The 281,424-nt window shown below is 58.2% G+C and overlaps 4 protein-coding genes, 1 long non-coding RNA gene and 1 other non-coding gene across 42 annotated transcripts; 4 read left to right on the top strand and 2 right to left on the bottom strand.

Annotated features, from left to right (window-relative positions):
- Window positions 1-1,721: 1,721 nt before the first annotated feature.
- On the bottom strand, window positions 1,722-134,763 carry PPP6R3 (protein phosphatase 6 regulatory subunit 3). 35 transcript variants are annotated; one of them, XM_070062529.1, is made up of 26 exons: window positions 134,424-134,504; window positions 98,488-98,680; window positions 86,289-86,438; window positions 69,092-69,324; window positions 64,304-64,490; window positions 60,653-60,790; window positions 58,453-58,518; window positions 56,532-56,644; window positions 51,893-52,006; window positions 43,543-43,672; window positions 41,364-41,516; window positions 39,247-39,396; window positions 38,306-38,370; window positions 35,550-35,665; window positions 33,781-33,866; window positions 27,586-27,672; window positions 22,898-22,995; window positions 21,033-21,087; window positions 20,198-20,328; window positions 13,568-13,689; window positions 12,060-12,213; window positions 10,227-10,333; window positions 8,798-8,948; window positions 5,208-5,225; window positions 4,855-4,974; window positions 3,178-4,635 (listed from the first exon to the last, which is right to left on the bottom strand). In XM_070062529.1, exons 4-26 carry the CDS (start codon window positions 69,316-69,318, stop codon window positions 4,497-4,499), a joined length of 2,727 nt encoding a protein of 908 aa, XP_069918630.1. In that variant the 5' UTR covers window positions 69,319-69,324; window positions 86,289-86,438; window positions 98,488-98,680; window positions 134,424-134,504; the 3' UTR covers window positions 3,178-4,496. The 35 variants fall into 35 exon arrangements, with proteins under 35 accessions (XP_069919361.1, XP_069919221.1, XP_069919102.1 ...); XM_070063260.1 differs by lacking the exons at window positions 3,178-4,635; window positions 98,488-98,680 and adding an exon at window positions 1,722-3,158 and having other exon boundaries at window positions 22,898-22,944; window positions 134,424-134,566; XM_070063120.1 differs by lacking the exons at window positions 3,178-4,635; window positions 98,488-98,680 and adding an exon at window positions 1,722-3,158 and having other exon boundaries at window positions 22,898-22,977; window positions 134,424-134,566.
- Window positions 134,764-135,029: 266 nt separating this feature from the next.
- Window positions 135,030-135,102, top strand: TRNAA-AGC (transfer RNA alanine (anticodon AGC)). The gene has a single exon. It is a non-coding gene; the product is annotated as a tRNA-Ala (tRNA).
- Window positions 135,103-138,657: 3,555 nt separating this feature from the next.
- On the bottom strand, window positions 138,658-233,031 carry LRP5 (LDL receptor related protein 5). Of its 3 annotated transcripts, none has more exons than XM_051827847.2 (23): window positions 232,525-232,729; window positions 201,811-202,207; window positions 194,940-195,137; window positions 191,671-191,867; window positions 191,310-191,441; window positions 177,269-177,665; window positions 176,096-176,267; window positions 168,945-169,161; window positions 167,471-167,760; window positions 166,052-166,278; window positions 164,831-165,015; window positions 162,123-162,446; window positions 160,505-160,704; window positions 156,488-156,696; window positions 155,482-155,672; window positions 154,881-155,090; window positions 151,758-151,883; window positions 147,772-148,008; window positions 146,101-146,211; window positions 144,770-145,006; window positions 143,957-144,096; window positions 140,097-140,194; window positions 138,658-139,135 (listed from the first exon to the last, which is right to left on the bottom strand). In XM_051827847.2, the coding sequence occupies exons 1-23, from the start codon at window positions 232,598-232,600 to the stop codon at window positions 138,874-138,876; spliced, it is 4,833 nt and encodes a 1,610-aa protein (XP_051683807.1). In that variant the 5' UTR covers window positions 232,601-232,729; the 3' UTR covers window positions 138,658-138,873. The 3 variants fall into 3 exon arrangements, with proteins under 3 accessions (XP_051683807.1, XP_051683808.1, XP_069921216.1); XM_051827848.2 differs by lacking the exon at window positions 232,525-232,729 and adding an exon at window positions 205,243-205,264; XM_070065115.1 differs by lacking the exon at window positions 147,772-148,008 and having other exon boundaries at window positions 232,525-233,031.
- Window positions 223,519-224,362, top strand: LOC100339787 (small ribosomal subunit protein eS28). The gene has a single exon (XM_017339334.3). The coding sequence runs from the start codon at window positions 223,798-223,800 to the stop codon at window positions 223,987-223,989; it is 192 nt and encodes a 63-aa protein (XP_017194823.3). The 5' UTR covers window positions 223,519-223,797; the 3' UTR covers window positions 223,990-224,362.
- Window positions 231,871-233,529, top strand: LOC138847209 (uncharacterized). The gene is made up of 2 exons (XR_011384913.1): window positions 231,871-232,256; window positions 233,300-233,529. It is a non-coding gene; the product is annotated as an uncharacterized lncRNA (long non-coding RNA).
- A 17,508-nt stretch (window positions 233,530-251,037) lies between these two features.
- C1H11orf24 (chromosome 1 C11orf24 homolog) lies at window positions 251,038-260,034 on the top strand. Its single transcript, XM_051827840.2, has 4 exons — window positions 251,038-251,177; window positions 253,363-253,545; window positions 257,746-257,889; window positions 258,398-260,034. The coding sequence occupies exons 3-4, from the start codon at window positions 257,814-257,816 to the stop codon at window positions 259,531-259,533; spliced, it is 1,212 nt and encodes a 403-aa protein (XP_051683800.2). The 5' UTR covers window positions 251,038-251,177; window positions 253,363-253,545; window positions 257,746-257,813; the 3' UTR covers window positions 259,534-260,034.
- Window positions 260,035-281,424: the final 21,390 nt, after the last annotated feature.

The raw sequence follows: 281,424 nt of genomic DNA on the forward strand, positions 1-281,424 counted from the left end.
CCTGGCTCCTGGCTTCGGATCAGTGCGGTGCACTGGCTGCGGCAGCCATTGGAGGGTGAACCAACGGAAAAAAAGGAAGACCTTTCTCTCTGTCCACTTTGTCAAAAAAAAAAAATTAAAAATAAAAAAAATAAAGTGCATAAATTACACCAATAAAACCCTAGGTTTTCTAGCTTATTTAAGGAAGGGGATAGCCGGTGGGGGAGACTGTCTCTCCCACCATGGACACCCACCAGGCCAGAGGCGCAGGCAGACAGGAACTCGGTCCAGGCCTCTCACAGGGGAGGCAGAGACCACAGGGCGCTGGAGCAGCAGGAAGCAGACCAGGAGCTGGGGCCGGGACTGACCCCGGGCACCGGTACGGCACGCTGGCGTCACAAGCAGGGAGTGGGAGAGGCCCTTGCCCCCGCCGGCTGCCCCTTTCTGCCACCCCCACAAAGGAAGCCCGTGCGGCTCTCCACCAGCAGTGCCCGGGGCCGCCACGCACCGCCCCCTCGGCCCCGGTCCTTCTGCCGCGTCCACCTGTGGCCACACGCGTGCTCTTCAGAGCTGCTGGGCCGTGAGGCAGGCGCGACCCTCAAGGAAGCACGAAGCTGCTGGGGACAGCGTGGCAGGCGGCCTCTTTCCCGGGCCGGACGGGCGCTGGACCGTGAGCCGCGTCGCGCCGGACTTGAACCTGCAGCCCCTTAGGATGCACGGTGCCCGCCGGCCGCGCCTCTCCTTCCCGCTCACTCCCGACGTGGGTCCTGCCACCTGCCGGGTGCCCACTCCTCGCCTGCTATTGCGAACAGCAGGGAGACTTCCTGAGTCCTGCTTCTTCCTGGCTCCCGGGGTCTCTGCTCCGAAGCGTCCCTGTTCACACGGGGTGTCGGTGTCCGCCCCCGACACACGCTCGCGAGGTGAAGTCGGTCACAGCGAACGCGCAGCCGGCACCTGGGACGGTGTTGTCGCCGGCCGCTGGCCGCAGGGCGAGCCCGAGGTGTGGAGAGGCAGGGGAGACACGGCGTCCCACCTGCAGTCGTTACGGACACCTGGGGACCACGACGCGAGTGTCCGCAGGGCTGGGGAGAGCCAGGCGAGCCGGAGGCCCAGAGAGGCCGTGTCCACACAGGGGCGGGCGCGGAGGCCCCCGCTGCAGAGGGCCAGCACCCCTGCGCCCGTCTGGTTCCTGAGGCCCAAGCAAGGGACAAGGGGTCGCTAGGAACAAAGAACCAGGCTTTATTTCTGCTGTTATTTTTAATACAGGTATTGTATTGTAGACATCTGTCAGTCTCAATTCAGTATGGCTGACTCGGACAAACCCAAGTCTAAACCAGCCGGGGCCGGGGTCGGGGTTGGGGGCGCAGACTCCCACCCTCGGCTGGCCCGACACACGCTGCGAGCAGATCAAACACCACCCTAGGAAGAACCCACCTGGCGCCCTCTCCTTGGCACTGAGTGGCATCCAGGAGGAGATGGCGTGACCGTGGGTGGGAGGGAGACGCCGGCCGGCAGGAGACGAGCGCCACCCGCGCCGGACTTCCCTGAGGCAGGCGGAAGGGGCCGTCTCCTCTGGCGGCGCCAGTTCCTGAGAACACGAGACAGTCTCTTCCGACACAGGCCCGCCCCGCCGGCTGTCCCAGGGCTTCCCGTGACTCCGCATGCCTGGAGAGCGAGGCTGGCTCGGGACCTCGGGGCTTCCCCACCACTTAGGGTGAGAGTAAACAGGAGATAAGGCAGCAGACATTTGATTCTTTTATTTCCATATGCAATGTGTTGTTTAGGCACGCTGCTCGGGACGCTGTTTCTAAAAAAATTGTTGGCCATTTCTCAGAATCCTTTTGGTGGTAAATACTGGTCAGGAAAACAAATGATGTAAAAATACGTGAATAACTTTCTATTACAGAAAAGAAAAACTGACTTCCATCTAGAAGTGCAGGAGGGGAAGTGAGCCGACCCCCCGACGGCAAGGGGCAGGGGCAGTATTGCTTCAGCTGTCAGAAGGCTGCGACGCGTTGTTACAGACATAGAAAATTATAAATTACACGGAATTAGTATCCATAATCACTATATATATACACAAACCAGCTCTAAAAAATACACTGGTTTAGAGTTTACGAGCGGAAGCCTCACAAGGACAGAGGGACGGGGCATGCTGGGCGCCGGACTCCCGCGCTGCCGTCCGAGTCAGGCCTGCGGCGCCGGGGCCCGGCTCTGGCGGCAGCGCGGGCACGTCCGGGGCCTGGCCGACCGGACCGCGCGGGCTGATCTGCGGGCCGCTCTGCAACGTTCACTGGGGATACGGTTAACTGGGAAATTCTGGTGAATGGGTTAACAGGCAGATGAGCTACCAAAACCAAACCAAACCAAGAAACCCAAATAAACCCAAACCAGAGGCACACACACTCCAGTGTCCTAGTGTCTCACCTGTAGGGGTAATCAGTTCAAGCAAACAAGACTTAACGGGACAGATGGCTTACAGTGCCGCCAGTTACCAACTAAGCTGTAGCAATAAATACCGCATCTACCAACACACTTACATGTTTGATCCGTTTTAAACAATACAGAAAACGATTACCAATCAAAAACTGGTTATAAAAAGAACACCAAATAGTTCTTATTCCAAATCACTTCTGTAAGAACAACCAAAATAACACTTAGAGGGAGCTTCGACTCCACAACTCCTTGCCAACCTGGAAGAAAAACGAGTCCGGAGTTTTGTACAAGTGAAAAATGTATGAAAATCGCCTAATGCTTTGGTCACACTAATAACTGTCAAATAGTTATGTTTCAAATACAATAGATCTGTGTATTCACTTTTATAAAACTATTCTTACAGCCATTTGAACTATAGATTACGACTATTATTCCATGGGCGGCAGGGTCTTATTTCACAGGCTACCCGTCATTTAGAACAATACAATATAAACATACGGAAAAACTCTTGGTATTTGTCAATGTGCAACATTTTACACTTCTGGATTTCTCTGTACAGCGTCTCAAATCTAGAGCGGGAGGTCGCTGGTCCTGATCCCTTGCGGAGGGAGTGCAGCAGTGGGGCGGGCCCCCGGCCCTCCAGGCCCCGGCGCGGGCTCCGCAGTCCTCAGTCAGCAGCGGACGTCGCTCATCATACAGGGCCGTTCACCGACGCGTCCCCCGGCACGCGCGGCTGCTCGGGCCTGGGGAGTGAGACATCGACACCTGAGGGCTGGAACAGCGAGGCGGGGAAGGCGTCTGCCCTCGCTCGGCTGCCGGCAGGGACGCCGCACCACCCCGGGCCGGACCGCGGGTCGCGGACAGCCTGTGCCAGGACCCAGCCGGCCCCGTGGAGGTACAGCAGTGGATTTCAGAAGGGTGCCCCCCAGAGCCCTCGGGAGGACTGGAATCCGCAGAGAATTCTACGTGACACAGGATTCTGCCAGTAGGGAACGGGAGAGGCAGCAATGGCTGCAAACCAGGCGGCTGTGGGGACGCGGCGGGGAGCACACGGGACAGGAGAGGCGGGCAGCGCCCCAGCCCAGCACTGACCCAACGCCAAGTCCCGCCCGCCTGCCCGAATCACCAGCGGGACACGTCAGGTGGTCTTCAAGGCTTTACCAGGAGACCGGGACAACACCACGCTCAGCTACAACCGGACCCCCCCCACCAGCATTTGAATTCACAACTGGGCTGCCTGCAGTCACCTGACACCGGCTGGCTGCGCCAGAGCGCCCCCAGGCCACTTCCACAAGACGACCCTCCCTACTTGTCCCAGAGACAGAGGCCGGGAGGCCGCGGGCGGGACACAGCAGGCTCCAGCTCTCTCAGCTCTGCCTTCTCCCCAGCGCGGGGTCCCTGGAGAGGCGGTGCAGGGGCGGCGTGGGAGGGGCTGGCCACCAGCCCACTGGGCTGCAGTTCTAAGCTGCTGCCAATGCGCAGGACCACAGGATCTGGGGTGCCAGGAACGTGGGGACAACGCGGGAGCGTCACCACTGCCACTCCCAACATGCAAGTGCCACTCGGGACACAAACGGGGAGCTGAGCTGGGCTCCGTGGCAAAGCCCCCTGCCCCTTCCTCCCACGTCTCCACCACAGCCAACGCTCCAACAGTTCCCACAAGGCTGTGCACGCCTGCCAAGGCTGCCATCAGACGCAGGCCGCTTCTCTAGCTCCCGAGAGAGGGTGGAAGCAGCGCTGGCTGCGCTGTGAGCAGGCTTCAGCCAGCGAGCGGTGAGTGCCCCCGCTGGCCCCGCTGGGCAGGATGCAGGGAGTGTGTCAGAGCTGCCCGGGCCGGGCCGGACAAAGGACTCCTCTCACGCTGCTTTAAAGAGCACCGTGTGCCTCGAGGAAGGAACAACCGGAGATGCACGGAACCAGGAGCGCGAGTCTGGTCCGGGGCACCCCCTCTTCCGGCACGCGCCCTCCGCGCCACTCGGCTCTGGGAGTGGGGTCTCCACACTTACTCGGGACAAGAGAAATTCTCTGGGGGAAAAACCGGCCACCCACACAGGGGATCATTTCAGAGGGAGAATGTTCTGTTACATACACACAAGGCCTCTGGGCGAGCCCCTCCGCGTGTCTGCTGTGTCAGGCAGGGGGCACTGTGGGAGAGCAGGCCTCAAGACCTGCTGCCACCGGGCAGCTGAGTGGTCTTCCAGGCCAATGAGGACCCCAGCCCTGGAGCGGAAAGTACCACCCTTCAACTTAGGGAGGGGGACAAGCCGACCCTCCCATTCCCAGAGATGTCTACACAGCCAGGATCTAAGTGACTCTAGGGCCGGCGCACTGGCCTTGATGTCTGCTGCCCCCACCCCAGTGCTGAGGCCTCCCAACCCCCAGAGACGAGAGCTAACGCCCGAGCGAGGGTGTGGGCGGTCTGAGGACACGGGCCGTTACCTCTGCTCGGGACTACTGCTGGGGGGCCGGGGGCCCGTGCGCTTGGCTTCCGCCGTCTCGGGGCTGTCCTCCGCGTCTTTACACGCAGCGTCTTGCGAGGTAGAGAGTCTGCCTTCCTCACTGCAGGAGAGAGGGAGACGCACGTCGCACGCGAGGAGCAGGGCCTGGGGCCCGGCGGGGCGGGTCACATGCAGATGGCTCTGGTCATGACCGTCACGGTAGCACGGCCCTAGGGCTGAGCATGCTCAGGGGCGGCGAGCACAGTGGGGACACAGACGGGGGCCACACGCGGGGAGCCGGGAGGGGACGTGAGGCAGCTGGAGTCGGAGGGGCGTCCGTGTCACTGTACATACCGATAGGATTTCAACACTCTGAAGCCAAGTGTGCAAAACAGAAAGAGAAATGTACAAGAGTTTCAGAACACTCCAGGAATGAGGAATCGGGGAGAGCTACGTCCCGACTGCACGTGGGCAGGCGGCAGATCGGAGGCTGTCAAAGGAACCTGTTTGAAGGAGGGTCTCTGGTTACAGCATCTGCTGGCGGGGCCAAGCCCCCGTCGGGGGGCCAGCGGGAACGCCCGGGCTGCATCACCCGAGTGCCCCCACGCCACGCAGGCAGTAAAGCAGCAGGAAGGGGGAGGGAAGCGCAGACGCTGTCAGGACAGAGAGCGGCCCCAGGACACAGGACGGCGGGAAGTGCGGCCCCTCACCTCCGCCCGGATGCCCACTTCCGTACCAGGTAGCACATCAGCCCCCGAGGGGAAGCGGTCGGAGCCTGAGTCCCCACCCTGCAGAGTGCGTCCCGACCGGAACCCCGAGCGCCCACTGCACCGAGCAGGGTGTACCGGCAGTGTCGGCGGACCAGCTCTGTGCTCACTTTCGAGGTCTGGGGTGAGAGCAGTCCCAAACCGTTGATAGTCTGATGTATTTTGTGAATGGTACTTAGCTATTATAGTACACTTTTGTTACTCATTACTTCTTTTAAAAAAGATTTATTTATTTATCTGAAAGTCAGAGTTGGAGGAGGACAGACAGACTGACCTTCCATCCACTGGTTCACTCCCCAAACGCTGCACCAGCTGGTCTGAGCCGGCTGCAGCCAGGAGCCAGGAGCTTCCTCCAGGCCTCCCACGTGGCTGGCAAGGGGCCAAGCACTTGGGCCATCTTCTTCTGGTTTCCCAGGTGTATCAGCAGGGAGCTGATTGGAAGTGGAGCAGCCGGGACTCAAACTGGCGCCCACATGGGATGCCAGCACTGCAGGCGGTGGCCTAACCCGCTGCCCCACTGCCTGTTACTGAGTGAGGAAGACTTCTTTAGACTGCTAGCTTTGCTGCTTGCTACTGATATATCTGTATCTGTTGTTTCCCTCTTCTCTGATTTCCTGTTCTTCCCAGGAGTGCCTATACACTTTCACGGCCACGGACATTCTTCCTCAGTCCTTATTTTAAAATGAATACATCTTAGGGCCGGCTGTGGCGTAGCAGGTAAGGCCACCACCTGCAGTGCCGGCATCCCATGTGGGTGCCGGTTCGAGTCCCGGCTGCTCCACTTCCGATCCAGCTCTCTGCTGTGGCCTGGGAAAGCAGTGGACGATGGCCCACGTGCTTGGGCCCCTGCACCCACGTGGGAGACCCAGAGGCGGCTCCTAGCTCCTGACTTCAGAACAGCACAGCTCTGGCTATTGCAGCCAACTGGGGAGTGAACCAGCGGATGAAGACCTCTCTCTGCCTCTGCCTCTCTGTAACTCTTTCAAATAAATAAATAAATCCAGGAGCCAGGAGCTTCTTCTGGGTCTCCCACGTGGGTGTAGGGGCCCAAGCACGTGGGCCATCCTCCACTGCTTTTTGGAGGCCATCAGCAGGGAGCTGGCTATGAAGTGGAGCGGCCAGGACACAAGCTGGTGCCCATATGGGATGCTGGCACTGCAGGCGGCGGCTTCACCCACAATGCCACAGTGCTGACCACTAATCCCTGCTGAGATTCCTGCATGTAGCTCACTGATAAGTGACGCGAGCTGATCCTGTCCTGTGATCAGCCTTGTTTGTTTCTGGAATCCAGATGCCACTGCCTGAGGACAGGCCTTGCAGCGCCGCAGGCTAAGCTGTGGTGCCTGCACGCCTGTCAGAGCCGGCGAAGAGTGTCAGCTGCTCCCTTGGCAATCTCGCCTCCTGCCGACGCACCTGCGAAGGCAGCACAAGACGGCCCAGGTCCTGAGCCCCTGCCACTGATCCGTGGGGTGTGGGAGACCTGGGTGGAGCTCCTGGCTCCAAGCTGTTGCAGGCGTTTGTGGAATGAGCCAGCGGATGGAAGCGCTCTCTCACTTCTCATCCCCATACCTTTGTGTCATGCTGCCTTTTAAATAAGTAAACCTTAAAAATTCATTTGCCTTTTTTTAAGGGCAGATTTTGTATTTTCTACAGCGATTAGCAGCCCGACATGCATGAAGCATCCTGTAGCTAACGCGGCGATGGCCCGGGTGCTGGCGAGGCTGCTGTACCGCGTTTGCTCCGCCCCTCGCGCCCTCTGAAACTGGGTGCTGGCGCCCTGTGTCCATCACGAAAGGGCCCCGCTCTCCTTCCCAGCATCAGTCCCACTGACCGGTGGAAGTGGTCGTCTTCATTTTACAGTGTCTTTAGGGGACTTTAAAAAGTAACTAAAGTCAAATTTGCCAATATTTTCCTTTTCTATCTGGCTTTTTATTGTTAAAAAAAGGCTTACCCCCAAACTGTAAAGATATTTTTAAGTTATCTTCTAAAAGTTGTAGTTCTATCTTTCGTATTTATGGAGAAAATTAGCCTATAAATGACTATTTCATGATTCACTTCCAGTCTCGATACTTCTCATCCTGGCTCCCTGCATTTGCTCTGAGCACCGGCCACTGCTGGCAGAACTCGAACGTGTCGCTGCTGAAGACAAGCCCAGCCGTCGGTTTCCTGCAGACACTCCTGAGTCTCACGTAGTTACTCTGTTCAGAGACCAAAGTCGTGAACAGCTTCAACTCTTATCAAACACCTCCCGCGGTCTGAAGCCTGCGAACTGCCCCTAAGAGCCGCCACCAGTCACTCACTGTGCAGCACCGACGCCACCCTCACGCCTTGCAAGCACACTGCTGGATGTGGTCTGCTGCTTTTAGTCTCGAGTAAATTCCCTCTGCGGGAATCGGCCTGCAGCCAAGGCTTCTGCGTAGTGGCCTCGCGACAGCTGGGAACCAGCCCTTCCCCACCCGTCACGAGAGGGTCATGCAAGGTGCAGGCCTCCTTGCCGTGTGCGAGTGCGGACAAAAGCTTCGTCCTTACTCTCTCAGGCTCTAAGTGTTGAATTCCCACCATGAATCCCGTTTTGACCCTCAGTCTGCAAGCTGGTTTTGTTGTCACTTCGCTGTTGGCACTCTGTCCAGAGACAGCCATCAGCAGGTGACCGAACCTCTGCTTGGGCTGGGCCATGCTCTGCAGCCTCCAGTCAATTAGTTTCTTGTGACCAAAGACTTGTCAATTCTCATAATCCTACCAACCCACTGGTCTTAAAACACAGACGCTCCCTGACTTGCAGCCCAGTGGGATGAGAAGGCAACACAGGGCACTGAGCAAAGCCAGCAGTCCCCTCTGCGGTCTCGGGGCTGACCGGGCGCTATGCTCACTGCCATGGCCCGGAATCTGGGACAGGACTGAAAGACACACCAGCAGTCCAGGAAAAGGTAAGAACCCTGGATTTGAAGTCCCGTTTCTACTGAATGTACACTGCGCCTGCAGTGTCCTAAGTCAGAGGCCTTCTGCAGTCTCTGGGCCAACATGGCCCATCTGTCACATTTGCTGGCGGAGATGTTAGAAGACACCACGCTAGTTTCTGAACACTCGACTGCATTAACTGAAACATTCTCATGTGTGACATTTCTCCCCGAGACCCTCCCAACAGCCACGGCTGACCGGCGCACCCGGCCCGGCTACCTTTTGAAGACCGCGGTCTCCGTCTTGGCGTCCACAGTGAGGCTGAGTGTCTCCTTCATGCCGCCGTTCATCACTGTCTCGGTCACCTTGTCTGTACTTTCTGCATCCTCCTCTCCGTCAGAGCTGGCTTCCATGGCCACGCTGCCTGCCGCTGATGAGAGCAGACGGACGCTAACCCCCAGGAAGCGCCACCTCCTCTGTGCAGACTCCTCTCCCCGGAGAGCGAGGAGGCTGACACGGCCTGCCTGCTGTTCCCAGCCCAGACTGCCCAGGAATGCCCACCAGACTGGTCACCGGTCTCCTGCATTAGAGGCCTGGGCGCGCCCCAGCCCCAGCACAGCGGCGCCCGTGAAGCCTTTCCCAGCAGGTGCAGCCGCTCCCATCTGCCCAAGCCCAGCGAGGCAGGCTGCCGCCTCGCTCCGCCCCACCCACTCGCTTCCTCTGCGTGTCCTTCGATCATTCCCCGGTTCCACAGCAGGAGGCCACGGGGCACAACGGTTAGGGGCCAGCTTCACCACTTCCTTACTGTGGACCGCTGGGCCAGGAAGCTCCTCCGTGCCCACCCAAGGGGACGAGTGACTCTTCTGAGAAACACTGGGGATAAAGGAGGCCACCTGTTCCAACGGGCCAACACGGTGGCTCCACTCCTTCCCTAGGCCCCCACCCCATCCTCACCCTTTTCCAATGACTGGCTTCTCTGACCCCTCCATGTACTTCCAATTTCCCATCACGCCCCTTGCTAATCCTCCCCACCCCCAAAGCCTCCACTAACCGGTGCAGAGCAGTTCAGGCCCAATGAAAGGACAGAAGTGAACACCACGGCAGTCTACAGACACCAATGGCCATGTCACTGGCTCCTAAAGCTGAGAAGACAGCCCCCAGGCTGAGCAGGCCAGACCTAGCCACGCCCTCCGGCCAAGCAAAGTCCTTGAGGAGACTGGGCCCCACCTGGAGTGGCCGTGCCCACCTGACCGTCCCCCGGGTGCTGCAGGAGAAGCCGTTCTCCTTCCTGGCCCCAGCGTCCTGCGTGCACAGTGACGGTGCAGCCAACTCGGACCCTCACTCTTCCAGAATCAACGCGCTGCCTGTGGTTTCGGGGCAGCGGCTCTGCGGCTGTCAGGCTCACTGTCCTGTCTCCCGGCCTGTGGTTTCGGGGCAGCGGCTCTGCGGCTGTCAGGCTCACTGTCCTGTCTCCCGGCCTGTGGTTTCGGGGCAGCGGCTCTGCGGCTGTCAGGCTCACTGTCCTGTCTCCCGGCCTGTGGTTTCGGGGCAGCGGCTCTGCGGCTGTCAGGCTCACTGTCCTGTCTCCCGGCCTGTGGTTTCGGGGCAGCGGCTCTGCGGCTGTCAGGCTCACTGTCCTGTCTCCCGGCTGCTCTGGGCCCCAAGCCCGGGAGCCGAGCCTGTTCTACAGACCGGCTCTGCAACTCACCCTCTGGCTGTGCGGCCAGCGCGGACACACTGGGAGTCAGGGGGTCCAACGTGTCAGTGTTGGTTTCCATCTCCACTGGAGAATTGCTCCTTAAAGAATCTTTGGTGCTTTCAAGAAAAGACGGAGTCCAGATGTCAGCAGCAGGGAACAGCCCTCAGTAAACCATCATTCACAAGCAACACTGTCTGCCGGGAGGAGCACGGGGTCTGAGCACGAGTGGGCGCTGGGGCGGGGCTTCAGAGCAGATCTGGGGCAGGCCTGGCCGGGGACAGTCCTCACTCAGACCTGCAGGCTCCAGGCCCGGCCGGGGACAGTCCTCACTCAGTAACTGCTGATCTACTACTGGGGTTGAGCACTTTACAAAGACCCTTCCTGCCTGGGAGAACTGGCTTCTCAGCCGTGACTGCTTGAATCGCTGTGGTGGGTGGGGACACTCCCACTCCCCTGCTGCAGCAGTCCTCGGCCAAGCCCAAAACTGGAACACGGACGGCATTACTAGGAGCAAGTTGCCAACAAGCCAAGGGCACTCACAGAAAATACCACAAGGGACCAGCATCAGGGCACAGCAGGTTAAGCCACACCTGAGATACAGAGTCCCATGTGGGCGCCAGTTCAAGTCCCAGCTGCTCCACTTCCATCTCCATCCAGCTCCCTACAAATGGCCTAGGAAAAGCAGCAGAAGATGGCCCAGTGCTGGGCCCCTGCACCCACATGGGAGACCTGGAAGAAGCTCCTGGCTCCTGGCTTTGACCTGGCTGAGCCCTGGCCATTGTGGCCATCTGAGGAGTAAACCAGCAGATGGCCAGTTCTAGTCCCGGCTGCTCCACTTCTGATCCAGCTCTCTGCTATGCCCTGGGAAAGCAGTGGAAGATGGCCCAGTCCTTGGGTCCATGCACCCACGTGGGAGACCAGAAGAAGCTCCTGGCTCCTGGCTTCAGATTGGCACAGCTCTGGCCATTGCGGCCAACTGGGGAGTGAACCAGCGGATGGAAGACCTCTCTCTCCCTACCCCCCCCCCCCGCCTCTCTTCTCTCTGTGTAACTCTTTCAAATAAATAAATCTTTTTTTTTTTTTTTTAAAGGAAGAAATAAAGAAAATAACACGAGGTGGGAACCTGACTGTCTTGTACTGGAGCAAGGCTGATGAAATAATCCCCAATGTTTTGGGGACGTTTTCCACTTGCAAGACAAATCTCACTCACGCCTCCGAACTGTGGTTCCAAGATATGATCACCGCTATGATGCTCTCTGGTGGTCTGAGACGGTAACGAGCCACTCACAACAGGGGTCTCCTACCTCCTGCATCTCCAGCGGTTGTTTATAAACGTTACTCATGAAAACAGGGAAGTCAGCAGTGGCTCAAGCGGGGGGCTGGGGACCATTGTTCAGTAGACAAACACACAGTGTATGAAGCTAAGTCTAACGAGACTGACAGTTTCTGTGCTGACAGATCTGCCCCGCCCTTGACTCACGGCACTGGGCGAGTTACAAGTGGAATGCGAATTCCCGCTCTCTACTGCATTCCAGCTCCGCTCCGCACTGTCCCGCCATGCTGCCCGGAGGCCCTCAGGAATCTCGGCCTCCTCGCGCTCTCTGTCCCCTCGGCTCAGAACCAGAAGAGCCCAGAGGTCCTGTCCTGGGACCTCATGGCCAGGTGGCTTCACCTCGTGCCTCCTGGGGGAGGGCAGGGACTGGCTGCGTCTCTGAGGACGCAGGGCTGTCACACTGGCGCCCAGGCTGTCCGTCTCCTTGACGACACCGCGTCTAACCGAGGAGCACAGGACGGTGCCGGCCGCTCCCAGTGGATGGCTCGAAAGCACGCGCGTGCGCTCACCTGAGGGACGACGTGAACTCTGTGAACGACGCCCAGCCCGTCTCTTTCGCTGGCATGGGCTCCTCTGTGCTCCACACGTCAGACCCCACCGAGTCTAAGGGCGCCCCGTGGGTGGTCTCCATTGGGACGTCGAAGTTGGCTGACCAGCTGGCTGCTAGAAGAGGGGGGATTTCACTGGAGCCCCTTGCAGTAGCTTAAGTTCACTGACGGTATTTCCCAAAACAGTCAGGCAAGGACGAGATGAGAGAACTGGGCTGGAAACACAGGCGTGCAGAGGCACACCCACCCAGAGGAGCCGGCAGCCTGCGCGCCTGAGCGACCAGGGCTGTTTCCTGGGCCCCTGCGCTGGGCTCAGCACGGCCACCTCGCCCTGTCTGCAGCCGACCGCTCTCTGTGCCGTCCTAAGAGCTGCCCTCTCCCTCGAGCTGACTAATCCGCCTGGCCAGGGAGGTCTGTGCAGAGCAGCTCCACGGCACCGTTCTCAGCGCCCTGCTGCTCATCTCCCCACCCCCATCCCTGGCAGCAGGGTCTCGGGCAACTTGTCCACAGTCCCATCACTAGCATGTGGCCCAAGAGCTTGATGGGAACTGAATTACAGAGGAAAGTCTGCTCCCCCTCCTCCCGGGGAGGGGCCCTGGGTCAGAGGCATCCAGTGGAGGCCTGCTGGATGGTCAGGAGGGTCCACTTGGCTCCCAGGTTCTGACAAGATCTGCCCCTGGGTGGGTTAGGCCTCTGAGGCGGGGTGGGAGGGATGGTGTTGTGGCACAGCAGGTGAAGCTGCCACCTGCGACGCCAGCTTCCCATGGTTAGCGTCCCAGCTGTCCCGGTTCCAATTCAGCTCCCTGCTTATGCTCTTAGGAGAGCAGCCAAAGATGGTCTAAGTGCTTAGACCCCTGCCACCTAGGGAGAGGCCGGAGGGAGGGCCAGGCTCCGGGATGGAACCAGTGCACAAAAGGTGCCCGTTTCTCCTCTCTGTAATTGTGCCTTTCAAATAAATAAATTAAATCTTAAAAATAAATAAATAAATAAATAAGGCTTTTCAGGGTACTAGAAGCTGGTCAGGATGGGGGAACCTGGACGGCTCCTTCACACGTCCACTCTGGTGAACTCTCAAGTCTGGCTAGCGTCAACCTTCACGGCGAGCAGTGGACACGCGTCAGGGCTCCACGTCTCAGGTGACCCAGGAAGAGCGTTAAGACTGTTCAAGCTGTAAGTTGCTTGCTCTGGTTTATTCTGTTCATGATTCTAAAAACAGTTTACTTCCTGTCTTCTACGGCCCCGGTCTTTTCCTTCCTACGCCATCGGACGCTCTCTGTAGCCAGAGGAGTGACTGCCAGCATGCAGATTCATGGACCGTCTCCTCGAAGGCAGGGCCAGCTCCTTCCCTCAAGCCTGCTCCCTCACTTACCCTCCAAGAGGGACTCACATGGTGTGCTCCAACCCCACGTGCCCGCAGCCAACACGAACCCCAGCACACCACCAAGCAGGTGGAAGAACACCCAACTCACGTTCGCTCAGGTCCACCTCCATCTTGTCCTCTGTGCCGGCCCCACCGGATTCAAACAAGTCCTGCTTGGCGCCATCCTCCTCTTCAGAGTCTGTGCTCTCCTCACTGTCTGTGCTCCCCGAACTGGGAAGAAGGACCAACACAGTTAATGCTGCTTTCCCACTAGTAAGTGCAGAATGCTCTACAGGTGACCCAGCAACAGAAAATCCCACTGCACTTTACCCGCACGGCGTGGCCTGTGTGTGCTGCCTAACCGTTAAGGCAAGTCACAAAAGTAGACAGCTGAGGCTGGTGCCGCAGCTCACTAGGCTAATCCTCCGCCTGTGGCGCTGGAACACCAGGTTCTAGTCCCGGTCGGGGCGCCGGATTCTGTCCCGGTTGCCCCTCTTCCAGGCCAGCTCTCTGCTGTGGCCCAGGAGTGCAGTGGAGTATGGCCCAGGTGCTTGGGCCCTGCACCCATGGGAGACCAGGAGAAGCACCTGGCTCCTGCCTTTGGATCAGTACAGCTCCGGCCGTAGCGGCCATCTGGGGGGTAAAGCAATGGAAGGAAGACCTTTCTCTCTGTCTCTCTCTCACTGTTCACTCTGCCGGCCACAAAAAAAAAAAAAAAAAAAAAAAAAGTGGACAGCGGAACTACTGTCCTAACGGCAGCCGTCGCCCAGGGCGCTGTGGACCATACAGGGTTCATCAGTGCTTTCCTCCAGACCAGAACGAGGGCAGCGTCTCCTCACAGCTTCTCTGCCACCCGCGTGTCTGTTTTCCTGAGCGCCTTTCCCCACTGCTGGCGCATTTTAAGAACCAGGCTGCCATTTCTGAGTAGAGACTTCTGAACTCTCCCACGACTCCTGTATCAGATGTGATCAGCAAATCCTTCTCTCCAGGTGCTGTCTGTCTTCATTCTCAACAGCACTGAAGAGAAGGTTCACATTCTGGTTAAGTGCACTAAAATCTCTCCTGGATGTACATGTGTTTGGGGACGTGTCCACGGAATGCTGCCTAACCCAGGTTACGACTGCTTCCTCGCCCGACTCCTGCAGTTTCACGTTCTGCATGCTGCGTGCAGGCGGAGGTGTGGCCTGAGGCCCTCTGTCAGGCATGGGCGAGCAGCCACCCAGCTCCGCGGCCAGAAAGCCCGGCCGTTCTCCACGGCATTGCCTTTGCCTCTCAGGAACGTCGGCTGTCCACGTGGGCACCCTGCCCATCCTCCAGTTCTTCACGCACATGGACTTGGCTACTCCAGGTCCTTGGCACTTTTTGTACTTGTATGAATCAACTTGTTAAAGAGTTCCAAAAAGCCTATTAGGATTTCTTTAAAAATTTATTTATTTATTTGAAAGGCAGAGTTACAGCCTCACACACGTTGTTACATTTATCCCTACATGTTTAATGTTTTTGATGCAACTTTGAATATTATTTAGTAATTTCATTTCCAACTGCTTGTTGCAGAATACAGAAATGCAATTATACTGATTTTGTATCATTCAGCCTTGCTAACCTGACTTTAATTATTCAGGGAGTCTTTTTGGAGGTTACATCTATACATACAGTTTTACTTCTTTACATATAAATTAGATTTTCCCCCCAAAACATTGGCTATTTTTTAAATTTATTTATTTGAGAGGAAAAATTACAGAGGTTCTCCATCTGCTAGTTCACTCCCTAAACTGCCGAAGCTGGGCCAAGTTGAGGCCAGGAGCCAGGAGCTTCATTCAGATCTCCCATGCGGGTGCAGGGACCCAAACACTTGGGCCATTTTCCTCTGCTTTCCCAGGCCATCAGCAGGAAGCTGGATTGGAAGAGGGGCAGCCGGGAAACAAACTGGCGCCCACACAGGACGCTGGTGCTGCAGGAGGCGGCTTAGTGCAGCACGCCGCTGTGCCAGCCCCGTTTTCTTTTTAAATAGCCTCTAGTACTGTCCTAAAAAAGTGGCGTGAGCAGACACCCTGGCTTGTTCCTGGTTTTAGGGGAAATTATTCAGTCTTCTGTTAAGAATGATGTAGCCATTAAAGTATTTTGTAGATGCCTTAACTGGCTGAAGAAATTCCCTTCTATTCTTCATGTGCTCCGTTTCATATTTTGAAACCAGAAATGGATGTTGGACTTGGCTGCTGCCTGGTCATGAGGTACGATCGTTGTAGCTGACCTGCTCAAACGTTTAAAGATGTTTCTGTGGGTGTGCGCGTGAGAACCCTTAGCCAGCTCTCTTGTTTCACAACGTTCGCTGTGGCTATCGGGCTAACCGATGCAGACTCTGATTAGATGGGTGATGTGTCCTCCTTTTTAGTCCTCTAAGGGTCTGTACCTGCTCCTGAAACACGGCCGGGTTTCTTCAGGTCACCTGAGCTCCACTGGCAGAGTTGTTCATCATTCCATTGTCCTTTTCATCTTCTTTTTATTTATTGGAAACTCAGTTCCAAGGTAAGAGAGAGAGACTGATCTTCCATCTGCTGGTTCATCCCCCAGATGGCCACAATGGCCAGGCCAACGTCAGAAGCCAGGAGCTTCATTTGAGTCTCTGATGGGTGGCAGAGGCCCAGGGACTTGGGCCTTCTTCTGCTACTTTCCCAGGCCATTAGCACGGAGCTGGATTGGAAGTGGAGCAGCTGAGACTTGAACCAGGGCCCATATGGGATGCCAGCGTCGTGGATGGCAGCAGCTTTATCTGCTACGCCACAATGACAGCCCTCTTTTTAATATCTGTAGAATCTATTGTGATGTCATCTATCTACTGCTTTTTTTTTTTTTTACAGGCAGAGTGGACAGTCAGAGAGAGACAGAGAGAAAGGTCTTCCTTTGCCATTGGTTCACCCTCCAATGGCCGCCACGGCTGGCGCACCACACTGATCTGAAGGCAGGAGCCAGGTGCCTCTCCTGGTCTCCCATGGGGTGCAGGGCCCAAGCACTTGGGCCATCCTCCACTGCACTCCCTGGCCATAGCAGAGAGCTGACCTGGAAGAGGGGCAACCGGGACAGAATCCGGTGCCCTGACTGGGACTAGAACCCAGTGTGCCGGCGCCGCTAGGCGGAGGATTAGCCTGTTGAGCCGCGGCACCAGCTCTATCTACTGCTGATGTTAGAAATTTCTGGCTTGGGATTTACTAACTCTATGGATCTCCTCAAAGAATACTTTTGGGGCCGGCAGTGAGGCACAGTGGGATATAAGCTGCTGTCTGCAGTGCCAGCATCCCATATGGGTGCTAGTTCTAGTCTCGGTCACTCTGCTTGCAATCCAGCGCCCTGCTAATGTGCCTAAGGAAAGCAGCAGAGGCTGGCCCAGGTCCTTGGGCCCCTGCACCCACATGGGAGATCTGGCAGAAGCTCCCGGCTCCAGGTCTCAGCCTGGCCCAGCCTTGGCCGTTGTGGCCATTTGGGGAGTGAATCAGTGGATAGATCTTTCTGTCTCTCTTCTCTCTTTGTAACTCTTTTCAAATAAATAAATCTCTAAAAAAATGCTTTTGGTTTCCCCCTTTTTTTTACATTTCATTGACCTTCACTATAATATTTATTATTTAGTTCTGCTCATCTGGATTCAATTCCTTTATCTAATTTAAATCAAAGCCAAGGTCAATGACCTGAGCTACATCATCTAATACAGCCAGTCAGCATGGAAAACAACTCTAAAGTGCTGCTCCAATGGCACTCCTGATGTGGCAGGTTTCCATATTCTTTCAGTTTAGAATCTGTGGGATCATCTTGACTTCTTTGAGCCTTGTGTTATTTAGTTCCCAACCACCTGCGGATTTCTAACTCCCTTCCATTTGGTCAGCCTTGCTGTGCAGCCTGGACACGGTCAGGTCCCTGCAGGGGGTGCGCTCTGGTGCTCTGCAGGTGTGAGGGTGGGGCAGTCAGGGGACGGCATTCCTGCAGTGTTCCTGAGTTTGTGACCTCATCGACCCCTCAGACAGGAGTGCTGGGACGCCTGTCCCCGCGGATCTGTCCCCTTCCCTTGCAGCTCTTGTCCGTGTTCTGGGGCGCAGACTCGTGCAGCTACACGGCCTCTTCATCTTTACGGGGTCCTCCTTCTCCCTAGAATCCACTTTGAAGTGAACGCAGACCTCTCGGCTTTTCTTTTTATTAGTTACCACAGTATATTTTTTCCTTTTGACCTGTTTGCATCCTTAAATTGTTTCTTATAGACAGTGTATAGTCAGGTCTCATTTCTTCTTTTTCAGAAACCCTGCCAGCCTCTGCCTTTTGATTAAAAAAAAAATTATTAATTTGAAAGACAGAGTGACAGAGACAGAGATCTTCCACCCGCTGGTTCACTCCCCAAATGCCTGGGCCAGGACAAAACCGGGCGCCAGAAATGCCACCGGGGTCTCCCGTGGGTAGCAGGGCCGGAGCACGTGGGCCCTGTGTGCTGCCTTGCCGGGCCATCAGCAAGGACCTGGATGTGACGTGAAGCAGCGCAGACCTGTCCCGGCCCTGCGACATGGGAGGCCGGGGATCTGATGACCACAGCACAACTCTGCGCCTGATCCCGGCCTTCACAACGGTGCCTGGTGCACCCGCTTAACCCAGTTGGTCCTCTAGATCAGTCTGATTGATCATCTCGCTGTGGTCTCAGGCCCTTTGTTCCTTTCTGAGTTTTTATGATTTTATTTCCCTTATTGGCAAAATAACTCATTTTTCTGACGTCTGGAAGGTTTAGTTTATCAGTTTCTCTTCAAGTTATGTTATGGCCCCAAACCAGAGACAACCCAAGTGTGCACAAGAGAAAAACGACCAAGTCAGAGAGTGGACCACCACTCAGCAACACGAAGTGAGGAGCTACTGATCCAAGGGTGACGTGGACGGCCGAGGAGAGCACCAGACAGAACAACCGGCTAAGCCTCCGCTGTGGTGCCGGCAGCCCGTGGGTACTGGGGTTTGAGTCTCAGCTGCTCCTCTTCCGATCAGCTCTCTGCTGTGGACAGCAGTGGAAGATGGCCCAAGTGCTTGGGCCCCTGCACCCACGTGAGAGACCTACCTGGAAGAAGCTCCTGGCTCCTGGCTTCAGATCAGCCCAGCTCCGGCCATTGTGGCCAACTGGGGAGTGAACCAGTGATGAAAGACCTCTCTCTGTCTGTAACTCTAACTCTCAAATAAATAAATAAAATCTTTAAAAAATAACCATGCAATGCATACTTCCATTTACATAAACTCTAGAATAAACAAACTAGTTGAAAAAGCAAAACAAAGATGGTGGGACAGCAGGAAGGACAAGGCTACTGAAGGGTGTGAGGAAGTGTGGAGGTGATGGCTAAGCCCGATTCTGACAGCGAAGGTGGTTTCACCAACGCACACACGCACATTAAACTCACTGCCCATCAGAACTGCCCTGTGTCCTGCCAGGCACGCAGCGCCCCATGCCACGGCCTCCCCTACTCTCTGTGCTTTCTACCCGTGGTGCTCTCGGAGGTCCACTGCACAAGGCCAGGCTGCCTCCAGAGAAACGGCAGTTGGCAAGGCCCACTCATGGAGTCCACTCGACACAGGGACCTGTCTCAGAGCACATGGTGAGAAACAAGTCTGACTGTGCTTTATCTTTTATTTTTTTTTTTAAAGATTATTTTATTTATTTGAAAGGCAAAGTTACAGAGAGAGGTAGAGCCAGAGAGAAATGAGTTTCATTCTGCTGGTTTACTCCCCAAATGACCGCAAAGGCCAAAGCTGAGCTGATCCGAAGCCAGGAACCAGGAGCTTCTTCCAGGTAGGTCTCCCATGTGGGTGCAGGGGCTCAAGGACCTGGGCCATCTTCCACTGCTTTCCCAGGCCACAGCAGGGAGCTGGATGGGAAGTGGAGCAGCTGGGACTCGAACTGGCTCCCATATGGGATGCCCGTGCTGCAGGCTGGGCCTTTAACCTGCTGTGCCACAGCGCCAGCCCCTGGGCTTTATCTTTTAAAAAAGAAAAACCTTCACGCAGATCCTTGTCTCTTGCTGTCTGGCCCTGGAGTTGCGGCAGCTGTGCTGTGACTACAAGGCAAGGAAGCCCCCGCAGAACAGGGTACGCGTGAAAGCAGCCAGGTGTGCCGATCTTGCTGCCTCCCCTTAGCAGCGACATGGACACAGCCGTCTCCTCGCTAGGCCGCTGCTCAGTCTTCCCCAGCCCTCGGCAACAGCACAGCTGAGAGAGGCCACTCAGCTGCCCACAGCAGCACTGCAAGAGGCATGGAGGGGCCTGGGGGGGGGAAGGAGCTCAGCTCCCACCACCTGCCCTCTGGGCCCCTCTTAGTTCTATGCCGCATGAATGCTCACCAAAGATAAATGAAATAAAAACAGAAGTTCACCTGCTATGCAAATCCTCCTTTCCTCTGGTAATGAATACTTATGTGACAGGAACTTACTGCGGACAACTTACTGCAGCTCGTGTGGTTAGAGAGGTTAAAAAGAAACACCGGACTGACCCAGGTGGCTGCCTTAGCTAGTGCCCGGTGAGGGACAGGTCGAAGGCACTCTGTGGTCACACATGTCATGGACGCTGTCTGAACAGCTCTCCAGACCACTCGGGCCATCAGGCACCAACTCCCAGCCGGCAGCAGGGCGCTTCTGGATGCTGGGTCAGACGCCCGGGTCTGGTGGTGACAACGCCCACCTCCTGTCACTCGCTTCGGGGTCGGACAGAAAGGACAGCTCGGAGGGACCCCCACCTGGACCGTCTCTGGGATTCCGGTGTGAACGCAATGTGCTTTTCCTCCCAGATGTCCTCCTCGTCCGAGCCGCCATCATCAAACTGCTGTATCCTCTCCTTGCAGCATGCCTCAAACAGGGCCGCGTTGCCCTAGACGAAGGCACGGCAGAGAACAGGCAGAGGTCAGGCCACATCCTCCCCTAAGTTACCACTGTCAACTGCATTTCCCGTTGCTTTACGCAAAGAACACAACACAACAAAAAGTGCCCGTCATATTCACAAAGGCAGCCGTGGGCCGTGGCCTCTGTGCGCCTGCCCCTGCAAGACTGTGTTCAGAAGCAGCACAGGTCTCCCCTCCTGTGCACTGCCTCTCACCTGCTCACAGACACCGGACTCAAGAGCCCCACCCTGAGACCCGTCCCCAGATCGTCCTAAGGACCAGCAGCCGTGTCCCCAGGCTCTCCCAGGCCAGCAAGGCAGCAGCAGGCTTCGAGAGCCCCCATTTTTCCCTTCCTCCCTCAGCCACTCGAAGTGAGACCAAGACGGTGCCCGCTGGAAAGGCCACCTGCTCCACGTGGGCCTCTCTGCTGAGACACCAAAGGGACAGACTGCAGCCTTCTCCTTGGAGTCCAAAGTGACCCTTGGTTCTAGGAGCACGGTCGTACCTTAAACCAGGGTTGCAACCACACACCCCCCCCCCCCCCCGGCAGGTGACAGGAGTGCGCGACACGGGAGCCGCCAATCTGGGACGGGGGCTCCTGGCACAGGGGGTGTGCGTGTGGGCTCTGACAAAACCCAGCCCCACTCCTCCCTTTCCCCTCTGCCGGGGCCCAGCAGGAAAGAGTCATACTTACACTTTCATTCGTATTGAGAGTAAAGTTGATGTCTGACACCCGATCAAAAGAAACACTACGAACAAAGCCAAGTGCAGGACTTGTTAATGACTTGACCAGGCTCAGACACAGCATTCACAGAATCCCCAATGTAAAGTATCACACCACCATGACCATCCCCAAGTAAGCACAAACCACACAGACACAACATTCCTGATGTAGACTGATGCCTTCTCCATGCTATCGAGAATCTACACAGGCGGGAGGGCGGGATGGAGAAGACGCTCTCAAAGACCCCTACAGACGACACAAACAACTGTTTCTACGTGTGGGAGGCAGAGAGAACCCATGTATTGGTTCACTCCCCAGATGGCAGCCACAGCTGGGTCTGGGCTGCAGCCGAAGTCTAAGCCAGGAACTCCACCCAGGTGTCCCCGTGGCTGAACAGGAACCCACTCAACTCGCGCAGGCACTGCCTCCCGGGGGCTGGCCGGCAGGGAGCTGAGCCAGAGACAGTGCTGGACCCAGGGGCCCTGACGAGGGACGCTGGTACCTCAGCTGCTGTGAGACATGCCTGCCCACCTATGAAAGGATGTTTGCATCCAGCACAACCATGATTCCATGGGTCACACTAACATAACTAAGAAAAAGAAGAACCAAGAGAAACCACGGAAAGCCAGCTCCAGGCTGCCCGACTGGGCTCTCTGTCCTGGTGTAAACACACAGATGCCCCTGAAATCCTAAGCTGAAATAAAAATAATCCAGGAAGAAAGTGGAGAGTAAAAGGATTCAGTCTGTGAAACGTGACCGTGGGGTAGGTCGGGCTCTTGTATTTTTACAAGATTTGTCTTCCTCAATCATCATTCCCAGCACCGAGTCACACGATCAGGAGTGTCTGGCTCTTTAAGAACCACACAGGGTGGCGGGCGTGCAGAGAGACGCGCGGGTTCCGGGGGCTCCGCTGAGGCGCGCAGCGCGCCTGGGCACGCTCCTGGCAGGCAGAACTCCCTGTGGCGTGCTCTGCCCTCCCTGCAGGGCAGTGACCGGCCTTTACTCCTGCTCTGCTTACAGTGGACCTGTCCCACGGGGCACAGAGCGTACTCTAAAACACTACAGCTCCTCTCGAGCCGTGACGGCCTTTGCTGGCTACAGTTCAACACGTGGATGAGAGCTGACAGCTCCCCAGGGCCCACAGCACAGTGGGTGCTCACGGGCACAATCGGAGTCTCCTCGCTGCCTAATCAGCCAACATTCGAGTACCAGCTGCCTCAACTCTTCCTTTAACTGTCCTCAATGGGCAGTAATGCCCACATCAACTTTTGTCTATGTCTGTCTGTCCTTCCCCAAGGTCAGATGCCAGGCGGTTAGTACTTCTCTGTGCTGCCTGCACACGAGTGGTTCACGTGGCCCTTTGCCACCCCTGCCCGAGGAGCTGCCTGGGCAAGCGCTCACACGTGGGGGCAGAGCCGTGTCCCAGCCCCTCCAGCTGCTGTGGGCACTGCCCCACTGCACGTTCTGTAATGAGAACGAACGTGCCTCAACCCAGCTCAGCAGAACGGGGATCAACTCCTTTAGATGATGCCGTTTCACATTAAGCCCTGGAAGAGCAGAGTTATGATTCGAGTTCCCAAGTAACAATAATCTAAGAAAAATCAGTCTCTGGGGAGGAGCTAGGCCTCACGTTGAATGTTTCTTTTTTTGGAGTGACAGTTTAAGTCCCAGTTGTCCTAACTACCCAATCACAGCGCTAGAAGGAGCTACCACAGAGGGGAGACCCCTCCTAATTCATAAATGCTGAAGAGTAGCACGCTCAACAGAATCACAAAAATGTCTCACACAGAGCAGGAGTGTTCAAGACAGCCACAGACACAGGGAAATATACTTACTTGCCAATGTCATCTTGATCTGCAAACTTCTCATCGTTGAAGCCAAACTGGTCAATAAAATTGGACGTCATTTGTTGCATCTGATAATCAGAAAAGGCCTGGCAACCCCAGGACCAGTGACAGTGATATAATGATTCTAATGACATTCTACATACTATTTGTCTTTCATAAATCATCTTATTTATCTAGCCAAAGGTCTTTAAAAGTTGGTGTGTTTTTCTAAAAAGCAATCAATAATTTCAGACACAAATTATCAAAAAAGGAAATGTTTGAAATTTGGCCCACAAATCACTCTAATGCGCATGTCACTGTAAGAAACACGTGACCACGCTGCCCTTGGTTGTGAATTATCCTCAGAGACAGGCCTGCATTAAGTCTGGTTTGAAGAAGTAACCAAAGGACATGTGAGAGTCTGAAATTATAAGGTGTGTCAGCCACAACCAACTTTCCCCTAAGACTCAGCAAGCGGCAGCCGCCCGCCCTCCCTCCAAGCCGCTCCCCTCATGCTCCCAAATCTACCACAAACAGCGCCAGAGGAAAACGGCTGGTGTACAACCATGACCCTCCAACGAGACCTTCGGGGACACTGCCCGTCCTTAAGAACACATCCGTATGTCGGAGGAGCCGGCAAGTGCATGGACCAGAAGCAGCTGAGCCCTGCCTGCCTTGGGGAGAGGGCAGACCCCTCCCACCTGAACTCACCGGGAGGCCTCGGCACGAGCGTCTCTGGCTCCTCACACCCCACCCACAGCCCCACAGGCTCATCTGGGGCTTCCTGGCTGACCAACGGGGGAACATTCTAATGGGTTCCGTGAAAATGGGGATATTCTCAACAGGCCCAAGGAAGCAAGTGACGTCAGCGAGTTCGTTCTCACACCTTGCTCGAGTCTCCTCAGAACATGAAGACAAGCGAGGGCCACTCCGCACCCTACCCACGTGAACACAGGCCCGCATGGAATGACCCTGTGTGCGCTTGCCCTTGTGGGGACAGCCTGAACGGAGGCGTCTCACCCACGCCACCTGCTGGGAAGGAGGCAGCTACACCGAGTTCCACCAGCTGCTCCCGGCACCCTGGCTGAACAGAGCAGACTCCGCAGCCGGTCCGGTGGGAACACCTCCACCTGTCATTCCTGAAATCATTCTGGTGGCAGGGAATTATGGCATGGATAATCCACATCACAAACATTACAAACAACCCTTATATTTGGCTTTGGAAGGTATCTTCTGTTATTCTGGAAAATGCTGTATGTAGTGTGGCTGGATACAGAGAACCCAAACCTCCCTTTCCTCTCCTGGAAGACGACGACACAGCCACTGTCCCTCAGCCCCCTCCCACCGCCCTGCTGCCCTGCCGTGGGATCTCTGCACACAGCTTCGCAGGACTGTGTTTGGTAAGGCATCGCGTGCAGAGCAGGACTGGGCTGTGGGGCCCTGGCTGAAGGCAGAGGAGCAGGCACGGGCTCTGAGAAGCGGGGCTGTGTCTGGGACACAGGAATGGAAACGGGACAGCAGTCACACTCAGAAAGAAACCCGCTCCTCTGGGCTGAGCTTTCAGGCCCCAGGCGCTTGAGCACATGGTGAAGAACCAGAGCCGGCCAGGACGGCAGGCAGCACGAGCCAGGCCCTGCGCTCACCACAGATCAGAAACATGCTCACAGGAGGGAGAAGGGGCTGTTTCCATTCCTTTTTCTCTCTTCAAAAATATGTTTTTAATCTTTAGTGAGCACGTTATGATTCTTTTGCACATAAAGGGGGAGAAATGTTCCCAAGAGTGTTGTTACACTTTAATGCTTCAAAACAGAATGCAAATACAAAGTATGCTACAAGTGTACACATACATGTATGGACAGACATATGGACACACGTGTCTGCATTCATTCTGTCTATGGTCACCACCTAGGGAGACCTACGTAACAAGCAGGAAACACTAACAGCTTCCCTGGGATAATGCAGAGAAAAAAGAGGAGGGAGGCGCTGGAGTCCTCAGGGCTCCGCGTCTGTTACAGCTTCCTGCAGGATACAGACCAGCAAAGCACTCCACATTTATCCTCTTTCTTTCCTAAGAGAGGCTACAAAACCTCAGAGGCCACAGAGGCAGCGTTACTGCACTCTATACTTAAAGTTATATAAGAAGTGCTGGGGCCAGCACTGTGGCATAGCGGGTAAAGCCACTGCCTGCAGTGCCAGCATCCCACATGGGCACCAGTTTGAGTCCCGGCTGCTCCACTTCCGATCCAGCTCTCTGCTGTGGCCTGGGGAAGCAGTAGAAGATGGCCAAGTCCTCGGGCCCCTGCACCCACATGGGAGACCCAGAAGAAGCTCCTGGCTCCTGGCTTCAGATCGGCCCAGCTCCGGCCGTTGCAGCCGTTTGAGGAGTGAACCAGCAGATGGAAGACCTCTCTCTGCCTCTCCTTCTGTGTGTGTGTGTGTGTGTGTGTGTAAAACTTTCCAATAAATAAATCTTTAAAAAGAAAAAAAATAAAAAGTGCTAACTCTGAGACATCTGAACCTGGAAAGCACCAGTACTGTCACCCTGGCCAAAGTGCGGGACTGTCTGAGTCTGTGAGAAGTGAGCCAACCACCAGTTTTCACAGGCAGGCAACAGAGCGCAATCAGCGCAGCAGGCTCGGCTGTGACTGCTGACCAGGAGACCGCCCGGGAAGCGGCGGTGGGAGGGTCAGGTCAGGGCTGGAGAGCCAGGCAGGGGACAGCCGGCCTGAACTGCCCAGCTGTGGCCTGGGCAAAGAGCTCCTCATTCTCCAACCTCCGCTAGGCTGAAATCGGGGAGATGGGCAGGAGAACACTGGCTCCTGGGAAGCCAGAGGCAGACGAAACAGGACATGAAGGGTGAGCAACATGTCCCGCACCAAATCAGCCCCGCTGGAGACACAGTTGGCTTATATTTGTTAAACCACCTGCCCAAAGCTGTCTAAACTTAGAGGGACTTCATCCATTTGAGGCCCAACTTCGAACACGAATGAGAACCTGAAGGAGCTGACACCTATAATCTAATATTTTGATGATCAAGGAGACTATGATGGAATTCCCAAAGCCTGGACTTGCAGTCTCAAAGACAGTCTTAAACAAGGCTTTACCGCTTTTCTCCAGAGTGATCCATGGTTGGTTCACAGTTTAAACAGGGCAAGGAGAGTTCACTGGAAATGTGTCAATCAAAAAAGAGTAGTGATCCTTCCTACCTTTGGAGGTTTATATAAAACTGCCAAGGCTAGGATCTTGGTGGGGCTGTGCCGGCGTCAGGTGTGTAATGGGGACTGCTTCTGTATGCACAACCAGCGCTCAGCCGACAGGGACAAAATCATGTAGAAGTCTCTCCAGAACAGGAACCAGGAGGACAAGGGGACCCTCTGTCTTGGTGCCTATGCTGCACCAACTCTAGATTAAACCAGCAGCCCAGAGCTCTGAGTTCACCTGCATGTGCAGAATGCAACGTGGAGGGCCTCCTCCTTCCTCACGCTGAATTTCGGATAATTTACATTTAGCACCCTTCGGCTTCATTCTAGGGGCAGAGCAATGTGTTGTCCTGGGGTCTGTGGCCCTCCGAGCGTACTCTGAATACTCTACAGGCGCCTTGGTGGAGACAGGCCATCTGTCAAAGTGCTTCCTGGGGCAATCCTAGAGAGCCCTGGGGGCGAGAGCTGATGGGCTCACGTGAACAATGGGAAGCTGCCTGAGAGAAGCCAGAGTGGAGGCGGCAGGCGGCAGGGACCCACTCGCTGACCCCGACCCCGACCTCGCAGACTGGCTTCCAACAGGCAGCCAAGTGTGAAAACGCCACCCTGAGCTGATGTGGAAAAGGTGGACATTGAAGTGCCACAGCATCAAAACCAAGCAACGCCTGGGCTCAACCAAGGCTGGAGCAGGACAGGCCAGGCACACACACAAGCAGCTTCCTCCTGGCCCAGGTGACTCCAGAGACAGAAAAAAAGAGGGCACACATTCAGGGCTGGTGGGAGGGTTCTCCGTTAATCCTACTGCCTCACCAGAACGAGCTCCATGCGGATCTTCTGGGCCTAAGCAAGGACAACTTTCACATGATGATTCCTAGCAGTGACTTGACTCTCCAGGAAGCAGCAATGGATGAGAAATCAGGGCTTTCATTACTTGTATTCTTTGCAAACTCAAAGATTGCAAGCAACTGATAAATGGAGGAGAATTTGGGGGCAGGAGGGTAGGAGTGGCAATGGATTAATTCCACTAAAACCTAGTACAGATGTCACTATAAAAGAATTTAAAGACACCACAACTGTACCATGAAGGGGAAGTTCATTGTAATAAGCCATTTGGTTCAGGGATACTGAAGAAACTATTTTTATTCTATTTTTCTCACCCATATGTCTTCATTAATGAATCTTTAAGCAAAAATCTCATCCAATACAAAAGGTCTGTGAAATGAGCCTGTTCAGGGCGGGGACTTCCTAGCGACTCGGCTCACTCCAGTCCCTGGAAACTCACTCCACTGTCGCAGCTGCCGGTATGCAAGGTTCCCAGAAAGCATCGCTAGATCCCCAGCTCTCGCGTACCCACGCTGTCTGAGTGCTTCTGCCTCAGGAAGAGGTAGTTCCAATCACATTCCAGCACAAAGTCCGACTCAGACGCTGCTTTATAAACGGCAACTAAACTAAGCATTGAAAACAAGAACAAAAAGCAAAGCTTTAGGTGTGACTCACTTGCTGCAAAGAGGAATCCTGTGAGAAACCCGTTTCTTTAAAGTCAATTTCATCATCACTGGATGAATGAATATGGCAGGTTGTAACCTATATGTATAAAAATGTAGAAAACTCTTTAACAAGGACAAGTTTTGGACATTTGCATCAGCATTTTTAAGGACAAAAAATCACATTTAGCTTTTCTCTCAATGTGTAACAGAAGAAACAGAAGTAAGTAACAGTCAGCTGTGAAGTCCTCCCAGGGTTGAGGGCAGGGCCTGGTGGTCTGCCTGCTCGCTGCCGCCACCTCCAGTCACTTCAGTGCTCACGACTACCACCGCCAGGAAACAGAAAACGAGACGAGCTGCTCCATTGACCTGACTCAGGTAAGAATCTCACACGATTGTTTACAAGGGGGCAGGCAGAAGTAATAGCACAGATAAAACACGAAAACGCTCACACGTGCCAGGCCTGGAGGGCCGAGCTGCAACCCCAGGGAAGCTAGCGAGCCACTACAAAGCCAGGTTTCAACATACACAGGCGCATGAAGGTCTGCATTTCCTGCCCACACTGAGAGAGGCATTCGCCACAAATACTAAATACAACTTGGGCAAGAGTCCCTCACCACCCACCCTGCCCCCCTCAGAACTTACAACCGATTCTCAAAGCAAACACGCAAACATGAACTGCTCATCAATTCATGGTTAAGTGATGTTTATTAATTCATAAAGGTCACACAATATTAGGGGGAATATATTAACAATTAGAAATCAAGATAAGCAAGTGATTAAGTACAACACTAACAGGAACTGTGTGGAGCAAGTGATAAATAGGAACAGGTGGCAAGCTTCCAGGAACAAGCACTGTACTGCAGGTGTGTCCTCAGTCACCCGTCCTGCACTTCTTGTACCAGTGTTCTGGCAGGCAATGGCGTCCTTAGGGGAAGGCATGACACGGGCAGCTGCCACCTGCCCTCTCTTGAGCTGTGCCAGAGCCTGGAGTGGCGGCCCGGGAGTGGGCTGCCTTGTGAAACGGCCCCGACACTGGCTCAAGCAGCTCGAAGGAGAATCCAAACAGGTCTGTGTGGGGCATGGACCTTGAAATTCCCAACAATCACGGGCCCTACGCCTCGTCTTTCTTTTGCTGTCTTTGGTGAGACCCTAAGCCCAAGTGCCATCAGGCTGTAACGCCTCCCCGTTTCCAGCGGCTTCCCTCTCCACCATCCCTAGGCAAAGCACCTGAATGTACTTGTGAATCTGGCCTGGTACACCAAGGAATTTGCAGCCACTGAAGCGCACAGGCTTGGGTGGACAGCAGCTTTCCTGAGAAATGTGGGGTAGGAACGTTCCGGGAAGGAACAGAGGAAGCACGGGGCACCACGCGCCGGCTCACTCAGGAGTGCGCAGGGCCGTGTGGCCGGCCGGCCCGGCTGTGTGCGGTGCAGCCCCAAGGTGGGCACAGAAATAGAAGACATTTCAAAGACAAGCTCAAGCAGAACACACACACCCTCACTCACAGTTCCACTTTCTCCTACAAGATTCCACCAGTTCATTAACTGAGGATGAGAAGGAAGCCAACTTCTGTGAAGCCCCACTCTCACGTGCCAGACACTGACTCCTTCACCCGTCCTCAAAGCAAGCCTGCGAGGGTTCTAAGTGTGCTTCCCCCAAGAGGAAATTAGTGGTGACCAATTACTGTTACTAACAATGCACACACACCTCCACCATCACGTTAATGGAGATGTGATTCCGATGCTATCCACCCTACCCCAGCCTGAAATCACGATTAAGATGAGCTGGAAAAGGCTGCGCCCATGTGGGGACTTGCTCATCGGAACCCCAGCAGCTCCCCTCGCACATGCGCCCACCCCGCCCGCCTCTCGCTGCCCCTGCCTCCCCGCTCCCCAGGCCTCAGCAACTCACCTGGAGGAATCCACTCCCAACTCTCGCCCTGCCAGTCTCTTCTCTCTCAGCAGCCATACTCATCTTTTAGAAACGTGTACCAAATCATGTCCTTTTTAGTTCAGATCATAACGGCTTCTCATCTCACTAAAATACCCCCCCCCCAAAAAAAAAAACCCCAAGGTGTTCCCTGTGGAACAAAGGCTGCACAAACCCAGCTTCTCAGCACCTCTCGCCTCCCGGCTTCCTGTTACCTCCCCCACCCCGGACACATGCTGCTCCTCACCCTCCCCTCTCCAAGTCTACATGAACATCTTCTCAGCCGGCTTTCCCTCGCACACGGTGTTACAACGCCCAGCTGCCCAGAACACGCCCTAACTACTCCTCAACCACACCACGCATCATTTTCAACACGTGTGTACCCATGCACACATCACACGTGTGTCCTATCTCCACGGAAGCGGGGCCCCCGCAGATCTCGTTCATACTCCATCCCTAGCGTCTGGCACACAGCAGCGGTTCAGATATTCACCACAGTGCATACTAACAAGTCACTAGATGAAAACAAATACGGCAAAAAGTTAGTCAAACTTTATAAGCAAACCCTCGCCAAGCCAGAAGTATTTGCAGTACACTTAGTACAGTGAAAAAGCCTTCTAAGACAATACTTTCATCACAAAATTCCAGTTTTATCATGTGCTGTTTTCCTCACTGGGGCTGATCGAGCCGCCAAGGAAAACGGTGATGTGACCACTAGGCAGCACAGCCCGCACTGCTGAGGAGCCAAGCCACAGACGCCCCACACCCAACGTGTGCCGCCAGCACCTACATGACCAGGGCAGCAATCACCAGCGCTCCGCCCACTCCACGCCGCTGGACCTCCAGGAGAGGCACGGCACACACGCACACTGTGTCGCCCCGCACAGCCCCCACAGCCGACCTCTCAGCGGCAGGACAGGGCCCGGCACTAGGAAACACTTCCCTCACCGGAGAGGACGTTCGAGAAGGACGGCAGCTCGTCTCCCAAAGTCAGGACAAAACCCTGCCAACATTAAACCTGCCCTTTCTAAATCCTTGCAGTCTGAGCATTCAAACAAAGGTCTTTGTAATTAAAAAGTCAAATTTTATTCATAATAAACTGCCAACACAAAAACATAGGCAACATATGAAACTCATGTATGTATTTGGCATGATGGGGTCAAAGGTTACAGTGTTTCAAATGCCTCAGAAACTGTTAGGGAAAACGCTGGAGGAGAGGACAGGAGCCGGGGGCCCGCACAGCTTACCTGGCATGACACACGGGAGCAGAGCAGGAGACCTGGCCAGGGCAACGTGACAAGGTGCTCACTCCAGGCCGACTCAGGTCCCATGAGGGAAGCAGGAATGATTTCCCAGGAGGTAGCTGGGCCATGCTAGTCCCAGCTGAGTCAAAGCAGCACACCACACCTAGTCCAACCTAAACTAGACAAACCAAAGCACCCTACCTACTCTGTCCAGTCTAGTTGGAGCCAGCAGCCTATTCCTTGCTGGCAGTCCCAGGAAGGCAGCTGTCAAGAAGTGATTGCTGGGGCTGGCGCTATGGCACAGTGGGCTAAGCCTCCGCCTGCAGTGCCAGCATCCCATATGGGCACTGGTTCAAGTCCCAACTGCCGCTTTTTCAATCCAGCTCTCTGCTATGGCCTGGGAAAGCAGTGGAGGATGGTCCAAGTGCTTGGGCCCTGCACCGGCGTGGGAGACCAAGAGGAAGCTCCTGGCTCCTGGCTCCGGACTGGCTCAGCTCTGGCCATTGAGGCCATTTGGGAAGTGAACCAGCAGATGGAAGACCCTTCTCTCTGTAACTACCTCTCAAGGAAGTGAATAAAAATATTGGAAAAAAGTAAACAGTGCTTTCACTTGGACTATGCTCGACAGGTCCCGCGTGAGCACTCTTCCCGCATCTCACTTGCGCAAGGGTGACGCCCACTGTATTCACCAAGTTGTGTTGAAAACAGTCTTCCTGATGGCACACTTTCCCTGGAACACGGCAGCCGACCCCACTGGGACACAGCTGGAAAACGTTGCAGGCAGGAAAATGAGGCGCCTGGGGGATGCAGCGGAGCCCTGGGTGGTGGCCTGGGAGCAAAGAAGCAGCCTCCAGACCGGGAATGAGCACAGTCCTGTGCTGGGACGTCCGAGGCTCTGAGATGGGCCCGAAAGGCACCGACTACAAACGGACAGAACGCAGCTGTGTGGGCGGGGCTGTGTGACCGGACCACTTCCACTCCATACACCAAATCCTCCTGATTCCACTGCAGTGTGGACGTACGCGTCCTCGTGTGCTGGCAGAGGGGAACTGAGCTCACAAAGAGCGGCAGCCGGCACTCAGAGTTCCTCCACACGGCTGTGAGCGTCTCCCACGTCTGACTCCAAGGGTGACTGCTAACTCTGCACTGTATGTCACCCCTCCCTGCTGGCATACATGGTACCGCTATTCACAACCACATGGCTGGTGTGCTGGCACCGTGCAAAGAACCGAGTGCTGTGTGGACGGCAGCAAAGACCTCTTGTTCTACAAACTGCTCAAGGGAATCTGCTGCAGTCACCAGAGGTAAAGAAGCTTTTTAAAACTCTGATACGTTTAACAGGACATTTTTCAATTTCCACCTTTGAAGTCAAAGGATAATTTTAAAAGAAGTTTCCCAAAGAAACCAGGAGTAATATTCTTAGAGACTCTTTTATAAAAAGAAACAAGACGAAAAAAGAAAAACAACACACAAACAAAAAAACCAAGCACAGACTCACCGAGGTGCCCCTGAATGGCGCGGTTTAGCAGTGTGGAGGTGCAGCTCCACTCCGCAAAAGCACCTGGCTGGCTCTCGGGGTCGGTCCCATTCCAGGCAGATAACAGCGCTTAAACTACTCCAGCCACTTTGGGGAGAAACCCCGGAACCAGCCCCAACTGGGCAACGTGTTCGCGGAAAATGACTTAGCCCTGATGACCCAGGGCTGCCGACAGAGGGCCAGCTTCTCTCCTGGCCCCAACACACGGAGACCAAGGGCCCTAAAACCTGTTCTAATAAACCTGTTCTAATTAATGGCCCACATAGTTCCCCTTTTTTTTTTTTTTTTTTGGACAGGCAGAGTGGACAGTGAGAGAGAGAGACAGAGAGAAAGGTCTTCCTTCGCTGTTGGTTCACCCTCCAGTGGCTGCCGCGCTGCAGCCGGCACACCGCGCTGATCCGATGGCAGGAGCCAGGAGCCAGGTGCTTCTCCTGGTCTCCCATGGGGTGCAGGGCCCAAGCACTTGGGCCATCCTCCACTGCACTCCCGGGCCACAGCAGAGAGCTGGTCTGGAAGAGGGGCAACTGGGACAGAATCCGGCGCCCCGACCGGGACTAGAACCCGGTGTGCCGGCGCCGCAGGCGGAGGATTAGCCTAGTGAGCCACGGCGCCGGCCCATAGTTCCCTTTCTATAATCCCTCTACCTTAATGCTTCCTAATTCTATCATTATATCATAAGAAGCCATTACCCCGAACTGTCAAGAGTATAGAAAGAGACAGCCACCTCCACTGGACACAGTAAAGTGGGAGCCACGGGCCTGCAGGGCGAGGGGCGTGGCGGCCCAGCAGCCAACAGAGCCCTCCCTCTGGTTCCCAACCTCTGTGCTCTCCTGAGCTGCAGTGAACTCCCCCAGCGGAGGTGTTCCTGCGTATCAGGAACCCGAGGCACAGACAGCGCTGCCCCACCTCGAGCACCAGCCGGCAGGTGCTCAGGGAGAAGAGCTTGCCCACCTTCCAACACAAAAGCAAGGGACCCTCGGCAGCACTTACCACTCGACGGTTAAGAAAATGCATTCCAAAGTCCAATATGATGTGTAAAGCAATTACCGATGCCATGATTCCCTGGCTGAAGCACCAATGCTGTCCCAGACTACAAAGCTGGGGTTCCAGGGTCCCCTACGAGCCCCGCCCCTGCCCGGACTCTGTAATAGGGAGCCCCGACTCAGAAATCACAGCAAAGTTGTCTGCAGGAGTACGCAGGTCTCCAGAGCACCCGGCGTCAGCTGAGGGCTGAGACAACAGACTCCACAGAACAGGGGCAGGCCGGAGGGGGCGTGCAAAAGGCAAGGGGCGCACGGCGGGTGTCGGGCGGAAACCGGCGGCCTGGCAGCGCTCCGTCACCAGACGCCGTGAGCGCTGACCTTGCTTCCTGGAAGGAGTCACCAACTTATTTTGGCCCAAATCACGGGGCCAAACCAAAGGCCTCTACACTGCTGAGTAAGCGGGCACAGGCTAAGGCACTGGAAAAGCACGAACGTAACCTTGGAAAACCTACTAGATCTACCGTGTTCCTCTTGTTAGTTTCTCCTAAGGAGCTCGTGCAGAAGGTCTCCCATCGCTCTCTGACTTCATCAGGAAGATCTTCAGAGTGAGAAAAGGAAAAAGCGTTATCACCACAGTGATCTCCATGCGACAAATCACTACAGTAAGTGGGGATACAGGAGGGGCCTACCCAGATCGCTCGTCAGTGGCGGGCACCCCGTCAGCTGTGGGGTACAGGAGGGGCCTACCCACCTGGGTCGTCAGTGGCGGGCACCCCCTGTCAGCTGTGGGGGTACGGGAGGGGCCTACCCACCTGGGTCGTCAGTGGCGGGCACCCCCTGTCAGCTGCGGAACTTGGGGCAGCCAGCCCAGGGCTTAGAGGAATGCAGTTAAGAAACCCTCCCATGGCCTGAATCCCAGACTTTCAGGAACCAGAACCAAGTGCCCCTCAACCCCACCCTCCCCCAAGTGGTGCAGGCCTCATCCGGCCAAGGGCCCCATCAAGTTCCTAAAAACGTTTTTGTAGAAGTTTAACTTGGAAACGTTTCCAACAAGCTCTTCTGAGAGGCAACAGGTCTTCAAGTTGTATGGGGTTCAGGAGTGGATCGAGCCCAATTTGGTTTCTTAATCACTTTAAAATAATGTATCCTAAATGTTTGCATCATAGACCAACACACAGATACATGTATCTGCAAGTGAAATTCTACCTTCCAAAGAAATTTTAAAGAAAAGGATATGCAACTTTTCTGATAAAGTGAAACTATGGTTGGAACTGGAGGTCTTAAGACTACAGCTGCCGTCTGACAACGTGCTTTGCACACACACGCTCGCGCTCGCACTCAGCGCACCCAGGGCCACCTGGCAGGCAGCTTCCATAAAACAAAGACCCATCTAAAAATTCAATCCATCACACGGTCATCTCCTCTCGGTAAGGACAGGAAGATACAGTGTGACGAGGAAGGCTTCAGGAACAGGCTCACACCTCTTTCAAGAAGCAAAGTGACAGGTGGGCAAGCCCTAGTTTTTCTGTCACTGGACAATAGTTAGACTTTAATGCCCATTCAACAGGTCACAGCCTCCTGAACAGACATTAATGAGGAAGTGAGAGGACACACGGGGAATGGCCAAGCAAGTTAGCGCGGAACAAATGCTGCAGCGTCTTTACGGTTACCCAAGCCTCAGGCCTTGTAACCCCACTGGGATGGAGACCCGGGCGCACAGAGACTTGGGCAGGGCACCAGGCACCCACACAGCTTCTTCCAAGTACCCCTGGGCTGACCAAAGAAGCTGTCCTTTAGGAGACAACACCCCTAGTTGTATTGGCAGCAAGACAGAAAAAAAAAAAAGGCTGATAAATGTCTCAGCATCCCAGTTAAAGGAACTCAAATTCACAGGCTGTACAGAGGGACTGCGAAGAAAATGATAAGCTCCAGCGATGTCTGCGCATGACTACTTCAAGGTCAAAACACTCGGGAGACAGAACTAGGGAGCCACGTTCTGCAGCAAGTGACAGCGTAGGTAACTCCAGCCGGCTGAACTCAGCTAAGCTGGCCAGTGCTTGCCTTTGCAATGTTGGGGAGAAACACGGACAGAGAGATAGCCAAGAATCACACTGTTCAAAACACACTCTCAAAAATCTCAGTCAAATCTCTAGACAATTTGCAAAATCTATTAAATTCCATAAGCAGCCACTACACAAATGCTGCAGGGATCTGTACGTTACCCTCACATCCTTCCTCTGATCAAACAGCACTACAGTTCAAAGCGTTGCAAACAACTTACCTTGGATGAGCTGCTGCACCAGAGCACTGTTGGGGCCCTTGTCAGTGCTGTGCACGACACAGTTAGCTATCCTCGTCAGGTGTCCCATGTACCCGTGCCGTCTTCCTCCCTCTGCCCTGACAGCGGAAAGGACAATGTTGAGATTGCTGGCAGCACACAGCCACGAGACACCTGGCAAACACTGTGGACTCTCAGGCAGTCCCACCAAACACAGGGTGCTGAACAAGACGGCAGTGGGGGGGGGGGGGGCAACGGAAGGCAGGTGCCAGAGACCACCCGGCAGCCTGGTGGGGTCTGAAGGCACCCACTCAGAGACTGCACGATGGTCTAACTCGGCAGGTCAGCTGACTTGAACGCTGTAACTGGCAGTAATATATCACATGAAACCACATTCACCTTGATGCCCATGTTAAAGCAACTCTCCTTTCTACCTTTTTTCTGTAAAACCGTTTTTCAGGCTGTGACCAGCTGGGAGGGAACACAGGTAGAATTCTGCTGGCTTTGGAGGAGGGAGGGCAGTTAGGATCTGAGCCCCGTATCAGAGTGCAATGCCAGCTCCAGCTCAACTCAAGCTGGCTGCCTGCTGATGCAAACCCTGGCAACCAGGGATCCCTTCCATCTCGGCGGGAAATCCAGAATGGGATCCTGGCTCCCAGGCTTCAGCCTGGACCAATCCCTTCTGCTGTAGGCATTTAGGGAGTAACCAGCAGATGGAAGCTTGGTCTCTCATCTTCCTAAAAGACATCACACTTCAGTCCTATCCATTAATAGAAATAATTATCTACCAACGCAATTTCTCAAGTTAAGACCCTGGGTGGACCGGCGCCGCGGCTCACTAGGCTAATCCTCCACCTGTGGCGCCAGCACCCCGGGTTCTAGTCCCGGTCGGGGCGCCGGATTCTGTCCCGATTGCTCCTCTTCCAGGCCAGCTCTCTGCTGTGGCCAGGGAGTGCAGTGGAGGATGGTCCAAGTGCTTGGGCCCTGTACCCGCTTGGGAGACCAGGAGAAGCACCTGGCTCCTGGCTTTGGATCGGCACCGGCTGTGGCGGCCATTTGCGGGGTGAACCAATGGAAGGAAGACCTTTCTCTCCATCTCTCTTACTGTCTAACTCTGCCTGTCAAAAAAAAAAAAAAAAAAAAAAAAAGACCCTGGGTGATTGCCACACACTGCTGTGAACAGGCAAACTGGCTTGGTCCTCACCCCTCTTTCCTGTGCTAAGAGCGTCATCTTCCCGATCACAACCCATGTTTACACTGAGACACTTTTTTTTTTTTTTTTTTTAATTTCATTTCCATGAAAGGCAGAGTTAGAGAGTAAGTGAGAGATAGGGAGGTCTCCCATATACTGGATCCCTCCCCAGATGGCCACAATGGCCAGGGCTGGAGCTTCACCTGGGTCTCCCACAAGGGTGCAGAGGTCCAAGCACATGGGCCGTATTCCGCTGCTTTCTCAGGCGCATCAGCAGGGAGCTGGATGGGAAGTGGAGCAGCCGGGCCTGGAACAGGCACCACACGGGATGCTGGTCTTGCAGGTGGGTGGTTGCTTAGCCCATTACGCCACAGACCCATGTATTTGCTCTGCCTATTTACCAAGTGTTAAGATCGCAAATACTATGAATTAAGAGATTTTTTTTCTAAACTGCAGATAGCAGAGAGCAAACTGAAGGTATTTTTTGCTTAAAGGGAGAGAAGCTTTTCAGGAGTCACTTAAAAAACACCATACTGTGCTTGAAAGCTGGCCTGGACAACACAGGATCTGCTAGGATCATCTCCGAGGGGCTGGCTGGCCTCGGCTGCTGGGAGCAGTAAGACCTGACGCCGCCAGAGTCCCACAGGCAGCTTCTCAGCCACTGGCCACGCGGAACCACAGGCCCGCCGCGAGCTGTGCTGCTTTTGGCCCTGTGCTTCCTGGGCGCTTGAGACTTCTGGAGGGAGGGCGCAAAAGCCCTCGGAATCCTGCGGGCGGGGACGCTGCGCTGTCTCCAGGTCTTCAGCGCATGCGGCTCAGCGGGAGAACAGAACGTAGAGGGCCCGTGGGTCACCAGGGGCTCGTGAGAGGGTAGGAAGTGGGGGAAGGCACAAAGGGGCCACGAGATGCTGACTGTACCACACGCAGCCCCTGGAGGAGCTCCGTCTGGAAGAAGGCACCTGAGGTCCACCAATACTAGCCCACGCCCTGGGCCACTGGCTTCAGAGTACACGGGGTGGCGTCAGGTCCTTACAGCTGAATCTGTTACACACACCACCACGGCCAAGTTGTGCCGCACAACGAAGCTGCTGACGGAATCCAACACAGCACCTCACATACCCTTCCCGTCAGCTAGTGGAGGTTTTCTAAAAAGTAAAAACTTTAGCCATGATCCCTGGAGTTTCACACACAAATCAGCTCTTCTGTCCAAGAACACGCACCTCGTACGCTCTGTTCTGTGAGGGTGACGAGAGGATGAGCAGGTGAATTAAACCCATCATCGAGGACCGAGACCCTCCTAAATCTTCTTCATTCACCTTCACATCAGTCCCAGGACAATCACTGACATACGGCTGGGGGTGTCAAAGGCAGCACAGAGGTGGGCCAGGAGCCCTCAGTTCCTTAACTGCCCCCACCCCCACCCCTGCAAGAAAGACACTGGAGCTAAACATAAATCACGAGAAAAGTGTCTGTCACAATGAAAATATTTTCATTTTTCTCTGAGTAGAGTAAGAAGACATTTTCTTCAAATTATAAATTGAATTCCTTTCAAAAACAATTTACTTACTGTTTCTTCTCATTCATTTCCCAGGCTTCAAGTATTCGTTCTATTAATTGACACTTCTGAAAAAGCTGAATAAGAAAGAATATTCCAGTTAAGATTTATTCAAACGTCAAAGTGTCAAGCCCTGCAATCAAACAGGTTAAAGAGAACAGTGGGATGTGTGTGTAGTGAGCAAGCTACAGGCAGTATGAATGGCCACAACAGCCAACGTGGCAACCCCCAAACCTTAGTGACCTGTTCCAGACTCCCAGAGCCCTCCCGTGCACCTGCCAGGAAGGACAGCACAGGCCCTGCCCCAACGTCAACCTACAGCGAAACCAGGCTGACCAAAACTAAAATGGAATGAAGGATATTGCGCCTTGGCAAAAGTTTAACTTTGAATTCCAAGCAATATTTGCCGTCATTCCTTCTCCCCGCCTACATGGCCAGCACGAGGAAGCCCCCCCTGCCCTCAGGTAGGCAGGAAGGCAAGCCCGACTCAGGACCCTTCACTGACCCACACAGCGGCACAATGACTGAGATCACCTCCGACTGACGACAAGGAAGTGAGCACCGGAAGAGGCTCACTCCACACGGCCCGGAATTCGCTTCTCCAGACACGTGACACACAATCGCACTCTGGAATGCCAATAACTGTTCAAACGTCTTCTGCAGGACTTCAATGGTTCTTCTCATCTCCCAGAAGACTCACCTACGTCCAAACCTATTTATTTTACGAAACAAGCAAGCCGCTTCCCTTTTTCCTTAATGGGCAGGTCACTTAATTGTTACCTGTTCAGGATTTGACTTACAGAATCATTGGTTGAAAGTGCAACTGACACCTAACAGTTAAACATTTAGACCCTGAGGTCTAACTTCATGTCCTAAGACTTCCTTTCACTCTGAAGTAGGAAATTACTACAGCCAGGAGAGGACGGACCGACAGTGAGGCCGGATCAGCTTACGTGTTTCAACAACAAGTTGTCACCAGGCGAGTCTTGATCAGTAATTGTGCCACTGTCTGTATTTTCAAAAGGACTTGCAAGAATCAATGCAATACAGATTTCCACTTGTGTGTGCAGAAAGTTATTCCATGTGTACTTGAAGAACATGTCCTACAAAAAACAATAAAGTTTTATTCAGACACTTCAATGTTTAAGCTGCTACTTTAATGTAAAAGCGGTGCGTTCTCAGGACATTGGGAACATGGATGTATTTAAGAGGGGGTCTGAAACACCATTTCACACCCTAAATAACTGGGTGGCTGCTCATCCAACATGGCAGAACTTGCATGGAGTCTAGCAGAAACCAACAGCCGACACATGGAGAAGAGAACAGTACGAAGCTCCTCAGAGAGGAGGAAGGGTTTCTTGCTTTTAAAGCAAATAACACAAACAGCACCTTCATTAGGTGTTCAGTAATTTTCAAGGATACTCGTTGCGGATTTCATTTTGATTTAATTACTGCTGATGGCTTTTGTGTAGGATTCTGTGATAGCTACAGAGTGGGGACAGACAGAGAAAACAGTTTCCCAATCTCAAGGTGCTCACAACCTAACAAAGGAAAAACACTCGGTGTGTGGAAACTCTCAGGACCATCAGCAAGAACACGTGAGGTGTGAGAAGTGGGGACGAGGGCTCCCCTGGGAGTGGGCTGATTTTCCAACTACCTGAAAACTAAAGCCTCACAGGAGAAAGACTGCTTCTAAAACCAAGAACGCACGGAGGACGCACTCAGGCCCAGACTGGCTGAGACGGCAATGACTACCGACCACTCCAAAGTAGCCCTAAAGATTAACAGCAGACTGAATGTGTAGACTTGTATACTTTCCTTAGTAAGAGACAAGACGAGGGACTAGGAACTTCAGGGAAAACCTTGGAGGCATGCGCAGAAAGTCCTGCTCTCGAGTTTTGCTGACCAGTCAGAGGGCAGGGCAGGAACTACGTCCTCAGAGGGCGACACACACCACTGAAGACACTGCAACCTTTGCGCCCTGCCCTCCTGCGCTCCGCACGGACACGCTGACAACGCTGGTAGCTAGCAGCTGAAATGACCTGACACCATCGCAACACCAGGAACTGGGCCTCTCCACTCAACAGCCACGGGATGGACGCCCTCTCTGGCCGTGACCTCACACAGGGTTCACACCAAGGATCCCAGAGTGTACAAGGTGCAGGTAATGACGCCCATCAGCTGATGAGCAAACATCTCTTATGCCCCTAATCATAGGCATTTGGCACACTGGTTAAGATGCCAACTTAGGGCCCCTTCCCCCCACGTAGAGAGCAAGGGTCTGGGTGCCAATGCAGCTCTCGGCGCCAGTGTCCTGCTCATGCGCACCCCGGGAAGCTGCAGGTGCCAGTTCAAGTACTTGGGTCCAGGCCACTCACATGGGAGACCCAGGCTGAGTAGTCGCCCAGCTTTTGGCTTTGGCTGGGTCCACCCCCAGTTGCTTAGAACATCTGGAGAATGCACTAGCATATGAAAGACTTCTCTGTGCCTTTCAAGTAAGATTAAGAAGAAAAAAAGAGAAAGATCTGAAATGCCCCAGATGCATGCTGTGACCAGCTCACACACACTGGCGCCTGCACGTGCTGGCCTCAGGCCTCCTGTGCTGGGAGGGGAAGTTTAAAGCACAGCCATGGCTCCGAGGAGCTCCTGGCCAGAGAAGACAGATCATACCTACGCTCTGCTGTTCCCTGCACGGTGAGCAGACGGACAGCGGTCTGTCTGGGAGAAGCACGCTCACATCAGAGCACACAGCTCAGAGGCCCTCCTAGACACCTATCCTGTGGCTCCCTCCGAACCGAGAACAGTGCTGTTCCTGGCAGTCACTGGCACTGCACCTCTCCAGGGAAAAGCCTGTGCGTCTTCCTCACCTGACAGCCTGGATTACATTTCTTTTCAACAATGACTGCGGGGCGACTAGACGCTTCCAGAACTTACGACAAGCTCAAGGATCACCCTGTGTAAACAAAACTTGACGCGCCAGACACACGTGCGAAGCCTGCAAGGCTGTGCCTGGAGTCACATGTCCGTGAAGTCCTCACCACGGGCTAGAGGCTGTCGAGGGGCATCTCACCAAAATGACGCCGATGCTGTTCAGCTCCATGAGGTCCCCGTTGATGCTGCTGGTGTTGGTCTGAAGCAGGCTGGATATCAACCTAATCACATTCAACCGCGTGTTCCCCACGGGAGGGTCCAGGACACCCCAGGTGGTCTTCATCACACTTTTCTGAAGGAGAAAAACTTTTCCCATGAAACCTTCCAGTTAAAACACACAGAAGACACAGGTGCTAGAGCAGCGCAGAGAGGGGAACGCGGCCCGAACTCAGCACCTGAAAGAAAACCTACAGCTGTCACAGCTCTAGAATATGACGAAATAACCAAACAGGAACACACAAAATCAGTTCCCTGGGCTACACATTTTATCAGAACTCAAGCACCCTGACATTCCAAACTGCCTCGGGGTAAAGCACAGAGCTGCAGAGCCCCCAGAAAACGACTTCGGAGCCAGCAGTTCAGGAGAACAGCCCCGTCTGTGCCGAATCTGTGATGACAAACACGCTCAGGGAGCGTCTGTGTATAAGGAGCATTAAAAGTGAATCTTAACGAGGAATGGGATGGGAGAGGGAGGAGGCGGTGGCGGGGATGGGTGGAAGAAATGCTATATTCCAAAAGCTGTACCTGTGAAATTTATATCTATTAAATAAAAGCTTTCTGAAAAAAACAAAACAAAACAAAACAAAAAAAAACCCAACAACCTCAGAGGTTGCCTCTGGATCCAAACTCAGAAACGTGACGGACCTGAAGCTGATCCTGTCTGTAACAGGAGGTTGCAAGAGTCGCGAGTCACAGAAGACGGGACAGCACATGTCAGAACCCGAGAGGCCAGACAGGACAGGGCCACAGACGCCACCGCTCGTGAGGCTGCTCCCTCTGCACGTCCTGTCCGCATCAGCCCCCAGCCCTCCTGCTGCCACATGTCCTCTGCCCCCCCCCACCCCGCCTCTCAAGTCCTAATAAACCGTAAGGCTCTAAAAGCAGACTTCTGAAAAGCTGCATGGGTCTGCCTATGTGCATCACACAGTGGAGCCGGTACACACCGAACGCGCTCGCTCACTCCTGGGAGAGAGGTCCAAACGAGACACCAGCTTCCTCGTCCACGGGTGCCCTGCTCGGCCAGCTCGGCAGAGGCAGGGCGGGGCCTTGCTCGCACACCTTCCTCTCCCAGATCTCCCTCGTTTTACTCTTGATTTTCTCATAAATCCTTTCTCGTCAGTTTCTCACCCTCCTGTTCTCCCCAAGGCTGGCATGAAGGGTACCAGTGACGTCCCTGTTCCCACCACCAGAGGGGCCTTCCAGAAGATGACTACATGCAGCCCAGGCTGAACGGAAATGAACAGGCCCAGCTGGAGACACGCGCTCTGAGCGCAGAGGTGGGACCGTGATGTCATCAGGTCCCTTCAAAGTCAATCTGGAAGCTGAACCAGACCTGGGCGAGGCCCTTCCTTTTCTCAAATGGTAACACAGTATACTAAATCTTCAATCACCGGACACACACACTAGGCAGCCCAGCAACCAACAAGAAGGCAGAGGGGACAGGGACTGTGTGAGAACTGGTGCTGGGAACAGAACTGTCCAGAACCAGGCCTTCCAGCTCGGACTCGGCGAAGTGTCTTGGACCCGAATCTAAACCTCTGCGCCAAAGCAGGAAGGCGGGGTGCGGGGGAAGCACACCCCCAGGGGCTGCCGACAGCCCCCGCTGCGGTCTGCACTAAGCAAGCAGGCGCCTACGTGAGCACGTGGCGAGCGGCCGACAGCCCACACCCACGGCACAGGCCTCGCTTCTGCACACGTGAACTTCACGCCGCAGCCGCCCAGGCTGGGGACTGCAGTTCCAAAGACCAGCTCCCAGGTCAACGTCACCTCAAGATGAAAAACGAGCCGTGTGAAGCAGGAGACCCCTCACTGCACAGCGCGTGCACAAGCACCCGAGGATTCAGACAGAGCTGAGTCTCGTGAGAAATACCCGCTGCGACTCTACCCCATTCACCAGTTCAGACTATGCAACAGAGACAAACAGGCCATCAGAAACGAGGTCAGAAACAGTAAAACCGCGGGCAGCACACCTTCTCGCGTACGCGGTGCAAGCTGCTCACAGCCAGTGCGGCCACTCCAGGCTTCTCACACGTCCAGTGAGCGGATGGGGGCTTAAACCGAGTTTCAGGCCAGTCACACGCTTCAGGAAGCACACCTACCTTGGGTGGCTCGAGCAGGAGTTCGTGAAAAGACGCGAGTCTCCCTCTGATGGCCTCCAGCACACTCTTGTTCACCAAACAAGCGGAGTGACTCATGCCCGGCGGACACATCTCCACGTGGCCTTCGAACCTGGAAACGAAGCAAAGCCACCTCAAGGCATTATGATTTCAGAACAAGGCACTCCCAGTGTTCCATATCAACAATGACTACTTCACTGAAAATGACTATCTCACCATTCCTGCTAGGAAAAAAAGGGTTACACATCCTACAAACCAGAAGCAGGTGTGATAAAGCCAAAACGGACATCTGCCCCCAGCTCTGAAACCAACTACCCACAACACTCAGAACGACAACCAGGGTCTAACCAGACAGAACCTGCAAAGCAAAAAGGAGACCTGACTCCCAACTCGCAGGGCACACGCCGGCTGGGGACCCGGGATGCTAACAATTAACAGGTTTGTACTTGTTCCAGTTTTTCTTGGATAATCAACACTGTTTCCTATTTAAAAGGCTTAAGTTATTCTTCTATATAATAATCTAGACTCCCAACAGGAAACCGAGTTGAGGTAGAACGAGACTCCTCCAGCTCAATCAGAGGTTCCCCACGCGGGGAGAGGAGAGCGCAGAAGGGGATTAAGGACATTTGGGGAGAGGTCCAAAAATGAACGAATTCAAATCCACGCCAACCTAGGTGCTGTGTTGCCTCCACAGCAGTGCAAGCCAGCGGTTGCCAGCACAGCTGCTGGAGCAAGACTGCCTGAGCCCACACCAGGCTCCACTGCCAGTGATCTGCCCCACTGTGGACGACGGGGATCCCTCCTGCACACGCGGGGAGGACCACAGCAATGCAGGCAAAGGAAAGGGTGCGCGCAGACAGCAAACACCCACCACGCAGTTACTGCTGGGACTCACGCGCAAGCGACTTCCGACCTGTGACATCACCCAGAACTCCGCTACAGGACAAGGGAGATCAATGTGTACAGGAAAAAGGGCAGGGAGTTTAACACAAAGTGGTTTTTTTTTTTTTTAAGTTTCTGCCTAGAGCCATGCTATTAAGTTCCTCGTAATTCCACAGGTCTATGAACACTGGCATACGTTTCTTCTTGAAATTCATATGGAAATTTACTTCTGTGTTTAAAAAACAAAGTAAAACGAGTACCTGCATATTTCCCCCTCTATGTGATCAAGTCAATTTCTTGGTCATGATTCTAGACCAAGTGTGTTTAAATAACTCAATTAAACCCACATTAAAATTTCTTAGGCTGGCGCCGTGGCTAACTAGGCTAATCCTCCGCCTAGCGGCGCCGGCACACCGGGTTCTAGTCCCGGTCGGGGCGCCGGATTCTGTCCCGGTTGCCCCTCTTCCAGGCCAGCTCTCTGCTGTGGCCAGGGAGTGCAGTGGAGGATGGCCCAGGTGCTTGGGCCCTGCACCCCATGGGAGACCAGGAAAAGCACCTGGCTCCTGGCTCCTGCCATCGGATCAGCGCGGTGCACCGGCCACAGCGTGCTGGCCGCGGCGGCCATTGGAGGGTGAACCAACGGCAAAGGAAGACCTTTCTCTCTGTCCCTCTCTCTCACTGTCCACTCTGCCTGTCAAAAAAAAAAAAAAAAAAAAAAATCTGTGTCTGCCACTCTGCCTTTCAAATAAATAAAAATAAATCTCCTTTAAAAAAAAAAAATTTCTTAATGACTCATTTATATTTTATTTGATCTTCTAAGAAATCCTTAGCATAACAATTTGCCAAATCGAAGCCAAGAACGGTGTCGCTATTCCAGTGAGAGTTATGGCACTCAGAATGCTGTCCGGAAGGCACGGGTGGCAGGTGTCTGAGGTATCAGCCAGGCAGCAGGCTACTGCACACAGGTGCCAGTCTCCAGCCAGCCGCTCAAGGTGTTTGGTTGTTTGCTGTTTGGGGGCAATTATGAGCTTTTGTGAGGCACAGATTCTATTTCACTTAAGTAAATGCTAAGACTGCTGGTTAGTATGTTAACTGTTCATAAGAAACTGACAACGCATGTTTTTCCTAAGAGGCTGTATGACTTCATGTTCCCAAGGGCAACGTGGGCTGTGTCCAGCAGGTAGGCATCACCAACTGGGCACGGCACACTTTGCTTAGTTCAGCAAGGGGGTGGACTGTCCACGCCCTAACCCCCACAGCCTGAGCGCCACCTTATGTGTAACTATGATTAGAGACTTTGAGATGGAAGATTCCCCTGGATCACCCAGTGGGCACTAAGTGTTGCAAGGGTCCCTGTAAGACAGTGGCACACATTTGAGGAGGCCAGGTGCAGATGAGGCAGAGACATCCATGACCAAGGAGCGCCAGCAGCCACTGGAGGCCGGAAGAGCCGAGACCGACTCACTTCTGGGGCCCTGCGGCCTGCCAACACCCCGCTCTGGACTTCTGGTATTCAGACACGTAAGAGAACAAACTATAGCTGTTTCACGTCACAGCATCTGTGGTAATCTGCTTAACAGACATAGGAAACACACGTTGTCCAAAAGTAGTATCTTGATTTTAATGTGCTTTTAAACTTGTAATTTATTAATAACAAACAATGATGACCATTTTTTCATGTATTTACTTGATATGTATGTACTATTCTTTAATTCTCTGCTCAAATATTTTGACCTTAAATTTAGGTTGTTTTCTTACTAAATTTTAAGTGCTCTTTATATATGTTAAATCCTTTATTAAACATGTGCTTTATAAATGTTTTCTATCTGTAGGCTGTTTTTTTTGTTTGTTTGTTTGTTTTTTGACAGGCAGAGTGGAGAGTGAGAGAGAGAGAAAGGTCTTCCTTTGCTGTTGGTTCACCCTCCAATGGCCACCGCGGCCGGCGCGCTGCGGCCAGCGCACCGCGTTGATCTGACGGCAGGAGCCAGGAGCCAGGTGCTTATCCTGGTCTCCCATGGGGTGCAGGACCCAAGTACTCGGGCCATCCTCCACTGCACTCCCGGGCCACAGCAGAGAGCTGGCCTGGAAGAGGGGCAACCGGGACAGAATCCGGCGCCCTGACCGGGACTAGAACCTGGTGTGCCGGCACCGCAAGGCGGAGGATTAGCCTAGTGAGCCGCGGCGCCGGCCTGCCTGTCAACTTTTTAAAAACAGATGAAATGTTTGCAATTTATCTAAGAAATATTTTTCTAACCTGGATCAAAATTTTCTGTTTTCTTCTAGAACTTTTAGTTTTTGATTTTGCATTTAGTTCCGTGATTCGAGCTAATTTCTGCATAATCTGCAACATACACATTGCTTGTCCAACTTCTGCATACAGCATCTTTCCTCCACTGAGCTGCATTTAATTTCTCTTTTTTACTTGAGAGGGAGAGTTACAGACGGTGAGAGGGAGAGACAGAGAGGTCTTCCTTCCATCGGTTCACTCCCCAGATGGCCACAATGGCTGGAGCCGCTCCGACCTGAACCCAGGAGCCAGGAGCTTCCTCCAGGTCCTCCCACGTGGGTGCAGGGGCCCAAGCATTTGGGCCATCTTGTACTGCTTTCCCAGGCCACAGCAGAGAGCTGGATTGGAAGTGGAGCAGCCAGGACTAGAATTGGCACCCATATGGGATGCTGGTGCCACAGGTGGAGGATTAACCACTGCGCCACAGCGTCGGCCCCAGCTGCATTTAATCTTTAACACTGACTTTGTATCCCGCCACCTTGCTAACTTACTACCTGCACATTCTTCAGATCTGCCGAGAGGCAGTCCTGACCGCCCTGAACAGATGCAGCGTGGTGTCCTCCCCCGGGCCCATTCCTGCTGTGCTGACACTGGCTAGATCTCCCAGCATGACAGTGAACAGAAGTGGGGGGGGGGGGGTGGCCAGCCATGTTCCCTGAGATTAGGATACCCCAGTTTTGTCTTCAGACATTATGAATGATGTTACAATGACTACTTTTTTAAAAAGGTTTTTATTTATGTCTTTGAGAGGTAAAGTCTCAGAGGGAGAAACAGAGAGAAAGGTCTTCCATTCACTTTTTCAATCCCCAAATGCCACAGCGAATGGGGCTGAGCTGTCCAAAGCCAGGAGCCAAAGAGCTTCTTCTGTGTCTCCCATGTGAGTGCAAGGCCCCAAGTACTTGGGCTTTCCCGGATGCATCAGCAGGAAGTCAGATCAGAAGAGGAGCAGCCAGGACACAAACTGGTACTCATTTGGGATGTTGCTGCTGCCACAGGCAGCGGCTTGGCCTACTATATGTCAATGACTCTTTAAAAAAGTCTTTATACGTTTTCAAGTTCCTCTCTATTACTAATTTGATGAAAGACTTTGTCATAATGGAAATCAGTAAAATGACCCCATGATTTTCCCCATGAGTGTGCTGATATAGTTTTTTTTTTTTTTTTTTTTTGGACAGGTAGAGTCATAGACAATGAGAGACAGACAGAGAGAAAGGTCTCCCTTCTGTTGGTTCATTCCCCAAATGGCTGCTACGGCTGGCGCTGCGCCGATCCGAAGCCAGGTGCATCTTCCTGGTCTCCCATGCAGGTGCAGGGCCCAAGGACTTGGGCCATCCTCCAGTGCCCTCCTGGGCCACAGCAGAGAGCTGGACTGTAAGAGGAGCAACCAGACAGAACCCGGCGCCCATATGGGACGCTGTCAGCTTTCTCCACGTGAAGTCACTCTGCATGCTTTTTCACAGTACTCTGCAGAATGAAATCCCTGAGCACAGCCCACATGGAACAAAGGGGCGCTGACCCTGCCTCCTTGAGGATTTGTCTCTTTCTAAGCACTTAGGAGAGTTCTCTCTTTTCACTCATTCATCCAACAACCATTTATATCAGTGTGGACTGATGAATCCATTTCATAACCTAGTTATGATGTAACACTGCCTCATTTGTTATGCAAATTACTCGCTTTGGCCACCAGAAGTCCCAGTGTGCCTGTGGACAGATGTCATCACTCGGGCTCTTGACCATCCTTTCTATCACCTATTTCTACCTCTATGTTCTATTTCCATCTACTTGAAAGGCAGACTACACAGAGAGAGACCTCTTCCAGCCACTGGTTCACCCCCTTACCGGCCAGGGCTGGCGAGGACAAAGCCGGGAGCCTGCACTCCATCCAGGTCTCCCACGCGGGTGACGGGTGACGGGCGAAGCTCTGGAGCCGTCATCTCTGCCCTCAGGATGCATCAGCATAAAGAAGGATCAAAGGCAGAGGCTCAGCCTGCAGCGCCGAGGCCCTGAAGGCACCGTAGAAGGTCGGGGACTCGCAGAACCAGCTGTTTCTGCAAGGAGTTCTGACTCTCTGACTGGAGCACAGCATCAGGAACCAGTATGTGAGCACTTGTACTTGATCTAGAGCTGCACCACTACTTTTAGACCCTCTCAAGCTTACAAGCAAATGTCTTTTGGGAATCATTGTTATGGTTAACTTAAAATATGTTTTTAAAATAAATAAAAGATTTATTGAGAGATCCTCCATCGGCTGGTTTACCCTCACAAACTGGCCATAACAGCTGGGCTGGGTCAGGCTGACGCCAGGAGCCTAACTCCAGCCAGGTTTCCCCTGTGGGTGGCAGGGGCCCAGGTACTCGTGCTACTGTATGGTGCCCTCCCAGGTGAATTCACAGGGAGCTTGATCAGAAGTGGAGCAGGGGCTGGCACTGTGCCTCAGTGGGCTAAGCCTCTGCCAGTTTGTGTACCAGCTGCTCTTCTTCCCATCCAGCTCTCTGCTGTGGCCTGGGAAAGCATCAGAAGATGGCCCAAGTGCTTGGGCCCCTGCACCCACGTGGGAGACCCAGAGGAAGCTCCTGGCTCCTGGCTTTGGATTGGTTTAGCTCTCGTCATTGCTGCCATCTGGGGAATGAATCAGCAGATGGAAGACCTCTCTCCCCCTCTGACTTTACCTCTCAAATATAAATAAAATCTTTTAAAAAAAAGGTGTGGAGGGGGGAGCAGTTGGAACAAACTGGCACTCAATGAGATACCAGCAGCGCAGTTTAACTGGCTGTGCCACGACACCGGCCCCACGTCAACGTCCGATGGCGCTCCTCTACTCAGCCCCGTCCCCGTTTCCCAGCACGACTGAAGGCATTTTCATTCCTGCTGCTGTGGGCTTCATTTCTAGCAGCTCCATATTATCTTCATCATTTTGCCATCTGTTCACATTTTGTCTACTTTTTTCACAAATCTTTTTTTTATAAATTTATTTATTTGAAAGGCAGAGTTGCAGACAGGCAGAGGCAGAGAGAGAGAGAGAGAGAGAGAGAGAGGTCTTCCATCTGCTGGTTCACTCCCCAGATGGCAGCAATGGCCAGAGCTGTAATGATCCGAAGCCAGGACCCAGGAGCTTCCTCCGGGTCTCCCATGTGGGTGCAGGGCCCAAGCACTCAGGCCATCTTCTACTGCTTTCCTAGGCCATAGCAGAGAGCTGGATCAGAAGTGGGGCAGCCGGGTCTCAAACCTGGGCCCATATGGGATTCTGGCACTGCCGGCGGTGACTTTACCACTATGCCACAAGTCTTTAACGTGTGAATCATACTTATATTGCATCCCCTCTGATAGTTCTAACGTGCTGGGGTCCAGTTTCATTTACTGCTTGTTCTCGCCATCTTGTGTAGGACAGCAGAACAGATGTAAGCAGTACGAATGTAAGGAAGGACGCTGCCCTCCTCCTGCAGGATTCCAGGCAGGGGCAGCAGTCGACCTCCTCACAAGCTCTGGCCCAGGTCTGAGCGGTCACTGACGACGTCGACTTCACCCACCCTCTCACTATGTGTCCACTCCCAGCTGGCGGTCTTCCCTTTCAACCTGCTGCTGGGCCCTGGGAGGCTCCACCCTTCCACACACCAGTCCTTCCTGCATCAACAAGCTGTGGCCACTCGTTCCTGGGTGCCTGGGAGCCTGGAGGGTGCGGGGGAAGCTCTGTTGCCTTGCTCAGCCTCACTCTTAGGTGGCAAAGTGCCCCTGGGTCTGAGGGGTGGGGCTTTCTCAGTAGCCCTGTCCTTACTCCAGCGATAAGGACTCCCTAACGGCCTGGGCCCAGAATGTCTTTTTGCCTCTCTCAGGATAGAAGGTTCTATTTACTTTTGTTTTTTTCTGATCTGCTCCTCCTACTGCAAACAGTCATCACCTGCGTCTTCAGGGTTAACGGCTGCCATTTTCTCGGTGGCTTCAGAGGGAAGAAGGACCCTGGAGGGAACCATGCACTTGCCCCAAGGCTGCCGCGCCTCTCCCTTCCCCTGGCCGAAACCACAAGAAGGCCTTGTCTGGTCTCTCGCCTTGTCACTAGTGTTTCTCACAAACAAGAGTGTAGGTGCATGCCTATGAACCCCTGTCTCCGGGCCTGCGTGTGTGTGTGCGTGTGTGTGTGTGTGTGTGTGTGTGTGTCTCCTTGCCCTCTGCAGTTCTCTGGAAACCATACACCCCACTGTTAGCCTCCCATACCCATTAAAAAAAAATCAGAACTCTACTTTTATCAAGATGAAAACAATGTCTAAGAGAAGATACCTGGCTGCTCCAGCATAAAAGCTGTTGACACTCTAACTCGCCTTTTTTCATTTTTTGAACACTGTTAAAGTAATCTGGAATTCATTCCATTTTTTTCAACATCTGACTTATTATTTCAAATCACTTTTAATATCACTACTCATTTTTAAAAACTATTTATTTGAGCCGGCGCCGCGGCTCACTAGGCTAATCCTCTGCCTTGTGGTGCCGGCACCCCAGGTTCTAGTCCTGGTCAGGGCGCCGGATTCTGTCCCGATTGCCCCTCTTCCAGGCCAGCTCTCTGCTGTGGCCTGGGAGTGCAGTGGAGGATGGCCCAAGTGCTTGGGCCCTGCACCCCATGGGAGACCAGGAGAAGCACCTGGCTCCTGCCATTGGATCAGCGCAGTGCACCGGCCGCGGCGGCCATTGGAGGGTGAACCAATGGCAAAAAAGGAAGACCTTTCTCTCTGTCTCTCTCTCACTGTCCACTCTGCCTGTCAAAAAAAAAAAAAAAAAGAAAAAGAAAAAAGAAAAAAAAAACTATTTATTTGAAAGTCAGACTACATAGAGAGAGGAAGGGAAGGGAAGAGAGCGAGCAAGAGCGAGCCTCCACCCACTTGCTCACTCCCCGAGATGGCCAGGGTGAAGCTAGGAACCTCTCCCAGGTCCCCCACGTGGGTGATGGGGACCACGTACTTGACCCATCATTCAGTGCCTTCTCAGGCACATTAGCAGGCAACTGGATCAGAAGCAGAGCAACCAGGACTCAGAACCTACACTCTGATGATGGGATTCTGGCACCACAAACAGGTTTAGCCTGATGCACCACAAGGCTGGCCCCAACCACTGGCTTTGAAATAAGCTAAAAGCAAAACAACATGGTTCATCCGGTAAAATTTAAGGAAAGCTTACGTTGGTCGCCGTGTCTCAAGTAACGTCAGCAAGATCTGGATTGCACTGACTATGGCTGATTCATTTTTCTCCTTGTGGAAAATATTTGATAGAAGCTGCTCTATGATTTCTTGCCTAGGGAAGAAAAACCAACGGTTTAGTGCTAACTGCAACGTCATTTAATACCAAAGACTTCAGAAAAAGATCATGGCACAAGAATTACGCATTACATAAGCATTCAACCACGCCTGGACACGCTTGCTTTACTTAATACTTCATTTTCCTACATTTATTTAACAAAGAAAGTCACCCTCTACTCAAGACCACGGTGGTGTGGTGGCGGCAGCACCACAGGCAGTCAGAAGACACAATCCTTCACTCTACCAAAGAACCCAACTGAGACTCATAAAGTTTCCCACAAAGACATGAATGTGTAATTAACAAAGCTCTAAACCACGTATCAAAAAAGGACATCAGTTGTTGCACTTTTCACTCCACAAATAAAATTTGGTAAATAACCCGTCCTAGCAGCAATGCACTGATCTGACGGAGCAGTTGCCCGGAAGGTGCCCCTGGCAGGCTCTCCCGTTCCCAGCCTCGCACACATGTGGAAAACACAGGGTCATCTGTTCATCTAGGTGGCAGTGCTCACGGGCAAGCTCAGGTTCTTGAGATCTCAGTAATCTTCTGAATCCAGGTAAATGAAGAAATGGAATCCTCACAACGTGACACGCTACTGGACTGGCCCCGGCTGCTCACCATCTCCAGGGACAAGTCAGCTCCCTGTGCTGGATGACCTCCGCTGACCACTGCTCACCAGGCCCGGGCAGCACACAGGACAAGCAAGTGAGGACTGGTATCTAATCGAACCTCACAGAATCCCCCACAGGAAGTGGTTTTCAGGTGCTCCCAGGTAGCACGGAAACGTCAATCACAACACAACAGCTGTCTATGCGACTGTGTCCTGCCTCCTACAGGAAATGCATGTGTTCCTCAGGCAGCGCCGAGCAGCCACTCACACCTCCCGTGCCTACAGGTAGCAGCTACCAGAGGCCCCAGCCATTCCACCTCTGCACACGGGAGGTCCCTGGATCTATGAAAGCCTTCTACTGACGGATAAAACGAGGCAGTAACACAACAAATACAAATTTGGCTATCAAGAATCAACAGCAGCTGTGCTATATTCTGAGTCTTACCTAAACATGCCAACATCACCACATACAGAAGAAATAACAAACCAAAAGACTGAGCTTGGGGCTGGCGCTGTGGCAGAGCTGAAAGGCCGCCGCAGGCAGCACCGGCATCCCATATGGGTGCCAGTTCCAGTCCTGGCTGCTCCTCTTCCAATCCAGCTCTCTGCTGTGGCCTGGCCTGGGAGAGCAGTGGAGGATGGCCCAGGTGCTTGGGCCCCTGCGCCCGCCTGGGAGACCTGGAGGAAGTTCCTGGCTCCTGGCTTCGGATCAGCGCAGCTCTGGCCGATGCGGCCATTTGGGGAGTGAACCAGCAGATGGAGGACCTCTCTCTGCCTCTCCTTCTCTCTCTGTGTAATTCTTTCAAATAAATAAATAAATCTTAAAAAAAAAGGCTGAGCTTATCAAACCAGATAAAGGAATGTTTTCACATTGTTGAAATTTAAGAAATGCTTATTTACAAGCAAGAGAAAATATAGTCACTTTCAAACTAGAAACAAAAAACAAACACACACCAAATGCTGTGTGGCCGTCAGTAACACCCAGGAGCCGCTGCGTCTCCTGCCCATGCGTCTGGGACAACGGCTCAGTCCTGCTGTTCAAGGGGTAGCAAAGATGGCCTTCTCGGACACTAACTGGCTCACTCGTGTAAGAAGTAAGAGACACAAAGTCCAATGCTAATACATTCTTAAAGGAATTTCCAACTTCAAAAATGTCCAGTGCTAGCGGATGTAAGGAATTCAGTTTAGACTCGGACTGCTTCTCAAGCCGAATGTTCAGCACGCAAACTTCAGTCGGCTGCCCGGCTCTACTCTCCCCACGATCGCTAAGCGCCTGTCAAACTTCTCCCTGAGTGCTGGCCAACACTTCTATTTACCTACATGACACCTGCATGGATAGTGGTACCCAAACTGTTGGCTGTTTGACATAATACAGCTAAGCAGTTGACTTGCATTTTATAAAGTACTGCCATACTGCTTAATATATTATTGCAATGTAAATATAGATCCTACATACCTGTGTCAGATATTCACAGATGCTACTACAGTTAATGAACACTTGCTAAATTCATTTTGTCAGTCGTAGCACAGGCAGGAGCACATCAGACATTGGGCGGGACTGGCTCCCTGTTACTTCTCCCCACTGCTACCGCAGCGGAGGCTGCATCTGCTGACGTCACAGGACCAGGATGCACCCGGTCACTTATTCCAGCTATTGTTTAAAGATGCAGATCCCCGGGACGGGCGTTGTGGCATAGCACCGCGCTGCCCAGGATGCCGTCTCATGCTCTACTTCTGATCCAGCCCCTTGTTAAAGGAGCTGGGAAAAGCAGAAGATGGCCCGAGTGCTTGGGATCCTGCACCCTGGGGAGACTGGGATGGAGCTCCAGCCTCCTGCTCTGGCCTGGTCATTGCAGCCACTTGAGGAGTGAACCAGCAGATGGAAGATGGATCTCTCTCCCAGCCCCCCACCTACAAATAAATAAACAAATCAATCTTATAAAAAGATGTAGCTCCAGACATGGAACTGCAGGAACTGCAGGTGCCCGAGCCCGGCCTGAGCCACAGCTGCACATCAAAGCCAGCGCTCAGTGCTCAGTCGCGCTCAGCATCGCCAGGGCTTGGGCTCTGGTGCCCCTCAGAGCCCACAGGCTCTGGATGCTCAAGTCTTTCATGTAACCTATGCACATCCTCCCGTACACAAATCGTCCCAGGATGACTCAGAAAGGCAGTGCCAGGAAAACCGCTGTTACGCAGTGTGCAAGAAAGCAGCCCACACGGGTCTGATCAGACACACGTTCCGCCAGACCTTTCTAATCAGAAGCTGGCGGAGCCGGGTGGCCACGGGAGCAGCAGGGAGGGAGGGCTGGCGGCACATACACAGGCTCTGGTGATGAGGTCACAGTGGTACTCAAATGAAGTTGCACGGATGACAGGCTGTGGTGGTGTGAGCAACTCAGACCGCACAGCAGAGGAGTCTGCTGGCCAGGCTGACCCTGCCACAGCCCAGCGAAGCCACGTGCAGCTGATGAGTACTCCAAACAGCAGCCAGCTGGCCAGACATGTGTGAAGTATAGAGCATACACTGTAGGGCTGGCACTGTGGGTGCTGCTTCGAGTCCTGGCTGCCCACTTCTGATCCAGCTCTCTGCTGTGGCCTGGGAAAGCAGCGGAGGTTGGCCCAAGTGTTTGGGCCCCTGCACCTGCGTGGGAGACCCAGAAGAAGCTCCTGGCTTTGGGTTGGCGCAGCTCTGGCCATTGCGGCCATCTGGGGAGTGAGTTGGCAGATGGAAAACCTCTCTCTCTCTCTCTGCCTCTCCTTCACTGTCTGTGTAACTCTTTCAAAATAAATAAACCTTTTTTTTAAAAAAAGCATACATCTTAAGACTTTATAAAAATATCTTTTTAAATACATGAAGCTTTCATTGTATTTCAACCAGACAGCACCATGGTGGGCCATATGAAATTGCTGATATCAACATTTTTAACTGATTCAAATGACCATTTTAAACGTTCAACCTCACATTCAGTCAGTATTTAAATGGGAAATTCTTGTAGGCGTAAAAGAAGTGCCCAAGCCACAATGCCAAGAACAACTCAAACAAGGCAGGCGGGGCTCCAGTGACTCTCCTAGTTTTGCTACTTGAGAGGACTCGTCTACTCCTAACACCTAACACACGCGCAAAGCACAGCGCGACACGGGAACAGAGCCTCAAACAGGGCATCTTTTCTCTGATTTCTTCCTTATCTCACGCTGGCCAATGAAATAATAAACACACACCTTTTATTTTAGTCAACGGGCCTTACAGGGAGGTGAGCCAAAAGATGCAAAAGAAATGCAACACAGGAGGACTGAACAGAGGACCGGCCTAGGAAAACCTCCAACAGCAGGAAACTGAAGCAGGACAGCGTCTTAACGATGCTGGCGCAGGCACCGCAGGCACTCCTTCCAGCTGTCCAGCCGCGGGGGGAATGCCCGACGACCCCACTGAAGCCACTTTTCAGCTGTCTGGAGGCAGGTCAAACGTATGCCAGTGCTGACAGGAGAGGTCCTTTCTGAAAATGCCAACCTGGACAACCTGGACGCTCCCTCCCCAAGCTGCCTTCCAGCCGATCCTGACCTAACTGCTCAGGCTGCCTGCGTGAGCCGCAGACACGGCAAGTCCCACGAAGTCTGACGGGAATCGCCAACCAGAAAGGATCCGATCAGCACGCGTCCAAGACCGTTCCCCCTAAGGACCCCTGGAGGCAGCGACCACGTCTCCTGGTGGCTTCTCAGCTTTCTGCTTCGCAGACCCCAAGATCTCCAGGCCGCACAGAAACGTCTGTGTGTACCGTGTGCCTGGGGCTGCCTTCTCCCCGACCCGAGGGCAGGACTGTTTTCACAGGCGGGCACTTACCAGTCACACATGCGTACACCGTGTCAAACAGTACCGACAGGAAAGCAACAAGAACAGAACTTCAAACATACTTTTCTAGAGTGGCCAGCAGGGGATCTGGTTCTGCACTGTTCTGAATTTGTAGCATCTGGTCTCTGCTCAGGCGAACAATTTCACAAAGCGATTGTGACGCATTTGAATGCCGCTGAAGGAAGAAAGCACAATTTTAACTATCAGTATACACCCGACGCTAGGAGAAGCGAGTTCTGACAGGGAAGGCTCCACAGAAAAGGTGGATCTCCAAAACCCACGTCTGCGGCACAGAAAGACACATGCAACTCTTTGGAGGAAAAAAAAAAAAAAAAAAAAAGGAAACAGCACTTCTGAAACACAACAGTGGGTAAGCGCCATCAGGCTCTGTGGTGCAGTGTGTCTACCTTCTGGAACAGATCCAAGCCCTCGGTGCCCACACACAGTGTCCTCCATGGCGCGGGAGCCTGAGCAGAGCTCAGACTGAGGGCTGAACCTCTGCATCCCAGCACACCAGCTGGCCACACAGAGACAGCCAGCCCCACTACCCTAGGACTCCCTCAACAAGGATATGGTGATCAGTGTGACTTTAGCAGGCTCTCTGTCCCCTAACGCAACGCAGAGTAGCAACGGGACTGCGGAAAGGCAACATCGACTGCCTTCTGCATCAAGCAGGAAGGTGCTGCGTGCCCAAGGCTTTCCTTTCCAGGAACACATGCTGCAGGAGCGGGCTTCTCCTATCAGGGCCCGGCCCTGCAGAGCGGATGGTCAACTTCATCTGCTCATGAACCTGAACCTGATGAGGAGCAAGATGCCTTGTAGAAATTACACCCAGAAGTGGGGCAGACCACACCCCTGTCCTTACCTCCCTGTCCTGCACGGCCACAGTTCTGTCTCTCGGCGACTGTGGAGCCCTCTGCCCACAGGACAGCGCTTACACCCCTTAGCTCCGAGACACACAGCTGCCCACAGGACGGCACTTATATCCCCACAGCTGCCTCTGGGCAGGCGTTCTCACGCCAAAGTACTCCTTTGCCATCAAACCCCTGTATGCACGTGGAGTGTCCAGAAGGTCCCGAGAGGAAACTCTGAGGAAGGGCTGGACTCTAACAGGTACCTCTGGTTTTCTTTCATCTTTGGGGGAAGCCTGCTTCAGATAACTCCAGGTACCAAAGGCTCTGAAAGGACCAGTTAGACCCACTGCCATAGAACGTCCCTTTGTGACAGAGATGGCCTGTCCTCTGGCCACCTGCTTCTTCCCTGGCACTGGCACACACAGCGCTCATCCTCCCAGAGGCACACAGGATGTCCCCTGGCCCCAGGACCCTGTGTGTTCCCCTTAAGCCCATTCCTTTGTAGCCAGCAGACTGAATCATGAAGAACTCCATGCATACAGGTAAAGCTGACCACAGACAACTGCAATGGCTTGGCCTTGATACTTCTTTGGGTGACCAGTTTACAGTTACCTGTTACAGTGACAGACACTCACAGGTTCTGGCATACCACCCCTCAGCACAGAGCTCAGCCTGCAAACCCCCAATCAAGCTCGATCCTGCTGGCAATCTTTAGCACCCAGGACTTTAGCGCTGAAGAGCCAGGGCCAGGAAGTCCAACAAGCAAGTCTCTGGGAGCCTCAGTGGTGCCCAGTCTCGCTGTGCTGCCTGCGAAGCTTCAGACAGACCGAATGCAGATGTGGGCAAAGATGGGGACAGAAGAAACAGGACAGGTGGAGTACGACGGGCGGGCAGGTTCAAATGGAATCCCCGCTTGGGACAGTCAACGGTACCTAGAACAGGGCCTGCTATTTCACCTTTTAGAAACTTCCATGAAATATTCTTTAGAAAATTGCTAACTTCAAGAAAGCCAGATTACCTCTACTCTACCTGTCTCCTCTGATCATCTTCACTCCCAGCACAAGGGATGTCCTGGGGCTGCACACTTTGATTTAAAACAAAATCGTTTCAGTCACACAGGAGAACTTACATCTTCTTCTTGCGATGGATGCACTATCTCCACAAGCCTCTGGACAATGTTCTCCTCATTTAACCACTGTAAAACACATGGCAGAGGTAATCATAGCAGCGAGCGGCTCTTGTTCAAGACCCCATGCAGATTAACACGCTTGGAAATGTCCATCACATTGTAAGTAGAATGTTACAGGTTTCTCTGGACTCTGAGCACTACAGAAAATTAGAAGTCCTCCAAGGAGAACAACAGTGACTACACTGTTTCAACATGTGAGCGACAGTACCAACAACTCCCCAAACTACAGTCCCCACATACAAACAAACCTTAGCCATGGAAGAAGTCCCACACATCCAGCACTAAAAGGGCCTACACTTTAGTTACCCAAGGGGAGAGCAACAGGTGCAAAGACACACTTAAAGCATTTTCTATGATTCTAGCTCCCGAAACATTGAGAACAGCCACAGTTTGTATCAAGCCTCTGGTTAAGAAAAGACACAGCAGCGTGAGAAAGGTGCCCTTAGATTTGAGAACCACACCCACTGCAAGGAGCCTGGGGCACTGTGGAAGCTCAGTTCCCAGCCCTGTCACACTGGCAAGGATCTGTCGGCAGGACATGAAGATATGGACAGGATCAGAATAGGGAAAAACACAGGGAAAGCCAGCTGGCTTCAACAAAGACAATCCCTAAAAGCATTAAGGAGCTAGCGGGGCAGGCAGCAAGAACTCAACACAACTTGCCAAAGATGCAAGAAGCAGCCCTGACATTGTTTCTGGCTCCTAATGGGGAACACACCAACTAAAGACAAATGCAAACAAAAGCTATGAGCTGAGCGCTGCTGAGGGAAAGGCCCAACTTTATCATTTAAGATCTGCTTTAAAATGTGCCCACAAATCAGCCAAGAACCTTGTTAGAACAGAGTCTGATCCTACAGGCCAGCATGAAACCTGAGTGGACGGATTTCCAAGAGGCCCACACGTGATGAGTGGGACCACATTCTGAAACCAGGAAATCCCCTGATGGTGGACGGATTAGTCCCGGATTCTTTTTTTTTTTTTTTTTTTTTTTTTTTTTTTTTTTTTTTGACAGGCAGAGTGGACAGTGAGAGAGAGAGAGAGAGAAAGGTCTTCCTTTGCCGTTGGTTCACCCTCCAATGGCCGCCGCGGCCGGCGCGCTGCGGCCGGCGCACCACGCTGATCCGATGGCAGGAGCCAGGAGCCAGGTGCTTCTCCTGGTCTCCCATGGGGTGCAGGGCCCAAGCACCTGGGCCATCCTCCACTGCACTCCCTGGCCACAGCAGAGGGCTGGCCTGGAAGAGGGGCAACCGGGACAGAATCCGGCGCCCCGACCGGGACTAGAACCCGGTGTGCCGGCGCCGCTAGGCGGAGGATTAGCCTAGTGAGCCGCGGCACCGGCCTAGTCCCGGATTCTCACTGTCCCCACAAGCCACTCACAAATACCTACACCCCAGCCCCCTGTTGGAGAAACACCCTAAGACGGCTGGCCGGGGGTTCCCACCTGCCTGCCCCTAGCCGAGGTCTTTGGTAACCTCCTCATTTTCTCTGCTTCAGAAGCGCACCTACTGCCCTGCCCTGGGCACCACCCAATACCCTTGCGAGCCCGCCTGTCTCTCCGTCTGGACCTTTCTGTCTTTGACTAAAATTAGCATATTCAACGTATCCATTCCCATAGAATGAGTGCGTTCTGAGGTTCCAGATGAGTACTAAAGACGGACTGGAGCAGGTAATGGTTCTGGAAGGCAGAGAAGGGAAAGACAGGGAGAAGAGGGGCAGATGACTGCCTTGGAGAACCTACCCTACTCTCTTCCCAAATTCCACCTAAGACAAGCACTCAAAGGGCACAGCCCCTAAAGTCGCCCGTAAAGGAAGTCCTTTTCGAAGTGAATTCGTTCTCCTCTGCTGCCCTGCTCCTGCGGCCGGACTTCTGGCCACACGCAGGAAGGAGGCCTCATGCAGGAGCTCCCGACCTCCTCAGCTGCGCTCTAAGAGCCAGACCCAGCTCTAAGACACACACTTAACCCATCCCACTCCCCAGCAAAGGAGAAGACGCTCCATCGCCCCACACACCCGGAGCCCCGTCCTCCAAACCTGACCGCCTCCCACACCTGACAACAGCCCTCTGGCCCTGCCCCTCGGCTGGGACCGCCTGGCCGTTTCTCAGGCCCGGCGGTCGGCCGCAGGCCGGAGCTGTACTCACGTTCAGCACATCCTGCCTGGGCTGTGGAGGCTCGATGCAGGTCAGCAGCCGCAGCAGCAAGTCCATGATGGCGGACGTGCCTATGTGCTTGATGATCAGGTCTACGAAGTCACGCTTCTTCTTCAGGAAGTCCACAATCTAGAGCAGAGCAGACGGAGACCTGAGAGACACAGAGCGCGCCAGAGCGCTCACACCCTGCCTGCTCCTCCAAAATCCCACCATCCCTTTAGGCTGAGACACGGGCTAACACGCTGCATCACCGGGTCGGGCTGAGATCCACGTTCAAACCCCTCAGAAGCAGCTTCCCAAGTGCAGCACAGAGTTCCTAATAAAACGCAACGTGACAGAATCTCGGCTTTCTACTCAGCTTTATTATTAATTCTCAAAGACTGTGGATCAGAAATGGAATCTCCTATAAAGAACAAAAGAATGTAGCATTTACAATTTATGTACAAAGAGCAATTCCCTTAGACGTTGCACTAAAGTACAGAATATTCACAATCTCCATTATAGTCTAGGAAAAGAAAAAGAACATTCAGAGGTAAAGATTTCTACTCCCGTCAGAGTAACGCGATTGCCCCAGGAGGGCGGCTGGCGGGGGCTACAGAAACCAGGCTCTGTCGCTGTGTCTCTTCGGCACTGGCCTGCAGGGAGAGGGACGCTACTCCGCCCCCCAGCCTGGCGTGCTTTCTCACTTGTGCTCCTGTGCCCAAATCATCGGCTCCAAGTCCCTGGCGCAGTGAGGCCAGTGCGGCAGCTGCTGTAACAGAATCTCGCTGAAGTCTCTCCAAGTCCCGGGGGTCGGGACTGAGTACAACATTACAGATGAGGAACCCACGGGTCAGACAGGTCAAGTACCTTCTAGAGCAAAAGAGTGGCTGCCGTGGGACGTGAACTTAGATCTGTACGTACTGCGAAAGCCACACCCTTCCGTTATCCCGCATAAGGACTAACAGCCAGAGAAATACAGGATTAACATTGCTTCTCTAGACAACGAGGTTAAACACTGTGATAGAAATCTTCAAGAAATGACACAACTCAGTCCCGTAGTAGTTTTTTAAAAGGACAGTAGAACAGGAAAGTTCCATGTGACCCAAACACGTCACAATTTGGTGGCAGAAACACTGGGCCTGGAGCTCAGAGGCACAGAGCACAGCCAGAGCTACGGGCAGTACAGCAAGGACCGGATGGCACTGCTGAGGTGTGAAGCCGCGCGACACGGAGGACACCCTACAGCTGGGCAAGCTGGTACACGTCTCCGCTGGGTAAGCCAGTCAAGTCTGGGCTTTTCTCATTACTCCAGCTGCACAGACCCGAACACTGTCACCTATCAAGACAGTAACATTAACAGGAAACCTTCGTTTACACCTGGGCCTGACTGGGCCTCCCTATAGCTAAGAGAGCAAGGGCCCGCCTGCCTGAGCTGTGGCCAGGGAGCTAGGGCGTGAACATGACGAGCAGCTGCTGGCTGTGTGGGACTGGCAGGGCTGACTCTGAGATCTAACACAAATACTCAGAGACCCCAACAGCTCTAAGTGTGTTCTTGCTCTTCAGCATATGCACACTGAATATCATGCCTTGCAAAACGGGGTTCCAAGTGAGGAGAAATGGCCAGATGAAGCACCGTATCTTGGTAACAGCTACAAGCACTTCTCAAGACCCACTGCAACGCCAGGGCAGTGTGACGGCTTGCACTCGCCAAAGCAGCCAGAAGGCAGAGCAGGAGACAGTCTGTGTGGGAGGAACCCCGATTTGGGATGACCACCTACGACAGAGGAATCGTAATCTCTTTATTTTATTATTATTTTTTTTTTTGACAGGCAGAGTGGACAGTGAGAGAGAGAGACAGAGAGAAAGGTCTTCCTTTGCCATTGGTTCACCCCTCAATGGCCGCTGCGGCCAGTGCACCGTGCTGATCCGATGGCAGGAGCCAGGTGCTTCTCCTGGTCTCCCATGGGGTGCAGGGCCCAAGCACCTGGGCCATCCTCCACTGCACTCCCGGGCCACAGCAGAGAGCTGGCCTGGAAGAGGGGCAACCGGGACAGAATTCGGTGCCCTGATCGGGACTAGAACCCGGTGTGCCGGCGCCGCAGGCGGAGGATTAGCCTAGTGAGCCGCGGCGCTGGCACAGGAATCGTATTCTCAATACGTTTAGGAAGGTCATCTTTACTCAAGAGCAGGAGAGGACACCATCATCTTTCTCAAATAAAATACGCATCTGTGCTGCCCGGGCACAAGACAGAGCATGGGCCCAGGAGAACTCCCTTCCTCCTTGTGTGTGGACGGCAAGGACAGCACATTAGACCCTGTCTGCCAACCGGGAGGTGCCTGGCCACCTTCACCAGACCCGTAGCCTGTGCGGCTGTGCAGTCTGCGGGGGTCTGCACTGCGCAGCTGGAGCCCCCGTAGTTCCCTGGGTGCCCACGTCCATGAACTGACTCTGACCTCTTGGTAAGCAGATCCTCTTCCGCACCCACATCCACTCGCGCAGTGGTTGTCAAATTCTAGCACATTCAAGTCAGCCGGAACTAAACAAAAACTAAGTGGGACCCAGGCTGCTGGGCCCACTGCCAGTGTCTCTGACTCAGCAGTCGGGGGGCTTCAGGGCCTGCGTTTCTAACGAAGTCTCAAGTGATCGGACGCTGCCGGCCCAAGGGTCTCACTTGCAGAACCACTGGACACACAGAACTTCCCAAGTGCATTGAATTAAGAACAAAGCAAAACAAGGTGAAGAGGAAGAGGAGGAGGAGGAGGAGGAGGAGGAAGGGGAGGAGGACAGGGCCCAACCACAAGAGAACAGCAGAGCCACATCCAGATGTCTCAAGCTACGCATTTCAGCTTTTAAGTAAAATCAAAACAAAAATCACCATTTATAAAAACCAATCAAAAACTACATTTGTGAGCAAGCTTCACTTGTGATCAAGAGGGAAGAACACGAAACAGAGCAACCATCCGGCAGCAGGAGTCCCCGAGAGCCCCGGCTTCTCCAACAGCGGTGCTGCGGCAGCTCCTCAATAACCGGAGTCTCCTTAAAACGCGTGAACCAATTAGTGAGACCGGAGGCACCGGGGGCACTGAGCACCGCACACGTCACGTGAGGGACCCACCAGCCTATCAGTCAGCGTCACGTCAGTGCGTACAGACCGGGGCACTGAGCGCCGCACACGTCACGTGAGGGACCCACCAGCCTATCAGTCAGTGTCACGTCAGTGCGTACAGACCGGGGCACTGAGCGCCGCACACGTCACGTGAGGGACCCACCAGCCTATCAGTCAGCGTCACGTCAGTGCGTACAGACCGGGGCACTGAGCACCGCACACGTCACGTGAGGGACCCACCAGCCTATCAGTCAGCGTCACGTCAGTGCGTACAGACCGGGGCACTGAGCACCACACACGTCACGTGAGGGACCCACCAGCCTATCAGTCAGCGTCACGTCAGTGCGTACAGACCGGGGCACTGAGCACCGCACACGTCACGTGAGGGACCCACCAGCCTATCAGTCAGCGTCACGTCAGTGCGTACTCCACACTATTTTATCTTACAGAATCTGAGCTTAAGGCAAACTCAGAGGACTACATCGACATCCCTGGGAGACCATGGCAGGGGACGGTCAGCCCTAATACTTACCTCTTGGAAAGCAATATTTACCTGTTCTGGTTTTCTGCTGATAAGAATACTTAGCACCTTGCTGAAGAAACTGGCAAGCAGTGGGTTGAGGGGGGGGTCGTTTAGGAGGAAGCTATACAATCTCATCAGCAAGGATTCATCCTCTCCCAGTCTCTCATTCATCTGGGAGACATCGGAAGTGAGCAACTCACAAGATATATTTGGATACCTAGAAGAACAGGATACTCACATCATCATCTATGTAACAGTTCAAAACACAGAGTAAAACACAATCAGGAAGACTTCCTACAATTCTGTGAATACAACAAAGTTAACTACTCAGAGTGAGACGATCATTTCAACCCATTCTGTCCAACCTCTATTGATTAAAATGAATTATCCACTTTTAAAGGCTTTGCTAAAATACACTTTCCCTGAGCCAAAGGAGGCCACCCTGCAGGTCCAGGGCCTTCCCGGTCATCGGTGAGAGCAGAGACTGCAGGTAGAAGCCACTGGGCTGCAGCCCCAGCTCCCTGGTGTGGTGTGGACGCGGCACGGCTCAGACAACTGTGGAACTGCTGGTTTTCCAGGACTCTGCGCGGCACACAGCCCCCTACGATGACTCAAGGCACATGGCAGGACCAGACACAGTTGCCTCTACTTTTAGATGGCTTGTAAATGATATAGAAGTTGTTTTGGGAGTTTCTTCAAGTGTTCAGTTTACAGTTCATCCTAAGAGAATGAATAACCTACTACACTGAGGAGAACAAACCGAGTTCCCCAGGGAGGAAGCTGTACACAAAAGTGTGCCCTCCGGGCAGCCTCCTAGGGATTAGGGGAGACACGGGCGCTTTCACCACAGTCCAGACCTGCAGGACACAGGCCCACGGACAGCAACACCTGCTCTGGCCGCAGAGCTCCAGACACGCTTGCAGCTGCTGACCACACGGCTCGGTCTCTGTACAATAGGCCGCACACCCTTCTCCACTCACTTCCTGGACCACAGTTTCTCACCTATTTTCCACAGTAACAATGGGGCCTCCAAGGCCAATCCAGATGACGCTCTGTCTGACCTGACCCGCTTCCCAGCTCTCTTCTACTCCTCCCTGTCTGGAAGCCAGGACCCATTAGGAGCAATGAACTAGACCACGCAGGCGACAAAACTGCCAAAAATGACCACATGACAAAAAAGACACAAGGAATGTGGGCCAGAATGTGTGCAGGTAAGCAAGTGGCCATCCGCTCAGACCCCCGGCTCAGAGAGGGTCTGCTGTGACGTCGGAACAGCACAGATGAACCTCTGCAGGAACAAGCCGGAACAGAAAGGACGTGCACCTGGCAGCCGCGTGGGCTCGAGAATCACATCGGCAAACAGTGGCGTCTGGGGGTTCACGGTGCAGTCTCCCTCACTTTACCAAACACCGTGATACAAACTCCCATCAAGACCCACAAACCCAGGGCAGGACAGTGCGCTGCTGCACACTGCTACTCCTCAGTGCCCGGTTCAGAACCCGCCTCCACTGCTTCCATCCTGCACAACCTGCACAGCTCCCATAACTCCTCTGGGCCTCCGTTTCCGAGTTCCTAGCATTGAGACAACGGCTCATCTCACGGAGGAGGGTAACACACAGAATCCTGAGAGGAGGCCTGGCAGAAAGGAGTGTCTAATGAATGGCAGCTGTTCTAATTCCTCTTTATCTTCTACCATAAAACTGCAAAAATGCAGTTTGCTGGAGGACCGGGGAGGGGTACACACTGCCTCAATTTGAAACATGCTGGCAAGGACAGGGTTAATGAAAGAGCGCAGACTCAATTCCAGCTGAAAATCAACTGCACGTGTGCAGCCTCCAAATCCGAGCGCGGAAGGTGCAGGAAGGGCAGGCTGGGGGCATGGCCTGACCCAAGAAGCTGCCGAGTGGGGCCCGGGCACTACACAAAACCCCGAGTTCTGGGCCAGAGCAGCGGACCGACTCTCCTCCTCCTCTCCGGCATTCCACAGGCGTCAGAAGCACCTCCAGATGTCCTCCTCTCCCAGCCTTGGCAAGGCCGTCGTCCCCCACGGCATGCTCGGACCTCACTTCTTTGGTCCTGGAGAAAACCCGAGAACCCAGGCCTACTGCACCAGGGCCCGTCTCCCTGCATCTCCTTCACCAGCCTATGTGTAAACAGACCATCCTCACGTCCGCTTGGAGAAGATGCTAGTTACCCGTCCCTCTCTCCACTACCGGGCCAGGAAGGGCTAAAACAGCTGTCGCTGCTGTCTCCAGTTTCTCCTCGAAGGCGTTCCAGCCGGAGTTCCACTTTGGCCACCCCAAAGCACCTGCTCCCCTGGGGCCCATAATCTCTATGTCACAAACTCAGTGGCTCCCCGGGTCGTGGCCCCGGCCCACGGTCCCTCTTTCCACTGAAGCCTGTCTTCCCGGCCACTCCCTGGTCCTCTTCAGCACCGGGCTCAGCCGCGGTCTCCATCTGCAGTCTCGACACCTTCCTTCCAGCTGCGTCAGCTCCCCGGTGCCCCCCCCCCCCCCGGGTCTACCCGCACAACTCCTCACCTGCACTCCATGTCTACCAGGCATCTCAAACTGGGCCCGACCTGCCTCCCCCTGTGCCAACCCCCTCAACACCATCAAGCCACACTGCCCTGCAACTGCCCGGGCCAAGGCCTCGCTCATTCTCGATTCCTCCCTGCCCACCCCATGCCTGTGAGGAAGCCCCTCCAGTGCGCACCTCCTCTACCCCCCTGGAGTCTCAGGCCGTCAGAATGCTCCGTTCTCTGCCCGTCACTGCAGCCTCTACCCGGCCCCTCCACCCCTACCCCTTGCTGCATCCACAAAGCACACAGTTACCCTGGAAGACAAAGCCGCCCAGCACTCACTCTCACTGTGACCGAACAAACCAAGCTCTGTGTGGTGTGTCTCCAGGCCTCCTGTGGCAGCCTCCTGTGGCAGGCCTCTCCTCCCATCATGCTCATTCTCTGGCTGCCTCGCACTCCCTGGGGGGCACCAGGACTTCTGTACCCACTGTTCCCTCAGCCTGGATGTCCCTTCATCCCTGTGTGGCCTTCTTAACGAGGCCTCCTCTGGACTCCCTCCTCCCACCCCATCACCTCTGGCAAGATTTTTCTGACAAACTCTAGTTTTCCTTTGTAGTCTACTGCACCCCAAGAAAGCAATCACACCATCATTCTGAAAACAAAATCCTCAACTTCCTCAGATGACTTACGTCAGTCTTGACACTGAGAAGTTTCCAGACCTCACCTGAAATGCCCTCTGCTGGGGCCACATGCATGGCACAGCACTGCCTGGCCCAGCCCAGTCCCGCCCTCCAGAAGGCCACGGGTCAACTGCAGCAGAACATGCTTCCAAAGCAGCGTACCTGCCGGGCCGCCTGGTTTCAGGCCCCGCCGGCGTCACAACGGCGAGAGGGAACAGTGCTTGTCTCCAGGAAAGCAGGCACTTCAGCGAGGGTGTGCCTGTTCTTCCCCGCTAAGGAGCCACCACTCCCGAGGAGGCCAGAGCTTGCTGGTGGAGGACACGCCTCCTGGTGGCCCTCATCCCAACCCGCGCTCTCTGACCTGCACCCGCCCCTCCGTGACGGGCAGCGCTAGCCCCTGTGCTAGTTCACTGCGGAGTGACGCCCCAGGCAGCAAAGGGGAAACACCACATTTCTGCTGCCAGGTTTCGTTTCGTTCCTCTCATTAAGGCCCTGGTCTGAGTGGAGGCGCCTACCGAACACCTGGTGTCACCCTTACCGGCAGAGAACATGATACCCTCGAGTGAGCAAGCCACCAGCAACCTGACACATTCGCAGGAAGTCTTTCCCCGACAGCATGGCTCTCCTCAAGGGAAACCAGAGTCTGAAAAGAGGACGGCGACTGGGGAGAAGAGGCAGAGGAGACACTACCGAAGTCCAGATTCTCACTGTCCCATCAGGTCCTGCACTTGCTGTATTTTCTAGGGAGGGGAAGAAAGGGCTGAGCGCCTCAGCGGAGCTGACTACGCACAGATAATTAACCCAGCTCAGTGCCGCACATACTCAGCACACAGGACGCCCAGGGGCCGGCGCTGGGTCTTGCAGTTAAGCTCCCACGTGCCACGTCCGAACGCCAGGGCTCAGCTCTGACTCTAGTTTCCTGCGAATGCAGACCCCTGGGAGGCAGCCTCATGATGGTTCTAGCTGGATCCCTGTCACCCCACTCCATCTGAGGAAGGGAGCGCTCTCTTTCACTACCTCTCAAATAAACATAAACAAACCCTTCAAGTGTTACAAACGACAGCAGTGAATTCTCACTGCACCACCCCTCTGCTAGTGGGCAGATCACACTCGCGATCCCCAGGTAACTCCACGGGAGCTATCCAAGGAGCTACCTGCTTAAAGTCAGTCACACTACGTGCACCAAAGCGCACACCCCACTGTGTGCTAACAAAGTCTGGCTTCACTGTTAGCAGCAACGCTCTGCACAGGAAGGCTCCAACTCTGATCTGCATGGTGATCTAGGGGAGTCACAGAATCTCTAGGCTCCTACTGCAAAGTTGGGAAAATACTTCCTTGAGTCGTCTATTTTAAGAAAGCTGTCACCACTGTTTACAAACCATGCTGCCGTTCCACGACACATTCTGCCTGAATACAGACTCGCACTCAAAACTCCTGGGGCTGCTGGATTCGTTCTAGCACGGGTTCTGAGACCCACACAGCTTGGTGCTCGTGACCACCTTGACCTTCTGTAACCGGCTACAGCTGCGCTGGGGAATTCCTGCACAGTAAGGACTACAATATTCTACCCCCACCTCACTTTCGTCCCACCCTGAAGAGATGATTGAATTTTCTTACTTGTATCTGATCTTTTCATCCATGTCTTGAGGTGGTTCTTCTATAATGAATGAGACTAAATCTTCGAGACATTCTGCTTTTAACAGAAACTCTATAAGTTTGCGGTTCTGAGCTTTGCACTCCTGTAAAACATCTTCCTCATCCATCAGCTCCTTCAGTGTCACATCTTCTCTCTCTAGAAGTGTGTCTATGTGGGATGATGAGTGAAGATCAAATTTCCAAAACATGCTGGTCTAAACAAAATGCAAAGAGTATTTCATAAAACTTTAACTTCACATATTAATTTTCCATAATGCAAAGGTTAGTTTTACAGTCTAAAATGCCAACTTGACTCACATAATAAATTTCATACTGAACCTATAAAATTCTTTTTTTTTTTTTTTAACAGGCAGAGTGGATAGTGAGAGACAGAGAGAGACAGAGAGAAAGGTCTTCCTTTTGCCGTTGGTTCACTCTACAATGGCCGCCACGGCCGGCGCACCACGCTGATCCGATGGTAGGAGCCAGGTGCTTCTCCTGGTCTCCCATGGGGTGCAGGGCCCAAGCACTTGGGCCATCCTCCACTGCACTCCCGGGCCACAGCAGAGAGCTGGCCTGGAAGAGGGGCAACCGGGAGAGAATCCGGCGCCCCGACCGGGACTAGAACCCAGTGTGCCGGCACCGCAAGGTGGAGGATTAGCCTAGTGAGCTGCGGCGCCGGCCCTATAAAATTCTTTAAGAATGAGTAACATCGGTAGGATAGCTTCCCTTCTCAGAAAAGAAAATACTTTTATTAATAAATGACTTGACTTGAAAACACTCAAAGCTAAAACATGGGACAGCCTGCAAAGTCAATCACCCACACGCTGTTGCGGCTTCGACACTGGGCACGGGAGAAAGCAGCCCCACTCTTCACAACCCACGCGTTCTGCGGCTGTGACCCGCTCGTCAGCCACTGGTAGCTCCTGAACGGCTGAAGTCAAAACCGGTGAAACCCATTATTTTCTTAGTAAAGTAAGAACTGGACCCTGCTTCTTGAGACGTTAGGGAAGCTGCTGCTCCGAAGAGAACATCTGACAATCCAGACAACTGCTCTAACACTACACACACACACACACACACAGAGCCTACTCAACTCCACCCCTACATCTCTTCAGCTGTGGAAACCTGAGGCTGGCTTCCGTGACAAGCAACATACTCACTCGACTGCCACACAGGGAAACGTGAAACCGGGCTTATTCCATGGACTAACGGTGGCCACGAGGAGATCCTCTCAAAGGGCACTTCTGAGCAAAAGTGACAAGGGAACAGTCCTGAACAAGGCCTGAATGGCGACAGGGTCCTTCAGAAGTCAGAGCTAACTGTCAGACACTCCCTGCTCGAGACCTGCAGTTTGGTGAGACACTCCCTCCACACACCCTGAAATCCAAGCTGGAGCGCCACTGTCTACTGCGTGACGTGGTCCCTCTTGCCGCATCACCAGAGGCAAGGTCACACTCACGAGTCATCCGAAAGAGCAGGTTCTAAAGGGAAGGAGGCTGCGGCTGGTCTCTGTCTCATGCTGAGCACACATCTTTATCGTATGTCAAACCCATGAGATGAGGAGGTCAGGTACAAACACTCCATGATGTGATGCTGTTGTGAACATCTGGCTCAAAACTAATTATTTTTTTTAAAGAGAGATCATGGAGGTTAAAACTTAATCACACTGATGGATTCAGGAAAAAAGACGAGGACTGTAGGCCTTGGGAGGTTTCTTAAAGACTATAAGCCGGCCCCATGGCTCAATAGGCTAATCCTCCGCCTGCGGGACCAGCACCCCGGGTTCTAGTCCCGGTCGGGGTGCCGGATTCTGCCCGGTTGCTCCTCTTCCAGTCCAGCTCTCTGCTGTGGCCCGGGAGTGCAGTGGAGGATGGCCCAAGTGCTTGGGCCCTGCACCCGCACGGGAGACCAGGAGAAGCACCTGGCTCCTGGCTTCAGATCAGTGCGGTGTGCCGGCTGCAGTGGCCATTGGAGGGTGAACCAACGGCAAAGGAAGACCTTTCTCTCTGTCTCTCTCTCTCACTGTCCACTCTGCCTGTCCAAAAAAAAAAAAAAAAAAAAAAAAGACTTATAAAGGTATACTCAATTCACATGCTAGGTTGGGGACACCAGACTACGTTACGATCATGGTATGTATGTGGAGTTTGAAGGAAGCTTTTAAAAGTTCCTCATGGAACAAGGTTTGCCAAAGGACACAATGAAATACAGAGGGTATCATAAAAGCTGTCCCTGGAGCTGGTGGTGTGGTGTGGTGCAGCAGGTAAAACCATGAGCACTGATTTGTGTCCCAGCTGTCTCCACTTCCTATCCAGCCCTGTTAATGGCCTGGGAAATCAGCAAAAGATGGCCCAGTGTGTGGGCACCTGCCACCCACAAGGCAGACCACCCACATGAAGCTCCTGGCTTTGGCCTGGGAGCCCAGGCTATTGCAGCCACCTGGGGGAGGGACCCAGCAGATAGCTTGCTCTCTCTAATCAATCTGACTTAAAAAAAAAAAAAAAAGTTGTAGGGTCTGAAGCTATGGGTAAAGCCACCACCTTCAGTGCTGGTATCCCATATGGGCACTGGTTCAAGACCCAGTTGCTCCAATTCCAATCCAGCTCCCTGCTAACAACCTAGGAAAACAGCGGAGGATGGTCCAAGTGTTTGGGCCACTGCATCTGTGTGGTAGACCTGGAAGAATCTCCTGTCTCCTGGCTTCAGTCTGGCCCAGCTCCGGCCACTACAGCCATTTGGGGAAGAGAACCAGCAGGTGGAAGACATCCCACTCTCTGTATCTTTTTTCTCTGTAACTCTGCCCTTCAAACAAATAAATAAATCTTAAAAAAATAAAAAGTTGTCCTGTCTTACAAAATTTTAAAAAATGCTTCATTGCAATGCAACATGGCAGTAAGTTCGCATCAGTTAGCAGCAACAGAACCAAGACACGTCAAACAGCATGGGTGTGTGGGACTGACAGCACCTGGGTCTGGGAGACGACACCAGGCAGGAGCGCACAGTCCGCACACAGCTGTCTCCTTCCTCTGATGGTGACGATGATAATGACGTGTAGACGACATCACAGAACACTTAGAAACAAGCACCACACTCCTAGGCTAACACGTGGCCTCTGCTGCAGAGGGTGCTGGCAGGGACAACATTTGTGCCAGTGAAGGAAACGAACAACCTATTTCTAAGACAACTACTAAGGAAGTACGTACAAAAATGACACACCAGGCACGGGGCAAAGGTCAGGGGATCTCAGACATAACCACTTTTTTGGGTTTCAGATTTGTGAGAAACGGCAAACAAAAAATAGATAATCACATTTTAACCTAATAAAATGGACACCAAAGAACAACCCCAAAGGAAGAAAGGGGAAAGTGGGGTTTTAGTCCTACCAAGAGGAATTGTCAGGGCCATGTCCAGTGCTTCGGGAAGAAGTAACATGGCTGGTTTATCCACAAATTTTTCTAAACCACAAATTCTTTACAAAAGTGTATTTTTAACCGCACTTCCCCACACTTAGTAGTAAAGCTTGTGATGACTAAAATAGCCCTAAACTCTAAGCACAAATTAACGTACACTGGTCTGTTAAGGATATAAATAAGTGTGAGTTCTGATTTGGCTGAAGTAGCAAAATCACCTTAAAGAACCCCCAAAAGCCAACCATTCCTGTCAATCCCTTGCCTTCAAATCTGCTTCCAGGATCTCCACAGATGGCCTGAGAAACTACCAGACTTACACACCTTCCCAGACTTCCAATGTTGTTACCAAGTCAGCGCATACTTAGTCTGAAGTCAGATTTCTCATGTGTCAATGTTCTCTCCACTTGAAGTCAGAAAGTAGGCAGAGTGTAAAATAGAATCTGAAGCTTTAAGAAAAATTAAGTGTTGGGGTCAGCATTGTGGCACAGTGGTAACCCAACACTTTCAACGCTGGTACCCTTTGTGAGCACAGGTTCTAGTCCCGGCTGCTCCACTTCCTACCCAGCTCCCTGCTAATGCATCTGGGAGAGCAGCAGAAGATGGCCCAAGTGCTTGGGCCCCTGCCACCCATGTGGGAGACCTGGATGGAGTTCCAGGATCCGGGCTTTGGTGGGGCCCAGCCCCAATTGGGAACTAGACCAGGGTGGAGGGGTGGAAGGGTAGAAGAGCGGTCTATTTCTCTCTACCCCTCTCCAACTCTGCCTTTCAAAGAAATAAATAAAAATAAATCTTAAAAAAATTAAGTTTCATTTCAGGTAGCAAGTCTACTTTATGCAATTCTTTTTTTTTTTTTTTTAAACAGAGTTAGACAGTGAAAGACAGAGAAAGGTCTTCCTTCCGTTGGTTCACCCCAAAATGGCCGCCATGGCTGGAGCTACCCCGATCCGAACCCAGGAGCCAGGTGCTTCCTCCTGGTCTCCCAAGCGGGTGCAGGTGCCCAAGCACTTGGGCCATCCTCCACTGCCCTCCTGGGCCACAGCAGAGAGCTGGACTGCAAGAGGAGCAACTGGGACTAGAACCCGGCGCCTATATGGGATGCCAGCGCCGCAGGCAGAGGATTAACCAAGTGAGCCACAGCACCGGCCCCTCCTTTTTGCAATTCTATACATAAAGGCCAAGTATAATTAAAAATACCAAGAATAAAGCAAATCTGACAGCAAATACTTATTATCAGCTAATTATAAACAGGATACATCCATCAATCAAGTGGAAACTATAGATGTCTACAAAGTAGGCAGAGTCACACTTCTCAACTATGAATCAAGAAATGATTTATCTACCTCAAGTGAAAACCAACTTCCAAATTCTTATCCTTTCAAAGGAAAGTCATTAAATACTAGATTTATAAGCACACACACACACATACACTGAGAGAGAGAGAGAGAGAGACTGGTAATTAGTCATGATGCAGTAAGAACAGGAGTTGGAAAACAGACCAAATCCAGCCCACAGCCTGCCAGCTAAGAATGATTTCGATATTTTAAAAGGGTTGTTTTGGGAAAAAGAAGAATGTGTGACAGAGATCATCTGTAGCTCACAAGGCCCTAGGTATTTCCTACCTGATCCCTTCTATAAAGGTACAGTGTCCCTGTCCCCAGTAAAGCTCACTGGTGCCCTGCCCTGTGCCCCTGGCTGGTGGTACAGGTGGCACACTGTCTCCACTCTCCCTTTCCTGGGGCGCTCTCTGACGCTGTTCTTGCCAACCTGTTGGGCAGGTAACCGTGACCACGTGGCAGTCTTCTCCAATGCCGTAGGAACCGTAAACCTCCAAGTTCTCTCCTCCCACACCTGCCTAGATGCTCAGGACCAGAAAAAGCACTGGAACTGGGGAAGCCAAAACACAAGTCCTCTGTCCCCGAACTGCGACAGAGAAGAAAGCTTGCTGCCGCCCTGAGCCCCTGCCCAGGCTGTCACCCAGAGGAAGAGCAGTCTCAGTGGTGAAGCACCACACAGCTGGCCCGTGTCTCCCGAGACACAGCCTACCTGCTGACGATGTCCTGGAATCAACCCCAGGTCCCGAGTTCAGGAGTCTGTCTTTCTACATTTACTTTAAACATCATACTTCTTTTTTTTTTTTTTTAATAAAGATATTCTTATCTGAATGAGAAAGGGGAGGGACAGCTAAAGAAATCTTCCGTCTGCTGGTTCCCTGCCCAGATGACCACATCTAAGGCCGGGCCCAAGCCACGAGCCTGGAACCCCATCCTGGTGTCTCAGTCCTCAGGTCATGCCCGTGGATTGGAGTGGAGCAGCCAGGCCTGGAGGAAGCGTCAGACGGGATGCTGGCGTCTCAGCACGGCTTACCCCCGTGCATCGCAGTGCCGGCCCCAGATGGAGTTCTTCAGCAACTGCCTGGTGTAAAAGGACTGGCGCCTTGTGCTCTCCACTATCTTGAGTCAGAACAGCATTTTTCGAATCAGAATACTTTGAAATACACATTTTAACAGTTTATTTTCTTCACACTAAGTACACTACATCACTACATTTTCAAAAAAAAAAAAAAAATAGCCACAGTCACCTCCTCAACCAAGTATTATGTATTTTATCTTTCAGCCAAACCGCAAGCTCACTGCAACAAGGGCACGGGTGCGCCAGTCAGCCTGGGCTGGGCCCTGGCTTCCACTGTGCCCTCTGGAGAAGGAGGAAGCCAAGTATGAAGCAGCTGTGCCCCACTCCACCCAAGACGGAGTCCTTTTACAAAATACAACTGCTGGCCGGCACCGCGGCTCAACAGGCTAATCCTCCGCCTGCGGCACTGGCACCCCGGGTTCTAGTCCCGGTCCGGGCGCTGGATTCTGTCCCGGTTGCCCCTCTTCCAGGCCAGCCCTCTGCTGTGGCCAGGGAGTGCAGTGGAGGATGGCCCAGGTGCTTGGGCCCTGCACCCCATGGGAGACCAGGAGAAGCACCTGGCTCCTGGCTTTGGATCGGTGCAGCGCCGGCCGTGGCGGCCATTAGGGGAGTGAACCAATGGAAGGAAGACCTTTCTGTCTGTCTCTCATTCACTGGCTATAACTCTCTCTCTGCCTCTCTCTCTCACGGTCTAACTCTGCCTGTCAAAAAACTAAAAAACCACTCTGAGAGACTCAGGGAAACTAAAAACGCCAACAGTAAACCAATCACTGAGACAGAGAGTTTGGTAAAAACCACTATCCTTCCCGCATCTTTCTTCAAAATCCTAGAGTTGTTAAAAGTTGGATTAAGCAGCGTTTTCTCCATAGGGGAGGAGGTGAAGGCAGCAGGTGGCTGGGAGCCGCCTGCTACTTGACAGTGTCCCTCATGTTCTCCTGAACTTACGAGGAGCGAGGCGCTGTCCCTGTGCAAAGCAGGACCACAGGACGCCCTGTGGAGTAAATCTCTTCCTCTTCGGTCACCTGCTTTATCCTATGAACTGGCTGAAACACATTCCTGCACCCATGCCTGCCTGGAGTGAAACCTGACCCCTTTCTTTCTGGGAGCAAGGAGGCTCCCCAGTCCTGACCGAGGAGCCAGCGTGGTGATGTGGGGACATCCTTTGCAAAGGGCAGGGCGGCAGCCTCCGGCCATCGGCGGCTCTGCTCCGGCACTGTCAGCTGACACCAGCGGCGGCACGGATGGCCCAACCATGGTTCAAATAAACCAACTGCAACCACTCTGCTCTTTCCACAACAATTTTAGGAGTATTACGTACTTCAACACCAGCTCCACTGCCGATTGGCTAACTTCATCTCTCTCACCATCTCAAGCAGCCCAGCACATCACAAACGGAAGTACTGTGCAACAAACACGCCCAGGGAAGAAGTCCTTGCGCTGTACGGCAGCGCTTCCCACCCTCTGCTGGGCGCAGGAGCCACCTGGGTGTCTCGGCATCAGTCTCAGTTCTGACTCAAACAAGCTGGGCTCAGGCCTGAGATCCTGGTCTTGAGCACAACCCCAGAGGCTGCTGCTGTTATTCCTAAACCGTGTAAGTCTTCGCAGACTGCTACAGCACAGTAATCACGAAAGCCAGAGAAGCCTGTTAGTGCAAACCTGCAACTGTTATTATTTCAACAACTCCCTCGAGACAGGCTGGTTAGTGCGTTTTCATTCAACAAACCAAAGGCATGACTCAACACACTATGACCCTCCCATAGGAGCCCAGGAACCGACGACACATAAACAAGCCACGGGAATTCTGAGGTGGTGGTCCTACCCGAAACGAGCAGCCAACTGCAGGCATAGCAAGAAGAACCTCAATTTCCCGCTCACATGAGCGCCTTCCGCTTCACTCTGGGAGCCTCCAGTCCAGGCAGGAGGAGCTACAAAGCCCCGAGCCGACACCTGTCGGCCGTGGAACTCTGTACCCGGGACTGGCTGGGCGCAGGGTAAAAGGTTCAAAGATCCCAAAAAGGTTCCAGTGTGCTGATGAATTTCAGCAGAGAAACAGCGGAGCAGGAATGCAAGCAGCTGACGCGGGCCTGTGAGCCTGCGTGGCCCACCCTGGGGTAAGGGCGCACGAGGCGAGGCTGGGGTCCCGGATCCGAGGCGAGCCCTCATCTCACACGCAGCCCTGGCAGTGAAGGCACAGGAGACACTTCTACTGCGGCTGCAAGCCGCCTGCAACGCACGCAGTCTGTGCGAAGAGCACAACAGAGCGGCAGCTCCTTCTGCCCAGGTTCACACACGCCAGACCAAAGACAGCAAACATTACAAACACCTACCGCTGCTTCTTTCAACGATGTTATGAAGGGAACTCCACATGATCTCAAAGGCATCCAAGCAGGCACTGCCCAACCTCGACTTCTACACCCCAAGCATCCTTTCGGCAAGCCCAGAGGCGCCTCTCTTGCTGCTGTGACACTGAGAGCCACGCCAGCTCCACTATCGTCCGGTCGAGCTGTCTCGGTACACCACGTAAGCCACACACGACACACACAAGCTTAAATAAAACATGCATCCAAACACTATTTCTTTTGCTACTAAATCTTTAAAATCCAGTGTGGGGGCTGGCACTGTGGCACAGCGGGTTACCCTGGCCTGAAGCGCCGACATCCCATATGGGCGCCAGTTCTAGTCCCGGCTACTCCTCTTCCGATCCAGCTCTTTGCTGTGGCCTGGGAAAGCAGTAGAAGATGGTCCAAGTCCTTGGGCCCCTGCACCCACATGGGAGACCCAGAAGAAGCTCCTGGCTCCTGGCTTTGGATCAGCGCAGCTCCGGCCATTCTGCCATCTGGGGAGTGAACCAGATGGAAGACCACTCTCTCTGTCTCTACCTCTCTCTGTAACTCTTTCAAATAAATAAAAATAAATCTTTAAAAAAAAAATCCAGTGTGGGTTTTGCTTACAGGACATTATTTTATTTTATTTTATTTATTTTTGACAGGCAGAGTGGACAGTGAGAGAGAGAGAGAGACAGAGAGAAAGGTCTTCCTTTTGCCGTTGGTTCACCCTCCAATGGCCGCTGCGGCCGGCACACTGCGCTGATCCGATGGCAGGAGCCAGGTGCTTCTCCTGGTCTCCCATGGGGTGCAGGGCCCAAGCACCTGGGGCCATCCTCCACTGCCTTCCCGGGCCACAGCAGAGAGCTGGCCTGGAAGAGGAGCAACCGGGACAGAATCCCACACACCGACCGGGACTAGAACCCGGTGTGCCAGCGCCACAAGGCGGAGGACTAGCCTAGTGAGCCGCGGCGCCAGCATATAAAATAATCTTCCCGTTTCCACTCATAACTTCTCTGCCATCTCAGTTTTTCTTTGAGAGCAGTGAATGAGGGAGTCAAGTCCATTTAATATGTGCTGTCTCGGTCGACATCAGTATGCACTGCACCACCAGTGACAGACAGCCTCCAACCTCTTACATAAGTCCTGAGGTCGTGATGCGTCCCATGCAGGTGCCACGCATCTGGAGCAGATGGCAGTGGCCGCCACTTCAGAAACTGAGAGATCCCATTCAATTATCACTGCTCCTCCAGGTCACACAGGATCCTGCCTCAGCACTCTTCATGGCTACTGAGCTGTGCTTCAGGGCCAAAGATGCACACTTCCATCCTGCCTTTGGAACCCCAAGCTGCCTGGGAGATACATTACCCTCAGAACACAGATCCCTGCACACACCATGGGCCGACTCCAAACACGTGGCTAAGGTGCGAAGAGCAAAGCAAGACGTAGGATTTTATTTACCGTTACATTTACTGTTCTCTGCCAACCAAGAAAAACCCAGCCTTACTTTTGCAAACCGGTTCAAATTCAACCAACAATGTGTTGTATAATAAGGGATAACAATGTGTTCCTCCACAAATTTTCAGTATGAAAACTTGAAGTGTACTTGAACTTCTGTGCCTCTTTTTCTACAATTTCACAAGCGTCAGCTCCAGTTACACAGAGCACAGGTTATTTAGACATGGGTTACCTAAAGGTTATTTATACTTGTGTTTTTATTTTTTTATTTTTATTTTTTTTATTTTTTATTTTTTTGACAGGCAGAGTGGACAGTGAGAGAGAGACAGACAGAGAGAAAGGTCTTCCTTTGCCGTTGGTTCACCCTCCAATGGCCGCCGCGGCCGGCGCGCTGCGGCCGGCGCACCGCGCTGATCCGATGGCAGGAGCCAGGAGCCAGGTGCTTTTCCTGGTCTCCCATGGGGTGCAGGGCCCAAGCACCTGGGCCATCCTCCACTGCACTCCCTGGCCACAGCAGAGGGCTGGCCTGGAAGAGGGGCAACCGGGACAGAATCCGGCGCCCCGACCGGGACTAGAACCTGGTGTGCCGGTGCCGCTAGGCGGAGGATTAGCCTAGTGAGCCGCGGCGCCGGCTTATACTTGTGTTTTTAAATGTGACTGAGGGCCGCTGGGCAGGAAGGCGAGTGACGAGGATGACATAATGGCACTAAGAGTCTGTGAGAGGTCAGAGAACAAAGGCAAAGACATCCCAGCAGATGTGGGCATCTGTTCTGTGCGTGGAGGTGATCGAGGGCCTGCTGCGGGGGAGGCGATGGGAACATGGGTAAGAGAGCAACCAGTGATCCTCAACAGCCCTGGCAAAAGGGCGTTCCCTCTGAAGCAGCCAAGATTCTCAAACCTCTGACCCAGGGAGGACCCTAAGAGCCAACAAACCTGAATCAGCATCAGGAAATGACCTGTTACTTACTGGAGCACCAGAGGAAACAGGACTTACTTAAGTATGGTCACTATCTGCAACCACGCGCGTCTCTGACACCAGGGGAAAGGGTGGTCCTGCGAGGTTAAGGGGTGCTGAGGGCATTCTGCACCAGCGCGTGGCGAGGACTGGAAACCCAGCTCCGCAAGCGCTCACTAAGTGGGAACAGTGTTGTGTGGTTTGCGACTCACCCAACGTGAAAGAAGCGACAGTGGCCACCTCGCCAATCCTACATCCCTCACAGCCACGGTGCCAAAGAGAACAGTCTCTCCTAGTCGAGCAAAATTCTAGAGCACACTGAGATGTTTTTAAAAAACTGTCCGGAAGCAGCAGGCATCAGATTAAGAACAAGCTAATTATCAACTTTACTTTGTACTAGAAGACAGAATTGGCCAATGGTGACAAATATTGCTCAAAAGCACTCTAGCTGCAGAAGCTTCCGCCTTCCCTGCCTAGCAAACTGGGGTCAGGATGTATGCAATCACTGAATATCCAGCTCCCTCAACAGCCGCTATCCCGGCGGTAAACCCTGGGGGAAGAGTGCTTCCTTCTGGGAATGCTTTAGCATGTAACGAAAGTACAAAGAGTCGGGAGTCGAAGTCCAGTGAGGGCATGAGCACAGAGCACTGAGGTCCTCAGAGCTCCTAGAAAAGCAACCTCATCTCTGCCTGCTGCTCAGTAACGCCAGGAACAGCCAGGTCTGGACCCTGGTGCAAGCACTCCCAACAGTGGCTTCCGACCACACTGCCAGGCTCCGGGCTTCCTGCTTGGCGACCCTTCACACCCCTTCAAGGTTTTGTTATCACTTCAGATGAGAAGTCAGATAAGCCACAAAAGGCCAGAGCTAGTAAATATGCTAGCCAGCACTAGAACTCAAACCCAAGAGTGTGCACTCTTCCCATTATACCACACTGCCTCACCAGACCTGTGGGAAGACCTGCTGAGCAGCCAGTCCAGGCAGCAGAGCACAACCCCGCCCACATCAGCCACGTGTACACTGGCTGCAAAAGGCAGCAGCAGCAGGTCAGCTCCCGGACAAGCTCGGGCGCAGAACCCGTGTGACTCACGTGCAGACAAGGTGGCGGGCAGCTCCCCTAGAAGAGCACTGGTGGGGGCCGCGGGGCCTGACCAGTGTCTCCACTAGTGTTGATGTACGGGCTGCCGCAGGCTTGGCCAAATGCATAGAAGGGGCCAGTGCTGTGGTGCAGCAGGTAGAGCCGGCGCCTGCAGCGCCGGCATCCCATAGGGGCTCCAGTTCGAGTCCTGGCTGCTCCACCTCTGATCCAGCTCTCTGCTGTGGCCTGGGAAAGCAGTGGGAGATGGCCAGGTCCTGGCGCCCCTGCATTCATGTGGGAGACCCGGAGGAAGCTCCAGGCTCCGGATCGGCACAGCTCCGGCCGCTGTAGCCACTGGCGAGTGAACCAGCAGAAGACACCCTCCCCCCGCCTCTGCCTATTACTCTGCCTTTCAAATAAGTATATAAATCTTTAAAAAAATGCATAGAAAACAAAATGTTAGACAACAGATTCAAATGTTAGACAACAGATTCAAAAACCACTTGACATGACTGACGAAACCACAAAAAAAATTTAACATGGACAAATTATTTTGCAAATAAAAACTGAAAAACAAGATGGGGGAAACCAGGCATAAGAAAACATATGGCGAAAAGAAACCAAAATGGCCAAACAGCTTAGTTGATCACAAGCTCAAAAATAAAGTAACACTGTGACGTGGGCAATGAGCAAAGCAGCCTCGGACCAGGCACCGGGCGGTCACTGCCACGACGACGTTGGGAGATGCCAATTCCCTCTGGAGCCCGCCTTGGGCAGACCCCGTCATGTCCCGTGATACCACAGCCTGTTCTGGGGAAAGCCGAAGGGACTGCCAACCACATGGCATCCAAAGAGGTGCCCACGTTGCTGGAAGACTCACCACTGCAGGGTACAGTAACGAGCTCTGAACACAGGAAAGGTCTTTTGTTTTTTTAAAGATTTATTTATTTATTTGAAAGTCAGAGTTATAGAGAGGCAGAGAGGCAGAGAGGCGGGGGTGGGGGGGAGGGGAGACGGGGGAGAGAGGTCCTCCATCCACTGGTTCACTTCCCATCTGGCTGCAACGGCCAGAGCTGCACCATTCTGAAGCCAGGAGCCAGGAGCTTCCTGCAGATCTCCCACGCGGGTGCAGGCGCCCCAGGACCTGGCCATCTCCCATTGCTTTCCCAGGCCACAGCAGAGAGCTGGATTGGAAGTGGAGCAGCTGGGTCTCGAACCGGCATCCGCGTGCGATGCCAGCACCACATGCGGCGGCTTTACCTACTACGCCACAGTGCCAGCCCCAGGAGAGGTCTTTTAAGTACCATGTGTAAGAGAAGAAGTACCGGGCACAGCACCCAGAGATCGAGGGAGGACTAGTGAGAGAAAGACAGACTGTGAGCAAGCAGCAGAAGCAGGGACTGGAAGCGCAGGCCAGGCGAGCCTTGCTGATGGTCCATCAGGGCAGGCCACCCAAATGACCCTGTGCTGGTTTAGGGATCGTCTTCCTAAGCCCACGTGATGCCAAAGTCACAGAACAGGGCTGCGTCCGGTTGAGTCACCTGTGGAGCCTCAGCAAGGAAACAGGATTGCGCAACCTTCCAGACCGTGAGCTGACGTCCAGCCAACTCTCCGCTCTTCTGGGAGCCACAGCAAAACAGGGAAGGACAAAGAAAAGGAAGTGACCGCCACGGAGGACATCAGCAAATTTGTGAGAGACAAAGAAAATGGAGAAACAACTTAGGAAGGCAACACTGAGCCAAGCAAGTTTTAGAAGAACGCATTACAATCCGCCACCTCTTCCTGGCCAACCAGACAAAAAGGAAATTTCCCGGAGTTTCAGACGCAGCTGTCCTCAGGGCCTGCAGAGGCCTCCCCAGGGCCCCGACAGAGGCGCTCGGGCACCCGGGGGTTCCCCGGCAGCAGAGAGGAGGAGAGTATCTCAGCTGGTCCAGCGAGGGGAAACCCCGCAATAAAGTGCAGACCGCAAGTCAGCAGACCCGGCACCTCCGGAAGACACACTTTCAGGCATGGGAGGTCTCGAAGACCTCCTCACACCCTCGCAGGAAGCTGCTGAGGGGATGTGCGGCACCGAAACTCGGCAGTGACAGGAGACCAGGGACGCAGGCACTGAGAAAGCGGACTGCAGGGCAGAGCGGAGGGACACCCAGCAGGCCGGCGTCCGGTCCGTGACAGGGGCTCTGCAGAGGGCGAGTCTAAGGCAGGGATGACGCAGATTGTAGGAGGTGCCTGAGCACGCTAAGAAAGGTGAATAATGAACCAACAATTCATGTTGGTTTTTAACACTGATTGTATCCAAAGGTTGTGGAAGAACCTATGCGTGTAAGAGCTAAAAGCTCCCCTTCCCGTCAGAAGTCAAATGCATCGACTTTAGCGATGTGGAAATCTGACCCAGGAGCTAGGGACGAAGGCAGCGTCCTGAGCGCGTGGTGACGAGGAGAAGGAGGAGGACGACGAGAGGACGGCTCTCCTGTGCTATGCACCTGCCCAGTCTCTCCACAGATGCAGTGACGGCAGGCAGAAAGCTGCTGACACACAACCTGAGCAGAATCTTCTGGGATGTGCAACTGATGGTGGCGAGTATGTTCAGAGCAATAAACGTGGTAGTATCAGGTACGGGGGAGAAAAAGCCTTAGACAAGATTACAAAATGTAAAAATGCAGAGTGCATAAAACTGGACTGTTTTTTGTAATATTCATGAGTAGACATGCAGGGAGATGTCAAACATGCATCGTGTTACTGACCAGTCCTGCCAACAGGCAACTTCATCCACACGCATCAGCTCTTGAGAGCGGTCAAGTTTATTATCAATCATGAAGTTTCACTGTGGTATTTTGGGATCAGGGCCAAGACCGAAATGTTTCTGAATCAAAAGAATAGTGCTCGAGCACAGCTACTGACCAGCGGACGTCCAGTCATGCTTTGCTTTGCAGAACTCTGGTGTTTCTGAATGAATGCAACCCCAGGTTGTCAGGCAAACCTGTGCTGAAACTTCATACCACAGTAATGTCATCTCAACAGATAATTTTACTTGAATAATAAGGAGGTTTAAGTCCCTTCACTTCTTATGTTGTCAGAAACTAACGTAAGGGGCTTGCATTTCAACGCAGTGGTATATTATACTGCAGCCTGCAACACTCCAGGTTCAAACCCTGGTGGCTCAGCTTCTGTTAATGCATCTAGGAAAGCAGTGGGAAAGGGCCCAAGTCTTTGGGACCTTGTGACCCATGGGACGCCTGGACAGAGCTCCTGGAAGACGTGAGACCCCCCTTCCCACACAAATGTCCAGGAGACGCATTTCTGAGCACACACCAGGGCTCAGCAGCGTTTCCCACGCTCGACACAAGGCAAAGCAAGCTTCCCTGTGCGACTGAGGGGCGTGCGCCTCATCTTTTTTTTAAAGACTCATTTATCTGAAAGTCAGAGTTATGCTGAGAGACTCAGAGAGAGAAGGCTCCATCGGCTGGTACACTCCCCAGTTGGCCACAACAGCTGGAGCTGCACTAATCCGAAGCCAAGAGCTTCTTCTGGGTCTCCTACGTGGGTGCAGGTGCCCAAGGACCTGGGGCATCCTCCACTGCTTTCCCAGGCCACAGCAGAGAGCTGGATGGAAAGTGGAGCAGCTGAGATTCAAACTGGCACCCATAGGGGATGCAGGCACTGCAGACGGCTACTTTACCTGCTACACCACAGTGCCAGCCCCTCAGCTAACCTTCGACTTTAAGTGATTAATTTCCAACACAACGACAAGCTAAACTCAACTGAAGTCATACGCTTGGGGACTACAAACAATGTGCCAGCACCTATCTGTATAAAAGACATTTTCAAAGATCCAAGTTATAAAATCTCATAGATCGGACGTATAACAGCTTATATTGTTATTTTTAAGATTTATTTATTTAAAAGGCAGAGTTACAGAGAGAGAGAAAGAGAAATAGAGAAAGAGATTTCCCATTTGCAGGTTCATTCCCCAAATGGCTGCAAGAGCCAAGGTTAGGCCAGGCTGAAGCCAGGAGCCAGGAACTTCTTCAGGGTCTCCCACGCAGGTGGCAGGAACCCAAGCACTCGAGCCATCTTCCACTGCTTTCCCAGACACTTTATCAGGGGAGCTGAGTAAGAACCAGAGCAGCTGGAGTTCAGACCAGCGCCTCTATGGGATGCCAGCATCTCAGGCAATGGCTTTAACCCACTGGGCCACGACGCCAGGCCTTAGGTCTGTCTGTCTCCCCTCTCTGTAGCACTACCTTTCAAATAAATAAATATTTAAAATTTTAGTTTCCTACCACCAACTAGTGATGCCTATTTGTAAAAGTATTAAAGCTATAAAGTAGAAGTCAAAACTCCCATCTCACAAAATACTTAGTTAAAATAAGGGGGATCTCCTAAAAATGACTAATGAGATACCCAAAGGAATGACCACAGAGGACCTGGAACAATTCAAAAAGGCTTGACAAAAATGGAGGAAAAAAGGCAGAGCCCTGGCAGGCATGAAATCAAATACACAGAACAGGAACAAAACTACGAGCCAAGAGCCAAGAGGTGAGCACTAGCTGAGAACGCTCCACAAGGATCACACAGAATAACGCGGCCTGGAGCTGAGGCACCGCAGGACCCAGGGGTCACCGTGAGGCGCTGGGGGCGGCCACGCAGGGGTGAGGGGAACGCCGAGGGTTGGGCAGGTCACTCTGAGAAGCCGGGCAGAGGGGGGCTTTGTGCAAAGCAGCGTTTCAGATGCTTAGGCCAGACCCACCTAGGGGCAGAAGCAGAAACCCCTCACGGCAGGACAACTCAGCACCTCCTGGGAAATGATGCCTGACCCAGCTTCACAGAAACTGAAGTGGAAAGAGAAACACAGCTGGAAGAATCGCCACAGGCCTTGGAGACAGCACACGGATCCGGAAGTGAGGCGCACAGTCAAACACGACGGAAAGTGCCAGACGTGGCAATCAGCACCAGCTGTGTCCAACCTCTTCTCAAGATACTAGAGGAAGGGAAACTGGTGACGTCTGCACGCCCCTCGAAGGACCACTGTGTGACTTCCTACTAAGTGCCAACCGAGCTGAAAGTCAAAAATGATCTGTTAATAAAATGCTTCAAAGAGTTCCAAAGCAATAGCAGTGAGGACTCAAAAGGAGACATGTGGCTGCACAGAAGCCACGTGTCCGCTGGCGGATGTAAAACAAAAACCCAACAGTCTCTCTCTCTCTGTCTCTCCCCTTCTCTCTGTCGCACACGCACACAGTGACATCACCTGTAAGCAGTGGCCTGGGGCACAGCCCTCGACCAGCAGGCTTCCTCTGCATGCCACTACTTCAGCTTGCGAGGCCTGGCTGGTCTTTGTGTCCAGCACCCTCCCTACCAGAAACCAGGTACCTGTGGGTTCCAAGCACTCTGAGACATACCAACGCAGACCAGAGGCCGCCGTCAGTGTTCTCAGAACAGGGCCTACAGGACCGGACTGCACTAGCTCAGAGGCGGACCCAGACCTCCAGGTCTTTCCTCGATGTAACTCACGGAAGGACACACTCACAGTCTCAGTGGACTTACCTTTCCAACCAAGGGTAAAAATTAAAAGAAACGTTTTCTTCTCTGTGGCTCCTTGCCCATTACAGTTGTCCTGCAAACACTGTCTTCCAGTTTAGCGCATCGGAGATCAGCAGGAATAAAGTGAGATGGGGATGTGAAACAGGAGCTCTCCTATTAAAAAAGAAAGAGGAGACAGTCATACATATTCCTCCTTGGTCTGGTGACACCTACGGTTAAAAGACTCTGCTTCAGGGCTATGATTCACAGAGAATCACACATCAGAAAACCAAAAGGCTTCAGTTAATTGAAATCTTTCTATGTAAACGGAAAAAAAAAACAGTACTGTCATCCCTCTTATTTCAACTTTTTATAAATAATACTGTCACTTTTTATCTATTTATTCATTCCTTTACTTATTTTAAAGGAAAAGTAACAGGGAGAGAAGGAGAGAAAACTCTCTCATCTGTTGGTTCACTCCTCGAAGGCTGGCAACAGCCAGGCCTAGGCCTGGGCCAGGCCAGAGTGAGAAGCCAGCAGTCTCTCTGGTCTCCCAGTGAGGGGCAAGTGCCCAAGTACTCGGGCGATCCTCTGCTGTCTCCCAGGTGCATCAGCAGGAACTGGACCAGAGGCGGAGCAGCTGGGACTTGCATCGGCACTCTGACACAGAGCGCAGATGTCCCACGCACAGGCCTAACTGCTCCGTCCCAAGCACCACCCCTCTACCTCAGGTTTCATCCTGCATCCTGCACTGGACAGCTGCCCAGAAATACACACAGGTGCCGGGAAAGCACGATCCGTAAGCAGAGGAAAGAAATGCACTTTCTGTCTTTTCTTATGAAAGCGTCAACGGTGTTCTCAGGCGGAGGGCTAACTGCAAAGGCACCACATCAAACACTGACTTCCAAAACCATCTTCCTGTCCAAGCCCCCGCAGCCACGTCCTGCCCCGACAATCACAGCCTGCTCAGGAACTATGAGCCAAACATCAGGTCCCTGAAGTCCGAGCGACAGCCAAGTCCAGTCTCTCATGTCAGTGGACCACACGCTGCACAATAAAGGAATATAAATGTCTTCCAAGGTGCATGGCACATAACTTATTACAGAAAAAGAGTCAAATTGTGGACACTGAACTAGAAATCCTGTAAAATACAGTCTACAAAAAAAAAAAAAAAAGAAAGAAAGAAATGTTGTTCATCTAATGTTTTTCTTCCATAAAACACTGCTACCATTGTGATCAAGTCGACATTTTCCCTCCAGTATGATAAATTGAAAAATTTTAAGCATATTTAAAAAAAGAATTAAAAAAAAGACAGCAAATAAATAAATCTTAAAAAAAAAAAAAGACAGTAACAAACTCAGGTAAAAATGCAATGAAGCATAAAAACGGAACATTTACCAGGCAAGTGCTTTTTGAACATACTCTTGAAGTACTGTTGATCATCTAAATTATTGCTTAAAATCATAAAAACCTATCAATGCTACTATGTGCTCCTGGAGTCCTTCCACTCTACAAAGCTGACCGTGTAAAATGTGGAACGCTAACCCTAGCTCAGTCCAGTTCCGACACAGCATCTGTGTTAGGGCTCTCAGATCCCTTGAAGATCTGACAGATGGGGCCAGTGTCGTAGTGCAGCAGCCTAAGCCACTGCTTGTGGTATTGCCAGACAGTGAGTCTGGGAAGGTAGCAGATAATGGCCCAAGTGCTTGGGCCCCTGCTACCAACATGGGAGACCCGGATGAAACTCCAGGCTCCTGGCTTTGGCCTGGCCCATTCCTGGCTGCTGCAGAAATCTGGGACGTGAACCTGCAGATGGAAGACTTCTCTCTTATGCTGTCTCCTCCTGTCACTCTTTCAAATAAATCTTTTTAAAAAATTCCAACAAATATAATCTCCAAAATGCACACATGTACAAAATTTGGCATTTAATCCAAGTCGTTCCAGGCTCCTCGACGTCCATCTGCAATCATTGCTCCCACCAGCAGCAGGCTCCTAGCGTGTCGTCCACGCTAGACTCACTTTCCCATCAGAGAAGCAGGACCGCCTGCAGCGCGTCTCTAACCTGCAGGGAGGGTGCGAGACACCGTCCACTCTCCTGGGAAGGGCCTGGTTACTTCCTGAAGTCCTTACGCTTGTCCACATGGCTGATGCTGAGAAGTATCAGAGCAGGACAAACTCAATCAAAAGATGGCAAACAATGAAACCATGTGCAATTGCAGTACTGGGACTTCTGGGTAGAAAGGAGACAATGAACACACTTTGAAATGCTTCTAAAACTATAATAAATAGACTGCTTCTGTCTTGTCTTTTTCCCCCCAAAGATTTATTTATTTGGGGACTGGCATTGTGGTACAGTGGGTAAAGCTGCTGTCTGCAGTGCCACATCTCTTACAGGCACTGGTTGTTTCCTGGCTGCCCCACGTCTAATCCAGCTCCCTGCTAACAGCCTGGGAGAGCAGCAGACGATGGTCTAAGCACTTGGGCCCCCGGTGAATATTAGAGCCCTGATTCTAACCTTTCTTGTCCCAACCCAGCCAATGCCCTTATCGGAATCCTTTACTGCCAACTATCATTCAAGACCTTCACTCTCTACAAGACTCAAGGACACACAACATTTGCGGACATTGAGGAAAAAACCTAAATTCTCCCCAACCAAAGAGCTCAACCAGCCAACCTGCTGCCACGTTCACAGCCGAGGAGCTTCTGTCACGCACCCTCACCTCAGCCTTTAAACACTTTCCCTTTTCACCTCGAGAATCGTTGCAAGGGCAGTGCAAGGAGCTGTCGGAGTCTGAGCCCAGAATCACCAGCTGACTTTACCACGGCTTTCCCACCCCTCCACAAACATCCTCACCCACAGGCACGTAACTGTGCCCCAGCCATCAGGGCCCTTCACCCTTGAAAACTTCAGTGTGCGTTTTCCAAGAGCAAGGTCTGCTCTCACACAAGCGCAGTACAGAGCTCAACACAGGAACTTCACTGTTGAGCGTCAAGCAGGGACTACGAGTTCACACTCATTCCAGCAACTGCTCTCGTGCCCCTACAGTCCCTACAGCAGTCCCCGTGCGATCCAGGGCACAGTCACACCTCCGTCACATCTCCATCCCTCTCATCAGGAAACAGTCTTCACAACATTCCCCCTCCATCTCACTGACATCTGTGAACACAAGTCACGCGCTCCTGGCAGGAACACCGTGTCAGTAAGCTTGTTTCCTGCAGCAATCACATAAACAGACACAAAGCCAATCTGCCCCATTACTGAAGATACTTTGATCACTTGGTTAAGGCAATATCTGCCGAATTTCTTCACCATGGAGTGACCAATTTCCCTCAATAATTACTAAGAAAGGAATCGTGGGAAGACATTTTAGACTATTTTCATGCAGCATTCATCCCATAGTTTTAGTGCCCATTGACAACTTATTCTCTCCAACAATCACAAAATGATAGGGCTTCTGTCATTCTACTATTTCTACATTTATTTTTATCATTTTTAAAATTTTTATTTATCTGAGAGCACAGAGAAAGAGTCACCCAGAAAATGAGCCTCCGTCTGCTGGTTCACACTCCTAAATGTGCACAAGAAGCCAGGCCTAGAGGAGGGCTGAAGCCAGGAGCTGGAACCAGGCACTCAATCCAGGCGTCCCACAGGATGGCAGGAACCCAGCTCCCTGAGCCACACCACCAGCTCGCAGGGCTGGCATGAGCAGGAAGTCGCAGCCAGGAACCAGAGCCAGGAACTGAACCCAGCTACTACAACACAGGACAGCAACATCTTACCAGGTAGACTAAGTGATGGCTCCCTCCTTCTGCATTCATTCACTCACATTCTTACTAAAAGAAACTTTGTTGCCACCTACTTGAACGCAGAGCAACAGAGAGATGGGGAGAGACAGATCTCCCATCTGCTAGTTCAGTCCCCAAATGCTTGCAAATGGCCAGGGCTATGCCAGGCTGAAGCCAGGCGCCAGCAACTCCATGTGGGTGTCTCACGTGGGTGGCGCAAGCCCATCTCCTCAGCCAGCATCCACTGCCTCCCAGGATGCAAAAGCAGGAGGCTGGATCAGAAGTGGAACAGCCGGGCGCAAACAGCGCGTGCAGCAGCAGCCTCACTGTCCACAGTGAGTCCACTGTCCACTGCACCACAATGTCCACCGGTACTTGTCGACACTCTGATCAGGAAGGTATGTCTCCTTGTCGCCACACATTGTTTTCTGTCTCGACTTGGTTATCAGTAGGAGTTCACACATTATAATAATATCGTTACTCATTCTGGTGCTCAAACTGTCCCAGATTGGGCCAACAGGCGCCCCTTCAAGCAGTCTCTTGTGTGCTTTTCATATTTTTTGAGCATTTTGAAATTCTCTAAAAAACACACTCCAGATCCGGCTTGTACACTCTTTGCCCCTGGTTTGCAGTCAGCCATCTCTCTAAGGAGTGCTGAGGCTCCTGGCCGTGTTGTCTGGAGATGAAGACCTGAAGGCTAAGCATGTCCACAGATACTGGGGTCTCCTCTCCCTGCCTGTGACACTGCACAGAGCCAAGAAAGAGGTCAACTTCAGACAACCTAAGTATTAAGTAACCATGACTCTTAAATATGGAAAAAACCAGATTGCCAGACACCTCCAGAAGCCTCTACCATGTAAAAGTAAGCAAAACCACACAAGAACACACAGAAAAAGTTGGAGAAGGAAGGGAAATACAAACGAGGGGAGGGATAGAAGAAATGTGATATACTCAGAAAGAGAGAGTGCGTCCGTTAAATAAAGAAGACAGCACCCAGGGGCCGCTGTGGTGCAGCCGTCAGACGTCACTGCAATGTCCCATGAGCACTGATTCAAGTCCCATCCAGGAAACGCACCTAGGAAAGCAACGGAAGATGCCCAAGTACTAGGGCCCCTGCCACCACGTGGGAGACCTGGATGGAGGCTTCTGGCTTTAGCCTGGCCTGGCCCTAATTGTTACAGCCATCTGGGGAACGAACCAGCGGATGGAAGATCTTGATCTCTCTCTCTCTCTAACTCTGCCTTTCAGATAAATATATAAATCCTTTCAAAAAAAAAAAGTTTACAGCAGAAATTAAAAACTGAATAGAAAGGCTGGAAGATAAAAAGGAAACAAATTAAAAACCAGGAGAAAAGAAAACTAAAGGCTAAAATGCAACAAACATGAAAGTGACAGGAACTTTTTTTTTTTTTGGACAGGCAGAGTGGATAGTGAGAGAGAGAGACAGAGAGAAAGGTCTTCCTTTTCTGTTGGTTCACCCCCAATGGCCGCTGCAGCCAGCGCACCGCACTGATCCAAAGCCAGGAGCCAGGTGCTTCTTCTGGGTCTCCCATGGGGTGCAGGGCCCAAGGACCTGGGCCATCCTCCACTGCACTCCCAGGCCACAGCAGAGAGCTGGACCGGAAGAGGAGCGACCGGGATAGAATCTGGTGCCCCGACAGGGACTAGAACCCGGTGTGCCGGCGCCACAGGCAGAGGATTAGCCTCTTGAGCCGCAGTGCTGGCCAACAGGAATTCTTAAAATGAAAACAATACAGAAGAGAGGAGATCAGAAAAATAATTCTCCCCAAAGTCCCTGAAAACAGGCTGACACCAAGTAACACCACAGAAATTTCTCGGCCCTGGCAGCGCAAGAGCCCAGATCGCCTATAAAGGATCAAAGTCTAAACAGCGTCAGATTCCTCAGGAGCAAAACAGGCAAAAAGGTAATGAAGCAGCCACCTGACACCCACTAGGGTGGCTAACCACCCCCGCAGGATATGGAGACGGCCCCCACTGTGCACTGCTGGGGGGAATGGAAGGTGGGGCCGTATGGTGGTTCCCCAAAAATTAACAAACAGAATTGCCATGTAATCTAGCAATTCCACTTCTGGGTCTATACTCAAAAGAAATGAAAGCAGAGTTTCAAGGAGATCTGTACACCCACACGATGGTGCTCCATCAACTTCATGCAAGTCTAGTGGTTACGACGCTTGTTCCCATGTACGAGCATGTGGGTTCAAAATACAGCTCTGGCCACTGACTCCAGCTTTCTACCAATTCCTTCGAGTTTCAACCACTACAGACACTTGGGAGGATGGGCCAGCACATGTGAGCTCCTTTTGAAGGAGTTAGATAGAGAGAACGATCTTCCATTTGCTGGTTTACTCCCCAAATGCTAACAATGGCCAAGGCTGAGCCAGACTGAAGCCAGGAGCCAGGAGCCAGGAGCTTCTTCTGGGTCTCTTTTGTGGGTGCAGTGCCCACATGGGATGCTGGCACTCCAGTCAGCAGATGAATCAGCTGCTCCAAGCACCGCCCCATGATACATGTATTTTTTTAGTCCAAAGTACCATGGTTGCTTTCAGGATGGGGAAAAGAGGGTGACATAGTTAACGACTGTTGTTTATCTACCCAAACTCCTAGAACTAGCTGACTCTAAGCTGTGCACAAAAAGATCTTTGACTTAAAAATTTTTTAATATAAATTCTAAAGAATTTTGATGTGGGAGTTAGTATTAAATATTGAGGGGCCGGTGCCGTGGCTCACTTGGTTAATCCTCCGCCTGCAGCACCGGCATCCCATATGGGCGCCGGGTTCTAGTCCCGGTTGCTCCTCTTCCAGTCCAGCTCTCTGCTGTGGCCGGGGAAGGCAGTGAAGGATGGCCCAAGTGCTTGGGCCCTGCACCTGCCCAGGGTGCAGGAGACCAGGAGGAAGCACCTGGCTCCTGGCTTTGGATCGGCGCAGCGCCGGCCGTAGCGGCCATTTGGGGGGTGAACCAACGAAAGGAAGACCTTTCTCTCTGTCTCTCTCTCTCACTGTCTAACTCTACCTGTCAAATAAATAAAATAAAAAAAGTATTAAATACTGAGATCACAGAGTATGGTATCAGCCACTCACTAGCTATGCAGCCTAGGACAAACCATTTAACCCGAGCACCTACTTTTTCATTTACAAGATAAGGAAGTTGTAGTAAATCAGACTTTTCTTCCTGCTTCAATAATTTGTGAATCTAACATTAAAAACAAAGTCATCAAAGTGTACACATGGTACAGCGGCTACAGACACCGGGCAACTAAACTGAAGAAAGTAATTTAATCAGGCCTTGGTGAGGAAAATAGATGGAGGAGTAAAATGCAAAAACAAAAGCCCAAAACAATAGTTTTAAGCTTGTGGGGGGCTGAGAGGGTACTACTGAAATGAAGAAATCCAGCAAGCTGCTAGGATGAACACGCAGGGTCCCCGATGCTGGCCTGCAAAGCGTCTAACGATGATGCCCACACAGACCACGGCAGGAGACCGCTGGAAAGGCTGAGCCAGACAGATGCCTCCTCAAGGGAAACACACGTGACGGTGACTCTGCAACACGACAAGGTTCTCCCCAAAGAACAGCAGACTGAACAAGGGAAACTCTCCCAAGCACTTACTTCCCAGAATACCACGGTTCTTACTCACGACGCCAGGACACAATGGAGAAGTGTTCTGGCACGGTGGGCTAAGCCGCCTCCGCCCGGGACCCCCTGCTCCCTCTCAGGGTGCCTGGCACCCAGCGCTGCGTCCACTCTGATGCACTCTCAAGGGCAGCAGCCGACAGCTAACGCAGGCCCTGGGAGGCAGCGGTGAGGGCTCAAGTGGCAGCTTCCTGACCGTCACATCAGACGCAGCTGGAGCTCCTGTCTGGCCCAGCCCCAGCTACTGCGGGCATTTGGGAAGAGGACCAGAAGGAAGTCCTCTCTCTCTCTAAAAGATAATAATAAAAATAATAATAATAATAAAAAAAATTGTAAAAAATGAGGTCAGATTTAGCCTTAAACAGCAAAACAGCAGATTCCCAACCAAATAACATCTAAATGCACTTGCTTACTCACAGAAGTTGAGACTAGCAGGAGTGATCATCAGCCTTAACAGCCTTTTGTGCTGGGGCTGACGCTGCGGTGCGGCAGGCAGGGCTGCTGCCCGTGCTAGCAGCATCCCATGTGGGCATGGTTCCCCTCCTGGCTGCCCCGCTTCTGATCCAGCTCCCTGCTAATGTGCCTGGGAAGGCAGTAAAGATGGCCCAAGTGCTTGGGCCCTGCACCCAGGTGGGAGACCCAGAAGAGGCTCCGGGCTTTGATCTGGCCCAGCTCCAGCCCTGCGGCCCTTTGGGGAGTGAACTACACAAAGGAAGATATTTCTTTCTCTGCCTCGCCCTGTTTATAACTCTGCATTTCTTTAAAAAAAATTTTTTATTTACTTGAGAGGCAGAGTTACAGAAATAGAGGGGGGAAATAGGTTTTCCATCCATTGGTTCACATCCCAAATGGCCACAAAGGCCAGGGCTGGACTGATCTGAAGCCAGGAGCTTCTTCCAGGTCTCCCACGTGGGTGCAAGGGCCCAAGCACTTGAACCATCTTCCACCTCTTTCCCAGGCCATTGGTAGGGAGCTGGATAAGGAGTGGAGTGCCAGGGACTCAGGTGGCGCCCATGTGGGATGTTAGCATCACAGGCAGAGGCGTAAACTACTATACCACAGTGCCGGCCCCAAATAAATAAATCTTAAAAAAAAAGAAAAAAAAAGAAAAAATTTGTGCCAGTACTACACAAAGGGCTTTTCAATCCTATTAGTTATTGTTTCTATTTTATAGTTGAGGATAATAAGGATTTGCCCCGGCCGGCGCTGCAGCTCACTAGGCTAATCCTCCGCCTTGCGGCGCCGGCACACTGGGTTCTAGTCCCAGTCGGGGCGCCGGATTCTGTCCCGGTTGCCCCTCTTCCAGGCCAGCTCTCTGCTGTGGCCCGGGAGTGCAGTGGAGGATGGCCCAAGTGCTTGGGCCCTGCACCCCATGGGAGACCAGGAGAGCACCTGGCTCCTGGCTTTGGATCAGTGCGGTGCGCCGGCTGCAGCGCACCAGCCGCGGCGGCCATTGTAGGGTGAACCAATGGCAAAGGAAGACCTTTCTCTCTGTCTCTCTCTCTCACTGTCCACTCTGCCTGTCAAAAAAAAAGGATTTGCCCCAAGTCACTCTGAAATAAACACTGAAATCATTCAAAAGTAAAACAAACAAAACCCCTCACTTTAGGGGGAAAATAGGCTCCCTAGGCTCTCACATAAATTTTAATACAATCACAATAGCCCTGCTGACGGAAATTCACAAAGGGAAGCCATAGCTATTGCCTAACATCCAAGAACACTTTCCCCTTACATCACACAGCTATACAACTAGAAATGCACCCTCGATCACACAGATACATCACACAGCTATACAACTAAAAATGCACACTCGATCACACAGATACATCACACAGCTATACAACTAAAAATGCACACTCGATCACACACAGAATCAAGGAACTCTAGGTCTTACCAGCAACAGAAGTCCTAGGCAGGCAGCCTCCACCCAAGGGTTTTGTAAATCTAAGTCTCCAGGGTCCCATGGCTCCAACTGTCCTCACACCTTCTCTTGAACCCCAAATGTAGAGAGATCAAATATAACGAGATGAGAAGCTAACCTATCTCTGAGAGCCTGTTCACCATTTTATCTGCAATGGTTTGCACACTCTCAACTTTTTAAAATCTACAAATTTTTTTTTTTTTTTTTGACAGGCAGAGTGGACAGTGAGAGAGAGAGACAGAGAGAAAGGTCTTCCTTTGCCGTTGGTTCACCCTCCAATGGCCGCTGCGGCTGGCGCGCTGCGGCCGGCGCACCGCGCTGATCTGATGGCAGGAGCCAGGAGCCAGGTGCTTTTCCTGGTCTCCCATGGGGTGCAGGGCCCAAGCACCTGGGCCATCGTCCACTGCACTCCCTGGCCACAGCAGAGGGCTGGCCTGGAAGAGGGGCAACCGGGACAGAATCCGGCGCCCCGACCGGGACTAGAACCCGGTGTGCCGGCGCCGCTAGGCGGAGGATTAGCCTAGTGAGCCGCGGCGCCGGCCTAAAATCTACAAAATTTTTAACACAAAACACCATCAAAAGTAACTGCACAAATACCCACAGTTGGGAGACACTACTCAGATAAGTAACAATTTCCATGTCTTCAGAGACATCTTCCAACAACAAAGATTATGTATTAGTAATACAAGGCTTCTAAAGCATTCATCAAAAGCAACAGAACAAGAATGTAGACAGACCACTGTGTGCAGTTCAAAGACATCCAGGTAACTCCATTCTACCATCTTCGAAAGCCTATCACTTAAAAACTCAGATAAAGACTCTGGCGCCTGACTGGTTCCGTCGCTGTGTCGCTGTCTGGCTATGCGCTGTCTGGCTATGCACTGTCTGGCTATGCGCTGTCTGGCTATGCCCTGTCTGGCTATGCCCTGTCTGGCTATGTGCCTCTACAGACACTCAGATCACTGCAGGCCCACAGGAAGCCTACTCATTCCAAGTTGCTGCTAAAACAAAGCCAAGACAGAAATTGATAAATTAGCATAAATTAGCATCCAAAGTAAAGCCCAAAGAACTACCTCTGCCCTTTACAACAAGGGTACAAAGAACTGCATGATTCCAACTGCCAAACTGTACTTAGTTGGTTCAGTCGAGGTACATAATCAAGCCTGGTTTGATGTAAAAGCCAAAACTTCCAGAATTCAGAGTACAACAGCAAGGAAGACATCAAAACCTTTTATATGGCATTTTGGTCATCAATGATTAGTGTCAGATTAAAGTAGAGAGATTACTGGGGAGAGGGAGCAATGGAGAAATGACAGTCAAAGGGTTAACACCTCATTAGGACAAATCCTACAGCAATACACTGAGACATTCAGTACAGCACGAGTACAGTGCAAAATCACATACTGTACATTTCAAAATTGCCAAAAACTTTCAAATATACGAACCACAGAAGTAAGTATTCAGGTGATGGATATGTTAACTGGCCTGATTTAATTAGCTCATATTGTATTCATGAATAATGTCACTTTGTACCCCCCACACATAAAGTATGTCAATTCAGTCAAAAAACAAATCGTTAAAAACATGAATGTGTTCCCTGATTGGATTTTTCTTCTTTTTTTAAAAAAGAGATGGAGACATTGCTGGTGCCGCGGCTCACTTGGATAATCCTCCACCTGTGGAACCGGCACCCCAGGTTCTAGTCCTGGTTGGGGTGCCAGATTCTGTCCTGGTTGCTCCTCTTCCAGTCCAGCTCTCTGCTGTGGCCCAGGAAGGCAGTGGAGGATGGCCCAGGTCCTTGGGCCCTGCACCCGCATGGGAGCACCTGGCTCCTGGCTTTGGATCGGTGCAGCGCGCCAGCCGTAGCGGCCATTTGGGGGGTGAACCAACGGAAAAGGAAGATCTTTCTCTCTCTGTCCAACTCTGCCTGTCAAAAATAAAATTAAAAAGAGAGAGAAAGAGAGAGAGAGAGAGAGAGAGAGAGAGAGAGAGAGAGAGAGAGAGATGGAGACAGAGTTCCCAACTGTTTGTTCAACTCCTCAGATGCCCGCGATAGCAGGATCGGAGCCAGGCTGAAGCAGGGAGCCAGGAACTCCTTCAGGTCTCCCACGGGACTGGCAGAGACCCAAGAGCTTCAGCCACCATCTGCTGCTCCCCAGGCAGGGTGCTCATTAGCAGGAAGTTGGAATTGGAGAGGAGCCAGGATTCGAACCCAGGCACTCGGATGCATGATGCAGGCATTCCCAACAGGTGATTTAATCATTGGGCCGTTCGCCTGTCTCAAGGATGGGATTTTTAACTGGCAAAATCAGATACCTAAGACATGGAGAGAAGGAGAGAGAGAGACAAACAGACAAATACAAGAATAAACCAGATACAATCTTATCACTGTCCTTAAAAAATGGATGAAACATGAAAGAAAAGGCCCAGGCCGTAACTAGCAGCAACACTGTCACAAGCTCAAGTTAAGGTTTCCTTCCTAGTTCTGAGCATGAACCTTCTAGTTCCTATTTAGCAATGCCAGTCAGGCTCAAATGTCTTGGCCTGCACCTTTCTAAAGTTCTCAAATACTTAAACAACAAAAGCACTCTAGACCGGAGTGGTTCAATCCAGTAGCTTACAAACCAGACATAGTTACTGAATACCTGACTTGTGGTTAGTAAGTCTAAAGAAGAAACTACGTTTTATATTGCTTCATTTTAAGCATTTAAATATAAACAGGCTGACAGCTTGAAGGACACCATTATACAAAGTTATATTAGTGCTGCTCTTGGTTTTTTTTAAAATATGTATTTGTTTACTTGAAAGGCACAGTGGTAAGAGAGGGAGAGACAGAGAGAAATCTTCCGTCTACTGGGTCACTCACCGAATGGTCTCAACAACCAGGGCCAAGCCGGCGTGAAGCCACGAGTGAGGAACTCCACGCTGCCAGGACTCAAACCAGCACGCCGATATGGGCTGCAGCATCGCAAGCAGCTGCTCGACACCCGGCGCCACAATGCTGGATCCTGACACGTGAAAGCTAAACCACACACAACACACGTCTGGGGCCGACAATCCTGGAGGAATGAGATCACACTACTAGTTCTCACTTGACCAAAAATGCAGGAAAAACTCAACTTATAAATGAACTCCGTAATTCTAAATAAACTGGAGTAGCATAAATTAATATTCTTCGTTAGAAAAGCAGCAATGTAGTTAAAGCCAAACTCTCTTTAAAAATTATGGCAGCTCCCTTGACCTGCGGGGTCAAGGGTTTCCCATTACCCCTGTGGACCACCCAACTTAACGGGGAAGGCAGGCGGGTCCTGTCAGTCAGTATTCCGGCAGGACACCGCAACTGTCTGTCTGCTCATCTCTAAAGTGAAAGGTTGAGACTAAATAATTATGGAGAACTGTCAAGTCCTAAATTCTTCATTCCTTTGGATCTATGAAGTATAAAGCAAAATGTAAGTAAAAGCAGGATATTCAAAGAAATGAAGAAAAAGAACCAATAAAGACCACAAACTCTTAGTAAGTTAAGTAAACTTAAACAAGATCTTCAAACAGTCCCAACGCAGAGACAAGCTGTGCTCTGCTGAGAGACTGACTTCTGATGTTTGGATGAGCCTGTTTCACATTTTTGCTTTAGTCCACACATAAACTCTGCTATCTCCAAAGAAGGCCACGTTGCAAAAAGGCCGAGCGAGAGCGCCAGGTCCATGTGCACGGCCTGAGAGCAGACAGCCCACAGAGGTGGAGCGGCCCCTTTCTGCCAGAGCTGACTAATGGAGTCCTCCTCCCACATCACACAGCTGAGAGTGCAGTATAATCCCAGCTGCTACACCAACGCTTTCAGTTCACATCAGATGCCCGCCTACTTATTGATGATTCAAACCAAATAGTAAAATGATGCTCTTTTGATAGGACCTGTGGTTATTTTCGGGTGAATTAGTAAACAGGAGTGTGAATTCACCCATGAGGTTTTCTTGTGTATACGCAGTACACAGACAGGACAGGGCAGAGGGGCAGTGCTGTGCGTAGCGAGCTTCTTTGCCATGCCGGCATCCCCTATTAGAGCGCAGGGTCCAGTCCTGGCTGCCCCACTTCCAACCCAGCTTCCTGTTCATGCACCTGGGACGGCAGAAGATGGTCCTCAACTTGCCAGGATGGAGCTCCTGGTTCCTGGCTGCAGCCTGGCCCAAACCTGGCTGTTGCAGCCATTTAAGAGTGAACTTACATATGGAAGCTGGCTTTCTTTTGGGAGCTCTACCTTACAAATAAATATAAACCTTTAAAAAAAAAAAAAAGGGGCTAGCACTGTGGCGTAGCAAGTCAAGTTGCTGCCTGAAGTGCCGGGATGCCGTATGGGCACCGGTTCGAGTTCTGGCTGCTCCACATCTGATCCAGCTTTCTGCTGTGGCCTGGGAAAGCATTAGATGGCCCAAGCCCTTGGGCCCCTGCACCCTTGTGGGAGACCCAGAAGAAGCTCCTGGCTTCAGATCAGCCCAGCTCCAGCTGTTGCGGCCATTTGGGGAATGAACCAGCGGATGGAAGATTCTCTGCTTCTGTCTCTCTGTAACTCTTTCAAATAAATAAAAAATAAATCTTTGAAAAAGAAATGACGAAGAAAAACAGAGTCCGCAGACAGTTTTAACAGCTATCTGGAGAAAAGAATACAGACTACTGACCTGATGACCTGTGTTAAAAGCTGAAAGGCTGGGGCCAGCGTTGTGGCGCAGCAGGTAAAGCCACCACCTGCGATGCTGGCATCCCACATGGGCACTGGTTCACATCCTGGCTGCTCCACTACTGATCCAGCTCAGCTCGGAGAAAAGCAGCATGCTTGGGCCCCTGCCACCCCCATGGGAGACCAGGAGGAAGCTCCTAGCTCCACCTTAGCTGTTGAAGCCAGCTGAAGAGTGAACCAATGGAGGGAGGACCTGTTTCTGTCTCTTCCTCTCTAGCTCTTTCAAAGAATTAAATATATCCCCCCGCCAAAAAAAGTTGAAAAGTCAAGGCAGAATGACAAGATTAACATAGCTGTTTTTCAAAGGCATATTTTTTAAAAGATTTATTTGAGAGGTAGAGTTACAGACAGTGAGAGAGAGTGAGACAGAGAGAGAGGTCTTCCATCTGCTGGTTCACTCCCCAAATGGCTGAAACAGCCAGAGCTGTGCTGATCCAAAGCCAGGAGTCTCTTTCGGGTCTCCCATGCAGATGCAGGGGCCCAAGGACTTGGCCATCTTCTACTGCTTTCCCAGGGCATAGCAGAGAGCTGTATCGGAAGTGGAGTGGCCAGGACATGAACTGGTGCCTGTGTGGGATGCCAGCACTGCAGGTGGCAGCTTTACCTGCTGTGCCCACCAAAGGCACATTTTTATACCAGACCCTGTGCTATGTTTCTCAGTCTTTAAAAAGAGGGAGAAATAACTCTCATAAGAAAATGACTTATAGTAGGATACAGAAATCAAAAATGACACTTTCTTGGAGAGCATGTTTTACTTGACATAGACGTTAACTGTTGATTTAATCAATCCACTGCAGCAGTCATTTAGTTATTTGTTTTTGCTATAACAACAACAACAACAACAACAACACAAAAGCCAGAGTTCTAGAAGTGCAAATGCTGGATCAAAGTGCACCTCTAATTGGGTGCAGAGTTGCCACGTGGCTCTGCAAGGTCACCCTGTGAATGCTGCCCCCTCTGAGTGAGGCTGAGCACTGCTCACGTCTAAGGGTCGATTAGACTTCACTTCTCTGCCATGTGTCTGCTTATATCCTTTGACTTCCCATATACTACTTTAAAAAAAGATTTTATTTGAAAGGCACAGTTACAGAGGAGGGAGAGACGGAGAGAGGTCTTCCATCTGCTGGTTCACTCCCCAGATGGCCGCACCAGCCAGGGCTGGGCCAGGCCGAGGCCAAGAGCTTCATCCGGGTCTCCCACACGGGAGGGGCCCAAGGACATGGGCCACCTCCACTGCTTTCCCAGGCGCATCACAGGGAGCTGGATAGAAGTGGGGCAGCTGGGAGTTGAACTGGCGCCCTTAGGGATGCTGGTGCTGCAGGCACATTAGCACACAGCACTAGCCCTGTCCATTTTCTCATGGTCTGGTTTTCTCAAACATGTGTGAAGGTTATTTAGAAATAGGAAAATGTCCCTTCTGTGATAGCATTTCCCTTTCTCTATCTATACCACACAAAGGCACAGCGCTTTCACACCACCAATGACCTCCAGAGGGCGCTAAAGCCAAGTGAAATCCTCTGTCCTCACCTAAGCCTCTCCGCGGCACTCAAGGTTGTCCAGCAAGACTCGAGGACATTCTCCCTGCTTGGCTTCTTTGATATCACACTGCCCCTGCTTTCTCACTGGCCATTCCCTAGTCCTTAGCTGGAGGGATCTTCCTCTCCTTCTTCCTCTATGCAACTGATATGGCACAGGTTCCCCTGAGTTCACGCTACGGACACTCCCTATTACACTCCCAAGTTCACCCATTTGCTAAGAGTAAATTCATGTTGGTTTTAGTCAGTTTCCCTGGCAACTGAAATAAAGCCTGAAGAGACTGAAAACAAGCTGTCTTGAATAAGGAAGCCAGTCCTGTGGGTCTAGGGGCCAACACGGAGGCACAGCAGGTGAAGCTGCCGACTGTGGCACCAGCACCCAGACGGATGCCGGTGTGTGTCCTGCTGCTCCACTTCTACCCAGCTCCCTGCTAACGGCCTGGGAAAAGCAGAGGAGGCTGCCCAAGTCCTTGGGCCCTGCCACCCATGTGGGAGACCTGGAAGAAGTTCTTGGCTCCTGGCTTTGGCCTGGCCCAGCCCCAGTGAACCAGCAGCTGGAAAATCTCTGTCTCTCTCCCTCTCTCTGTAATTCTGTAAATAAATCTTGAAAAAGCTAAAACATCTTTAAAAAAATTATTTATTAATTTATTTGAAAGGCAGAGTTAGAGAGAGTCTTGGGGGAGGGGGGGGTTCCCTCCATCCATTGGTTCACTCCCCAAATGGCCGGAACGGCTAGAGCTGGGCCGATCTGAAGCCAGGAGCTTCTTCTGGGTCTCCCACATGGGTGTAGGGGCCCAAGGGCTTGGGCCATTTCTGCTTTCCCAGGCCATAGCAGAGAGCTGGACTGGAAGAGGAACAGCCAGGACTCACATCGGTGCCCTTATGAGATGCCAGCAGCCTTACCTGCTACGCCACACCTCTTTAACACAGCTGAGAAACAAATTTTTACAGACTATGTCTGTACTCCAAAGGTATCCAACTACCAGCAGATGTTTCTCTTCCAAGGGTCACCAGCACATACATTTAGTAACTGCAACAGCAGCTCCGCCCCCATCCCACACTGCCACCGACCGAACCTCTCCCTCACCAGGCCTTCCCAGTTCTGAGCTGTGAAAGACAGAGACCAGAGAGTGGCCCTGGCTCCTCCTGGCCCTCCTAGTCAAGCACACAAGTCTGCCATCCCCATCTCCTTCTCTTCCTTTTCTACACCTCTTGCCCTGCCTGGAAGATGGATACTGCTTCCTAATTCGCTTCCGGTTTCTCCGCCCCCTCCAGGCCACTGTCTACTTCGGTTCTTGGTCAGTGTCCTTGCCACTCAATGCGCTGTGACATGTACTGTCCACGATGGTAACCTCATAAGGCTTCTGAGGCCTAGAAATGCAGCCAAGTTTGAACTGAGTGGGTTTCAAAGACTTGGCATGAAAAACGTAAGTGAAAGTAACTCACTAATTTTTCATATTGATTATATGCTGAAATATCTGAAATACACTGGATTAAATAAAATGCACTGAAATGAATTTTGCTCATTTTTTTAATATGGCTACTAGAAAATTTAAGATTATGCACATAGCTTACATTGTATTCATATCTCTATTGAGACACTATCCTAAGCACTTATATTTTTTTGAAGATTTATTTTATTTATTTGAAAGTCTGAGTTACACAGAGAGAGAAAGGTCTTCCATCTGCTGGTTCACTCCCAATTGGCCTAAATGGCCAGAGCTGTGCTGATCTGAAGCCAGGAGCTTCTTCCCGGTCTCCCACACAGGTGCAGGAGCCCAAGGACCTGGGCCATCCTCACTGCTCTCCTAGACCACAGCAGAGAGCTGGATCGGAAGCGGAGCCGCCGAGTCTCAAACAGGCACCCACAAGGGATGCAGGCACTGCAGGCCGAGGCTTTTCCTGCTACGCCACAGCACTGACTCCTATCCTGGGCACTTATTTCACCACAGGTGCCAGCACCACATTCATTCTTTTCGACAACATTTTACCAAAGCATTTAAAACACGGGCCTGGCACAGGGCAGGCACCCAAATATTTGCTGAATAAATTACTGGCCAAAACTTTGTTCCATTTCTTACATTCATTTAAAAACAAAACACTAAAAGTTTAATTCTTACTCAAAGTTCAATGATGCTTTTCAAATATAATTAAAATTAAGAAAATGACTTAAAAATATTATTTATGGTTCGAGGACTTGAGTCCCTGCCACCTACATGGGAGAATTTCTGGCTCCTGACTCTGGCCTGACCCCAGCACTGGCTTGTTGTGGGAATCTGAGGAGTGAACCAGCAGATAAAGGGACCTCTCTCTCTCATTGTCATTCAAATAATTTTTCTTAAAGATGTACGTATTTGAAAGGCAGAATTACAGAGAGAGGAGTGACAAAGATCTTCTGTCCAGTGTTTCACTCCCCAAATGACCCCAATGGCCGGGGCTGATTCAGGCCAAAGCCAGGAACCAGAAGCTTTGTTGGGGTCTCCCACATGGGATCAGGGCCCAAGTACTTGGGCCACCTGCTGCTACTACCCCAGGCTCCTTAGCAGACAGCTGGATCAGAAGTGGAGCAGCTGGGACTTGAACCAATGCCTATATGAGATGTCAGCACCCCAGGCAGTGCCTTAACCTGCTATGGCACAACACCAGATCTAAATAAATCTTAAAGTGTGTGTGTGTGTGTGTGTGTGTGTGTGTGTGTGTTCGTTCTGTGGTACAGCAGGTTAAGGTCCTGCCTCAGAAGCCAAATCCAGAATCGGAGCTCACGTTGACACCTACTTACTCCAGTTCCAACACAGCTCTCTGCTAACATACCTGGGCAACAGGTAGAGAACTTGAGTACTTGAGCCCTTGCCACCCACGTGAGAGACCTGGATGTAGTTCCTGGCTCCTGGCTTCAGGCCGGCCCGACCCCAGATGTAACAGCCATTTGGGGAGTGAACAAGCAGATTATCTCTCTCTGTATCTCTGCCTTGCAAATAAATAAATAAATCTTTTTTCAAAATAATATTGAGGGGCTGGCGCTGTAGCACAGTGGGTTAAGCCACTGTCTGCAGTGCCAGCATCCCATGTGGGTGCCAGTTCGAGTCCCGGCTGCTCCACTTCTGATCCACCTCCCTGCAAATGCACTTGGTAAAGCTACAGAAGGAGGCTAAAGTCCTTGGGCCCCCACACCCATGCGGGAGACCCAGAGGAAACTCCTGCTCCTGGTTTTGACCTGGCCCAGCCCTGGCCACTGTGGCCATTTGGAGAGTGAACCAGTGGATGGAAGACCCCTCTCTCTGTCTCTTCCTCTCTAATTCTGCCTTTCAAATAAATTAAAAAATCTTTTTTAAAAATCGTTTTCAGTACTCAATATTCAAAATGCTGCTCACCACAATGCAAAGAACAGCAACAAGAGAAGGGAAGCTGGCAGACAGTACCAGGAGAAAACAAAGGGCAACACGCACAGAGTCTCGACCCATGCCAGCTATGCCCTCCGACATGGCAAACTGCCAGGAAGGATGCGCTACACTCAGAACAAGGACCCCAGGCAGTGTGCGGTCATTCCACAGGAAATGCACCATCACATGGCCTTGCACACTCACAGAAAGTACATTCCAAAATGCACAGTACATCGTAAGAATGAACAACTCTGACCTGAATGAATTCTGATGTGACTCAGGTTGAAGGCCTTTAAGAACAAATTCCAATTTGGATTCACATCCCACCTCCACAGACAGACCACGGCAAAGCAGCAACATGGATTTAAGATCTAAGTTTTAAAATGAGAGTGCAACGAAGTTTATCCCCACAACACATAGCCTCAAGATCCAGGTACTAGCACGCAGGCTTAAGTAGGCCACAGAACACTGTGGGAAACACCACGGCACCACCAACAAATAGATGGCAGAGGGGGAAAAGAACGAAGAATGAGGAACCTACAGGTTCAAAAACCAAGCAGCCCTTATTTGGACCAGCACTTGCCAAAATTAGAAACTGTACCCAAAAAAGTATGTTGTAAACTGTAAACTTCAACATGACGAGGTACTGAATAATATCAAACTAGTGTGTGGGACTTTTTCTTTAGATACGATATTTTATTGTTATGGTTAAAACCCTAAAAAATTGCTAGAAAAGTCTCATTTTTGAAAAATATATACTGATATTTATGGAAGAAACAAAATAATTACTTGGGGATTATTTAAAATATTTATTTATTTGAGAGGTAGAGCTACAGACAGAAAGACGGAGAGGGGCTGGTGCTGTGGTACAGTGGGTTAAAGCCCTGGCCTGAAGCACCAGCATTCCATATGGGTACCAGTTCAAGTCCCGGCTGCTCCTCTTCCGATCCAGCTCTCTGCTGTGGCTTGGGAAAGCAGTGGAGGATGGCCCAGGTCCTTGGGCCCCTGCACCTGCATGGGAGACCCGGAGGAGGAAGCTCCTGGCTTTGGATGGGCACAGCTCCGGCCTTCGTGGCCATCTAGGGAGTGAACCAGTGGATGGAAGACCTCTCTCGTCTCTCTCTCTCTCTCTGTAACTCTTTCAAATAAATAAAATAAATCTAAGAAGGAAAGAAAGAAAGACAGACAGACAGACAGAAAGACAGAGAGGTTTTCCATCCACTGGTTCTCTCCCCAGATGGCCGATCCAAAGCCAGGAACTTCTTCCGGGTCTCCCATATGGGTGCAAGGCCCAAGCACTTGGACCATCTGCCACTGCTTTTCCAGGCCACAGCAGAGAGCTGCAACGGAAGAGGAGCTGCAGAGACATGAACCAGCACCCATATGAGATACTGGCGCTGCAAGTGTAGGCTTAGCCTACTACACCATAGCACCAGCCTCGGGGATCTTCTTCAAAACAACATTGTGCTGATCAAAAAAGAAAATTATAACAGAACTTTTTTTTAAGATTTATTTATTTGAAAGGCAGCGTTAAAAAGAGGCAGAGGCAGAGGCAGAGAGAGAGAGAGAGAGACAGAGGTCCTCCATCTGTAGGTTACTCCCCCATTGGCTGCAATGGCTGGAGCTGCGCCGATCCGAAGCCAGGAGCTTCTTTCAGTCTCCCACATGGGTACAGGAGCCCAAGGACTTGGGCCATCTTCCACTGCTTTCCCAGGCCACAGCAGAGAGCTGGATGGGAAGTGGAGCAGCCAGGTCTCAAAATGGTGCCCATATAGGATGCTGGCATCGCAGGCGACAGCTTTACCCACTATGCCACAGTGCCAGCCCCTAGAACTTTCTTCTTCAGAACACAACCTCTCAACAGAACAGGCAGATACTCACAACACATACACAGAGCATACAAAAGATTCCTAACCACAATAAAAGAATCCTACTAAGCATTATGTTTATTTTTTAAGATTTACTTATTTGAAAGGCAGAGCTAGAGAAGGAGAGACAGAGATAGAATCTTCCATCTGTTGGTTCACTCCCCAAATGGCTGGGCAGGTCTGGAACCAGGAGCTTCTTCTGGGTCTCCCACGTGGGCACAGGGGCCCAAGCCCTTGATGCCCACATGGGATACCCGTGACACCGGCACATGCTACACCACAACACTGACCCCTAAGTATTGTATTTTAAAATATTTTCACAAACTCTTTGATACTCTTCTCAAAACAGAAACTTAAAAAGTGCCTCCACTTCTCTTCCCTTGGTTTAATGAAAGCTGGGCCTGGAGTGCTCCTCTACCAAACAGAACACAGCAACGTTCACTGGAGTGCTCCTCTACCAAACAGAACACAGCAACGTTCACTCCGACTCCTAAGGCTCCATCACGGACGTGACAGCCCGGCACCTGGTGCTGTCTCGAGTCACTCTCCTAGGGAGGGAGCAGTCACGTATCCCGAGAATAAAACACTCAGGCGTCCCCAGCAAAGGCTTCCGTGTACAGGACCTGAGGTGTCCCAGCTGCAGAACTAACCTGCCAAGGCACGTGAATGGACCCCCCAGCTCCACCCAGCCCTCAGGAGGCCAATCCCACGGGAGCCATGCTGCACCACCTTGCCACCGGGCTCACAATGTTTGGAGATAATTTAATATGTGACAATTAACAGACAGCTAATAGAGTAAGAATAATAGATAACAATAGAAAATGGAACAAGATTCAAATATATCCTTCACCAAAAAGGATTTCCAATGATCAATAAAAGAAAGAAAAGGTATCTGGGGCCAGCACTGTGGCCGCTCCTGGCTCCAGACATTGCAGCCAACTGTAGTGAACCAGTGGATCAAAGACCTCTCTCTCAGACAGCGCAGTGGCTCACTTGGCTAATCCTCCGCCTGCAGCGCCGGCACCCGGGGTTCTAGCCCCAGTTGGGGCGCCAGGTACTAGTGCCGGTTGCTCCTCTTCCAGTCCAGCTCTCTGCTGTGGCCCGGGAGTGCAGTGGATGATGGTCCAAGTGCTTGGGTCCCTGCACCTGCATGGAAGACCGGGAGGAAGTACCCAGCTCCTGGCTTCAAATCAGCACAGCGCCGCCTATAGCGGCCATTTGGGGGGTGAACCAACGGAAGGAAGACCTTTCTCTCTGTCTCTCACTGTCTATAACTCTCTCTCTGTCTCTCTCACTGTCTAACTCTGCCTGGCAAAAACATTAAAAAATAAAAATAAAAAAGACCTCTCTCTCTCTCTCTCCTCTAACTCTGACTTTCAAATAAATAAATCTGTAAAAAAATAAAGAAAAGAAAAGACACCTGACTTCACTGGTGCAAATCAGAAGCGCCATAATCTATTCCCACCCTGCTAGCAGTAGGACTGAAGGGGAGAGAGGACAGAGTTAAGAGGAGCTTTCACAGGCTGCTGGTAGAAGTGTAATTTGACACAACCACCTTAGTAGACTCTGCAAAATCTCCAACACTGACCACACCCCTATACAACCAGCACATTCACAGCCAGGTGTATTTTCAAGAGCAGTGCACACATAGGTTCACCAAAAGACTAAAACGTTGTATGTTCAAAGCAGTACTATTTGTTAATGGTCCCACACTAGCATGTATCCAAATGTTCATCAACAGAATAAACAATGAAGCTGCATTCAGAAACAAGAACAACTGCATGCAGTAATGTGGATAATCTCACAAACAATGCCAAAAAAAAAAAAAAAAAAAAAAAGACTAAAGAGCACATAGTGTAGAGGCCAGCACTTCTGCAGAGCGGGTGAAACAACCATCTGCATTGTCAGCATCCCAAATGGCGTCAGTTCAAGCCCCGGCTGCCCCACTTCTGATCCAGCTCCCTGCTAATACACCTAGGGAAAGCAGCAGAGGATGCCCCAAGTGCTTGATCCCCTGCACCTGCGTGGGAGACCCGGAGAAGCTCCTGGCTCCTGGCTTCAGATCTGTTCATCTCTGGCCACTGCAGCCATTTAGGGAATGAAACGGCAGATAGAAAACCTTTCTCTCTCTCTCTCTCTGCTTCTCTGTAACTCTGCCTTTCAAATAAACAAATAAGTCTTTTTTGTGTGGCTGGCACCGTGGCACAGTAGGTTAATCCCCTGCCTGCAGTGCCGGCTTCCCATATGGGCGCTGGTTCTAGTCCCGGCTGCTCCTCTTCCAATCCAGCTCTCTGCTGTGGCCCGGGGAAAGCAGCAGAGGATGTGCCAAGTGCTTGGTCCCCTGCACCTGCATGGGAGACCAGGCAGAAGCTCCTGGATCCTGGCTTTGGATAGTTCTGGTCATTGCAGCCATTTGGGGAGTGAACCTCTCCCTCTGTCTGTAACTCTACCTTCCAAATAAATGAATAAAATATTTAAAAAATAAAATAAGTATTTTTAAAAAACGTATATACTGTAGATTTCCAGGACCAAAACCTGGCAAAGCCACATCAGTGCTGCTGGATGCCCCTGTGTGAGGGAGACTGCAAATGGACACAAGGGGACCTCTTAACAACTGACTCCCAGGTGTGTTTTGGCTTGTGAAGAGTCATTTATGACACACGTGCTTTTCTGTATTTCTATTATAATTCAATGATATTAGAAGTAATAAAGGAGAGCAGAGGAATCAGGAGAGAAGAGGGGCAAGAGTGGCTCAGGGATGTGGTGTTGAGCTGGGATTGGATTCCTCAACCTGTTCTATGCCTGTGCACGTCAAAGTCTCCCCAATAATAAGGTTTCAACTGTTTAAAATAGAAAACTGAGAATTGCTAGTACAGGAAAATGGGTAATTTTTCTTATCATAGATATCAAAAGACTAGAACTGGACCCAATTACTACTATGAATCTTTCCTTGAGTACAAAGTTATAAAATAGCAATTTCCAAAGATTTTAAGGTAGAAAAAAAAGGGAAATGTTTAAATGCAGGGGATACAGAACATTGTAGGGAACACCACAAAACAATCCAGGTGGTCTACACTGGACCTAAATGTCCGATAACTAACAACAGTTTGTCTGCATTAAGGTTATTTCTATGCAAAGAAATATACTCATTTAAAGTGATGCAATCAAAATTTTTCAAAGAAAACATGGAGTAAATCTTTATGGCCTTGGTTCTGCAAAGCCTTCTAAGATCTGATATTAAAAAAAAAAAAAAAACACACAGGAAAACAACAACAACAACAAACAGATAAACTGGACTTCAGCAAATAAAACATTTCTGTGTTCAGTGACACCAAGCAGTGAAAGACAACTCACAGAACGGGAGAAAATATTTACAGATCACTCGTCATGAAGACTGCGGTCGGAACACAAGAAACTGTTACAGCTCAATAGCAAAGACAAGCAATTCACTGTTGTTTAGAAGTTGTCTTTATCGCTCTGCCTTTCAGAGAGAGGGAGATCTTCCATCTGCCAATTCACTCTCCAAATGCCCACAACACAACAGCGAGGGCTGGACCATACCAAAGCAAGGAAGGTCTCCCACGGAGGCAGCAGGAACCCAAGTACCTGGACCATCATCAGCTACCTTCTAGGCCATTAGCAGGGAGCTGGATAAAAAGCAGAGACAGGACTTGACTTCGTGCTCCCATACAGGATGAAGACATTCCAAGCAGCTGCTTAACCCACTGATCCACAATGCCTGGCCCCAATTCAATTTTACAGTGGGTAAATAGGGGTTAGGGGCTGCTACTGTGGTGTAGCAGACAAAGCAGCAGTCTGGGATGCCAGCATCCCATATGGTCGCTGGTTAGAGTCCTGGCTGCTCCACTTTCAATCCAACTCCTTGCTAATGTGCCTGGGAAAGCAGCAGAGGATGGCCCAACTTACATGGAAGACCCAAAGATGATCCTGGCTCCTGGCTTCGACCCAGCCCCAGGCACTGCAGCCATCTGGGGAGTGACCCAGTGGATGGAAGTTTGATCTTGATCTCTCTCTCTCTCTCTCTCTCTCTCTCTCTCTCCCTTTTAAATAAATAAATTTTTTAAACATGTGCAGATACAGGGCACATGGCCCAGTGGCTAGCATGCCCATGTCTTACATCGGAGCACCTGAGTTCCAGTGCTGATCTGGGTCCCAGTTTCCTGCTAGTGTGCATCATGCGAGGCTGGAGGGTACGGCTCAAGTTCCTGGGTCCCTGGCCCCCTTGTGGAAGACCTGCACCGAACCTCCTCTTCCGACGGCACAGCCTCGGTCACTGCGCGCATCAGAGTAGACCAGCAGGTGGGAACACACCCCTCTCTCATCTCAGAACAACAATAATAATGACAGTCAGTAAGTAATCTGAGTAGAAATCTCTCCAAAGACAGACGACTGGCCAAAAAGCACATGGCTCAGTCACTAGCCATCACCAAACAAATGCAAACGAAACCACAGCGAGAGGCCGCTTCACACCCACTTCAGGAACACGCTATCAGCACAGATGAGTCTTCCAACAAGCCCGTCACAAAGATCACATGCTGCATGATGCCACTGTCACGAAATGAGCAGAACAGGAAAACTAAACACACAGCATATCATGGCCCAGGCCATGTGGAGAAACAGGTCTGACTACTAACGGGTACTGGGGTTTTCTCCAGAGTAGTGAAAATACTCCAGGTGCTGTGAATACTGCTAAAAACCCTGAGCTACATGCTTTCAGCAGGTTACCTGCATGGCATGTGAGTGTGTCCTTGAGCTGTTTAACAAGAAGGATACAGCCCACAGGTGTGCAAGTCCCAAGCCTGCTTAAGGGTTTAACATCTATACTGTGCTTTACCAATGTATTCACACATTTTTCTTTAAACCTCACAATAATATTTAGGGTAATTTTTATCATTTTAGAGATAGCAACTGATCCAGGTAACACAAGTAGTAGCTAGGCCAAGATTCAGAAATGTCACCCTCCTTGCACCATGCTGCCACCTCCCAAACCAACAGCGCTTGGTTTCACAGGCGGAGCTGTGACAACGGCAGCTATTATCCGGAGGACCTCTTGTGCACCAGCAGTCCTTAAACAACACTGTGTCTGGCACTTCACTGGCACTGAATAAATCTTAATAAATCTTACTTATTTCTCACAACTCCAACTACAGTTGAAGATTAACTCTAAAAAATTAACTCACCTAAGTTTATTGTAATAACCTTATCTGATACAGAATTTGTTTTGGGGTCCTTTTTAAGCACATGGTTCAGGAAGCAGTGGGGAAGGACAGAACAGACAACAGAGGGGAATGATGGGTACGGCACTTCAGAGAAAACCAAAGGGCAGGCTCAAGACACCAAAGCACAACCTGTAAGCTTCTGCAATGCTAGTGGGTGCCAACGAGACGGAAATCTCACGGTCAAATGATGTAAACAAAACACGCACTCAAGATAAAACCACAACGAAAGGCAACATCTGAAATTTTTTTTTACCATTCTATTAATTTTTCTTAATTTTCTTAATCAGAAATCCATAAGGCATTCCACTGTATCAGTGAATCCGGAAACAAATCACAAATTAAAACTTATTAACATTAGAAGGGTAGTATGAACAACAGACACACTCATGTACTGCTGATATACTCTAAGGGGGATCCACAATTCCACTTCTGGATATAAACTCAAGAGAACTGAGAACAGGAACTCACAGAAATGTGCCTACACGCAAGCTCCTAGTAGCATTATTCATGACAGCCAGAGGTCGGGGCCACGTACAGAGCGCTGACGAACAGACAAGCAAAACGTAGTCCACCCATACAACACAACACAATTCAGACCTTAGAGGGAGGTGATTCTGACACACGCCACAAAACAGACGAACTCCAAGACACTAGTTGTGGAGTCACAAAACGACAAATACCATGTGGTTCCACTTACAGGACAGTCCTCAGAGAGAAAGGAAAACAACACACCACCGTCGCTGCCTGTGGCCGAGGGGCTGGGGGCCGGGGACCGACTGCTGAATCGCTATTAGATCTCAGCGTGGGAAGACGCAGTGCTCTGGAGCCGGACGGTGGTGACAGGTGCACAACAGTGAACTGTACATTCAGGACAGTCCGAACGGGACTCAGCATGTGGCAGCTGGGAAGTCGTCACTGCCTCTCAGCAACAAGGGAAAAGTGAACTAGAAACATCAACAACTCTTCCTGGGTCTGTCGGAGAAGGGAGGCCCTAACTGCTGCCCTCCTAAACTGAGGCGACAGCCAGCAGACACCGAGGTCACAACGCAGTGCAGAAGGGGCAGGACGCCCTGGGCGCCCACAGATGGACCGCCGGGGCTCGGTGTGGACAACGCTGAGCCACAGCTAAAAACCGCGGCAGAATCCAGTTCCACCTGGGGAGCGCGACAAGGTCCTCGTAATAAATACTGAAGAAAAAATCCCTTCGCTTCTGGTAGGGAGAGAGCAGAGGAACTTTGTAGAAACACGGCTCAAGGGCACTGAAGTGTGCTAGCGCACGCTGGCCCCAACAAGCGCTGCCCTCCAAAGAACTCAGCAGACAGAGCCTAACCTGCTGCGCTCTCACCAGAGCCGGTTCTGTCCAGGCACTGCATGCGAGGTAAAGCTGCACCAAGCACCGGCCAGGTTCCCGGTCCAGAAAAGCTCGCAGAAGGCTGAGACTCATCATCAGCATGCAGAAGACTTCTCTTCCCCATCTGGGACACAAGTAAGGGTCCATCTGCCGCAGTTCCTTTTACCTGGGTAATCAGGTCTGCCCTCCAACAAACCCCACAGGGCAGACACGGAGCACCGCCGTACAGGGCTGAGCAAGCATCAGAACCAGAAGCAGACATGCCACGAATGGTGGAGACAACAGACCAGGAGTTCAGCCCAATTACCTACCTCATTTACGTACTTATTCATTTACTGAGAGACAGACTGACAGACTGGAGCAGCGGGTTAAAGCTCTGGTCTGAAGCGCTGGCATCCCATAGGGGCACCAGTTCAAGTTTCAGCTGCTCCACTTCCGATCCAGCTCTCTGCTGTGGCCCGGGAGTGCAGTGGAGGATGGCCCAAGTCCTTGGGCCCTGCACCTGCATGGGAGACCAGGAGAAGCACCTGGCTCCTGGCTTCAGATCGGTGCAGCTCCGGCTGTTGGTGGCCACCTGGGAGTGAACCAGGGGATGGGAGACCTCTCTTTCTCTCTCTGCCTCTCCTCCTCTCTGTGTGTAACTCTGACTTTCAAATAAATACATAAAATTCTTAAAAATAAAAAATCTGCTGAGCAGATATTTTAAAAAAAGAGAGAGAGAGAGAGAGAGAGCCGGGGAGAGGCGGTCTTTAGGCCCCTCCTGGGTCCCTTGCCCACACTGTCGCCACTCTGAAAATTCTGAGAAAGGGACTGGACGTGAACTGACCCGTCTGAGGCCAGGCTCGGAGGTGCCGCACACATTTCCGGATCACCTGCTTTTCCTTGCCCAGCCCACCCAGGAGCAGCAATCAGATTGTTCAAGCCTAGCTGTGGAGGAGAAAGATGTAATCATGAACATGCCCTACTCCCTCTCGGCTGCAGGGAGCGGCTGAAGGCCTGGTAAGAGCCGTCCATGAGTTCGGGACAGTTGCTTTGCTTGGCCTGGGAACGGGCGAGGAGTGAAGGAACTTTGTGGAAATTTGCACAGGGCCATTAGGAAACCCTAACCTTGAAACAGATGCAATACTAACCAATTCACAATTTTGTCATCAGTAAAATTAGCCAGATTTCCTCAAAAAGGCCCTTCCAACTTCGAAATGATTTGGTCAGTGTGACTGAACGTGAGGTACAGTCGAGACTGACACCCGCTCCCGCTGTTCTGCAGTGCCTCCAGCGCACAGTAAGGTACACTGTACAGGTACACACAGTACACAGTACACTGCACACACAGTACACTGTACAGGTGGCAGTCACATGGCCACCAGCAGAGAAAGCATGGACTGTACAGGCCAGTGCTAGGCGACTGCAGGCAGTCAATAAACACTTGTTGAACTGAAGAAAAGAAAAACATTAAAAGGAAAAAAAAAAAAAAACCAAGAAGAGATGGAAGAGGGGTACACTACTACAGATCCTATAGATATTAGAAAGACAATAAACGACTATTACGAACAACTACTCTTTGTGCCAAAATTTGACAACCCCAGTGAACAGAACCATTCTTTAAAGGAAACAACCTGTCAAAACATACACAAAAAGAAACAATCTCAATGTTTGTTTATAGTTGAATCAATTATTTTTTAGAAAACTGGGTCCAACAATGTATAAAAAATTATACGCCACAACCAGGTACTTATTCCATCAAAAAGCAGCTTACCACTATTCATCACAACAAAGGCTGAAGAAAAGCAGCACTGATTCCTAACAACAGACGCAGAAAAAGCAGTTGAGAGAGTCCAACAGTCACAGCGAAAACTCGGGACACCAGGACTAGAGGGGAGCTTCCTCAACTTCATACACAAACATCTGTAAGAGAACACCATGGCCAGGGCCGGCACCACAGTCTCTTCATAATACGCCTTTCCATGAACTTTTTAAAGACCCCCGGGACACATGTATGTAAGTTTCTTTGTGGGGCCAGCGCTGTGGCACAGCGGGTTAACATTAGATCCCCTATCTGAAACACCCGGATAAAAAACTGACAAAATATGCACGAGATTTATACAAGGAAAAGCATAAAACTGACGGTACTGGAGAAGAACAAAACAGATGGAGACGCTCCCCATGAACGGACAGGGAGACAACGCTGTCCAGTCAGTTCTACAGATTCCGTGGAATCCTGGTCACAACCTGCTGACACGGCTCATAAGAGGTAGTAACACACGGCCGGCGCCGCGGCTCACTAGGCTAATCCTCCGCCTAGCGGCGCCGGCACACCGGGTTCTAGTCCCGGTCGGGGCGCCGGATTCTGTCCCGGTTGCCCCTCTTCCAGGCCAGCTCTCTGCTGTGGCCAGGGAGTGCAGTGGAGGATGGCCCAGGTGCTTGGGCCCTGCACCCCATGGGAGACCAGGAAAAGCACCTGGCTCCTGGCTCCTGCCATCGGATCAGCGCGGTGCGCCGGCCGCAGCACGCCGGCCGCGGCGGCCATTGGAGGGTGAACCAACGGCAAAGGAAGACCTTTCTCTCTGTCTCTCTCTCTCACTGTCCACTCTGCCTGTCAAAAAAAAAAAAAAAAAAAAAAAAAAAAAAAAAAAAAAAGGTAGTAACACACAAAGAACTCTTAAAATTCAGGAAGAAAATGCACAATCCAATTTTAAAAACGGGTAAAAGAAACAAACACACACCTCGCCCAAGACATACAGATGACGAGTGGGTGTCTGAAACCGTATCCGAGTCCTGTCGGTAGGAACACCACTACACACCTATTACAAGGGCCAAGCGCCAGAACACATCACCAGATCTGACAAGGATGTGCCACATGGCAACTCTCCTCAGTGCAGAGCAGTACAGCCACTAGAGAACACAGGCTGGCAGTTTCTCGTATTTTATGATCCAGCAACCACACTCAAAAGAACTGAATGCTTGGGGCTGGTGCTGTGGCTCAGCAGGTTAACACCCTGCCCTGAAGCCCGGCATCCCATATGAGCTCCAGTTCAAGACCCAGATGCTCCACTTCCGATCCAGCTCCCTGCTGTGGCCTGGGAAAGCAGTAGAAGATGGCCCAAGTCCTTGGGCCCCTGCACCCACACCGGAGACCCAGAGGAAGCTCCTAGCTTCGGATCGGAGCAGCTCCGGCCACTGTGGCCAATTGGAGAGTGAACCAGTGGATGGAAGACCTCTCTCTTTCTCTTTGCCTCTCCTCTCTCTGTGTAACTCTAACTTTCAAACAAATAAATAAATCTTTAAAAAAATAAATCTTAAAAAAAAAAAAGAACTGAGTGTTTATGTCTTACAAAAACCTAAGCACGATGTTTGTAGCATCTTTATGCACAATCACCAACAGCAGGAAGCTACGCGTATGTCCTTCAGAACCACCATGAGCACACCTCACTACGTCCAGACAAGGGAACATCAGCACTCAAAGTCAATGAGCTGTCAAGACGGGAACTTGATGCATGTTACTAAGGAAAGAAGTCAACCTGAAGAGGATTTTGTCAAGCACACTATGGGACATCTGAGAAAAGGCACAAAAAAAAAAAAAAAAAAGAGAGACACACACAGTAAAAAGCTCGGTGGCTGCCAGAGGTTAAGGAGAAGAGAGGAAGAGAGGTGGATGAGCAGGTGGAACACAAGATTCTCATCCGCTACAGTGGTGGACACATCATCAACATTTGTCAAAACCCGCAGAACGCACAGCACGATGATGCGGTAATCCTAACAAACTCTATTTTGTGTTTAGTTTCACTTTAAAAGTGTTCTAGGAAATAAAGTTGATAAGCTTAAAAAATGGTTAAAATGTAAATTTTGTTATACGTGTTTTACCACCATTTCTACAAGATGTGCTACAGTGCAGCTTAGAAGTAACATCATTATCTCATTGCATGAAAAGACAAGACAGAAAGTGCTGGAGAAGTTTTCTTCCCACTGGCTAAACACTTGTATTCTACAAAGAAGAACAAAAGCCCTCAGCTGTAACTTAGCATTTTACTTCCTTCTGCACTGAACATCGTAGTTCCACAGCTTCTAAGAGCAAGGCACTTTATTATACCAAACTAAAAGCAAGCGGGATTGTTTGTGATGACAACAAAACCTAAAGCCAACTGAAACCACAGGAGTGAGTTCTGGTGTTCCACTGCACAAAGGGTGATCAAAATTAGCCGTACTGTATCCTGTAACTCAAAATAGCTGAGACAGGATTTCGAACTTTCTCACCACAAAGAAATGACGAATGTCTAGGAAGGACAACACCATGCGTATCCTGAGTTCTCTCTGCCTTTCAAACAAATCAATAATTAAAAAAAAAAAAAAAAAAAAAAACATGGCTACACTGACCCCTTTTCATCTTCTAAGATGAAGATTACACACTCATCTTGAAGTCACAGCGTTTAAAACAATACGAGTAAGCATGTAAAGAACCAAGCACAGGACCAGCAGAGTGGTGTGGCAGGTTAGGCTGCCGCCTGCACGCACCGAGCTCCAGTCCCGGCTGCTCCACTTCCAATCCAGCTCCCTGCTACCGCTCCCGGGAAGCAACACAAGACGGCCCAAGTGCCTGGGTCCAGGGTCCTGGATTCAGCCTGCACCAGCCCTGGCCACCACTGCCACTTGTGGAGCAAACCAGCAGATGGAAGACACCGCTCCCCTTCATAAACAAATCTTTTTTAAAAATAAATCTTTAAAAAGAAAAGGAACCAAGCACAAACTGACAACAGTACACACTTAGCAAACAAAACGGGAAGAGACACCCATGTCAGGCAGGTGAGTAAATAAAGACTGCTGACGGCTTACACAGCCCAAAGTTAACAGACGCCGAGCAGCAGGAAACCGGGCGTGATGGTACAGTAATGGCAGGAGTGAGCACTCTAGGGCTTTCGTGTGACACAAACACGCCCAGCGATGTTAACTCTTAATCCCAACCCCGTGTCCCCTGTGATCCTGTCTCATTCTGTCCTTGTTACCCCAGAAGATTCTCATTTGCTGTTGGATAAAAAGTCACATTGCCAATGCATTTTGAATTCCGTGGCGCCAATGAAAACTACTAAGCAGGATTAACGGTGGCTACTCATTCTGTGCGCCTGGATCAACAGGGCTGCTCCTGCGGGCAGCAAACACCCTCACCCTGTGACAGAGCGCTCTGGCAGCAGCAGGGGCTTGCTTCAAGGCCCACCACCGCCCCCAGCCCACACGATACTATGTTTCCAATCGTCTCTTTTTCTTGTATTAGTCAAAGTAAGAAAAGGTTTAACACAGAGGAATAAAAACAAAACCAGTCCTTCTCTTAGGCAGTGCCCTGTACTACAAATGCTGATCTCCCCTCTCCTTTTCCTGAAGATATATCTGGCTCTTCATCTACTTTGATCCACATCCTTTTTTCAGATTGTTTTTTGTGTCCTGTGGCTTGGCTACAGTTACATTTAAAGTTCACATTAATGTTTTGTAGCAATCAAATGATTCCATTTCCAAGCAGGTACTTTTCCTCGAAATCTTTCCCATTTCTAGATATAAACATGAGCTCACTAATGTGAAGGAGTACAAAGTCTCTAAGAAATTCCTTCCTGACACAAAAACATGTCCTCTAAGAGGAGGGGGGAAGAAAGAATCACACTTACTGGCCATTAACATGACCAGAATCCTCTCCTGTGACTCTCAAATGTTTTCAAATACACTCAAAACATCTATCTGATACTTGGTTACCCAGAAGGAGCAATCCAAACTGGCAGAGAGCACCAGCAACCAAAAATAAGAGACCAGACTGGACACGATACGCAAAGCAGGGCTGACAAGAGCAAGGAGCAGCCTTCTCACAGCCCTCCATGCCCACCACAGGACGCACTGGAAGCTAAGGCACGAAGGAGATCGGTGTCGCTCTCTGGGGTCTGACGCACAGTGGCAGCTCAGTGAGCGCCCGCCAATAGCTGGGGCGTCTAGCAGTCCGCCTCACACTAGGTGAACACTGTGACCACAAAGCCAAAAATAACAAGCGGAATCAAGTTTTCAGAAACAAAAAACAGAGAAGTATGCAAACACTGGTATTACCTACAGAACACACGATCAATACCATGGAAACAATACAAAAGATACACTCTGGGCTGGCACAGCGGCGTAGTGGGTAAAGCCATCACCTGCAGTGTCGGCATCCCATATGGGTGCCCAGTGTGAGTTCCAGCTACTCCACTTCCGATCCAACTACCTTGAATCAGCCTGAGAAAGCAGTGGATGATGGTCCAACTCCTTGGACCCCTGCACCTATGTGGGAGACCCAGAAGAAGCTCTGGGCTCCTAGCTTAGGCCTGGCCCAGCCCCAGCCACTGTGGCCATTTGGGGAGTGAACCAATGGATGGAAGATCTCTCTCTTTCTCTGTAACTCTGCCTTCAAATAAATAAATAAATCTTTAAAAACAAAAAGAAGATACACTTTAAGGATAAGAGATTACCAACAAAGAACAAGCAGATGTAAAATAACTGAACAGACTTTATCAAAATGAACAAATACTGAGTAAAATTAAACTCCATCAATGGATAAAATATCAAGCAGACATTGCTGAAAAAGGAATGGTCAAACCCAAAAGTGGAGCTGACAAAGCTACCCAGAAGCCGACACAGAGACGACAAAGATTAGAGAGAGCATGGCAGACGGAGTGAGGGGGGTCTGAGAAAGGTCTAAGCGGAGTACCAGAAAAGACATCCCTGAAAAAAGTAGGCGAGATGGCATCAAGGCAACACCGGCTAGGCCCAGTCACATATCTGACACTGAATCCCACATGGGCGCCAGTTCAAGTCCCTGCTGCTCTGCTTCCAATAGAGCTCCCTGTTAATGCACCTAGGAGAAGCACCAGATGATGGACCCTTACTACCCACGTGGGTAGGACCCAGATGGAGGTACCTGCTCCTGGCTTCAGCCTGGCCTAACCCAGGCCATTGGGACCATTAGGGAAGTGAACCAGCAGATGGAAGATCTGTCTCTCCCTCTCTCCGTCACTCTGCCTTTCCAATAAATAAATTGAATTTTTTTAAAAAAGCAATATTGGCTGAGAACTGTTTTTAGTGTATCAGTCATCAAACAGAGGAAGCATAAGAAATTACCACTCTTGGGCAGGGGCTTTTAACCCGCAGTCAAGACACACTGGGGCGCCTGGGATTATTCCAGCTTCCTGCCAGTGCAGGTCCTGAGACACAGCAAGGACAACCCAAGTAAACTGAGCTCCTGAGAGCCACGTGAGAGACCAGGATTGTACTCTCAGCACCTGGATCCATCATTTGGAAAATGAACCAGCAGATGGGAGTGCTCCTCTGTGTGTTAAGTTAAAGGGGGGGAGGGGCCGGCACCGCAGCTCAATAGGCTAATCCTCTGCCAGTGGCACCAGCACCCCAGGTTCTAGTCCCGGTCAGGGCGCCGGATTCTGTCCCGGTTGCCCCTCTTCCAGGCCAGCTCTCTGCTGTGGCCAGGGAGTGCAGTGGAGGATGGCCCAAGTGCTTGGGCCCTGCACCCCATGGGAGACCAGGAGAAAGCACCTGGCTCCTGGCTTCGGATCAGCGCGATGCGCAGGTCGCAGCGCGCCAGCCATTGGAGGGTGAACCAACGGCAAAGGAAGACCTTTCTCTCTGTCTCTCTCTCTCTCTCACTGTCCACTCTGTCTGTCAAAAAAAAAAGGGGGGGGGGGGGAAGAAGCGCTGTGGTGCAACAGGGTTGAAGCCCTCACATAAAGCGCTGGCAGCCCATATGGGTACCAGTTCTAGTCCCAGCTGCTCCTCTTCCGATCCAGCTCTCTGCTGTGGCCTGGGAAAGCAGTGGAGGATGCCCCAAGTGCTTGGGTCCCTGCACCCTCGTGGGAGACCAGGAAGAAGCTGCTGGCTCCTGGCTCAGATCGGCGCAGCTCCAGCCGTTGCGGCCATCTGGGGAGTGAACCAGTGGACGGAAGACCTCTCTCTCTCTCTCTCTCTCTCTCTCTCTCTGCAACTCTGTCATTCAAATAAATAAAATAATAAATAAATCTTTAGAAAAAAGAAAAGAGGCCGGCGCCGCAGCTCAATAGGCTAATCCTCCGCCTGCGGTGCCAGCCACCGGGTTCTAGTCCCAGTCGGGGTGACGGATTCTGTCCCGGTTGCTCCTCTTCCAGGCCAGCTCTCTGCTGTGGCCTGGGAGTGCAGTGGAGGATGGCCCAAGTGCTTGGGCCCTGCACCCCATGGGAGACCAGGAGAAGCACCTGGCTCCTGCCTTCGGTTCAGCGCGGTGCGCCAGCCACAGCACGCCGGCCGCGGTGGCCATTGGAGCGTGAACCAACGGCAAAGGAAGACCTTTCTCTCTGTCTCTCTATCCACTCTGCCTGTAAAAAAAAAAAAAAAAAAAAAAAAGAACTCTTTGAACTCTTTATATAAACAACTCTTAGTGGAAATGAATAAAGTAAAGTTTCAGAAAGGAAACAGTTTGGAGTTAGAGATTTCTCACAGAGGGACGACTGACAGCCAACTTGCAGCTGACCTCGACAGTAACCACGGACAAAGAAGGGAACACTGCAAAGTACTACGGGAAAACACCCATCCGTCTGTAACTGGCTAGCAGGCAACGCTGCCTTTCAAGAATGACAATATAAAAGTATGAATAGTGCCTGCTCTGTAGGATTTTATGAGCAGTAAAATGAAAATTAGGCACTAACATTCCAGGGTCTTCCTAAGAGTAAATAGATGAACTTTAAGCTCTATATTAAACATCAAGTGTGTAAGATTACTGACAAAAGTGTGTAATCTCTGTATCTGGATATGCACAGAAAGTAGGCAGGAATAAAGGGGAAAAAACACTATAATACGTAAGATTAGCATAAACAGAAAAGAAAGCCAAGTTAGAAAGCACAAAATAGGATAGTAGAAATAAACCAAATATTTGTCCTATTCATTAGTTTAGAGTCAAATTAGAAATGACAATGTCACCACTAATTCCAAAATTCTGAACTTACAGGCACAAAGCAAAACGAACTACAAGGTTTGAGAAAACAGCCACCACCATACAAGGCTTTTAATACTCCTCTCTCCCCTCTGTCACCAACAAGCAAGCAGACAGAAGCAGTTAAGGATATTAGCTTACGTGTTAATGCAATAACAAATCTATCCCTAGTCTCAAAATCCAAAATGCTCCCAAAACCTGAAACTTCACATGACACAAAAAATTTCAAATTTTGGAGTTTTGTTTTTTTGTTTGTTTGTTTGTTTGTTTTGACAGGCAGAGTGGACAGTGAGAGAGAGAGAGAGAGAGACAGAGAGAAAGGTCTTCCTTTGCCGTTGGTTCACCCTCCAATGGCCGCCGCGGCCGGCGCACTGCGCTGATCCGAAGGCAGGAGCCAGGTGCTTCTCCTGGTCTCCCATGGGGTGCAGGGCCCAAGCACTTGGGCCATCCTCCACTGCACTCCCTGGCCACAGCAGAGAGCTGGCCTGGAAGAGGGGCAACCAGGACAGAATCCAGCGCCCCGACCGGGACTAGAACCTGGTGTGCTGGCGCCGCAGGCGGAGGATTAGCCTAGTGAGCCACGGTGCCGGCCGGAGTTTGTATTTTCAGACTAGGTATGTGCAAAATCCATCCACATATTCCACAATCTGAAACCTTTCTGGTCCCAAGCATGCTGGTGAGGGGCATCAGCTGTAACGTGTCTCACCCGGACACCGGAAACGCTCTCTTTAAACACACAGCCAATGCTGATGAGCATCTGTCACTAACCGGACACCATCTGAACAAGCCTCAACAAACTTCGAAGAATCAAAATCACATCAGACCCCATTTTTTTTTAAAGATTTATTTATTTATATGAAAGGCAGTTACAGAGAGGCAGAGGCAGCGGGGGGGGGGGGGGGGTATCTTCCATCTGCTGGTTCACTCCCCAGATGGCTACAATGGCTGGAGCTGCGCCCATCCAAAGCCAGGAGCTTCTTTCAGGTCTCCGACACGGGTGCAGGGCCCAAGGACTTGGGCCATCCTCCACTGCTTTCCCAGGCCACAGCAGAGGGCTGGATCGAAAATGGAGCAGCCAGGACTTGAACTGGCACCCATATTGTATACTGGCACTGCATAAGGCGGCTTTACCCATTGTGCCACAGCACTGGCCAGAGACCATATTTTATTGACACAATGTTAAACAAACAATCAACAGCAAAAATTTCAGAAGAGATACACACTGAGATTATTCAATGTGTATTCTAGAAATCTAATAAAAACCTGTAAATATTCATAACTGAAAGACAAGAATCTGTATACCCAAACTTAGGGGTGCTGCTAAAATGGTACTTAAAACACAAATTACTGCTTTATTTAGATATACATGTATATCTAAAAAAGATAAAAGGCTGAGAATAGCTCTTTAAGATATTAAACATTAACATGATTAATTACAAATATAGTAGAGGTTCAAAGGATATGTTAGAATTTTCTGGTTATATATTTGAAAACACAAATAAACTTTCAATACTAATTATCAAATATGACTCAAGAAAAGACTGTAATGAACCTATAAATATTAAAACAATCAAATATATAATTTAAAAATCTGAAATAGATAATACCCAGGCCCTGATGGTTTTATAGGCAAATTCTAACTAAACCTTCAAAGAACAGATTAATTCCAATTTAATATAAACTTTCTAGGGGAACAAAAATGAGGAAATAAAACTCTCTATATATCTCCCCCCCAACTCTTTCAAATAAATAAATCTTTTAAAAAATAAAAATAAAAAAAGCGGGGGGGGGGGGGCGCCCAGCATTGTGGTGCAGCTAGTAAAGCCACCGCCCGACCACCTGCGTGCAACACCAGTGCCCACCGGCTGCTCCACGTCTGAGGCAGCTCCCTAAGGGCCTGGGGAAGCAGTGGAGGATGGCCCAAGTGCTTGGGCCCCTGCACCGTGTGGAAGTACTCCCGGCTCCTGGCTTCAGCCTAGCCCAGCCTGGGCCACTGAGGCCATCTGGGGAGTGAACCAGTGGACAGAAGATCTGTCTCTCCCTCTCTCTCCATAACTCTTTCAAGTAAACAAGTACATCTTTAAAAAATAATTAAATAAAAATTTAAACGGTAAAAGATACAAATTGTAAAGACATTTGTCACACATATAACAAATAAAAGATTATTAATCAGAATATACAGAATTCCTCCAAGTAAGAAAAACCCTAACAGACAATAGAAAAGAAAAAGGCGGCAGCACACACAGGCATTTCACAAATGAGGAAATCCAAATGGCCAAGAAAATTCAAAAAGATGCTCAACCTCATTAGTAATCAGAGAAAAGAACATTGAAACCAGTCAAAAGCAAGTAGCAACAATGGGGAAAGGGGCTCCTTTTTAAGAGTTACTTATTTATCTGAAAGGCTGATTGACGGGGGAGGGGGCGGGAATCCTCCATCCACGGTTCACTCCCCACATGCCCACAACAGCAGAGGCTAGGCCAAGCCAAAGCCGGAGCCCAGAGTCTCCCATGTACGTGCACAGGGCCAAGCACAAGCTCGGGTCATCCCCTGCTCCTTCCCAGGCACGTCGGCAGGGAGCTCAGTCTCAAGTGGAGCAGTCAATATGGGATGCAGACTGGCAGTTCAGCCCGCTGTGCCAGTGGGCAAAGGATCTCAACAGGCTGCTCTCCAAAGATATACAAATAATCAATAAGCTATTAAAAAAGGTAATCAATATGCAAACAGTCAACAAGCTACACAAAAAGAGGTTAACCAGCATTAGTTAACAGGGTAGAGTAAATCAAAACCATGATGAGGTCAACCTTCACAACCCCTAGATAAGTAAAAACTGAAAACAAAGGGGTTAGGATCGGAGCTGCTATATAACCGGTAAAGGTGCCACCTGCGGTGCCAGAACCCTATATGGGCGCAGGTTCAAGTCCCAGCTGCTCCAATCCATCCAGCTCCCCAATGCACCTGGGAAGCAATGGAGGATGGCCCAGGTGCTCCCATGAAGAGTCATGTGGGAGGCCCACAAGAAGTTCCTAGTCCTGGCTTCAGACTGGGACATTTGGAGAGTGAACAAATGGATAGAAACTCTCTCCAACTCTGCCTTTCAAATAAATAAATCTTACACACAAACCAAAGGGCAGGAGTTGTGGTATAGGCAGGGAAGCCACTACTCGGGACAGGTGCATCTCATATTAGAGTGCCAGCTCCAGTCCCAGTTCAAGTGCCAGCTACTGCGATCAAGCCTCCTGCTGCACCCTGGGAGACAACAGACGCTGGCTCAAGCTCTTGGGCCCCCACCACCCATGAGAGACCCAGATGAAGTTCTGGGCTCCTCGCTTCAGCCTGGCCTCGCTCTGCCAATGCAGGCATCTGGGAAGTAAACCAGCCTCCATCACTTTGCCTTTTCAAATAAATATTTAAAAAAAAAAAAAAGGTAACTTTGTTTTGGTGCAAAAATATATAATTCTTCCATAATCCACATTTTCCATGAACTATTTGAAGCCTCCCCTCGTACTTGGCCTCCAGATTACTTATAATCCCTAATACAGTGTAAACACCAAGTAAATAGTTAGGGAATAATGACCCAGAAAAAAGTCTGTCTGTGTTCAGTACGTATGTAATGTGTGTACTTGTTTTCCAAACCAACCCCACCCCACACTTGGCTGCACTGTGGCTGTGGACCCTTGGATGTGGAAGGCCGATGCCCACGTCCTCACCAGCCTCAACTGTGTCCAAAGCCCGGATTCCGGAGCAGCACGCCCTCCTGCAGGAGCCCACCCGTTCTCCAGGATGGGACGCAGAGCAAAGGAGACATTCAGACTGACTAAGCGCACACGGCAACGTGAGCGACCCTCCCACCTGCGACGCCATCTCCCACTCCCCTGACCTCCCTTGCAGTGTCATTCCTGCCTGGGAAACCACAAGCCCAGAGAAACGAAGTACTGTCCACTGTCTCCAGCAACAAGCCAACTGGGTGTCTGCACGGTGGCCCAGGCCCCCTGCCCGCAGCACCCTTGTCTGTCGTGCCTTCTCCTCTCACCCGACCAGCCAATGCCCCCCATTCTCACTGACTTCTTGCATTTCACTGAGAAAAAGTGAAGGGACCTCCACACGCTCCGTGTCCCATCTCCCCTCTCTCGCCAAGGGATCCCGACTCCCCACAGGGCACCGAAGCACCGACGCAGCCCACAGTGAGCTGCCCGCTCCTTGCAGAATCACCTCTCACCAACACTCCAGCGTGATGGTTTCCCCCACCTCAACAAAACCTCCAGAGTCACAAACCTTCCCTCATCTTTGTGGCAAGTCCCTGCTGTCCCTGTCTGCCGTTCCCTTCTCCCTGCATGCGGACGGGTCTTGCTGAGGGGCCCATGACCTCCTGCTGCACAGCCGGAGGACAAGTGCTGGCCCTCACCTCCCAGGACCTCAGGCAGCGGCCTCAGCAGGAGTCCCCGCGCCCACCACCTGCTACTGTCCCTTCCCCCCTCCCCGGGGTCTCACCTTTCAGTGCCCTCTCTCAACCATGTCAGCATGATTCCCATTTCCACCTGCAGCCCAGAGGTCCCCCAGAACTCCAAGTGTCTTAACCCCACCTACAGATCTAAAAGCTTCAGAACTGAACATGTCCAAACCACAGCCCTGGATCTGCCCCTCCCAGTCTCCCCTTTCTTCCTAACTGGCAACTCCCATTGCAAAATCCCCCCAAATCCCTGATATCATCCTTCACTCTTCCACACACCTACATTCAGTCTGCCAGCAAATCCTGCCTGCCTGCTCTCCTTCTAAGAACACAGAACCCAGGCCGGTGCTGTGGCACAGCCGGTAAGCCCACCGCCTGCAGTGCCAGCATCCTACGTGATCACCGGTTCTAGTTCCGACTGCTCCACTTCCGATCCAGCTCCCTGCTATTACTGGGAAAGCAGTGCATGATGGCCCAAATGTCTGGGCCCTGCACCCACGTGAGACCCAGGAGTAGCTCCAGCCATTGCTGCTATTTGGGGAGTGAACCAGCAGATGGAAGACTTCTCTCTCTTTGCCTCTCTGTAACTCTTTCAAATAAATAAATAACTCTAAAAAAAAAAAAAGGAACACAGAACCCAGCTACTTCTCCCCACCACCCCTGGCCCTCGCCTTTCTGCAGGGTCACTGCCGGCCCTGGCCTCTCCCAGCAGCACAGGGACAGCTACTCTCAGCACCGCTTCAGGTCCCACGTCTGCTCAAACACTAACCGGGAGTAGGCATGTGGCACACCAGTTAGGACACCACATCCCACATTCAAGTCCTGGCTCCACACCCCCACTCCCCTCCACCCCGGGAGGCAGCAGGTGATAACGCAAGTACTCTCTCTGCCACCCATGTGCAAGACTTGGACTAAGTTCCTGGCTCCTGCTTTGGGCCGGGTCCAGCCCCAGATGTTGCCAGCATTTGAAGAGGGAACCAAGAAATGGAGTATCTTTCTGTCATCCTTCCTCCCTTCTTCTCTCTGCCTTTCAAATGAAATGCGAATAAAAACTTAAAGAACAAAACACTCGGTGACTTCCCATCTCACTCAGAGAAAAGACAAAACTTCAGCAGAGGCCTCGGGGAAGCCCTGCCGCTCCACCTCTCCTGCCACTCTCCCTCAGACTCTGGCCTCCTGGCTGTCCTAACACAGCGACACACCCTCCTCTTACGCCTCGACACCAGTTCGAGTCCCGGCTGCTCCACTTCCAATCTGGCTCTCTGCTGTGGCCTGGGAGAGCAGTGGAAGATGGCCCAGGTCCTTGGGTCCCTGCACCTGCGTGGGAGACTCGGAAGAAGCTCCTGGCTCCTGGCTTCAGATCAGTGCAGTTCTGGCCGTTGCAGCCATCCAGGGAGTGAACCAGCAGATGGAAGACCTCTCTCTTTCTCTCTGCCTCTGCGTCTCTGTAACTCTTTCAAACAAATAAAATAAATCTTTAAAAGAAGAATTAATGACTTCTATATTCTGTTCCAGTCCAAATCCTATTTCCATGAAAGGAAGCCCCAAACAGCCAATCGAGTCAGTACTAGTCAGGGTCTCCTGCCGCTGCCCTCCCCCGGGGACTGAGAGCCCAGCGACTTTCACGAGCAAGGCCTGACTGCAGAGCCGTCCCAGAGCACGCCTTCGTGGGTCCCCGAGGGCCACGCGCCTGCAGCAAAGGTTCTCTCCTGAGTGTCTGACATCCAGGCACAGGGACAGGGATGCTCCAACCAGGGGTGCCCACAGCTTCCTCAGCTCTGCTTCACCTGCAGTCACACTGTTCTGCAGCCTGGCCAGCCCTGCTCTGTGATGCTCCTAAAAACAACCCCCTTTCACCCTCCCTCTGGGCCTCCGGAGTTCACGGGAGTCACCCTCTGGGGGATCCAGACCAGTTCAAGTCAACGTACGCTCCCACTTCAGGAAATGCGCGAGTACTAGCCTACTCTCCTTCGTTGTCTCTGACGAGACCAGACCCTGTCCTATCAGCAGAAACGTCTTGGGAGCAGGCGCCCAGCCTAGCAGTCCAAACACCCGAGTCTCACGCTGCAGAACCTGGGTTCAACGCCCAGCCCTGGCTCCTGACATCACAGAGCCTGGGCACAGCAGTGGTGACTCCAAGGAAGCGGGTTCCTCCACCCACGTGGGAGACCGGCACCGAGCCCCAGCTCCCGGCTTCAGCCCCGGCCCAGGACTGGACGCTTCAGGCATTTGGGGCGCAGGAGATGGGAGCATCCTCCCCACCCCATCTGTCTGGCTCTCTCTGGCTTTCAACTTGAGTAAATATGTGTTGCTTGTCAGAAACACGTGCTGTTCAGAACCCACGTACAACGCGGTCAGCCGTGCTGCGCGGCCCTCACTGACACTGCTACCACAGGCCAGGAGTCCGCTGTACACGTCAGGCAGCCACAGCCCTGGAGCCCAGGCAAATCGGCTCCTCGCCACCAGGGCTGCGGCACGAAGCTGTCTCACGCAGGGACGAGCAGAGAGCCTTCCAGCACACTGCCAGAGGCCCTTTCCCTCTCTCTTCACGGCCTAGCCCGCAGCCAGATGTCAGCTTAGTCTTTCACACCCTGAAGTAAACTGAAGATTGATCTGGCTAGGAACTGCCTCCCTCCCAGCAAAGAAAAATAAGGGGCAGAGAGGAAGAACAGGGGCTCCCACGACAGCTCAATCCAAGCCAAAGCCAAATGGCCACAAAAGCCCCCCAGGGAGCCTCCACGCAGCAGCAGGACGAAACCACCGCTGCGCCTGGCCGGCCGTCTCCAGGTGCCGGCGCTGTCTCACACCCGGTCATGAGTCTGACTGGCGCACAACCACTGTGTGGAGAGCAGTGACATCGATCATCCTAGCACAGCGCCACCGTCCCTGCACAGCCTCGGAGCTCGGGGAGAGGGACGCTGCTTTCCCAGGCACCCACACCAGCAAGGCAAGTTAAAGTCACCATCAATACAGACGAGGGACAAAGGCACAACTGTTTTATCCTTTTGGGAGACTTCTGACTATTTCACCCACCCAAACTGACACAAACCAGCCGGCAGGGTCAGCCGCCCCCTGAGATGTTAAAGCATGCAGGGTAAGCCGCCCCCTGAGAAGCAGGCACCCCGTTCCCAAGGCCTGGCTCAGGGCTCCCCGCCAGTGCGCCTGGGAGAGCAGCAGCAGAGGGCCCAGCCACTCACACGGGAGATCGGGACGGAGTTCCAGGCTCCCGCTCAGAACTAGCCCGGCCTCGGCTGTCAGCGCCCATCTGGAGGGTGAACCAGTGGACGGAAGATCCCTTACTGTTTCTCCCTCTGTCACTCTACCTTTCCAATAAATAAATGAATCTTCAAAAAAATAAATCAACCAACCAAACCTGCGAACGGAAGCGCTTTCCTGGGCCTCTGGCTAACAGCCGCCTCCATCCGCCTGGTACAATTCCGACAAGTCCTGAGGGGCCTGTTCATCAGAGAATCCCTACCACAGCTCCTGGCAGGGTAAGGACTCAATCAATGCATCTGCAGCCTCAAATAAGTGAAGGTCAGGACGAGATGGGCTGCTCACAGTCTTCAACACAGCCACAGGCGGGACTTCAGGATCCCGGTGCTGGGCTGGCACTGTGGCACGGCAGGTAAAGCCGCCACCTTAGACGCCAGCAACCCATACAGGTGACGGTTCGAGTCCCGCCTCTCCACTTCCCATCCAGTGGGAAAGCAGCGGAAGATGGTCCGAGTGCCTGGCCCTGCACCCACGTGGGAGCTCTCCACGTAACTCTGCCTTTCAAGTAGAAACAGAATTGTGCCTCCATGGTCTTCTGCCTTTGACCTGCTAGTCACATCAGTTACTGAGGAAACACGGTTTCATAACACTCGATGAACTAGAAAATCTAAATGTTAAGGGCGGGCAGGCACAGGATCTCCACCGTCTGACTCCTGCACCTCGCCTCTCCGATCCCGGTCAGCGCCTGGGCATGAGGAAGCCCCTTCGAGAGCGGCAGAAGTGTTCTCTGGGACAGGGCTTCATCAAAGAAAGGACAAAAAAGGGAAGCTGGCACCTAGAAACCAAACTGACAGCCAACAAGTCAAGGGCACAAAGGATACAAACTAAAGAATTACAGTAGACTGAGGTCATTTAACAGACGCTAACCCTAAGCGCCGACAGCCCTGCTGAGGCCCAGGAGGATATGGCAATGTATTCTCATGGGCTACGGCACAGGTGGGGAACCTCTGTTCTGCCAAGGGCCATTCGGATATTTGTAACAGCATTTGGAGCTACACAAAATTATCAGCTTAAAAATCGGCGTGCTGTACAGGGCCGCACCGTGGCACAGCAGGTAACATTGCTGCCTGCGACATGGGCACCTCATACAGACGCCGACTCTGCTTCCTATCCAGCTCCCTGCTAACGGCCTCAGAAAAGCAGCAGAAGATGGCCCGAGTGTTTGGACCCCTGCCACTCTCGTGGGAGACCCGGAGGAAGCTCCTGGTTCCTGGCTTCGGATTGGTTTAGCTCCAGCCACTGGGGACATCTGGGGGGTGAACCAGTGGATGGAAGACCTCTCTCTCTCTCTCTACCTCTCAAATAAATAAAATCTTTTTTAATGTTGATTTATTGAATTTTGAGTGCCACCTGTAGCTGCCTTGCCAGGGCCAGAACGAATGAGTTCACACAGGCCTTCCCCGGCCACAGGCACATCCCCTGCCCCTGGGCTATGAGCAGGCTTCTAAGTATCTTACACAGTCAATTCATTTACTATTTCCCTTACAGCTGAAGCACCTGAAACGCATCATCTCCCCTCACTACTAAAATCTGCCGGGCAGGATCTGGGTGCAAAGGCAGAGCTCACAAATCACCCAAAGGACCCCCAGCTACAACTGTCCCTGAAATCTAACATCCTGAACAGTGGTCCCAAACCCGAGAAGCACAGCAATTTGTCTGGGAAGTTTTTAAAAGTGGATTCTCACCCCCACCACAAACCACCAGAGCTGAGGCCCAGCACCATGGTCGTCTTTAAAAGGATAAGACTGATTCGTTTATGTCCTCTGAAAGGAAGAGAGACAGAGGGGACGAGCAGGACCGCGACATCAATCTGTCTTCTGGTTCATTCCCCAAATGCCCACAAGAATGGGGCTGGGCCAGGCCACCGCCACCAACTCCATCCGGGCCGCCCATGAGGATGGCAGAGGCCGTCCCAGGCACATCACCACAACTGCCGAGCAGCCAGGACCCGAACCAACGGATACGGCTGCCGGCATGCCAACAGCAGCTTAACCCACTGCACCACAATGCTCACGCACCCACGGCCTCCACGTCCCGCGGGATTCTAACACAGGCCAGTCCACCACCACCTAGAGCAGGGTGCATCGGCCTCAGCCCCACTGCTGTTCGCGCTGGGTGACTGTCCTGCGCGGTGTCCCGGGCCTCTGCCTTCCAAACACACAGCACCCACCCCCGAGGCTGGCAAGCGTCTCCCAACGCTGCCCAACGCTTCCCGGGGTAGAATCACCCCAAGTTGAGAATCCCTGATCTATAATTAAAAACAACCATTTGAGGTTTTCTTAAGAACAGGAAGAAGCGTGAAAGCTGCCTAAGTCAGTCCAAGAAGCCCCACTGGGCTCAGATCCTGACTTAGTGCTCCCCGTGAAGCACCCCGAGGCTGGGTTCCCGCTGAGCAGTCAAAGACCGCCATTACTGTCGCTTACTCTGACGTGCAGGAAACACTGTAAAAACTGTCAGTCAACACATGCTCGGGCTGATATCTGAAATTCAAAACCACAAGACAAGCTCATGACGGAATGCCAAGCCTGGCCAATGCTGTTTCAGGAATGCTTACTTGTAATAAAGACACTATCTCTGTACCAAACACGCAAAAATTTATCTTGAAGAAACCAAACACGCCTCACCCGTCAAGTCTTCATCTACACATCCAGCTGTGGCCTGACTCTAATTCCCAGTCAAAACCCGAAAGATGTTTCTGTTTATTTGTCTGGCTTCTTGTACTCTGCACAAAGCTCGAGTCTCCTTCCGGTCTGAGTAAGCCACAGCAGCCTGATGCCGGTCCCCACGGGGGCCTCCACAGGATCAGAATCCACTTCCCGGGCCAGCACAGGCACCGGGGGCGGGGGGGCAGCGGAGGCCTGGGCGACTGGCCGCCGCCGCCGCACTCCGCTCCCAGCTGCACCCAGACGGGAGGGCCCTGGGGTGCACCCACACCCCACCAGGGGCGCCTCAGAACCCCGCGCAACACTCCAGGAAGGACCCCAAAGGTACACGAGGCAGAGTCCCAGGAAAGCGCTGGGCGGCCCTCTGCGTGTAGCCCCCTCCTGGAACACCAGCCCTGGCTCCAGCCCCCGGATCTAATCCCACGAAGCTCCATCAGCCCCCTTCCAAAAAAAAAAAAAAAAAAAAACACAAAACTACAACTTCCACTCATTTCCGACCCCAGCTGACTCTAAACTACAAAGCAGGCCGGGCCGAAACGCTCGTCCGACTCCCACCGGGGCCTGCGCGCGTCCCAGGCCCGGCCCGGCCCGGCCGCCCCGCGCACAGGTGCCCCGGGACCACGCAAGGTCACGGCGCCGGCGAGCCGCAGCCTCGCGGGGCAACCGCGAGCCTCGGGCCGCGCGCTGCCCATCAGCAACGTGACCTTGAGGGCAGAAAAAGTAAACTCCACCCCGGCCAGGCGGGAGCGGCCCCGAGCGCGTCCCCCGGTGCCCCGCACTCGCCCGGACACCTGCGACTCCGCCCGCGCCCCCTCGGCGGGCAGCACCTGCGCGGCGGCCGCGGACGCGCGCCTCCCGGACGGGGGTCCTCGCGGCCCCGGCCCCCAGGAAGGCCACGGGAGCGCGGCGGCCGGCTTCGGGGCGCGTCCCGACGACTCCGCGCCCGGCGGGGCGAAGCCCACCAAACTTGCTTCCCGGAGGACAGAGTCCAACAATGGCCCGCGCTCGCCCGCGGCTCCCCGGGACACGCGGCGGGGGCGGCCGGGGCGACGCGGGCGGGAAGCCGGAGCCCCGCAGGGGCGCGCCAGGCCGCGGGCACCCGCGCCGCGCCGAGCTCGCCGCCCGGGCCGCGGCTGACAGGAGCGGGCGGGCAGCGGCGCGGCAGGGCTCGGCGCCGCGCCTCCCGGGCCGCCGAGCGGCGAATTCCGGGGGGGAGGGGAGAGGGGCCGGACGCTCCCGCCCCGCGCCGAGACCCCGGCGAGGCGCCCCTCGCCCGCCCGCGCGCCCCGCCGCCCCCGCGCCGCGGCCCGCCCCGAGGCCTCCCCACCCCCATTACCTGGAGGCGCCCACGACCCGCCGCTAGTTGCGCTCAGGCGGGAAACGCGCTCACCGACACCATCAGCGAAGCGCCCAAAATGGCGGACGTATCAAGCAGGCCTTGAGTGCCCCCCGCCCTCCCTCCGGCCGCCTCGCAGCCAATCGCGGCCCAGCCCCCGCCCCCAGCTCCACCCTCATTGGCCTCCCTCTCCCGCCCCCTTCAACCTATTGGATCGCCCAGCGGCTCCCTTGCCTCCCCTTCGATTGGCTCGCAGGCCTCGTCAGTCAAACGCGAGGGGTACATTCTTTTTCCCATGGACTTGACGGATCCGGAACCTCTAGGACCCTGGAGTCGCAGAAACAAATCAGGAACCGGGAGAAACTTGGCTCGGTCCAGCCCCCTACGCCGTAGCAACAGCAGGGCCTCTGCTTGACGGACGCCTCGGACCACCAATCTGAGCGGCCAATGTCTCTTGAAACTAACTTGAGCCAAACCAATCGCGGCTGTGGAGCCTGAGCCGCGAGCGAACCAATGGGGGAGCGAGACGGGCGGGTAGGCGGGGCCGAGGGGACCGGTGATGACGTGAGTCACAATACGCGCCGGCGCCGGAAGCCGTGCGGGGCCGGGGAATTAGCTCAAGTGGTAGAGCGCTCGCTTAGCATGTGAGAGGTAGCGGGATCGATGCCCGCATTCTCCACTGCCAACTTTTACGGCGGGGATTACCTGTCGCGTGCACTTCGCCGCCGTCACGTGGCCGCCCCGGGCGCGGGGGTCAAGGCCAGGGTCGCCGAGTGCCCCCGGCCCTGTGGGGCCCTCCCCAGCGCGAGCGGCGAGAGAGGCCGCGCGGGCCCCTCCCTTTTTCCACAGGGGAGGGCCTCCCCGCGAGCTGACCTCCGCGCCGCCCCCCGGGGACCCCAGGCCCGCGACTCCGAGGACGGCCCTGGGGGGCTCCTCCCGGACCAGGCTGCGGCGCGGGGCGCGGACAGCCCCCCCAGGTGCCCGCCCAGGTGTGGGCCGCCTGGACCCCGTGCGGAGAAGCGTCCTCAAGGCCTGGCGGCCCTGGCTGGGGGGCTGGGCCCTCGTAGACCCCGCGGGGCGCTGGCCTCCCCGCAGCCGCGGTCACCCGCGTGGACTCCGGCAGGGCGGAAAGCCGGGTCGCGGTGAGGGCGGGCACACACAGGCAGGTGACCTGGGCGGGGCAGGGCCGAGCGCACCCTCCCCCCCCCCCACGCCCTGGGAGGACAGGGTGGGGCCGGCACAGGTCTGGGGTGGGGGGACACACCGGAGGCCTTGGAAGTCGGCCAGAGGCACCTACCTGGGGCTTGGGCTCCGCCCGTGGGAGCCAGGGCGGTGCAGGGCAGGTTGGAGCAGGAGCCGCCCAGGGCCGGAGGGGCAGGCCTGGACCGAGGGGGCCGAAGGCTGCCAGGGGCCTGCCGGGGGCGGGGGCCAGCCCAGGGGGAGGATTGGGGGGGGCAGCCCAGGGGGAGCAGGCTGCAGGGGGGGAGGACTGGGGGGACAGCCCAGGGGGAGGACTGTGAGGGGGCAGCCCAGGGGGAGGATTGTGGAGGGGTCCAGCCCAGGGGGAGGACTGTGGGGGGGGCAGCCCAGGGGGAGGATCGTGGCGGGGAGCAGGCTGCGAGGGGCGGGGGCCAGCCCAGGGGGAGGACTGTGGGGGGGGAGGCCCAGCCCAGGGGGAGGACTGTGAGGGGGCAGCCCAGGGGGAGGATTGTGGAGGGGTCCAGCCCAGGGGGAGGACTGGGGGGGCAGCCCAGGGGGAGGATTGTGGAGGGGTCCAGCCCAGGGGGAGGACTACAGGGGGGTGGGGGGAGCAGGCTCCGAGGGGCCTGCCGGGGGTGGGGTCCAGCCCAGGGGAAGGACTGGGGGTCCAGCCCAGGGGGAGGACTGGGGGGGGAGCAGGCTGTGAGGGGCCTGCCGGGGCGGGGGCCAGCCCAGGGGAGGACTGCGGGGGGCGGGGTCCAGTCCAGGGGGAGGACTACGGGGGGGGGGGGGCAGGCTCCGAGGGGCCTGCCGGGGGTGGGGTCCAGCCCAGGGGTAAGACTGGGGGGGCGGCAGGACCAGCCCAGGGGGAGGACTACGGGGGGGGGTGGGGGGAGCAGGCTCCGAGGGGCCTGCCGGGGGTGGGGTCCAGCCCAGGGGAGGACTGCGGGGGGCGGGGTCCAGTCCAGGGGGAGGACTACGGGGGGGGGGCAGGCTCCGAGGGGCCTGCCGGGGGTGGGGTCCAGCCGGGTAGGACTGGGGGGGGGCAGGGCCAGCCCAGGGGAGGACTTTGGGTTGGCCCACCCTCACACCTGCTCATTCGCCATCAAAGGATTTGCAGGCACCTGGGGCAGGCTCCTGCAGCCGGCCCTGGTGGGTGGCCGGGCCAGCTGTGCAGTCCTAAGCTAACCTGAAGGGTGGAGACCAGGGAGGGGTTCCGGGAAGAGGAGGTATTTGCGCACCCATCTCCCGAGAGCCTCAGGGACGGGCTGTGAGCCTGGGGAACGGGGGCGGCACTGTGGCCTCCCAACTTTTGACACCAGCACCCCGGTTCAAGCCCCGGCTGCTCCTCTTCTGATCCGGCTCCCTGCCGATTCGCCGGGGAAAGCAGCGGAGGAACGGCCCAGGTGCTGGGTCACTGCACCCACGTGGAGACCTGGGGAGGGGTCCGTGTAGCCCGGAGGTTCCACGCTCAGGTTCAGTGGGGGTTGGGAAGGAGGCATCGCCCTCCCCACAAGGACAGGGGACCCCCCCAACACACGGCTGAGGACACGGCGCTGTGAGCTCCCCCACCCCACCCCACCCAGGGGAAGGGACAGAGGAGAGGCCACGGGGCAAAGGCCAGGTCCCAGCCACGGGTGTGGCCTTGCCTGTGGCCTCGGGAGCCCTGCCCCACCCGGCCACCCAGGGCTCTCCAGGCAGGTGACCTCTCCGCTCCGCCCACCGTGCCCCGGGCACGGCACACCCAACCTTGGAGGACGGGGGCAGGGCTGGCGGGGGGGGGGGCACCCCGGGGTGCGGCAGAGGCGGCTCAGGGGCCAGAGGCTCGGGCGTTCTCCGGGCCACCCTGAGGATCCAGGAACGAGGAAGCAGTGGTGCAAAGCTGCCCCTGCCTCACGGAGACTGGGTGTCCTGAGCCACACCTCGGAGACGCCCCGCCTCCAGGAAGCCGAGCCCACTCCCCACGTGAGTCAGACCTGCTGGGCCCTCTCAGCACGGAGCTCCAGGCCCGGTCACGGGATCCGCAGCCTGCGAGGGCGGGGCCCAGCTCCTGGGGGGCGGTGAGACTGGGACTTGGCACGCAGCAGGTGGCCACGGCTGGCTCCTCGCTCGCCCCCTCACCCAGGAAGGGGGCAATGCCGGGGTGGGGGGAGCCGCCCCGCCCCAGCCACGCTGGCTCCAGGTGAGAGCAGCGTGCCCCCCCCCCCCCGGGAGCCCCAGGCTGCGGCCACAGCTCCCTGGGTCAGCAGAGACCTCTGCGTGCTGACTGGGGTTGAGACTTGAGCACTCCAGGCGCCTGGCCCGGCCTGGAACACAGCGGGGCCGAGCCCCTGCAGGCAGCCCCCTCCACGCACCCGCGGGCTGTGAGACCGTGGGCGCGTCATCAGCTCCCTGGGCTGCAGTGGGTCCCAGCCGCCACTCACCAACCAGGATGCTGCCAGCCGGCGCCCGGGCGGCTCCCGACAAGGCCTCAGGGGCCCCCGGGCACGGCCGTCCGCGCTGGCCCCAGCCTGTCTGTCACTGCCCACGCGCCCCATCGCCGCGGGGACTCCCAGGCCGGCCTGTCCTGGGAAACCAGGCGCCACCCGACGTGGGGCTGTGGGGGCCCCGTGGTGGACACTGCCACTCGCTTTGCCTCCATTCCCAGCCCTGGGAGGGCTTCTTCTCTGACCCCTCCCTCTCAGGGGGCTCAGGTCTCTTCCCCTCCCCACTTCGGGGCTCCTCTCCCCTCCCCCCACCCCGCCCCGTTCCACCTGCCCGTGGCGTGGCACAGCAGGGCCCAGCTGGCACGGCCAATGGAGATGGGGTTCAGCAGGGGCACCCCGATGTCCTGGACAGCACAGCGGGCAGCAGCCCAGGCCCAGCCCACATCCCGGTGCGAGGTGGAGATGCCGGCCCGTCTCAAGGAGTCGCAGGACGGCAACCCCAGGGCACAAAGCGTGGCCGTGACGGGACAGGCGCGCACAGGACCCTGCGGCCACCAGGGGGCGGCGCCCGCAAACCCCAAGGCACACAGGGCACAAAGGAATGGCAGTTAGGCTTAGAAAAAAACTCCGTTTATAAATATTTTCTCCACTGTACAAAGCCCTCCCAGCCCCGCCCACCCAGTCACTGTTCACATTTCTCACGTCTTGTAGAAATCCCAATTATATTCCTTCTTCTTTTAAATCATAAAATATATTTTTTCTTTGTTCATATTTAAAAATATTTACAGGGGTGCGGAGAGGCCGGGGCGGCGGCCCGGCCGAGGTCAGGACGAGTCCGTGCAGGGGGACGGCGGGGGCGGGAAGAGGTGGAAGTAGCTCCGCTCGGTGGCGGGCGAGGGCGGGCAGCTGTCCTCCGCCGACAGGTACTGGCTGTGCGGCGTGGGCGGGGGCGGGTAGGGGTCCGAGTCGGAGTTCAGATCCAGGTAGTACCTGCTGGCCTTCCAGTGGCTGGCACTGTAGTCACTGTCACACACGTCGGTGCTGCAGGGCGTGGTCGGGGGCGCCATGCCTCGGATGACGTAGGACCTGCAGAGGGTGGCAACCGGGTGGGCGTGGACCGCCACCCGCCCCCTGCCCCCCAGCACAGGGGCCCTGCAGCCGCGTGTCCCTGGCAGGCACAGGCTGGGCGCGAGGCGGGCCTGGCTTCGGCCGCGCGGTCGGGGCAGGCTCGCTCACCTTGGCTGAGCGTCCCTGAGCCCCGTGAGCCCGCCCACCTCAGAGGGTGAATGAAATTCCACGGGGAAAGGCTGCGGAGTGGTGACGGCATTAAGCACCCGACGACGCTGGCCACCGTGTGGCCACTGCAGACGCTGGCGACCCGTCGTGGCTTAAAGCAGCCCAACTCAGGACGTGGCCTGGCCTCCCGGCCTCCCCAGCTCCCAGCTCGCGTGGGCCGGCTCCAGGGCGGGGATCGTGGCGGGTTTAGGAGCCCCTGTCCTGCGGAGCAGGGACCCCAGTGGGCAGGAAGGTGGGGTGCAGTCCCCCGTCGGGGAGGTCAGACAGGGAGGGAGGAGCCGTGGGAGCTGTGGCCCAGGCTGGGAGGGCCTGGGCAAAGCTGAGGTGGGACAGGTGTGCCTGGGCAGGGGCGACAGCCTGGGACGGTGACAGGCAAGGCTGCTGTCACTGTGACGGCAGAGGCTGGATGTGGAGCTGAGGTCCTGCAGGACCCTGACCCAGCAGGGAGTGGGCTGGAAACCCAGGCTGGCCTGGGGCTGCAGTTCCCGAAACGGCCACTAGGTGGCAGGTGGCGCCAGGCTCCTGAGGGTCCCTTGCAAAGCCACCCCATCATCCCGCAGCTCCCCCAGGCTTTCCCCCGGGGTGGGGAGATGGGGTTGGGCCATGTTGGCTGACCTCCAGGTTAAAGGTCAGGAAGCTCCTGCCCATCCAGGCTCTCACCCATACCCTGCACAGTGACCACAGTGACCGAGGGCACTCCCCCTACCCAGGGAGGCCGGGTCTGGGACCCCTTTGGGGGGACCCTCCCTACCTGTAGGGCGTGGCCGCAGGCGGAATGTTTGCAGGGTAGAACACGTCCATGTTGTAGAGGGAGGGGTCCGTGGCGGGGGATGGCGGCGGGTTCAGGATCTGGGGAGGGGCAGGCGTGGGTCAGCGTGGCCTCAGCCCGGTGCAGGCCTTCGTCACGGGCCGGCTCAGCCAAGCTGGCTGACACTGCTTAGGCCCAGTGTCCTGCTCAGTTCTGGGCTGGGCTGGCGAGAGGGGCACAGCCATCCACCAGGGGGAGCCCTTGGCCCGCAGTGCCCTTGCCATCCCCACCAAGCACCTGTGCCACTGACCACTGGTACTCGCTCGGCCGGGATCTCGGAGGCAGAACCTGGACGGGGTTCCACCTCACCCCCCGCCAGCAGTGGGAGACGCCCCCCAAACCGCCTGCACGCTGTGGCCCGTGTGTGCACACGCATGTGAGGGCGTGGGTGGCATCGGGACACTCGGCGTGCCCCAAAGGACTGAGCATGGCCTTCATGCCACAGACCTGGGAGGAGGATCCTGGCTGCCCACCTCCTGGCTGCAGCACGGTCCCTGCAGAGAGGCCTCGACTCCCCAGGCCTAAAACAGGGCTAAGGGGCTGGGTGTGGTGGCAGAGGGTTAAACCTCCGTACGGGGGTGCCCGGTTCAAGTCCCAGCACTGCCACTTCTGATCCGGCTCCCTGCTGATGCGCCTGGGAGGCAGCGGGTGATGGCCCAAGTGCTTGGGCCCCTGCAGACCACATCGCAGACCCAAACGGAGCTCTGGGCTCCTGGCTTCAGCCTGGCCCAGGCCTGGCCGTGGCGGCCGTCTGGGGAGCGAACCAGTGCATGGAAGATCTCTCTGTCTCTCCTTCTGTAACTCTGCCTCTCAAATAAATAAGTAAAATATTTAAGGGAGACAGAGAGAAAGGATCGGTCACTTCGTTGTGTCAATGGCAAAACATGCCCAGATCCAACCAAAAGTCAAAAAACTGGGGCGCAAACATTTTCAACACTGTCCCAGGCAACAGGCCAACTTGCTCCGTGTACCTCAACAGGCCGAGTGGGTAGCAAGGCCTTGTAGACAAGCAAGAGAACCACTAGTAACCGGGCTGCACCCGCACCCCAAGTCCCACCTCCACTTCCGATCCAGCTCCTGCTCTGCACACCCTGGGCGGGCGCAGGGAGCAGCCAAGTACTTGGGTCCCCGTGGGAGACCTGGATCGAGCCGTGGGCTCATGGCTTCAGGCTGACCCTGTCCGACTGTTGTGGGCATTTGGGCAGTGAACTACCAACAGAAGTTCTCTGTCGCTCTCCGCCTTTGTTCAAAGACAACGAAAATAGAGAAGTAATTCTCTTTTGAAAGAACATACCTTTGGAGGAAACAAAACAGCCGTTTCCTAAACACACATGACAGGTGCAGCCCCGTTTGTCAGGAAACATTAAGAATGGAGTGGATGCCACCTGTGCTGGGGCTGCGGGAGCCCTAGCTGGCGGCAGCATTGTGGGTGTGGCCCCCTGCTGGCGGGAAGAAGGACTGCCCCAGGACGGGACACTTGGTACCAGCCGTCAAAAGGGTGGCCGTTCAACCCCTGTGCGGGGAGCTCCCCGCCACCACGGTGGGCCTGGCCACGCCCCCTCGCCCGGGACACTGGTCAGCCACAGAGACACAGAGATGCGTCAGCTCTGCCATGAGGCCGAGCAAACCAGAGCGCGCTGGAGACACAGAAGGGGGTGGTGGAGAGGCAGTCGGCCCCCAGCGCCAGCCCCTGGGCAGGGACAGGTAGGGCCCGGGTACCACCCAGCCTTCTCGCCGCCAGCCGGGAACAGGAGCGGTGCCTGCTCCTCAACGAGGGCTTTTACGGGGGCAGAAGGCCGGGCTCCAAGTCTTCCAGAGACAGAAGGAATGGCGAGGGCTTGGGTCCGGCCTGGCCCGGCCCTGATTCCGACATTTCGACTTAAGCGTTTTTGGCTTTCCAGGGGCATAGGAACCACGCACTGTGGAGTTTCCAGTCCCGATATTTTCCCGGGGTTGGCACCACGCGGCCAGTGGACCCTCCCACGGCTGGCCGGCTCCAGGGGCAGGCCCAGGGTCCCCCACGCTGTCTGCGGCACGCTACGCTGCTGAGCTGGGGCACAGTCAGGCTGTTCTCGGCCTGCGCCATGGCCAAGCTCTGCGGCAGCTCCTGCAGCGGCGTGGGGGGGGTGGGGTGGGGGTTGCACGGGTGGACAGCGCTGGGGCACAGGGGGTCCCCCTGGCGTTCAGGGGTGGGGCCCCATAACCAGCCTCCTGTGCCTTCTGCCTGTCGTTCCCTGAACACGTCTGACACAAACTGCCCAGTGCTGGTGGCTGTGCAGCCCGGAAGGCACGGAGGAGAGCCAACCTGCATGTGTCCGTGGACGGGCGGGGACTGGGGCTTAAGCAGCCAAAGGTTTAAAAATGCAGCCCAGTGCCAGCTCCGGCAGCCTGGGAGATGCCCCCTCCACTCCCAGCAGAGCCCGAGGGGGAGAACGCCGCTTCCTGCAGCCCCACACGCCGGCTGGGGGTGAAGACAGCTCCCGGGGGAGGAAGCCCGGCCTGACGCTGGGGTCCTCGCACATCTGAGGCTGAGAGCCGGAGGCGGCACCGGGGTCCTAACCTCCCACTCGGGCTTCCGCCCCGCCGCTGCCCCGGGAGCCTGCAGGGGATTCGATTCCTGCGCTGTGGCCAGCAGATAACGGGCTCTCTGCCCTCCGGCCCAGTGGTCAGCCCACAAGCGGGGGCTCTCTGCTCTCCGGCCCAGCGGTCAGCCGCGATCAGGAGGAGGTGTGGCCCACGGGGCGGGAAGGGCCAGCTCTGGCCGGAGGCCTGGGGGAGCTCAGACAGCAGGGGTCTGGAAGAATCAAAGAGCACATCACCGCGTATGGCCAGCCCCGGACGTCCACACACGGTGCCCCATCATCTGTGGTTTCAATGGCCCACGTATCAGCCATGGCCTAAAAATCCGTTCTTCTTCAAGGCTTGAGAGAGAGCCCACGCTCCGTGACCACCACAGCACATCACGGTGGCCCCGGGACTGGTGACTACCAATCTCCGCCATGATGAGAGTCGGCGTGCGTGGAAGGACACTGACGTCCACACCAGGGCAGCGGGGCAGCCCAGGGAGGCCACGGTGGGCCCTGGAGCGGCTCAGCACTTCACCCGCTGCAGATCCACGTTGCACAGGCGTGGCGGGGTGCCCCGGCTCCAGGGTGCACTGTAGCTGTGAAAGTCACCCCTGTGGGTGTCTCTCAGGAAACGGCCGTGGTTTCTCTGAGAACTGGCAGGGCCTGGGCAGGTGCACAGGGGGCTTCTGATGGGGGTGCCGAGGGGAAGCCTGTGCGAGCAGACGCCCCCGCCCAGCAGCTGTGGCCAGGGTGGGCGGCACAGAGCAGAGACGGGAAGTGACGCGCGGGGGGTGGGGCGGGGGAGACTGGCACAGCTCTGTGCGTAATCATTTTTCTCTCCGTAAATTTTTATTTGAGGGGCAGAGACAGAGACGCAGCGACAGGGAGACAGTCTGCTGGGTCACTCCCCAAATGCCCACCAGGGGAGCTCCCATGGGGGCATCGCCGCAGCCCCCAGGGTCTGCACTGGTGGGAAGCTGGGGTCAGCCGGAGCCAGGGGTCCAACCCAGGCCCCGGGATGCGGGCGGCGGGCGTCCTGACCAGCGGGAGAGGCCCCCTCCTCCTGCCAGCTCTTCACATCCCTACGTGGCTTCCAGGTTACCCACAGAGAACAAGTACCCTCTCCTAAGTACAAAATAAGTAAATAAATGGGGAGTTGTAGAACGTCATTAATGGAAAGCGCGGAGGGGCGTGGCGAGGGAGGAGGTGGGACCGCGCGGCGCCCGACCCACTCACCTGCGGGTACAGCGAGGCCTTCGTGCTGGACGAGTCGCTGGACGAGGCCCCGGTGACGTGGTTCCGCTCGTAGAGGGGCACGGCGGCCCGGCCACCCATCAGGCTCACGGAGCTCATCATGGACTTGCCGCAGGAGATGCCTGCACGGAGCAGGGCGCCGCAGGTCACCACCCCGCCTCGGACCCCCTCGCTCTGCCCACGCACCCAGCACGAGCTCTCCGGGTGGCATCTGCAAACCAGGAGACCCCTACCCCCCCACCCCGCCACCACCAGGCCAAGAGAACTTCCCAAGGGCTCAGCACAGAGCCTGTGGCCCCCGCCTCCGCCGGGGCTGGCTCTCTGCGGCCAGCACTGACCGTGACCACGGCTCCACTGTGGGCTCCTGGGAGTTCCTGGGAAAGCCTTGATGACATCACCCCAGGGGAGACCCGGTGGTCACAACAGGCCTGGGACAGTCCCTGAGGTGGCCTGAGGCCATGGGGGTCCCCAGGGTCAGCACCTGCCGAATCCGCCCTCTCGGACACAGCAGGGCCTGGCTGTACAGAGGGTACACCCACGAGCCCAGACCCGTCCCCGTGACCGTGCCAGGTGGGTGCCCTCGCCACAAGCCCAGACCATCGTGGGCTCCGCGGAGCCCAGCTGACCCCACGTGAGGCTCTCTGGGGCGGGTTCCACAGGACACCAAGGTCCAGCCCAAACCCCCGCCCCAAGGCAGGCTGCCTTTGTGGCTGTGCAGGCCCCCAAGTTGCCGTGCCGGAGAGGGGCCTTGAGCCACGTCCCCACGGCCCAGCACCCATGCCTCGGCCCGCTCACCTGTGAAGCGGCCGTGCTGGGAGCTGCCTGGGGCTATGAAGTTGAGGGGCACGTGGGGGGTCCCGCGGACGTACTCATGCGGGAAGGGCCCACCTGCGCCCGCGTAGCGCTGGCACACCACGCGCTGGCACACGAAGTAGACGCCGCCCATGACGAACAGGGACAGGATAATGCCGATGACGGGCCCGATGGCACTGCTATGAGCCGGGATGTCGTCCACGGGCGGCCGGGTGATCTCTGTGGGGCACGGACAGTCAGAGAGGCCAGCGTCGGCCCCCGCCCAGGCTCCGCCCCCACCGGCGGGAAGGGGACCATCCGGGCTGGAGAGCCCACCTGCCACAGACACACCCTGTCCCCGTCCAGGCAGGCGCTCCCGGCGGTGGCCAGGAGGGGGCGCCCTCGTGTTAGCCCGTGTGTCCTGTGTGTGGAGCAGGGCAGGAGGAGCGCGCACCTGCCCAGAAGGCCCAGGTGTGGACAGAGGTCTTGGGGCGGGCTCCTGGGGTCTCACTCTCAAGGCCTCCCGAGTGTGTGGGGCTTCAACGAGGGCAGCTTCCTATCGGCACGGCCTGCTGACCCCACGCCCCAGCCAACACCCAGGGGAAGAGGAGGAAACGGTGGGCCCGGGGACAAGGCCTGGCTGGGGGCTGGGGTCACGGACACACAGGAGGCTCAGCACTGCCCCTCCCGGAGGGCCCCCCATTGCTGCCTGGTAGCACCAGGCCCAGTAGCCTGGCCCGGGCAGGCATGACAGTGGCAAGGAGCCCTGTGAGTCTGTCCCCCTACACAGAGCTCAGCCCAGGGTCCCTGCCAGGAAGGGCCGGTCCTATGCCCCGACACGTCAACACGTCTCTGCTTCCTGTCTCCAACGCCAGCTCCCTTCCTGTGTAAATCAAATCTCCAAGAGCCGCTGCCTCCAGGAAGCCCTCCCTGGCTGCCCATCCTCCAGCCCTTGTTCGGACCAGGTCACTAAAGGACCCTATGTTGTGTGTGCATGTGTGTGTGACTTCACGTGTACACTCACAGACGGCAGGCTACCAGGGAGAGGACTGGCCCCGCCCTCAGGGAGAGCTCCGGTGACAGCTGCTGTCCAGTGAGGTCCCCAGGGGCGGGATGGGACGCCACGCTCACAGGGACGGTGCCTCTGGACCTGGATCCCGTGACCAGGCCGTCCCCGGCCAGGATTGCCCACAGCGCCCCCTGTTGGTTGTCGCCTCCCCACCAGGCCCAGTGCCCACCTCCCGACCGTCTGGGTCCCCAGCTCCCGCGGGATCACTGTCTGTCCGTCTGCCCCCACCCCCGCCCAGGCCCAGTGAGGGGCGGAGCCGGCTCACCACACATGAGCTCGTCCGAGCCGTCCACGCAGTCGGGGAAGGAGTCGCACTGCTGCCGGATGAGCAGGCACTGGCCGCTGGCGCACCGGAACTGGTTGGGCAGGCAGATGGCTGCAAGGAGGGGCCCCGTGCTCAGAGCCGCCGGAGCCCAAGCTGCGCTCCCGGCCCCGCCGCGACAGTCGGCACTCCAGACCCAGAGTGGACCACGGGCCCTTCCGGGGGCTCCCGGCAGCTGGTCCCCTCTGTGCCCACTGGTCCCTTCCACGGCAGCACAGGGCCTCCCGCACCTGCTGGGCCAGGCCCGCCCTGCACCAGGACTGACAGCCCTCGGGCTCCGGGCTGCAGGGGGCAGGAGCCACCAGGGGCTCCTGGATCGGGCGGGGAGGGGGCAGGCCCCGCAGGGCACAGGGAGAGAGAGAAGAGTGGGGTGAGCGCCGCCCCCCCCCCCCCGGGGACGAGGGGTCGCGGTTTTGTGAGGAGTGGGACGGTCTGCGGTCCCCGAGCCAAGGTGGGGAAGTTTGGAAAACAAGAGCCTGGAGCGGGCGAGGGCCTCACGTGGGGGCTGCGTGCGGCACAGACGCACAGAGGGGCCGGCCGGGGCGGGCCTCCCACGCCACGGCCAAAGGCCCAGGGCAGTGAGGACAGCTGCGAGGGCCGGAGGGTAAATCCTCGGGCTTTCGGGGCCACACACGACGCGTAGCTGTGCGATCCGCTGAGCACCGAACACCAATCTAGCACGATATTTACAGGTAGAGCTTTCTTTACAAAAGTGCACGGCGGGCTCAGCGCGACCCGTCCCAGACCCACGGCGACCCCAGCCCCACCAAGGACAGGGGAGCTGCGAGGGCTTCGCCATGGCTTTGAGAACCGTCTGGAGAAAGGACTCCCAGGCTCTCAGCACCCCAGCCCAGCTGGTCTCGGCGAAAGAGGCGGCGCCAGGACCCCGCAGGCTTTGGGGCAGGCGGCAAGAGCGACCACGCTAGGAGCTCCCCGGCTCGGCTGCAGCCTCAGTCAGTGCTGGCGGAGCGCGGCAGGCGGCCAGCCGAGCAGGTGCACAGGGGCTGGGGGGAGGCGCCACGGGAGAGACAGCCCTCGCTGTCCAAGTCTAGGGGAAGACCCTGCAGGCCAGAGTGGGCCCGGGATGCCTGGGCAAATCTCTCTGCAAGGCTGCTTGACTGGCAGGTGTCATGGCGCAGCGGGTTAAATCCCCGCCTGCGATGCCAGCATCCTGCACGGATGCCGGATAGAGTCCCGGCTGCTCTACTTCCGATCCAGCTCCCTGCAAATGCGCCCGGGAAAAGCAGCAGAAGATGGCCCAAGCGCTCAGGCCCCTGCACCCGTGTGGGAGACCTAGAAGAAGCTCCGGGCTCCTGGCCCAGCCCTGGATGCTGCAGCCATTTGGGGAGTGAACCAGCAGCAGATGGCTCTCTCTGTAACTCTGCCTTTCAAATAAATACATAAATCCTTTAAAAATCACACGAAGGCTGCTGAACCTGCTGGCGTGAGCACAGTGGAGGCCGGCCCGGCCCTCGGGACGGATCGTCACAGGTGCTCCAAGGCGAGGGTCCCCTCGTCAGCCCATCGCCCCCTTCCTCCCTCCCTGCTGGCCCGAGGGCAGGGGCTGCCCCTCGGCGGCAGGGCCCCGGGGTGGGGGCGGGGGTGGGGGCTCACCGTCGCAGTCGGCCTCGTCCGAGTGGTCGTGGCAGTCGGCCTCGCCGTCGCAGCGCAGCCGCAGGTCCACGCACTGGCCGCGCGCGCAGGGGAACTGGGCGGCCGAGCACACGGGGCAGCCCTCCTCGTCGCTCTGGTCGTCGCACTCGGGGAAGCCGTCGCAGCGCCAGGCCCCCGGGATGCAGTCGATCTCCCCCGTGGCACAGGCGAACTGGTCAGGAGAGCAGGTGGGAGGCTCTGCAGCCGAGACAGAGAGGCCGTCACGCGTGGCGCTGAGGCAGAGGGGGCGGGGCGGGGGACACACACTGCTCGCCAGCCCACCGCCCACGCCGGCGTTTGCCGCAGAGGACACGGTCGCTCCCTGTGCTCTTTTCCAGCGTGGAGGGGAAGGCGGCTGACCGGGAAGCAGAGTTTCCGGCAGTGGCCGCGACACCAAAGGCCCTGCCCGCGCAGGAAACGGCTCTGACCACCGAGAAGCCGGGACAGTCCCCTCCCTCGGGGCCTCGGGCTCCCCACAGGCCTCTGGGCAACCCGAGCCCCTGCCCCCTGCCCCCCTCAGGGCCCCAGGCCAGACCGTGGATCCAGCTGCACCCCTGGCGTATGCCTCTGCCTGGCCGCGCCGAGCGTCCACTGCACCGGCTGGGAGTGGGGGGAGCAGTCGGCGCTCAGTGCTGTCAGGGGCCTGGCAGCTCGGGGCACAGGCTGGGGCTCTGTGGGAACACGGAGCCCAGGGCAGCGGGGGGCGCAGGGCCCAGGGGTGACGCTGCCGGTGGCTGCAGAGGGGGACCAAGGACAGGCAAGGGCACCCCAGACACCATGGGCAGAGGAGCGCAGGGAGCGGGACGCCTCCTGCTGGAGACCCTGGGAGTCACCGTGCGGTGAGCTCTGTTTCCTGTTCTACACATTGGAAAGGCAGAGCGACGGAGAGAGATTCTCCCGCCCACTGCGTCACTGGAGATCCAGGTCCTTGAGCCGACACCTGCTGCTGCCCAGGGCGTGTGCCAGCAGCAAGCTGCCGGAAGCCGTGGCAGAGGTGGCCCAGGCACGGCAACGCGGAGGCAGGTGCCAGCCTGTGTGGCACCACAACACCTGACCCCACGGGGGAGTCTCTGTGTCACCCTGCTCCCACTCCCAACAGAAGCGTAACTTCCTCATTTGGAAGTAGGCCTTGGGCACCTCGTCTCCAGTCCCCACGTCGTCGGGGATCAGACCCTGCCTCCCCTGACCGCCTCCCCTGACCGCCTCCCCTGACCGCCTCCCCTGACCACCTCCCCGTGGGACGGCTCCAAGTGCCGCAGCTGCGCCCCACAGGGACTCCCCAGACAGGCCCCGTGACCCCTCTGTCACCGCGCACACTCCTGGGAGGTGTGCCTGGGGGCTTGTTGCTGCTGTTAAGTAGTTATTCATTTGGAAGGCAGGTTAATTAGAGACAGAGAGAGCGAGCTTCCATCCGCTGGTTCACTCCCCAGAAAGCTGTAATGGCCAGGACTGAGCCAGACAGAAGTCAGGAGCCAGGAACTTCATCCAGGTCCCCAGCGTGGGCAGCAGGGACCCAAGCACTTGGGCTGTCTTCTGCTGCCTTTCCCAGGCCGTGGCAGAGAGCTGGATCGGAAGTGCAGCAGCCGGGACTCGAACCGGCGCCCACATGAGATGCCAGCACTGCAGACGCCAGCTCCAGCCTGTAGGCTTTAAAGTCACCACTTGAGAGCCCCCGCTGGACACCTGCTTGGACGACACCCATCAGCAGCCAAGGGGTCCCGGCTCTCTCCTCTGTGCCCTGCGTGCTCCCCAACCCCGCGGTGGTGGGCCCCAGGTCTGCCATGACGCCTTTATCTCTGTGCGTGTCTGCCCTAACCCTAGCAGCTCGCTCCTTAAAGAACCCAAGTGAAGACAGGTGCGGGCCGCGCCGCAGAGGGGCAGAACCCAGGGCCGGGACGCGGCCAGGGCACAGGAGGCTCCACCGCCCAGGACGTCCTCCTTCAGGGGGAGTCAGAAAGCGGAGGCTGGCCCCAAGGAGGGGGTCCGGGCTGTCAGCCGTGGAATGCCCGAGACCCGGCCCAGGGAAACGAGCCGCAGACCCACGCCCCGTGCTGGACCCACGCGCACTCCGAGACGCACACGGGAGCTGAGTAAGGCACAGGCTCTTGGGAACAGGAAGAAGCCGCGGTGCCCACTGGGCTCGGTCACCAACGCCAGTGACGGTCGTCCCTGGGCTGGGCCGCCACCAGGAGCGCGCGGAGCGGTGCCCGAGCCCCAGGCCCCACGCCGAAGGCTGCGGCTTCAACTGAGCCTCGCTGACGGGACGGTCCAGGGCCTCTCAAGGGGCTGCGCTCTGATGGCCCACACGGCCCCTGCGCCGGGGCAGGGGTCAGAACTGGGGCTGAAGCCACGTTTCCCTCACTCCCTGAGAAGCCCCCGAGGGTGCAGGGTGCTCAGAGGGGTTCCTGAGCCGGGGGGCAGCAGCCGGGCACCGGGCCCGGGCGGCCTTGGCTGCTGAGCGCTGGCGCGGCGTGGCCACCTCCGGTGCCAGAAGGCTCCTGCAAGGGCCAGGGGCCACTCGTCCTAAGGCCCGAGCAGCAGCCGCACGGCACACACGTCCCTCAGCTGTGGGGAGTGCCCGGGGGACAGAAAGGGGCGCGTCCACCCTGTGCTGGGGTCTGTGTGCCACCCTCCACGGCCCCGATTCTTGGCCAGGACTGTGTGGGCATCTGGAGACCCACGTGGGTCTGGGCCTTGAGCTTGGAGCAGAGCCTGCAGGCAGCTCAGCAGGGTGGGCAGCCATGAACGTCCCATCGGCCTTCGGCCGAACTCCAGGGACTGGGCCAGGGCCAGGTAAGACAATGCTGCACCTGCGGAGCCACTGGGTGGCGCTACATGTGGCGGGGACGGCCTGACCCCCGGGCTTCCCAGAGCTGAGCGCCGCCCTCAGGGAGGCCCCACCCGTGACGGCAGCAGGCACTCCCATGGGCCATGGGAGGGACCCAGAGGCGAGCTGTCCCTTGGTGTTCCCAGCAGCCCCCAGGTAGGGGAGGAAGAGGCAGCTCAGAGCGGGCAGTGGCCAGCCCAGAGTTGCTGTTTGGCAGGGAAACGGCAGAGCTGGGATCTGAACCCTGGTCAGTCTGCCCCCACAGCCGCTGTTCTTGACCACGTGGCCTTAGGGGAAGCAGAGGATCATGGGTAGAAGGGAAAGGACTAGAAACAGAAACGGACTTCGAGACTTCGACACCCCCATCAACCACTGACAGCCTGAGCAGGGAGTTAGGAGCACCGCCAATCAGCCGTCTCAACAGGTGCTTCTAGAATGTTCCATCCACATTCTTCTAAGGCACACACGGCACCACATGCTGGGCCGTGAAACACGCCTGAACACATTTAAAGAATAAGAGCCATATCAAGGTAGCTCTCAGGTATCAGTACAGGGGTGGCTGGAACACCCCCAACTATCAGAATTCAGCAACACACGCCTGAACAACACACAAGCCACACAAGTCATCTTAGCGGGCGGTAGAAAGCATCGCCGCCGCCTGAAAACAAAACACGACTTAGAACTGGCGGGATGCAAGAACGCAGGGCCCTGTGGGAGCAGACGCTGCGGCTCGGCGGGCTAAGCGGCCGCTCGGACGCCTGCAGCCCGTGTGGGAGGCCTGTCCGAGTCCCGGCTCCTCTGCTTCCCGCCCGGCTTCCTGCTAGCACACCTGGAGGCGGCAGACGATGGCCAAGCATGTGGGTCCCTGTCACCCCCGTGGGAGGCCAGGATGCAGTGCCTGGCCCAGCCCCAGCCGTTGTGAGCATCTGCAGAATCAATGAGCAGAGGGAAGACAGTTCTTTTTGTCTCTTCTTCTCTGCCACTCTTTCCAATAAATAAGTAAGAATTTAAGGCAGGCAAATGAGGAGACGATCTGGAGACTGGGCCACAGGGGCTGTGACTCTGGGGGCCCTGCAGGCACAGGGGCAGCTCCTGTGTGTGGTCCCAGGGCCACGCCTACCTGCACAGGTGAGCAGGTTCTGCAGCAGCACGAGGTGGACGGGGCAGGAGCACCGCGGCGTCCCATCGCCCTTGGCAATGCAGATGTGGGAGCAGCCGCCGTTGTCTCGGGCACAAGGATGGGCGGCTGTGGGGACAGAGCGGGGGTGGGGTGTCAGGTCCTGCCTCCCACGTCAGGGCCAGGGCCGGGGCCTGGAAGGTGGAGGTGACGACGGCCAGGTGAGCCCGCGTGAGAACAGGTGCTCCTGCAGGCCAGGGACTCCTGAGACCACCAGACCAGGAAGGGGCAAGGAGCAGACCCACACTCTCCCCAGCCCAAGCACACAAGGAGCAGGCCCACGCCCTCCCGGGCCCAAGCACGCAAGGAGCAGGCCCACGCCCTCCCCGGCCCAAGCACTCGGGAGGGCGCACACCACACCTGGGCTACTGGAGGTGGGGTGGAGGCAGTTGGGGGGGGGGGCATGGATACAGGGGGCAGCGACCATCCAAGCCCAGGGGAGAAGGGAGGAGGGAAAAGGCTCTGCCCCCACCCCCAGGCCCCAGAGCAAACTCTCAGCGCCCCCTCCTCAGCACAGGACTCAGCAGCTTCACAAATGAGGGGTGGGCAGGTGTGCAGGAGTGGGGGAGGGGAGATGTGCGGGCCTCAGCCTCTCCAGGCAGCCACAGAGGACACATGCGTGGACAGGCGTGGTGCGTTCCCTAAAGCCTTATTCACACCCCACCTCGTGGGGCAGCAGGCTGGGTGGCCCACGTCCCAGGGGAGCGTGGAGAGCCCATCAGAGTATCCCCCACCCGCCACAAGCAAGCAGGGGACACTCAGGTCAACCCCCAGCGTCCGCAACCTGAGCCCTGCTCGTCACACGTCCCCCGGCCCGCCAGCCCCTTAGCCACGGGGAGCAGCTGGGCAGGGCACCTGGCCCCCAGCGACAGCAGCGAGTGACAGGGACTGGACGCCGATGGCTCCGCCTTTGCCATCCGGCCCCTGCAGCCGTGCCCAGGGCCCGTGAACCAGGGAGCTGATTCTGCCGTCAGCAGCAGTGAGGGGCTGCCAGCCTCCAGCCACGGGGCACGGAGCCCCAGAGAAGCCCTGTGAGCCCCCGGAGAGAGCCAGGGGCCAGGAAGTGAGTGCCCGGGACACCCCGCTCGGCATCACCACAGAGCTACACCCAGAACAGGCCGACGACAGGCTGGCACACCTGCGGCCCGCAAGGTTAAGTGCTGGCTCCTGAGCCCAGTGGGCAGGGGGATTCGTGGGAGTCGCTCAGACAGTCAGGAGGGCGAGGGAGGGGGCCAGGTGTGGTGTCGGGGGTCAAGGGCTCCAGGTAAGCCGGCCGGCAGCACGAGGCGCCACCTGGATGTGGTGTGCCGGCAGGCGCCAGGGAAGCAGGCTGGACGCCGGGGCAGCTGTGGTGTAAGCAGAGCGGGGGCACCTTGGACAAGGCCGCCCTGCCGGCCTCACAGCCCCGGCACGGAGGGGACAGGCAGGCAGCGGGGCTGGGAGGGAGGCCCAGGGACGGCGGGGCTGGGCCAGGCAGAGCGAGTGCTCAGCTTCCTGCAGCACCCGGGGCGGACGCCTGAGAGAGGAGACGCGGGAAGCAGGGTGCTAGCCCATCGCCGCAAGGGGTCCTGTCTGCGTGGGGACAGACCGTGGGCACCAGGGAGCGCCGTGGCTCTGCTCACGATGGTCGCCTCTCCCCAGCCCCGGGTAGGCAGGACTCCGGCACGCCCCCATTTCCCACTCCACGCGCCCGTTTCCCACTCCACGCGCCCCAGCTGCGTGATGGGCGGGGCCGGCAGGCTGGCCACTCCGTGAGCTCCTAAGGCAAAAGTGATGGAGACTGCTAATCAGCCAACACTGAGCTCGTCAGCGGGGACACGGACAGGGCATGGGCGTCACCACAGGGCCCTCTAAGCGCGAGGAGGATGCCCAGACAGGGCGGGGGCTCGGGGCTGAGATGGGGGCTCGGGGAGGATCTGGGGCAGGTCTCTTAGGACCGGGGGTCCTGGGCAATGGACTCCTCCCCGCAGCCCCAGGAAGGAGCCAGGCCGGCGACCCCAAGCTGAGGCCAGGGTGCCCACACAGTGCGGGGACGTCTGCCCCAAGCGAGGGTCAGCTTCAGACACTGGGTGGCAGGCGGCCACTCTGCAGCGAAGGTGAGGCCTGCCAGGGCCTCTGGACGCTGGACACACACCGACCTGCGGCGGGGTGTGTGTGTGTGTGTGTGTGTGTGTGTGTGTGTATGTATGCATGTGTGTGTGTAACTGCGGCGGGGTGTGTGTGTGTGTACCTGCAGCAGGGTGTGTGTGTGTGTGTGTAACTGTGGCAGGGTGTGTGTATATGTGTCTGTACCTGCGGCAGGGTGTGTGTGCGTGTGTGTGCGTGTGTGTGTGTAACTGTGGCAGGGTATGTGTGTGTATCTGTACCTGAGGTGGTGTGTCTGTGTGTGTGCATGTGTGTGTACCTGAGGCAGGGTGTGTGTGTCTGTGTGAATATACCGGCAATGGTGTGTGTCTGTGTGTGTGCATGTGTGTACCTGTGGCAAGGTATCTATGTGTGCCTGTGTGTGTGTACCTGCAGTGGTGTGTATGTGTGCATGTGTGTACCTGTGGCGGGGTGTGTGTGTACATGTGTGTACCTGCAGCGGAGGGTCTTTGTGTGCATGTGGTGGGGTGTCTGTGTGTGTCTGTGTGTGTACCTGTGTGTGTGTGTCTGTGTGTACATGTGGTGCAGTGTCTCTGTGTGTTTATGTGTGTGTACCTGTGGTGGTGTGTGTCTGTGAGTGTGTGTACCTGTGTCTGTGTGTGTACCTGCAGCAGTGTGTGTGTCTGTACCTGCGGTGCGGTGTCTGTGTGTGTGTATACCTGTGTCTGTGAGTGTGTGTACCTGCAGCGGTGTGTGTGTCTGTACCTGCAGTGGTGTGTGTCTGTGTGTGTACCTGTGTCTGTGTGTGTGTACCTGCAGCAGTGTGTGTCTGTGTACCTGCAGCAGTGTGTGTGTCTGTGTGTACCTGCAGCAGTGTGTGTGTCTGTGTGTGTGTGCACGAGTGTTTGCTCCCGTCTGGCGCCAGCCCCTGCCTGCCCGTCTCCGAGCAACCCCGCCCGCGCCGCTGCCCACCCCACGTACAGAACTCTTCCAGACTGACTTCCTCCACCGCGTGGATGCCGGTGAGGTGGGCCACGCGGCCCTGCACGCGCGTGCGCTTGTCCCCGGTGGCCTTCTCCACGCGCTCGATCATCTGCTGCTGCCGGTCGGCCCAGTAGAGGTGCCGGCCGAGCACGGCCAGGCCCACGGGCTGCACGATGCTGGCGTCCTCCAGGGTCAGGCGGTTGGCCCCTGGGGAAGGGCACGGGCTTGGCTCAGGAGAACGCAGGTTCACAGGGAGGACCCCAGGGCCCCGCGGGGGGCCCACGCCCTGGCCGGGGTGGGAGCGGGGACAATTCCCGGGCACCAGGCAGATGGGAGACTCCACTGGGGCCCCCGGAAGCGCAGCACCCACCAAGAAGAAAAGCTGGGAGGGACCCCAGGCACCGCCTCCTGCTTCTCCCCAGCCCACAGGGTGCGACGGGAACCCCACTCCCCCCGCGCAGGGACCCCGAGCAGCCGGCTCGCCCTCCCTGGGCCTGGTCGCCAGCCTCTGGCACGCGGGGCCCCGCCGGAACCCGCAGGTGCACCTGCAGGGCCAGGCTGCGCGCGCCTGCGACGAGGAAGGCAGGAGACGGCCCACCTGAGAGGTCGCAGCTCTCGATGCGCTTCAGGTCCGCATCCACCCAGAAGAGCTTGCCCAGCGCGTTGTCCACCACGAGGGCCACGGGGCGGATGAGGCCCGTGGTGAAGAGGACCTCGCGCTCCGTGCCGTCCAGGGCCGCGCGCTCGATCTTGGCCGCGCGGTCCTGCATGTTGGTGAAGTACAGGTGCCTGCAGGTGGGGGCGGGTGAGGCACGGGCGGGGCAGGGGCTGCCCGGGCCCACAGCGCCTCGCCCAGCACCAGCCCAGGCCTGGCGGCTCAGTGTCCGGCCCAGGGCCTCGGAATGTGAGCTTAGTTAGGGACGGGTCTTCGGGGGGTGAGTCAAGGATCTCATGAGAGGGCGCTGCGTCAGGGCGGGCCCACCATCAAGGAGGTCCGAGCAGGCGCATGCGTGCCGGGGCAGCGAGGGGAGTGAGGCGGCCACCGGACAGAGTGCCTGGAGGGGGGGCCCTGAGGGGCGGGCGGCGGGGTCCGCTGCTGCATGGGACCCCGCGTCCAGGCTGGAGCCCTTGGTTCCAGCCTCGGCCGCTCCACTTCCAATCCGCCTCCCTGCTAATGCACGTGGGAAGGCTGCAGGTGACAGCTCCAGTGCTCGGGCCCTGCCAGCCACGCGGGAGACCCGGATGCAGCTCCCGGCTGCAGCCTGGACCAGCCCAGCTGTTTGCAGCTGTTTGGGGAGCAGGCCAGTGGATGGAAAATCTCTGTCTCCCCCTCTCTGCCATGCTGCTGCTCCAACTTTTTTTAAACAAGAGGAACCCCGAAGGCCACCCGAAGCCAGCAGGCAGTGCTGCTATGCCAGAGGAAGGCGGCCTGGAGCCAGCCCTGAACTAACCTCTGCGGTCGGCTTGTTAGAAGCCGCTCCCCGCCGCCCACCAGCACGGGCTGCCCCGCTGGGCCCCCTGCCCGTGACCGTGACCACGTCTGCGCGTCTGTTCTCCGCCCCGACCACAGGGCTGGGGCCCTAGAGAGGGTCGTCACTGCCTACCCTCGCTCGGCGTTGACGACGATGGCTCTGGGCCTGTCGCGGCCCCCACGCAGCACCACCCCCACGGCCTCCCCGCTCAGCCGCTGCACGTTGATGGTGTTGGTGGCCTCGCACGTCCAGAACAGCGTGCGGCTGTACACGTCGACGCTCAGGTCGTGCGGCTGCCTGTCTGGGTTCTGGCTTTGGCTCGGAGACGTCAGAATGAAGGGCTGCGGAGACAGCAGCGAAACCACATTGGCGCCAGGGAGAGCAGCCAGGGGCATCCCAGCGCGCCCGGAGGCCAAGACCCCAGCAACCCGTCCTCTCCCAACCTCCGAGTGCAGAGGCAGATCCGGACACCGGCTTCCGGAGGACTCGGCACCACCCTGGGTCCCAGGCCCCGTGAGCGAGGACGCCGGAGGGACCCAGCTGAGTGACACCGGTGGTCACGTCCCTGGCTCACCCCAAGTGTCCGCCAGGTGCGGGGCCCCAGGACCTCAGGCCCGGCCGAGACGTCTCCCTGCTGTGTCCCAGGATACGTGCTCCCAGGATGGAAGACCCTCAAGTATTTTTTAACTTAGGTCAGCAGATGCAGAGACCAGGAGACCCCTTTCACGGCCCCTCCCCCAAGGGAAAGAGGCCAGGGTGCAGGGGCGGGGGCGGGGAAAGAGGCCAGGGTGCAGGGGCGGGGGAGGAGAAAGAGGCCGGGGTGCAGGGGTGGGGGAGGAGAAAGAGGCCGGGGTGCAGGGGCAGGAGCGGGGAAAGAGGTCGGGGTGCAGGGGCGGGGGAGGGGAAAGAGGCCGGGGTGCAGGGGCGGGCAAAGAGGCTGGGGTGCAGGGGCGGGGGAGGAGAAAGAGGCCGGGGTACAGGGGCAGGAGCGGGGAAAGAGGTCGGGGTGCAGGGGCGGGGGAGGGGAAAGAGGCCGGGGTGCAGGGGCGGGGGTGGGGGAAGGGGGTGGGGGAAGAGGCCGGGGGCGGGGGCGGGGAAAGAGGCTGGGGGGGGCAGGGGCAGGGGAGGGGAAAGAGGCCAGGGGGCGGGGGCAGGGGCAGGGAAAGAGTGGGGGTGCAGGGGCGGGGAAAGAGGCGGGGGGCGGGGGAGGGGAAAGGGACCCCATCTCAGCGCCTCTCAGGGGCCTCCACCCAGCCCGTTATCCCCACAGCACTGCGTTGGCTGCATTTGGAGGATGTGTCCTGGCTTTGGGGTCTCCCGCACGATCCCTCCAACGTGATGGGTTGAGCAGGCGTAGGAAGCGGGAGGAGCCCAGAGCTGCACTCCACCCCAGAAGCCTGGCGCCTGGGACGACCTGGCCCCTGAAGCTGTCCTGACAGCCCGCACGTTCCGGCTCCTGGAGACCTGGCTGACAGAGGGGCGTGGAGCTCCGGGGCTGCGATGGCTGGGGGGAGACCCTCGGCCTCTAGGAAGGGGGGCAGCCAAGGGCGACCTCGCCCAGCAGGTCACCGGGGGCTGTCTTGGCTTGTTTCAGTGTCGACGAAACACGATGTCTCCAGGTGGGCAACGGAGGGGGCTTGCAGCCCAAAGGAGCCCCTGCCCCCGGCCCAGCCTCCTGGATCCGGCTGGAAAGGACCCACCACGGCAGCCCTGGGCTGGCCTCGCCGGCAGCCGCCAAGAGCATCCACCCTCCAGGCTCAGAGCAGCTCTGAGGACCTCGGCTCTGCACGGGCGACACCCGTGCCCCACAACACTGCCGGGCCTGGGCGCGTGCCCCAGCGCCACACAGAGCTCCCTGCCCGCGGATCTTGGCCGGCACGGCCAGGACTGGCTCACTGCACGGGGCAGGCTGCGGAAGCCGGGCAAACCCGGACTCTGCAAACCCCAGCTGTCCAGGACGAGCACCCGCGACACCGCCGGGCCCACGGCCCTCCCTGGGCGGCAGACGCTCGGGCTTCCTGGCTGACCGCAGAGCCCAGCTGCACCACGCAACGCTCACCCCAGCGCGAGGAGGAGGAGCCATCAGGGCAGACACGGCCCGTGGGGGCGGGGGCGGCACCAAGCCCTCATCCAGTGGGTAATGACCACTGTCCCGAATGAAGGAGCAGAGCCAGGTCCCCCAGGGGCCGAGCCGGCAAGAGCCACAGGAAGGGTGGGTTCCCAGCTGAGGAGCAGGGCGGAGCCTTCCTCCAGGCTGTTTCTTCAAAGCCTCCGCCCACTTCCTCCTCCGAGGCTGCCAATGGCCACTCCAGGCACCAAAGCACCGGAGCCAGCAGGAGGCACGGCCTCAGCTAACACCTGGGCCCTGCAGAGCGGTACATGCCACCCTCGTCCAGCAGAGGGCGGGCTTCTGTCCCCGCACCCAGCACAGGGCAGGTGCCCGGCTGTCCCCACACCCAGCACAGGGTGGGCTTCTGTCCTCACACCCAGCACAGGGCGGGCTTCTGTCACCCACACCCAGCACAGGGCAGGCTTCTGTCCCCGAACCCAGCACAGGGCGGGCTTCTGTCCCCGCACCCAGCACAGGGCGGGTGCCCGGCTGTCCCCACACCCAGCACAGGGCAGGCTTCTGTCCTCACACCCAGCACAGGGCGGGCTTCTGTCCCTGCACCCAGCACAGGGCAGGCTTCTGTCCCCGCACCCAGCACAGGGCAGGCTTCTGTCCCCGCACCCAGCAGAGGGCGGGCTTCTGTCCCCACACCCAGCACAGGGCAGGCTTCTGTCACCTACACCCAGCACAGGGCAGGCTTCTGTCCCCGCACCCAGCACAGGGCGGGTGCCCAGCTGTCCCCACACCCAGCACAGGGCAGGCTTCTGTCACCCACACCCAGCACAGGGCAGGCTTCTGTCCCCGCACCCAGCACAGGGCGGGCTTCTGTCCCCACACCCAGCACAGGGCGGGTGCCCGGCTGTCCCCACACCCAGCACAGGGCGGGCTTCTGTCACCTACACCCAGTACAGGGCAGGCTTCTCTCCCCACACCCAGCACAGGGCGGGTGCCCGGCTGTCTCCACACCCAGCACAGGGCGGGCTTCTGTCCCCACACCCAGCACAGGGCGGGCTTCTGTCACCCACACCCAGCACAGGACGGGCACCCAGCTGTCCCCACACCCAGCACAGGGCAGGCACCTGCTTCTATAACTTCTGCCCCGACTGCTCCCACAGAGATCCCAGCCGCCTGTGACCTCCACCACCAGCCGAGGACACACACCTGGCGCTATGACCTGTGAACTCGGCACTGGCGCTGGGCGACATACCTTGGCAAAGGGCCAGCCAGCTGGACAAACAGTGCCAGCCTCCAGCTTAGGGCAGGCCAGAAACGTGCATGAGGCAGCCCCGCACTGCCACAGCAAACCCCCAAGGAGCCAGCTTTCCTGCGAGGGCAGGTCAACGGTCAGCTCACAGTGAGGGGGTTCCAGGCCAAGACCACACAGCCCCATCAGCACGGCCTCCAGTGAGGGCAGCGGCACGCACGGAGGACGGGGCAGAGAGGGGCCAATCCCAAACTCGGGCTCCATGAGGACCCTCTGCAGAGCTCGAGGGGCCACACCCCACGACCTGAGGCCCCCCTCCAGGGCCCCTCCCAAAGGCTCGGCCGTCTGGGGTGAGCGCCATCCTGGGCCCCGGGCCTCTGGCACAGCAGGCCGTGGCGGACACTCCACCTGCTCAGCAGACACCGGAAACCACCCAGAAACCAGGAACGGGCAACGGAAGCAAGCTTCCCGCGGCACAGGCCTGCGCCGGGCGCTCCACGGACGGGGGACCCTTTGCTTCTGGGGTTTTGAGCGCTGTGCCCCAGCACTGCTTCTCCCATGAGCCCTGCGTGCTGTCGGCACAGAGCACCGACGCACAGGCTCACGGGAGAGTGGACCACGAGATAAAGGATAAATGGGCGTGACCAACAGCACCCACGCCCACGCAGGCACGGTCGCCCTGCACAGGGGGTCTCCCCCGGGCTTGGCCAGGCCCAGGGTCCCACACGGCTCAGGATGGCACCTGCCAGTGACGTTACCGTTCACCCTGACCAGGGCCAGGCTGCACAGGGGGCGGCGGCCAGGGGTCTCCCCACGGAAGCGGCGGTGCACTTGCCTGGGTGCCGTCGTCCTTGGCGCGCCTGATGGTCTGGCGCCCGTCCACCCAGTAGATGAACCTGTCCAGCGGGTCGTAGTCGATGGCGCGGACGTTCCGCAGCCCGTGCAGGGGCAGGACGAGGTCCGGGCTGCGCTGGTCGTCCGGGATCATCCGGCTGATGGCACATTTCTGGCTGAACAGCAAGAAGGCGGTGGGCGCTGGAGCAAAGCAAAGAGACCAGTGGGCGGCACGTTGGCGCCCGCAGGCTGCAGGGGACGCGGCCAGGACAGGCAGATGGACGGACAGGCGGAAGGACGGACGGGTGGATGGACAGACGGACAGCTGGCCTCCCTCCCGCTGGACTCTGAAAAGCACACCCGCACCTGCACGGCTGGATGTCCGCGGAGGAAGACCACAGGACAAAGGCTGTGCCCCCCCGTTGTGTGCAAGGGCAGGTGTCAGCTCTGAACCGGGGACGGCATTTACCATTAGAACTCAGGACCAAAGGAAAGGAATGGCAGCGAAGCCCCCACTCAGAGCCATGAACACGTGTGTCACCCACGAGTAGCCTGCGGTCCACCCACGCACGCCCATGTGGGCGGCTGACGGCACCAGGAGGGGACGGGCCTCGGGGAGTGGGGCCGGTGAGCCGCAGATAACGGGACAGCAGGGAGCCGCGTGCCGACGCCTGGAAGCCCAGTAAGGCGCAGTCTCCCTGCGGCCCTGGGTCTTGGTTTTCAAGGGAGCTGGGGCCTGGGGGCGCCCGGAGCTGTTCCTGGGCCTCCTCAGAGTGACACGGGGACACAAAGAACCTGCTTCCCAGGGCCCCTCCTTCACGGCGGAACGGGTCCAGACAGGAGCCCTTGTGGCCTGGTGCAGACATGGCACTCGGCCCGCGTGGAGGCCACCCCAGGGCACGCGTCCTGAAATCCAAAGTGTCATCCCAGGTCTGCCGGCCGCGGAGAGGGAACCCAGGTGACAACATCTGCTCCTGGCCCTGGCACGGCCTCCTGAGCCCCCAGGCTCACCCCCGGGAGGGCCATGAGCAGCGGGGTCACGGGGAACCGGGCTGCAGGGAGCCAGGCCCAGCGCCGGCCAGCTCAGGGCTTGCACGAGCCCAGGGCAGAGAGGGCCCGGGTGACGCCACGCTGTGAGAACTGTGGCCTGCGGCGCGGAGCTGAGCTACGGACACTGCAGCTGTCACAGCAGTACCCACAGCAGGGACACAGGAAGTCACCCCTGGCTCCTGAATGTCCCTGTTCTTATCACTGTAGAAGAACAAGATGCCCCCCCACACACACACACACAGAGGCCACTAGGAGACGGCATGGCCGCCCAGAGCCAGCCCGAGCCCAGCTGTGTGGCCTTGAGCAGGTGACCGCACCGCTCTGTGCCTGGGGCTCCTTGTCTGGGAATAAGCAGGGGCCGGGGGAGTCCCTCGCTGAATGCATGGAACAGTGCAGAGCGCCCCCTAGAGGTAGGTTTTCACATCCAGAGATGCCTCACAGACCCCATAGCTCGGCCGAGGCCACCAGGCAGCTCCACCGACTCTGTGTAGCGCACGACCTGCTCAGCCATCCCCGTGCACCCGGCTGAGGAGCCCCACGGCCCGGCTGCTGCAGGGGCAGGCACTCACGGCTGCAGTTGTGGGTGCTGGGGTCCAGGGTGTAGTGCGAGGCGCAGCCGCAGCGGCGGCCCCCAGGGATGGCGAGGCACAGCTGCCCGCACTGCCCATTGCCAGGCACGCAGTCGTTCAGGCCGTCCTGCCGCGATGAGTGGAACACCAGGATGTCCATCACAAAGTCCAGCTGGCCCTGGATGAGGGTGCGGTTGCGGCCGCTGGTCTTGTCGGCCCGCTCGATGCTGTGCAGGTTCCAGTCGGTCCAGTAGATGTAGTCGCTGTACTGCGTGAGGCCGAAGGGGTGCGGGAGGTCGTCGGCGATCACGACCCGCCCCTGACCTGCGGGGAGACCGCCCACCCCCGCGGTGTCAGCACGGCCCGGCCGCGGCACCCACGGGCTCACCCGCAGCCGAGCCTCCCCGCCAGGGGCCTGCACGCATGGCACCGTCCCCAGTGCCAAGTCCTACAGAGAGCCGCAGGCCAGCAACCACCCAGACGCCGGCCCCCAGGGGCCCCCCAGGGGGTCTTCACGTGACAGAAGTGGCCCAGGAACAGAAACCACAGCCCACGGGCCAGGTGGGAGCAGCAGGACACAAAACAGCACCTGCCATAGGACATGCTTCTAGAAGGTTCTGTGACAGCAAAGCTTATCCACCCAGACAGCACCAGAGGCAGTGACGGGCCGAGGTGGCTGCTGGGACACGTGGGGAGGAGCTGGGGGCTGGGAGCAGGGGCGGGGGCGCCAGAGCCGCCCCCCGTCTCTGAAGGAGCCACCTGTGCCGTGCTCCTTCAGCGCTCTGAGCTTGGCCGGCTGCACGGCACTGGAAAATCCCATTTTAACAAACCAAGCTCTGGGGTCCCCCAGCCTGGGCCACCCGGCTCCCCACTCCTGAGCACGTGGCCGTGGGAAAGCCCTGTCCATCAATGCCCGCATCTGTAACACCAGCATCCCCTGGGCGCTGGCTCAAGTCCCAGCTGCTCCACTTCCGATCCAGCTCTCTGCTGTGGTCTGGGAAAGCAGTAGAAAATGGTACAAGTGCTTGGGCCCCTGCACCCGCGTGGGAGACCCAGAGGTGGCTCCTGGCTCCTGGCTTTGGATCAGCTCAGCTCCAGCCTTTGTGGCCAACTGGGGAGTGAACCAGAGGATGGAAGACCTCTCTCTGTCTATCTCTCTCTGCATCTCCTCTCTCTCTGTAACTCTGACTTTCAAATAAATAAATAAATCTTTAAAAAAAGAAATTGGAGATCGACTCCAGGCCCCACACGGGCAGCAGAGACGGATGAACTTGAGCCGTGAGCTGTGCCTTGCAGGTGCATCAACAGGAAGCTGGATGGGAAGTGGAGCCGGGCTCCAGCCCAGGCACTTGGCTGCGGGATGCGGCTGTCCCGAGTGGCGCCTTAACCGCTGCGCCAAAGCCCACCCGTGTCCAGTCTGGAAGTTGATGATTTCATCCCCGGGAACGGTCACTTTAAAAAGGGCCTCAGGACGGCCTCCCCGTGACACACGCGGCCGGGCCCGAGCTGAGAGAGGCTTCCCCCGCACCAGGTCAGAGACCTCGCGCCCCAGGAGCTCTGCCAGCGAGCGACCATCATCACCCGGGGAACCGGGGCACATGCATGACAGCAGAGCGCCGGGGCCACGCCAGGGGCTGCTACTCCAGCCTCCCACAGTTAACCAGGCACTGCCACAGACCTGCGCCCCCCCCCACCAGTTAACCAGGTGCTGCCATGGCCCTCCAGCGTCCCCCCATGGTTAACCAGGCACTGCCACAGCCCTGTAGCCCCGCCACGATCAACCAGGCACTGCCACGGCCCTCCGGCCCCCCCACGGTTAACCAGGCACTGCCACGGCCCTGCAGCCCCCCCCCCAGTTAACCAGGTGCTGCCACGGCCCTCCGGCGTCCCTGCGTTAACCAGGCAGGCACTGCGTGGCATCTGAGGCAGGCAGAGGGGAAACTGCACGAGGCAGGGGCCGGCTAGGCCCTTGGCACAGGGTGGCCATGCTCTGGGGTTTCAGTTTTGGCTGCCTTGCCCGCAGCCCGTCCGCACACCGGGTGATGGGCGAGCTTCGTCACCTCCGGCCACCATGGCCGTGCTGTGACTGGTCTCACCTCGGGCCAGAGCCCTCACGCCCGGCCTTGCGACCCCGGCACTGGGAGCCTCAGGGTGCAGCCCGCCCTCCCGAGACGCCAGCTCCTAGCTCCGGCCCTGGGACGAGGCGTTCCGCTCGCCCACACCTCAGGTTCTTCATCTGCAAAATGGGCACAACCACACCCCTGCAAACGGGAGCCGCGGTGATCTGCCCCCTCGTCTGCCTGGGGGCCCAGACCCGAGCCCACAGAGCCCCAGCCCGTCTGGCGTTCCACTCCCCCAACCCAGGGAACAGGGGGACAAGAGCACCCACAGGGGATGCTGGGAGCCCGAGCAAGCTCCCAGCACAATGGCGGGCACAGGTAGTGGCCCTGGGCTCCGGGGGGCTCCCCAACCCCTGGGCCTGTAACTGGAGACCACGCCGCACGGCCTCCCTGAGCCGGTCTCCCCATCGACGCACACCTCCGCCGCAGGCGTGGGATCAGATGAGAGTCTCGGTAGCAGGGTTTGCCAGAAGCCGGGACCCAGCAGCAGCACGGGAAATGGCCGGCAAACATCAGGCCTCTCCCCAAACCCCGGCTACAGCACGGGTGCCGGCGTGGAGGGCCGAGCCCGGCCGCCCGGCCGCTCACCCAGCATGTCGGACGACTCGATCATGTTGGTGTCCAGGTCAGTCCAGTAGAGGCGCTGGTCGGCGTAGTCGATGGTGAGGTCATTGGCACGGCCCACTTTGTCCACCAGCGTCACGCAGTTGGTGCCGTCCATGAAGGCGCGCACGATCCTCGGCTTGCCGCCCCACTCCGTCCAGTAGATGTAGCTGGGAGGCACGGGGGGCGGGCGCAGGGCTGAGTCCACTTCCGGTGCAGGGGCCAGGTGGCCCTCACCAGCTCCCCCGTCAGCCCCCCGCTTCCTGGAGACCCGGCTGAGGCCCTGCTGGGGCTGTCCCCGGGCTCCTCCCTGAGCTCCTGCAGAGGCACCTGCAAGGCAGCTGAACGCCCACCAAGACACAAAAGCAGGCGCTAAAGCATTCACATGCAGGCACTGCCGCAGGGACGGACGCGAACCAGGCTGGGGGAGACCGCGAGCGCCAGGACCAGGCCGGGAGGCACCGCGGCACCGGGATTCGAGCTCAGCCCCACGCCGCCTCCCCCAGCGGCTCCTCCTCCTCCTCCTCTTCCTCCTCCTCCTCCTCGACAGACCCAGAAAGGATCTCGTCCTCGTCCGGAAACTCCTAATTTTTCTTGCAAAAACCTGCCCCTCCGCTGTCGCAAGTCTGCCTTCCGTGCCCATCAGAGTGGCACCACGCAGCGTCTGGGCTGTTCCAGCCCCGTCACGGTCAGGCTACAGGGTGGGTACCAGGAAGAAAACCCAGGCCCCCAGGCCCCAAGAGGGCGCCAGGCCCCTGTGCCTCTCGAGCGGGCCTAGCTGTGGCCCAGCAGCCCCGAGGAGCCCATTCTGAGCAGCCCGGAATCCAAGGACCTCAAGGCCAGCTCTCCTGGGGCAGCCGGGCCTCGTAGTGAGGAACAGAGGCCCGGAGGGAGCCCAAGAGGCACCTGCTGGCCTCACCCCGCTCCACTGCCTACTGACCCCGGGCGGGTCCCCGAGCCTCCGCTGCACATCTGGGCGATCAAGGGCACGGACACCTGCCCCGTGCAGGCTCCCAGGAGGCCCAGGCGACAGTGGCCAGCTTGGTGCCTGGCACAGCAGCTTCCGGCCCCCTGCCAACACTCTGGCCTTGGTGTCCCGCCAGTCCAGGCCACGTGCAAGCTAGTGGCAGCCGGCACAGCTGTCATACTGAGCGCAGACGCCGCCGCACGGGCTGACGGGGGAAAGGTGGGGGCCCGTACCCTTACCCTTTGGTGGGATCCAGGGCCAGCGACCTGGGGTTGTCCAAGTCCCTCCACACCAGGACCTGCCGGAACCGCCCGTCCAGCCGGGCCACTTCTATCCTGTTGGTGCCGGTGTCGGCCCAGTAGAGGTTCCTGCCCATCCAGTCGACAGCCATGCCCTCGGGGTAGTCGAGGCCAAACTCGATCACGTGCTCCACGGAGCTGCCGTTCATGAAGGCGCGGCTGATGGTCTGGGGCGGGGGAGGGGAGGGGCAGGCGTCAGAGGCCCCGGAGCAGCCGGCGACTGCGCTCGGGACCGGCTGGCCAGCACTGGGCGTCCAAGGGTGAGCATTCAACGCGCAGCCCAACAGCACCCTTGTAGGAAAAGCAACCTGGGCGTGGCCACGTGCATCATGCAAACCTCACACAGACATCGCTCTCAAGTCTTCAAGACGTGCAGCTCACACCCGCGATCTCACCGCTGAAACTACCCCAAGGGACCAATAAAATACAAGAGGGGGCCGGCGCTGTGGAGTAGCGGGTTAAGCCACTGCCTGCAGCGCCAGCGTCCCAGCTTGAGCCCCAACTGCTCCACTCTGATTCAGCTCCCTGCTAAGGCAGCTGGAAAAGCAGAAGATGGCCCAAGTGCTGGTTCACTCCCCCATGTGGCTGCAGCAGCCAGAGCTGGGCCAGGCAGAAGCCAGGAGGAGCCTGGAGCTCCATCTGGGTCTCCCGCGTGGGCACGAGGGCACAAGCTCTGGGCCGTCTTCTGCTGCTTCCCCAGGCGCGGTGGCAGGAAGCTGGATGGGAAGTGAAGCAGCCGGGACGTGAACCGGTGCCCACGTGGGAGGCCGGCGCTGCAGGCAGCAGCTTAACCTGCTACATGGCAACACCATCCAGTTTGCCTTTTCAGACTTCTTTATGTATTTGAAAGGTAGGGTTACAAAGAGACAGAGAAAGAGCGAGATTATCTTCTATCCCCTGGTTCACTCCCTAAACGGCCACAATGGCTGGGCCAGGCTGAAGCCAGGAGCCTGGAGCTCCACCCAGATCTCCCACGTGGGCCATCATCTGCTGCTTTTCCCAGGCGCATTAGCAGAGAGCTGCATCGGAAGTGGAGCAGCCGGGACTCGAACCAGTACTTGAATGGGATGCCGGCGTCACGGGCAGAAGCTAAACCCGCTACGCCACAACGCGGGCCCTGCACTTGAGCTCTGAATGAAGGGATGCGCCATGCGGACAGGCACTGGGGGCGGGGGGCGGCGGTCACTGTCAGTTAGGCCCCGGGCTACCCCTCAGAAGCCAGGGTGTGTGTGTCCACCGGGTCTGCTTGCCATACCCACCCCTGCTTGTCATCAGCCTGAATCTACTTGCAACAAACCCCACCACTCTCGTCAGTGACAGGCGCCGAGCCCTGGCCGCCCCGCCCACTGCAGACGCTACCTTCAGGCTGACGTCCGTCCAGTAGATGTGGCTGCTGCACACGTCGAAGTCCAGCGCCGAGGCCTCCTTCACGCCCGTGAGCGGGATGGCCACGTCGTTGGTGTGGGTCTCCAGGGAGATCCTGTGGATGGCGGCCCGGCTGGTGAACACCAGGAAGGCCTCGGGCACAATGCAGGTCTGCAGGTCGCTGAGCAGCTCCAAGCCGATGGGGCAGCCGCACTTGGTGGCGCGGGGCGTGAAGAAGCAGAGGTGGCTGCAGCCGCCGTTCCCGTCCGCGCACGGGTTGGTGCCTGGAAGCGAACGCACGGCCTGCAGGGGAGCGCGGCGAGGGCGCCGGCAGCCGAGGGGACCGGGAGTGGGGAGCCCACGGGAACCAGGGCTCGCCTCCTGGGACCCTTCAGTTCACTGCCACCCCCAGGGACCTCCCAGAGTCAGGGTTTATGGCGCAGCTGCAGGCGCCTCTGGGCTATGGGAGCGGTGACCGGAGCGGCCCTCTCTACAGACCAGCCTCTGACCTCAGCCTGCCGCCGCGGCACTGCTAAGGTCGGTTTCACATTGGTGTGAAGTATTTCAGCTAAAAAAATCATCTTTTCCCAGACCAAGGGAGAGCCGGAGGCAGCCGACGCCTCAGCTCCAGATCACAGCCCCGCCGTCTCAGCCCACTCGGAGCCGCGGGCTTTCACGGCTCTGTTCCGGACATCACTCGGAGCCCCGGGTCTGCAGCGGGCAGGGCTTCGACAGAGACTGCCCCCACGGCCACCCCGACTGCCTCCGGCCAGGCCCTTGCTCAGCCGCCCTCCCCCCACCCCCCGCCCCCGTCCCACACTCAGTCACCCCCACTTCCTGGATGCAGCCAGGCGGGGCACTGGACCCACCAGACTACAAGCAACCTGGCAGCAAGACTGGGCTCGCGTTCGTCCACTCCCTGATCTGCCCGCACAGTGCAGGCAGGAGCCAGGCCCCGGGCCCCATGGAGCCGCCGGCCCTGGCCCTGGCCCGGCCCTGCGGCCACGGCGTCCAGTGTAACCTGTGCACCTGCATCCGGATTCCTTTCCAGAGGGAAATCACTGTGTCCAACAAAGACCTCCTGGGCGAGATTTCTGCGGGGCCCAGGCCTGGACACCCTGGACAGCGACCACAGCCTCTGGGAGGTCAGGGCAGACCCGGGGTGACTGCCCAGCTTGGCTGCCTGCTCACTGAGCAGCTGCGCTCCCACCACCCCACCACCACCACCCCGTGACAACAGGGTTGCTTTGGGCACTGAGGGGCTCTGTCAGGGCCTAGCACACACAGGCACTCAACAACACAGCCACAAATACAGCAATGGCGACCAACAACCCCGGGCCACACCACTGACCATGTCCTGTCAACATCCCACCCCCAGCCGCCGTCCTGCCCTCCAGAGCGGCCCCCCACGGCCATGTGGGTCCTCCCAGCCAGCGCGGCACAGCCACGGCGTGGGCCCCCGACTCACCGACGACCTTGGCCACGTTCACGGCCTTGAGCCCCATCAGGTCAGGCAGCTGGTCGATGATGACGTCCCGACTGGCCTTGACCTTGTGCACCCGCTCGATGCTGCGCCGCTGCCAGTCCGTCCAGTAGATGAAGTCCCCCAGCAGCGTGAACCCGAAGATGTGCGGCAGCTTATCCTCCAGGAGCGTCCGCCGCTTTGTCCCGTCCACACTGATCACCTGGGGCGGCAGACAAGGGCCTGGAGGGCCGAGGCTGCGCCAGCCACAGCCGCGGACCCGAGCTGCCCGGGAGCAGACAGCTGCGACTCCCAGGAGCCTCCGCTGCACCTGCCCCTGCCGGGTGCTACCGGCTCCAGCCGGACAAACGACATTTCCGGCATGCGACTATCGTCTGGGCCAGGGAGTAGTGACGGGCGCCAGCTCGGGGCCCGCTCCTACAGCTACCTGGGCGGGGACGCTGTGCTAATACGGGCAGAATGGACGGACGGGTGTCCTCCTACTTATCCTTGCTGACCCACGGGTGGCATCTGCCTGCAGTACTGAGGGGTGGGTCTCAGACCAGAGAGCGCTGCACTGAAGGAGTCTGGGATCAATTAGCCATGCCTGCACAGGTGCAGCAGGGGCAGCGCCAGCTCACACCCACCACACAGCTTACAGGACAGGAACAAGTGTCCCCCACGTCCCTGAGCTACGCCTGTCGCTCTCAGACACTTCCCCTCTGTGTACCCTGAGATGCAAAACCTCGATCTTTCCCGACAGAGCGAGATCAGACGCAACCACCATGTAAGTGCAAGGGAGAAAATCCCATCATACCACAAATGGCCTCAACCCGAGGCACAGGGACAGACAGCAGGGGCAGGGCCCCGGGATGGGGAATCCTGCAGGGGCCCTGCGACGGGAAGACTGGATTAATTCATGACACGCCGGGCAAAGCCACCGCCTGCAGTGCCAGCATCCCATATGGACACTGGTTCAAGTCCTGGCTGCTCCACTTCCGATCCAGCTCTCTGCTGATGGCCTGGGAAAGCAGCAGAAGATGGCCCAAGTGCTTGGGCCCCCGCACCCACACAGGAGACTCCTGCATCCTGACTTTGGATCAACCATTGCAGCCATCTGGGGAGTGAACCAGCAGATGGAAGACCTCTCTCTCTGCCTCTGTCTCTCTGAAACTCTGCCTTTCAAATAAATAAACAAATCTTAAAAAAAAAAAAAAAAAAAAGACACGACACATGGGCTCTTGGCCATCAGGACAGGAGGGAGGAGGGAGGCGGTCAGAGGGAGGACATGGTCTACGGCAGGCTCCAGCAGGCGCCTGGAGCCAGACTACACCAGGAAAGCCACAGACCCCCTGGTCTGCAGGTGGCAAAACACAGGCCAACTGCGTGCTGAGCTGACAGGCCCCTGGGCCCTGCTGTTGGACAGCACAGGACAAAACTGCTGGTTGGCTGCAGGGGCGGCCAGCGGGGGCTGTCCTGGCCTGCACTTGGGTGAGGCCTTGCAGCCCCACAGAGCCGTTCCTCCACCTGTACCAGGATCAGACCTGCTGCCACTGCTGGGTCACGCAGGGAGTGCAACATGACAGCGAGGCCTGGTCCCCAACGGCAGGCGGTAAGTGCCAGACGCCCCGTGTCGCGGCAGCTCCCACGGTGCAGAGGCTGGGTCGGACCAGACAGCACCCGCAGCTCAGGGATCCGGGTGCACCTACTGCACCCCCCCAGCTCTCCACACCACTGCTGGCTGCTCCGGTGAGCACAGCGTAGCAGGAGACAGAATGAACACGGTTCACGCTGTCGTGTTCTTGCTGGTATCCAGCCCCCACGACGGGAGGGCACCCGACAGGGACACAGAAAGGGAACACCTGAGAAGCTGCGCCCCCTCCCATAAAACCCTCACCGGGAGGGGTCTACTCTGGGTTTCCAGCCAAAGCAGTGCAGGTGGGAGAAGCACAGGTGGTCCGAGAGGCGGGGCTCAAACCAGCCCGGAGCCCCTGGCCCCTCCCTCACGCACAGCACCCAAGGCTGGGGAGGGTCCCCAGCTGCTGTACATGAACTCTATAAAGAAAGTGACCCGGGGCTGGCAGGTAAAGCCCCTCCTGTAGCCTCAGCATCCCATGCGGGTGCCGGTTGGAGTCTCTGCTCCTCTTCCGATCCAGCTCCGTGCTGGTGGCCTGGGAAGGCAGTGGAGATGGCCCAAGTGCTTGGGCCCTGCACCCATGTGGGAGACCCAGAAGAGGCTCCTGGCTCCTGGCTTCATCCTGGCCCAGCCCAGGCCCCTGCAGCCATTCGGGAGCAAACCAGAGATGGAAAATGAACAAGCTAGTGGAAGATCTCTCTCTCTGTCTCTCTGTAACTTGAGTTTCAAATAAATAAAAGGAGGGGGAGGAGATGACTGGCTCCTCCGGGGCTGGAGGGGCTGTGCCCCAGGGCAGGGGGGAGGGGCTGTGCCCCAGGGCAGGGTGGTGGCCCCAGGCTGCAGGGCCTCCCGGAGGACCCCGTCCCGTCCTGTGGCAGGCTGGTCACCTCGCTGGCTCCCCATCACAGGGCCCACTGTGGGCAGGATTCAGCGCTCTCAGAGGACCCCAGGCAGGCCGACGCTGAGCGCAGCCACCACAGAACGGCTCTGCGGATCAGGGACAGCCAGGCGGGCGCTCTCATCAGCAGGTGTCCACCTCCCCCAGGCCAGAGCCTGAGGAGGAGAGACACGGGGAACACACTGGTGCTGACCCCAGGAGGACTGAGTCCGGACACCCACCAGGGCGGAAGCCAGGCGTGGGCTCGGGAGGCGACTGCAGGCCGGAGCCGGCAGACCTCGGGTGTATGGGATGGAAGTATTTCCAGGGTCAAGGCCACAGCGGTCTCTGGAGCACAGAAGCAGGGGTGGACAGTGCTTCGTGGGCGCCGCGGTGCGGCTGTGGCCGCTGAAACCTGAATCCACTCCCACGCTGTGAGACACCACCCTCCGACTTTTTAAAGATTCATTATTTGAAAGGCAGAGCGAGTGAGTGGCAGAGAGAGGGAGAGATCTTCCACCCGCTGGTTCACTCCCCAGACGGCTGCAGCAGAGACCGGTGCTGGTCCAGGCCGAAGCCAAAGCCCAGAGCTCCAGCCAGGTCTCCCACGTGGGTGGCGGGACCCACGTGCTTTCCCAGGCACGTTAGTGGGGAGCTGGGTCAGAAACAGGGCAGCCAGGGCTTGAACCAGCGCCCTGATGTGAGACGCCAGGGTCTCGAGAGGAGGCTTCCCCCGCCGTGCCACACCACCAGCCCCTACTCTGTGACGCCAACGCAGCCACCAGCAAGTGCACAAACCAGTCCTGCCTCGAGGGGTACCGCAAACCGGCAGGGCCGCATCTGGCCGCAGCCACGGATCTCGGCGCTTGCCGGGAGCTCCTGCGGCCTCACTCTTGAAACAGGAAACCCGACCCAAGCGTGACGTCCAGAAATAACGCAACGGCCCAGCCAGACGCCAGCGGCGCCCGCGTGCCCGCTCACAGAGGAGTGAAACGGGCGCTCCGTGACCAGGCCGGAGCACGAGCAGTGGACAGCTGCGGGAGCTTCCGGCCCCGGGAAGGAACCGGGCAGCTCAGCCCCGTCCATGAGGCCACGGCCGAGGCTGGAGGTGACCCAGGTCTGCAGAGGCCAGGGCCAGGCAAGCTCTGGGCAGCTCAGCCCCGTCCATGAGGCCACGGCCGAGGCTGGAGGTGACCCAGGCTGGCAGAGGCCAGGGCCAGGCAAGCTCTGGGTGAAGGGAACTGCTCGGGGCAGGTCATGGGCCTGGTGTACGCGAGGTCGGGGGGAGCCGAGGGGGCCTGAGCCCGGTCAGAGCCTGAGGGGGACGAGGGATCCCCCACCCTGGTCAGTTTTGCAAACAGCTGTGTCGGGTGGGGGTGGGGCACAGCACAGGAGATGGAGGCCAGTCAGGGGAAGAGAGCTCGGGGCCGGGCCTGGGAGCCCCAGTGGGCAGTGGGCAGGAGGCAGGGGGCAGGGTGGGAGGGAGGCAGGGCAGGAGGGTGGGAGGGGGGCAGGGGGGCAGGGTGGAGGGCAGAGCACAGGAGGCCCGCAGGCACCTGAGCCCCAGCAGGCAGGGGGCAGGAGGCAGGGGGGCAGAGTGGGAGGGGGGCCGAGCACAGGAGGACCACAGGCACCTTCAGAGCTGGACCTTCCAACCCCAAGGGCTCCACACTGGGAAACTGACGAATGGCTGTGCCCCGGGGACAAAGCCAACACCACGTGGGGACTCCTAGGTCAGGAGCTGGAAGGGTGGGCGGGGGGCGGCTGTGGAGGAGCAAGGAGTAGACCCCAGCCCATGCCCATGTGGGCCACACCCAGTGGGTCCGGCCTCGCCCAGGGCTCCAGCCCGCAGGTGTCAGAACTGACCTCCAGGGGGTCCCCGCCGCGGGTGGAGGGGATGCCAGGGAGCCCACGCCCCGCCCCCGCCGCTGTCACGGAGGATGGCGACAAGCTGGCCATGGGAGGGGCTGCCGCCCCGTGGGCGTCCAGGGGGCTGCCAGGGCCTGGCGTGGAGCCCGAGTTCCAGCACGGCTGTCCCAGACCTGGCCAGCAGCAGACTCCCGGGAAGGGCTGCAGGTCGGCCCCGTGGTCTCTGCTCTGCCACCCACGGGAAACCGCGGCCTCTCCAGACTGCTGCTCTCATCCCAGTCCATCGGGGCTCGGCCGCAGCCACCCCAGAGCCCTCCCGGGGACGGGCAGAACACCCGGAGCCCAGAGACCTCTTCCCAGGGACAGCCAGGTTGTCAGCCTGACGGCCCCGTCTCCCAGCGCCTGGCTGTGCTCACAGCTGGGCCTCGCACACACCCCACCGAACAAGACCCCCGCTGCTCGAAGACTGGGGGTCAAACGAGCGCGGGCTGGCACTGGGTCCTGGACCCTCGGACTGCGCCGTCTCACTGCCTTTATGGCAACCTCTGGGGAACGCCACCACCACTACAAGCGTGGCCTGTCTCTCTCCTGACCCGGCCTACCTGCCCGACCATCCCTCCCGCCCTCCTCGAGTCTGACCACACCTGCAGGAAGGCAAACGTGGCTCCGTGCACCTCGGCTGCTCCCACAACCCCATCCCACCCCCAGCAGCCACTGCACCTGGGCTGCCAGCCTGGTGCAAAGGCCCGGCAACAGGTGCCGAGCACCTCCGGGGCACCCCAGGCCCTGGAACTCAGCCCCGCAGGCAACATGCTCAGGTCCCCTGGGAGTGGCCAGCCCCAAGGCAGGCCTCAGGGCGAGAAGGTGTGGGGGGTGGAGGTGGGACCTCCCGGAAGCCTGCACTCAGCAGTCTGGACCCCAGGGCAGCCCACCTGATAGGATGGCCTGAGGGTTTGTCCCAGGACCCGAGTACCTGCTCCCGGGTAGATAAACACGGAGCTGCCCGGCTGGCCGTGCCCACAGCTGTGTCTGGTACAGGCCCACGAGGAGGCCAGTCCTGGACAGGGCCTGACAGCAGCAGGGCCCTTGTCTGGCATCCCCAAAGCGAGTGCCACCAGAGCCACAGCAGTGGGCTGTGAGAACTCCCATACGATTTCCTCCCCTCTTGGAAACGCAGCAGGTACAAAGGGACATCAAGTACTGAGGTCCAGCGCAGCAGGAGGACCCTGAGGCCTGCTGCCGTGGACAGAGGACTGGCACAGAAGCCACACAGTCCCAGCCTCACCAGCGTCCAGAACAGGAAAACCCTGGTGACAGAAAGCCGGTGGGGAGGCGAGCGCTAAAGGCGCCATGGGGTTTCCTTTCAGGGTGCTGAGAACGTTCTAGAAGAAGACAACGGTGGCACTTGCACAACGTGCTGAAGGTACTAAAAGCCACTGAACCGCTCACTTAGAAACGGTCGGTTCTAGTACGGTGATGTGAAGCAGCAGGTTAAGCTGCTGCCTACAACGCCAGCATCCACATGAGTGCCAATTTACGTGCCGGCCGCTCCACTTCCCACCCAGCTCCCCGCTGATGCACCCAGGAAAGCAGCAGAAGATGGCCAAGTGCTTGGGGCCCCACCACCCACAAGGGGGACCCGATGGAGCTCCCGGCTCCTGGCTTCGGCCTGGCCCAGCCCTGTCTGCTGTGGCCATCTGGGAAGGGAACCAGCAGGTGCAAGGCCTCTCTCTCTGTCCTTCCCTCTCTCTGTGTAACCTTGCCTTTCACGTAAATAAATCTTAAAAAGAAGATCAATGGTCAGTTTCATGTTATGTTTGCTGCAATATAAAAAAAAAAAAAAAAAAAAAAAACCTTGCTTGGGGATAAATGGGCAAGGCCTGTACATTGCTGGCCACGGTCCCTAACTCGCTCCCATGGTTCCTGTGTGGATAGCATGCCCGCAGCAGGCCTGGAAGGGTGAATGTCACCTTCCGGCACCTTCCGGCTCCCCCCAGCAGAGGGATGTCCAGGGGCTCCAGCAATGCTAATTCCCAGGGACTCCAACGGGAAACGGCTGCAGCTGCGGCTCCCTGGGTTTCCGTGGAAGGGGCGTCCACCCAGCCTGCCCCAGCCCGGAGCCCAGTCTCCTGCCACTCAGAAGCAGGGTCTGACACCGTGGCACAGACACACCTGCTCTCAACCCCACGGCCCCCCCAAGCCGCCCAGCTCGGGCCTCCCCGGGAGCCCCAGGAAGCACCCAGGTGACGCAGAGGGTGGGATGGCCACGAGACCACACAGGGATCGTCCGGAAGCCATGGGAGCAGAGGGAGCCACCAGGACAGGGACCCAACCTAACGGCCGTGCCGCTGGCACCAGAGCACCTAGCTGCAGGTGCACGAACAGCAGGTGGCCAAAGGACGGGCACGGCGCGGCCACTTACATCAAGTCATAGCACGCAGCCCAGACCCAGCGCTCCCCGGGGAGGTGCGCGCAGCTAAACACCAGGACACCAGGACGACCGTCCCTGACCCTCGGCAGCAGCCACCAGAGCGGGCGGCGGTCACTGCGGCCTCGTCCGTATCCTTCTTCCCGTCTTAAAACTGCACAGTGGACGCAAAGGCGCTGCTCACGCCGTCTGAACCTTGTGCTTTGCAACACGGGGCAAAAGCGGTGCCACGGGCACCAGGGAGCAGGGGCCCCGACACAGACGGGCAGCACCACGCACCTGCTCTGGCGGCCCCTGGACTGCCGCCCGCCCCCGGCAGCCCCCGCAGCCCCGAGAGGCCGGCTCACCTCGATCCTGTCGGTCTTGGCATCTCCCCAGTACAGCTTGCCCTCCTGCAGGTCCAGGGCCAGGCCGTTGGGCCACCCGAGGGAGGTGTTGACCAGCACGTGCCGCTCCTGCCCGTCCAGGTTGGCGCACTCGATCTTGGGGTTCTCCCCCCAGTCTGTCCAGTACATGAGGCTGCAGGGGAAGTGACACCATGGCAGTGTCCGTCCGCCCGGTCTCTGCCGCGTTCCCAGGGCTGAGCGTGGGGCCCGCCCCGCCACCGGAGTACGCGGGAGCCGTCGGAGGCATGCCCAGACGGGGGGCAGACCCGGTGCCGAGCCGGGTTGCTCAGGCCCTGGGCTCCTCTCCTGCCCACAGCTCAGGGCCTGGGGCAGCCGCACGTCTGGGGGCAGGAAGCACAGTGGAAGCTTCTGCAAACCCTGAGGGCCCCGTGGGGAAAGGACGGGCCTGCTCCCCGCCTGCACCCCGGCCCCAGCCACCAGCACAGGCCCAGCACGCAGAGACTCAAGTCCACGGGCACCCGGGCCAGGTCACCGTGCCCACAGACCCGGCACGCGTGTGGCACCTGCTGGGTGCTCTGCAGGTGGCAGCCGTGGCCACCGCCCTCCCGTCTGCCTTCAGCTTCTCTGGGCCCCTCCGGCTCCGGTCTCGGCCTCTCGAGGGCAGGCTGTCCACTCCCTGCCCCCCGACCCCAGCCCTGCCTCTCCTCCCTCAGGTTCTGCCTGGTGTGTGCTCTGGCTCCTCTGCCCCCAGGAAGGTCCCCCGAGCCACTGGGGTCTCCATTCCCACGGGACCTTAACACGCACAGCTGGAGCCGGTCTGCACAACCCCTACCTTGCCTCTTGGCTGTGCGACCCTGGGCAAGTCCCTCAGCCTCTCCGGGCTGCAACCGTACACTGGTGCCCACCCTGGCCAGCGGCAGGTGCCGCAGCCATGCCCACTGTCCACACGATGGCCCAGACACAGCCCAGGTGGACGACTCCATGCTGAGGCCCGGGGGAGAACCGCCGGCTGCTGTCCCCTCGGCTTCCTACACACGGACCCAGCAGCCCGTGCCGGCGCTGGTCAGAGATGCAAGTCCTCAGGCCCCACCCCGGCCTGGAGCAGTCTGCGCTCCCCACGCCCTGCGCCAGCCACGCGGCCGAGACGCCCCCCACCCGACCCGGCCGCCTCACCCCATCACCGGGTGCAGCACGATGGCGCGCGGCTCGTCCAGGTCCTCCGACACCAGGACCTTGCGCGAGGTGCCATTGAGGCGGGTCACCTCGATGCGGTCGGTGCCCGTGTCGGTCCAGTAGAGGTTCCGGGCCACCCAGTCCACCGCGATGCCGTCGGGGTCGTTGATCTCGGTGTTGACCAGCGTCTGCGCCCCCGACCCGTCCAGGTAGGCCCGGCGGATAGCGCGCACCTCGTCGTCCGTCCAGTACACGTAGCCCTCCAGCGGGTCGTAGTCGATGGCGATGGCGTGCCGGATGTCGTCCACCTGCAACACGATGTCGGTGAAGTCCGGCGTGTCCAGCGAGATCCTGCGCAGGTCCGTGCGCCGAGCCAGCAGAAGCACCTCCTCCGCCCCTGTGGGGAGACGCCGGAAGTGGGGTGAGGGGCACGGGCAGCCTGAGGAGGGCAGGGTGGGGGCGGGGCCTCAGGAGGGCCGGGCAGGGCTGGGGCGGGGCCTGAGGTGGACGGGGCGGGCAGAGCTGCGTGGAGGCGGGGCCTGAGGTGGGCCAGGCAGGGAGGTGCTGAGTTGGGCAGGGCCTGAGGTAGGATGGGCAGGGGAGCTTAGGTAGGCGGGGACGGGTGGGGAAGGGGCGGGGCCTGAGGCGGGCCGAGTTGGGGTGGGGCCTGAGGAGGGCCAGGCTGAGGTCTGGGGTAGACAGGGCGGGGCCTGGGCAGGGCTGAGGGTGGGGCCAGAGGTGGGCGGGGCCTGAGGTGGGCTGGGCAGGGCTGGGTGGGGCCAGGGGTGGGCGGGGCAGGGCTGGGGGGGGCAGAGGTGGGCGGGGCCTGAGGTAGGCCAGGCCAGGTGGCTCAGCCAGGAGTCCAGAGGCTTCAGGAACCCGCATCAAGGTCTCCCCGTGGCCGCCAGGTCACTCTCCCAAAGGAACCGAGGCCCGGGGAGCTTAAGGAACCGGTTGAGGGCCACCCAGCCAGGTTCTCTGGTCAGGCCCCTGCTAGGCCGTCCCTGAGCCGCAGCCTGAGTCGTGCTGGGCACTGGGGCCAGTTCCACTTGCACCCCACTTCCCCGAGCCCCCTGCAGCTCACTCTCCCCAGGCGGCTCAAAGGCCACTTCTACCCAGAGCAGCCTGGGCGCCCCCCCCCCCCCAGGACTGCAGGGGGCGAGGTACCCATCACCAGACTCCCAGACAGGTAAATTAACCTCTGTGTCCAGAGGCACAGATGTACGTGGACAGCAGCATGGAGGTGTCCCAGCTCCAAGGCCCCAAGACGGAGTGAGGGCTTGGGGACACTCTGAGCCACACTGGACACTGGAGCTGGGTGACGGCCCAGCTAAGCAAGGCAGGGACAGGAAGGGCCTCCTGGGCCACTCTGTGCCCTGGCCCCAGCCTCCGCCTGGGTCCCCGCGGCCCACCGTGACCTCCAGCCTCCGCCTGGGCCCCCTCGGCCCACCGTGACCTCCAGCCTCCGCCTGGGCCCCCTCGGCCCACCGTGACCTCCAGCCTCCGCCTGGGTCCCCGCGGCCCACCGTGACCTCCAGCCTCCGCCTGGGTCCCCACCGTGGCCTCCAAAAGCTGCCCTTGACTGAGAATGGGCCAGGAAAACCTTGTGACAGCCCCCAGGACCTCAGATCTGGTTTCTCAACAGCACCACGATGGACAAAGGGAGCCCCATGGGGGGTGCAGAACCACGCCAAGGGTCTCTGCTGCAGCCGGGGCAAAGCCTGCAGCTGCTGCTCTCCAAAGCCCCGGCCCCAGCCAAGGGCAGGACAGGCCAGCCCTCGGGGTACATCTGTGCCAGGGCCCCAAGGAAGTCCCCTCAGCTCCGTCCCTGCCCCCGCGTGACTCAGAAAGGGACCGAGAGCACATGGTCAGTACCAGGGAGCCAAGCCCAGGCGGGCAGCTGGCACCCCAGGGAGGGGGCTCGTTCTGGCCCTGAGGCCTCAAGACCCCCTGATGACGATGACCCATAGCCCAGCCAAGTCTGGCTGGGAGGGGGTCTTGATCTCTGAGCTTAGCGTGGGGGGCGGGGCCCCAGGAGTCTTTTCTGAAGCCCTGTGCCCCACCCCCCCACCCCACGCAGAGTGTTCTAGGCTCTGCCCAGTCCTTGCTGTCGGGAGTCACCGGGACTTCCGGCAGAAGTGGCACGAGAAGCCGCGCGCGGACCTGGGGACCCGGGGTGCCCCAGCCCTGACACACAGCTGGGGGGGGGCACTGTCCACTCTTTGTTCCAGCGCTGTCTGCTCAGAAGGACCACAGAGCAGAGGCCAGGGCCACACCACTTCCAGCACCGGGGCTGAGGTCAGAGCCGGCCTGGCGCCTCCCTCACACCCCAGCACCCAGCCCGGGCCCGTGGCCAGCTACTGGTCCCCTCGGTACCTAGCCAAGCTTCGGTCTTCAGACAAGAGGTGACCCCAGGAAGCCCCTGGTGGCTTCTGGCCACCAACAGCCTGGGGATCTGAAGAGTGGTCCCAGGGTCCCCGAGCCAGCAGGGACCCTCCGGACTCTGCTCCAAGCCCTTGGGCTCATAACCCGATTCCTCCACTAGAGGGCGCACACGTGCTAGCAACGACTTCCTGAGCCCAGGGCAGGGAAACTGAGGCAGGCAGGTGGGAAAGTGAGGCGGCGGGCGACTCCTGAAATCCAGATCCAAGCCTAGCTGGGGGCAGTCAGCTCTGACTGGGTGCGGTGGGGAGGCCCCATTTAAACAGAGAATCCCGCCCCTTCCCTTGGGCTCCGCCCCCAAACGTCCAGCTGGTCTCTGACCTGTCCTCCAAAGCCCAGGGCACGCCTCCCCCTGCCAGGGCACCGTCCCCTTGGCTCTCCCCAGCCCCCAGCTGGGACACAATGCCCACAGCAGGCACCAGGGAGAATTCAGGGCTGACGTCCAGGCCCTGCCCCTGCTGTGTGACCCTGGCAGGTCCCGGGCCCTCTCTGAGCCTGCTTCCCCACCTACAGTGAAGGATCAGCCATCCCAAATAGCACCCGGGTCCTCGCTCCGGCTGATCACTGAACTGCAGGGAAGTAGCCACCAGGAAGTGGGAGCGGCACTCGCGGGAGCCCGCAGGGAGGGCCCAGAAGCGCCCCGGCCTTGCGTGTGTCACTTCCCGCCCGGCCTCGAGTGGGCGCAAACACCAGTCCCCGACAGAAGCTGAGGCCCAGGCTCACAACGTGCCGTGATCAGGAGCTTCGTCCAGGTCCCCCACATGGGTGCAGGCCCAAGCCCTTGGGCCATCTTCCAGTGCTTTCCCAGGTGCATTGGCAGGGAGCTGGATGATAAGCTGGGCAGCTGGGACTCCAAGCGGTGCCCTTATGGGATGCCACCGGTGTAGGAAGCAGCTTAATCCACCAGGCCATAATGTTGGACCCAAATAAATCGATCTTAAAAATATAAAAAAAAAAAAATCCTGGAGTGTAGTGCATAGCAGGTGGGGCTGCCACCTCCAACGCCAGCCCCACAGGGGCACCATTTTGAGTCCCGGTGCTCCACTTCCAATCCGGCTCCCTGCTAATGGCCTGGAGTGCTCGGGGCCCTGCCACCCAAGTGGGAGACCTGAGTGAAGCTCCTGGCTCCTGGCCATCTGGGGAAGGAACCCGCGGATGGAAGAGCTCGGTCCCTCTCTCTGTAACCCTGACTTTCAAATACATAATAAATCTTTATAAAACAGTGACGGGGCTGGCACTGTGGGATAGCAGGCTAAGCCTCCACCTGGGGGCCGGCATCCCATATGGGCGCTGGTTTGAGACCCGGCTGCTCCTCTTCCAGTCCAGCTCTCTGCTGTGCCTGGGAGTGCAGTGGACGATGGCCCAAGTGCTTGGGCCCCTGCACCCGTATGGGAGACCAGGAGAAGCACCTGGCTCCTGGCTTCGGATCAGCCCAACTCCAGCTGGCCATTTGGGAGTGAACCAGTGGATGGAAAACCTTTCTCTGTCACTCTAACTCTACCTCTCAAATAAATAAAATTTTTAAATAATAACAACAGCAGGAGAAAGAATGAGTAGGCTGAAGAAGCCACCTGCCCTGGCTACCGTGGCCAGCACAGGGTGACCCAGGCACCGGCAGGAAGCCCTGCTGGGGGCGCCCACCTCACAGGAACGTTCGGGTGCCGTGGTTAACACCCTGCACCTCCTAGCTTCACTACAAACAAGAGAAGACCTCATCCCAGGCATGGAGCCGCCATGCCCACAGAGGAGGCTCCTCGGCCCCCACAGTGGGCCTTGCCACCCCAGCGGACACAGTGGACACCCCAACCCTCCCACCACGAGCCAAGGGCAACTCCACGGCCACAGCAGCCCTGGGCAGGCCTTGGGCCCCCTCCTCGCCGGCTCCCACTGCGGCTTTTTCAGCACAGAGCTAGGAGGCGGAGGGGCCGCCTCTCTCTGTCTCCAGCTGGAGGATCTGTTTCTTGGCTGGCCCCTCGGGAGACAGCGTGGCCGCCGGCCATCTCTCAGGCCTGAAGCTGCACAGGCAGAGCCCGGGCACACCGCAGGCTGTCATCAGCCCTGACCTCTGTGCCCCGAGCCGGCGGGCAGCCAGGTTATTTTTGTTTGCTAGCAATTGATTAAATTCCCCTGCTGCCCCTTGGGGAGAGCGGTTGGACAAATGCGGAGACCGCAGTCCGGCACCCCGGCCCGGGAAACCACACTGAATGACCACAGGGTCGCAAGGCACAGAGGAAGTGGCCGGGACGGGTGCCGGCCCTGCTTGCGACCTGAGGCCCAAGCAGCTGTCCACCCACTGGCCTGCCCGGGGCCTCCCAGTGAGCACTGGGGAAAGCGGCAGCCCACCGGGAGCACCCAGCAGCCCCCAGCCCCGTGACCTGCAGTCTGGGCTCTGAGTGTGCTCAGCTGTGAGATGGGGCAGTCACTCCTCCGCCCAGGGGCCTGGGGTGACCAGACCAGGCAACATCAGGGGCAGCGCAGGACCCACAGCAGGCCGGCCCCCAGAGCTGCTAGCCTCCACCGCTGGCCTCTGCCTCCTCCTACCCCACCACAGCCCTCAGGCTGACCGCCAGGGAGCTGCTCCCCACAGGCAGGACAGCCCAGTGGTCAGCACACCGGCTCCTGCGGCAAAGTCCCGTTTCCTTACTGAGCGACCTTGATCCAGCAGCTTGGCCTCCACTTCCCCCCCAGAGGATCCCACAAGGCCCCGCCCTGTGGCGTCACACAAGCACCTGGGGAGCCCTCTTAGGAGACAGAGAGGACGGGGGCCGGCGCGGGGGTGGAGCGGGCAAAGCTGCCCTCTGCAGGGCCGGCATCCCGTATGGGTGCCAATTCACGTCCCAGCTGCTCCGCTTCCGATCCAGCTCCCTGGTAACGTGCCCGGGAAAGCCATGGAAGATAACCCAAGTCACGCTCGGGCCCCTGCACCCACGTGGGAGACCCAGACGCAGCTCCTGGCTCCCGGCTTCCACCCGGCCTAGGCCATTTGGGGAGTAAACCAGCAGATGGGAGATATTTCTCTTTCTCTCTCCCCTCCAACCCTGACTTTCATGTAAATAAATAAATCTAAAAAAAAAAAAAAAAAAAAAAAAAAAAGACAACATACTTGGCCTTGTTGGGCAAATTACAGGAGCTGGAATTCAGAGTGGTCCTGGCGGTGGGGGGAGGGGCCTATCAGGAACGCAGCTCCACTCTTTGAAAAGTCAACACCAGGGGTCAGATGTTACATACTTCAACCCTGCAGGTGTCTCACATCTGAGTGCTGGATCCGCTTCCGACCCAGCTCTCTGCTGTGGCCTGGGAAAGCAGTGGAGGATGGCCCAAGTGCTTGGGCCCCTGCACCCATGTGGGAGACCCGAAGGAAGCTCCTGGCTCCTGGCTTTGGACGGGCCCAGAGCTGGCTGTCACAGGCATTTGGGGAGTGAACCGGAGGATGGACAATCTCTGCCTGTCTTTCCCTCTGTCCTCTGCCTTTCAAATAAGTATTTTTTGTTTTAAAAAGCCAGCACTGGGGCCAGCACTGTGGCGTAGCAGGTAAAGCCACCACCTATAGTGCCGGCGTCCCATATGGGCACCAGTTCCAGTCCCGGCTGCTCTACTTCCGATCCAGCTCTCTGCTATGGCCTGGGAAAGCAGTAGAAGATGGCTCAAGTCCTGGGGCCCCTGCACCTGTGTGGGAGACCCGGAAGAAACTCCTGGCTTCTGGCTTTAGGCTGGCACAGCTCTGGCCGTTGCAGCCAATTGGGGAGTGAATAAGGATGGAAGACCTCTCTCTCTCTCTCTCTCTCTCTGCCTCTACTTCTCTCTCTGTGTAACTCTCACTTTCAAATAAGTTAAAAAAAAAAAGAAAGAAAGAAAGAAAGCAAGCCAGCACTGGGCGCCTTTCACAGCCTTGGTACACAGTAGGTGTTCAATAAAGGCACTAATGGTTTTATATTTCTGTTCGTGCACTGTTCCTACAGCCCCTGCAGCTGAGTGGCCGTGACCGGGTGCCCGGCCACGTTCTCCTGCGCCCGCAGAACCGTGCAGGAGCCGCCCCAGGAAGGGTACAGTAGGGGCTAGGAGGGGTGGCCCCTGGGGCTGGACGCCCAGGCCCCAGCCCCTTCTGCGCCCTTCTTCCACGGTCCTGAGCTCGCCCCTGTGTACCTCGGGGTCCCCCGTGAAGCTGCCAGCCCTGGACGCCCCTCACCTAGCCGCCGTGAGTGGGACAGAGGACAGGGCTTGTGGCTCGGCGGCGGCGGCGGCGGCAGAAGCTGGGCAGGGCCACATGGAGGAAGTGGCTCTCTTTAGAGTCATCGGCCGGTCGAGGGCACAGCCTCACTCGGGTGCGGGCACTTGACCGTGGCCGACGCTCGCCGGTGGACGAGGCCGGCAACCCCTTACTTTAGAGCCACACAGCGCAGGCAGAGGTCAGAACGCAGATCAGGGCCCCAGGCGGGGGCCGGGGGGGGGGTGTCAGGGGAAGCCCCTCTTCATCAAAGAGAGCCCCTGCTGCGCCGAGGACCACGGGAGCTGGGCGCCCGTCACCAGACACTCCCGACGGCAGCCGACCCGCAAGGCAGCAAGAAGGTCGGGGCCGGCGCCGTGGTGTGGCGGGTAAAGCCGCCACCAGCAACGCCTGCATCCCACACGAGCGCTGGTTCAAGTCCCGGCTACTCCACTTCCCATCCAGCTCCCTGCTGATGGCCTGGGAAAGCAGTGGACGATGCCCCAAGTGCCTGGGCCCCTGCACCCACGTGGGAGACCAGGACGCAGCCCCTGGCTTCAGCCTGGCTTAGCCTGGCAGCTGCAGGGCAACTAGGGATGAACCAGCGGATGGGAGATCTCTTTCCCTCTGTCATTCTTTCAAATAAAATAAATCTTTAAAAAAAGACAGACAGACAAGACAAGACAAGACAAGACAAGACAAGAAAAAAGCAAAGCAAAGCAAAGCAAAGCAAAGCAAGTGAGGAAGCCACAATCCCTCCAGCTCTGCAGTGGAGTGGGAGCTGACCTGCCACCCCTCCACCCCTCCCAGAGGGGCTGGGGAGGAGCCCAGCAGAGGCTCCCTGGGTCAGCGAGGCACAGGAGGGGCTCCGGGCAGCAGCGGACCCCACGTCACCAAGGGCCGGGGCTACAGAGCAGCCAGCCACACATCCCACGGAAACAGGTGAGGGCAGTAGAAGCCACGGGGCAGCCTTCGGTCTGTCTCTGAAGACAAGCTGGCAGCCAGCATGTCCCAGGTGGACGTCTGGGGCCCAGAGACAGCGAATCCCCAGCACTGCCCCCAGGGGACAAGCGCTGGGACAGGGAGGGCAGGCTCTGGAAGCCAAGACAGGGCCCAGCGAGGGTGTGTGGGCAGCCTGGGGGCCCGGAGCCTGCGAGCCCAGAACCTGACCCCGAAGACACGAGGGAGCCGTGTGAGCCTTGCAGGCGGTAGCGGTTGGGGCGCTGGGCAGGCCTGCAGGGGGTGACCACAGCCCACTGCAGAGCCCCCAGGCCCGGAAGACAGCCCCGTCCTGAATATGGGGTCCCTCTCTTCTGCCACTGGCTTTCAACATCAGCATTCAGGCGAAGACACGGCATGGCCCAGGCTGTGTGGCTCCGGCTCCATGCTGTTCCGGAACAGGCACAGTGCTGCCCCCCGGGGGTGGGGGGTGGCGTTGCAAAGGGCTCCAGGGCATTTTCCGGGGGGGGGGGGGCAGGAGCGATTGTGTCTGGACTGTGGTCACACAGACACACACGACAGCTCATCAACAGGCACACCTAAGCTGCGTGCATTTTACCGTCTGCACCACAGCTTGAAAACGCGGCAAGGGAGCGCAGGGGCGGAGCGCTCAATGCTCCCGCCATTCCAAATCCCCAGTCCCTGGCTCAGGACAGCAGCCGCCTTCTGCCGGCAAAGTCAACGCCAACCACACGGCGTCTCCGCAGGCTCCTCCTTCCTCCCCTTTGACCTACTTCCCTGATAAGGGACAGGGACTCCAGGAACAAACACACTGTTATTAGGCCCGGGCCGCCCAGGCCGCCCAGACAGCCTCGGCTAATCCACTCGGACAGACGGACGGACGTGAGGGGCTGGGGCCCAGGGCCCAGCTGTCGCCTGCCTGTCAGCCCCCACCCCGGCCACGTCCCCAGGTTCTTTGTCCCCGGCCTCTGCTGAAAGCACGCCTCGGTGCTGTGCAGGGGGTCCCGTAAATCCCACGCCTGCACCCTCCCGGCCACGGTCTGGATGCGGCCCGGGGCCCAGAGACCCACAGAGTCACCTGCCCCGGTCACTGGCTGCCCTGAGCCCCCACCCTGAGGAGGCCGTGGGTGACAAAGGCAGAGCGACACGGACCGTGGCGGAGAGGTGGCGCAGGGTTTGGGGGCGGCAGAGGTGACTCCCAAACGAGGCCCCGCTACTGCTGTTTGTAGCCCAATCCGTATAACTGGAAAAACATGGGGGGGACCGGAGCCAGCTGCCACCCTCAGTCCGCAGAGGCCGGGGGGCTCCGCCTGCCCACTCTTCCCAGGGACCAGATCCACCTGCAGAGACCCACGCCACAGCCACCTGCTGTCCCCGGGCCCCTGGCAGAGCAGGGCAAGAGGGGCTACCTCAGGACAGGCTGGGGATCTAAGACACAGAGGCCCCTGAGCTAGCGGTCACCCCCTCTGCACACACATACACACACACACACAGGCCCTGAGCCAATGGTCACCCCCTCTGCACACACACACACACACACACACAGCCCTGAGCCAATGGTCACCCCCTCTGCACACACACACACACACACACACAGGCCCTGAGCCAGTGGTCACCCCTGCCACACACACACACACACACACACACAGGCCCTGAGCCAGCGGTCACCCCCTCTGCACACACACACACACACACACACACACAGGGCTGTGGGACCCAGCGCACCTGAGCCAGAGGGTGTTGTCATGGGAGGCATCGTCTGCACTGCCCCCCCAGGCCTCTCAAGTCACCCCGCAACCATGCACAGGGGCCACTCTGCCACCCGCACCACCTGTGGGGAGGCTGGGGGAGGCAGCTCAGGGACCCAGCAGCACCCCGCCCCTGCCCCTAGGAGCACCCACTCCTCGGTTCACAGGGGCCCTGGCAAGGCTTCCAACTCAGCCGCTTCCTTGGGGAAGACCCCCGCCTCCCTGTGCTGGGCTGGACTACATTTGCCAAAACCAGGAAAAAACAGGATTCACGACAAAAACGTCTCCGTGCCTGACTCCACAAAGCACTAAAGCTCAGACCGTCGTAGGGGGCCAGGAATGGGCTCTTGCTGCTCCTGGGGCTGCACCCCCCGCCCCTGGGGGCCTGGGCAGTGCAGGCCCACCCCCCCTCTCCCAGGACTCTGGGGCGGGCCAAGGAGCCTGCAACTGTCCTCAGAGTCCCAGGGATTCTGACACAGTCACACCCCGTCCCCCAGCCAGGCTCTTTATCCCCAAGGGGCAGGAAGTCACACACCCAAAGCCCCCAGGCCAGACCCAGTCCTCCCCCCACCCACCAGCGCCTCTGCACAGCACCTGCCCTGGCATCTACACCTGATTCCAAACGTTCAGGAGGAAAATTGTTCTCTTGGCATCAAATCAGAAGCCTGCCTGGCTCCCCGTTCAAGGTCAAAGTCAAGTTCAAAGTCAAGCACAGCCCCTATCCACCCAGCAGCCCCCCCTTCCCACAGACAACCCCACTTCACAGACGAGGCCGGGTCCCTCGCCCAGGATCATGAAGCCAGTGCGTGGATGGAAGGCTCGGAGGCAGGCCATGGCTGGAAGCCGTCACTCTGGCCCCACACGGCTGTGTTCTGCACGGAGCACGCCGCAGCCTCTGCCCTGACCATGGCCCCCGGAAGCCACAGGGCGTCCCCAGCACAGCCTCTGTCTCTGTGACCTGCGGGTGCTTCCTGGGAGTCTCTGCCGCCCTCACCCTGTGGCCTGGGGCTTCACCCCCGGAACCCTGCCACTCACCATCCCACAGCCAAGAGAGTTCCCTAGGCCTCCTCTGCCTGCCCCTGAATTCCACCCCCACCGCCCACCTGGGAAGACCGGGGCACCCGCAACCTGCCGTCAGCCCGGCTCCCTTCCGGCCAGCTCTGACACCCCTGCTACTGGGGTGCCCCACGCCGAGGCTGCTGCCCACCGGGACCTCGGTGATGGGATTTAGCCCCTCCCCTGCCTGGCGTCACCAGCTCCCAGATCCCGGCGGTTTTCACAGGCAACCCACTGCGTGTCATGGGCAGCAAAGTAGACATCCAGGGATGTTAAGTTGCCACCTATAATACAGCACCCACGTGGGAGCGCCAGTTCCAGTCCTGGCTGCTCCGCTTCTGATCCAGCTTCCTACTAACACTCCCGGGAAAGCACTGGAAGATGCCCCAGTGCTTGGGTTCCTCCACCCAGAGAGACCAGGGGGCAGCGATGGACCCACACCTGCATCCAGCCAGGCCCTCTGTCTCCCAGGGCAGACATCACCAATTGATCCAACCCAGGATGCAGGCAGGCAGGCATCACCAATCGATGGTGCCAGCAGATTCCAGATTCGGGTTCCAGTAACTCCAGGACCAGAACTCGAGCCAGCTCTCATCACCCACAACTCCAAGGCAGTGAGACACACAACCACACATGCAAACACATATCCAACATGACAATACACATTAACACACAAGAGCACGCAGCCACATGTGAGAACACACAGCCATACACGCGAGTGCACGCCACATGCAGGAACACGCATCCACATGTGGGAACACACAGCACCACAGGAACATGCGGGGCGTGAAGAGACCACCTCTGGAGGCCCCTGACTTAAATACACGAGGTGGGCCAGGCTACACTGTGGGGGCCCATGCAAATGGAAACACAGGCTCCTCGTTTAATAAATAAGAATTCAGCTCAGCACACAGGGCAGGACACGGAACCTGGAGCCCGTGTGACCGCGCCGGCCGCCCTCGGGGAGTCGGTCCTCGCCGACGGGCTGCTGCCTCAGGAGCCCTGGCAGGAAGGTCCCCCAGAGCCCCGGGCTCCGGGACAGCGCTTCACCCTGCCCAGGGGCCGCCCCGCGTTCCCACCCGGGAAGCCCCTGCCGTGCCCTGAGTGGGGTCCCGGCCTCCACAGACCGGACACCGGCCCCGACATCGCCTACGGACCTGATCGCTGCACAGGCCCTGAGCTGGCCCGGAGGCCACAGCAGCTGCGCGGGGCCTGGAGCCTCCCCGGCCAGGCTGCGTTCCAATGCCTGTGACTTCCGGGGCGGCAAGGACAGCGGGAGAAGGCGCCGGCGTGCATGGAACTCCAGCCGTGCAGCCGAAGGAAGCCCCGCTCGGGACGGGTCAGGGGCCGAGGGAAGCCCCGCTCGGGACGGGTCAGGGGCCGAAGGATGCCCCCGCTCGGGACGGGTCAGGGGCCGAAGGAAGCCCCCGCTCGGGACGGGTCAGGGGCCGAAGGATGCCCCCGCTCGGGACGGGTCAGGGACCGAGGGAAGCCCCGCTCGGGACGGGTCAGGGGCCGAAGGAAGCCCCGCTCGGGACGGGTCAGGGGCCGGGGGAAGCCCCCGCTCGGGACGGGTCAGGGGCCGAAGGAAGCCCCGCTCGGGACGGGTCAGGGGCCAAAGGAAGCCCCGCTTGGGACGGGTCAGGGGCCGAAGGAAGCCCCGCTCGGGACGGGTCAGGGGCCGGGGGAAGCCCCCGCTCGGGACGGGTCAGGGGCCGAAGGAAGCCCCGCTCGGGACGGGTCAGGGGCCGAAGGAAGCCCCGCTCGGGACGGGTCAGGGGCCGAAGGAAGCCCCGCTCGGGACGGGTCAGGGGCCGAAGGACGCCCCCGCTCGGGACGGGTCAGGGGCCGAGGGAAGCCCCGCTCGGGACGGGTCAGGGGCCGAGGGAAGCCCCGCTCGGGACGGGTCAGGGGCCGAAGGAAGCCCCGCTCGGGACGGGTCAGGGGCCGGGGGAAGCCCCCGCTCGGGACGGGTCAGGGGCCGAAGGAAGCCCCGCTCGGGACGGGTCAGGGGCCGAAGGAAGCCCCGCTTGGGACGGGTCAGGGGCCGAAGGAAGCCCCGCTCGGGACGGGTCAGGGGCCGGGGGAAGCCCCCGCTCGGGACGGGTCAGGGGCTGAAGGAAGCCCCGCTCGGGACGGGTCAGGGGCCGAAGGAAGCCCCGCTCGGGACGGGTCAGGGGCCGAAGGAAGCCCCGCTCGGGACGGGTCAGGGGCCGAAGGACGCCCCCGCTCGGGACGGGTCAGGGGCCGAGGGAAGCCCCGCTCGGGACGGGTCAGGGGCCGAGGGAAGCCCCGCTCGGGACGGGTCAGGGGCCGAAGGAAGCCCCCGCTCGGGACGGGTCAGGGGCCGAAGGATGCCCCCGCTCGGGACGGGTCAGGGACCGAGGGAAGCCCCGCTCGGGACGGGTCAGGGGCCGAAGGAAGCCCCGCTCGGGACGGGTCAGGGGCCGAAGGAAGCCCCGCTCGGGACGGGTCAGGGGCCGGGGGAAGCCCCCGCTCGGGACGGGTCAGGGGCCGAAGGAAGCCCCGCTCGGGACGGGTCAGGGGCCGAAGGAAGCCCCGCTTGGGACGGGTCAGGGGCCGAAGGAAGCCCCGCTCGGGACGGGTCAGGGGCCGGGGGAAGCCCCCGCTCGGGACGGGTCAGGGGCTGAAGGAAGCCCCGCTCGGGACGGGTCAGGGGCCGAAGGAAGCCCCGCTCGGGACGGGTCAGGGGCCGAAGGAAGCCCCGCTCGGGACGGGTCAGGGGCCGAAGGACGCCCCCGCTCGGGACGGGTCAGGGGCCGAGGGAAGCCCCGCTCGGGACGGGTCAGGGGCCGAGGGAAGCCCCGCTCGGGACGGGTCAGGGGCCGATGTCCCCCTTGGAGGAACCAGGAAGACGCTGCGGGAGCGAGACGTGGGGACAAAGCCCGGGGATGGACTCCTACCAACACGGAAGCCGCCTGTGGGAAAGCGCCATGGGGACTCGGAGGAGACCGCGCAGACAGCAGGACGAGGGTCGTGTCCGTGTGTGCCCTCCACGTTAAAACAAAGTCCCCACGGGAACCCCCGTGTCCCAGCAACGCTCCGAGAATCCGCATTCGAGAGGCGCTCAGCTAAGGACAGCGCGCGGCACGCCTAGGCGGCACCGTGGCCATCGTGGTGGTGCCCGGGACCCGTCGCCAGCCGCCCGGGCTGTGGGAGCCCCAGGGAACGCCGGGGGAGCCTCAGGGAACACCGCAGGAGCCCCGGGGAACACCGGGGGAGCCTTGGGGAACACCGCAGGAGCCCCGGGGAACGCCGCGGGAGCCCCAGGGAACACCGGGGGAGCCTTGGGGAACACCGCAGGAGCCCCGGGGAACGCCGCGGGAGCCCCAGGGAACACCGGGGGAGCCTTGGGGAACACCGGGGGAGCCTTGGGGAACGCCGCGGGAGCCCCGGGGAACGCCGCGGGAGCCCCGGGGAACACCGGGGGAGCCTTGGGGAACGCCGCGGGAGCCCCGGGGAACGCCGGGGGAGCCTTGGGGAACGCCGCGGAAGCCCCGGGGAATGCCTCAGGAGCCCCGGGGAACGCCGCGGGAGCCCCAGGGAACACCGGGGGGGGACCCCTCGGCCGGCCGCCACCGCGCCCCCCCCACCCCGCGCCAGGCCTCACCTGCCTTACACGTCCGCCCGTTGTCTTGTAGCTGCACCCCGGTTGGGCAGGCGCACGCGTAGAAGGGCTCCCTCGGGGACAGCAGGCACAGGTGGGAGCAGCCACCGTTGTCCTCCTCACACCGTGTGTGCACTGGGAAAACAGAGAACATTCCAGAACGGGGCCCACAACCCCTACCACGTTTCCAAAGGAGCCGCACCCTGCCGCCCGCTCCCTCCCTCGTGACGGCCCCCAGCGTGTCCCTGACCACCCTCCACCCCACCCTGCCTCACAGCTGCCCCACGCAATCTCGCCCAAGCCGGCCTGGCCCCCCGGCTGCCCCGGCCCCCGCGTCCCTGCCTGGCGGCGGACGGGCACTCACGGGAAGGCTGCCGCTCCTGGCTGAGCACCTGGATGTCCATGGGCGAGTAGAGGGCACTCAGGATCTCCTTCCTCTTCTCCCCCGTCCTCTTGTTGCAGGCGTGGATGGAGCGGGTCTGCCAGTCCGTCCAGTACAGGGTGTCCCCAGAGAGCGTGAGGGCAAAGGGGTGCGTCAGGCTGCCCTCCACCACCTTCTGCCTGCGGGGCCGGGGGAGAAGACCTCAGCACGCTCGGGGAGCTCCCGCCCAGCTCGGACCTGCGTGTGTGCCCGGGTCACTGGGACAGCCCGAGCTAGGACCCTGCAGGATGGCGCCCCGGGCCTGGGGGAGCCTCCCACGTCGGTTTCCCAGCCTCTGTGATGGCGACACAAGGGCTCCCCCGGCCAAGCAGCAAGGAGCACCCCCACACACAACCCCAGGAAAAAGGAGGAAGCCACACTGCTAACAAATGGGGCACCCCCGTCCCTGGCACCAGGACGCCAGTGCTGACCTGGCCATATGCACCTGCTCCTTGGCACTGTGGCCTGGCTTCCAAGTCACACGTGGCTTCAGCACACACAAAAAACCCGTTTCTCCTTTGTGTGCTTCACAGGGGCAGGGGCGTGGGCAGTGGGGTGGGAGTGAGTGCTTGGTGACCCCGCGAGAGGCGCTGGGAGAACGGGGAGGGATGAGGGTGGGCGGCCCCAGGTCCCGTCCTCCCCACGGTGCTGCTGACAGAGCCACGAGCCCCCTCTCCTGACCCACGTCTCCCGTTCACTTTGCTGACGTTGCTTTTTGTCTCATTTTCTGAGCTGAAATCCACGAAGCACAAAACCCACCTCGAAAGTCAGCAAGCCCGTAGTCTGTGGGACACTCACGATCTGACGCAGTGACCACAGCCTCTCTCTCAGCCCATAGCCCAGGGGACGATCTCACCCCCAGCCCCAGGCCCCAGATAAGCCTCTGCCACTCTGAGCCTTCCACATGAACGAGTTCTACAGAACACGGGCCACGGGGGCCACGGGGCCAGCCTCTTCCGCCCAGCACGGCGTGTTCGAGGTGACCCAGGCCGTGGGGGTGTCAGCGCTTCCCTCCTGGACACGACTGAACGACCCACCCACGACGGACACACCACGGCCCGCTTGTCCAGGCCTCCTCTGAGGGACGCTCGGCCTGGGGCCACCGCTCAGCCACCGTGCACGCCACGGACGCTCACGCACAGCCTGTATTTGGATGCCTGTTTTCAATCCCTTGGGGCCTCCACCTGGGAGGGGAACCACCAGGCCGCGGTACAGCCAGTGTCTCCGTGTGGGGGAATCCAGCGCTCCAGGACGCGGCCTCTCTTGTTCAGAGAAGCCAGAGGCACTGCTTCGCGGCAGCTCCCGCCCACCTCAGCACGGGGCGGCAGGGTACCACGGGGCGTGCAGGGGTACCACGGGGCGTGCAGGGGTACCACGGGGCATGCAGGGCCCGCCACGGTCGCACTCACCGAGCCTCACCCTGCCTCGCAGGGCAGCCCCTCCTGCCAGGCTCCGGGCCGGCATCAGCCAGCCCGCTCTGCCTCTCGTCGGACCCAGGACACAGAGCGCCCGACCTGCACACGCACCTGCAGCGTGGGACGCCCAACGGCCTCCCGGAGGTACAGCTGCTGCCCCCAGTGCCCGTGCAGCCAGGGCCTGGCCGCCATCGCCGTCACATGGGGCTCGCAGGTCTGCGGCACCAGAGCGCCCCTGGATCAAGTCACGCTGCCTTTCAAACAGCCCTGAGCCTGTCCACGCCGTGCGGCCAGCTGCTCGGCCACACCTGGAGGCGGGGCGGGCGGAGAGGGGCTGAGACGGCCCCTGGTTCTAACCCTGGTTCTGTCAAACTGCAGGCTCTGGGCAAGTTCAAGTTCAAGTGCCTCTGGGCGCACCGTGTAACGGGGAACCCAGCAGCAGATACTTAACCGGGCTGCTGGGAGAGGAGCCGGGGCCGCGGCAGGGTCAGCAGCCGCGCTGCCATCATCCTCATCGTCCGGCCCCAAACCCACCCTTCTCCACGGCCAAACCCACTCCGCCCCTGGGACCCAGGGTCGCCGAGGGGGCACATTCCCAAATGTCAGACCGGTCCCAAGATTGCAACCCCACCTGAGATGCGTGCACGGCTCAGCCGAAGAGGCCCAGGGGCACAGAGGCCACTGCCCTGCGACCGAGCTGGGACTCACACCTCCTGGCCTCGGACACACCGCAGCCACGCCCCAGCTGAGCGGCTCCCAGCCCTGGAGAAGCTGCTCCACGGTGACGGAGCCAAGAACACACAGGGCTCGGGGAACACGTGGCGGAGCCGCCCACAGGCCACGTCTGCGCACGCCCAGCCGCTGTGTCCTCCAGCGCGGGGCCACTGCAGCCATGGGCCAGGCCCCCGCCACGTCCCCACCTGGGCCAGGAGCTCCACCATGGTCTGGGGCCCCGGCGGGGAGCCCGTGGCAGGGGGCACAGTGCTCTTCCCATGGACATGGGGGGACGTCGGGGGCCCCGGAGCAATGCCAACCACAGGGAAAATCCTCCCTAGTCACTCACTCACTCATGCAACCAGCTTCCAGATTCCGGACCGCCATGCAGGAGCCCCTGGAGTGCACCGAGACCCACGGCGGTCGTGGCTGCCCGCAGCGGGGGTGGACAGTGGGTGTGGTGGCGAGAGCGGCTCACGGCCCCCTCGGGCCACAGCCCTCACCCGCAGCTCCGAGATTCTCCTGCAAATGTGGAGTTTCACTGGCTCCTTGGACGGCAGAACCTGCACACGGCCCCGGCGCTACAGAGCAGGCTCTCCTGCCCCAGCTGGAGGGACGTGCCCCCTGTCCCTGCTCACGTGGGACAGGGTAAGGCTTCGTGCCTGAGCTGGGCCCCGGCTCTGCATCCGATCCCGGCTTCCTGCTAACGCACACCCCGGGAGGCAGCCGTGACTCAGCGAGCTGGGACCCGGCCACCCCGCGGGAGGCCTGCACGGAGCGCCTGACCTCCAGCTTGGCCGTGCCCAGGCCTGGCTGCTGCAGGCATCTAGGGGAGCGAACCAGTAGACGGGAAATCTCTCTCCCTCCTTCCCTTCGTCTCTCTCTGCCTTTCAAACAAAGAAATAAAACTTTGAAGACAAGAAAGGATTCACACGCTGGCTGGCAGATGCTGCCCCGACCTTCGGCGGGGGGGGACAAGCGATGCGGAGCACGCACCCCATTACTGCTCCAAGTTCTGCAAAGCCCGGAAGTCCGGTAAGCCAGGCAGGCGGCGGCGCGGGCCTGCGGCGGCCGGGCACTCACCGGAAGGAACCATCCAGGTTGGCGCGGTGGATGAAGCTGAGCTTGGCGTCTGCCCAGTACAGCTTCTGCTCCTCCAGGTCGATGGTCAGCCCGTTGGGCCAGTAGATGTCCGAGTCCACGATGACCTTCCGCCAGCTGCCGTCCATCCCTGCCCGCTCGATCCGCGGAGTCTCCCCCCAGTCTGTCCAGTACATGTACCTGGCGGGGAGGGCAGAGGCGGGACATGGGAGGCTCGCACCGTCCTCCCGTCAGAGAGAGCCTGCTCGGGGCTTCAGGCATCACCCCCAGACCTGACGGTGGCCATCGGAAGACACGGCTGCCACCACGATGCCGGGGGCGCCTCCCCTTTCCACTAACAGACCCAGCCCTGGGCTGTCGGCGGTGGCACAGGACACGGTACTGTCAGCGGGGGGTGGAGCCACGTCACGTGTCCAGGACACGGTACTGTCAGCGGGGGGTGGAGCCACGTCACGTGTCCAGGACACGGCACTGTCAGCGGGGCAGAGCCCACGTCACGTGTCTGGGTCGCTTCAGACTTTGCTGCAGGGGCCGGCGCTGGGGTGCAGCAGCTGGTAAAGCCACCGCCTGTAGTGCCAGCACCCCATGTGGGCACTGGTTCACGTCCCAGCTGCTCCACTTCCCATCCAGCTCCCTGCTAGTTCTGGGAGAGCAGTGGAAGATGCCCCAGTGCCTGTGCACCTGCACCCACGCAGGAGACCCGGATGAAGCTCCTGGCTTCACCTGACCCAGTGCTGGCCGTTGTGGCCATCTGCGGAGTGTGCCAGCAGATGGAAGACCTCTCCCTCCCTCCCTCCCTCCCTCCCTCTCTCCCTCCCTCTCCCTCTCCCTCTGTGTGTAATTTTTTCAAAAAAAAAAAAAAAAAAAAAAACTTAGAAAGAAAATGCTGTTTTAAAAAAAAAACTCAAAAGGACAACTTGAAACCTGCAAGGAGGGGGGATGGGCCGGCTGGACCACGGCAGGGGCCACGGGCTGGAAAGACAGACAAGAGCCCACGAGAGGTGGCCACAGGCTGGAAAAGGCAAACAATAGAGACGCACGAGGGCCCGTGGGCGCCGGGGCTGGGAGGAGAGGAGGAGGAACGGGGTGGGGGCGGGGCGGCAGGCAGGGAACGTGGACTCTGCTCAATTTCCCTAAAACGATGATGGCTGCCCAGTACGGACGGGCACGTGGTGGGGGGAGGGGCACGGAGGAGCTGCCACCCCAGGGCCCCACATCCAGGAGGAGCGCCCATCCCTCGGAGGCTGCCTCACTTCTCCCCCGAGTACAGCAAAGGAGCGAGCCAGGTGACGAGCGTCTGGGAGGACAGGCCCCTGCCCGCCGCGGGCACCCAGGTCCGAGGTGACCGCTGGCCGCGTGCCCAGAGGCCGGGAGCTGCCCCAGCCCGAGGGCCCGTCTTGTCTCGTCTGCTGAGACGGGGCTGCGCCTCGACGGTCTTCAGGGCCTCCCTACTGCTGGTCCACGCGAGACGGCTGGACTTCCTCCACCCTTCCCCGCGACCCTGACCCGAAACAGGCAACTGGGCCAGGCTGAGTCCAGGGGGTCAGCCCTGGAAGCCCAACCAGGATGGCCGCACAGGCATCCCGGGGGCGTCATTTCCGGGCCGGAGGTGCTGAGACAAGCTCAGGGGGAGTGAGGGGCCAGGGGCAACCACTCCCAGCCGTCTTCCCCAAGCCCCCAATGAAGGCCACTGCTCCCATTAGACAGATGAGAAGACTGAGGCTGACCTGTCCTGGGCACCCGTGCCACAGCGTGGCTGTCTGGTTGAGCCCGGGCCTGGGAGGCTGCGACTCAGGCCTCAGCCGGCAGGACCAGCACGAGGGCACTTTCCAGGTAGCCTGAGGTTTGAAGGTGCAGGTGGCGTGGAGACAGCCCGAGCCCCCTCCCCACTGAGACGGCATGGGGAGAAGGGGCTCGGCCCGGGGCACGCAGGCCCGCCCCCAAATGCTGCCCGGTGGCCCGGGGACAAGGCCGGAGACGTGCAGGAGCATAACTCGCATTCCTGCCTGGGTTTCGTAACAGAGGCCCGCTGGTTTCCTTAAATGGGGAGCCTGTGAGCCAGGCCCTGCAGCGGCGGCCGCTGGCGGAGGCCGGCTCCTGCAGACTCCAACGCCAGTCCAGCCCTGGCCAAATTCCACAGAGGAAAATGGGCTTCGGGAGTGCAGAGTACACAGCACAGCTCAGGAAGGGCCGTTCGCGTGTCACAGACGGGGCAGGCCCCCCTGGCTGCACTTAGAGACCCAGGAGCCCAGCAGCGAGGCGTCCCAAGCCTGCTGTCCTCGCCCCACCTGCCCCAGTACTCAGGCCCCTCCTGGCTGTGGGGCGTGGAGACTGAACTCACGGGGGAACCACTCCTGAGGTCAGCAGTGGGCCAGGCACGGGGCCGGCCCAGGCTCTTTGGGCTGGCGCAGCCTCCCTCCTGGGCCTGGCGCTCGACAGGAACCCGGGGCCGGCACCCCCGGCCGTCTGAAGTGTCAGGGACCACACCCCATGGCATCTGAGGCAGGGGAGGTGCAGGCAGAGGCCGCCTCAACAGCCCCGCCCAGGGCAGCACCAACAAAGTCCACGCTGCCCCAGGCGTGGCCGCAGGTGTGACGGGAGAGGCTGCCGAGGCCAGAGAGCACAGAGGAAGCATTCACGCTGAGTGAGCAAAGCCAGAGCCGCCGGCTCCCAGAGGCAGGGGAGCCTGCTCCCGGCTGAGGGCCTCGCACCTGCAACCCAGCACCAAGCACCTCCTCACTGAGCGCCAAGTACCCCACCTAATGCCAGCCCCCTCCCAACCCACATGGCAGAAGGCCACAAAGACATCTCAAGGGGTTGGCACCATGGCACGGCGGGTTAAACTGCTGTCCGCAACACTGGCATCCCACACGGGCGCCGGTTCAAGCCCCGGCTGCTCCACGCCCCATCCGCCTCCCTGCTAAGGCACCCGGGAAAAGCCGCAGCAAACGGCCCCAGTGCTGGGGTCCCTGTCACCCACGTGGGAGACACAGAAGCTCCTGGCTCTTGGTCCCGGCTTCAGCCTGACCCAGTGCCGGCCATGACAGCCATCTGGGGAGTGAACCAGTGGATGGAAGCCCCCCCCCCCCAATAAATCTTTTTTGTACAACAAGGTATTTTACAAGGCAGCCACGCACAGACTACTTGGGTCGGGAGAGGGTGTGTCACAACAGCAACATTTCTGAGCCCGTGGCCGTTCTCTGGTCTGTCCACGACACGTGGCATGGCCACGCCCCGCACAGGCAGCACCACACCCTCCCTGCCTCCGGCTTCCCTGGCCACCCCCATGCAGAGCTCCAGCAAATCCAGTCGCTTCCGCCTCCGGAGCAGACCCCGAACCTGGCTGCCGCCCGCCCCCCACCCGCCACCACAGTACACCATGGCGATGTCAGGGATGAGTGCCGAGGGCGCCCTGTCCCCGGCCCCGACTCCGCCACCCAGGGGCGCTCCACAGCATGAGCCACACCAGGCAGCACCTGACCTGCCCCCACCCACATCTCAAGACCCCTGCTCCCCTCCCTCGGCCACAGCCTCACCAACAGGCCCAGCTCCCGCCTGCCCCAGGGTCTTTGCACTGGCCACTCCGTCTGCCTAGAACGTCCTTCCCCCAGCCCGTGGCATGGCTCTCGCCCTCACACACTCGGGATCCACCCGAGGCCTTCCCAGGCGGCTGGGAAAGGGCAGGAAGCCCCTCGATGTGGCCGCCCTGCCCTCGGGCCCACCTCAGTCCCTCCACGGCTCTCCTCCCTCTTGGGCCCCGCCGTCTTCCCCTCCATGACACCGGCAGGGCCGAGGGCACAGGTTGAGCTGCACCTGCACCGTGGGGACAGGACCCACATCCAAGTGTCCAGGGACCTGGCTCGACACCCAGATGGGAGGGCAAGCAGTGGCCGGGGTTGGGGAGGGCAGATCAACAGCCACGGTGTGGCAACAGTGTCCACTGCCCAGCACACCGTGCACCGACCCTGGGCTAGGCGCCCCATGCAGCTCCGCAGGGAGATGGTTATAAGGTATCCCAGGAGTCCTGGGCTGCGCTTCGGCGAGTGGAGAGCTCTGACGCTGCTCACCAGGCAGCACGGTCCCACTGGCCAAGCGGGCGTCTGGGCAGCCAGGCCCCCGGCACGGAGGGGCCGACAGGGCCTGGAGCCGCCCTGGACGGCACCGGGGAAGCTGGCACAGGTGGGGAGCGCCAGGCTGCTCTGGGCTGGAATGGGGAGTCTAGACTCTCGGGTCATAAAAGGTACACCATCCCACCCCAGCACACGTGCACACGCACACACATGCACACATACATACATGCATGTGTACACACACAACACACAGCACACACAGTGTGTGCACGTTCCCATGTAGACACACTCAACACATGCACACTCCACACACTTGGTTACACATGCCCCATAGATTTTCACACTCACGCACCCAGGGCCGCTCATTCACTCGGACAAACACACACACACAGTCACACTCACACACGTGCTCTCTCCCCTCTACATTCAGTCGCTCCTACACTCTTGCACACCCACATTTGGTCCTGAGACACACACACACACTCACACTCCCACAGTGACAATCGTACTCCCATTTACCCTCCCACTCACACTCACTCCCATTGTCACACACTCATTCACTCTCATGTACTCTCGTACTCCCAGTCACTCAGACTCCCACACACCTGCACTCCCACATACACACACAGACCCGCATTCCCACATTCAGTGACTCTCACACTCCCACACACTCGCACACACTCACACACACTCTCTCTCATACACACACACACTCACACACTCTCTCATACATACACACACTCATACACATTCCCACACATACACTCTCTCACACACACACTCCCACACATACACACTCCCACACACTCACATACACATTCACATACATGCACACACTCACACACACTCATACATACTCACTCCCACACACACTTATATACATACACTCACTCACACTCACTCACATACTTACACTCCCACACATACACACCCTCACACATACACATTCACACACTCACACACTCTCACACAAACACTCCCACACACACACACACACATTCGCACACTTCATTTGACTTTTACAGAAACCACCTGAGCCCCAGAAGGCCCTGGCTCCTTGCACGCGTGTCAGCAGTCCTGGGGTGTCCTAGGTCACCACAGGCAGGGAGCAGAGGCTAACCCCACGACCCAGGTGCGCCCAACCGCCGGGCCCTGCCTCCTGGCCCTGCCTCCCATCACCCCAGGCCGGGCCCTACCCTCCTGGCCCTGCCTCCCATCACCCCGGGCCGGGCCCTACCCTCCTGGCCCTGCCTCCCATCACCCCGGGCCGGCCCACAGTGAGCCCTGCACAGCCTGGCCTCTGCTCCAGCCACCGATGCCACAGTCGGTGTCAGCCTCAGGCCAGGGAAAACAGCCAGGGGGTGGCACCAGGCTGGAGCCCAGGGTCTTCGGCCAGGGGAGGGCTCCCAGACCCAACCTCGGCGAGAAGGAGGGACCCGGAGCAGCGTGGCGCGCCAGGACCAGCACACGCCCTGTCCTTGGAACCTCCAACCTGGAGGCTCCGCGGCACACTCCTGGAGCGCCCAGTCAGCCTGGCCCGTCTCGGCGACATGCAATGAACCGCCAGGAGACCCGCCTAAAGCAAAAACCCAGAAGTGGGAGGCATCACAGGACGGGGGTTAAGGGCCAGCCTGGGACACTGGTATCCCGTATCAAAGTGTAGGTTCAACTCCCGGCTGCTCCACTGCTGATCCAGCTCCCTGCCAAGGCGCGGGGAGGCAGCAGGTGACAGCCCACGTGCCTGGGTCTCTGCCGCTCACGCAGGAGACCCGGATGGAGCTCAAGGCTTTGGCCTGGTGCAGCTCAGCTGTTGTGGGCATTTGGGAAGTGAGCCAGTGGATAGAAGATCCTTCCCTCTCTCTGTTTCTCTCTGTTACTATGGCTTTCAAATAATAAGTGAATCTTTTAAGAAAGACTTCTGGGGGCTGGCGCTGTGGCATAGTGGGTAAAGCTGCCACCTGCAGCACCGGCATCCCATATGGGCACCGGTTCAAGTCTCGGCTGCTCTACTTCCAACCTAGCTCCCTGCTATGGCCTGGGAAAGCAGTAGATGACCCAGGTCCTTGGGCCCCTGCACCCAGGTGGGAGACCTGGAGGAAGCTCCTGGCTCCTGGCTTCGGATCGGCCCAGCTCCAGCTGTTGCAGCCAACTGGGAAGTGAACCAGCAGATGGAAGACCTCTTTCCCTTCTCCCTCCTTCTCTCTCTGCCTCTCCTTTGCTCTCTGTGTAACTCTGACTTTCAAACAAACAAACAAAAACCTTTAAAAAAAAAAAAACAAAACAAAAAAAGACTTCTGACAGCCGTCCCACGGCTGAACCAGCACAGGACAGACAGGGCAGGGCGAGGCGGGCTCAGCGCGGCCCAGGCAATGACGGGTGTGCTATGCCCAGGGTCACCTCTGGGCTGAAAGGCAATCAAACTGCTCAGAAAAGTCCAGAACAAGCGTGGCCCGGCTGGCCCCTGACTGTGGGCCACCTCCTCGCAGTGCCACTGCCACTCACACACCCCCAGCTGGAACAAGGACCAAGGGAGCCAGACCAAGGAGCAGAAAGGGACAAAAGGGACCCCCAGAAGAGACAGGAGAAAGCCCCACGCCGTCCCCAACAAGTTCTACTTCCGGACAGGCGGCTGCAGACAGGTGTGCAAGGTGCAAAGCCACCTCTGACAGCGTCCATACCTCCCGAAGCCGCCCGGCAGAAACGCCCAGCCCGGCAAACTCCAGAGGGGACCGGCGCCCCCTCCCCCCACCGCCCCGGGGAACGCGCAGAAGCCAAGGGGTTACCCGTGAGCGGGGTCCAGGGCGATGGCCCTCGGCTGGTCCAGGTCCTGCCAGAAAAGCACCCTGCGGGACGAGCCGTTGAGGTTGGCCACCTCGATGCGGTTGGTCTCCGAGTCGGTCCAGTAGAGCTTCTTGCCCACCCAGTCGCAGGCCAGGCCGTCGGGCGCCACCAGGCCCGAGATGACCACGTTCTGCACGGCGGCGCCCGACTGGTTCAGGTAGGTCTGCTTGATGGCCTCCTCGCTCACGTCCGTCCAGTACACGGCGCCCCTGGAGAACTGGAAGTCCACGGCCGCCGCGTCCTCCAGCCCGCTCACCACCACGGTGGACTCCAGCTTGACCCCGCCCGCGTCCACCAGGCGCACGTCCCGGCGGTTGGCGAACAGCAGGAGTGGAGAGGCTGTGGGGATGGAAGCACACCGTGAGGCTGGGGGCTGGCGTGGCACACGTGCGTGTGTGCACACACAAACAGATACACAGGCACACACATATAAGCACACCGTGAGGCCGGGGGCCCAGGATGGTGCACATACGTGTGCACAGACACCCACACACACACACACACACACACGCCAGGGGCCTGGTGTGGTACAAATGCGTGTGCACAGAGACACAGATATAGAGAGACACATACATGGGGCACCAGGCAGCTTGGCTCACCCATGTCCAAGACCCCAACCCCTTCCCTCCGTCCCCAAGGTGCTCAGCGGCTCCTCCACATACAGGGCCACAGTTGCTGTCATTACAGCCACGCGGCCTTGGGTCAGTTGACCCACACAGTCCTGAGTTAGGGTCGACCCACGCGGTCCCGAGTTAGGGCCAACCCATGTGGTCTCGAGTCAGGGTCAACCCATGTGGTCTCAGGTCAGGGTCGACCCACGTGGTCTCGGGCCAGGGTCGACCCACGCAGTCCTGAGTTGACCCACATGGTCCTGAGTTAGGGCCAACCCACGCGGTCCTGAGTTAGGGACAACCCATGTGGTCTCGGGCCAGGGTTAACCCACGCGATCCCGAGTTAGGGTCAACCCACGCAGTCCCGAGTTAGGGTCAACCCATGTGGTCTCAGGTCAGGGTCGACCCACGTGGTCCCGGGCCAGGATCGACCCACGTGGTCTCAGGCCAGGGTCGACCCACGCAGTCCTGAGTTGACCCACATGGTCCTGAGTTAGGGACAACCCATGTGGTCTCAGGCCAGGGTTAACCCACGCGATCCCGAGTTAGGGTCGACCCACGCGGTCCCGAGTTAGGGTCAACCCATGTGGTCTCAGGTCAGGGTCGACCCACGTGGTCCCGGGCCAGGATCGACCCACGTGGTCTCAGGCCAGGGTCGACCCACGCAGTCCTGAGTTGACCCACATGGTCCTGAGTTAGGGCCAACCCACGCAGTCCTGAGTTAGGGCCAACCCATGTGGTCTCGGGCCAGGGTTAACCCACGCGATCCCGAGTTAGGGTCAACCCACGCGGTCCCGAGTTAGGGTCAACCCACGTGGTCTCAGGCCAGGGTCGACCCACGCGGTCCCGAGTCAGGGCCGACCCACGTGGTGTTGGGTCAGGGTTGACCCATGTGGTCTCGGGTCAGGGTCCACGAGCAGCCTTCCTCAAGTGACTGCTGAGCTCGACTCCCATGTGTGGGAGACTCTCCCTGCCACGGCCCCAGTCCCACGCGTGGGAGACTCCCTGCCACGGCCCCAGTCCCACGCGTGGGAGACTCTCCCTGCCACGGCCCCACCTCGTACAGGCATTTCACGGATGAGGCCACACAGTGTGCCACAGGCCATGGGGGCCTCACCCACTCTGCTCACCTCTGTGACTCGACAGGAGGACCCAGGCCTGGTCACGAGGCCACTTAGGTTGAGTGGCCCAAGCCCCTGCCCAGGCCAGGCCAGAGCAGGGCCACACAGAGCCTCCTGTTTCCCACACGGGCCTCCTCTCCCTCCCACCTCTGCGGCCTGTGGCTCCCCTGCCCTGACCCCAGACGCCCCTGCGGTGGACAGTGCACAGCCACCTTCATGTGCCACCAGGCCACGCGGAACAGGGTCGAGCTCCCTGCCCAGCCTCCCTGCTCTGCACTCCTGCCTGACCCACCCCCACCCCCATGCCCACCCGCTGGGCCTGTGACAGCCTGGGAGGGCAGCGGGAGATGGCCCAAGCGCTTGGGCCCTGCACCCACCCACAAGGAGACCCTGATGAAGCTCCAGATTCCCTGCCTCAGCCTGGCCCAGCCCCGGCCACTGTGGCCATTTGTGGAGTGCGAAGCAGTGGATGGAAGACCTCTGTCTCCCTCTGCCCCTCAAATAAATCTTTTAAAAAGGGGGAGGGGCAACAAAGAGAATGTAGTAATCCCATTGAACTATGCACTTAAAATTAAGATGAAGTGTTTTAAAGATTTTTTTTTTTTGACAGGTAGAGTTAGACAGTGAGAGAGACAGAGAGAAAGGTCCTCCTTCCATTGGTTCACCCCCAAATGGCCGCCATACCCGGCGCTGCGCTGATCCGGAGCCAGGAGCCAGGCGCTTCCTCCTGGTCTCCCATGGGGTGCAGGGCCCAAGCACTTGGGCCATCCTCCACTGCACTCCCAGGCCACAGCAGAGAGCTGGCCTGGAAGAGGGGCGACCGGGACTAGAACCCGGGGTGCCAGCGCCGCAGGCAGAGGATTAGCCTAGTGAGCCGCGGCGCCAGCCATTTATTTATTTGAAAGGCAGAGTTAGAGGCAGAGGCAGGGAGAGAAAGGGAGAGAGGGGTCTTCCATCCACTGGTTCACTCCCCAGATGGCCACAACAGTTGCAGCTGTGTTGATTTGAAGCCAAGCGCTTCCTTCGGGTCTCCCACGTGAGTGCAGGGGCCCAAGCACTTGGGCCATCTTCTACTGCCCTCCCAGGCCACAGCAGAGAGCTGGATCGGAAGTGGAGCTGCCGAGACCGAAACCAGCGCCTATATGGGATGCGGGCACTACAGGCAGCAGCCTCACCTGCTACACCACGGCACCGGCCCAAAGATGAATTTTAGGCTAGCACCTGTGGCACAGCAGATTAAGTCTCTGCCTGCAGTGCTGGCATCCCATATGGGCACAGGTTCAAGTCCCAGCTGCTCCCCTTCCAATCCAGCTCTTTGCTGTGGCCTGGGAAAGCAGTGCAAGATGGCCCAAGTCCTTGGGTCCCTACACCCACATGGGAGACCCAGAAGCAGCTCCTGGCTCCTGGCCTCGGATGGGCCCAGCTCTGGCCATTGCAGCCATTTGGGGAGTGAACCAGTGGATGGAATCTCTCTAACTCAGCCTCTCAAAAAAATTTTTTAAAAGATGGTGAATTTCATGTTATAGGTATCTTACATCACAATAAAAATCTTTTTAGAAGAAAACAAAACCGGACGCTGCAACTGCAGCTGGGCTGGGCACTCTGACCTCTCACAGCAGGTGGCCCCAGCAAGGACACGCACCCAGCATCACCCCTGCCTGCCGTCAGGGCCCATCAGCCAGGAAAACTCGCGGGCGGAGGAGGCTGGCAGCTCTTTGTGGCCTGCAGCTGCTGGGGCGGCAGGTGACGAGGGCGAGGCTGAGAGAGGAACCTGCAGGGTCTGGAGACACCAGAGCCCTCGGTGTTCTAGAACATTCCATCGTGCACTGATGTGTTCCAGTCTGCGCAGTCGCGTCACTCCTCTGCATGCTGGAGCGTCCATAGAGTTCAAAGGTCAACAGCTGAGTTCCCCCCTTTCCCTGGTCAAAGCCAACAACCCCCCCCACCCCGTCCTAGGACCTGTCCTAGGAGCTGGGGGTCCCGAGGGGGAGGGGGAGAGTCGCCCAGGACAGCGAGAAGAGCCCTGAGCACTGCCAGCAGGAGGGGCCGGCCGGGAGCGTGCGGCCGCCCAGGGCCCGGAGGAGCAATGCCCTGTGCTGTGGGTGAGGCTGTGGGGGCTCCCAGAAGTCCACACTGTGGCTCTTACCCTGTGGGGCAGAGCCCCCCAAAAGCTGAACCCTTCTCGACACACACACACGCACACACATACACACCCACCGAGACAGACATACACACATATATACACACAGACACATACACACATATACACACGTACACAGGGTTGTCACCAGGCCCACGAAGCCCTCTCCCAGGGCAGGAACCCCTTGCTAAAGTGAGTGGGGAGGCCCCTGGGTTCCCGCAGGTCGGGGGCCTGCTTGGGTGAGGCCTTCGTCAGGCCCAAGCGACTGAGCCTGGGGGATGCTATGGAGGGGTCTCACCACCGTGCCGTCCAGGCAGCAAGCACTGTGCAAGTGGGTGCCCCTGGGCAGGTGGGTGCCCCCTGGTGTAGGTGGGTGCTCCCTTGTGTAGATGGATACCCCCTGGAGGTGAGTGCCCCCTGGAGTAGGTGAGAGTCCCCTGGTATAGGTGGGAGCCCCTGGTGTAGGTGGGTGCCCCCTCCCTGGTATAGGTGGGAGTTCCCTGGTGTAGGTGGGAGCCCCCTCCCTTGTGTAGGTGGGAGTTCCCTGGTGTAGGTGAGAGTCCCCTGGTGTAGGTGGTGCCCCCTGGTGTAGGTGAGTGCCCCCTGGAGTAGGTGAGAGTCCCCTGGTGTAGGTGGGAGCCCCCTGGAGTAGGTGAGAGTCCCCTGGTGTAGGTGGGAGCCCCCTCCCTGGTGTAGATGGGTGCCCCCTGGTGTAGGTGGGAGTACCCTGGTGTAGGTGGGAGTACCCTGGGATAGGTGGGAGTACCCTGGGGTAGGTGGGAGTTCCCTGGGGTAGGTAGGTGCCCCCTGGTGTAGGTGGGTGCCCCCTCCCTGGTATAGGTGGATGCTCCCTGGTGTAGGTGGGTGCCCCTTCCCTGGTGTAGGTGGGAGCCCCTGGTGTAGGTGGGTGCCCCCTGGTGTAGATGGGTGCCCCCTCCCTGGTATAGGTGGGAGTTCCCTGGTGTAGGTGAGAGTCCCCTGGTGTAGGTGGGAGTTCCCTGGTATAGGTGGGTGCCCCTTCCCTGGTGTAGGTGGGAGCCCCCTGGTGTAGGTGGGAGTTCCCTGGTATAGGTGGGTGCCCCCTGGTATAGGTGGGAGCCCCCTGGTGTAGGTGAGAGTCCCCTGGTGTAGGTGGGTGTCCCCTGGTATAGGTGGGTGCGCCCTCCCTGGTGTAGGTGGGAGCCCCCTCCCTGGTGTAGATGGGTGCAGCTCACTGCCCAGGGGGCCAGTGGACGGCCAGCGCGCCCTGGCAAGCCCTCCTGGTGGAGGTCCTGGGCTCCAGGATGCTGCCCCAGGCACCGAAGCCCCTGGCCGCTCTGCTCCCTCCGCAGACTGGAAAGACCGCATTCCCCACAGAACCAACCGCTCAGCCCAGCCCAGCACAAGCCCAGGCTTCAAAGGCAGGAGACTTTTTTTTAATTTCCTGTGCTTTCCCAACCTTCAACTGGGGGGGGGGGGGGGGGGGGCAGGCCCTGGCAGGCTCTCTGGGAGCCCCTCCTGCCTCTCCAGCCTTGAGCTACACCTGACACCCGAGATTTCAGAGAGGCACACAGCACTCTCCCACCACCCGAGGAACCGGCTTCTCAAGGGAAGACCCTGGCAGCGGCCCCAGGCCCACAGCAAGTAGGGGCGGGGGCCTCTGTGCGGGGGGCTCCCTGCCCTCACCCAGCTGGCACCGGAGGCCTGGGGAACCCTGGCTGGTGTGGGCGCTGGGGCCATGCACACACACCCCCTCCCCAAAGGCGGGAGCCAGAGGCAGGCAGAGCAAGAGCAGGGCAGAGAGGAGGAGGAGGAGGAGGAAGAGCCCGAGGGTGGGGCGGGACCCCTGGGTGCTCCTGCGGGGAAGACAAATGAGGAAACGCCAGCCCAGCGAGGAGCAAGCCGCAGGCCAGGAAGGCAGAGCAGGCCTACGGCGGGCCGTGCTGAGGGCGGGGGCACCAGGGGACTACGGGGCGGGCCGTGCTGAGGGCGGGGGGCACCAGGGGACTACGGGGCGGGCCGTGCTGAGGGCGGGGGGCACCAGGGGACTAACGGGGCGGGCCGTGCTGAGGGCGGGGGAGGGGGCACCAGGGGACTACTGGGTGGGCCGTGCTGAGTGCGGGGGGGCACCAGGGGACCACCCCCACCCAGCCCCCAAGGGTCAGCGGGTCCTGGCTGCCTACCCCGCAGTTCCCAAGAAGGGAGCCTTGCCCTGCCCCAGGGTCACCACCCAACATGCTCTGGGCTTGGGCAGTGAGGAGGCGGCCCAGGGAGACACACGCCATCGGCTGGCGCCTTGGAGGGCTGCCAGGACCAGTCAGGCGGCCGCGCGGTTGTCACCAGGGCAGACAGACAAGCGGACACGGGGACACAGCTTTGGGACAACGAGCAGGTGTCGCAGTAAGGACCGGGGAATGTGCTGCAAACGCTGTTCCTGCTTCCTCCCTGGCAGGAAGTCACCCCAGGACACCCGGAGGCAGGGACAGGCCCCAGCACCACATCCACCCACCGGGAAAGGGCAAAAAGCAACAAACAAGAGTGGAAAAGCCATCTCCTTAGAACAGTAAAACAGCAACGCTAGGGGATGCTGGAGAGGTCAGGGAGGAACCAAGACCACAGCCACAAGAGATGTGCAGGGGGACAGACTGACGGCGGGGACACAGACAGATGGCAGGGACACAGACAGACGGTGGGGACACAGACAGATGGCAGGGGTAGACAGACGGCAGGGGCAGACAGCAGGGACAGACTGACAGCGGGGACACAGACAGACGGCGGGGACACAGACAGACGGCAGGGACAGACAGACGGCAGGGACAGAATGACGGTGGGGACACAGACAGACGGCAGGGACACAGACAGACGGCAGGGGCAGACGGCAGGGACAGAATGACGGTGGGGACACAGACGGCAGGGGTAGACAGACAGCAGGGACAGACTGATGGCAGGGACACAGACAGACAGTGGGGACAGACCGATGGCAGGAACAGACAGACAGCAGGGACACAGACAGACGGCAGGGACACAGACAGCAGGGACAGACTGATGGCGGGAACACAGACTGACAGCAGGGACACAGACGGCAGGAACACAGACAGACTGCAGGGACAGACTGACGGTGGGGACAGACAGACGGCAGGGACACAGACTGATGGTGGGGACACAGTGAGGACAGACTGACAGTGGGGACACAGACTGACAGCAGGGACAGAATGACAGTGGGGACACAGACAGATGGCAGGGACACAGACAGACGGCAGGGGCAGACAGACGGCAGGGACAGAACTGACGGTGGGGACACAAATGGCAGGGACAGACTGACGGTGGGGACACAGACAGACGGCAGGGACACAGACAGACTGCGGGAACAGACTGACAGCAGGGACACAGACGGCAGGAACACAGACAGACGGCAGGGGCAGACTGACAGTGAGGACAGACTGACGGTGGAGACACAGACTGATGATGGGGACACAGATGGCATGGACACAGACAGACGGCAGGGACACAGACAGCAGGGATAGACTGATGGTGGGGACACAGGCTGACGGTGGGGATAGACTGACGGCAGAGACACAGAGAGACAGCAGGGACAGACAGCAGAGACAGACAGACAGCGGGAACAGACTGATGGCAGGGACACACTGATGGCAGGGACACAGACAGTGGGGACACAGACTGACAGCGGGGACAGACTGACGGCGGGGACAAAGACAGCAGGGACACAGACTGATGGTGGGGACACAGACATGGCGGGCACAGACTGATGGTGGGGACACAGCGCAGACACAGTCAGACAGCAGGGACACAGACTGATGGCGGACACAGACAGTGGAGACAGAACTGCGTTGGGTCCTGGCAAGTACACACATTCTTTTTTAAAAACACATTTATTTAGGCGCCGGTGCTGTGGCACAGTGGGTAAAGCCACCGCTTGCAGTGCCAGCATCCCACACAGGCGCCAGCTCAAGTCCCGGCCACTCCACTTCCGATCCAGGTCTCTGCTGTGGCCTGGGAAAGCAGAGGAACATGGCCCAAGTGCTTGGGCCCCTGCACCAGTGTGGGAGACCCGGAGGAAGCTCCTGGCTCCTGGCTTTGGCCTGGCCCAGCCCTGGCTGTTGCGGCCATTTAGGGAGTGAACCAGCAGATGGAGGCCTCGCTCTCGCGCGCTGGCTCGCTCTCTCCGCCTCACTGTAACTCTGCCTTTCGAAATAAATAAATAAATATTTAAAATAAAAGATTTATTTATTTATTTGACTGTCAGAGTTACACAGGGAGAGCGAGAGACAGAGCGAGACAGAGAGAGACAGACAGAGAGACAGAGAGAGAGCGAGAGACAGAGAGCGAGACAGAGAGAGACAGAGCGAGCGAGAGACAGAGAGCGAGACAGAGAGCGAGAGACAGAGAGCGAGAGACAGAGACAGATTGAGAGAGAGAGATTGAGAGAGAGAGCGAGAGAGAGAGAAAAGTCTTCCTTCCACTGGTTCACTCCCGAGACGGTTGCAACAGCCAGGGCTGGGCCAGGCCAAAGCCAGGAGCCAGGAGCTTCCTCCAGGACTCCCACGCAGGTGCAGGGGCCCAAGCACTTGTTCCATCCTCCACTGCTTCCCCAGGTGCATTAGCAGGGAGCTGGATTGGAAGTGGAGCAGCCGAGACACAAATGGGTCCCCACACGGGATGCCGGCACCGCAGGCGGCAGCTCTGCCCACTGTGGCACAGCGCTGGCCCCAGTACACAGGTTCTGAGCTGGACCCGTGTGGCCAGGGAGCTCTCTGGGCGAGGGTTTCCCACAGGACCGCGGATTAAGGGCCAAAGGATGGCCCAGCCCTGCACAGCAGACGCCCGGAGGCAGTCCGTGGTCGGCAGCTGAGCTCGGACCTGGCTCGGACGTGGTCCAGCCTCTCTGCCCACCACGCCTCTCCATGAAGGGGGAATGACCACTGCACACATCTGAGGCTGTGAGTGTCCACAGGGCACTGCCTACAGAGGCTGGATCCAGCAGCAGGCAGCAGCGCACGACAGGGGTCCGTCCCACAGCCAGGCCTGGCGGTCATCACCTCTACCCCACCTCCGCTGCAGGGGAAAGCCTGGGGGCCTGCGTTCAAATCCCAGCCGGCCTGGGGGCCGGCATCCCATAAGGGTACCAGTTCTGGTCCCGGCCACTCCACTTCTGATCCAGCTCCCTGCTAACGGCCTGGGAAAGCAGTGGAAGATGGCCCAAGCGCTTGGTCCCCTGCACCCATGTGGGAGACCCGGAAGAAGCTCCTGGCTTCAACCTGGCCTAGGCTGTTGCAGCCATCTGGGGAGTGAACCAACAGATGGAAGACAGATCTCTGTCTGTCTCTCTCTCTGCAACTCTGCCTCTCACATAAATAAAACAAATCTTTAAAAAAGTTAAGAAAGTAACACACACAAGGTGGCAAGACCCAGCAAGTGCACGCCCGTGTGTGTGCCGGAGAGGCCCGAGAGCGGGGGCTCCAGCACACGCAGGCACACACAGCGTCACGGCAGGTAGCAAGCACAATGGCCAGACGTCCACCAGCCGCCGGGAGGCACCAGCAGGGGCCGCGGCGAACCCCCAGCCGCTCCTCTCAGGGAAGAGGCTGGCACCACCGGACATGCGGGCCATCCTGGGCACCAGAAGCATCCAGGACACAGCAGGCCACAGACCCAGAGGGCAGAGAGCGGGGTGCGCGGGCTGGGGCAGAGGGAATGGCGCGCACCACTTCACCAGTGGTGGGGACAGGAATGTCCAGAACCGGACAGAGGACGTGCCCACCCACACTGGGCCTCTTCCTTTGAGGACGTGCCCACCCACACCGGGCCTCTTCCTTACAAAAGCGCTAATTTTCTATTACAGGGTGAGCACCCCCAATCGGAAAATCCAAAACCGAAGTCTCTGTGGACATCGCAGGGTGCTCCGAGGCTTTGGATTTCAGCACACTCTGGGTCCCGGGTTTCTGGAACGGGCTGCTCCCCCGGTAAAAGATCCCCAGCTCAAACGACTCGGAAAGCCAGAGGCACCTCTGGCGCCAGCCGTCGCCTGCACACCTCGGACAAAGCAGACGTTGGCTTACAGGGCGCAGACCCTGGGCGCACGCCACCCCCGGGCACCCTTCACCCGCCCTCCCCTGGGGTGTTGGGACCCCCGCTCCTGCCCCTCCCGCCGTGCGTCCCGCCGCGGGAGAACCCAGGGTGGAAACCCAGAGCCAACAATCCCATTTGAACCCGCGTAAGCACATCCAATATTTATATCTAGAATTCCTAACAGATGTCCCAGCTACCATTCCAACAGCCTATATTTCACACTGTTTACATGGTTACACCAAACAAGACCCAACTCCAGGTCATCCGATCCTTTGCTACTATACCAAAATAAGCAACATTCTCAGTGCACGCCTTATTTATATTCACCAAGCGTCGCGCCGGCTTCCAACGGCTCCCTGCAGCAGGCCACAGCCCGCACGCACCACGGCCTCCATGAGCCCAGCACGGCCCTGGGGGAGAGGCCACGAGACAGAGGAGACAGGAGGGGTCCACGGCGGAGGAGCCCCCAGCTCAGGGGGGCGGGCACGTGCATGCACACGCACACACGCACACACACGGGCCCACACGCACTCACTCTATCAGAGCACCTGCACACACTCACGGGTACAGGCGCACTCACGCACACTGTCGAACAATCCACAGGCATGCACAGGTCCACGCCCGCTCACAGCACGCCGCTAAACCACCCCTGGGCAAGGAGAAAGGGGTTTGAAGGCCACCGAGGGGGCAGGGCCTTGGGCCTGGGGTGGGCGGGCAGGCCGGCTTCCTGGAGGAGGAAGGGCCGGCTAGGGGGGACCCGAGCAGACTTCCTGGGAAAGGAAGAACTGCAGGCCAGCTGGCTCACTTCCTGAGGACGGGCGGGGGGAGGCAGAAGGTGACTGGGCGGGCGCTGGGCAGCCCCAGGCAGCCACCAAGTTAACCACTCACAGGGGGCGCGACTTCCCGACAGCTGACCCGCGCCGGCACCTCTGGCTCCATCTGTCCAGCTGGGCGTCCCGGCGGCCACCTGCGCCCCTCCTCACAGTCCCCAGCCCGGGGGGCAGGAGCTCCGGGCTCCCGCACCTGTTCTCGGCCTGCAGGCCCTCCCACCTCTCCTCCATCCCCCTCCACGTCCTCGCCTCTGCTGCCCAACGTCGCAACACTCAGCGGGGGCCCCCAGAGGTGCCTTGCTCAGCGTGTCTGCACCCTGAGTGTGCCCACGGGGCCGGCGCGCGGTGGTGCTGCTTCCGGCACGCCAGCGTTTCTTCCACCACGGGGCGGGGGGATGCACGGGGCCACTGAGCACTGTCCACGCCACTCCATGGCACACCCACAGACAGACCGGCTGCATCTTGCGTCACGCCCGCTCTGGGCCAGGCGCTCAGCCTAGAGGCTGACAGGCCAGTTAGGACACCCACAGCCCACGTCAGAGTACTTGGGTTCGAGTCCCAGCTCCGGGTCCTGATTCCAGCTTCCTGCTAACACAGACCCCGGGAGGCGGCAGTGATGGCTCTAGTAGGTGGGTCTCGGCGGAGACGGAGTTCCTGGCTCCTGGATCCGGCCTGGCCCCGTCGCGGCTGTTGTGGGCACTTGGGAGTGAACCAGTGGATAGAAGCTCTGTCTGTCTCTCAAATGTTTATTTTGGTGCAAAAAAAGTTTTGAAATTCACACACAGTGTTTCATAACACGTATTTTCCATGAATTCTGAAGACCCCTTGAGTTTGATAATTCAGAGTTCGCAGGGACTACAACCACCGGCTATGCCTGCACCCTTTCGCATACGGATACATGGCGGCCAGTTTCTGGGCAGGCACACTTGGTGAGAAGTCACAGCAGTACTCGGGCCGCAGGGGGGCGCCCACATCCCGCATCAGAGAGCCTGCTGCAAGTCCCGGCTGCTCCACTTCCCACTCGGCTGCCCGCTAAGGCACCTGGGAAGGCAGCAGGTGGTGGCTTGAGCACATGGGTCCCTGCCAGCCACGTGAGACCCAGACGGGGTCCCCGGCTCCTAGCTTGGGCATTCGGAGAGTGAACCAGCAGACGAGATACCCTCTCTCAGTGCTCGGGGTACCCTGCAGGCCTCCCCGCGGGGCGTCTCTAACGGGAGAGGCCCAGCTGCTGCCGTCCTCTGCTCAGTAATTTACTGACGCACCCAGCATCCCCACTTCCCAACTGTTCCAGCGGCGTCTGCAGCTGCCACGCCCACCCTGCGCTGCACCTTGCTCCAGGTGCACCGGGGCACGGCCACGCGGCACCTGGGCGGCACGCACACACCACCCCACTTCCCAAATCGTCAGACCCCAGCATCTCCACGCAGGGACGGGGGGAGGGCAGAGTGCCGTGGGCACCACAGGGCATCTGCGATCAGGCGAGAGAAGCTGACGGTCCCGTGACACCGCTTTACTATCCCCCAACTTTTACTTCAGTCCTAATAAATCTCTAAATTTTACTTTTTGCATACAAGTCTTGTACATTTCCCAGATATAGCCCTATACACTTTATATGCAATTCAAACCATATCAAAGGAAAAAAAGGTAGCATGACTGTCACAAAACAGAGAGAATCTACAAAATTCCCAGGAATGTAAAACAGGAAAGTTCAAAGGCACCTGGAGTAGGGTGGGGGCTCCGGAAGTCTCCGCACGTCCAAGCCGGAAGGTTCCATGCCCCTGCCCAGAGAAGCGGCTGAGCAGCACGGATCCGGCTGGAAGGATGCGGACCAGGGAAGAGCTGTGCCAGCTCCCGGGCGCAGGTGCACCTCGGTTCTGGGAAGGTGAAGTCCACGGGGGTCTCCAAGTTCAAGGTCAGGAACCCCCCGGTGCTCGCGGGGAACAAAGCTCAACCTGGGCCGTGAACCACACTTGGCAAAACCAGCCCTGCCTGGCCTTCCCCGGGACTCTCTCAAGCCAGAAAAAATCCTCAACACCAAGCTCCCTTGGATCCAGACGATTCTGAGAAGCCAGGGGCTGTCCCAGCCCACACCCGTGGCCCCTGCACCCAGGGCCTGCAGGTCTCTCCCGCTGGGGCCGCCCTGGCCACCGGGGTGACCGCAACTCCATCAAGAGCTTCCTGCTCGGCTCGCTGACACGGCTCTGCGTCCGCCTATTCTGAACGTCTACTCGACGCCTACGGCAACCATGCTGAGCCCTGCGGTTTCCTCTGATGGACGCTCAGAAGCCCAAAGCCGGGCGGGATCCCAAATAACGGCCCCGAATTCCCCCTACTCCCACCTCGGCTCAGCCGCGCCAGGCTCCCTCCCGCCTCCTCCCCAGGGACCCCTCGGCCAGGGGTTTTCCGGAAACCAAGGCCAAGTCTCTGGGAGGTAGCACCCTGCCCACCGCACGCCCTCAACCTCTGCCCCCGGCTGAGCAAGCCTCGGGGAACCGCCCCCGAGCCGGACCCCTGTACCCTCTCCAGGTGGGGTGCACACCCCCAGGATGGGCCCAGTGGCTGCCACCCAGCGCTGGCCCTGGAGCGCCCTTCCCTCCCATGACTGAGGGTCGAGAAGACGCGCACTGCACTCACGCTGGGAGGGCGGCTCCCCCTCCCCAGCCACGCTGCTCCACGCAGGAGAGCACGGAGCAGGCAGGGCCAAGCTGGCCGCGGAAGCCGCATGGGAGCAGGCTCCCTGCCGGCACACGGCCTGATCCCCTCCTGCCCGGGGCTCCTCGCAGCACGGGCACCCCTGCCTGCTACACCCAGGCCCCAGCCCGTTCTCTCTCGCGTGCACACACACGCCTGGCCACAGAGGAAGCCATAATTAACCCTGAGGCCCAGCCCAGCTGCCCGCGCGGGGACCACATCTCGGGGAAATGGACAGGGCACAGCTCTGGGGGCCGGGCAGGAAACTCCAGGACGCCCTGCGGAAGATCAAGAGTGAGTGAGGCCGCCTGTTTCGGGCACCGTCGCGCCCAGGGAGGCAGGCCAGGGTCTTGTTAAGCAGGGGGATGGGCTGGGAGGGCGGAGGGGCTGGGGCAGGAAACTCCAGGATGCCCTGCGGAAGATCAAGAGTGAGTGAGGCCGCCTGTTTCGGGCACCGTCGCGCCCAGGGAGGCAGCGCAGGGTCTTGTTAAGCAGGGGGATGGGCTGGGAGGGCGGAGGGGCTGGGGCAGGCAGAGGCCGTGCCAGTCAGTACAGAGCAGCTGCCCTCGGCCCGACCCTGGGCACAGCCTGGGCTCGGCCCCACCAAAGCTGACCCAGGGCTCTGTCCAGCCCGTCTGCAAAGGCCCCAGACTGGAAACAGCCCACAGCCGGCCTGCCCGCTGGGCTCCAGGGCCAGTCGGAGCTGCCACCACCACCTGGGCTTCCCACGGGGGGTCCTGATCCACCCCGGGCCCCACCCAGCAGTGACTGAGTGTCCCCAAGTCCCACAGTACAGGTAACCCCCGCCCCAGCACACCTCCAGAGCTGACCCTCAGACTGTCGGCAAGGCCCTGACCCCCAGGTCCCGGCCCTGCTCCCAAAGAAGGTTGTTCCCCAACACCGAGCCCTTGACCTCGTGCCCTCCCGGACACTCAGGGGGATGGGCAAAGGGAGGGACTGGCACCTGCCGTGGGCCTCCTGGGCACCAGTGCCCTGCACCTTAACCCGACTCAGGCTCAGCTGCCGGCGATCGACTGGCCGTCCTGCCTCCTTCCCTCCCTGCCAAGGCCGACCCTGGCTCACAAAACCCACAAGCACCGCGAAGCCGGAAGCGTGGACAATCTCAGTCCACGGCAGTAGTGGTCAGGAGCTCAGACACGCAGCGTGCCACCAGGACAGACACCGCCGGCAAAGCCACCCCACGGGTGAGCCCTGGGCCTGGCGGCTAAGGAGCCCCCCTCCCGTGCTGGACCGCCTGGGTTCAGCTGACAGCTCCAGAACCCAACTTCCCACCCCGCAGCCCCGGAAGGCCGCAATGACCACAGGAGGCCTGACCCACCTCCCACTCCTGGCGCCTGGGGAGCAAACCAGCCCCGGGGTCTCCACCACTCTGCCTCCAAGCCAGTGAGAGGCCCGGGAGGCGACAGGGAGACAGGCAGAGGCACCACGGACTCCCCAGCTCGGCACACCTGCCCCTCCTCGCCTGGACAAGACCCCCCCCGCGGCCGCCAAGGTGAACGCCGGCCCCCGTCTCTTCATAATACGCCTTTCCATGAACTTTTCGGAGGCCCCTGGATACACGTATTTACACGCTTCTTTGTGGGGCCAGTGCTGTGGCTAGTGGGTAAAGCCACTGCCTGCAGTGCCAGCGTCCAACACGGGTGTGGGTTCAAGTTCTGACTGCTCCACTTCTGATCTGGCACTCTGCTTATGCTCTGGGAAAACAGGGGAAGATGGCCCAGATGCTTGGGCCCCTGCACCTGTATGGGAGACCCGGAAGAAGCTCCTGGCTCCTGGCTTCGGTCTGGCCCAGCCCCGGCCACTATGGCCAATGCGGAGTGAACCAGCAGATGGAAGATCTCTCTCTCTCTCTCTCCCTCTAACTCTTTCAAATAAATTTTTTTTTTAAAAAAGTTTTGTATCCCAAATAAATGTTTTAAATTCCATTGTCCACAGTCGTTTGAGGAACCCTCCACAAATGACCCCAGGGTCTCTATGCCACTGTTCAGGCAGCCAGCCCCGCTAGGCCAGTGCAGGGTCAGCACGACCCCAGCCGACAGGGGGCCCAGGACACACACACCCACTGCTGCCCACCGAGTGCTATCTGCCCCCAGCCAACTGTCCAGCGAGCAGAGAACGCCCAGACACAGGGCCCAGTGGGCAGCGAGGGCCGGGGGCCAGCTGTGGGACCCCACACCGCTGGCTGCCCTGGGAGGAAGCGTGCCCCTGGAGAGCATAATCCGTTCTCCCTGGAGAACACCTGCCGCTCAGGGCAGTGCCCACTCGCGAGCTTCCAGGGCCGGGGGCCAGAGAGGGAGGGACAGCTGCCCTCTCTCTCCACCTGCAAAGGACGGCTGGCAGACGGAGACACAGCCGGACGGCCCGTGCAGCCAGGACACCTGGTCGACCTCCTACGCCCAGGATTTCCCAGCCCACAGAGCAGCTTGTCCCAGGAAGCAGAGCTGGTGACCCACCGGCCTCACGCGTGCACCTGCACACACACGCACACACAGTCCCCGATCCACGACAGGCAGGACAGGCCGTCAGGGCACGGGATGCCTGACTTCCGTCTGCGCATGTGCGTCGTCGCTAATTAGAAGGTTCCGGGCAGAGCAGGGGAAAATATGTATTTCTGAGTCCCGGTTTGACTTGCCAGAAACCAGTCCGTTACTAACATTCTTATTTTCGACAAAATATAGCATTCTGATTACATATCATCTCGGGACCACGGCTCCCGGGCTGCCTGGCTCCCGGAAGTGGCCCGAGACCACGGCAGAGTGAAAGACACGGGCCTGGGGCCGGACTGCGGGCGGGTCACCGGGTCCTCCACCCCCCAACCCCAGGTGGACGCTCGGAGCCGTACGGGAGGCAGGAGACGGCGCAGGTCGCCCATGAGCGCAATCCTGATATCACCGCCCGCCCCGGCCTCAGCTCCCCTCTGCCTGCCCAGGGCTGGGCCACCGTCAACCCAGTGCGGTACTCATCAAACACACCAGGGCCCCCTGGCCAATTTCTTTTATGGAGAAAGAAAACACTTTTATCGTCCAAACAGCAATTAAGAGGGAGGCGCGGTGCCAGTCCGCCAGCTTCCAGTCCTTGTGTGAACCCGAGCAAGCGGCTCCCCCACCCCAGCCCCAGCGGCCTCACCTGCTACATGGGGGTGGCGTGGCCCCAGCCACGGGGCAGCGGGAGGATTAAAGCTACCAGGGCCTGTGGGGAGGCAGTTTGATGATTTTGATCCAGTAAGTCTAGAACTCAGTATCTCGGCAGTTCTGAAGCAGAATGGATTTTTTTTTTTTTTTAAGATTTATATATGCAAAAGGCAGAGTTACAGAGAGAAAAACGAGTTCCCACCCGCTGGTTCACTCCCCAAATGGCCGCAATGGCTGGAGCAGGCCCAGGCCGGAGCTGGGCCAGGCCGAAGCCGGGAGCCTGAAGCTCCATCCAGGTCTCCCATGTGGGTGCAGGGACCCAAGGACTTGGACCATCACTTGCTGCTTTCCCAGGCCACAGCAGAGAGCTGGATCGGAAGTGGAGCAGCCGGGACTTGAACCGGCACTCATATGGGACGCCAGCTTCCCGGGCAGCAGCTAAACCCAGGGCACCACAGCGCCACCACATGCCGGTGCCACAGTGCATTTTATTCTTTAATAAGGATTTTCACTGAACATGAGCCCACAGAGATTGCTCTCGATTTACATCATGCCACGGACGAGCCTTATCTGGGCATTTCAGCTTCCTTGGAATCCCCCAAGGAGACCCCCTGGGGCAGCCTGGTGTGTGCACACGTATGAGCGTTGTGTGTGTATGGCTCACAGCTCTGCTGAGGAGCCCACCTCCCACGCTCACCCAAAGCAGAAGAGGCGGGCACCTGGGGAGAGCTGCTGCCAGCCTCGAGTCACGCCAGTAGCACCGGTGGGGCTCCAGCCACTTCTGCCCCGGTGCTGTGCCGCCTGGAGCCCCAGACGGGGACCGGTAACCGGTGCCAGACAGACAGCAGAGGGAAAGGGGCCATCTGACTCCAGGCAGCTCAGACCACGCTGTCCACAGGTGCAGTGCAGATGGCAGAAGCCAGCTGTGGGCCACCTGGCGAGCTCCAGGACCCAGGAACGGGGGCGCGGCTCGTGGCGACCCTGCAAACCACCAGCAGGGCCCCAGGAGTCAGCCTGGCTCTCGGAGGCGGGAGAAGGCGGGGCCGCGGCCCTGGGGTCCCCTGGCTCCCCACCCTCCGTGGCCACAAGGCCCTCATTGTTCTGAGAGAGGAAACTGGAGACGTGTGCTGGGGAAGCTTTCGGAACCAGCGGAGGGAACGCGTGGGGCAGGAAACTCAGCTCGGAGACAAAAACAGCCTTGAGCCGGTCTTCATTCAAGTTGGGCGGGGGGACAATCACACGGGCCAGACGTGCCAGCACGCTGCAGTCTCTCACCGAGGGCTCTGCTTTCAAATGACCCGTGCTGGAACACGGCAGCGCCACAGAACGCCAGCCCGGCTCCCGGGACGCGTCTGTCGCACACACGGCACACCAAACGGCACACCCGACACATGGAAGAAAAGGAAACGCCGACTGTGTCCAGGATGGCGCACGGCTTCCTCTGAGCCCCTGCCTCCTGGTCCCTGCCTCTGGACATGGGGCACTTCTCGGTTCTGGGCTCTGGGGGCTGCCCACAAGGCCCAGAGCCGAGGGCCAGCTCCGGCGGTCTGAGAACCAAGCTAAGCGGTGGGTCCCTGGGTCAGTTAGAACGCAGAGCGGCCTGGGAGTGCGGGAGGCCAGCGGCACAGGGGCCAGGCCCTGGCAGCAGGGGCAGGGAGGGCGCCTCTCCCCACCGCTGCCCTCACCTGGCTGTAACCACAGCTGCCGGAGGGCCACGGCCTGCTGGCTCCCAGTGTCTGGGCGGAGCCGTGGTCTGCCTGCGTCCACTCCGTTCCCAGCTTGCCAGGTCTGTGCCAGGCAGAGCCGCGTCGGCACGCTTCTTCACTAGGGCTGGGTCGGGCCAAAGCCAAAAGCCAGGAACTCAAGCACCAGGGCCATCGCCAGCTGCTTCCCAGGAGCACTGGCAGGAAGCTGGATCCCAGGCATTCCGACACGGGACGCAGAGCACGGGCACCACAGTGCCCGCCCCCGACCGTCCACCTTCTAACCAGACAGGCAGGCCAAGCTGGTGAGCTTGGACAGCTGCAGCCGAGCACTTCAGCGGACCCCAGGCCCCAGGGCCAGAATCCCCAGGACCCTCTCCCGGCAGTAAGTGATCTCTGCCCTTGTAGCACCGGGCCCTGGACCGGCCATTCCCAACACCGCCTCCCTGCACCCTCGGGACAAGCCTGTACGCGGCAGCGTGATTATCACCTCCACCCCCGCCCCTGCACGGGAGGGGAGGGAACGGTGGCCCAGAGCACACAGCTCACATGTCCCCGACTGCAGAGCTGATGAGAGAGGGGCTGCGTGTGGCCAGCCGGACCCCAGCCCAACGTAGCTTCCAGGGCTGCCCGAGTGGGCCCAAGTGGGCAGTAGCCACTGGATAGAGCCTTCCGGAGCATCCACAGGTGGCCACGCCGGCCTCAGGCACCCTGGGCAGGGAGCAATGGAGCGGGATCCCCTGCCCGTCACCCCTACCTGCTCAAGGGCCTCCCAGGACACAGATCAGAGGCCATTCCTCGTTCAACCTCCTGTCCACTACGTCCCACACAGCCAGGGGAGATCACACAACCCCAGCCACGTCCCCACGGGAGACAACTACCCCACGATCCAGCCACCGAGATCAGATCCCGGATTAAACGCCAGAGAGAGAGCCAGGCTTGGGCAGGATCCGAGGACGGCCCCTGAGGCACGCGGGTGCCGCCTATAGCAGGAGCGGTGGAAGCCCCTGCTGTGGCCACACCCCAGCATCGAAGGCATCACTGCCTCCGGAGGAAGGCACGGACAGCCCAGCGGGAGACGCCCAAGACGTCTCGCCCAGACAGCGAGACGAGCAGGGCAGGGAGTGGGGAGGCCACGGGAGCCCAGTGCCCCTCAGCAGCGGCCTGCCGGGACCCTGGGGCAGACCCCACGATGGCTCCGAGTCAGTTATTCCCACCCCGAGGTCCACGGCCCAGGGACCACGAGAGTAAGGTGTCCTGGGTCTCTGAGCAGCCACACCAGAGCCCCACCACGTGGAGCCGACAGAGCACTCCCCACACCCGCCCCTGGCTCTGGCTGCTGGCTCTGTGTGGCTCCCAAAGGCTAAGTCACGGCTTCATAGACACAGCTTCCCCGCGAGGACGGGGTCCCAAAGAGACGGAAGGGTTTTCAAAAACTACAACGAGGAGCCCAAAGGCTGGGCCTGCCCTTGGTCCCAGCCTCGCTTCCGGAGTGAGCGCAGCCACCTCCCGTGGCTCCCCCAGCAGGTACCTCCGGAAAGCACCCCGGTCCTCGGCCAGCTGTCCCGCCACATCTCTCCACGGCGCCTGCAGCACACGGGCCGAGAGCCCAGGGGGACCCCTGAGCAGAACCCCCCAGGGCAGCAGACAGGCCCACCCCAATGCCAGCCCCCGCACAGGGTGACGTGTCGCCACAGACCATCAGCAGAGACGACGGCCCACAGCTGGCCATGGCCGGGAGGTCATCAGCCCAGAGCTGCACGGCCAGGTCCCCAGCACGGGGCAGCTCCGTGGCCTCGTGGAAAGGAAGCCGTCCACTCGAGCAGCGCCAGCACCCCCCCCAGTGCCCCCCCACTGCGGGGCCCGGGCCCGGCCACCAGCTCTGCGAGCCACAGAGAGCACGAGGCTTGGGCCGCAGGCTCCAGGGAGTGGGACCACGGCAGCAACGGGGCAGCCCACCATGCCTGGGAGCCAACTGACCCTGCAGCCAACACGCACGGAGCCCGGGCAGTGAGGACGTGACAGAACGGACGCCAGCGTCTGCACGCTGAAAGTGCTGCAAACGTCCCGGAACCACCCACACACTCCCCGGCTCCAGAGCTTCGGAGCATACAGCGTCGGCTTGCGCGACCAGCGATCCTCCTGCCCAGTTCCTTAAACGGCGATGACAACGCCACGTGGGGGAAACAGATGCCGGCCGACCTAGCTCCCCACCCGCACCTCGGGGTCCAGGCTGCGGGTGGGGTGGGGGATCTCATGCACGGGGGACCTCATGGCCAAGTCCATTTGGGATACAAACGGGTTTCCGCAAGGCCAAACAGCTGGCCTGTGCAGTCCCACCAGAGTCCACGCCTCAGGAACGGGGCGCTGACTACGGGGGGGTGGGGGGGGGTGCCAGCCCTCTCGCTTGGTCCCAGAAGTCTCTGTTCACAGCACGTCAGGTGTCCCACAATCCGGGAAACAGCTGGCCTGGATTTCAGGAGGGCAGAGGGAGCCCCCAATGGTAGAACTCGGGGCCAGGGGGCCAGGGGGCCAGACAAGGGTGGGCGAGGCCGCTCCCTGGACAGCTCTGCTGGACACCAGGCAGAGGTGGGAGGACGAGAGCCCTGTCCTCAAGGCCCCCCGGGCTGCATGGACCCTGGGAAGTTCCAGAACACGAGGAGAGGGATCTGGCCGTAGAAGCCGTCATGGCGGGGAGCGCGGCCCGCCAAGCCGACACGTTCCAGCTCTGAGCACCGGAGAACGGCACAGCACCCGAGACAGCCCAGCTGCCGGTTTTAGGAAGGTTAACCAGGGCGCGCCATACAAAACACGGGCACAGGGAACGTTCCGGGGAGGCAGGGCAACTGGATGCCAGTGCTGTCTTCCACTCCAAATCCAGTCTTTCACGGAATGAGCACAGGCCTTGGAGCCGGGAGGGCAGGGACCCCCGCCAGGGCAGAGGCCACCCGCGAGGCCGCACCCCGATTCTCCCCCAGCCGCTCCCCTCTGGAAGCCACGTTCCCGCTGCACACCTGGAGCCACGGCCTGCGCCCCCAGAAGCCAGCCCTAGAACCCCGCTCGCTCGAAAGCCACCATGCCGTAGGGAGCACGTGGCGCTTCCCGCCCGGTGACCGCCCGCCAGGGTGGGCCACGCAAGGTGGCACCGAGTGGGGAGGGCGCCCGGGCGGGCGGACGTGCTTGGGCGGCTCTGAACGCCCCGTTGAGCAACTTCCTGAGGGCGCTGCCAGGCAGGCGCCGCCTGCCCATCCGGGCTCACAGAGGTGCAGCCCTCTGCCGAATCCGAGGTGCCTCCAGGTTGTTCTGGAAAGAAGGAGGAGGGGAGCTGTGACTCACCCAGTAATACACCCGCCCTGCGGCTGCCGCTGAAACTAGTTTGCATTATAGGGCTGGTCCCAAGCAGGCACGGGGGGCGAGCCGCGCAGAAGCGGCACCGGCCGCCCGGCCCCACGGCACCTCTCCAGCGCTCCCCGAGCTTCCAACGACCCACGAATTGCCAGGCTGGCGCCCCCACAGGCCACACATCATCTGAATTGGACAGCCAGCGGCCAGCTCGCCACAGGCCACTTAAAATGCAGCCCGCGGCTCTCCGCCCGACCGCCGCGAGCCGCCATCATGGACACGAGTGGAGTGCAGCCCATCAAACTGGCCAGGGTCACCTGGCTCTCAGGACAGCGCACGCAGGTGCGCGTGGAGTTCATGGACGACACAAGCCACTCCACCATCCGCAACGTGAAAGGCCCCGTGCGCGAGGGCGGCGTGCTCACCCTGCTGGAGTCCGAGCGGGAGGCTCGGAGGCTGCGCTGATGCCGCCGCGCAGGGGGTGAAAAAAAAAAAAAAAAAAGAAAGAAAGAAATGCAGCCCGCGGACACCTGCTGATGTCACTGTTTACTTCTTCAGTCCATAGATCAAAAGGCGGACCCTGAAGTGTGCACGGGGTCTAAGGGAACAACGAAGACGGACTTGGCACAGCCGGGGCCACGGAGATTAAAACAGCAGCAAACGGCACAGAGAGCCGCCCCGGCCCCTGAAGCCCCACAGAAGGATCCGGAGGCAGGAGCCAGGCGCCTGGAGACGCTGCACAGGGGGACAAGATAGAGCATTCCAGGAAGGTGCCGGGCAGCTCCCCACCTGCTGGCCAGATCCCAACCCCAAACTGCACACCAAAATAATAAATAAATCAGACACAGCAGTGCTTGATTGGAACACACACAACAATAAGAGCCCCGGAAGGGAACACAGGCAAACGTGCTTGCAGTCTGAGCCCGGGTGAGGGGCCTGCTACAGACCCGAGGGAAAACCTGGGACACAGACAAGAGCTGCACAACCGGACAGCAACTCAGCAGAGGTGGGCAGAGGCCAAGAGCAGGCGACTTGCAGAACCAGCAGTGAGGGAGGCGCGAACCAGAACGTGGTATAATTCTTAACCAACTCGGGACCCAAATGCAAGAACCCCAGAACCCGAGTGGGGAGGACGCGGCAGAGCGGGCGCCCCCACGGACAACGGCAGGGGTCACTCTGCCAGGGTGTGGATCTGCACAGCCTTCTGGGATGGCTGTCGCCAGCATCTTTAAAACCACAAATGGAGGCGCTGGCACCGAGGCGGCAGGTGAAGCCATCACCTACAGCGCCAGCATCCCATGTGGACGCCAGTGCGAATCCTGGCTGCTCCCACCTCCGGCCCAGCTCTGCTGTGGCCTGGGAAAGCAGTGGAGGACGGCCAAGTGCTTGGGCCCCTGCACCCACGTGGGAGACCCGGAAGAAGCTCCTGGCTCCTGGCTTCAGATCAGCGCTGGGGAGTGACCCAGCGGATGGAAGATCTCGATCTCTCTCTCTCTTTCCTCTCTGCTTCTGCCTCTCTGTAACTTTTCCTTCCAAATAAATAAATCTTAAAAAAAAAATAGATATGCACAGCCATCTGCAGTGCCGTCATCACCTATGGGCGCTGGTTCAAGTCCCGGCTGCTCCACTTCCGATCCAGCTCCCTGCTAACACACCTGGGAAAGCAGCAGAGGACGGCCCAAGCCTGGACCACTGCCACCCACGTGGGAGACTCGGATGGAGTTCCAGGTTCCCGGTGTCGGCCTGGCCCAGCCTCAGCCATTGTGGCCATGTGGGGAGTGAACCCACAGAGGGAAGATCTCTCACTCCCTCTCTCCAACTCTTTCAAATAAACAAGCCCTAAAAAGCAAATATAAACGACGTGTTCTCCCTGGGAACGTTTTCTCACAGGTGCACGGAGACAGCGAGGGTCACTGTGGCGTGCCGTCTAATAGCGAGAAAGCCTGGAGAAAGGCAAATGCCGGGAACGCCCGGTGCACCTGCGCGCTGCCAAATGCCGCTCGGCCTTTTTTTTTTTTTTTTTTTTTTTTTTTTTTGACAGGCAGAGTGGACAGTGAGAGAGAGAGACAGAGAGAAAGGTCTTCCTTTTGCCGTTGGTTCACCCTCCAATGGCCGCCGCGGCCAGCGCGCTGCGGCCGGCGCACCGCGCTGATCCGATGGCAGGAGCCAGGAGCCAGGTGCTTTTCCTGGTCTCCCATGGGGTGCAGGGCCCAAGCACTTGGGCCATCCTCCACTGCACTCCCTGGCCACAGCAGAGAGCTGGCCTGGAAGAGGGGCAACCGGGACAGAATCCGGCGCCCCGACCGGGACTAGAACCTGGTGTGCCGGCGCCACTAGGTGGAGGATTAGCCTAGTGAGCCGCGGCGCCGGCCGCCGCTCGGCTTTTGAGAAGCAAGGGTTCAGCTCCAGCCATTGTGGCCATCTGGGGAGTGAACCAGTGGACAGAAGACCTGTGTGTGTGTGTCTGTCTCTCTGTCTCTCTGTCTTTCAAATAAAATAAATAAGTCTTTGAAAAAAAAAAAATCTCCTTTGCCAAGGCACCAAGGACAAGGACTGTGCCCCACACAACCCAGGGTGGGCTGTGCCGGGCCAGCCGTGAGGCCTCGAAGCCAGACAATCCTGTGTGATGGCACCAGGCAGACCCCTCCCTGCCAAACACCGGGACGACAAGTGCCAGCCTGGCTGACAGAGAGCCGGTCTGCCCCAGGCCCCGGCACAGCCCTGCCGCCCCGTGGTGCAGGCAGTGCCCGAACAGAAGGTCAGCGTGCAAGCTCTCGGCCACAGCTCAGACCAGACGCTTAACCCTCACCCAGCCGCGCGCGGGGCGTGCCACTGGCATCGGGTTTCACAGGGGCTGGGGTGACCTGTGGTGGCCGCACGGGCAGCCAGAGGCAGGGCCCGCGGCAGGCAGGCTGGCCGACCGCAGAGCCTCTCAGCCCCCGCCGTCCCCCCGGAGGGTCTTTTCCAAGGACTTCCAGAAGCGTCTGTGTCTGCTGGGCCCCAGCAGCAACACACGGCATCGCACGGACAGGGGGACTTGGGTCGGTGGACTCTGGGTGGACTCTGGGCTCATTCCCATACTGGGGAGCCCGGATGGACACGGCCCAGGCCAGGGACTCCATCAGGACTTGGTCTGTGGACTCTGGGTGGAGTCCTGGCTTGTTCCCATGCTGGGGAGCCCGGATGGACACAGCCCAGGCCAGGGACACCATCAGGACTTGGGTCTGTGGACTCTGGGTGGAGTCCTGGCTTGTTCCCATGCTGGGGAGCCCGGATGGACACAGCCCAGGCCAGGGACTCCATCAGGACTTGGTCTGTGGACTCTGGGTGGAATCCTGGCTTGTTCCCATGCTGGGGAGCCCGGATGGACACAGCCCAGGCCAGGGACTCCATCAGGACTTGGTCTGTGGACTCTGGGTGGAGTCCTGGCTTGTTCCCATGCTGGGGAGCCCGGATGGACATAGCCCAGGCCAGGGACACCATCAGGACTTGGGTCTGTGGACTCTGGGTGGAGTCTGGGCTCATTCCCATGATGGGGAGCCCGGATGGACACGGCCCAGGCCAGGGGCACCATCTCGCCCCCCACTGCCACCCTGCACCCCGACATCCCCCGGAGGCTGCATCTCTTGGTGTTCCCGGTCCCAAAGGGACAGGACAGGTTCTGCAAAGACAGAGTCCAGGCTCACAGCGGCCTGGGCCGGGGGGGCCGGGGGGGCGGGGGCTTTGCGAGCGGAGGACCCCGAGCGGGTCAAGGCGGAGCCAGGCGCTCCCTGAGGAACCCCACGCACTGCAGGGACAGCGGGCGGCAGAAGAGGCTCTGGGGGTCTGGGGGTCTGGGGGTGGGGAGCAGCCCCCCAGCCCCTGGGCCCAGACGTCTCAGGCTCCTGAGGGAAGAGCAACACGCAGGGCAGGGCCTCAGACACCGGCGCCAGCCGGTTTTGTCTGACAAATAGGGAAACTGAGGCACACGCCGGCGCCTGCTCCTCAGGCCCAAGGGGGAGGGGCAAGGGCTCCATGCCCCACGGAGTCCTGGATTGAGGGGCCCTCGCTGGGCTCTTGAGACCCCCCCCCAGGGGCTACCATCCCGGCCTCAGTTCAACCACAAGAACACTGGCGTCCATGCACACTGGAAAACATCCACCAAATTAGCGACCGTCCAGTAAGGCAACCAAGAAAACACCCAGCGCCCCCCCCCCGCATCGCAACAGCCACCCTGGCCGGTCACAGCGAGGGGACACGGGATCGGTCCAGCACCATGGGGCTGCTGCCACCAGGGGCCCTGGAGCACCTGCAGCCGGGCCCAAGAACGGTCACTGCGCCCGGCGAGCCAGCCGGCACACCAGGCCAAGTCAGACCAAAGGCTGGATGGAGGCTCAGGGCCGGGCAGGGCCCATGGGGCCAAGCGGCGCAGGGCGGGGGGAGGGGTGGGGGTGGGGGTCAGGCCTCTGCAGGGCTTAGGGGGTGCCTGAGCCCCTTGTGCCTGCGCCAGGCGGACAAGAAACTGCGCAGCCAGCACCAGCTGCGCTCCTGCTCGGGGTTCCAAGTACCACTCAGGGATGAACCAGCACCAAGCATCGCCCCAGCAGCCCCACCAGCTCGCAGGCCCCAGTGGGCACCCGGAGCCTCGGCCAAGCCCTTGGGGTGCCTATAAAAGGCAGGGGCTCTCTGTCCAGCGCCGCGGCTCACTAGGCTAATCCTCCGCCTAGCGGCGCCGGCACACCGGGTTCTAGTCCCGGTCGGGGTGCCGGATTCTGTCCCGGTTGTCCCTCTTCCAGGCCAGCTCTCTGCTGTGGCCCAGGAGTGCAGTGGAGGATGACCCAAGTGCTTGGGCCCTGCACCCCATGGGAGACCAGGAGAAGCACCTGGCTCCTGCCTTCGGACAGGCGCGGTGCACTGGCTGCAGCGCACCGGCCATGGCGGCCATTGGAGGGTGAACCAACGGCAAAAGGAAGACCTTTCTCTCTCTCTCTCTCTCACTATCCACTCTGCCTGTCAAAAAATAAAAATTAAAAAAAATTAAAAAAAAAAAAAGGCAGGGGCTCTCCACATCTTTCCCACGACGGCACCACCCCCGACACCGGCTCACTGAACCCTGCCCAGCACTGGCAGGGTGGACACCCGCGTCCCAAGTCCCCCAGTGAGGAAACGGGCTCAGCGCCAGCCAGCTGCTTCCCAGAGCTGCAGGAAAGCCGCGCGCCGGCTCCCCAGCCAGGCCGACCCCGGGGCCGCTCCCGGACGGCCCCACAGCTGCCTCCAGCCGTCACTCGGACCTGCCCCGCCCCCTGCACAGCCCTGCAGGGCAGCTGGCACGGGGCCCACCGCTGCTTTCTGGACAAACGTGCGAACAGGGCCTGCAACCCAAGGAGTAGACACGGCCCCTGCTCCCGCCACAGCCCCAGCCACACTCCCCATTTTGAAGGCATTTTGTCCCCAAGGCCACAACATCCGGTCCCCTCGGGGTTAGTACAGCAAGGACACGGGCTCACCCCGCCCTCCTGGCGCCCACTCAGGGCCCAGGCCCTGCGCTCTCCTCCCGGAAGGCTGTCCCCACTGCCTGTGGCATTTCTGAACCTCCACCGGGCTCTGAGGCCAAACCCTGTCACCGCCCCCCACCCCACGGACGCCCCGGCCCCCAGCTCAGGCTGCTGAAGGAGGCAGCGTGATCGATTCCAGCAACAGATGAACAGAGGAAACGCCGTCTACCTGTCAGGCACATCAGTGTTGGGCCAGGGAGGCCGACCCCCGCTCCAAGGACGAACCCCACACCCACTCGGCGCCAGGTGGGGAAGTCGCTGACGAGAGCCACGGCCCGCACGACCCCAGGGCCACGGCAAGCCCAGGTCAGGGGATGCCACAGGGATAGAGAGTGGACAGGCAGCTGCCAGGGCCCGCAGGGAGTGCCGGGAGGTCCTGGATTAAGGGGTTTCTGGGGGACCACAGGCAGACTCTGTGATGTGACACAGGGTGGCTGCAAACACTGGGAGTGTCCCCGAGTCCCCATGTCACTTTAGATGGTTACCTTCACATTATCTAAGTTTCCACTCAGTTTTAAAAAGAAACCAAAATAGGGGCCAGCGCTGTGGCGTAGCAGGTAAACCCCAGCCTGCAGCACTGGCATCCCACATGGGCACCGGTTCGAGTCCCAGCTGCTCCACTTCCGGTCCAGCTCTCTGCTGTGGCCTGGGAAAGCAGAGGAGGATGGTCCAAGTGCTTGGGCCCCTGCACCCGCGTGGGAGACCCAGAGGTGGCTCCTGGCTCCTGGCCTCGGATCAGCTCGGCTCCAGCTGTTGTGGCCATTTGGGGAGTGAACCAGCAGATGGAAGACCTCTCTCTCTGTCTCTCTCTGCCTCTGCCTCTAACTCTGCCTTTGAAATAAATAAATAAATCTTAGAAATAAAAGAAAAGATTTTAAAAACCACCCAGTGCTTCTTCACCTGGGACAGCCCTGAGTTCAGCCTGTGTTTCCCATCACCCCTGCCTAAAGCCTTCCAGAAGCTTCTACGGCCCTCGGGCTCACACCCAGACTCCACACCATGCTCGGGCCTCCCTCAGCAGAAGCCTCACACAGGACACCCGAGGGTGAGGGGGCCTCTCCCACAGCCGCACGTCCTGCCGCGGCCCTGCCCTCCCCTCCACCGGCCCTTCTGCCCCCAGCCCACTCGGCTCAGAGAAACGGCCACGGTCACAGCGTGCCCACTCCCTCAGCCGTGGGAGGAGGGATTATCGCTCCCATCATAGACAGAGAAAACCGGGGCACCCGGAGGCAGCTGCCCAAGCTCCCCGGCACCGTCCATGCTGCTCACCGCTCCACCACGCCCCGCCCGGCCTGCAGCGCTGAATGAGTCAGTTGGCAGACTGGACAGCCAAAGTTATACGCAGCAGAAAAATCCGGACTGCGTCACAGCAACCCCAGACCCCCCGCCCCCACCCAGGCCAGAGCGGGCAAGGACCCCTCACGCAAGGGCAGTCACGGCAGCTCTCGCCTGGGCCAGGACGGGCTCCAACGCTCCCGGCTGCCTCGGGGGGAGGGGGCCGGACCAGGAGAGTGGACGCAAGGAGGCTGAGCGGTCACCTGCAGTCAGCTCCCCGGCCGGCGCCCCACAGGGCCTCTCCGGGGAGCCCCGGCAACCCCTCACTTGCAAGGCAGACGCGATGCCAAGGCCTCACCTGCCTGCACGCCCGCCCGCCCCCCGCGCCGGGGAATTCTGAATGCCTGAGCAGTGACACAGCACTGGCTCTCCCCCAGCACAAGCGCCGACCCTCGCAGAGGGGACAAGAAGGGGACGCTGAAGGGGCCTGGGTCCTACCAGGGGTGGGGGGATCCAGGGAGGATCTGGTTAGCCCCACACTCGCCTGGAGGTTGGTGGGGGCAGGAGAGGGCATTTGCAGGGACACCAGGGCTGGCCAGGCCCAGAGGGGAGAGGCCTGGGGCTCCCGAGCTGGGGCTGGGCCAGGCCAGGACCTGAGGACAAAGGCTCACAGCGTCAGACGGCACCAGGAGGCGATCGGGAAAGATGACAGGGGCCGAGGCACACACACACACGCAGGACACAGAGGGTCTGAGACCGCACAGGAACCGGCTGTGCAGACGGCGGCGTTGCTGTCCTCCCGTCCCAGGGCCCGGTCACCACATCCACGGGCACTCCCGGGCCCGGCCCCCGACGGCAAAACCATCAACTCTACCACTGCCTCATCCGCAACCGACCCCCACCTCTCCTCTAGGGTCCCAACCCCTCCATCGGCAGGTGCTGGACGCCACTCCCGAGACACACAGGAAGTGCAAAACGGCAAACAAGGAGAAAAACAAGGCAGGGAACTCAGAAATCCCACCTTTCCAACAAACAGCCCCCCCCCCCCCAAAAAAAAAAAAACCTTTGCCTCGGGGGTTACCCAGGACCGAAAAGTGGCAGCTCGGACCCATCCAGGTGCTGTCATGGTTCTGTCTCCCACCAGTGGGGTCAGCCCAAAAATATCAACCGTGGGGTGCACGTGCCCCAGACAGGGAGCCCTGGGCCTGGGTTCAGGGCAGGAGCCAGCAGGAGCCGCCATGCCCTCTGCTCCTTGCCACCCCCCAAGCCTCCCCCAGCGGGGGCTGCCGCAGCCCTGGGACTCCCAACTCAGAGCCAGGCCACCTCCCCGCAGTGCCCAGACTGGAAACATCCCGGGGGACAGCTGTGCCCACTAAAGAGGCCCACACAAAGGGAGCGAAGGCTGCCCCGCGTCTGCAGGGTCCCCACGCTCCGCACATCCCGAAGGGAGCGCGCTAGGTAGCCGGAAACCACATGGCGCTCTCCGCATTAGAAGAACATGTGTAGCGTTCCACTCCCGACCTCAGCTCCACCCCTCGGGACTCGCCAGCAGCGGGAGAGAAAGTGCTCCAGGCCCCCGGTGCGCTCCACCGCGCCTCGGCCTCCTCTGCCCTCGCCCCCACGGCTGGACACCGGACACTCGGGGCGCCCGGGCACCTGGCAGGTGTCAGCCCGCTGGGAAACCCACAGCCACCCAGATCAAAAGGGCAGCGCCACGGGCCTGGCCGCCCCGCGCTCCCAACTTTCTCGCCCAAACTTCGCAGGCCGACGCTCGCCCGGGAGAGCGCCCGAGGAGCCGCCGACAGGCCGGGCCGGTCTCGGGGGCCCACGCGTCTGCTCCGCACCCGGCCCGGGGGCCGTTCGGGCCAAGCGCGGCCTCCCCGCAGCCCCCGGCCGCTCGCGGGCGCCTTGCCCAGCGCGCAGGTGAGGACCCGCCCGCGCCGCACCTGGCGGGGCCGGCGCCGCCCGCGCGCCCTGGGAAGGGCCGGGACGAGGGAGACAAAGGCCCCGCGCGCGGTCCCGGGACGGGCGGCCACCGCGGGGGCCCACGGCGCGCGCGCCCCAACTCGCCCCGAACTTAGGAAGTGGCCTCCCGGGCGGCGGCGCGCGTCCGAGCACTTGGCCGCGGGGCCGCCCGGCCATTGTCCGTCCGTCCGCCCGCCCCGCCCGGCCCAGCCCGGCGCCCACCTACCCGCGGCGGGGGCCAGGCCGCAGCCCAGCGCCAGCAGCAACCACAGCCGGGCCGGCCGGAGCGGCGCCGCCTCCATGTTGTCCGGCGGCCGGACGGGCCCGCGCGCGCTCACTCGGGCTCCATGGCGCGGCGGCGGCGGCGGCTCCTCGCGCGGCTCCCGGCGCCTCCCGCCTCCCCCCTCGGGCGCCGCGGGCCAGGACGGCGGGGGAGGAGGGAGCAGGGCGCGCGGGAGCGGAAGCCGCGCCGCGTCTCCGCCCCCCGCCGCCGCCCGCGCCCCCCGCGCCGGCCGCGCCCTCCGGCGGGCGCCCCCCGGAGCCGGCGTGTCCACGCTGCGGGGGGCCGGCGGCCGCGCGAGCCCCGGGAGCAGGTGTGTCACCTGTGGAGCCCGCGGCCAGGACCCAGCCTTTGCGCGTGGGGGAAACTGAGGCCCGGGGCGAGGCGTGGTTGCCCGAGGGCGCACCGCAAGGCGGCTTCCGGGCTGGAGGCCCGGGGGCCTGGAGCCGGCGCTGTGCGCCTTCCCTGGAGCTGCGCCGCAGGGGCCCCGCGACACCTGTTCTCACTTGGGGACGGCGCAGGGGGGCAACCGCGAGTCGCGCTGGCGAGGAATGGCTGCCTGGTGTGTTCTCACCTGGCCCTAGTGCAGCCGTGACGCCGGGCCTGGCCCCCAGCTGCCAACGGAGGGCTCGGTGCGGGAGGGGGGCGCCGAGGGGTCACGGCGGAGCTCGCCAAGGGGGCAGGACCCCAAAGTAGGCTAATTGCCACGCTTGCCTTACAGGGCTGACTTCGCCTGGTTGGTCCCCAGCGCCCCCAGCTGTGTCTGTGATAGGTTGAACCACAGCCCCCCACCCCACCCCGGTCCACCTGGGTCCCTGTTACCAGTCCAGACCAACAGCTGCCCACTGGCTATGCTCTCACCACAAGTCCCCTCCCTGAGCTGCCCCTCTCCCAACCCCAGGCCCGGGTTGGGTCCACGCTGCGTTCAGTAAACGCCTTGCCCTCCGCTTCCTCCATGCTTCTGAGTCCATCCTTTGGGGGGTCAGTGGTGCCACAACTTGGGGGCTCTCCTGGGAGCTCGGTGCCCGCGTGGAGGGGGAGACGTCTCCCACCCAGGATGCTCTGCCCGGTTCTGTATCTCTCCAGGAAGCCGTAGACAAGCCCAAGGCCATGTGATTAAAGGCAGAGCAAAAGTGATGGGGGGGTGGGGGACCAAGCCATGCCCATGCGGCCCAAGGAAGGGAAAACTGTGCTTCTAAGTGCTGCCTCCGGGGTGGGTTTTCGGGGTTAAAGGGATCCCCGGGGCGGGAGGGGGGTGATGTGCCTAGCAGGAAATGAAGGCATTCCAGGGAGGAGGGAGCCCTGACAGCGCTCTGCAGGCTCCCCCCACACAAAGGCCTTTGTGGGGATGGAGAAGGCCTGGGGGACGCCCCTCGGGCCAGAGACGATGGCGGAGCACGGCCTCTCCTTGCGGGCGCAGCATCCAGGCCTGAAGGCTTCCGTTTTCGGGCCTGAAGTGCGGCCCGGGTGTTCAGGCTCCAGTCCTGTCGGAGCAGGACGGAGCCGGGTCTTCCAGGAGATGATTCTCTCCGCTGGCTCCCACGCCGAGTTTCCTCTCAGTGAGGAGGAGACAGGAGGCAGGGGACCCATCCTGGGATCCCTCATGGTGTCTGCCTCGTCCTGCGCCCCAAGGCGACATCGGGGAGCCGGAGCCGCAGTACGGGGGAGGCTGCACCACAGCCCTCCTGACTTACACCCAAAGTCACAAAACTAAAACAACGCAAAAGGACTTAGACGTCTCCTATGTCCCCACCTGGGGGAGTGCCGATGGGGCAGGGGGAGACTGGCAGGGTCAGCGCCCCCCTGACGAGTGCCGAAGTCAGGAACTTCAAGAGAGACGCGCGGCCACTTCTCGAAGCCCCTCGAGGTCTGGCCCGCCGAGCAGACCGGTTCCTGGGGCCCAGCTGCTGTCCCTGGGTTGAAGCGACGTCCACACAGGAGAGGAAAGGGGCCGGCCAGGAGGGTGGCTATGGCCATGTGGGAAGAGAGCACCCTGCTGGGTTGGGGGCTCCCTGACCAAGCACTGGTTCCCAGACGGAGATCCCCAACGCGACAGTAACTCCCCACGAGAGAATGACACTGCCAGACCTCAGGGAACTGGTGACCGAGGGCAGCCAGGGATCAACCCAAGATCCCAAATACCAAGGGCATTTGGGCCAAGACAGTCAGAGAAGAGCCTCCCTCCGCTTCCTTACAAAGACTTACAGACCAAGTGAGAAAGTACTCCAGGCTCGACCCCAAGGCCAGCAGGGACAGCGGCTGTTTAACAGCCCTGGGGTGTTAACAGTTGGGGATGGGGTGGAGGCGCCGGTTGTGGCCTATATTTGAGACCCAGCTGCTCCACTTCCAATCCATCTCCCTGCTAATGCACCTGGGAAAGCAGCGGAAGATGGCCCAAGGGCTTGGGGCCCTGCACCCACGTGGGAGACCTGGAAGAAGCGCCTGGTCCGGCCCTGGCTGTTGTGGCCATTTGGGGAGTGCACCAGTGGATGGAAGACCTCTCTCTCTCTCTCTCTCTCTCTCCTGCCACTGTCTCCATAGCTATGCCTTTCAAATAAAACACATCTTTTTTTCTTTTTTTAGAAGAAAAAAGTATCTTAAACCAAAAAGCTGAAAGCTGGTCGACAGATTCCAGAATCCTGAAACACGAGGCCGTCCACTTTGGATCGGACGGTCTAGCTCTGACGGCAGATGCTGGTATGAACCCTGCTGAGTTTGTGTGGAAGGGAGAAACTGACCAGACAGTACCTGCGCGTGCCTGGTTGGCCACTATAGCGCAACAAAGCACACTTAGACCAGACCCGAGAGAGGCCCCTCCCTGAGGGAATGAGGCCATCTGTGGATGGTTCGTCCCGAGTGACAGTGGGAAAAAGACACAGAGGGTGTGCCGTCCTTGGTGGTGCAGAAGTGGTGGCTGCCCACCGACCGGCCTGCACACACCTGTGAGCTTGGACGCCAGGGCTGCTGGTGTGGTTTCTCGGAAACCTGGACAGAAAGAGGCCTTACTGATGGCAAGGGGGAAAGATCGGATTCAGGAAGAATGAATCCCGCAGGTCCCGGAGAGCGTCTGGCTTCGTGCTGAAATAGCCGAGGTCCATGGACGCTGTCACCGAAAGGGGGACACCTCGGAAGCTGCTGGAAGCAGACAAGCCGCTCAGGCTGTGAACAGACACCGATAAATAGAGAGACTGGAACAGGACGCCGAATCCAAGCCTCGCCCCATGACGGTGAAGCCGCAGCTCCCTGCAGGAGAGAAGAGGGGTGGGTTCCGGTAGGGGCACCCCAGCCCCGTGGGAGAGAAATGGTAAGTCAGGGTACAGAGAAGTGACGGCCACACGACACCCGGGAGACCTGCGCCCCGCGTTTGTCTGCCGCCTAGGAGAACCCTGGGAACCGTCGTGTGCGGAGGTGGATCTGAGCTCAGCACCCTTCTGGCCTGCAGGGTCCTCACACCGCAAGGCCGGTGACACTCAGGCCCTCCCGTGGCGGGCCAGCAGCAGGCAAAGTGCTGAGTGTGCCCCTAATCGCTGGGCACAGCTCACGGCCGGCCTGACTCTCAGCCTCGCGTCCGGAGGTGGTAACCCCCATTCATTCCCCAGAGGCAAATTCCAGCCAAGACGACCCACAGGGGACAAGGGATGGGACAAGGGCTCAGCTGGGCTCCAAGCGGGGCTCAGCACTGGGGCCAGCACCTTGCCCAGGGACACCTGTGAGAAGCACTTCGTGGCTCCCTCCCCAGTGGACCTGGAAGGCGCTGGCCACTGGGAAGGTCCCCCTCACCCTAGTCCCTGGGTGCCGCAGAGGTGACCTTGTTTGGGGCCAGGTCTTGAGACCAGAGGATCATCCCAGATTGTCCAGGGAAGGCCCTAACTCCAGTAGCAAATATTCTAATAGAAAGGCCGAGGGGCAGGGCCAGCGTCCTGGCTCACTTGGCTAATCCTCCACCTGCAGCGCCAGCACTCCGTATGGGCGCCGGGTTCTAGTCCCAGTTGCTCCTCTTCCAGTCCAGCTCTCTGGAGACCAGGAGGAAGTGCCTGGCTCCTGGCTTTGGATCAGCACAGTGCCAGCCGTGGCAGTCATTTGGGGAGTGAACCAAAGGAGGGAGGACCTTTCTCTCTCTGTCTCTCTCTCACTATCTATAACTCTGTCAAATAAATAAAAAGAAAGGCCGAGGGGGCCTGGCTTTGTGGCATCATGGGTAAAGCTACCGCCCATGATACCGGCACAGGTTCGAGTCCCAGCTGCTCCACTTCCACTCCAGCTCTCTGCTAATGGCCTGGAAAAGCAGAGGAAGATGGCCCACATGCTTGGGCCCCTGCACCTGTGTGGGAAACCCAGAAGAAACTCCTGGCTCCTGGCTCCTGGCTTGGGCCTGACTCAACCTCTCTCTCTCTCTCTCTCTCTCTGCTTTTCAAATATAAATAAGCCAATCTTAAAAAAGAAAAGCAGAGGGAGTTCTGGGATAGAAGGAAGGAAACAGGGCAGGTGGGGGGCAGCCAGGTGAAGACGAGGCAGGAAGTGGAGTGCTATGGCCTACCCTGAGGATTGCCTGCAGCCACGGAAGTTGCAAGAGGCAGGCGGGACCCCCCCCAGCCCAGGGGCTCGGGTCGCGTCCTGACTTTTCCCCTCCCTGATGGCGAGTTGCATAGCCACGGTGGACACTGAGCATTGCAGCTACCTGGCCACGTGCGAGGGCAGCTTACCCTGGTAAGGCCACGTGTCCAGCTTCCAGGTCATAACCTTGACCTTCAGTTGACACAGGTGTCGCCTCCCAGCCTCCACCGGTTCCAGGGGACCCCTGTGCACACCCGCGAGCCACTCTCTGTGTCATCACCCACCCCTCTTTGATGCTGTCGAGGTGGCTGGGGGCAAATGAGGGGCCCATGGCTCCCAGCTTCCTGGAACAGAGAGGTTCTGGGGACTCATATGGGAGAGTCCTCAGCAAACCGGGGGGGGGGGCACCCTGGGGTTGGGCGGCAGGTGCCCCTCCCCTCTGCAGGCAGGGAACCCAGAGCAGGAGGACAAAACGGGCTCCAGACCAGGCCTTGGTCACCATCACCAAGTGCAAAAAAAAAAAAACAAGAAATAAATGGGGAGAGTCCTCAAGACAAAAAGACGAGAGGGCTAGAGGGCTGTCTGGATGGATCACATCCTGCCTAGAAAACAGTTCTGGGGCCAACGCCATGGCGCAGTGGGTAAGGCCGCCTCCAGCAGTGCCGGCATCCCATACGGGTGCCAGTTCTAGTCCCGGCTGCTCCACTTCCCATCCAGCTCTCTGCTGTGGCCTGGGAAAGCAGTGGAGGATGGCCCAAGTCCTTGGGCCCTGCACCTGCATGGGAGACCTGGAGGAAACTCCTGGCTCCTGGCTTCAGTTTGACGGAGCTCCAGCCATTGTGGCCATCTGGGGAGTGAACCAGCGGATGGAAGACCTCTCTCTCTCTCTCTCTCTCTCTCTCTCTGCCTCTCCTCTCTCTGTGTAACTCTGACTTTCAAATAAATAAATAAATCTTAAAAAAGAAAGAAAGAAAGAAAGAAAGAAAGAAAGAAAGAAAGAAAGAAAGAAAGAAAGAAAGAGTGAGTTCTGATGATGGCAACAGTCATTTCTGGGGCTGGTGTTGTGGCATAGCGGGTAAAGCCTCTGCCTGTGGTGCGGGCATCCCGTATGGCACCAGTCGGGGTCCCGGCCCTCCCAGCTCCCTGCTGTGGCCTGGGAAAGCAGTGGAGGATGGCCAAGTCCTTGGGCCCCTGCACCCATGTGGGAGACCTGGAGGAAGCTCCTGGCTCCTGGCTTCAGCCCGACCAGGCCCAGCCATTGTGGCATTTAGGGCGTGAACCAGTGAATAGATATTTCTGTGTCTCTGTCTCTGCCGCTCTTTAAATAATATATAAACAAACCACTGAAAAACCAAGCAGTCTCTTCTGAACCCTGCCTCAGAGAGCACCCCCATGCCCGCAGACACGGGGAGGCTTCAGAGGCAGATCACAAACTTACGGTGACCACTGGGAAAATCGGGATGGGGGAGGGGCAGCAGTCGGCCACAAGCCACGGAACAAGGACCACACCGTCCTCCCGTCTGGACAGTGAACCCGTGACACCCGCCAGGCCACTCAGAACCTTCTGGAATCCACAAGGTCTGCTTGTGGAGGGCAGGGGGGTCTGGGAGTGACACTGCCTGGCCCTCGCTGCTGGCGCAGGGAACTCGGGGTTCAAATACCTGGAAAGAGGAGGTGGGCTCTGAGGGGGTGGGCGGATGGGGGCCCTCAGGGCCCTGCAGGACGCACATGGTTTTGTCTTTGTTGTTTGTTTGTTTTGAGGAGTCTTGTAAAGATGTATTTATTTAAGAGAGTTACAGAGAGGCAGAGGCAGAGAGAAAGAGAGGCAGAGAGAGAGAGAGATCGCCCATCTGCTGCTACACTCCCCAGATGTCCCAGCCAGAGCTACGCCGATCCGAAGCCAGGAGCCAGGAGCATATCTCGGTCTCCCAAGCAGGTGCAGAGCCCCAAGCACTTGGGCCATCTTCTACTGCTTTCCCAGGCCACAGCAGAGAGCTGGATTGGAAGTGGAGTACTCAGGACTCGAACCAGCGCCCATATGGGATGCTGGCACTGTAGGTGGCAGCTTTACCTGCTACACCACAGCATTGACCCCCAAGGGCACCTGGTTTTTGTCTAGACCTTCCCTCCTCCAAGCAGAACCAAGGCAGAGGGTCCCCCTCAACCCTTCCGACTCTCCCAGATCTTCCCCCAGAGGGAAAGCCACGTGCAGAACAGGGGTGCCACTGCCCAAAGTCCTGAAGCCCAGAGGCAGCCAGGCTGGGACTAAGATTTATTCATTTAGCCGGCGCTGCGGCTCACTAGGCTAATCCTCCACCTTGCGGCGCTGGCACACCAGGTTCTAGTCCCAGTCGGGGCACCGGATTCTGTCCCGGTTGCCCCTCTTCCAGGCCAGCTCTCTGCTGTGGCCAGGGAGTGCAGTGGAGGATGGCCCAAGTGCTTGGGCCCTGCACCCCATGGGAGACCAGGAGAAGCACCTGGCTCCTGGCTTCAGATCAGCGCAGTGCGCCGGCCGCAGCAGCCATTGGAGGGTGAACCAACGGCAAAAGGAAGACCTTTCTCTCTGTCTCTCTCTCTCTCATTGTCCACTCTGCCTGTAAAAAAAAAAAAAAAAAAAAAAAGATTTATTAATTTACTTGAAAGGGAGATCAACAGGGGGAGAGAGAGAGAGAGAGGTTGTTTTCCATCCTCTGGTTCCATTCCCAGATGCCTGCCATAAAGGCCAGGGCTGCACCAGGCTCAAGCCAGGAATTCAGCCTGGGTCTCCCCTGTGGGTGGCAGGGACCCCAGCACCTGGGCCGTCACCTGCTGCCTCCCAGGTGCACCTTGGCAGGGAGCTGGCGTTGCCCGGAGCCCAGCACTGAGACAGGGGGTGCGCTGTGCCCCGTGCCTGCCCTGGGCCACACGCTGGGCCCGTGGGAATCCCCGCTTAGCTCCTGCCCCAGACCCCCCACCGCGGGGCCCCTCCAGGGCCAAGCCCCCTCTGCCAGCTCCACACCTCTTCTCCCTTCTAAAGAGCACCAACCACACGGCCCCTCCCGTCTGACGGCCAGCTAGCTGGCTCTGTTCGGCCTCCTGATCCCACAGCCCGCCCCATACTGGCTTCGGGCTCAGTACTTGCCCCCAGCATGCCCCGCCTCCCTCCCTGGTCCCCCTGGGGCCTCCCCGGCCACCCTGCCCCCGCCTTGTCTGTTCCCAGCTCCCAGCACTGCCCTTGCCCTGTGTCTTCTCCATCTCCTGCTGTGGTCTGGCCTTCATGGCCCTCAGTGCCCACTCGCAGGCAGTGGGCAGCGAGCTGCACCCTCCCCAGGGAGGCAGGGGCTGTGCAGGGCCCGGCGACTCCCAGGGTTGGGGCCAGGAGCAGCTGGGTGGGTGGGTGTGGGTGAGGATGGCACCTGGGGGTGGCAAGGCTGCGAGGACAGGACCTGGAGGAGGAATTCCCAAGCGAGGGCTCTGAGCCAGTGGAATACGGCGCATGCGGGGACAGCCCTGGAGCTGACACCCATCCTGCCTGACACAGAGACCCCCCCGCCCAGCGGCAGTGACCAGAAGAAGCCGGTGACGAGACCGGCGTGGGCTGGGAGAGGAACCTGCAGGTCTCAGCGCTTCTCTCTGCAGCTGCCCCCGGCACTGGCGACCCTGGGAGCCGCTTCTCTGGCTTCCGGGGTCATCAGGACAGCCGGGCCTGGCCATGTGCCACTGGCCGAGGTCTTCAGCCAGCAAGGACACAGACCCCTCACGAGGGGGCCGGGCAGATGGTGGCTGCTTGCAGCTCTGGGCCTCGGATGTGGGGCCCGGCTGCTGCCTGTCCCTCGTGCCCGCGCCGCGGGGGCGGCCTCCCAGAGCCCAGTCACAGCGGGCAGCGGTCACCGGGCTGCGAAATCTGAGGGCCTCGGGCCTCCCAGAGGACATGGGGCCCAGGGGTGTGGGTATTTGTGGGTCCCCCAGGAGCGCCCCTGGATCCAAACCTGCTCCTTAAACCCGCCCAACAGCCCACTGCAGGGAGGGCAAACCCGAAGCGGGAGCGCGGGGCCGGGCAGAAGCCCCCGAGCGAGCGGGAGCCCGCGCCCCTTCTGCGCCCACGCCGCCCGCTCGCGGCGCGCTCTGCGGGGCCTCGGCCTGCAGGGCGCCTCGCGGCCACGCGGGGGCGGCCGCCGCCTGCCGTGTGCGGGAGTCCCCCGCGCCCTGACCGGATCCGTCTCCGCAGTCCAGGGCGGGGTGGCCGGGGGAGGTCACGGGCGCCGTCTGGGTGGGAGGGGAGGTCACGGGCGCCGAGACCGCGGGGCAGGTTCGGACCCCTCCTGGCGTGCCCCGAGGCAGGTGTTGAGCCCGGGGCGACCCCAGGCTCTGTGAGGTGGCTGAGCTGGGAGCAGATCTTGAGCCTAAAGCCACAGGCACAGAGGGGCCCGGGCTGGCTCAGCCCCTGTGGCTGGGGTTGCCAAGTCCTGGCAGGCGCCCCGCCTCCCCGCCACGCCGCGTGGACAGGTCAAGTCCCAGTCCTGGGCTGGAGTCTCCATGGCGCCCACCCCCTGTCCCACGTCAGATCCCTGCCCCGGCTCCTGATTCCAGCTGGCCCTAGCCATGGGAGCTGTCGCTGCCCGTCTCTCTCTCTCTCTCTCTCTCTCTCTCTCTCTCTCTCTGTATCTGCTCCTCAAATTAAAAAAGAAAGGGGGCCGGCGCTGTGGTGCAGTGAGTTCAGCCGGCACCTGTGACACCGGCATCCCATATGAGCACCGGTTCAAGTCCCAACCGCTTCACTTGGGATCCAGCTGCCCACTGACGCTCCCGGAAAGCAGCGGAGGACGGCCGAGTGCTTGGCCCCTGCACCCACGGGGGACCCGGATGGAGTGCAGTGCGAGGCTCCTGGGGAGGGAACCGGCAGATGGAAGACAACTCCCGCTCCGCCTGTAACTCTGCCTTTCAAATAAATAAAATGAGAATTCGAGCAAGGACAGGGAACAAACTCGCTGCGCTCCGCGGCTGAGGTCCAGCTCCGGCTGGGACCTGCGTTTCTGGCGCTCTGGGCCGCCGACAGCCGGAAGCCCTGGGAGGGGCTGGCGTGGCTGCAGGGACGTCTAAGGGCGTTAGTGAGAAGGTGTCCACGCTCCTGAGCGTGCGGTGTCCGCGGGGCAGCGGCAGGCTGAGCCCCGGCTTTGGAGGACTGAGCTCTGGCGTACCAGGCCGTACTCGGTGAGCCGGGCACTGCGGCTCTGGGCACTCCAGAAAGTGCATGGAAAGGGGATGAAGGACCGGTTTATTTTGGTGCAGGAAAAAAAAATCGAAATCCATGCTTACGAGAACTTTCAAGTTCATGGAAAATGCACATTATCTAAGTGCTGTGTATAGGTTTCCAAATAGTTTTCACATCAGATTAAGCTTCACTTTTTTTTTTTTTGAAGATTTATTTATTTATTTATTTGAAAGTCAGAGTTAGAGAGAGGAGAGGCAGAAAGAGAGAGAGAGAGAGAGATCTTCCATCAGATGGTTCACTTCCCAATTGGCCACAACGGCCAGAGCTGCGCTGATCCGAAGCCAGGAGCCAGGGGCTTCCTCCAGGTCTCCCACGCAGGTGCAGGTGCCCAAGGACCTGGGGCATCCTCCACTGCTTTCCCAGGCTACAGCAGAGAGCTGGATAGGAAGAAGAGCAGCAGGGACTAGAACCGGCGCCCATATGGGATGCCGGCGCTTCAGGCCAGGTCGTTAACCTGCTGCACCACAGTGCTGGCCCCAAGAGTAAGCTTAACTTTTTAAAACAATTTTTTTAAAAAGATTTATTGTACCCCAGGTTCCAGTCCCAGTTGGGGCGCCGGATTCTGTCCTGGTTGCCCCTCTTCCAGGCCAGCTCTCTGCTGTGGCCAGGGAGTGCAGTGGAGGATGGCCCAGGTGCTTGGGCCCTGCACCCCATGGGAGACCAGGAGGAAGCACCTGGCTCCTGGCTTCAGATCAGTGCAGTGCCGGCCATAGCAGCCATTTGTGGGGTGAACCAACGGAAGGAAGACCTTTCTCTCTGTCTCTGTCTCTCACTGTCTAACTCTGCCTGAAAAAAAAAAAAAAAAGATTGATTGTATTTACTGGAATGGCAGAGTTACAGAGAGGGAGAGGGAGAGTGAGAGCGAGAGCGAGAGAGACAGACAGAGAGAGGAAGATCGATCTTCCATCCACTGGTTTACTCCTCAAACGGCGGCAACAGCCAGGGCTGGGCCAGCCCGGAGCCAGGAGCCAGGAGCAGGGTGTAGGGGCCCGAGCACTTGGGGCATCCCCTACTGCTGTCCCAGGTGCACTAGCAGGGAGCTGGATTGGAAGTGGAGCAGCCGGGACTTGATCCGGTACCCATATGTGATGCCGGAGCCACAGGCGGCAGCTTTACCATGCCGAGGCGCCGGCCCCTAGGGTGGGTTTCTTCAGGAAGTTCGCCAAAGCGGTGACGCGACCGTCAGCGCGTGGCTCTTATCCCACAATGCTGCGTGCATCCTCCTCTCCGCAGGAGTAGAAGGGAGACCACCAGGCAGCCACGTTCTGCCCTGATTCGGCGCTGCCTTCTTCTTTTTGCTGCCTGATCTTAGGAAAGCATGAGGGACACCCATTTTTCTTCAGTCAACAGTGTAAAAATGGGGGCTGGTGTTACAGCGGCTCAGCGGGTGAAGCCGCCACCTGTGACACCAGCATCCCATGAGAGCTCCTGTCCCAGCCCTGGCGGCTCCCTGCTCCCTGCTCCCTGCTCCCTGCTGATGCGCCTGGGAAAGCAGCGGAAAACAGGCCAGGTGTGTGGGTCCTGCACCCACGTGGGAGGCCCGGGTGGAGCTCCTGGCTCCTGGCTCAGCCTCCCCCAGCCTTGGTCTCGGCAGCCATCTGGGGAGTGAGCCAGTGGAGAGAGATCTTGTATCTTTATCTTCTCTCTCTCTCTGTCTCTCCCTCTCTCACTAACTCTGCCTTTCAACTAAACAAATAAATCTTTAAAAAAAATAATGTAAAAAAGATGGGATCGGCTGGCGCCGCGGCTCACTAGGCTAATCCTCCACCTGCGGCACCAGCACACCAGGTTCTAGTCCCGGTCAGGGCGCCGGATTCTGTCCCGGTTGCCCCTCTTCCAGGCCAGCTCTCTGCTGTGGCCCGGGAGTGCAGTGGAGGATGGCCCAAGTGCTTGGGCCCTGCACCCGCATGGGAGACCAGGAGAAGCACCTGGCTCCTGCCATCGGATCAGCGCGGTGCGCCGGCCGCGGCGGCCTTGGACTGGGGGAGAACACGTGGAGACACAGCCCGCTTCACTGTGACTGTCCGTTCCACCGTCTCCGTGGACGCTGGCGTCCTTTCAGGTTGCTTCCCCAAGGCTCTTTCGATGCATCATCAGAATTACAGCTTCCCGCCCGGCTGTCCAGCAATTTCTTATAAAATTTACTCCCAAGTATGCTGCGTGTTTTCTGGGTGTTTGCTAATGAATATTTTTTATTTGTCAGATTCCTAAGTGGCTGCAATTTGCATATAGAACGTCTTCTGAAATTTTTATCACTTTGAAAATAGCCTTTCTTTTGTGTGTGTTTTTTTAAGTTTCTATTTTGAGACAATTTTGACTTACAGAAGATTTTCAAAAATAGCTCCGTGAGTTCCTGTTTCCCTGCTCTGTTAGCCTCTTACATAACCGCAGCACAGTTGTCAGAGCCAAGAGACCAGCCCTGGCACCGGCTGCTGCTGACTGGGCCCCCGAGCCCAGGGTTGCAGTGACCCCCGTCCCGAGTCCGAGGCCCACCCTGCCCCTCCAGCCGTGGCAATTCTCCACCTTTCCTTGTTTGCCACTTTTCCACCCACTCTTTAAAAGGTTTATTTATTTATTTGAAAGGCAGCATTACAGAGAGGAAGAGGCAGAGACAGAGCCCTCCATCTGCTGGTTCACTCCCCAAATGGCCACAACAGCCGGAGCTGTGCCGATTCGAAGCCAGAAGCCAGGAGCTTCCACCTGGTCTCCCACACAGGTGCAGGAACCCAAGGACTTGGGCCGTCTTCTACTGCTTTCCCAGGCCACAGCAGAGAGCTGGATCGGAAGTGGAGCAGCCAGGACTCAAACCAGCACCCATAAGGGGTGCTGGTGCGGCAGGTTGGGGCTTTACCCGCTACGCCACAGCGCCAGCCCCCCCCAAAATTTTAACTCTAGGATAACCCCACAGTCTGCAGCTCGCAGCCCCTTGCCCACCGAGGATCCTGGCGTGGCCCCAACCAGCAGGATATGGGAGTTATGTTTCACCAAATCCTGGGTCAGACTTTGCTTTTTTTTTTTTTTTTTTTTGACAGGCAGAGTGGACAGTGAGAGAGAGAGACAGAGAGAAAGGTCTTCCTTTTTTCCGTTGGTTCACCCCCCCAGTGGCCGCTGCAGTTGGCACACCACGCTGATCCGATGGCAGGAGCCAGGTGCTTCTCCTGGTCTCCCATGTGGGTGCAGGGCCCAAGGACCTGGGCCATCCTCCACTGCACTCCCGGGCCACAGCAGAGAGCTGGCCTGGAAGAGGAGCAACCGGGACAGAATCCAGCGCCCCAACCGGGACTAGAACCTGGTGTGCCGGCGCCGCTAGGCAGAGGATTAGCCTGTTGAGCCGCGGTGCCGGCCGCTGAATTCTTTCTTGCATGAAGACAAGAACCCCTGCATTCTCTGGTAACACGCCCAGTGGGTTAAGCCTGCTATGTCCCACGTCAGAGCTCCCAGTTTGAGTCCCGGCTGCTCCACTTCTGATCCAGCTCCCTGCTGTGGCCTGGGAAAGCAGTGGAGGGTGGCCCGAGTGTTTGGGCCCCTGCACCCACTGAGAGACCTGGATGCAGCTCCAGGCTTCTGACTTCAGCCCTGCTCAGTCCTGTTTTGGGCACGTGGGGAGTGAACCAGTGGATAGAGGATCTCTCTCATGCTCTAACTCTGCCTTAAAAAAAGTTATTAAAGAGATAAATTAATAAAATAATTTACAGCTGTCTGCAGGAAAAACCCAAGGACCAATTTGGTATTCCGAACACCCTCAGCAGGACAGGAGATGGGTCCAGCATTGCACACGTAACTCTACGCCGATCCACACCAGAGTGTTCACTTTCACTCTCCAGCTTCCCGAAATGTTAATCTTTCATTTTGCGTTCATGGCGTACAAACACCTTCCATACGGACACCATGACAATAACGAGTCGGCACGAAGGGGCACTGGGCTCCTCCTGAAAGCCAGTGCCCGGAACCAGAGGGGAAGCAGCCTCCTCCAGGGCGGCTGCCGTGTGGCAGAGGCGGTGCCGGGCTGAGGCTCACAGGGCTTCGGCCCTCGGGGACTCTGAGTCATGCGGCACCTGCAGAGTCGCTGTCCCCAGAGCAGAGTCCTCATCTCTCCTGAGCAACGCCTCCACGTGCCACTGCCCCAGGATGAGCCCTCTGCACGTCTGTCCTCGCTATCACTTAGCTCTCGTCGCCCTCTGAGCAGGCAGGAGCGGTCGCTTGTCCACATCAGCAGCTGACCCTCAGCGTTCAGGATTCTGCAACGCAAGCTCCCTGATTCGCCAAGATCACCTGTGGCCCTCACGTCCGTACGTGGGGGGCTCCTGAGGTCACTCCAGGCCTCCAGGTGCCCAGGGCAGGGGCAGGTGCACAGGGTGGCAGCGGGGTGTGTGTGTGTGTGCATCCCCTGGTGCACCTGTCCCAGCTGGGGCTCAGCCAAGTGACACTGCCCACCGCCCCGTTTTAGCTCTTTCCACCATGTGCTGGTGTCACGTTTCTCGCGTTTGTGCTATTGTTGGGTAGGGAGCTGGAAATTAGCTGATGCGTGTGAGAGAGGCTCGGAAAGGCCGGGAAAGGAAGGCAGCAGCCTCCACAGGGCCCTGGGAACAGCTTCACGGGGGCCCTGCCTCCCCCACTCCCAGGAAGGCACCCTAGGGGAATCCCCTCTGCCCTGTGCCAAGCGGGCTACAAGTCTGACAACACCGGGTAATGTACACCGGGGAGGAATTCTTTTTTTATTTTTTTTTTTTATTTTTTTTTTTATTTTTTGACAGGCAGAGTGGACAGTGAGAGAGAGAGACAGAGAGAAAGGTCTTCCTTTGCCATTGGTTCATCCCTCAATGGCCGCTGCGGCCAGTGCACCGCGCTGATCCGATGGCAGGAGCCAGGTGCTTCTCCTGGTCTCCCATGGGGTGCAGGGCCCAAGCACCTGGGCCATCCTCCACTGCACTCCCGGGCCACAGCAGAGAGCTGGCCTGGAAGAGGGGCAACCGGGACAGAATCCGGCGCCCCGACCGGGACTAGAACCCGGTGTGCCGGTGCCGCTAGGCGGAGGATTAGCCTGTTGAGCCGCGGCGCCGGCCCCAGGGAGGAATTCTACCTGTTTCACACCCAGCAAACCCTCTGCCAGGAGAAGGGGGGGCACCGTGGGGAAGCCCTGGACCCTGCTCCCTTCCAAGCCCCCCCCCCGCCCCCGTCTGCACACAGACCGCGCACTCCGCCCTTCCTGACGCGCCCGCCTGGTCTCTCCGGGTGTTTCAGCTCTCTCAGCTCAGGCCTGCCCCCCGACCCCGCAGGTGCATCCCCTCTGAAGCTGTGTAACCTTGCTCACCCCAGCCTGAAGGGCCGGGCGCTCCCAGACCCCGTGTGCAGAGGGGCCGTCCGTTCTGCCGGACGCCCTGCACCCACTGAGCCTCGCTGCCTTGCCTGCCTCTCGCGCCCAAACTCCTCGTGTGAGCACCTCTACAGCTCCCGGCTCCGCTAGCGCCGTCTTTGGGGACGCGCGGGAGCCGTCTGTGCCTTCTGGAGAACACACTCCCATCAGCTGAGGGTCACACGGCCACGCAGCACTGGTCACGTCCAGCAGCACCGCGAGGCGAAAGTCCTGGGGCAATGAGGCAGCCGAAGCTTCCGGAAACGAGGCTCTGTGCTGACCGGAGTGGCCAGGGCTCAGAGCCGAACCCCGTGTTTCCCTGGGGGGGGGGCTCGGCGGCCTCAAGGAGTGGTGAGTGTAAGGTCTGTCGGCTGTCACTCGGCTACAGGGGCGGAAGTGGGAGGCGGGCCAGGCAGTGCTGCCCCAGAGCCTCACTCTGGAACGTGGCACCCCGGGCGGCTTCCCTACACAAGGCACTGCGACTCATGCCGTGAGCGGGTTTATTTCTGCGCCCAAGACAACAGCCCAGGCCGGAAGTCTGCGCCCCCCCAACCCTCCCCGCGGCTGCCATGCACTGCTCTTCCCAGCACCGCACACAGGCAGCTCCGGAGCTGAGCCACCAACCCAAAGGTGCTGCCTGGCCAGGGGGACCGTGGGTGTCCCCGTGTGCGGCCCAGCCTGCCCAGGTACTTCCGTCGTGGGCAACACCTTTTCTGGCTGACACTCAAGACCAGGGATCAGTCAGCTGCAGCGCCTCCACGCCATGGCCTCTCTGCTCCATCAAAGCCTCCTCTGCCTCAGTGGGGCTCAGAGGGCCACTGCCCCCCCACGAGGGGCCACCACCTTCCAGGTTCAGCCCCAGAGGGCCGGCTGCACCCCGCCCTTGGAGGGGCCGCCACCGTCCAGGTTCAGCCCCAGAGGGCCAGCTGCCCCCACCCTCGGAGGGGCCCCCACCTTCCAGGTTCAGCCCCAGAGGGCCGCTGCCCCCACCCTCGGAGGGGCCCCCACCTTCCAGGTTCAGCCCCAGAGGGCTGCTGCCCCCCCCCGGAGGGGCCCCCACCTTCCAGGTTCAGCCCCAGAGGGCCGCTGCCCCCGCCTCGGAGGGGCCCCCACCTTCCAGGTTCAGCCCCAGAGGGCCGCTGCCTCCGCCCTCGGAGGGGCCCCCACCTTCCAGGTTCAGCCCCAGAGGGCTGGTTGCACCCCGCCCTCGGAGGGGCCCGCCACCTTCCAGGTTCAGCCCCAGAGGGCCGCTGCCCCGCCCTCGGAGGGGCCCCCACTTTCCAGGTTCAGTCCCAGAGGGCCGCTGCCCCCCCCCGGAGGGGCCCCCACCTTCCAGGTTCAGTCCCAGAGGGCCGCTGCCCCCCCCAGAGGGGCCCCCACCTTCCCAGTTCAGCCCCAGAGGGCCGCTGCCCCCCCCCGGAGGCGCCCCCACCTTCCAGGTTCAGCCCCAGCAGGCCGGCTGCCCCCGCCCTCGGAGGGGCCCCCACCTTCCAGGTTCAGCCCCAGAGGGCCGCTGCCCCCCCCCAGAGGGGCCCCCACCTTCCAGGTTCAGCCCCAGAGGGCCGCTGCCCCCCCCAGAGGGGCCGCCACCTTCCAGGTTCAGCCCCAGAGGGCCGGCTGCACCCCCCCTCAAAGGGGCCCCCACCTTCCCGGTTCAGCCCCAGAGGGCCGCTGCCCCCCCCCCAGGGGCCGCCACCTTCCAGGTTCAGCCCCAGAGGGCCGCTGCCCCCCCCCCGAGGGGCCCCCACCTTCCAGGTTCAGCCCCAGAGGGCCGCTGCCCCCCCCCCGAGGGGCCGCCACCTTCCAGGTTCAGCCCCAGAGGGCCGCTGCCCCCCCCGAGGGGCCCCCACCTTCCAGGTTCAGCCCCAGAGGGCCGGCTGCCCCCCCCCTCGGAGGGGCCCCCACCTTCCCGGTTCAGCTCCAGTAGGAAGAAGCCGGCCCCCCCAACCCGTTTGACCAAATGAAGCCAGAGGCTCAGACCCGGGCAAGCTGCAGTCAGGGGAGGCCGCCTACTTTGCGAGCACATGCACACTTGGGGAAATCAAGGCACGCGTGGAGCATCGGGGTCTCGTCTTCACACCCTCCCTCGGCGGGCCTGGCTCTCCGCTGCCGGCATGTTCTGTCGTGACCGTCCCACACCGGGTGCAGGACCCCGGCCTCACGGCCACCAGGGTGGGCGAAGGAAGGAGACCTCCAACTGCAAGGCGCGGAGCGGGGAGCCAGGCAGCCCGGCTCAGTTCCCAGGCTCCCGGAGTGACCACGCGACCGCAGCGCGCGGCCGGGCGGAGCCGGGCCTGCCTGGCCACGCGGCCTCCCTCTGGCAGGGGCCAGCCTGCTTCCTTGGCGGGGCCCAAGTCTAGACTGCGTATGACTCGTCAGATCAAGGCCCGCGAGTCCTGCACAGCTAACAGGGGCTCTCACCCTACCACTCACTTAACCTAGCGAGTCAACCTTAAAAAATTTTTAAAGATTTAGGCAGAGTTACAGAGACAGAGAGAGGTCTTCCATCTGCTGGTTCACTCCCCAGATGGCCACAACGGCCAGGACTGGGACCAGGTCGATGCCAGGAGCCAGGCGCTTCTTCGGGGTCTCCTACGGGGGTACAGGGGCCCCAGCACTTGGGCCATCTTCTACTGCTTTCCCAGGCCATAGCAGGGAGTTGGACCCCAAGTGGGGCAGCCGGGACTCGAACCTGCGCCGCACGCAGTGGTGTGACCCCCCCCCCGCAGCACAGCACAGCCTCCCTACCACGGATCTGCAGGCTAGGGCAGGGGGACGGGGCGTCCGGGGTGGGGGCTGGGCTCAGGTCCCACGGCACTGTGCCTGCCACTCACGGTCCCTGCAACGCCTCCGCCCGCGCCCCTGCAGCGGGTGGGCGGGGCCCCAGCGCCGGGAAGCCGCAGGGGCGCGGCCCTCGCTCCAGGCCCTACACCCCCCTCCCCTCCAAGTCCCGGGGGTGGCCCGCGGCCCGAGAGCGACAAAGCACCAGCGAGCCTCTCGCCGTCTCCAGGGCTCCGCACGCAGACGCGATGGGCTGGGCGGCACCGGGTGCGTCTGGAGCGCACGCTGCCCACTTCCCCAGGCTTCCGGGACCCCCAAACTGCAGGGCGCAGCAGGGCAGCCCCCTCGAACCACGCACTTCCGCTAGAAACCAGCCAAAAATAGCCCCTTCCGGCCAAGTCGGCGCCCCGGCCCGCCCCTGTGGGCGGGGCCCCGTCACAGTCACGCCCCTCGCTTCCGCCTCGCGTCCGACCGCGCCAGGCACCGCCGCGACCCGCCCTCCCGTGACGTCACTTCCGGGGCGGCCCCGGGCGGGGCCCGCGCGGGCGCCGCTGTCCTGAGCTGTCTTGGCTCGGCCGGCGGCCACGTCCTCGCGCCGGGCAGCGGGCGCTTCCCCGCCGTCCGAGGGCCGCCGGGCCGCCGCGGGCCTGCCGCGCCTGGGTAAGGGGCTCGCGCTGCCGTCCAGCGGGCTGCCTGGACCGGCCTGGGACTGGGCGCCGGGGTGGGGGCCGGGGGAAGGCTGCGGGGGGCCGGAGGAGGATGAATGGGGTCGCAGAGGCCAGAGGAGGGGCGGGGGAGGGGGCGACTCGGGCTGCGGGAGAGGGGCGGAGTGGGCCGAGGCCCCGGGAGCGTGGGTGGGGGCCCGGCTTGGGGCCCGGCGTGGCACGTCCAGGGCCGGCCTGGGCCCCAGCGAGGGTGGCCCTCAGAGGAGCGGTCCCTTGGGCGAGCCGGGCCTCCCTGCAGACCCTGCCCGGCACCTCTGCCTGCACCTGCCGGCCTCCGCGGGCGCCTACACGGCTCGGATAAACAGCGCCGCGTTCAAGACGCGTGCGTGTTCCCTTGACTTGCCCGGTGGACAAGCAGTGTCACCTCACCCACGGTGGCCGCGGGAGCTGGGCCGGGGCGCCCGGCTCGCGGAGGCCTGGAAGCGGGCGCTGCAGGTCGCACTGTGCCACCTGGACACATCCTTTGGACCGCGGGGCAGTGTCTGTACACACAGAACTGTGTTCCTTGGGCTTCTGCCACCAAAGTCCAGCCAGGTGGCGTGTCAGGGTGGGGTCCCTGTCCCTGGGGTGGCGATCGCGGCTGCTGATAGGCACTGATGGCCTGTGGCCGTGGCTCTGAGCACTGCCACGCCCGGGGGCAGGGAGGTGGACACCCGGGTCCAGTCTGGGAGGCGCCTCCCCCCGGGGTCTCCGGCTGCGTCCCCCTGGCAGATCCACCCCCTGACAGCCCTGTCTCCGACTCAGCGCGAGCATGACTCTTCCCTGGTTGTCCTGCCTGGCCTCCCTTCCCCGGAACTCGGGCCACACTCTCGTGTAAGGCTCACGGAAGCCCTTGTGGGGGAAGCTACTGTGTGAGTCTCATCACAGGTTTGATTATGAGTCAGGGCGGGACCGGGTCAGAGCGGTCAGTGTCCAGCGAGGGCCTGCCCTGACTGCGTGCGGCCGATTTCTGTCCCTGCGGCAGTGACCGCCGGAGGGTGAGCGGGCATGGCGTCCGCCTGGTTCCCTGAGAAGCTGGTGGAGCTCCCGAGACGGCCATGTGAAAATTGTGTGTGTGTGCGATTCCCCACGGACACGTGTGTGACTGCCGTGTGGGCCTGTGTGGTGAGGGGCGTGTGCGTGCCTGCAGCCGCGTGGTGCACACGTGTGTGACTGCCGTGTGGGCCTGTGTGGTGAGGGGCGTGTGCGTGCCTGCAGCCGCATGGTGCACACGTGTGTGACTGCCGTGTGGGCCTGTGTGGTGTGGGCCTGTGTGGTGAGGGGCGTGTGCGTGCCTGCAGCCGCGTGGTGCACACGTGTGTGACTGGGCAGCTGCAGGTGTGTGTGGCCGTGTGCACACATGGGCGTTTGTGTCGGAAGCGGGTCTCTGGGGTCCTGGTGCCTCTCCACCTGCTGACGTCGCCTGTCCTGTGTGGGCGGTGAGGAGCCGCGTCCGTAACCTCCCGAGTGTCCATCAAGTACCCGTCCGCTGGCGGCCGCTTGTTTCTTTGTGCTGCTCCTGGAGTCCTCCAAGGTTTCTCTTGGTTCCTGGGAAATGTGCCTGCTGACAGTCAGTTCTCTAGATTATTCCAGCCCAGTGTGCGGCAGTGTCCAGTGGGGTCGCCGTGCCTTCCGCCCGGAGCACAGGGACAGAGTCCCAGTTGTTTTCTCTCAACATGGCTGTTCTTCAGAAGTGTCTTCCGCGGTGGTGCCTGCCCCTGCAGCACAGCGGGGCTGTCCTTGTACCTTTCCCGCGCAGGCCTGCCCAGGCCCTTAGGTCTGTTTAAGCAGAAGCGGGATCCTGGCGCGTTTGCTGTGTGCCACCTGCGGTCCCGTCGATGCGCGGAGCTCCATGGGTTCTCAACAGCTGCTGTAGTATTTTACAGTGAGTGAGCCCGTGCCTTGCGAAACTACCCGGTTCCTTGGCACGTGCGCTGGCGTTTTCCCTCTGGGCGCGGCTGTCCAGTTGCTTCCCTAAAGAATCCCCGCTGTGGAGAAGGCTCCGCCAGCACTGCGACGTTGGAAGACGATGTGTGTGGTCATTTCCCGGGACGACGGCCGGCTGACCACCGCTCGGGCCTGCGCCGCCTCCTTGCCATGTCGCTGTTCCTAAGGAGTGTTGCTTCTTCTTCAAACCCTAGATGCACCTGTTTCCAGAGTGGAGCGTCTGCCTTCATCCCACCTGTGCACGAAGCATGCCATGGCCCAGGGGTGCACCTCCTGCAGAGCCAGACCTCACCTGGCCCGCCCCCAGTGCCCAGCCCGCAGCTCCCCGACGAGGAAGATGGCCCAGTCCAGGAGTGCGCCCTGAGCGGCCGCCTCTGGTGAGTGCCCGGCCCTGCAGCTGGGCCTGCCCGTTTGGGCATGGCCAGGGAGCCTGGAGAAAGTCCGCAGGGGGCTTTGCATGGTGGACAGGGTGCAGGAAGAAGGCAGGACACAGCAGGGAGCTGGATTAGAAGCAGGGTGGCTGGGCTTGAACCACGCACCCTGGTGTGGGCGTGAGCATCCCAGGAAGTGGCTTAATCCACCGAGCCACAGTGCCCGCTCCGGGTCCTGCCTTCTGAGTGGACTCAGTGGGCAGGCCACAGCAGGGGCGGGCATGAGGGCTCTGGGACCACACGGTCCCTCCATGCCCTCTTGTGCTTTCCTGACGCCACGCGTGTTACTGCAAGAGGTCGTCCAGGCCTGTGTCAAGGGGAGTCCTCCGTGCAGGGGGACGCTGCGCCTCCTGCCGCGGGGGATGGAGGAGGAGGCTGCTGCCCCGGCTCGCACGCCCAGGAAGGAGGTGATCCGGATCCACCCGTCCCCTGATGGCTCCTTTGCCGCCTTAGCTGGAGTAGCCACCCTGGGGTCGGCTGACGGCTGCAGCGGGGCTGGCCCGCCTGCTGCTTGTCTGTGTGAATCAGGTTTTACCGGATGCAGCCACTCCCACCCTTACACATCCACCACAGCCTCACCTGTGGCGGAACGCAGTAGCCACGGCCGTGTACCCCACGCCCTCCGGACAGAGGTCCGCTGACCTCTGCCCACGCACGGTGCGGAGGCTGCACGGCCTGGGTGCATTCGGGAAGCCAGGACCCTGCGTGCCTGTCAGAGGCCTCTTTTTTTTCTTTTTTAAGATTTTATTTATTTATTTGAAAGGCAGAGGCAGAGAGAGGTCTTCTATCCACTGGTTCACTCCCCAAACGGCTGCCACAGCCAGAGCTGGCCCGATCCAAAACCAGGAGCCAGGAGCTTCTTCAGGTCTCCCGCGCGGGTGCAGGGCCCGAGGACTTGGGCCATCCTCCACTGCTTTCCCAGAAAGCTGGATCAGAAGTGGAGCAGCCGGGACTCGCACCGGTGCCCGTATGGGATGCCGGCACTGCAGGCGGCGCCTTTACCGGCTACACCACAGCGCCAGCCCCCCATCAGAAGCCTCTTGGCACACTAACCACGTCCCATTCACCCGGCAGGCCCCGCAGATCCAGGGCCGGGCACGGGGCGCATCTCCGGCCGTGGTGTTCAGTGCAGGAGCTGTGACCAGCGGGGCACCCTCTAGGTGCTCGTCCTGAGTCGGAGCCCGCCGCCTGCCCTGGCCCTGGCCGGCCTCTGGGCCCTCGGCGCTGAAGGCCCTGTTAGGATGCTGCTCTGCTGCTTCTCCCCGCCCCACTCCTCTCTGCTGAGACAGAGGATGCTTTTGGCACCCAGGAAAGCAAATGCGGATCTGGTTGGTGAGGCCGAGCCACTTTTCCAGACCCGTGAGACGGTTTTGGAGGGCGGTGCCTCTGGGGTCGGCAGCTGGCTCGTGCGTGACGCCCTGTGGGACGCCTGCATCCCACATCTGCGTGCCAGGGCGCAAGTCCCAAGCTGCCTCCGACCCAGCCTCCTGCTAATACACACCCTGCTTGGCACCCTGCCACCCACGTGGGGGATCCGGCTTCGACCTGCCCAGCCCCAGCTGGTCAGGGTGTGCTTCTTGGGCTGGGCCATGACCAGGCCAGTAGCCGTGCGAGGCGCTTGCTTGGTGAGCTGAGACAGGGCCCTGGGTTACTGAGGTCAGGAGCTGGGGCTCGGACCCATGCAGATGCACCCCCCCCTGCTGTACTGCACCTTGTTCCTAGGGCAATGGCCTCTTACCCCCGAGTGAGGGATGGCAGCTGACCTGCACCCCAGCCCCAAGGCTGCTGAGTGCGGGTGTCCCCGGGACCCTGCAGTGCTGTCCTGACTGTGCAGTGTGGGTGTCCCCGGGACCCTGCAGTGCTGTCCCGGCTGTGCAGTGCGGGTGTCCCCGGGGCCCTACAGCGTTGCCCTGACTGTGCAGTGCGGGTGTCCCCGGGACCCTGCAGCGTTGTCCTGGCTCTGGAGCGCGGGAGTCCCCGGGACCCTCTCCTTTTCCTTGTCCTCAGCAGTTTTGCTCCAAAACCAAACCAATGGAGCTGACTGTTCCAAAGACCTGTTGAGGCCTTCCAGGCGTCCATGTCACCCCTTTGTGTTAGAATGGGGGACCTGGCTCTGCTTCCGGGGCACATGGCAAAGGGGCCATGGGGACCCTTGCCTTCTCCGGGGTGAAGTCATTCATTCCTTCAGCCATTCTTCCATTCATTCATTCAGCAGCACCCTCAGGGGCAGGTGCTGTGGTCCCCAGGCACTAGAGACCAGAGACAGAGGGTGCCAGCCCCCGTCCTTGGAGTGGTTAGGGTGGGTGGCAGGTGGTGGGGCTGGGGGGACAGAGCGAGAGGAAACATCTGGACAGGAGAAGACCCTGGGGCCCTTTGAAGATGAGCAGGGCACCTAGGCAGCCTGGTGGTGGGAGCTGCACAGCGGGGCCGGTGTCTGAAGGGCATGAGTGTGGAGGACCCTCGGGGCGGGAAGGGGTTTCAGCCAATGGAGGCAGCTTAGGGGACACGGGGATGTCATGGCAGCCGTGGCGGGGCAGGTGTCTCAGATGTGAGTCATTGATGGCTTTGAGGACGGACAGGGAGAGGACACTGGCCCTGATGGGGACCTCAGGGCACTTTCATGCAGAGACCTGAGGTCAGGTGGCATCGCAAAGCCACGCTCTGCTGTGCTGTGGATCTCGGGCGCTTCGTGGGAAGGGCCTGGCAGAGACCAGTGTCTTGGGGCAAGACTGGGTCAGAAGTCAGTCCGAGGCTGCCACACCGTGCACCTGCACAGGGCGGGGCTGTGGCCCCGGGGAGGGCTGGGCCTCTCGGGCTGCCCTGTGGGACTCGTGTTGAGCGCGGCTGAGCACAGGCCTGGGGCAGCCCCCAGGACCAGGCGCCAGCTCCCTGTTGCACCCCGTGGTGAGCGACTCCAGCCTGGCGCCTGCAGAGGGACCTGGTGTGAGTGTGGCGAAGCCCTGTGTCCCGGGCGGCCGGTTCAGGCCCAGTCTGCACCGTCTCCCTGCTGGACACCCGGGGCAGCTGCAGCAGGTCCTTCCAGCCTGCCTCCGTGGTCCCTCGCAGCACACCCCTCACTGAGCCCGCCTGGCTCGCTGCCCCGGCCAGCCCTGTCGACCCCAGCCACACCCTGCCGAGGTGTCCCGGGGGCTCCTGCCAGAGGACCGACATGCCTCAAGCCCCCAAGGCCTGCCTGGTGCCGTTCTCCCACCCCGCCTCCCAGCACGGAGGCACAGCCCCGCCCGGCGCTTGCGCCAGCCTGCAGTGGCCTCTGTGTCCCCCGCTGGACTGCAGAGCTGCAGGACGAGGGGCTGCTGGTCATCTTTCACCCTCCGTCTACTGCCTGGCGTCTGAGCACACACCTGGTGGACGCTGGGCAGCTGAGAACAGCTGATGGGCCCCGAGGCCTTTGGCCCAAGTTAAGCCGCTGCACTTCTCACGTCAGAGTGCCTGGGTTCCAGGAGCGATTCCGGCTTCCAGCTGTCGGGCACCCTGGGAGGTGGCAGGTGATGGCTCAAGAGGTTGGGTCCCTGCCACCCATGTGGAAGTCAGCCTGGCCCAGCCTGGTCACTGTGGGCATCTGGGGAGTGAACCGGCCAGTCTCCACTGTCTCTCCTGTCTGTCCGTCTCAGCCTCTTCCTTTTACGGGAGTGTGAGGGAGAGGAAACATCTGGGCAGGAGAAGACCCTGGGGCCCAGAGGGGTGGCAGGTGCATGGCGGCTGGCCACGCGGCACTCCCTGTGTGAAAGGTGACGGCGGCTGTCCGGGGCCTCCTGCAGCCCGTGGAGGAGCCACGGAGGAACTCGGCAGCTCTCGGCCTGGTGCTGAAAGGGTTCTCTCTCCACGGATGCCGCCTCGGCCTGGCACTCTCTACGGCTCCCGCTCTGATCTCCGGGCCCTGGGGCTAGGCGTCCGAACGGTTGTCGAGAAGTGCTTCAGACCCATCAAGGGCGAGGGGTGCGGCAGGCGGCTTCCCATGCCTGGCATGTGCTGGCCTGTCCTGGGCGCCAGCCATGGGCTGGCCATCCGTGGGCGCCCTGGACCCAGCCGGGACCCCTGTGCAGCAGGTGCAGTGCTGAGCCCGGGCCTCAGGCGAGCCTCGGTGTGGCTGCCCGGAAGTCTGACCGCTGTGCTTTCCCGGCGCAGGTTCCCTGGCCGGGCAGGAGGGAGCCGTCACCAGTCTGAGCAGCCGGCCGGCCCGGCCTGTCCGCAAGATGTGGGCAGCCCTCGTGCTCCTCTGCATTTCCTCCTTGTCCTTGTCTGAAAGCCGGGTGGCGTCCCCCGAGGCACGTAAGTGAGAAAGCGGGGTGGCTGGGGAACTCTGGCTTCCTGGGTGCTGGGCTGGGCGGGGGCTTCGCAGGCCCTGTAGGGGGTGCCCCCGGGGACCCAGGCCGCGCCGCCCTGGAGCTGAGCCGCAAAGCCATTCATCCATGCATCGGATACTAAGTTCATCCAAGCCTCGTCCAGTCACACACCAGATACCTCCTCAGGCGCTGTTCAGCCCTGAGCCCTCCTGCTGCGAACCCCTTCCCAGGCCGGGAGCTCTTTGCAGTGGGGGCGGGGGTGGGGGCGGGGGTGGGGCGGATGTCCTGGGACCCTGGTGCTTCTGGAATTCGGTTGCATCTGCACCGTGCAGTTCTTGGGCTTTCCACAGCTTGGGGGTGGGGGGGACGGAGGAGCCCCAGAACCAAGTACGGGGGCTGCCCTGAGGGGCCGTGCAGGCCCACACCTCGCCCTCCTGGGCTCTGGCCGGCCCGCGACTCACACGACCGCATCCGTCTCCCGTCTCTGGCTTTAGGGCCCCTCATCCCTCATGGCACATGGAACAAACTGGTCAAACGAGATGCATCAGTGGAAACAGCTCCAGGGACCGAGAGTAAAACGCCGGCGCTGGCGCTAACCAGCACGCAGACGCCGGGGACCGTGGTGACCGGCCATGCCTCCACGGCCATCACGGCAGAGACGACAAACAGCACAACACACACGGCCCCGGCCACTGTGCAGCGGACGACGGGCGGGGCGGCCTCCCGAGCACCCTCATCACCCACCTCAGCTGTCCCCACGACCACCGCTGGGCTTCTGCCCCCCAGCACGTCTCATGCCCAGGTGCCCGGCAGCAGCTCTGTGCCAAGAACGGCCACATCGGCAGCACCAGCCACAAGTGCCCACACCACTGCCGTGACCACTGTGCACACAAGCAGTCCCACGGGCACCCACGGTCCTTCCGAGCACACCCCCGGGAACGCCACGGCCAGCCCCGCACCCACCACGGGTCCCCAAGCACAAGGCCCCACTGTGCAGGTGCCAACACACCCGCCTGTGGTTAGCACGGTACATGGGCCCACGCCCACCCCCTCGCCCACAACCCTGGAGCCCAACACCTCTACCCCCACCCCCAGCCCCTCCCCCTCCCCCAGGCCCTCCCCCACTATGGCTTCCACGTCGTCCACAGCAGTGACCACCACCAAGCCACCAGCTGAGGAGCCGACCACCAACTCGGGGCCAGCGCCTCCCACCCACCTGAGCCCTCAGGTGCACACCACATCCCCTACGACACAGCCAAGCCCTGCCTCGCCCACTGGGGCGGCCAGCAGCCCGGGCACTGTCCAGACGCCAGAGCAGGTGGGGACCAGGGCCACGACCGGCTCTGCCTCCACCGGGCTGACACCCAGGAGCTCAGGGGACTCGCCGACACCAGCCACAGACTCGTGCCCGCCCAGCACCCAGGGCCGGTACCTGGTGGTCACCACCAAGGCCCTGAGCCCTTCCCCGGTGAACAGAACCTTCCTGGTGGCGGTGCTCGTGCTGGGGGTGACGCTGTTCCTCACGGTCCTGGTTCTGTTCGCCCTGCAAGCCTACGAGAGCTACAGGAAGAAGGACTACACGCAGGTGGACTACCTGATCAACGGCATGTACGCAGACTCGGAGATGTGAGGCCCGGCCCCCTGCCACGCCCGGTGCTTCCAGACCTGGGGTGGGGTCTGGGGATGACGTCAGATGTGAGACCCGGTCCCCCCGCCACGTCCAGTGCTTCCAAACCAGGTGGGGTCTAGGAATAATGCCAGATACAAGGCCCAGCCCCCGGTCACTCCCAGTGCTCCCAGACCTGGGATGGGGTCTAAGGATGACGTCATACGAGGCCCAGTCCCCCCAGCCACACCCACTGCTTCCAGACCTGGGGTGCGGTCTAGGGATGATGTCATAGGAGGCCCAGTCCCCCGGCCACGCCCGGTGCTTCCAGACCTGGGGTGCGGTCTAGGAATAACGCCAGATGCATAAACATTTACATGCTATCAGATTAACTCCCTGATCATGGAAGACTGCAGCTTTTTTCATATTTATTTTTGTAAACAGTCGTGGCGCCCGGCACCGTGGGCAGGGCCCTGGCCCCTGGCTGTGGTGCGTGGGATCCTGATTAAAGCAATGGCCGCTCTGTGTCTGCCTCTGTTCGTGTGTCCTGCCCACGGCCACTTACAGCGGGCCTTTTTCTTTTTAAGGTTTATTTATTTACTTGAAGGGGAAAGGCAGAGTTACACAGAGAGAGGGAGAGACAGAGATCTTCCACCTGCCGGTTCACTTCCCAAATGGCCACAATGGCCAGGGCTGGGCCAGGCTGAAGCCAGGAGTCTAGAGCTCCATCCAGCTCTCCCACGTGGGTGCAGGGGCCCAGGCACTCGGGCCATCTTCCACTGCCTTCCCAGGCCATGGCAGAGAGCTGGATCGGAAGTGCAGCAGCCGGGACTAGAACCAGCGCCCATACGGGATGGCAGCAGCTTAACCTGCAGCACCACAGTGCCAGCCCCTAGAGTCAGGATTAGAATTTTGTTTTAAAGATTTATTTTATTTGAAAGGCAGAGTTACAGAGAGAGGGGTCTTCCATCCGCTGATTCACTCCCCAGATGGCCGCAACGGCAGGAGTTGCGCCGATCCAGAGCCAGGAGCCAGGAGCTTCCTCCAGGTCTCCCACACAGGTGCAGGGGCCCAAGGACTTGGGCCATCCTCCACTGCTTTCCCAGGCCACTGCAGAGAGCTGGATCGGAAGAGGAGCAGCGAGGTCTTGAACCGGTGCCCATATGGGATGCCGACCCTGCAGGCAGCGGCTTTGCCCCCTACACCACAGCACTGGCCCCATGGCTGCTTTCTTACGCTTTACCTGGGCCAAGTTGGACCTTCTGGCCTGCCTCTGCCCACAGTAGTAAGGACTTAGGGGCCACCAAGAGCCAGGGTATGCTCCAAGGCTGTGTCCCCAGGTGGTCTGCAGCTGCTGTGACCTTGGGCAAGTGAAGGAATGTCCTGGAACTCAGCTGCTCCGTCTGGGATGCCAGGAGACACGGCGACCGCGCCAGCGTGGCAGGCAGTGAGGGAGACCCGGCGACTGTGCCAACATGGCAGGCAGGGCCCAGGCGGAACAGGGCTGGGAGTTCGCGGCTGGAAACTACTGTGAGTGCTGAGGCTGAGCCGGCAGCTCCAGCCCCTCCCAGAGTTCCCTGCGTGGGGGCTGGTGCCCAGGCCGCTGCACTCTGCCTTCTCCAAGAGGATTCCAAGTGGGTCGTAAGCGAAGGCCGAGAGCGCGGACTCCCAGGCGTCTGAACTAACTTAAACCCGCGACGGGCACCCGCCGTCTCCCTCCCGTCCCCCAGCCCCGCTCCTGAGCCTTTGGTGTCGCTGCTTCCTAGCAGACTCATCGTCGACCTCGGCCACAGGTGCATCCTAAAAATAGATTTATGGATTTACTTTAAAGGGGGAGAGAGAGAGAGAGAGAGAGAGAGAGAGAGATCTTCCATCTGCTGGTTCTCTCCCCGGATGGCCACAATGGCCAGGGCTGACCCAGGCAGAAGCCCAGGGGCTTGGCATCCTCGGCTGCTTCCCCAGGTCTGCCAGCAGGGAGCTGGACTGGAAGTGCAGCAGCAGAGAAATGAACCAGTGCCCATAAGGGATGCCGGCGTCAGAGCCGGTGGCTTTGCCCGCTACGCCGCAGTGCCGGGCCCTGGCAAGTGTATGTTTAATTTCAGGTACAGACCCTGGTGATGGCCTGGCTGGGAAGTCACCTGCAGCTCCTCCCAACGGGGGGAAGAGAAACAAGGGGCCGGTGTTAGTCAGCTCCTAATTATTCGAATTAGTAAGCAAAGGGGCTCATTTAGCTCCAGGTCTGGGAGGTTCAAGTCCGAGGTGGACTTACCCATCGGTCTGGCCTCGAGAGGCCGGTGGGAGGAGGCGCAGCAGGGCGCGAGTGCCCGTGGGAGCCCAAGGTGCCGTCCACTGCTGGAGCGGAGAGACGGCCGGGTCAAAGTCAGAATTCACCGCAGCCTGTCCCTGGGCCCCACCTGCTACGGCTTCCAGCACCCCCCGAGCATCCCCTCCCCAACCAAGCCTTGAACTCGGGGCCCTGGGGACCTCCAGGTGCAAACCACAGCAGGGCGAGAGACAAGGGCACAGCCCTGGCCCTGCCAGTCTCCCTGCCCTGGCTGGCTGAGTGGCACCAGGGCCCTGGTGTCCTCCCTGCTGGGTAGGACGAGGGGCAGCTGCAGGGCTGCCTGCACCTGCAGCCTGGACAGCGTCCACGTCCCCTGCTTGCCAGGAGTCACCCTCAGCACGCGGCGGGGCAGGATTCACAGCAGCAAAGCCGCGGCCCCCATGCCCATCGCGCAGGGAGCGGGTCCCCTGGAAACCTCGCGTGCCCGGCACAGGAGGTCCACGGGCGCCCCCTGGCGGCCAAGCCTCCTCCCTCCGTGCCGCTGTGCCCGCCCACCGGGAACTTGGCGGGGGCGTCCCTGCAGGCCACCGCCCTGCCCCCGGAGCCTTCCAGGCGACCCCACTCTGCCAGCCGTCGCCTTTGTCCCTACTCCCGGGCCAGGGGTCCTCGTCTCCCACCGGGGGACAGCGTTCTTCCCGTTTGTGCTGTAACCGCCTCTCTGCCCGAAGGAAGCCGAGAGTCCAAGGGAGGCAGTACACTCACTCCCGGGCAGACCCTGGCCTTCTGCCCCCGGCCCTCCAGCTGGCCCATCTGGGGCACCGCGTGCGCGTCGTCAGCCGCGCGTCTGCGTCCACAACTCTGTTTTACCACTGAGGCGCGGGCTGGGCTTGGGCGGCCCAAGGACTGCGGGCAGACCCCGGCCCCGCCCCGCGGCGCCACGCCACGCCCCTCCCCGGCCCCGCCCGGCCCCGCCCCGGCCCCCTCGAAGCGGCGCCCCGCCCCAGCCCCGCCCACTCCTGCCCCCTCCCCCGTGCAGCGGAGCTACGCCCCGCCCCTCACTGGCCCCCGCCCCGCCCACTCCTGCCCCCCTCCCCCGTGCAGCGGCTCTACGCCCCGCCCCTCCCAGGCCCCGGCCCCGCCCCGCCCTGGCCCCGCCCCGCCCCGCCCCGCGGCTCTACGCCCCGCCCCTCCCTGGCCCCACCCCGGCCCGGCCCGCCCCTCCCTGGCGCCCAGCCCCGCCCAGCCCCGTCCCGCCCACTCCTGCCCCCCTCCCCCGTGCAGCAGCGCTACGCCCCGCCCCGGCCCGCGCAGGCCCCGCCCAGCCGCCGCGGCATTTTGGACGCGAGGCTGAGATGCGGTCGCCGCTTGTGCTGTCCCACTCAGCGAGGGAGGAAATCCACACGCTGGAACCCGGGGTGCAGGCGGCACAGGGGGGCACCCGTGGAAGGCAGGGACGGCGGCAAACGCGCACCCCCGACCCGGGCGGGCTCAGGGGCGCGGGGAGAGAGGCGGGGCCACAGGACACGGTCGGGGAGCCGCGGGTGCATGAGTGTGTGAGAATGTATGTGTGTGAGTGTGAGAATGTGAGTGCGTGAGTGTGAGAATGTGTCAGTGTGTGAGAATGAGTGTGTGTGAGGTGTTCGTGGATGAGTGTGAGAATATGTGAGAATGTGTGTGAGGATGTGTGTGAGAAAGTGAGTGTGATAACGTGAGTGTGAGAATGTGTCAGAATGTGAGTGTGAGAATGTATGTGTGTGTGAGAACGTGTGTATGTGAATGAGTGTGTGTGGTGGTGGTCATGGATGAGTGTGAGAATGTGAGTGTGAGAATGTGTGTGTATGTGAGAATGTGTGAGTGTGAGAAAGTAATGCATGTGAGAATGAGAATGTGTGTCAGTGTGAGAATGTGTGTGTGAGGTGTTCGTGGATGAGTGTGAGAATGTGTGAGAATGTATGAGTGTGTGAGAATGTGTGAGTGTGAGAATGTGAGTGTGAATGAGCGTGTGAGGTGTTCATGGATGAGTGTGAGAATGTGTGAATGAGACTATATGTGTGAGAATTGTGTGTACGTGTAGAATGTGAGTGTGTGAGACTGGTTGTGCGCGTGTCTGGGTGCGTGTGGCAGCAGTGGCGTGGGAATGTGTGTGCCACGCTTGCTGTGCGCGGTGCCTCCTCCTGCCGCGCCCGATGCCTGATCTGGGGGCCTGGGCGGGAGCTCCTGCAGGGCCTGTCCGTCTGGGAACACCTGCGTTTGCCCCTCGTGCTTCCAGGCTAGCAGTGCAGGCCGCAGAATCTGGGGGACAGGCTGTTCCCCAGGGCGGCGCCCGCGGTCTCTGTGGGAGGAGTCACTCCTCTCGCGGCCTCAGAGCCCCTTGTCTCCGGTGACGGTGCGCCTCCCCGTACACCTCCGGGCTCATCCTGCCTGCAGCTTGTTGAGCTCTGTGGATGTGTATGCGGCATTTGGATCAGATTTGCGGTGCTTTGGCCAGTGTTTGTTCAAATGCTTCTTTCCACGCTTTCTGTCTCGTCTCCTCCTGAGACCTCTGCCACGCTGGTGTGGCCACGTCCCACGGGTCCCACACGTCCCACAGGACTTTTTTCTTCACTCTTTTCCTTTCGCCCCCCCCCCCACACTGGGTAACTTGGGCGGAGCCCCCTCCAGCTTTGCTGCCCCGTTCTTCGCTTGCGCAGACCTGCTGCGGCTGTCTAGCGGATTCTTCATTTCGGTCCTTGTGGTTTCCAGCTGCAGAATGCCCTTTGCTTGCCTGTCGTGCGTCTGTTTTTGTTGAGTCTGCAAAGCTTGCTTTCCTGACTCCTTCAGTTCATTGCCCACGACTGCCTGTAGTTCACTGAGCACATTTAAAACCCTTCCTTTGGGGCTGGCGTCACAGCACGCGGACTAAGACGGCACCTGCAACACTGGAATCCCCTGGGAGCGCTGCTTCGGCTCCTGACTGTTCTGTTTCAAATTCAACTCCCTGCTGAGCCGGCGGAGCAGTGGAAGATGGTCCACGTGCTTGGGCCCTGCACCCACGTGGGAGACCTGGGTGGAGTTCCTGGCTCCTGGTTTGGCCTGGCCCAGCCCGAGACAAAGCAGCCAACTGGGAAGTGAACCAGTGGATGAAAGATCTCACTCTTGAAACTCCCTCTCTCTAACTCTGTCTTTCAAACAAATAAGCAAACCTTTAAAACACCTTATTCCTCTTCCCTGACTAGTAATTCCTGTGTCTGGGCTTCCTCAGGAGTGTTTCCTGCTTCTCTCTCCGTGAAGGGACCATCCAATCCCACGCGGGTGTGGGCTGTGCTGTGTTTGTTGAGAATCCGATTCCGCACTCCTCAGGGGCTGCTGGGCGCTGTCTGCGGAGAGCTGGGGTGGTCCTTTTGTCACTTTCCCGAAATACTCTGAGAAGATGTGCATTCCCTGGGCCTGCTCCCTGACGTCTTGTCCCCCAGGTTTGTTTGTTTGTTTGTTTTTAAGATTTATTTACTTATTTGAAAGTCAGAGTTACACAGAGAGAGGAGAGAGAGAGAGAGAGAGAGAGAGAGAGAGAGAGAGAGAGGTCTTCCATCCGCTGGTTCACTCCCCAGTTGGCTGCAATGGCCGGAGATGCGCCAATCCAAAGCCAGGAGTCAGGAGCTTCTTCTGGTCTCCCATGTGGTACAGGGGCCCAAGGACTTGGGCCATTCTCCACTGCTTTCCCAGGGCATAGCAGAGAGCTGGGTCAGAAGAGGAGCAGCCAGGTCTCGAACCAGAGCCCATATGGGATGCCGGCACTTCAGGCCAGGGTGTTAACCACAGCACCGGCCCCTCCCCCAAGTTTCTATTCAGTATCCTATTTGTCCTCACTGAAGAATTTCCTTTAACATTTCCTATCACACAGGTCTGATAGCCAGAGAGTCTCCCAATTTTCAGGGTTTAAGCTAAAAGCCTTTATTTCATCTTCATTTTATGAAAGATAATTTCCCTGTCCAAGAACCCTGCTGTGGCAGTGTTTTTTAATATTTTATTTATTTATTTAAGAGGTAGAGTTACAGACAGTGAGAGGGAGAGACAGAGAGGTCTTCCATCCACTGGTTCACTCTCCAAATGACTACAACAGCTGGAGCTGAGCCGATCTGAAGCCAGGAGCTTCCTCTGGGTCTCCCACGCAGGTGCAGGCGCCCAGGCACTTGGGCCATCTTCTACTGCTTTCCCAGGCCACAGCAGAGAGCTGGATAGGAAGTGGAGCAGTTGGGACATGAACCGGTGCATATATGGGATGCCGGCACTGCAGCCAGGGCTTTAACCCGCTGCACCATAGCACCCTCCCCTCCCCCCGTTTTTTTTTTTTTTTTAAGATTTATTTATTTATTTGAAAGGCAAAGTTAGAGAGAGAGAGGAAGAGACAGAGAGGAAGAGAGAGAGAGATCGTCCATCCTCTGGTTCACTCCCCAAATGGCTACAACAAATGGAGCTGAGCCGATCCAGACAGAAGCCAGGAGCTTCTTCTGGGTCTCCCACGCAGGTGCAGGGACCCAAGCACCTGGACCATCCTCTACTATTTTCCCAGTCCACAGCAGAGAGCTGGATAGGAAGTGGAGCAACCAGGACTAGAACCGATGCCACATGGGATGCCGGCACTGCAGGTGGAGGCCTTACCCGCTACGCCACAGCGCTGGCCCCGGACCTGTCCTGCATTCCTGGAATAACTCAGTTTGTCAGCACATGTTATCTATTTCATTTATCACGGAGTTGGATTTCCTAAAACGTGCTCAGATGCATATTCATAGAAGAGATTGCGTTTTTGCCCCTATATTAGCCTTCTCTGATGGCCTCAAATAATGGCGTGGGTAAGTCTCCGCTCTTGAATTTTCTGGAAGATTTTGTGCAGAAATGCTGCTTTTTTATTCCTTAATATTTCCTGGAATTCGTGAGCGAAGCCTTATGAGCCTCATTTTCTTTGTGGGAAGGCCAAGTGCAAACGCCATCTCCCCGACGGCTCGCGGCTGAGACGCGGGCTCCTTCCTGCGTGGGCTTCAGTGGTTTGCGGCCAGCAGGGGGTCTGTCCACTTCGTCCGCCAGTTGTCGGTCACTGCCACTCAGCGCTCGCGAGAGCTGCAGACTCCACAGTGAGGCTTCTCTTTCCTGCCTGAAGTCGGCGACTTGTGTCTCCTGATCAGGACAGCGAGAGATCCAGAAGATTCCTTGATCACAAAGACTGGCGTTTGGATCCGCTGCTGCTTCTCCACGGTTTCCGTTTTCCGTGTGGTTGATTTCCAATCTGCATCATCTCCTTTTATCCTTTTCTGTTTTTAGGGGGCCCTCGCTCTGTGGGGAGGGACCCCGGCATCAGGTCCTTCTAGTCCAGTAGGGAGACCAAAGCTGAGCGGCACAGCACCCACTCTGTTCCGTGGCCAAGGAGTGGAGGAGCAGGAGGCTGGCTCCCGACCCCACCCCGCCCCTGCTGGGGGCGGAGACAAGGCGTGGGGGTGAGGGGGGACATTCAGGGCCGCTCTGGGAAGGGGCCTGTAATTCTCAGACATCACAGCTGCCTCTTTTTGTCCTCCTGTGGCCTGTTCCCGGGGTTGTCATGGTGATTGGCATCTGTCACGACCTTGATGGGAGGCCATTTAGCACGGCAGTTGGATTGCAGTGAAGGCGGAGGGCGGCCGAGGCAGCCATACTGCACCCGCTGGTCCTGGCTGCTGAGCCTGACGGACAGCTCCGATGGCCAGGCTGCCTGTTCTGTAGGGAGACAGTGCTGGGGTGGGGGAGCTTTAACCAGGCCAGGTGGGTGCTGCCCTGGGTAGCATTATGCTTATCACTCCTACTTTTTTTTTTTTTTTTTTTTGACAGGCAGAGTGGACAGTGAGAGAGAGACAGAGAGAAAGGTCTTCCTTTTGCCGTTGGTTCACCCTCCAATGGCTCTCCCAGGCCACAGCAGAGAGCTGGATGGGAAGTGGAGCAGCAGGGCTCCAAGGGCACCCTGGTACGGGAGGCGGCACCACAAGCGGCGCCTTCGCAGCGGTGCCACAGCGCCCACCACAGGTGTGGTACTTTCAACACCTTGAAGTCCCGTGTGAGTATTTTGGAAGCGTCTGTGTCTGTCTAGGTCGTCAGTGTGCCCGTCCCTCCGCGGTGACACTGCTGTGCTTGTCCCCGGCTGTGGCCCTGTCTGTCACTTCGGGTTCATCGTTTGTGCCGGCTGTAAAATACTGTTCCTTTGTTGTGTGCTAGTTCACTGTTCACATAAATTCTCACCCTTGGTTCTGGGACATGGTTAAAGTTCCACTCTTTTTGGTCTTGCTGTGGGCGGAGGGATAGAGCAGTGTTTAGTCTCGCAGGCACTTGCCTCACCTCTTCTGCAAGCCAAGGAAATCCAGTCCGGCCCAGGCCGGCACCGCCTCCTCCCTTCAGCGCTTCCTGCCCCTGCCTCCTGTCTTCCGCAGGTGCACGCCCGAGTGCTGTGGAGGCGTCAGGACTCAGGGCTTGTGGGCAGCCAGCAATCAGCCTCTCCCCTCTCTCCTATCCCCTCTCCCCTCTCCCCTCTCCCCTCACCTCTCTCCCCTCTCCCCTCTCTCCTCCTCTCTCCCCTCTCCCCTCACCTCTCTCCCCTCTCCCCTCTCTCCTCCTCTCTCCCCTCTCCCCTCTCCCCTCCTCTCTCCCCTCTCCCCTCTCCCCTCACCTCTCTCCCCTCTCCCCTCTCCCTCCTCTCTCTCCCCTCTCCCCTCCCCTCTCTTCTCTCCTCTCCCCCTCTCCCTCTCTCTCCTCTCTCCCCTCTCCTCTCTCCCTCTCTCCCCTCTCTCCTCTCCCCTCCCCTCTCTGCTCTCTCCCTCCCCTCTCTCTCTCCTCTCCCCTCTCCCCTCTTTCTCTCTCCCCTCTCCGCCCTGTGGACCCCTGGCTCCCGGCTCTTCCGCCTCCGCCCAGCAGAGCCACAGGCTGCATCTCCTTCCCTCCGCCCTCCGCCGCGCTCCACGGACTGGAAACTTCAGACAAGAAGACGGTGTTGTCAGGAGTCCTCGCCCGACTGGTTTCCCTCCCTCGGGGATCATTGCAAACGACAGCAGCAGTGAGACCAGGGCTGTGTGTCACAGCTCCTAAAAGGTTTGAGCACTTAGCTTTCAACCCAACAAGGTGCTTGCGGGATCTGAAACTACAAAATGCTGACGAAAAGATCAGATGAGACCGGGGAACACAGAGGTCCTGTGTTTGAGGGTCTGGAAGGTTTGTATCTGTGCACACACACACACACACGCACACACACCTTACAGATTTATTGATTGGAAAGGGGGGGAGAGGAAGGGGAGGGGCAGGGGAGACTGATGGCTGGACACCCACAAGCCCTGAGTCCTAATGCTGGTTTGCTCCCTAAATGCCCATGACAGCCAGGGCTGGACAGACTGAAGCCCAGGGGCCAGGAACTGCCTCCAGGTCTCCCACATGGTGGAGGAGCCGGATCCTGGGGCCATGGCCGCCTCCCAGGTGCATTGGCAGGGAGCTGGATTGGCAGCGGAGCAGCCAGCGCCGGGCAGCGAACACACGGCTTTCCAGAACGCAGGATGCCGCCTCCCGCAGGGAGCCTGGTGTTGTGCGCACCTGGGAGCAGAGCTCATCAGGCAGTGAGGGAATAGATGCCATTCAGGAAGGAGTGTGCGCGACCCCCACAGAGAAATACCCATGAGTGGCCAGCGCATCGTCCCTGAACCAGAGAAGGGAAAACCGGAAATGGCGGCCCAGCCCCGCCCTGGAACAGCGCGGGTAAGCGCAGGTGGCCCAGAGCGTCCCATGGCAGGCAGCGCTCTCTCCCGCCCCCCACCCCTCTGTAAGGAGTGGGGCGGTACCCCAGGTGGGCATACAAATGGGCTGCGGTCCTCGCATGCCCCGATCCCCAGATGCCACAGGTGCATCCTGGGAAAGTGGGCGTGTCCGGTCAACAGTTGAAGAGACGGCCTCATTCTGCAGGCATGTGAGATCCCAGCTGACCTGCACTTTAACACAAGCTCCAGGACTGGAACCCTGCACTCTGATGTGGGATGCGGGTGCCCCAGGCTGTGGCTTCACCTGCCACCCACCCCCGCCCAACACGTACATGGTCTTTTTAAGATGAAAATTCTCTCCAAACTGATTCATAGAATTTATTCAATTCTAAAATACTAGCAGAATGTTTCAATTTTGTATGGAAAGACACACAGGAGCTGGGACGTGCAGAGCAAGTCTGACAGACGCAGGGACGGCAGCGATGGCTCGGTAACTGGGTTCCTCCGCCAGTGTGCGAGGCCGGAGGGAGTCCCAGCTCCTGGCTTCCGCCTATCCCAGTCTGGCCATGGCAGGCTTGTGGGAGATGAACCAGAGATGGGGTCTCTCTCTCTCTCTCTCTCTCTCCCTCTCCCCCTCCCTCTATCTCAAATAAATAACTTTCTTAAGATTTATTTATTTATCTGGAAGGCATATATATATATATAGAGAGAGAGAGGGAGAGAGAGAGATGAAGAGAGAGAGAGAGAGAGAGAGAGGTTTTCCATCGGCTGCTACACTCCCCAAATGGCTGCAACAGCCAGGGTGGGCCAAGCCAAAGCCAGGAGCTTCTTCCAAGTCTCCCACACAGGTACAGTAGCCCAGGTACTTGGGCCAACCTCCACTGCTTTCCCAGGCACATTAGCAGGGAGCCGGATCAGAAGTGAGGCAGCCGGGACTTTAGCAGCACCCATATGGGATGCAGGCACTGGAGGCAGAGGCTTAATCTACGCCACAGCGCCAGCCACCAGACATATAAATTTGTCAGAGTTACACAGAGAGAGGAGAGGTGGCGGGGGGCGGGGGTGGTCTTCTGTCCGCTGGTTCACTCCCCAGTTGGCCGCAAGGGCCGGAACTGCGCTGTTCTGAAGCCAGGAGCCAGCAGCTTCTTCCAGGTCTCCCACACGGATGCAGGGGCCCAAGGACTTGGGCCATCCTCCACTGCTTTCCCAGGCCACAGCAGAGAGCTGGATTGGAAGTGGAGCAGCCGAGTCTTGAACTGGCCTCCATATGGGATGCCGACGCTTCAGGCCAGGGCGTTAACCTGCTGTGCCACAGCGCCAGCCCCAAACTCTGCCTTTCAAATACATAAAATAAATCTCTTAAAAAAAGAAAGATTATTCTTTCTTAATTGATTTGTCTTTTTATCTTTGTTAAAAATCCAGGTAGTGTCTGTTAGGAGTCAGACATTAAATCCTAGGATATCTGAGAACAGCTGTATTTAGGGGAAAATCAGAAGGGGATTACACACACCCGGGAAGGCAGTGGGCTCAGAGAAGATCCAAGACCTCAGGCTGATGCCCAAGACAGCAGAACAACAACCAAAACCAGCACACAGTGCAGAACAAGGCGGATCTGATTTCTGCAGTTACCAGGTTACTAGACTCAACCAACGACAACAACAAAATCACAAAGCATACAAAGAAACAGGGAAACAGGCCCATTCAAAGGGAAAACAGCAGACCCGCAGAAACTGCCTGGAAGAGACCTGGCGGCAGAGCCACTAAAATAGATCTTTAAAGCAGCCGTCTCGGGGCCAACGTGGTGGTGCAGCGGATGAAGCGGCTGCTTGCAACATGGATTCCCATACGGGAGCGCGGGTTCCAGTCCTGGCCCTGCGCCCTGCTGATGGGCCTGGGAAAGCAGCTTGGGCCCCTGCCACCCATGCACGAGACCTGGGTGGTGTTCTGGGCTCCTCGCTTTGGCCTGGCCCAGACCCAGCTATTGTGCCCATTTGGGGAGTGAACCAGCTGATGGAAGATCTCTCTCTCCTGTCACTTTGCTTTGCAAATAAATGAATAAATAAATCTTGGGGCCTGTGCCATGGCATAGCGGGTAAAGCTGCTGCCTGAGATGTAAGCATCCCATGTGGGCGCCGGTTCAAGCCCCAGCTGCTCCACTTCCCATCCAGCTCCCTACACGTGTGCTTGGGAAAGCAGTGGGCCCCTCACCCGCGTGGGAGACCCGGAGGAAGCTCCTGGCTCCTGGCTTTGGATCAGCCCAGCTCTGGCCGTTGTGGCCATTTGGGGAGTGAACTAGCAAATGGAAGACATCTCCCTGTCTCTCCCTCTCCCTCCCTCTCTCTGTAACTCTGACTTTCAAATGAATAAGTAAATCTTTAAAAATAAAAAAAAGCTGTCTTGAAAATGTCCCAAGAGGGGCAGGACGTGGTGGTGCGGTGGCTGAGCTGACACTGAGGACGTGGCCCCCCATCCCGAGAGCCGGTTGGGTCCCGCCTGCTCTGCTCCTGACACAGGAGCTTAAATGCCTGAATTCCTGCCGCTCTCACGGGTGGCCTGGACGCTGTTCCTGGCTCCTGGCTTTAGCCTCGCCCAGTCCCAGCTGCTGTGGCCGTTTGAGTAGTGAACCAATGGATGGATGGATGGAACCTCTCTCTCTCCCTCTGTCCATCAAATAAAGAAATACATATATATATAATATATAATGTATATATATATAAAAGATGCTCAAAGACCGGAGAAAGTTGAGATATCAATGCACTAACAAAGTGGAAATAGCAATAGAGACCGAAAATCTCAAAGACACTCAGGAGCTGAAAAATGTAATAACTGAGCTGAAGAATTCACTGGAAGGATTCACCGCTTTCAGCAGACAAATGGAACAAGCAATGAACTTGAAATTAGGACAATGGAAACTACCTAGTCCAAAGAATAGAAAGAATACTGAGGAAGAGTGGAACAGAGCCCGGGGGACCAACGAGGAAGTACCCAGCAGGAAGCCACGTGGGCACTGTGGGAATTCCAGAGGGAGAAGAGACAGACAACGGGATGGAGAGAATATCTGAAGCTATTCATTTCATTAATAATCGAAAAATGTCCAAAACACCCAAACTCTCAGAGACCTAAACATATTATAATAAAACTTTTGAAATACAGAGAATAAGTCATAAAAGTTACAAAAAGAGAAGCAATTCATCATAAACAAGGGATTCTCAATAAAATCAGGATATGAGGCTGGGGCTGCCGCTGTGGTGTAGCGGGTAAAGCCACAGCCTGCGATGCCGCCATCCCGTGTGGGCAACTGGTTCAAGACCCGGCCGCTCCACTTCCGATCCAGCTCTCTGCTGTGGCCTGGGAAGGCAGTGGAAGATGGCCCAGTCCTTGGGTCCCTGCATTGCATGAGAGACGCAGAAGAAGCTCCTGGCTCCTGGCTTTGGATTGGCACAGCTCAGCCACTGCAGCCATGTGGGGAGTGAACCAGTGGGTGGAAGACCTCTCTGTCTCTCTGTAACTCTGCCTTTCAAATAAATAAACCTTTTTTTAAAAAGTATCAGAATATTTCTCATCAGAAATTTATAGATCAAAGGCAATGGTCTGATGTAGTCAAAGTACTAAAAAAAGAAAAAAACCCAAGAATCCTACAACCAGCAAAATTCTCCTTCAAAAGTTACAGGGAAATTAAAACATTTCTAGATACACGAAACTTGAGGAAATCCACTCCTGATACCCTCGCCTGAGCGATGTACTTAAAGGAGTGAAATAGGAGGCCTCTAGACAGTATGTGAAGTCACAAGAGGAAATACAAACCTGGGGGCTGGTGGGGCACAGCAAGCTTAGCCGTCGCCTGCCACATGACAGCACCTGTCGGAGTCCTGGCTGCGCCACTTCCAAGCCAGCTCCCTACTAACGTGCAGAGAAAGCAGCTGAGGACGGCCCACGTGCCTGGGCCCCTGCACCCTGTGGGAAAGCCAGCTCCTGGCTCCTGGCTTCAGCCTGTACCGCCCTGGCCATTATGGCCATTTGAGAAGTCAACCAGTGGGTGGAAGCCCTCTCTCTCTCTCTCTGTCTGCCTAACAAGTAGATGAAAATAAATATAAAGCCATCTTTTTCCAAAGAAAAATCTAAAAACAAAGGTAACTACATGGGAAATTATAAAAGCTGCTATTATTATAAGACGTGCTTGTAACCCCATTTTTGTTTTTTCTACGTGAATTAAGAGACCAATGCACTTTTTAAAACATTTTCTAAAATCTAGTATTGTAGCTTTGGTTTATAACTTTATTTTCTACATGCTTTAAGAGACTAATGTGGGGCTGGCGCCATGGCTCACTTGGTTAATACTCCGCCTGCGGCGCTGGATTCTGGATTCTGTCCCGGTTGCTCCTCTTCTAGGCCAGCTCTCTGCTGGGCCCGGGAGTGCAGTGGAGGATGGCCCAAGTCCTTGGGCCCTGCACCCCATGGGAGACCAGGATAACTACCTGGCTCCTGGCTTCGGATCAGCGTAATGCTGGCCGTAGTGGCCATTTGGGGGGTGAACCAATGGGAAAAGAAGACCTTTCTCTCTGTCTCTCTCTCTCACTGTCTAACTCTGCCTGTCAAATAAAAAAAAAAAAAAAAAAAGAGAGAGAGAGAGAGACTAATGCATTTAAAAGAATTACTAGTTTACATTTGGGGGCATACAATGTATAAATTATAATTTTTTCTTGACAGGCAGAGTGGACAGTGAGAGAGAGAGAGACAGAGAGAAAGGTCTTCCTTTGCCATTGGTTCACCCCCCATTGGCCGCTGCGGCCAGCGCGTTGCTGCTGGCACACCGCACTGATCCGAAGCCAGGAGCCAGGTGCTTCTCCTGGTCTCCCATGGGGTGCAGGGCCCAAGGACTTGGGCCATCCTCCACTGCACTCCCGGGCCACAGCAGAGAGCTGGCCTGGAAGAGGGGCAACCGGGACAGAATCCGGCGCCCCGACCGGGACTAGAACCCGGTGTGCCGGCGCCGCTAGGCGGAGGATTAGCCTAGTGAGCCGCGGCGCCGGCCTAAATTATAACTTTTTAAATGTATTTATTTATTTGAAAGGAAGAGAAAGAGGGGGAGGGTGGACCTTTCAGCCTGTGGTTCACTCCCTTAAAGGCCACAACAGCCAGGGCTGAGCCACACTGAAGCCAGGAGCCAGAAACTCCATCCGGGGCTCCCACAGGAGTGCAGGGCCGAGCACTTGGGTCTTCACCTTCCACTGCCTTCCCAGGTGCATTTGCAGGAAGTGGGATGAAGCGGACCAGCCGGGACTGCTCTGGCTCTCTGGTATGGGTCAAGTGGCAGCTCCTCCGGCCGCACCACAACCCTGGCTGCTAAATCCACAACCATGGGAGGGAGACCGAACGGTAAAGGGCGGAGATTTTGTACGATGGGGAAGGCAGGCTGGTACAAATTAAAACTAGAGTGTTATTGCTTCAGCATGCAGACAGAAGCTGTGGCGTATACACACAAGGGAACAGGAAAGAAATTCAAACATTTTACTACCAAAAAAACTAATCCAAACACAGAAGAACATAGTAACGCAGGGAATAGGGAGAAAAAAAACCTGTCAGGCAAATAAAACACAATAGCAAAATGGCAGGTGTTAGTCTATCCTTATCAGTGATTATTCTAAATGTAAGCGGGTTAAACTCTCCGATCTAAATATAGATATTGGCAGAATTCATTAGAATACATGCTGTCGACAGCAGACTCACTCTCGATCCAAAGACACAAATGGATGGAAAAAGATATCCCACAAAAATCATACCCAAAGAGTAGTATGTTAATATCAGACAAAATATACTTTAAATGTTTAAAACGTTACAAAAGACAGAGGAGATTATGTGCTAATCAGAGGGTCAACACAGCAAGAAGACACAGCAACAACTGGAGAGGTCGGGTTGAGGGAAAGAAGCGCTGAAAGACAAGTACTGCATTTCTTCCTTATGTGGAGGGGGGGGGAGGGAGGGGGAGGGAGAGGGGGAGAGAGAGGGGGAGAGAGAGAGGGAGAGGGGAGAGAGAAGGAGGAGAGGGAGGGAGAGATAGAGAGGGAGAGAGAGGGAGGGAGAGAGAGAAAGGAGGGAGGGAAAGAGAGAGAGAGGGAGAGGAGAGGGGGAGAAAGAGGAGAGGGAGAGAAAGAGAAGAGGGAGGAGAGAGAGGGAGGGAGGGGGAAGAGAGAGGGAGAGGGGGGAGAGGGAGAGGGGGAGAGAGGGGAAGGGGGAGGGAGGGAGGGGGAGGGAGGGGGAGGGAAAGAGGGGGGAGGGAGGGAGAGGGAGGGGGGGAGGGAGAGAGAGAGTAAGAGAGGGAGGGAGGGAGCGAGTGAGCTGACCACCCCTGGCGGGCGGGTGCAGAAGGGAGGGGGGGGGAGGGAAAGAGGGGGGAGAGGGAGAGGGGGAGGGAGGGGAAGAGGAAGGGAGGGAGCGAGCGAGCTGACCACCCCTGGCGGGCGGGTGCAGACTGGCCACAGATGAGCAGTGCGGTGACAGGTGCGGGTCGTCCACGCTCAGCAGGTTCATTCAGTAGGTGCAGAGTCGGGCGGTGCCAGGTGGGAGTGAGTAAAGAGGAAAACTCCCAGCTCTCACTGGCTCCCTTTCTACGTGGCGATAACACCTGAATGAGGCTACACAGAAATGAGCCGCGCCAAGCGGAAGGGGACATCTGCCGTGCAGGCCGGGGCACACAGCAGGTGACGGCGACAGACAATCTAAGACGTGGTAGGTGCTGGTCCACCAAGTCTGGGCTTTTCCTCCTCTCCCAACGGCTTTGAACTTCATGTGAGTGAAGCTGAGCGCCTCTCCCGGGGTTACCGCTGAAAGCCCTTGCCTGTTTTCCTGCCCCACGACAGTCCTCTTACTTTTTGTGTTTTTTTAATTCTTTATTTAACAGAGCCATTAATCCTTTGACCATAAGTAAATTGAAAATGCTGTCTCAGAGAGAATGACGGATCGGTGCTCTGGCGTAGGTTAAACCTCCACCTGCAGCGCCAGCATTTCTATATGGGTGCCATTCATGTCCCGGCTGCTCCACTTCCGATCCAGCTCTCCGCTGTGGCCTGGGAAAGCAGTGGAGGATGGCCTGAGTGCTTGGGCCCCTGCACCCCTGTGGGAGACCTGGAAGAAGCTCCTGGCTCCTGGCTTTGGATCAGCCCAGCTCTGGCTGTTGTGGCCACTTGGAAAATGAACCAGTGAATGGAAAACCTCTCTCTCTGTCTCTCCCTTTCTGTAACTTTCCCTCTCAAATAAATAAATTAGGTTGAAAAATCTATTCTGAAACAAAATGTTAACAAAAGAAAAAAGGACAAAGTGAGAACTGTGAGAATTCTCCCTATCTCATTTTCTATTAAATATTGTATGAAAGTCTTTATTGGGGCTGGCGCTGTGGCTTACTCAGTAAAGTCACCGCCTGCAGTGCTGGCATCCCATATGGGCGCCGGTTCAAGTCCCAGCTGCTCCCCTTCCAATCCAGCTCTTTGCTGTGGCCTGGGAAAGCAGTAGAAGATGGCCCAAGTCCTTGGGCCCCTGCACCCACGTGGGAGACCTGGAAGAAGCTCCTGGCTCCTGGCTTCGGATCGGTGCAGCTCCAGCTGTTGCAGCCATCTGGGGAGTGAACCAGCAGATGGAGGACCTCTCTCTGCCTCTCTGTAACTCTGCCTTTTAAATAAACAAATAAATCTTTTTTAAAAATAAATAATCTCAGATATGCATTAGAAATGACTACTTACATTTATTTCCACTTTATTTGAAAGGCAGAGAGACAGAGAGATATTATTTTTTCATCTCCCAAAACCTGCAACAGCCAGAGTCAGTCCAGGCCTACGCTAGAGTCCGGCTCTCCCATGTGGGGGGCAGCACTCGGGCCATCACTGCTGCCCACCAGGGTGCACACTGTCAGGCAGCTGGGTTCGGAAGCAAGGCCAGGACTCAGACCCAGGCCTCCTGCATTGGATGCTGGAGCCTCAGGTGTGCCTTAGCCGCTGTGCCGAAGTGATTCCTGGGGTTTGGGTTTCCTGACCCTGCCCTTCTGGCTGGAGTTGGGCAACTTCCGGGACTTTGAGCTCCAGCTCCAGGGACCTCTTCCCCCCTCTGGCTCAGCCACACACGCCCAAGTTCACAGCCCGGCCTGTTCTGCCACCAGCAAGTGTTCAACTTCAGAAACTTGTCACAACTCACGCGCTAGCCACCATCTAAGCCAGCGGCTCTCCTGCACGGGTGACGCCTCCGACCCAGGGGTCATGTGGCCAGGTCTGGGGCCCTTTCGGTTGTCCTGAGTAACTGGGGCTGGGCGGGGGAGGGCTGTGCTCTGGCGTCTAGTAAACGGTGCACGGCACAGACCCACGGTGAAGCGTCTCAGAGCTGCCGTCGGCCACGATGGCATTCGGCAGGCATAGCCGTTCCAGTCTCTGCTTCCAGCCCAGCTTCGTGCTCCTGTGCTTGGGAGGCAGTGGAAGGCGGCCCCTGCCACCCGTGTGGGAGACCCGGATGGAGTCCCGGCTCCTGGCTTCAGCCTGGCCCAGCCCCAACCATCGTGGTCCCTTGGGGAGCGAACCGTGGATGGATGCAGGATGTCTCTTGATGTCTCTCCCACTCTCTTGTTCTGCCTTTCAAATAAAGACTCTTTCGGAGAGAGACAGGTGTCAAGATGGGAAAAGCCTGCTCCCCTCCCACCTCTTCCCCCTGAGGCCTGGCCAGCCTCATCCACACCGTGCCCCTCCCATCCAGGACCCCCTTTCTGTCCAGCTCGCAGGCCGTGGTCTGTCACCTCCACCACTGCTGGGTGAACGTTCTCATCTCCATCAAGAAGAAAGGTAGAAGAGGCAGGGGAGGGGTGAGCCGTCGTTGGGTAATCAGAGACCCAGATGGGGAGCACGCTTGGCCGAGCGCCGCCACGGCCCCCCCCAGCTTACACCCGATCTACAGACGTCCGGCAGAGCGGGAGGGGAGGGCTGCAGCTCCCGGGGTCTGAACAGGACCTAGGACGACGCGGCCCGCACAGGGCTGCTCTGCTCTCTGGCTAGGGCCCCGCGCTTGACCTTCTGTCTCTCCCACGCGGCGCCCTGCTCCCTCTGCGCACCGCGCTGCCGGCTGAGGGCTCTGGCGCACGCGGCGGCGCTGCCGGCTGAGGGCTCTGGCGTACACGGCCCTGATTCAAGCGACCACAGGGCACCAGCAGTGTTTCTCCCGGGAAACTCAAACCCTCTGTTCAGTTTTTGAATTAACAGACTATCTTTTAGATTTATTAATTTATTTGAAAGGCAGAGTTAGAGAGAGAGAGAGAGAGAGATATCTTCCATCCAATGGCTCACTTCCCAGTTGGCTTCAATGGCCGGAGCTGCGCTGATCCGAAGCCAGGAGCCGGGAGTTTCTTCTGAGTCACCCACAGGGGTGCAGGGGCCCAGGTCCTTGGGCCATCATCTGCTGCCCCCCCCCCCCCGGTTCATTAGCAGGGAGGAGGAAGCTGGATGGGAACAGGCACTCGGAACAGAACGTCGCGTCGCGCAGCGGCCTGGCCTGCCGTGCGGCGATGCCTGCCCCAGGTGTGTGATCAACGTTGCCTTCGTAAGATGAATCCAATCTTGCCACCCCATAGTTGTATCCTTAAATACTGCCAGGTTCAGTCTGCTCATGTCCCAGCGTCTGCGGTGTCATTGGTTTCCTGCAATGTGTTCCTCTGTTTACCAAGGCAGAGTGGACAGCGAGAGAGAGAGAGACAGAGAGAAAGGTCCCCTCAATGGCTGCTGCGGCTGGACTGGAAGAGGAGCAACCGGGACTAGAACCCAGTGTGCTGGCGCCACAGGCGGAGGATTAGCCTAGTGAGCCGCGGTGCCAGCCCCAAGGGATTCTGTACAGAACTCAGATGGCTGCCTCCTTAACCCCACACTCGAATTCGCCCGCCGCGTCTCCTGGGCCCAGGTGCGCACGCGCGAGTGTGTGTGTGTGTGTGTGTGTGTGTGTGTGTGTCTGTGACGGAGTTTCGTCATGAATTCACGCACCAGTCTCCTGGGCCCGGGTGCGCACGCACCCGTGTGTCTGTGTGTGTGTCTGTGACGGGTTCGTCATGAATTCACCTACTTTCATAGATGTTAGGCTATTTGGATTTTTATTTGTGCTTTGATCAGTTGTGTTGTTTTTTATCTTTCAAGGGATAGGCCTGTTTTATCTCACATTGCATTTATTAGAATTATAAATTATGTAATAGCATAATATTTTCTATTGTAAGACTTGTATTCCAAGTATGTAGAGAATGCCTAGAACTCATTAACAAGGTGAACATTTCAACCTAGAAACCGGCACGGGCAGGCGCTTCACGCGCCGTGGACGCCCACATCCCACATCTGCCGCTGGAATCCTGGCCGCGAATCCCGGCTCCACTGCCACTCCCTGCTCCCGGCTGCTGTGCACCTGGAGGCAGCAGGTGACGGCTCAAGTACGCGGTCCCTGCCACTCGTGGGAGACCAGCCTTGAGTCCTGGACTTCTGGTTTCGGCCTGTCCCTGCCCTAACTGCTGTGGGCCTTTGGGGAGTGAGTCAGTGGGTGGAAGATCTCTGCTGCTTTCTCTCTTTCTCTCTTTCTAATTAATTTTTAATAAACGAGTTGGGGGGCTGGCGTTATGGTGTAGGGAGTAAAGCCACTGCTTGTGAGGCCAGCATCCCATGAGGGCACCAGTTCACGTCCCGGCTTCCCGTCCAGCTCCCTGCTGATGACCTGGAAAAAGCAGGAGGTAGCCCAAGTACTTCAACCCTGGCCACTCACGTGGGAGACCTGGGAGGAGCTCCTGAGTCCTGGCTTCAGTCTGGCCCAGCCCCGGCTGCAGCGGCCATCTAGGGAGTGAACCAGCAGATGGAAGACCTCTATCTTTCCCTCTCTCTCTTTCTGTAACTCTTTCAAATACATAAAAATCTTTTTTTTTTTTTTGACAGAGTGGACAGTGAGAGAGAGAGAGAGACAGAGAGAAAGGTCTTCCTTTGCCGTTGGTTCACCCTCCAATGGCCGCCGCGGCCGGCGCACCGTGCTGATCCGATGGCAGGAGCCAGGAGCCAGGTGCTTATCGTGGTCTCCCATGGGGTGCAAGGCCCAAGCACCTGGGCCATCCTCCACTGCACTCCCTGGCCACAGCAGAGAGCTGGCCTGGAAGAGGGGCAACCGGGACAGAATCCGGCGCCCTGACCGGGACTAGAACCCGGTGTGCCGGCGCCACTAGGCGGAGGATTAGCCTAGTGAGCCGCGGCGCCGGCCATAAAAATCTTTAAAACATAAAAATAGGGGCTGGTGGCATGGTGTAGCAGGTAAAGCCGCCTCCTGCAGTACTGGCATCCCATACGGGCACCGGTTCAAGTCCCAGCTGCTCCACTTCCCATCCAGCTCCCTGCTGTGGCCTGGGAAAGCAGTGGAAGATGGCCCAAGTCCTTGGGCCCCTGCACCCACGTGGGAGACCCAGAAGAAGCTCCTGGCTCCTGGCTTCAGATCAGCAGAGCTCTGGCTGTTGTGGTCATCTGGGGAGTGAACCAGCGGATGGAAGACCTCTCTCTCTCTTTCTCTCTCTCTCTCTTCCTCTCTCTATCTGTAACTCTGCCTCTCAAATAAATAAATTTTTTTAAAAAATTAAAATAAGTAACTTAGCCAAAGATTTGAAGCTTTACCAAGGGGAGAGACATCAGTGGACAACACACACGCACAATTCTCCGCATCATCCGTGGCCAGAGAAGTGCAGCGGTGACGACGGAGCTTCACACACCCGCCAGGAGGCTAAACCCGACAGGACGCGGCGCCGCCGCGGGGGCATTCGAAACGCACAGGGTGTGGCTCTCTGGGAAGATCTGCCTGCTGCTCTGAACACGCACGCCCGCGCCGGCACGGACTGATCCCAGATGCTGACCCGAGGGAAAC

This window comes from Oryctolagus cuniculus, chromosome 1 (genome assembly GCF_964237555.1).
Source record: "Oryctolagus cuniculus chromosome 1, mOryCun1.1, whole genome shotgun sequence".
Taxonomy (NCBI): Eukaryota; Metazoa; Chordata; class Mammalia; order Lagomorpha; family Leporidae; genus Oryctolagus; species Oryctolagus cuniculus.

Bases quoted from the DNA above. Each gene is read 5' to 3' on its own strand.
- LRP5 (XM_051827847.2), bottom strand. From the start codon at position 232,600: ATGGAGGCGGCGCCGCTCCGGCCGGCCCGGCTGTGGTTGCTGCTGGCG. The intron at 195,138-201,810 runs GTAACCCCTTGG...CCTCCCCGCCAG, and splicing joins GCCCTGGACCCCGCTCACGG to GTACATGTACTGGACAGACT. The intron at 176,268-177,268 runs GTGAGGCGGCCG...CTTCCCCTGCAG, and splicing joins GTGCTGCACCCGGTGATGGG to CCTCATGTACTGGACAGACT.
- PPP6R3 (XM_051827849.2), bottom strand. From the start codon at position 69,318: ATGTTTTGGAAATTTGATCTTCACTCATCATCCCACATAGACACACTT. The intron at 20,329-21,032 runs GTAAGTATGACT...GCCTTCGTCTAG, and splicing joins CTCTCAATACGAATGAAAGT to GGCAACGCGGCCCTGTTTGA. The intron at 8,949-10,226 runs GTGAGTTGCAGA...TGCTCTCATCAG, and splicing joins GCTGGCCGCACAGCCAGAGG to CGGCAGGCAGCGTGGCCATG.
- LOC100339787 (XM_017339334.3), top strand. From the start codon at position 223,798: ATGGACACGAGTGGAGTGCAGCCCATCAAACTGGCCAGGGTCACCTGG.
- C1H11orf24 (XM_051827840.2), top strand. From the start codon at position 257,814: ATGTGGGCAGCCCTCGTGCTCCTCTGCATTTCCTCCTTGTCCTTGTCT. The intron at 257,890-258,397 runs GTAAGTGAGAAA...CTCTGGCTTTAG, and splicing joins GGTGGCGTCCCCCGAGGCAC to GGCCCCTCATCCCTCATGGC.